The 288,358-nt window shown below is 39.8% G+C and overlaps 2 protein-coding genes and 1 long non-coding RNA gene across 5 annotated transcripts; all 3 read left to right on the top strand.

The window, feature by feature from the left end:
- Positions 1-15,500: 15,500 nt before the first annotated feature.
- On the top strand, positions 15,501-17,442 carry LOC122006277 (bax inhibitor 1-like). The gene is made up of 5 exons (XM_042561727.1): positions 15,501-15,730; positions 15,932-16,075; positions 16,158-16,249; positions 17,130-17,320; positions 17,425-17,442. Exons 1-4 carry the CDS (start codon positions 15,521-15,523, stop codon positions 17,245-17,247), a joined length of 564 nt encoding a protein of 187 aa, XP_042417661.1. The 5' UTR covers positions 15,501-15,520; the 3' UTR covers positions 17,248-17,320; positions 17,425-17,442.
- Positions 17,443-17,538: 96 nt separating this feature from the next.
- LOC122006268 lies at positions 17,539-18,452 on the top strand. 2 transcript variants are annotated; one of them, XR_006118668.1, is made up of 3 exons: positions 17,560-17,659; positions 17,734-17,960; positions 18,404-18,452. It is a non-coding gene; the product is annotated as an uncharacterized LOC122006268 (long non-coding RNA). The 2 variants fall into 2 exon arrangements; XR_006118666.1 differs by lacking the exon at positions 18,404-18,452 and having other exon boundaries at positions 17,539-17,659; positions 17,734-17,899.
- A 258,155-nt stretch (positions 18,453-276,607) lies between these two features.
- LOC122026697 (two-component response regulator ORR1-like) lies at positions 276,608-278,606 on the top strand. 2 transcript variants are annotated; one of them, XM_042585433.1, is made up of 5 exons: positions 276,608-276,828; positions 277,528-277,607; positions 277,733-277,810; positions 277,935-277,999; positions 278,127-278,606. In XM_042585433.1, exons 1-5 carry the CDS (start codon positions 276,693-276,695, stop codon positions 278,320-278,322), a joined length of 555 nt encoding a protein of 184 aa, XP_042441367.1. In that variant the 5' UTR covers positions 276,608-276,692; the 3' UTR covers positions 278,323-278,606. The 2 variants fall into 2 exon arrangements, with proteins under 2 accessions (XP_042441367.1, XP_042441361.1); XM_042585427.1 differs by having other exon boundaries at positions 276,628-276,828; positions 277,929-277,999.
- Positions 278,607-288,358: the final 9,752 nt, after the last annotated feature.

The following is a 288,358-nucleotide window of genomic DNA, read 5'->3' as shown; positions in this document are numbered from 1 at the left end:
ACAGAAGCACAGTGATGACACTGTAGCTATAGTGAAGAAAATCACATACCTCTGTCAAAGTCTAGGGGGCCTTATATAGGGTCCCGAGGAGGCACGTGCACGCTTCTCAAGATATGCACACTTCCCAAAGCATACCTCAGACAACATGGTAAGGAAGACTCGACACTTAACCCCGTCAGTATATTGGTGGAGAGTAGCGGCATTGTCAAACTTACCGAGATGGTCGTCCGGGTCGGTTACACCGCTATACTCCCCAATCGCCAGTGGCGCGTAGTGGCTCGGGAGCGGGTCCTGCAAGATTGCTTCGGAAAATTGGCGATTAATCCGCTCGGGAGATGACTCAGTATGAGGTGCCTTGCCCTTTTTAACATCCCGGGCGGGGGCTTCATCAGATGACCCTTGGTTGGCTTGAGCTAGCTCAGACAGAGTATGGAACAGGGCCTGATGGAACGGAATAGGGGCTGGCGGCGCGTCTCCTGGTGTGCCGGTCTAACCTTTATTCTATGCCCAAGTGGAGTATTGCTCCGGCCGATCTTCTTGAGCCGCTCGACCGCCCCATGCCGAGGTCGCCTTCTGCGCCATCCGCTCGGCTAACACTTTTTGCTATTGCTGCTCCACTAGTTTTGCTGCTCTCGCCTCGATAAGAGCATCGAGCTCCTCTTGAGAGAGCGTCACGACGTGCGTTCGTCCAACTCCTTCCATCTTCTCCGCTCGAATTCAGGTGCGTTCCCATAGACGGCGCCAATTTGATCCTGTCCGAGAGTCGAGTCGACGGATGCTGAGGACGTGGTGCTCGCTGCTGTCTTGGGGTGAGCTCCAAGGTGATGTGGACCTCCGGTGAACTTGCAATAAAGCTGAGCTGGGAAGGGGTTCCCGGCGACAACCCTCCGACGCTCAAGTCAAGCCACGGCGGGATGAAACAGAAGCACAGTGATGAGACTGTAGCTATAGTGAAGAAAATCACATACCTCTGTCAAAGTCTGGGGGGCCTTATAAAGGGTCCCGAGGAGGCACGTGCACGCTTCTCGAGATATGCACACTTCTCAAAGCATACCTCAGAATGACCATGTCATAAAAGCGTGCCTGACGTCTTACCGCAACCGTCTAAGCATATCTTTGACAAGACAGTGGAAACTTTCACCATACGATTCTCTATCCGATCCAGCCGCCGACCATGCCGTCCGTTGACGACACTTGGCTCGAGAAGGATATCACCAGCTATCTACCTCCTTTGTCCTCTTTTGCACCTTTTGTCCAATTAAGACGGTCTCCCTGTGGCTAGGTAAAATTGTGCTCCGACCACAAAGAAAAGTAAGCAACGACTAGTGTCACCGATCGGGTACCACGCCCCAGTTAGAGTGGGAGGGCCGACAACAGTCAGGAAGCAAGGAAAGAGATGAGCCGGCAGGTCCTAAAGACACTGCCAAGAGGAGATAGCCCTGCCGAGCAGAGGTAGCCCAGTCGAGCGGACTTCTGTCGGTTGTACATGACCTCGCTAAAATATCCTTTCATATCCTTTTGGGAGTTTGTGCCATTTATAGCAGGGCATGTCCAACAGACAGTTGTACTTTAGAAGCTTCCAGTCTGTCACATCAGAGGATTGCATGTCGGCTTAATGAATGGTGTCAGAGACACTTTTTGACTTGCCTTTTCTTAAGACACCTAGAAAAATTTACCTACTCTTTGGGATGCGTGTACAAGGACTACAGTGACACTATAAAAGGGGGTTCCTCTCTACAGTGAAAGGTACACACGTAACTTCTTCTTCTACATCCTGTAGTTACAGTTCTCCATTTTTTGAGATCACCAGAGACAAACTTGAGCATTGGAGGGCCGATGCTGGGAACCCCTTCTCGGTTCGGCATTGACGTTTTCATGTTGTAGGGCTACGTGGAGTCTTCGCCACGTCAACTTCAAAGTCACATTCCCAGCAGACCATCTTTATTGTTTCTAGATATGATCATATTTGGCATTATCTGTGGAAAGTTTACCTAAATCCAAAACTAAGAGATGGAGGACGTTGGATGACTCAGTACAGTGATGTTGACGCAAGAGGAGGTGGAAATACTTCTACTATTGGTACCTCAAAATAGTTTTGATGTGATCAAACAAGTTAAGTTAGGTCCTGTTGTGTTTAACCCTATGTTTAAGTGTGTAGGAACTTAGGAGTACAGGATGTTGAGCAAAAGACGCAGTTGGCGAGAAGGATGACACGGGAGAGAGCCGACGGGCTCGGTGCGTCTAAGGGATGAGATGTTGCGGAAGAGTACGCAGGCGGGCGAGAAGGAGGTGTGCGACGTTTTCGAGGGATGAGAAGCCAAAGCGGAAGCTTGTTCGAGAAGGCTAGAAGTTGGGTTCGGGCGAGCCTTATTCCGGATGACCAAAATCACTCAAGCGAGTGAAGTCGGAGCGGAAGACCCGAACCAAAACAAGCAGAGCCGAAGCTAGAAGCCGACACCACAATTCAATATTTTGCTGATTCTGGTGATCTGGGTGCCCGGACCTGGTCGGGGCGCCCGAACTAGTCCGGGGTGCCCGGAGTAGTCCAGGTGCCGAATGATTTCGGACTCCCAGAACCCAATTCTTAGCTAAATTCGACATGTCACATACTGTTACGTCGGGGATAAAATATTATCCTATTCCAGGCACTTGGAACCCTTCCAGGCGACCCGAGTAGGGCTATATAAACAACCCTTCTCCCAAAAGCTAATAAGAATAAGAAATATCGAAGCAACACTTGTACACACTTCCTTTTCTGTTTAGCTTCATCTTTTTGCGCTTTCATTGCTATAAAAGAGGCTTCTCCGTCTGAAGGAGAAAATAGTGTGACTTTATCTGCCTTGAATTATCAACCTCCCCAGTTGTAACCAAGTAAACCTGTTTGCCTCTGTCTTTTAGTCCTGATAGTATTTCTTATATGCAAGTGTTATTTTAATTAAGTTATTTGTTCGAGAAAGGTTTTTCGTTTGCTTAATTTGTGCATGGGCTATTCACCCCTCTCTAGCTGGTCGCCAAGGGTCCTAACAAATGATATCAGAGCCAAGATGCTATAGGAGAACTAACCGCCAAATGAAGCACATGAGACGATGGCCTGACCGAGTATCTACCCACCAAAGTTCAAAGGGGAGTTCGTAAGCTGGAAAAAGACAATGGAGGTATTCTTTAAAACCGATTTTGAATTACTTTTAATAATAAAGTTCGGTTTTGTAGCACTCGAAAGTAAGGAAGAATACCAATGGACAAAGAAGGAGCAGACCGACTTCATAGCAAATAGTAAAGTAGAGTTTCATCTTGTAACACCCCTAGAAAGCCTAGATAAAGTAAGGGCAATGAGAGTATGAATGTAATGAAAAGAATGTGTAGATAGTCTACGTTGAATGTTACGATGGGAAGGATTTAGATGATTAAAAACTTTATGAAAGAAAATAAAGTTGAGAATATAAAGTTCTATACATGATTTATAATGCAAGGAATTAATGTAAACAAAAGAGATATGAGATATTATATATGCATGTATGAAATATTTATGCATAATGCATATACATGAATTATTTTGTACAAAAATATGTTAGGAGAAGGATTTGATCCTTGGTTCTCTTGTGGATGTATGCATGTGTTAACCAAGTGTGATAGGAGTGAATATTATAAAAGGAGAGATGAGAATTATAATTAAAGGAAAGAAAGGAGAGAAATTAAGAGAAAGAAAAGAGAGAAACTCAAGAAGCATTTCTCTAGCATATTCTTTCTCATTAAGAGGAGAAGTAAATGAGGAGGATGAATTAAGTCAAGTTTTCCTCCCCTCACTTTAGTATAAATAGGCATGGAGGGGGGGGGGGGCTTCATCCTCAACTCACTCTCCTCCTCTCCTCCATTTGTGCCGAGCACTCTTCCTCCCTCTTTCCTCTTGTTGCCGAGAGCAACAACTCTCCCCCTTCTTTCTTTCTTTTTGTTGCCGAGCAACACAAGAGGAAGAAGCCTCCTCTTCTTCCTCCTCCTCTCCACCAAAAGACCTAGCCACTTCTTCCTCCATTGGTGCCGAGCAAAGCAAGCAAGGAAGAAAGGTCCACAAGCAAGTTCTCAACTCTAGGAAACTTAAGCAAAGAAGGTAAGCTTCCCCTCACCTGCGGTACAAGGCTTTCATGTGATTTTCGGATTCTTTTCTATGCCTTGAAAGAAAGTTTTCCCCTATGTTTGTATACATATATGATGCATGATCAGAGGTGTATGTAACCCTAGAATTTCAATCAAAAATATTGTAAATAGGTTAGGAAAATTATTGTCTAACCAAACTAGTGCAAGTTTCCCTCTATGAAATGCTAAGGACCTTCCTATGGTTTTCTTGCTTGGAAGTTGATTGGAACCAAAAGAACCCCACTCTCATGTTTCGGCCAAGAAAGAATTTAGGGTTAGGAGGACCTTGAATTTAAAATAACTATGCTTATATGACATGATATAAAGTTCTTAAGAGTTGTATACTTGTATGTTGAAAGAAACTCATGAACCTTACTCTTAATATTTCGGCCATGGTAAGGTGATAGTTTAGAGAAGCTTAAACAAAATTCTAATATGCTCAATGACCTCTGTGATATTATGTTATGAAAGACGATTAATGCTCTCATGTTTAATTGGAATGTAGAAAATTAGTTACATGATTTATGACATGTAAGATCACAAGAGTCCTAGCTTGTTTATGATCCAACCTTGTGTATGATGTTCTTAGTAAATCTTGCTATGAAATTTACTTAGGTTTCCCATGCTTTAGGCCACTTAAAGGAAGTTTATATTCTATGAATTTCGGCCAAGTAAGGTTTAAAGGACCTAGAGGCCTTGGAAATGAAACCTAAGGGGTTAAAAGTACTTCTTATGAAAACTTGATAATGTGTGAATGTGATACATGTTTGTATGACCTAAATGAATCATTATGTGTTCGGCCATGAAGGGATAGATGCCCTAGAAACCCTAGAACAAAATTAAATATGTCTATGCCATGCTGTATGAAAATGATATGATAATAAGTTAGAATGCATGATTGCTTTAGTTATGAAATGATATGCATAATGAAGTTATATTATGAAATATGCCATGATGTGTTATAGCATAGAAAATGCTATACATAATGAAAAGAAATGAAGTTATGTTATGATATGTGATAGCATAGAAGATGCTATACATAATGAAAAGAAATGAAAAGAATAAATGCATGAAAGATTGTTAAGGACATGATATGATAGTTATGCATGATAAGTTATTTTATGGTTTGTACCAAGGGTGGGCTCCGTAAACGCCCCGGGGTCGATGGAGTAAGACTCGGGCCTCGTCAGTAATGGGCCTTTGAGTGCCCTAGGTCGATGGAGTAAGACTCGGGCCTAGTATGTATGCATGGTAGGGCTCAAGACTTGCTACCTTGGACCTACGCATTATGTATGTGGTACAAACCGGGATCCCAAATGATGATGATATTAATTTCAAGTACTATTAAGTATAAGTTTTCAAATTCACGATGCATTGCCTACATTCATATGTGCTTGAATTATATAATGATATGATATAATGTCATGTGATATTATGATATGAATATGATGCCCTTGTATGTCTCATGCTTGTGATTTATTTGTTTTATGATATGATATTCATGCTTCTATGAAATGATATGTGAATAAGAAATATGCATGATATGTTTGAATAGAATGATATGTTATGTTATGATTAGTTGAGACGATGATATGTTGATCCATTCTTGATATACGATGATTCTCGGTTTTAGTGAGTAGGAAAGGAACTTACTGAGCCATGAGTGCTCATAGCTTACTTTCCTTGTACCGCAGATAAAAGAGAAAGCTGGATGTACAACGGAGCAGCAGGAGGAGGAGATAGTGATGTGTGTGGTGGTGGCTCGGCTAGGACGATTCGGACAAATTAATATTTTTAGTTATAAGTTCAATATATGCACATTTGAACAAATCAGAATATGTGATATTATGCTTAATAAATTAAATTCTTTAAAGTTTTTATTCTTCCGCTGTTATAACTAAAGCATGTACGTAAGTAGTATAAGAACGTAGCACCACCTTCGGTTGGGTAAGAAGGGTGGGCGTTACACATCTGCTGAGCGTCCTATCACCACAAGAAGTTAACCAGATTTGCACCTATAACTCAGCAAAAGAGCTTTGGGAGAAGTTCCTTGAGCTACACGAAGGGACATTCAAAGCCAAGCTCCTGAGACGGGATTTGCTAAGGAACTAGTTGAGTAACATAAAATTGGAAGCAGAAGAAACTGTTGCACATCTTCACTCGAGAATGAAGGAACTAATCACTGGACTCACGAATCTCAGAGAAAAGGTAAGCAACCGAGATTTGCTAAGGTACGCGCTTAATGCATTTCCTAGAACTACCGAGTGGGCATCATTAGTAAATGCTTACTATATATTTAAAGATTTAGAATTTTTCATCTTAGAAAAATATTTTCAACATTTGAAGTCCATGAAATGAGATGTGCAAATTTGAAGAAGGAGCTGAAGCACAACATTACCTTTAAGGCAAAGATGGACGAACAAGATTCAGAATCCTCTCTTGACAATGACGAAATGGTAATGATTGTAAGGTGATTTAAAAAATTATTTAAATATAGAAAAACTAACCATCTGTAGGGTAGAAAGAAAAGAACAATCAGATGCTACTACTGCAACAAAGAAGGTCACGTTAAAGATAACTGCCCTAAGTTAAAGATCAAGGACAAAGGAAAGAATGAAAAGCCTATCCAATCAAATAAGTACAAGATGTTAAAATCGACGTGGGACAAAACGTCATCCAAATAAGAAATTGAAGTTGTTGTTGGACTTATGTTAATGGAAAGTCATCAAGACGATGAAAACGAAGCAAGCTTATCCGAAATAAGCATCGAGAGCATCGATGAAGGGGGAGAGACATCGGAAGAAAGCGGCACTTCAGGGGGAGCTACGGATAACAAGATCGACAAGGTAAGTTAGGTATGATCTCTTCCTCCTGATAAGTCATTACAGTTTATAAAATATTTATTAAAGAATTGTTGCAAACTAGAAAAAGAAAATAAAGAGTAGATTAAATGTTTAATTTCCTTAAGAGGCTTTGTCTAGAAAGTGGTTGTTTCTCCAATAACCAAGAAGGCCTAGTGCCTCGCCACAGCTTGAAAGCCAATTAATGAAATCAAATGTTTAATTGATTAACTGATAAAACATTTAATTGAAATTAATGCTTTAAATAGTTACTCAATATTTTTTTTACTTAGAAAATTCTTTGCAAATCTTAAAGTTTCTAAAATTATTTATGTTGCAAATTTTTTCAAGTGATATAAAAATTATTTTCAAATTTTTTCAAAGTTTTCAAAAATTTGATAAGTTTTTAAAAACTGTCAGAAAAATCAGAGTTTTTTTTTAAACTTTCTTATTTTTTAAAAGTTACTCTTAGATTTTTTTTAGTACCCCATTTTTTATGTGATCAAAGGGAGAGAAGGGAAGATTAAGTTTAGGGGGAGATAGTTTAAACTTTTTAAAATTTTTGCACTTTAATTGCAAATTTATTGCTCTTACTTTATGTTGGTTTACCCTAACTTAATTTGGGTTGCTCACATCAAAAAGGGGGGAGATTATTGGTACCCCAAAGTAGTTTTGATGTGATTAAACAAGTTAAGTTAGATCCCATTGTATTTAATCCTGTGTCTAAGTGTGTAGGAACTTAGGAGCACAGGATGTCAAGCAAAAGATGTAGCTAGTGAGAAGGATGACACGAAAGAGAGCCGACGGGCTCGGTGCGTTTGAGGGATGAGGCACTGTGGAAGAGTACGCGGTGGACGAGAAGGAGGCGCACGATATTTTCGAGGGACGAGAAGCCGCGAAGCTTATTCGAGAAGCCAAAAGTTGGGTTCGGGTGAGCCCTATTCCAGATGGCCGAAATCATCTAAGCAAGTGGAGCCAGAGCGGAAGACTCATACCGAAGCAAGCGGAGCCAAAGCTAGAAGCCCGACACCAGAAATCAGCATTTTGTTGATTCTGGTGATCGGGGCACCCGGACCTGTTCGGGGCGCCCAAATTAGTCTGGGGCGCCCGAAACCCAATTCTTAGCCAAATTCTATGTGGCACGTACCGTTACATCGGGGATAAAATATTATCGCATTCCAAGCGCCTAGAACCCTTCCAGGCGCCCCGAGTAGGGTTATATAAATAACCCTACTCCCAGAAGCTAATAAGAACAAGAAATATCCAAGCAACACTTGTACACACTTCCTTTTCTGTTTAGCTTCATGTTTCTGTGCTTTCATTACTGTAAGGAGGCTTCTCCTCCTGATGGAGAAAATAGTGCGACTTCATCTACCTTGGATTAATAACCTCCCCGACTGTAACCAAGTAAACATGTTTGCCTCTGTCTTTTAGTCTTGTTAGTATTTATTATATGAAAGTGTTATTTTAATTAAGTTATTTGTTCGAGAAAGGTTTTTTGTTTGCTTAATTTGTGTAGGGGATATTCATCCCCTCTACCTGGTCGCCAAGGGTCCTAACAGATACAAGCACGGACGACCAAGATCCTGGAGCAACAGTAGGCAATAGTCGATCGCCATACAAATGAACTCGCGACGTCGATGGTCGGCCAGCAAGACGACCATAGAGGCCAAGTGAAAAACCCAGCCGCTCGTAGAGCGAACAATAAGTCAATTGGCACATTTGGAGATGCATCGAATGCGCTAATTCCCTATCACCGAGCGTTGTTCCACACTTCTTCAAAGGAACAAGGCTGAGCGGATAGGGCCCAAGGATTCTCATCGGATGATGCGCCCGCTCGGGACGAGTGAAAGGGTAAAGCACCAAGGTTCGACGATTCTCCCCAAAAAATAAACAAGCAATTCTCTCTGGAGATCCTAGACGATCGACTGCCACGATATTACACACTGCTAACCATCGGAGAATACATAGGGGCAACCAATCCTGAGGATCACCTCATCAAGTTTGACAACATGGCCACACTCCATCAGTACACCGACAGAGTCAAATGCCTAGTTTTTCTCACCATGCTGTTTGGATTAGCGTAGAGGTGGTTCAGCCGACTGTCGATTGGATCGATCTGCAGTTTCAATAATTTCCGCTCGACATTCCTGCAACAATTCACGAGCAGGTGCCATCTCCAGAAGATGAATGTCAACCTATTCGTAGTTAAGCAAGGGCCTAAGGAAACCCTACGAGCCTACATTAAAAGATTTAACTAAGTGACTATGGAGGTCTGATAATGGGTATTTTTGTATATTATTTTGGCTCTTATTACTTAGTATTTTTATCTTCTCACATGCTAATTTTGTGTTTATATTACATTTTGCGAGTTGAATCTATTTTTTGGGGTTAATTATAAATTTTTTACAAATTGTGAAATTTAATTTCATATTTTTATGTGGTTTTGTAGGAAATTCAAAGAGTCATGGATTAGAGTTGAGCTGGATCGAATTGGGCTTAATTTAGAGGTCAAATGGAGGAGATCAAGTTAAATTAATATGGACCATTAATCAAGATCCAGTGAGATTCTGCCCCTTCAATCAGATCAAGTGATCCATCCCTTCATCCTAATTTAAAGAGATCTGGACCGTCCATAGAGATCATCCTCATCCAAGTCCAATTTATCTCTAATTTGGATCAAGAGAAGAGGCCAATTTGAGCCAACAATTTAACTCCAAAAGCCTACTCTTCAAACCCAATCTTCAAACCCATTCTTCAAGCCCAATTCTAAAAGCCCAATTCCACTTCTCTTATTGAATCTGGTTCTTCTCATTAACCCAAACCCGAAAACTGAAATCCATTAAGAAACTTAGCCCTCTTTCTTACCCGTACGACACAGTGCTCAATCCTTCTTCTGATCGCACAATCCCTTCCGTGCGACTCTCTTCCTCTTTGGCTAGGGCTCACGACACAACACCTCCCTCTCCTTCTTTCTTCTCTCCGACCGACGACTTCTCCTTTGCTTTCACTGCCGCCGGCCGACCAACCACAGCCCATCACTCCATCTTCATTTCCAGCGGCGACGGTAGCAGTATAGTGGCGGGAGCAGCAAGTAACGTCAGCAATTTTCAACCAACTCCACCTCACCGGAGGGGTTCTCCGGTGAGACCTTCACACTCTGGCACTTTTCCAAGGCTCTACCTACTGGGGTTCAGGCGGCAGAGCATAGGGAGGTTCGACGACAGTTCATTCCAGCACCTCCATCTTCATTTCCAGCCAACTTCCAGCAGAGGGGTTCTCCATTGGAAGATTGGCTTCACTGTTGTCGAAGCTAGTAGCAACCAGCAGATTGTGCGTTGTCCACCAGTTTTGGGGGTTCTGAGCTGGGCCTTTCGTGTGACGACAAAGGGTAGTCTTTGGTATCGGAAGAAGAAGTGTGGATTGTGTTTGGTTTAGTTAGTTTAATTCTGCTTATTGCTCATGTTTGCTTGTTTGTGTTGAATTTTTATTGAATCCTTGTATTGAACTTGATTTCCATGTTTGAATTGCATGTAGTTCGTTTAATTTGTTTCATGCAATTTGATGTATTTTATTTTGTTTAATTTCTATTTTTGTCTTATTCTTTCAATTTCGTTAAGTTCTAGTTTTGATTGAATGCAATTTGGATAGATTAGTTTAGGCTTTCATTACAGGCTTTAGGCTTCATTACATTCTTAGTTTCGTTAATGTTTTACTTCATGTTATGCCCATTGATAGATAATCTTGTATCGTAGTGTGACAATACGATGTAGGAAAATCTTCAATGGTTAGTTAGGGTAGACATAGTTTTCTTTACTTGGATTGTCTTTCATTTACTAGATTAGGTTTCATTTAATGCTTTGTCATTCTATTTCTTAGTTTAATTGTGTTGATAGTTAATCCATAACATAGAGTGACAATGCGTTGTGGATTAATTGTTAGCACCTAGTTAGATTTCATTGCAGCATTAGATTAGTTTCCTATTTGTTGTCTTTTCATTTATTAAATTTAGAATCAAAATCCAAACCCCCATTTCCATATTGAAAATCCCAAAACATAGAAATAACATACGATCCTAAGTTTACAATCCTATCGTTACTTTCATTGGCGGACGACCCGAGTCATTCCTATGCTACATTAGCGTAGGAGGGGTTTGGTACTTCATTGTTTGATGCCCAATTCACGACAAAATTGGGTCGTAATCAAGGTCCCATCATCCACTCCAGAGATACTTGTAAGTTCGTTCTCACAGGGGCTTTTAGAGTGCGAGTTCTTTCGGTCGCTCATCCGAAAGCCTCCATGAGACTTTGATCACCTACTCGGGCAAGATACCGAGTACATCAACATTGAAGAGTTCCAGGAGGCTCGGAGGAAGGAACCAATCCCTGAGCCAACAACCATCTTGGAACGCCGAACGACCTATTCAAACCCACCACCAAAGGGGCCCCGAGCGGGAGTATCACAATAACACCTAGAGCCCCATACATGTTGTCCAGCATGTGGAAGCCGAGTGGGGAAGATCCACCAAAAGATGACAATTGACGTAGCTCTTATGCTCATTCCATTGAGTGGCGACGCACAACACTAGAGACTGTTATAGTCTCAAGACGAAGCCCTGTCGAGCGACCTCCCCAAGATCACATTGCCAGTCCTCATCCCCTGATCGACACCATCATAGGCTATCAGGAGGGGGACGTGAAGAGAGAAGGTCATCAACTAAAAACCATTGACAACCAACATAGAGCCAAAGAACATTAGCATCAGTCGAGTAGCCGCGACCCTCAGCTCAGGAAGAGGAGAACTGCCACAACATCGCTCGTGGCGATATAGGAATGATTGCAGGGGGGCTGACCGATGGCGACTCTAATCGAGAGCGGAAGTCACACGCTCGACGTTTGGAGATCCATGCCATCGGGTGCAGCGAAGCAACAACAAAAGAACTAAAAATCATTTTCGATCCTTAAGACTCGGAGGGAGTGGAGGTCTCTCATGACAATGCCTTTGTCATCAAAGCGGTAATTGCTAACTATATTATTCACTGTACCTTTGTAAATATAGGTAGTTTAGTGAATATTATTTTTAAAAAGGTATTCGACCAACTGCAAATAGACCGATGCGAGTTGCGGCCCATGACGGCTCCCTTATACTGGTTCACTGGCAATGAAGTATTACCGATCGGGCAGGCTCGACTAGTCATATCCCTTGGAGATGAGCTGCTCAAAAGAATGAGGATGATGAACTTCATCGTTGTAGATGCTCCTTCCACCTACAATGTCATACTGGGCCAACCGACCTTGAATGAGTTTTGGGCAGTCGTTTCCACATTCTGCCAGAAGATCAAGTTCCCTATCAAGAACTCAGTCGGTGAAGTGAAGGGCGACCAACTGGCCACTTAGCAATGTTATGTCAGATGGTCAAGATCGAGTCAAAGCCGCTCGGAAGGCCCAGCGGATAGAGGTAAATGCAATCTTAGAGGAACCACCCATGCTGGTGTATGACAAGAAAGAAGAAGTCTAAGTTCATCCAACTCGACCAGAGGCTACCACTTTCATAACCACTGACTTGGATGTATAAAAGGAGGAGCTAGTTTCCTGTCTAAGGTAAAATCATGATGTGTTCGCATGGTTGACACACGAGCTCCCTGGCATCTCACCAACCATTGCACAACATGAGTTGCATGTCCATTCGGACACCAAGCCAGGTAAGTAGAAGAAAAAAGACTTCAGCTCCGAGTAAAATCAGATCATCCGGGTGGAAGTAGAAAAACTGTTGGAAGTCGGCCACATACGCAAAGTCCAATTCCCCACTTGGCTAGCTAATGTGGTGCTAGTTTCCAACACAGGCAATAAATAATGGTCTACATTGACTTCCGGGATTTGAACAAAGCTTGCCCCAATGACTACTACCTGCTACCACGCATTGATCAAATAGTGGACTCTACGGCAAACTACTAGCTGATATGCATGCTGGATGTATACCAAGGCTACTATTAGGTCCCACTCACCAGAGAAGATCAAGAAAAGGTCAGCTTCATAATGACTGATAGAACCTTCTTCTATAATGTGATGCCGTTTAGACTAAAGAACGCCGAAGCCACATACCAGAGGTTGATGAACAAGGTGTTCTGAAGGTAGATCTACTGGAACTTGGAGGTATACATCGACGACATTCTAATTAAATCCCTCCGAGTCACTGACATCTGTGTAGACATTGAAGAAACCTGCTGAATGTTGAGGAGGTACGAAATCAAGGTTAATCAAACAAGTGTATATTCGGAGCAAGGAGCGGATGCTTTCTCGGTTACATAGTTACCGAGCCGGGGATCGAGGCAAATCCAAGCAAAGGTGCTTTAGGACATGCCACCTCCATGCAATCTGAAGAAAGCTCAACGGCTGACCGGACAAATTACTACTCTATCAAGATTCATAGCTAAATCCTTTGATTGGAGTCACCATTTCTTCAAGATTCTATGCTGATTAATGAAATTCCAATGGGACGCCGAGTACGATAAGGAATTAGAGGAGTTCAAGACTTATTTAACTTCTTTACCTGTATTAGCGAAGCCCATAGCTAGCGAGCCACTCTGGATGTACCTGTCATCAACTGAGCTGGGGATTGGCTCAATGTTTGTGTGGTGGAATTGCATTGAACAACAATTGGTGTATTTTTTAAACTATATATTGAAAGATGCTGAGTGCTGCTACACCTATCTCGAGAAGCTACCGTACAGGTTGGTCCTCACTGCTCGAAGGTTACACCCTTACTTTTTCTCTCATCCAATAATTGTGTTGACTAACAACACTTTAGGGCGAGCCCTCCTTAACTCAGAAGCATCCAACCGGATGATCAAATGGACCACAGAGTTAAAAGAATTTGGTATCCAATTTTAGACTTGGTCCACAATCAAGGTGCAAGCCTTAGCTGATTTTGTGATGGAGGTACAAAACATCGAGCCAAAAGCAACTTGGAAGATTTATGTGGATGGGTCATCCACTTGGCAAGGGAGTGGCGTGGACATAATCTTGATATCACCATGTGAGGGTTGGATGCAACTATCCATTTGGTTAGACTACATAGCTATGAACAACGAGACAGAGGATGAGGCACCAATAGTCGGTCTGTAAGCAGCAAGGCATGATGGAGATTCGCAAGTTCTTATCCACTTAAACTCTCAATTGGTGGCGTAGCAGCTCTCAAGGACTTTGAAATAAACAATGCAAGGCTGAGGATTTACGTAGAGGCATTCAAAAAGTTGAAGGTTGGGTTTTAAGAAGTTATTGTTCAAAAGATCCCTTGAGCGGAGAATCAATACGCAGATAAACTGTAAAGTTAACATGTTCCTTGACTTTGCTGGTGATGAATGGACTAATCGATCAAGTGATATTAGTAGTACACATCGATAGGCCGATTGAAGGAGCTCCCAATGACTAAAGAATGCCTCTTATCGGGTTTCTCTGATCGAGTACAATGCTGGTCGACCGGGAGCAGGCTCGGTTATTGAAAAAGAGGGTCAGCCATTTCACGTTAATTAGGGACCACCTGTACAAGAGTGCCTACTCAAGACCGCTGCTCAAGTGCATCGAATCTGAGGACATTCAAAACATTTTGCAAGAATTTCACCAAGGATTTTGCAGGAGTCACCTGGCCGCACTACAAGAAAAACCTCATTTAACAACACTCAAACGACAACGGTTTTATACCAAATCATTGTCTTTTTGCCTTTTAACAACGGTTTTAACAAAAACCGTTGTCTTTTAGTAATTTTTTTGGCCTATGACAACGGTTTTTAAAAACTGTTGTCTATTTATATTTTTTGGGGGCTACGACAACGGTTTTTAAAGGCTACGACAACGGTTTTTTAAAAACTGTTGTCTATGTGCGCTTCTTTCGCCGCTTTTTCCCATTCGCCATTTTTTGCTGCGGCGTTTTTTCTTTCCCTCTCCCCGAAATTTTTTACCGCCGCCGTATTCCATCCCTTTACCTTCTCGATCCAAGCCCCTTCTCCTGTCCTCTCCAAGCCCTAAACTCGTCGCCCTTCTTTGCCCCGCTCCCTTCTGTCGTCCGCTTCCACCGCTCCGTTTCCACTACCACTCTACACCTCTGACTGCACACTCGTAGGTCCTCCCTCTTCCCCCGCCTCTTCACCTCTTCCCCCTCTGCCCCTGCAGTCACAACCACCATCTCCGTCGGAGACAATCTTCCTGACGCCAACCTCTCCTACTTTGGCTCCGATGGGGAGCTCCAGACCGTCACCATCTCTGGTCTCACCAAGAGCAAGAAAGCCATCTTCTTCACCGTCCCGAGGCCTTTACGCCGACGTGCTCGCAAAAGCACCTCCCTGGATTTGTGGAAAAGGATGGGGAGTTGCATGCCAAAGGCGTGGACACCATTGCCTGCATCTCGGTCAACGACGCTTCCGTGATGCATGCCTGGAAGAAGGATCTCAACATTAGGGACGAGGTTTTACTACTCTTCGACGGAAACAGGGAGGTTTTGCTACTCGCACGAACCCCCAAGACGCTCCCAGAAGAAACCAACGTTTAATCATCATGGCGTATAAAGGGCGAAGGGAGAACACGCCTTCTCTCCTCGCCCGGAGACTTCGATCTGTTTTCATTGTTTGCCGAGAGAGAGATAGAGAAGAGAGAGAGATGGATGCGTTCTTCCAATCCCGATCTCAGTCCCATGGCGGATGGACTCGGAATTCCTTCAAAAATTTCGGTCATATCCCTTCGAATGTTCAAAATCATATGATGCTGGTACGGATCGACGCCTTTTCCCCTCTTTGTCCCCCTTATTTGATAGTTTTCTTAAAGATCGGTTGTGTGTCTTTCGATATCTAATTAATTTGGTGATTTTCCCCTTTTTTTTCCCCCTTTTCTGGTTTCTTAGGGTTTGCTCTAGTTCTTGTGGGAAATTATGATCTGTTTTCTGACTTCTCGATTGGGGTTGTGATCCAGGTTTACTTGACGCTATGTTGTGCGCTCGCGGCATCAGCGGCTGGAGCTTATCTCCACATTTTGATGAACATTGGCAGATTTTTGACGATGATGGGTTGCTTTGGTAGCATCATGTGTCTGCTTTCCATGCCTCCATATGAAGAGGTGAGCTCTTCTTCGTGATCTTCTGAAGAGAAGATAAAAATGTTTTTTTTTCCTTTTGTTCATCTGTTCTCTCTTGCAACAGAAGAAGAGGTTTGGGCTTCTGATGGCCGCATCTGCTTTCGAGGGGGCTTCCATTGGCCCTTTGATTGAGCTTGCCATTGAGTTCGACTCCAGGTACTTTTTTTTTATTTGTTAGTGTATGTAGCCTGATTATTTATTTATTTATTTCCTTTCAAGAAATCCTTTGCTTTGTATGCAGCAAGTTTACTTATATCTGATAAGTTGCTAGACCCGCTCAAGATATCTGATTAGTTGTAAATTATGTGAGTTGTATAAGTTGCTACAGGTTAAATAATGGGTAAAGACATTCAAATGGATTTACCTTCCCTCTTTTTCTTTTTTGGTGCCGTATTACTTGAATGTGGTACATGCAAAGAGTGCCTACTATAATGTTCAAGTTCCCAAAACTGTGTTTGTGCTCATTAGAAGTTTGATAATTTGTAGTAACATTGTTATGGTTTGGCTGAATTTAAGTGGTTCAATGATTAAAATTTGGTATTATTGTCCTTGTACCAGACATCTTCAATTCGTCTTTATAGTAGATCCATACAAAAGTTATGTCCTATAAGATTGTACAGAGTAACATTGAACTCCAGTTACCGTTAGCTTGTACTTGAAAAAATTACCAAAGAAAAAAAGGGAAAAAGATTATTTAAAACAAAGAATTATTTGAAATATATATATGCCCAAGTTGCTGAGGATTCTCGACTTGCACCTTATTAGAATTTTGTAATATATAGTCTATGCTAAGGCTATCTTTTTTGTTTGATACTTGTTCCGAATTGGATAGGGTTGTTGTCTTCTATTACAGAATTTTGGTTTCTTATTCTTAGCATCAACAGTCACACTGTAACTATTTGTCAATGATTGTTATGTTTTATACATATAGAATTCTTCTGAAACCTTTAACAGCAAGTGATTTAGTAGCAACATCTTGAGTTGGGAAAGTCACTGCTAGATTGATACTCATGTTGATATTTCTATTAAACTGTAGGTTGATTATGCTTGCACCCCTGAAGAGGTTCAACAGCATTTTCAGTCGTGTGGTACTGTTAACAGAGTCACCATTCTCACTGACAGAAACGGTCAGCCTAGGGTTTTGCTTATGTTGAATTCTTGGAAGTTGAGGCAGTCCAAGAAGCCTTTTGGTTGCATGAGTCTGAGCTTCATGGTCGTCCAATCAAGGTTTGTCTATTTAATCTCAAGTATTTTTCTTACCAGCACACTTTTAAATTCTTATTAACAGCAACGTTGGTTTTTCTAACAACAAGATGAATGCTTTGTTTCAGGTTGCCGCCAAACGAACCAATGTTCCAGGGCTGAAGCAGTTCCGTCCTCTGCGACATAATCCCTACTCGATATATTCATATAGCAGGCCTCACATGCCATCCTGATGTCGAGTTTGTGGACAAAGAAGTAGTCGCAGTTACCAGTGTGTCTCGGAAGGCAACTTTCTACAATGGACCAAGCTCTACGGACTTCATAAATGTCCATGACATTTTTCTTGAATGTGATCATGATTCAGTAAGCTTCCATAAGATAATATAGTGTTGTTTGATCAAAGATTTTGATGCATTACTTTTACTGCCTTTGTTTAGATCATATACCTTGGGAAGTCTGTTGAACCAACAATATATGATCTTTTGGGTGATCAAGAGGTTTGTAATCTGGACTTTTCTGAAAACTTTGTAATATCTTCTTTCTGCTATGCTTCTTGGTTATTTTGGAATCTTTCTGCCACAATTTTGCAATGCAAGGTTGAAATCTGCTTGTTGAAAAATGGAAAACCATCATGGACGAAGAAGTTTCTTTGCTCCAAAGTCAGGTCTGTCTTCATTGTTGTCACATACAACTCATGCAGAAGTGTGAATTAATTTTTTTTGTATTGTGGTTGATATAATTTTCCTGTTCATGTTGGGTTAGGTTATATTTTTCTTTGCCAACCATTTTTTGGACCTCAGAGATATATTGTATATTTTCTATAACAATCTTGCCAAAAGATAAGGGTCCTGGTATAATGAAGCTTGATGTCAATTGGTATTTAGCCAATAAATTAAAAATGTCATAAGATTCAATTCACTTTAAATTTATGCTTGTGTATGGTTGACTCTGATGAGATTTAGCAAATTGATGACTTTTTAAATATCTTTGATATCCATATAACAGCATTTTAACAATTATACTGCTTGTTTTGGGTGGTACAACAACTTATCGATGTATAGTTACCTTGATGCATCCTTACTATCTTGATTATATTTGGTTTGTCAGGTTGTTGTGTCTTAAGACTGGCTCGAGGTGACAAAATATGCTAGATTGGTCTGTGCTTAGGCCCGTCAAGAATTAATTCAAGATATGTTTAAGGTCTGGCAAGATTCTCAGCAAGGAACTCTTACTGATGGCATGATAAAGTATGAAAATGCAATCCTACATGACATGAACCACCATCACAAGTTTCTAGTCTTTTGGCTATTGTTCATTAGTTGCAAATAGAGTTTATTTGTTTATTTGTATTGGAATAAATTTTATTTGAATATGAGACATGTTTTTTCTTTTGTGATTGTAATTCTTGTATAAGTAACATTTTGAATGATATTGATGTGGGGAATATTCTTTCTTGATTATGATTCTTTATTATATATTTAAATTGAAATATGATATATTGATATTAAAAGATAATAATTCAAAAGACAACAGTTTAAAATTGTTATTGTTGTCTATCACACTCAAAGACAACGGTTAAAAACCGTTGTCGTAGCTCCAAAACCGATTGTAATTGTAGTAAAAATGCTCTAAATAACAACGGTTTTAAACCGTTGTCTTTTCATTCAAAGACAACGGTTTAAAACCGTTGCAAAACTGTTGTCTTTTCACTCAAAGACAACGGTTTAAAACCGTTGTCGTAGCCCCCCACTTTTAACAACACTGCCAATTACAACGGTTTTAAAGGGTCTACGACAACGGTTTTTAACCGTTGTCTTTTAATATTTTTGTTGTAGTGCCGGTCGATCATTGACAAGAAAAATCCTACTGGCAATGTATTTTTGGCCTATTTTGTAAGCAAACACAGTGCAGATAGTGGCAACCTACCTATCTTGTCAGAAGTATCAAAACATACCATATAGGTAGACTGAGGAGCTGAAGACATCTGTGATGTCCTGTCCATTCAACCAATGGGACATGGACATATAGGGTCATTCCCAATAGCGACCGAAAAAATAAAATTCCTCCTTATAGTGGTGGACTATTTCTCCAAGTGGGTAGAAGTTGAACCTCTAGCTAAGATAATCGAACAGATGGTTATAAAGTTTCTGTAGTAGAATATCATTTGCTGGTTCAGCATGCCTCATAGACTCATCTCCAACAATCGGAGGCAGTTTCAAGGACGAAGGCTCATAGAGTGGTGCGACAGTTATGACATTATGCGGGTCTTCACTTCGATGGCTTATCCCCAAAGTAATGGCCAGGCAAAGGTTACCAATAAAGAAATTCTCAAAGGACTCAAGACTTGGCTTGACCATATCGGAGAGAGCTGGGCAGATGAGTTACTAAGCGTGTTGTGGGCATATCACATCACACCCTGACAAGCGACCAGAATAATCCTGTTCCACTTGGTATACAGAGGAGAGGATGTGGTGTCGGTCAAGATGGGAGTTGAGTCTGATTGAGTGCAGCTCTACGACAAGGATAATTCCGAGCGACACCTCATGGAGCTAGATTTAATAGATGAAGCAAAAAATAAGTCAGTCGTTCGGATGATGGCTTACCGACAAAGGATGAAGCAAAGCTACAATATACGAGTGATGCCCAAATCATTCCAGGTCAGCGACTTAGTTTGGAAGAGAGTCAAGTCGGTCAGCGATGTCAAAAAACTAGAGGCTCCATGGTGAGGACCCCACAGAGTGATTTAGAAGCTCAACTTGGGGTCTTATTATCTACAAGACGAGAATGGAACGAAGCTCGACCGGCCATGGAGCGTGAACCATCTGCAGTTCTATTAGATTGGGTAGTAAGTTGGTAGCTAAAATTATGTATCTTGTAAAAAGTTCCCTCCAGGGATGTAAGAAGTTTTGGATGAAAAGTTACTAAGTGTTAAAGACTCTTGACCCGATCGAGCAAGTTATTAGCATACAACCCAATCAGGCAAAGTTGATAGGCTTTGTAAGGTTCCGTAACAAATAGTGTTTATAGCGCCGAATGGGAATGCAGGGATTCATACTTAAAAGATTTTTACAGAGGGACTACAAGATTATGGAAAGGTAAATCGAACAGCCATAAAGCATCGAGCGGAGGCACACTGAATGATACTAAGAAAATTAAACGAGACCCTACGGTGAAAGAACTTTAAAAGTGTTTAACAAGCACACATTCGTTCATACTCAGAAATTTTTTACAAAGAAATAGAAGTGGGAGTACATACAGCTGTCGATGGAATTAAAGAAGAAACTACGCTAAGTAATAAGGACATCATCTAGAAGTGACGAAGTGATCCTGTCCTTGATTATACTTTGGCTCGTTAGGTTAGGAGAGAGGTAGCCATCGTCCTTGAGCTATTGGAGGGTCCCGTTGATGCCATAGTTAAAAAGGTGAATAGTTCGGTCGGTAAATATATCGTTGAAAGAGTCAGAGCGAAGGTAATCCACCAGGAAAGATTCCAGCTGGTCGATCTCCTCCTCTTTATACTTGGCGAAGGCTGACTTAGAAGCCTTCAACTCAGCCTTAAAGGCAACCAACTCAACATCCTTCTCATTAAACTGGGCCTTACTCTCCAACTGCTCCGCCATTCAACTCACCTGCTCGGTCGCCAGAGCATCTTTTGCCTCTTTGATATTTTGGGACAAAACACGAGCCTCCTTGTTTTTGATGTCGAGGTCCTCAATAGCCCATAATTTTCTAGCATTAACGGAATTGATATTTGAATCAAAATTATGGGCCTGCTTGGTTAGACAATCGAGTTGAAGGGTCTGCTCATGGTTCTTATTCTTCTCCATATTGAGCACTCATTCAGAGCCCAATAGCTGCTTGGAGCTCCTCTCTAAGTCTTTCTTCAATTGAGCAACCTCCTTGATAAGCTGCTCAACCCGAGCCAGCATGATGTGTGCTTGACTGGACGGGGCTCGCAACTGCTAGTTCTCATGCTCCAAAAATGCTAGTCGCTGGTAGAGCACCAATCTCTCCACCTAGAACTATGAAATAGAAAAGGAATTAGCGCCGAGCGGGAAATGTAAAAAAAAACTTAGTAGAAATTTGCCCCTGTGGATTTCTGAGTGAAGTAGTTAGCCAGCTCCCCAAGAAGAAGTGTCACCGCTTTAGCCTGAGCATCTGCCCATGTTTGGGAAAGGGGACCCTAGATATTTATTTGATGATGATGTGAGAGAAGCTCGACACCCTCTAGAAGATGCCACTCATCAATGGGCAGGCGAAGAATGGCCTTAATGATTCACCGGCCACTCGGGGCTGATGGTGTTAGACCCCGTGGTTGTTTTGGTGTGATAAATCAAGTTAAGTTAGGTCCTATTTAGGTTTGATCCTTGTGTCTAAGTGTGCAGGAGCTTAGGAGCACAGGAAGTCGAGTGGAAGACACAGTTAAAGAGAAGGATGGCACGGGAAGGGAGCCGACGGGCTCAGTGCATTCGAGGGACGAGGTGTTGCAGAAGAGTACACTGGTGGACAAGAAGAACGTACACGACGTTTGAGGAAATAGAAGCCGGAGCAGAAGCCTGATCGAGGAGAAGGCCAGAAATTGGGTTCGGGTGAGCCCTATTTTGGTTGGTCGTAATCACCCAGGTGATCAGAGCAGCAGAAGAGCAAAAGAAGCTGATGAAGACTACTAGAGGTGCCCTCAACAGGAGTTGAAGGCGCCTCCAAGATGCCTGCACGCCTTTGCCACCTTCAGGCGAAAGGCACCTCCTATGAGTATGGAAGGCACCCTCCATAAGCATGGAAGACTCCTTCCATGAGCATGGAAGGCGCCTTCGACCAGGAAAACTAACTGTTGCCAAGGGATAAAACTCTATCCCTTGGCGCTTCACTGGAGGCACCCTCTAAGTCCTTTGGAGGCGTCCTCAAGCTACGGATAGGATTTCTAGGAGCTATAAAAAGGTCCCTCCAGCTAGGAAATAGTATAATAATTTCTGTAATCACCTTTTTAGTTATTTCTGAGCTTTCAGTGTGTGTAAAAGGTTTCTCCACCTTTAGAGAAGGAGATTCTTAATGAGCTTTTCAACCGCCTTGGATTAACAAGCAACTAGGTTGTAACCAAGTAAATAGTGGCCTTTTACCTTTTTTTTAAAGTTGTTAATTCTTTTTTTTAATTGCGTTTCTAGTCTAAGTCCAAAGATTGGGAAGGGATTTTATTTTTCTATTTCAGGCAATTCACCCCCCTCTTGCCGGCCCCGCTGCGCCAACAAGTGGTATCAGAGCCCAACTCCCTTAGAAGGACTAACCGCCAACTGAAGCATCAAAGATCAAAGACGATGGCCGGATCGACAATATACCCACCAAAATTCGTGGGAGAATTTGTGTTATGGAAGAAACGAATGGAGGTATTCTTCAAAACTGATTTTGAAATATTGCTAATAATTAAATATAGTTTTGTAGCTCCAAAACCCCCCACGGAGAAGAAAAAGAAGAATATCAGTGGACTAAGAAGGAGTAAGCAGACTTCGTAGCAAACAGATGAGTCGAGTTCCACCTACTCAGCGTACTTCCACCGCAGGAAGTAAATCGAATCATAGATTAAGACTCAGCAAAGGAACTTTTGGAGAAGTTCCTGGAATTGCATGAAGGAACTTTCGAAACAAAGCTTGCGAGACGGGACGTGCTCCGAAATCAACCGACGAACCTCCGGATGGAAGAAGGAGAGTCAGTAGCACAACTACATGGAAGACTCAAGGAGCTAATCACCGGATTATCAAACCTGGGAGAAACTGTAACAAATCAGGATGCATAAAGGTATGTATTAAATGTGTTACCAAGAACACCAGAATGGACATCTATAGTAGACTCCTACTATATCTCAAAGGATCTCGAGGTAAGTGTTAGGATGTATACTAAAAGCCTATATTTTGGTATAAACATTTATCTAGAAATAAGAATCACATTGGTCAAATGACTACATTTATGATAAATGTAGTTGTTCAATTAATTTATATTGTAGATAATATGGTGTGTGGTGTCACACACAGAGGATCATGTTATCAGTACCTTATAAATTATAAACAGTAGCTCACGACCATGATGGAAAGGAACAAACCATTGGAAGGTCGTAGTGTAATTAGGTGTTAGTTTATCTTAACTATATAATTACACTAGTACACTAAGAGTGTATTGAGTAGGACCATTAGAGGTCATTTCTTTTATACTGACTTTATAAAGGAACAAAGACCTTAGTTATTATGGAAGTGTGTGCTCTTAATCCTAATATAATAACAAGCACATATATTTGATATTTATTTCTTTAATTTATCAATGGGTGAGATTTAGTTCGATGAATCAATAAGCCCGATAAGTTGGGAAATGATATCACTTATAGTGTGTGTTGTTGATTATAGAAGGAAACTGTGTCCTAGTAATCTAGGTTGAGAATGTCCCCAAGAGGAGCTCATAAGGATTGTCATGTTAAACCCTGCAGGTGGACTTAGTCCGACATGACGATGAAGTTGAGTGGTACTACTCTTGGAGCTAGATATTAATTAAGTGAGTTGTCAGTAACTTACTTAATTAGTGGACATTTGTTATCTTAAACACAGGGAGACTAACACACTCATAATAAGAAGGAGCCCAAAATGTAATTTGGGATTGGTGCGGTAGTTCAATAATAGTTCTCTAGTGGAATGAATTATTATTGATAAAATTAAGTTGTGTGTTCGGGGCGAACACGGGATGCTTAATTTTATCGGGAGACCAAAACCAATTCCTCCTCTCGGTTCCTATCGTAGCCTCTTCATTATAGAGTACTATACCCACCTATACCCACCTTCTTGCCCATCCCATAAGGGGCCGGCCAAGCTAGCTTGGAGACCAAGCTAGGGCCGACCAAAGTTTGGTTCATGGGTGCTTCAAGGTGGCCGGCCCTAGCTTGGGTTCAAGCTTGGTGTGGCCGACCCAAATTAAAATAAAAAGGATTTTTATTTTTTTAAATTTTTTTTTCTTATGTGGATAACATGTTTTAAAAGAGAGTTTAAAATTTTAAATCTTTCCTTTTATAAGATTCTACAAAAGATTAAGAGAAGAGCTAAATCTCTTTCCTTATTTGTAGATTAAAAGGTTGATTTTAATTTTGGTAAAAACTTTCCTTTTTAACCATGTTCATGATTTAAAAGAAAGTTTAAAAAATTAATAATTCTCTTTTATTAGTTTCTACAAAAGATTAAGAGAAGAGCTAAATCTCTTTCCTTATTTGTAGATTAAAAGGTTGATTTTAATTTTGGTAAAAACTTTCCTTTTTAACCATGTTCATGATTTAAAAGAAAGTTTAAAAAATTAATAATTCTCTTTTATTAGTTTCTACAAAAGATTAAGAAAAGATTTGATATCTTTCCTTATTTGTAGATTAAAAGAGATTTTAATTTTTAGAGATAATTTTCTTTTTATCCACATGTTTAAAAGAAAGATTTTAATTTATTAAATTTCCTTTTTATAAACCAATCATGAAGGGATTAAATTATTGGAGAAATTTTTATAAATTTCTGAAAACAAATTAGGAAGGTTTTAATTCTTGATTGAATTAAATTTCCTTTGATTGGAGGTTTGTTGTATGACCGACCATGTTGATTAAGAAGAGGAATTTGATTTTAATTAATTAAAATTTCTTTTTCATGGCAAAGTAATTAAGGAAGTTTTTATTAAAGTTTCCTTATTTGCCAAAACCAAGGATTATAAAAGAGGAGGTAGAGGAGCCTTCATGAGATGAACTTCTATTCTTTTTCTTTCCTCTCCTCTTTGGTTTTGGTGGCCGGCCCTATTTCTCTCCTCTCCTCTTGTTGGCCGAAACTCATCTTTTGGTGGAGCTTTTGTTTGTGGCCGGGTCAAGGAAGGAGAAGAAGGAGAGAAAGCAAGCCTCGTCTCTAGCATCCCTTGGAGCATTGGTGGTGGCCGAAATTCTTCATCCTTGGAGGAGTTTATTGTGGCCGAAATCTAGAAGAAAGAAGGAAGGTGGAAAGGTGGTTCTCATCTCGGAAGATCGTTGCCCACACAACGTCCGAGGTTAGAAGAGGAATACGGTAGAAGATCAAGAGATCTTTCTAAAGGGTATAACTAGTATTTTTCCTTTCCGCATCATACTATTTATTTTTGGAAATAATACCAAATACAAGAGGCATATGATTTTAGTGTTTCGAATATGTTTTCGATGTTGTGTTCTTTTGTTTTATTTTTCCTTGTGATTTGATTGTTCTTTTCGGTTAACCTAAAGTTATTTTAGGAAATTAAATATTAGCTTTCCATAAAAGGTTTTGTCTAGTCGGTGGTGGTTGCTCCCATATCCAAGAAGGCCGTGTGCCTCGCCACGTCAGTACTGGGAACCAATTATGGAAAATAATATTTAATGGAATTAATAACTTAAGGTGATTTGGGTCGAATGTGTTAAGTTCCGCAGGAGACCCAAGTCAAAACCTAAAAGAACAAATAGATTAAGTTTTGGATCAAACATGTTAAGTTCCGCAGGCGATCCAAAATTTAATTTAAAAGAACACATGGTAGCTAGGAAAAGGTTCAGACCTTTGTACAAAATTTTTATACAGTGGAACCTCTAGGCTTTCCGAGTAGCAACCAACAGTAAGTACACTAGATAATCTCTTTTATGTTTTCAAATTACATGAATCTCGGTGTGCAGGACAAAAGAGACTGAGCCAGAACATTGTCCTAATGGTAAGAATGAATGATTCCGACTTTAAAAAATTAATTGATGAAGACGAAGCTACCTTAATGGTAAGAAAGTTCAATAAGTTTATTCGATCTAATAAATTTAAATCGCAAATGAATAAGGATTATCGAAGCAAAAGGAAGGTTCGCTATTACAACTTCGACGAAGAAGGGCACATCAAGGATGAATGCCCTAAACTAAAGAAGGAAAAGGAAAAGTACAAAAGACCAACATCCTCCAAACACAAGAGCCTGAAGGTTACATGGGATGAATCATCATCCTTTGACTCCAAGGTTGAGGCCTTCTCAGGACTAGCCCTAATGGCCAACCATCAAGTAGAAGATGAAACCAGCTCAGAGATGAGCATTGATAAAGGGGGAGGGTCATAAGAAGAAAGCAGTGATGAAGGGGAGCATCAGAAATTAAGGTAAGTAAGGTACGTGCTCTATCTCCCAAGAAATCTTTTAACTTTATCAAAATTCTTTCTAAAGATTTAGTGAAGTTAGAAAAGAAAAACGCTGAGTTAAAATTGAACTTAGCTAAGACATGCCCCTTAGAATTATTTAACAATTCAAAGTTAGAAAATGATAAATTAAAAATGCAAATTGAAAGTTTGAAAAAAGGTGCATGCTTAAAACTAAGTAACTTTCAAAAATCAAAACTTAGAATTTATAGAAGGTTAAATTGTTACATTAGAAAACATCAGGGATAAGTTAGAAGAATTTCCAAAGGATATATACCCCCTAGATTCTTAGCTAATCCAATAGGAAGGAACCTATATTGGGTTTCAAATCATTCTTAGATTAACATTTTTTCTTTAAATCTAAGGCTTTTAGAAAAGTTAAATGTTTAAATTCTTTAAGAGGCTTTGTCTAGAAGTGGTTGATGATCCAATAACCAATAAGATCTAGTACCTCACCACAACCTGGAAGCTAGTTACTGAATTGAATATTTAATTGACAAACTGATAAGATTGTGAAATTAATGAAATGTTTTCAATCTTTGTCAATTATTTGAAAACTTCATAACTTAGAAATTATTTTAAATTCAAGTTATTTTCTTATTGGACCCTATTTTTTCGATATGATCAAAGGGGGAGGAATAGGTGCAAGTTTAGAGGAGTTAGAATTTTTTGAATTTTGCTAACTCTATTCTATTTTTATTGTTGGACCTTGTATTTTTTTGATGTGATCAAGGGGGGAGGAATAAGTACAAGTTTAGGGGGAGTTAGAATTTTTTGAATTCTACTAACTCTATATGTTGCCATTTCTTTTATTTGCAACTTTATGCTTAAAATATTTTTTTTGCAAATTATTTTATTGCATCTTGTTCGTTATTACCCTAACTTGAAATTGGATTGATGCACATAAAAAAGAGAGAGATTGTTGGACCCCGTGGTTGTTTTGGTGTGATCAACCAAGTTAAGTTAGGTCCTATTTTGGTTTTATCCTTGTGTCTAAGTGTGCAGGAGCTTAGGAGCACAGGAAGTCGAGTGGAAGACGTAGCTAGCGAGAAGGGTCGCACGAGAAGGGAGCCGATGGGCTAGGTGCATCCGAGGGATAAGGTGCTGTGGAAGAGTACACTGGTGGACGAGAAGAACGTACGTGATGTTTGAGGGACGAGAATCCGGAGCGAAAGCCTGCTCAAGGAGAAGGTCAGAAATTGAGTTCGGGTGAGCCCTATTTCGGTTGGCCGCAATCACCCAAGCGATCGAAGCAGTAGAAGAGCGAAAGAAGCTGATGAAGACTGCTGGAGGTGCCATTAATATGAGTTGAAGGTGCCTCCAAGGCGCCCACGTGCCTCTGCCACCTTCAGGCGGAAGGCGCCTCCTATGAGCATGGAAGATGCCCTTCGTAAGCATGGAAGGCACCCTCCATGAGCATGGAAGGTGCCTTCCACCAGGAAAACTGCCCGTTGCCAAGGGATAAAACTCTATCCCTTGGCGCCTCGCTGGAGGCACCCTCAAGCTACGAATAGGATTTCTAGGAGCTATAAAAAGACCCCTGGAGCTAGGAAATAGTATAACAATTTTTGTAATCACTTTCCTAGTTATTTTTGAGCTTTCAGTGTATGTAAAAGGTTTCTCTGCCTTCAGAGAAGGAGATTCTTAGTGAACTTTTTAACCCCCTTGGATTAACAAGCAACTAGGTTGTAACCAAGTAAATAGTGGCCTTTAACCTATTTTTTTATGTTATTAATTCTGTTTTCAATTACGTTTCTAGTCTAAGTCCAAGGATCGGGAAGAGATTTTATTTTTCTATTTCAGGCAATTCACCCCTCTCTTCCCGGCCCCGCTGTGCCAATAGATGGCTATGAAGTCGCCACACCCTTGGACTTGGATGCATAGGAGGAGCAAATTGTTGATATCAAGTCGACCAGACTAGTGGGTGGTAGCGGCAAGAAGGTGACTGATGGCGCGCATATCATCCCGACTGGTAGTGCGAACAATGAGGGTGGCTGATAGGAAGATAGAGGGGTAGGCAATGAAGCCTCTCTCTCAAGAATGATAGAGGATGAAGTCTCAGCTTGCTCGGAAGGGAGGTGAGAAGTTGAAGGGACTGAGGGTTGTAATGCTGATGTCAACAAGTGGGAGGAAGTCTCCGCCCGTTGCCTCTTGCGAAGCCGGATTAACAGCTCCCTGAAGTTGCTGACTCTGAAGGTACCATGACCGACACCATAGATGACCGCTCGGGAGAAAGCTCACTCGTGATGGCTGTGGCATCGTTAGCCCCCACCTGGGTTCCTCTTACCTCGCTAAGCGTCGTGTAGCTCCCTCCTACCTCACTAATTGGATCATCGGAGTGTTCAACTGGCATTAAGCCATGACTCTCCATCTCGGCGATGCCTCGGGCATTGATCTCCGCATTAGCAAGTTTGCTCTTGTTGTTCAGACATGACCTTAACATAACTTGTGCTATAAAAAAAGAAATGAAATTAGTTAGAATCAAAGGTGAGTGACAGCAAAAGGACATACCTAGGGGGAGGGGTTGTCGCATTCGGATTGAGCTTTGCCCGAACACGTATAAAACTCCCTCAAACAGTAGTCGGTGTATGTGGTATTTCTGACTGACCAAACTTTAGGTTGCTTGTAGGTAATCTGACTGGCCGCGGTATCGTCCGATCGAAGGAGGCTTCGCCGTCAGGAAGTTGGGCCGAGCGGGAAGACGGACAAAGAAGTAATGCTCTCTCCAATGTTTATTCGAGGAAGACATTCTATCGAAGAAAACTGCGCCCACTCGGGCTTGTCACAAAAAGGTGCCTGGCTCAAAGAACTTAGGGTAGTAAAAAATAATGGAATACACGGGGCACTAAGGGGATCCCGTGCAAACAAAACAGTATGACTACCCCACTCAACAACCTAAAGGAGTTAGGTACCAATTGGTGTAAAGAGATGTGAAAGTATTTACAAACTTCGAAGAAGAATGAATGAATAGGGAAGCATATTCCAACGTAACACTAGTCTTTAAAATAGGGGAGAAAGCCATCATGCCATAGATGAGGACGATCATAAGTGGAAGGGATGGCGATGTGATAATCAATCGGGAAGTGATAGGTGATCTTCATTTAGTCAACTTCGTCGCTATTGAATTTAGAGGTGGTGGAAGTGTACCAAAGCTTGGGGATGGCTGGGGGAGGACGAGGAGATTCAACCATGAGGTAGGAAGAGGGAGGAAAACTAGGAAGATCAAAGATTCAATGAAAGAGAGCAAGAGAAGCTTATTGCAAGGAAAATTGCTGACGAAGAAGAAGAGAGGATAGTAGTGAGTGCGAGGAAGATGATGAGGGGGATAGAAAGAGTATGGTGTTTGAAAACCTAGAGAGCAGCTGCTCTCAGTTGTGCGATCAGGGACTTTGGAAAAGGGGAGTTCATCACGACCGTTGATTTTAAAAAAGAAGTGGTTATGTCAAACCTAAATAGCTATCTGTCACATCACATATGTTGTGGCATGTAGGGGTGCCACATGGCATTCTACTACAGATGACATTAATGATAAAGCAGAAAGCATGATTATGGGGTATGGAGGAGAGTGCCCTACATTAATGAAAGAAGATTTGAGAGGATTTTGAGAATTAGGGTGACATCTGCGGTAATTAAAAACAATTACCATTGGGTGCAGAGCTTAGCGAGGAATTAGAAAATTATCTAAGTGTCACACATGATAGAGCCGAACAACAGCTATAAAATCAAGTGTCTTCATAATTAGCAGGCAAACAACTGCTATAAAATTGAGGGTCTTCACCATCAGCAGTCAAACAACAGTTATAAAACCGAGTGTCTTCACCATCAACAGCCAAATGACGAATATAAAATCATGTCTTCACTATCAGTAGCCGAATGATGACTATAAAACTGAGTGTCTCCATCATCAGTAGCCAAACGATGGCTATAAAATAGAGTGTCTTCACCATCAGTAGCCGAACAACAACTATAAAACCTAGGGTCTTTGCTATTAGTAGTTGAACGACGGCTATAAAATTAAGTGTCTTCGCTATCAACAGCCGAACGATGGCTATAAAATTGAGTGTCTTCACCATCAGCAGCCGAATGATGGTTATAAAATCGACTTTCTTCACCATCAGCAGCTAAATGATGGCTATAAAATCGAGTGTCTTCACCATCAATAGCCGAACGATAGTTATAAAATTGAGTGTCTTCAACATCAACAGCCTAATGATGGCTATAAAATCGAGGGTCTTTGCTATCAATAGTCGAACAATGTCTATAAAATTGAGGGTCTTCGCCATCAATAGCCGAACAATGGCTATAAAATCATGGGAGGACATTATCAAAATCTATGGGCAGCTTTGAGTGGTAGAACACCTAATCGGGGGGAGGGGCTCAGGAACATATTAATGGTCTAATCAGTTGGACTTGTAGCTTCCTTCAACTAGATTTGAAGGGGAGGCTTGTGATCCTATAATAATGAGGGATCCCACCAGGGATAGGTCAAAGTAAGTAAGATCAGTTGACGTGGAAGATAGAGTCAAGCGAGGTATGCAAGTTGGCCGAGCAAACCACACACGTCCTAGTGGACCGACTATGGCGACGTGGACAGAGTATTGCCGAGTGAATGATACCAAGTGTGAGAGACAATTAAATTAACTCCCCTCGACCAGGTAAAATTGTCCTTCGACCATAGAGAAAGGTAAGGAATAACTGGTATCGTTGACTGGGTGATTGGGTACCATGCCTCGGTCAGAGCAGGAGGACCGACGACAATCAGGAAGCAAGGAAAGAGACAAGCCACCAGGTCCTAAGGACACTACCGAGTGGAAGCAACCCAACCGAGTGGACTCTGGTCGGCTATACATGGCCTTGCTAAAATATCCTTTCGTATCCTTTTCGGAGTTTGTGCCACTCACAGCAAGGCATGTCTAGTAGGCAGTCATAGTTTAGAAGCTTCCAGGTTGTCACATTAGAGAATTGCATGTCTGCTTAAGAAATGATGTCAGGGATACTTTTTGACTCATCTTTTCTTAGGACACCTAGGAAAATGTACCTACTCTTTAGGATGTGTGCACAAGCACTATAGTGACACTATAAAAGGGGGTTCCCTTCTACAGGGAAAGGTACACACACAACTTCATCTTCTACATTCTGTAGTTATAGTTTTCCATTTTTTGAGATCACCGGAGACTGACTTGAGCGTCAAAAGGACAATGCTGAGAACCCCTTCTTGGCCCTACATTGACATTTTTGTGTTGCAGGGCTATGTGGATTCTTCACCGCGTCAACATCAAAGTCACATCCCCAATTGACCATCTTCATTATTTTTGGACAGGATCAATATTCATATAAAAATAATAACTTGTTGGATCGAGAAGCGCTAGAGGGGGAGGGGGTGAATAGCGCTCGTGGCTATTTCATTCGATTTAAAACGTGTCGAGTGAAAACGTAGTGGAAATAAATAAACACAAACACAGAAGAACACAGGTCGTTTACTTGGTTCGGAGCCTGTGACGACTCCTACTCCAAGGCCCACGCTCGTTGAGCGTTTACGTTGGGCAACAACTATAATCACAAGAATTATTACAATCTAAGTATAGAAAAAATAGTAATTAAATTAATACCGACAACAAAGAGATGAAAAACTGAAGCTTCGGGTCGTCAGGATGATGTTGCAGCACTTCGAGATTGTCTTGTTAGCAGCTTGTAGCATAAGGATTGCTTGGTAGGTGTTGTTCTGGACTGCTGGTTGAGACTCCCTTATAAAGGGTGTTCAAGGCGCCTCCATCAAGATCCAAGGCGCCTTAAACCCTAAGTTTTATCCTGCTTTGATTGCTGTCGATCAAGCTTTGACCGCTGCTCATTATCCACCTGAAGGCACCTTCAATGCCGCTCCAAGGCACCTTCGAGCAGTGATCCAAGGCGCCTTTAGCCCCCATGAAGGTGCCTCCAGTTCCTCTGGACAGATAGCTTCGGCTTGCACCCGAGGCGCCTCCAAGTCCCATAGAGGCGCCTCAGACACTGTTCATCCGAGTTGAAAGTTGCTCCTTTGTTCCTGCAAAATATGTTAGTCCCAAACACATACCCTGCAAAACAAAGTTAACACACAATAGACATGGTAAATAAAATATTGATAGTCTCCGGACTATCCTGGGTCTGATTTCAGATTTCCTACCGGAAACCCTAGGTCGACCCGACGCCTACTGTTCTCTCTGCGGGGTGTTAGTGCGGAAAGCATCCGACGATCGACCGTTGTTTTGATAATGGCAAAGGAATTCAAAGTTAAGTTGTTTTGTGATCTAATGCACTTGATTGAGTGTTTCAGGAAAGTCCTAGCTGCGGTTAGGCAGGTGGAAAACCCTAGGGGGTGGTAACCCTAGGTCATAGGGGGTGGTAACCCTATGCGGAAAGTCTTGGAGGGTCGAGAGCTTCAGGCAAAAGTCCTAGGGGGGTAACCCTAGGTGGAAAGTCCTGGTGACGCGAACCAGGTGAAAGACTGGACCAGCCGGGAAGCGGAAGTCCAGTAGAAAGTTTGGAAGTTTCGAACGCTGAGCAAAAGTCCAGTCAATCTGGAGGATCGCACTGGCAACAGGTAAATCTCCTGAGTGGAGTAGGTGAGGATGCAATCCCCGTAGAGGGAACAGTAGGCGTCGGGTTGACCTAGGGTTTCCGGTTGGAAATTCGAAGTTAGACCCGGACAATCCGATGACTGTCAAGTTTATCTATAATGTTATTTCTGTGCTAACTTTGTTTTGCAGGGTTTGTGTTTGGGACTAACACAATTTGCAGGAATAAAGGAGCAACTCAAACCTCAGATGAACAGTGTCCGAGGCGCCTCCATGGGGCTTGGAGGCACCTCGGGTGCTAGCCGAAGCCAGCTGTCTAGAGGAGCTGGAGGCGCCTCGGAGGAAGATGGAGGCGCCTTGGACCAGGCGTTGGAGGCGCCTTGGAGCAGCTTGGAGGCGCCTTCAGAAGGATGAGGTGCGACCAGGTTTGCGCTGATCCATCCGTGTGACTCGGTGGCCTGGAGGCACTTCGGACATGCTTGGAGGCGCCTCCAGCACTGTTTATAAGGGGACTTCGAACAACAGCTCTTAAGAACTTCACACAAGAAATCTTTCTACAACCTGCTGCTAACGAGACGTTCCGATAAAGATTCAACTCGACGCCAACAACCCGGAGCTTCAGATTTAGTCTTTTGTTGTCGGTATAATTTTTATTATTACTGCTTTGAATTGTACTTAGTTTGTAATAGTTTTTACGAGATATAGGTGTTGCCCAAAGTAAACGTTCAATGAACGTGAGCCTTGGAGTAGGAGTCGCCACAAGCTCCAAACCAAGTAACTCCTCGTGTCCTGTGTTGGTTTACTTTCTTTTCATTATTCCGCTGCATTTAATTACTTGAATGATTTACGATTTTGAAACGTACGAAATAGCCACGAGCGCTATTCACCCCCCCTCTAGCGCTTTCGATCCAACAATTGGTATCAGAGCGGGGTCGCGTTGATCTGGTCCAACCACTAATCATGCAATTTTTCGTGGTGTTTTCAGTTTTATGGAGTCAATTAGAATTAGCTTAATAGCTACATTCTAATTAATAATTTCGAATCAGTTTTTGCTCGAGACTGGTGCAACACCACTCGAGTTCGCAAATTCTTAACTTTACTTCCCGCACTGCTAATCCAAGACCTAGTCTTGGGATATTTCTATTTTTTTGTGTTGTTGCATATCACTAATGGCCCAACAAGAAGGGTTTAGCACCGTTCGCCCCCCACTTTTCTCCGGAGAAGGCTTCGGATATTGGAAGGGGCGAATGGAAACATTTCTCAATACACAGTTCGACACGTGGATGATTATCGAGACTTGACTAGAACTGCCTTCCGACGAAGACGGCAAGCTGACACCCTGCGAAAAATGGGAACCGACCCTAATCAAGAAGGTGGAAGCTGATGCCAGAGCAACCTGCACCCTCCAGTGCGGACTGACCAAGGAGGAACTCAACAGAGTTGGACCATTCTCCAGCGCAAAAGAACTTTGGGAGAAGCTGATCGAACTCCACGAGGGCACCTCCGACACTAAGGTAAGCAAGAGAGATCTCTTGTTCAATAAATTATATAATTTGAAAATGCAGGAAGACGAGATGGCCAGCCAATTTCACGCTCGTATACAAGACATCCTAAATTCCCTCCACGCAATCGGGCAAAAGGTCGAGAACAGAGACATAATAAGGTATGCACTTAATGCTTTTCCGAGGAGCACATTGTGGGCATCAATGGTAGATGCCTACAAAGTCTCCAAGGATTTATCTTAATTAGATTAGATGAATTATTTTTTGAATTTGAACTTCATGAGCAGACTAATACACAACCACCCGAGAAAGGTGTAGCTTTGCTTACAGGTACTAGTAGAACACACGAACCAAGATCACGAAGAAGAACTGAGCAAGAGTCGGAACCAGAACCAGACTCAGACGATGAAGATGACGAACTAACAGCCGAACTCGTGAACTTGGTAAAGAAGCTCTACAAGAAAAAGAAGGGCTTCAACAAGAAAGACCTAAAGAAGGCAGTCCAATCAAAGGAGGGTCAACCGAGCTCAAAGGTCAAATTTGAGGTGACCTGCTATGGATGCAACCAGAAGGGGCATATCAAGGCCAACTGCCCCAATCAAAAGGATGCAAAGAAGCAAAGAAAGAAGAAGGTACTAAGAGCAACCTTTGAAGAATCTTCAGAAGAGGATACTGACGACGAGCTCGAACAGACGAGCCTTCTTGCCCTGATGGCTCGAGACTAGATCAATGTGTCCGAGAGCGAGAGCGAGTTGGAAGTAGAATCGGAAAGAAGCCACAGATCCGTATCGTTTCCGAAGGGCCCGATCCCTCTGTAAGTATCCCTAGGCTTAACAACCTAGTTAATTATTTGTTACAAAAATTAGCTAAGTCCAATCTTAGAATTAAGTCACTTCTAAAGGAAGTATCTGTCCTTAAAGAAGTGACTAACTCCGAATCTTTGACTGAACCAGTTTAGACTGGAAACTCCACTCAAGTCTAAAAACTTGAGGAAGAGAATTCTAGCCTGAAAACTCAAGTCAAGGATCTGGAGAAAACATTAGAACAATTCTCTTTGGGTTCAAAGAACCTTGACCTAATTCTTGGAACACAAAGGGCAATTTACAATAGAACTGGACTAGGATTCAAATAAAAAAAGAAATATAAATCATATTTATCACTTATACAAAGAACAAATAGAAAAATGGTCCAAGCATGGGTCCCCAACTCCAACCTGATTAATCAAGTTGGACTTGGACAATATTGGGTCCCTAAGGATCAAATACATTACCTCGATAAACCATATCGAGGCTATGATCCAGGGGGAGCTAAAAGAAAAATAATAAAAATAAAACTAGATTCAAATTAAATTAAGAATAAAATTCAAATTAATTAAAATTAAATTAAATTCCAATAAAATCAAACTAAATTCAAACTAAATAAAAATTCAAAGGAAGGCTCCAGAATAGCTGGCACCTCCGAAATTAATCCACCCGATAAGGGTAAACAAGAGTAGATTACACGGCCGGGTAATTAAGGTTAGATTAAAATGAGCTAGGTTTAACTTGACCCACGGTACTGGTGAAGTATTGGATGATAGTACGTTGGGGAAACTTAGTCATCGCATGTCTAGGAAAATATGGCTTCGACCTGGTGTATTTGGCTAAGTGGAACTGACCGAAGCTACCCTTTATGGATCCTAACCAGTTAGACCAAGGTTTTGTACTAAGTTCAATGGGTAGAAATATTTGGAAAACCTCGAAGGCATGGTTACTTTAATGATGCCCTTGTGACTCACCTAGCCCAGAAGTTTATCCAAAGAACGCCTACTTATTGAACCTAAAACTAAACCTGAATCTAACACAAAGTTAAACTAAACCCTAAAATTGAACCATAATTCATCTCACAACAATTATAGGATTCCCTGATTGAAAATTTAGATCAGGTGAGATGACTAAGGAATTAAAATTAATTCAAAATTAAATTCAAAATTAATTCAAATTTAAATTCGTAATTAAAATTAATTCAAAATTAAATTCATAATTAAAATTAATTCAAAATTAAATTCGTAACTAAAATTAATTCATAATTAAACTCGTAATTAAAAATTAAATTCATAATTAATATTAAATTCAATTCATAATTAAAATAAATTCATAATTAAATTCGTAATTAAAATTAATTAACTTAAACTTATTTTTCAAAATTAACTTAAATTATTTTTAAACTTAAATTATTTCTTCAAAATTTAATTAACTAAAAATTATTCCTTCAAATTTATTAACTTAAATTATTTTTCAAATTAATTAACTTAAACTATTTTTTAAATTAATTAACTCAAATTAACTTAAATTATTTTTCAAAATTTAATTAACTTAAATTGTTTTTCCAAAAATTAATTAACTTAAATTGTTTTTCCAAAAATTAATTAACTTAAATTGTTTTTCAAAAATTAATTAACTTCAATTATTTTTTTCAAACTTAATTAACTTAAATTATTTTTCAAAACTTTATTATCTTAAATTATTTTTTAATTTAATTAACATAACTATTTTTTTTAAAATTAATTAACTTAAATTAACTTAAATTATTTTTCAAATTAATTAACTGAAACTATTTTTTAAATTAATTAACTTTAATTAACTTAAATTATTTTTCAAAATTAATTAACTTAAACTATTTTTAAATTAATTTACTTAAATTAACTTAAATTATTTTTCAAATTAATTAACTTAAACTATTTTTCAAATTAATTAACTTAAATAATAATAAATTTGTATCCACTTAAAATATATTCTAAATTAACTAACCTACTAACTATTGAAAACCTAGCACGAATAGAGAGCTTATTTCAATTAAACTATCTTTTAATCCTTTAAATCCAAATCAACTACTTTATGTGTAGTGATTGGATCAATGGATGATAGATAGTTGATGCTCCAGACATATGCCTGGAGATAGGTTGAAGTTCACTAAGCTCAAACTGAAGAACCTAGGGTCAGTTGCGTTTAGCAACGATGGTAAACTTAAGATAATCGAAAGAGGTAATATCGAACTTAACTCCAATTTTGTCATTCAAAATGTTCTATTAGTTGAAAATTTTAATTTCAATCTATTAAGTATTAGCCAGTTATGTGATAGTGGATACTTAGTCACCTTTTATAATTCTGGATGCTTAATTGAAAACATTGACAACCCCAAAATCAGACTTAAAGGACTTAGGAAAAATAACATCTATACAATTGACCTACCCTCAATAAAGTGTCTCTTGACACAACAAGAGGAAACCAACTTGTGGCACAGAAGACTAGGTCACACTCATATAAGACTCATTTCGAAAATGAGTCAAAACGGCTTAGTCAGAGGATTGCCCAAATTAAGAAAGCTAGAAACTAGCAACATTGACTCTGACCCAGATGGAAAACCAGTAGACCCAAAGTACTATAGAAGTATAATAGGTAGTCTACTCTACCTAACTGCAAGTCAGCCCGATATCTTATTTGCAGTAGGTATGTGCGCAAGACCAATCCTGTGCAAAAGAGTCACACCTAACATATGTTAAAAGGATAATTAGGTACATTAACGACACCCTAAATGTAGGACTTTGGTACCCTAGAACTTGTACCCTTGACCTCGTTGGCTACTTTGATTTAGACTATGTCGGGTGCAAGTTAGATAGAAAAAGCACAAGTGGGAGCTGCCAAATTCTAGGTCAGTGCCTAGTAAGTTGGTCAAGCAGAAAGCAACACTGTGTTGCTCTATCCACTACTGAAGCTGAATACATAGCACTAGGAGAATGTGCATCCCAACTTTTGTGTATGATGCATACACTAAAAGATTATCAGCTAGAATACAAAAATTTTAATTGGCAATATAAGCTCAATTAACTTAACCAAAAATCCAATTCACCACTCCAGGACCAAACACATAGAGGTAAAACACCATTTTGTAAGAGATCATGTGGCTAAGGGTGAAATTGTACTCAGCTATGTTGAGTCCAAGTCAAACCTAGCTGTCATCTTCACTAAACCCTTACCTGAACTTGAGTTCAGTGCACTTAGAAGGCAAATAGGTATGTCCTAGGTAGAATATTTTTTGATTTTCAAATCAGCTTCGTACAGTTTTTAAAATCGTCGTATGTTTTAAAAATTATAGGAAAATATTGTTTTTAAAATTCCAATTTTACTAGACTTTCAAAAATATGGAATTAGCTTAGGCTCTACCCTAGAAATCTTGCTCCCCTAGAATTCAGCCAGAGCATCTCACAAACACCTAGGCTTACCTTGCTTGCGTTTGAAAAACATAGAACGGCATGAGATGCATAGGGTATAGTCTGGACTCAAGAATGTTTATATCTGTGCACCAATATGAGTCAGGGCGTTAAACACTTAGTTAACAGTAATCAAGTCAAGTCTTCCAGCACTAGTCAAATCTAATTGGATCTAGTGACTTAACTTGACTAACCAAGTGAAAGCTATTACCCTCTAGGTAATCAGCTAGTAGCTAACTGGTTAGACATGTGGCCACGAACCCAAGTGCTTGATTTTTAAATTTTTTTTGGCATAACATTAGGGCTCTGATACCTTACTTAAAGCGAAATTAACTATTTAACAATCAATCTAACTCAACTCATTCTTGGACATTAAGGATTAAAACTCCTCCCTAGCCCTCAAAAGCTTTACATTAATTATTTGACTAAAAGAAAAATTCTTTAAAAACTTTAAGCTAAGTTTTCAAAACCTTAAACTTTCAAATCATTTTTCTTGTACTTCTTTCAAAATTCGGGCTAAGTATTTTTAGACTAAGATTTCAAAATTCTGACCATTTTAAAAAAAGCTAAAGTATTTTGAAAATTTAACTAAGTACTTTTCAAAGTCAACTTTTTAGCTTTTTGAAAGAAAAATTACGCCTTAAACCTTGGTTTCACTTAGCTAAAGAATATTATACAAAACCAAGAGTTACCTTTGTCTCTTATTAAAAGCCTAATGGTTCAAAATTGCTTAAAATTATTTTTTTTTGGCTATACTACAAAAGAAAACTCTTTCTCCAGCAAAATTTAACTTTTTAAAAATCAAACGTCGAGCTCAAACTGTTTTAACTTAGTGAATTTGATTTACAAGAAAAGTTGCTTTTAGGAAGTTCAGATTTTTTTCTCTCTCCTAAAAATCTAAGATTTTTTTTTTCAATTTTTTCAAACATGCTTAGTTTTTGATGAATGACAAAGGGGGAGAGTAGGGAAATTCAAAAGAAAGGTTAATAATTTTTTTTTAAGAATGCTTTTATTAAGGGGGAGCCTGACAAAGTTTAAGTGTTTAGCTTAACCATGCATGCATTTAAAATCAATTAAGCTTGCTTACTTAAACTTTATGTGTCTATTTTACTTAGCTTTGAATTTCAGTTGCCATAATTAAAAGGGAGAGATTGTTGGTGCGGGAAGCATCCGACGATCGACCGTTGTTTTGATAATGGCAAAGGAATTCAAAGTTAAGTTGTTTTGTGATCTAATGCACTTGATTGAGTGTTTCAGGAAAGTCCTAGCTGCGGTTAGGCAGGTGGAAAACCCAAGGGGGTGGTAACCCTAGGTCATAGGGGGTGGTAACCCTATGCGGATAGTCTTGGCGGGTCGAGAGCTTCAGGCAAAAGTCCTAGGGGGGGTAACCCTAGGTGGAAAGTCCTGGTGTCGCGAACCAGGTGAAAGACTGGACCATCCGGGAAGCGGAAGTCCAACAGAAAGTTCGGAAGCTTTGAACGCTGAGCAAAAGTCCAGTCGATCTGGAGGATCGCACTGGCAACAGGTAAATCTCCTGAGTGGAGTAGGTGAGGATGCGTTCCCCGTAGAGGGAACAGTAGGCATCGGGTCGACCTAGGGTTTCCGGTTGGAAATCCGAAGTCAGACCCGGACAGTCCGACAACTGTCAAGTTGATCTATAATGTTATTTCTGTGCTAACTTTGTTTTGCAGGGTTTGTGTTTGGAATTAACACAATTTGCAGGAATAAAGGAGAAACTCAAACCTCGGATGAACAGTGTCCGAGGCGCCTCCATGGGGCTTGGAGGCGCCTCGGGTGCTAGCCGAAGCTAGCTGTCCAGAGGAGCTGGAGGCACCTCGGAGGAAGCTGGAGGCGCCTTGGACCAGGCGTTGGAGGCTCCTTGGAGCAGCTTGGAGGCGCCTTCAGAGGGATGAGGTGCGACCAGGTTTGCGCTGATCCACCCGTGTGACTCGGTGACCTGGAGGTACCTCGGACAGGCTTGGAGGCGCCTCCAACACTGTTTATAAAGGGACTTCGAACAGCAGCTCTTAAGAACTTCGCACAAGCAATCTTTCTGCAACCTGCTGCTAACGAGACGTTCTGATAAAGCTTCAACTCGACGCCGACAACTCGGAGCCTTAGATTTAGTCTTTTGTTGTCGGTATAATTTTTATTATTACTGCTTTGAATTGTACTTAGTTTGTAATAGTTTTTACGCAATATAGGTGTTGCCCAAAGTTTACGTTCAACGAACATGGGCCTTGGAGTAGGAGTCGCCACAGGCTCCGAACCAGGTAACTCCTCATGTCCTTCTGTGTTGCTTTACTTTCTTTTCATTATTCCGCTGCATTTAATTACTCGAATGATTTACAATTTCTAAATGCACGAAATAGCCATGAGCTCTATTCACCCCCCTCTAGCACTTTCGATCCAACACGGGGAACGCGTCCTCACCTACTCCACTCAAGAGATTTACCTGTTGCTAGTCCGGTCCTCCAGACCGACTGGACTTTCTGCCTAGGGTTACTACCCCTAGGACCTACGGTTATCACCCCCTAGGGTTTTTCTCCACCTAGGGTTATCACCCCTAGGACCTAAGGTTACCCCCCTTAGGATTTTCCTCCACCTAGGGTTACCGCCCCTAGGACCTAAGGTTGCCGCCCCTTAGGGTTTTTCTCCACCTAGGGTTACCACCTCCTAGGACCTAAGGTTACCCCCCCCCTTAGGATTTTTCCATCACCTAGGGTTACCACCCCCTAGGACCTAAGGTTACCACCCGTTAGGATTTTCACCTGCCTAACTGCAGTTAGGACTTTCCTGAAACCTCATTTAAGCACGTTAGATAACAAGGAATCCTAACTTTGAATCTGTAACGACCCGACCCATTTGGCAGCCCATTTGGCGACCCTCGGGTCGTCGACCGTCGACCGTCGGCCGTGCCGTTACTCGCTAGGACTTTCCATCCCTGGCCAGTTGATTTTTGCCTCCCTCGGGATTCGAACTCTATACCTCCAAGCTTAAGTACTAGAGTTTATGAATCCTGGTAACCAAGTGAGTTCATCTAACTTGGTTACCAGGATTCATAAACTCTAGTACTTAAGCTTGGAGGTATAGAGTTCAAATCTTGGGGGAGGCAAAAATCCACTGGCCAGGGGTGGAATGTCCTAGTGAGTAACGACACGACCGACGATCAACGGTCGACGACCCGAGGGTCGCCAAATGGGCCGCCAAATGGGTCGGGTCGTTACAATAAAAAGACGCCTTTTTATTGTAACGACCCGACCCTTTGGCCTCTTGGGCGGCCCTTGCGGCGGCCCACTGGTGTCCCCTTATGTCGTCGGGCCATTTGGCGACCTCTAATGTCGTCGACCGATGACCCTTTGGCCTTGCCGTTACTCACTAGGACTTTCCACCCCTGGCAGTGGATTTTTGCCTCCCCCAGGATTCGAACTCTAAACCTCCAGGCTTAAGTATTAAAGAGGTTTTACTTAGCTTTAAAAATATTCTAGAAGAGTTGTAATTTAAAAGCCAGGTCATAAATAATTTTAATTTTAAAGCTAAGTTAAAAATAACCTGAATTTTCGAAGATAGGTCAAAAATAGTTTTTAATTTTGAAGTCAAGTCAAATTTTTATTTTAAAGAAAAACTAGTTTTAAAACCAACTCAAAATCACTCCCCCTTAATAAATGCCTTAATAAATTCTTTAGGTCCAGGAGTCCAAGCAAGTAAATAAAAAACTAGGAAGTAATTTACCTAATTTTTCATCTCACCCATTCTAGGTTAACACGCATGTTCAGCTTATGAGTGAGCGTGAGATGGAGTTGTCTTTGCATTTGATATTTAAAATAAGTTTTGAATTTCAAGTAATTTTTAAAATGATTTTTAAATAATTTTCTAAATAATTTTAAAAATGATTTTAGAATAATTTTTCAAATAATTTTTAAAACGATTTTATATAATTTTTCAAATAATTTTTAAAATGATTTTTAAATAAATTTTCAAATAATTTTTAAAATGATTTTTAAATAATTTTTCAAATAATTTTTAAAACTATTTTTAAATAAATTTTCAAATAATTTTTAAAATGATTTTAAAATAATTTTTAAAATAATTTTTAAATAATTTTTAAAATGATTTTTAAATAATTTTTCAAATAATTTTTAAAACGATTTTTAAATGATTTTTAAATAATTTTTCAAATATTTTTTATAACGATTTTAAATAATTTTAAAATAATTTTTAAAATGATTTTATTATTAATTTAATTTAATTTGATTTTTAATCATTAATTTGATTTTTAATCCTTAATTTAATTTAATTTGATTTTTAATCCTTAATTTAATTTAATTTTTAATCCTTAGTCATCTCACCCGATCTAAATTTTAAATCAGGGAATCCTATAATTTTGTGAGATGAATTAGGTTCAATTATAGGGTTTGGTTTAACTTTCTGTTAGATTCAGGTTTAGATTTGGGCTTAACAAATAGACATTCTTTGGATAAACTTCTGAGGTATGGTGAGTCACTTGGACATCATTAAAGTAACCATGCCTTCGAGGTTTTTCAAATAGTCCTATCCACTGAACTTAATACAAAACCTTGGTCTAACTGGTTAGGATCCATAAAGGGTAGCTTCGGTTAGTTCCACTTAGCCAAATGCACCAGGTCAAAGCCATATCTTCCTAGACATGCATAGACTAAATTTCCTTAACGTACTATCTTCCAAAATTTCACCAGTACCATAGGTCAAGTTAAACTTGTTCCTTTTCTAATTAGTTCTAATTACCCTGCCGGGTAGCTTGGTCTGGGTTACCCTGTCTGGTAAGTTAGTTTTGGAGGTGCCAGCTATTCTGGAGCCTCCCCTACATTATTGATAATTTTATTTAAAATTATATTAGAGTTATATTTAAATTAAGTTTAGTAAATAAAAGATACTTGATTATAGCTTGGTTTATAGTGTTTAAGTTTTACTTTAGACTTATAACCCAAGTCTAGATTTTGTTGATTAGTTAAATTATTAACAATCTTTTCTAACTTATCTATTTTATCTTTTAAGATATTACTTTGTTTCTCTAATTTTCTCAACGTTAATTTCTTATGTTTATTAAAAAATTTAAAGTTATTTTTATTTGGATTTGAATTAACTCTATTTATTGTATTGTTAGCAAGCATATCCAATTTTGAAGAAAAATTTATACTAGAGCAAGCAAGATTATTTAGAATACCGACATGTGTTGAAAAGATTGGATTTTCATATAATGTAAATTTATTTACCTTGATTTTTCTCCCTGGATTATTGGGTTTTCTTTCTGGGCATTGTCTTTTGCAGTGACCCATTCGTTTGCACTTAGAGTGTAACGACCCAATTTTCCCTATTTCAAGTTCTAAAAGTCCATAAAAATATTTGGAAATACTTTTAAAATATTCTAGAGATTTTTAGGAACTTTTAGAGTATTTTTACGTAATTTTTGGAGGTCGTTTAATAGGGTTACAAAAAGAAAGAAGTTTTAAAAAAAAACGTTGAAGGTGAGATTCGAACCCACGACCTCGGGTCGGACGGACCCAAGCAAAACCGGCCCAACCAGCTGAGCTACACGGTTTTGTTAACCTTATATGGTGAGAATTAAGTTTATAGCATAGATAATGATTAGAGAATAAATTTGGAAAAAATGCGTGGCTGAGGGATTGAAGCCGAGACCTCTTGTTTCGGTTAAAAGCCAGTTAACCAGCTGTGCCAGCAAGTTTTGTTAATTAAGGTAAGAATGGATTATATTTAAGGTATAGTAATTAATAAAAATCTTAGTTATAAGAAGAGAACTTAGGTATTTTCGCGTGACCGAAAATTTCCTCACCCCTCTTCTCTTCTCGCGACGGCGCGCGGCGATTTCTGCTCGGGCGAAAACGCAGCACCTCCTCGGGCTCTCTCTTCGGCGCCGGCGAAGGGTTTTTCCGGCGGGTCCTCAACCGTGTGCGACCACGATCGTCGAGGAGGATCGGTGGGCGCAAGAAGAAGTCGAAGATCAAGCTCCTCCGAACCCTAGAATTCTTTCCGTCGGCTGTGAGTCCAAGGAACCGAGGTGAGTTGCTTCTCATCTGCAGTAGGAGTAGTTCCGATTTGTTTGGTGTTTCCTTGTTTGTTCGAGTTTTACTGTGAAGCATGTTTAGGGATTTTACTTACTGCCGTGTACTTCAAAGAAGGGAAGAAAAATTATAGAATGGGTTAAGTATGTGGTTTAGATCTCTTTAGTTTCAAACAGAGCAAGGATTCTGTGTTTTGAATTAGCTACCATGAATAACATGGGAAGAAAGTAGTAATTCAGTTGTTTTTTCTTGATTAAAATTCCTGTTTGTCACCTTGTTTGGCATGTTCGGTTTATACAGTGCCCTGCAAGTTCGGATTTTGTGCTAAGCAATGAACATAGAATGGGTTAGATAAATTTTTTTAGCATGTAGTTTGGTTCATTGTCATTGCTTGTTTTCAGTTTGGGTTGTTGTTAACAGTGAGCATGAGGTGGTTGGATTTTGAGCATGTGTGCTATTTTCATGGGTTACTGTTGTTATACCAATTGATCAGGCTTAAGAATAGTTTCAAGATTTCCTTCTCCCTTGCAATTCCGGCCGAAACATGCTTAATGATTTATGTCACCCTAAAAAAAAAAAGGTAATAGCTTAGAGCAAATGAAACAACTTTAGTTATGAAAACGTTCAATTGGATTTCTTTTTTTTGCTTGCTAACGTTACTGTTGTTGGGTTTTGAACAGGTTTTGATTGAAGCATGAGTAGATTTATCTTTAGTTTTCATTTGCAATTTTAATAAGCAATGAACATAAGATAGCTTGATTAAATTTTGATCATGTAGTTAGTTTTCTTTATTGCTGTTAAATTTAAGTTTGAACAACCCTTATAGTTAGCATTTCAGATTTAGATTTCCTTGTTATGCTGCCATGAACCTCAATTTTAGATTTCTGTTAAGCATTAGTGCAGATTTATGTTTATTGTAGCATACTTAAAAAGTTCAGATTTGTTTTCCTTTGATTTATTCTGTTGATACATGCTTAAAGAATTCTGTTGCTATGTATTTTAGTAGAATGATTAGGTGTTCTATTAAACCTTTTTGAGGATTATGAGTAGCTATAAGTAAGAAAAGACCAAGGACTTGATAGGATCCCTAAACCTTAAGAATTGGGATCAACAGCACGCCAAGTGCTCAAGGAAATGCCAAGGCATTTTATTATAAGAGAATTGAAGAATGACAAGTATAAGGAAGTAATAGTTAAAAAGAGAATAAGTATTTTACTTTTTAATGACATGTACCGGACACGAGGTCCAGGACACAAGGTCCATTGGGTGGGCTCCTAGATCGCCCCTAGGCACAAGATCGCCTAGAATTACCTTAGTAGTTTCGGGATTAGCTACCTCGACTCTTATTAAGGATGCGCGTAAATTGGTACAATGCCGGGCCCAAAAGAAGTTTATTATTATTTTGAAGTATTAAAGTATAAGTTTTGAAACAAATGGAACAAGATTTGAATATGTTTAGAATTAGAAAGTTTAGTTCTTGTTATTTGAAGCATGCAGTAGTGGTTTTATTTGTTGCTATTAGATTATTTAGCATGTTTAGCTTTATTTGCTTTCAGTATGCAGTTATAGTTTTATTGATTTATGAGCATGATTAGCTTTACATGTTTAGTATTTCAGTTAGTATGATTCCTTTGCTATTTATGAGCACGAGTAGTTTTATATGTTAGCATTCAGTTTTAGCATGTTTTTATTTATATACATGCATATCGAGTTTTTTTTTGTGAGTAGATAGCGCTCACTAAGCTTTATGCTTATAGACTGCACTTCCTCCTACTGCAGATAAAGGAAAGGAAAAGATTTAACAAGGAAGGCGACAAGGTGGTGGTGATGAAGGTGTGTGATGGCTGGACTATGGGGAGATCAAGAGTTTGCTAAGGAATTGTTAAGACTTTTCTGTTTAGAGTTCATTAGTTTTCTTTAAATGCTATTATGAGTTAAGATTGTAATTAAGTTTATTCCGCATTTGTAGTTGGGTTCTATTGATGGCGTGATATTGTTGTTTGTTATTGTTAGGGTAGTTTTCTTCTTTTATTTGTGATATTATACTGCGTGGTTGTGAAAATATATGTTCCAGCCGCCTGTGGCTGAGTATAGTTTGTTTGTATTGATGATTTGGTCACCGGTACAGGGGAGACTCTGCCGAAATTTTTCGGTAGGGATTTCTCGTGGTTTTTAATTATACCGGTTAAGTAGAGTTAGTAGATAAGTAACGGTCACTCTTAGAGAGTAGTAGTAGTAGTAAGAAGGGTGGTCGTTACAGTTGGTATCAGAGCAGGTCCCATTCTCCAGCATCACACATCAGCACCAGCTTTGTTGTCTTCAAGTAAGAAAGTATTTAAGTTTTCTTTCTTACGCTTTATTTATTATTTGCAGTATAGAGTATTTGCTTGTATGCGCTTTAGTAAGATAGAAGTTTGTTTCTTTTTATTCATATACCTAAGTTTGGTTAGAGAGGATAAAGAATATATCAAGACTTTCTTTTCTTTGCATAATTAGATGTCAAGAAGATGACGTCCCCGTACCACTCGTACTGAGGACCAGGCTCAGGAGAACGAAGGGCCAGGAGCAACTGAACCAAATCTCTCTGAAGTTGTTGCTCAACTCCAGAGACAAGTAGCAGAGCAACATCAAGTGATTGTCAATCTGATGGAGAATCAGCAGCCAGTCCCTCCCACTCCTCCAACGATCAATATGGAGACTCCAGTGGTGACTGAGGTTCCACCAGCCGTCCTGGAAGTTCCCACAGCACCTAGAAGATAAGAAGCTTACCTGATACAGTGGCTGAAACTGAAACCAGAAAGTTTCGCCTGGGATGCTCAGGCTTGGTTCAAGACACTGGAGAGCACCATGGAGCTTCTTGACTGGCCAGAAGTCGAGAAGGTCAAGTGTGCTTCATTTTGCCTATCTGGGGATGCTCGTATGTGGTGGGAGAGAGTTAAAAGCAAGAGAGCAGTCAATCAGATGAGCTGGGCTGACTTTGAAGCAGAGTTTTATGAAGAATTCTTCCGTCAGTGGATCACCAATAAGCATTATGAGGAGTTCATATAATTCAGACAAGGTGACCTGTCAGTGGAAGAAGCAGTAAAGAAATTCAATAGGCTAGCTCGTCTCTGCCCAGAGCTAGTAAGCATAGAGAAGGAACGAGTCAGACTGATGCTCAGGATGCTGAGGCCAGTGATAACACTTAATGTGAGTAGTGGAGCTCATCAGCCTCAGACTGGCAAAGAGCTAGTCAGCAGAGCATTAATTGCTGAGCACTATCTGGACAGCATCAGAGTACAACGAGCGCAGCATAAGTCAGTGAAGATCGAAGACAAGACAGCTAGGAGTCAGAAACCTCAGGCAAATAAGCAGAACTGGAAAGGCAAGGGTAACAAGAGAAAGCAGTGGAACTCAGGAGGTAACCAGAAGGGAGGACCAGCAAACAAGCAGACTAAGTTCCCTCCCTGTCCTAAATGTGGGAAAATACATCCAGGAGTCTGTCTTTTGGGTAAGACTGGATGTTATTCGTGTGGGCAGGAAGGACATATGGCTAGGGAGTGTCCTAAAAAGCTCAAAGCACCTCAGCCATAGCCAATACAATATGGAGGCAAACCTCAGCTACATTATATGCCTGCAACTCTGGAAGGACCTCAGATCAGTCAAGGAAGGTTGGAAGCCCCACCAGTTCCAGCCAGTGCCAGAGTATTCTCCCTCACCAAAGAAGAAGCTGCTAGTGCCTCGACGGTCGTAACAGGTCAAGTAGTTATTTTTCATCATTTAGCTACTGCACTATTTGATACTGGAGCGACCCATTCTTTTGTATCAGTACCCTTTGTCAAAGAATTACATGTACCTACGGAAAACATGAACTCCAAGTTCCTGACGACCCTACCTTCTGGGGAAGTCATGGAATCCAACCAGTGGCTTCGGGCTGTACCAGTCAGAATTTCAGACCGTGAGCTATGTATAAATCTAGTGGTCCTCGCCATGCAGGATTTCGATATCATTTTGGGTATGGATTTCCTCAGCAAGTACAGTGCTTTAGTGGACTGCCGCAGAAGGAAAGTGATCTTTAGTCCAGAAGGTGAACCATCCTTTGAGTTCACAGGGGTGCCAAAGAGGAAGACCCAGAAGTTCCTTTCTTCTCTCACAGCTCATCAGATGTTAGCTAAAGGGTGTGCTGGTTTTCTTGCAGTCATTGTGAGTATAGAAGAAGAAGAAAGACCTAAGCAGGAGGAAGTTCGGGTAGTCTGTGAGTATCCAGAGGTATTCCCAGAAGAGCTAACTGGACTACCTCCCAGCAGAGAAGTGGAGTTTGAGATTGAACTGGTTCCTGGTACCGGTCCAATTTCAAAAGCTCCATACCGCATGTCTCCAGCAGAGCTAAAAGAGTTACAAGAGAAACTTCAGGAGCTACTTGACAAAGGCTTCATCCGCCCTAGTCACTCACCTTGGGGAGCTCCTGTGTTGTTTGTCAAGAAGAAGGATGGATCTATGCGGATGTGCATAGATTATAGGGCTCTGAATCAAGTGACCATCAAGAACAAGTATCCACTGCCCAGAATCGACAACTTATTTGATCAGTTGAGAGGGGCAACAGTGTTCTCCAAGATAGAACTGCGCTCTGGGTACCATCAGCTAAAAGTGAAAGAAAGAGACATACCCAGAACAGCTTTCAGGACCAGATACGGACACTACGAATTCGTAGTCATGCCTTTTGGTGTGACTAATGCACCTGCAGTTTTCATGGACCTGATGAATAGAGTGTTCAGAGAATACCTTGATAAATTTGTCATTGTGTTCATCGACGACATTCTAATCTATTCCAGAACCCTAGAGGAGCATGACACGCACTTGAGGATAGTACTGCAGACTCTTCAGCAAAAGCAGCTTTACGCTAAGTTCTCAAAGTGCGAGTTCTGGTTAGATCAGGTGGCATTTCTAGGTCACATAATTTCTAAAGAAGGCATTCAAGTGGATCCAGCCAAAATAGAAGCAGTCAACAACTGGAGCAGACCCAAGAATGCCAGGGAGATCCGAAGCTTCCTTGGTTTAGCTGGGTACTACAGGAAATTCGTGGAGGACTTTTCCAGGATAGCCTCTCCACTAATAGCCCTCACCAGAAAGAACAAGAAGTTTGAATGGTCAGATAAATGTGAGTAGAGTTTCCAAGAGTTGAAGAAGAGACTGACTAGTGCTCCTATCCTGACAGTTCCAGAAAGTGACAGGAGTTTTGACATCTACAGTGATGCTTCCAAGATGGGCTTAGGAGCTGTACTCATGCAGGAAGGAAAAGTGATAGCTTATGCTTCCAGACAACTCAAAGATTATGAAAAGAACTACCCCACTCATGATCTTGAGCTGGCAGCTGTGGTCTTTGCACTAAAACTCTGGCGACATTATTTGTATGGCGTTCAGTGCAGAATTTTCACAGACCATCAGAGTCTTAAGTACTTCTTCACTCAGAAGGACTTAAACATGAGACAGCGTAGGTGGCTAGAGTTGGTCAAAGATTATGACTGTGAAATCCTCTACCATCCAGGCAAAGCTAATAAAGTGGCAGATGCACTAAGTAGAAAATCCAGTGCATCCCTGATGTCTTTGTCATCATTAGCCCTACCACTGCAGAAGGAGTTGTCAGATTTTGGTATGGAAATTATTTATGGGCAACTCTCTGCATTGACCTTAGAGTCAACCCTGCTTGAGGATATACAGAGAAAGCAAAGTGAAGATCCTGATATCCAAAAGATCAAGCAAGGGATACAAGAAGAAGGAAAATCGGAGTTTCGAGTATCAGACAGTGGAATTCTTTATCAGGGGAGTCGCCTTTGTGTTCCCAATGATGAAGAGCTGAGAAAGAAAATTTTAGAGGAAGCTCATAGTACACCCTACTCCATGCATCCTGGTTCTACCAAGATGTATCAAGACGTGAAACAGAGATTCTGGTGGTCTGGACTCAAAAGAGATGTAGCTAAATATGTCAGTACCTGCCTGACATGTCAGAGGGTAAAAGCAGAACACCAGAGACCAGGAGGAGTTCTACAACCTCTTCCTATACCAGAGTGGAAGTGGGAAGACATATCCATGGACTTCATGACAGGTCTCCCAAGAACCACAAATGGATATGATGCGATATGGGTGATAGTGGACAGATTGACCAAGTCTGCTCATTTTCTAGCCATCAAGGTGTCTCACTCTATAGAGCAGTTGGCACAACTGTACGTTAAGGAGGTGATCAGACTTCACGGAGTTCCTAAATCTATTGTTTCTGATAGAGATGGACGCTTCACCTCACACTTTTGGGAGTGTGTTCAGAATGCACTAGGCACCAAACTCAAGTTCAGCACAGCCTTCCATCCTCAGACTGATGGACAGACAGAGCGAGTAAATCAGATTCTAGAAGATATGCTCAAAGCTTGTGCACTAGATTTCAAGGGAAGTTGGTGCAAGTACCTGTGCTTAGCTGAATTTTCCTACAATAACAGCCTTCAGGCCACCATCAAGATGGCTCCTTATGAGGCGTTGTATGGCAGGAAATGCAGATCACCCATTTGCTGGCAAGAAGCAGGTGAAAGAAGAGAGATGGAAGTGGAACTGGGCGTTCAGACAGAGCTGATAGATGAGACTACTCAGGCTATTCAGAAGATCAGACAGAGTAGACAGAAGAGTTATGCTGACACACGCCGTATGCCACTTGAATTCCAAGTAGGGGATTCAGTTTTTCTCAAGGTTGCTCCTATGAAGGGAGTGATGAGATTTGGCAAGAAGGGCAAATTAAGTCCTCGTTATGTAGGACCTTACCTGATCACAGAAAGGATTGGGAAAGTAGCTTACAAGCTGGATTTACCACAGGACATGTCAGCAATACATAATGTATTTCATGTCTCTCTGCTAAAGAAGTGTCTCCACGAACCTAGCCAAGTGATTCAGCCTTAGTCAGTGCAGATCCAAGAGGATCTTAGTTATGAAAGCAGACCTACACAGATAGTGGACAGAGCAGTCAAGAGACTAAGAAATAAAGAAGTGCAACTAGTGAAGGTTATCTGGCAGAACCAGAAGCATGAGGAAGTCACTTGGGAGCGGGAGGACAATATGAGACAGAAGTATCCAGAGCTATTCTAAGTTCGAGGACGAACTTTTTATAAGGTATGGGGAATTGTAACGACCCAATTTTCCCTATTTCAAGTTCTAAAAGTCCATAAAAATATTTGGAAATACTTTTAAAATATTCTAGAGATTTTTAGGAATTTTTAGAGTATTTTTATGTAATTTTTGGAGGTCGTTTAGTAGGGTTACAAAAAGAAAGAAGTTTTAAAAAAAAACATTGAAGGAGAGATTCGAACCCACGACCTCGGGTCGGACGGACCCAAGCAAAACCTGCCCAACCAGCTGAGCTACACGGTTTTGTTAACCTTATATGGTGAGAATTAAGTTTATATCATAGTTAATGATTAGGGAATAAATTTGGAAAAAATACGCGGCTGAGGGATTGAAGCCGAGACCTCTTGCATCGGTTAAAAGCCGGTTAACCAGCTGTGCCAGCGAGATTTGTTAATTAAGGTAAGAATGGATTATATTTAAGGTATAGTAATTAATAAAAATCTTAGTTATAAGAAGAGAACTTAGGTATTTTCCCGTGGCCGAAAATTTCCTCACCCCTCTTCTCTTCTCGCGACGGCGCGCGGCGATTTCTTCTCGGGCGAAAACGCAGCACCTCCTGGGGCTCTCTCTTCGGCGCCGGCGAAGGGTTTTTCCGGCGGGTCCTCAACCGTGTGCGACCACGATCGTCGAGGAGGATCGGTGGGCGCAAGAAGAAGCCGAAGATTAAGCTCCTCCGAACCCTAGAATTCTTTCCGTCGGCTGTGAGTCCAAGGAACCGAGGTGAGTTGCTTCTCACCTGCAGTAGGAGTAGTTCCGATTTGTTTGGTGTTTCCTTGTTTGTTCGAGTTTTACTGTGAAGCATGTTTAGGGATTTTACTTGTTGTCGTGTACTTCAAAGAAGGGAAGAAAAATTATAGAATGGGTTAAGTATGTTGTTTAGATCTCTTTAGTTTCAAACAGAGCAAGGATTCTGTGTTTTGAATTAGCTACCATGAATAACAAGGGAAGAAAGTAGTAATTTAGTTTTTTTCTTGATTAAAATTCCTGTTTGTCACCTTGTTTGGCATGTTCGGTTTATACAGTGCCCTGCAAGTTCGGATTTTGTGCTAAGCAATGAACATAGAATGGGTTAGATAAATTTTTTTAGCATGTAGTTTGGTTCATTGTCATTGCTTGTTTTCAGTTTGGGTTGTTGTTAACAGTGAGCATGAGGTGGCTGGATTTTGAGCATGTGTGCCATTTTCATGGGTTACTGTTGTTATACCAATTGATCAGGCTTAAGAATAGTTTCAAGATTTCCTTCTCCCTTGCAATTCTGGCCGAAACATGCTTAAAGATTTATGTCACCCTAAAAAAAAAAGGTAATAGCTTAGAGCAAATGAAACAGCTTTAGTTATGAAAACGTTCAATTGGATTTCTTTTTTTTGCTTGCTAACGTTACTGTTGTTGGGTTTTGAACAGGTTTTGATTGAAGCATGAGTAGATTTGTCTTTAGTTTTCATTTGCTATTTTAATAAGCAATGAACATAAGATAGCTTGATTAAATTTTGATCATGTAGTTAGTTTTCTTTATTGCTGTTAGATTTAAGTTTGAACAACCCTTATAGTTAGCATTTCAGATTTAGATTTCCTGATTTAGATTTCCTTGTTATGCTGCCATGAACCTCAATTTTAGATTTCTGTTAAGCATTAGTGCAGATTTATGTTTATTGTAGCATACTTAAAAAGTTCAGATTTGTTTTCCTTTGATTTATTCTGTTGATACATGCTTAAAGAATTCTGTTGCCATGTATTTTAGTAGAATGATTAAGTGTTCTATTAAACCTTTTTGAGGATTATGAGTAGCTATAAGTAAGAAAAGACCAAGGACTTGATAGGATCCCTAAACCTTAAGCATTGGGATCAACAGCACGCCAAGTGCTCAACGAAATGCCAAGGCATTTTATTATAAGAGAATTGAAGAATAACAAGTATAAGGAAGTAATAGTTAAAAAGAGAATAAGTATTTTACTTTTTAATGGCATGTACCGGACACGAGGTCCAGGACACAAGGTCCATTGGGTGGGCTCCTAGATCGCCCGTAGGCACAAGATCGCCTAGAATTACCTTAGTAGTTTCGGGATTAGCTACCTCGACTCTTATTAAGGATGCGCGCAAATTGGTACAATGCCGGGCCCAAAAGAAGTTTATTATGATTTTGAAGTATTAAAGTATAAGTTTTGAAACAAATAGAATAAGCTTCGAATATGTTTAGAATTAGAAAGTTTAGTTCTTGTTATTTGAAGCATGCAGTAGTGGTTTTATTTGTTGCTATTAGATTATTCAGCATGTTTAGCTTTATTTGCTTTCAGTATGCAGTTATAGTTTTATTGGTTTATGAGCATGATTAGCTTTACATGTTTAGTATTTCAGTTAGTATGATTCCTTTGCTATTTATGAGCATGAGTAGTTTTATATGTTAGCATTCAGTTTTAGCATGTTTTTATTTATATACATGCATATCGAGTTTTTTTTGTGAGTAGATAGCGCTAACTAAGCTTTATGCTTATAGACTGCACTTCCTCCTACTGCAGATAAAGGAAAGGAAAAGATTTAACAAGGAAGGCTATAAGGTGGTGGTGATGAAGGTGTGTGATGGCTGGACTATGGGGAGATCAAGAGTTTGCTAAGGAATTGTTAAGACTTTTCTGTTTAGAGTTCTTTAGTTTTCTTTAAATGCTATTATGAGTTAAGATTGTAATTAAGTTTATTCCGCATTTGTAGTTGGGTTCTATTGATGGAGTGATATTGTTGTTTGCTATTGTTAGGGTAGTTTTCTTCTTTTATTTGTGATATTATACTGCGTGGTTGTGAAAATATATGTTCCAGCCGCCTGTGGCTGAGTATAGTTTGTTTGTATTGATGATTTGGTCACCGGTACAGGGGAGACTCTGCCGAAATTTTTCGGTAGGGATTTCTCGTGGTTTTTAATTATACCGGTTAAGTAGAGTTAGTAGATAAGTAACGGTCACTCTTAGAGAGTAGTAGTAGTAGTAAGAAGGGTGGTCGTTACATAGAGCATTCAATGTGCTTCTTCCCTTCCCTGATCGTTTTCTCCTTCTCCTTCGATTGTGCCAACCGAATCTTATGAGTAGGGCACTCGTTTCTATAGTGCCCTCTCTCCCTACACTCAAAACAAGTAATGTGAAATTTACAATTTGAATTTATAATTTACCTTTAGGATCCATGATAGGATTCTCCCTCTTTAGTATTTCCATTTCGAATTCTGACTTAGATTCAGATATCTTGTGTTTGGCCATCAGTGCTATGACATCGGTATGCTCTGATTCTTCTGAGTCTGGTTCGGAGGTTGACTATGGGATTCAAATTCAGATTTGGACTTAGGTTCTATTTGATCTTTTGGCTCTAAAGGGATCTCATAAAGCTTGAGCAATTTCTCCCAAAGCTCCTTAGCATTGTTGAACTTTCCAACTCGATCAAGATTTGAATTTGTTAGTCCGCATAGGAGAATATGAGTTGCTTTTGCATTTGCCTCGAATGTCCTTATTGTTTATGCATCCCACTTGTCACACGTGATGGGTACACCTTCTTCAGTGGGGAGAATAAATCCAATATGGACTATGGTCCATATTTCTACTTCAGTCTTCAGTTGGTCCTCCACCTGGTTTTTCCAGTATATGAAATTCTCGTCGGACAGAAGTGGTAGGTATGTGGAGCTGTACCCATCTTCGTAGGCCATTAAGAAGGAATCTCACAAAATAAAAACAATAAAACTTGTTCCAAGACTTGGTCTTGGATTAGTAGTACGGGAAAAAGATAGAAATAGGAATTCACGAATTTTGAAAAAAGATAATAAAATAATATTAAAATTGTAAGATATGCGAATTTATTTTAGGGCTATCATAGAATATCCTTGCGAAAGTTTTCGGAAATTATAGGAATTTTTTTGGATTTTTCTGGAGGTCGTATGGCTAATTTCACGGGGATAGGAGTGGGGGCCTGGTTGTAAATACGCGAGTGAGAGTCTAATTAAGGAGGAGTACTTATGGTTTAATTCCCTTAACCCTAAGTTACTATTAATAGCCTCATTTCCTCACCCGAGCCCTCAAACCCACCCGATCCTTTTCTTCCTCTTTCTCTCTCGCGTGAGCTTCCCGACGCCTACCTCAGCGATTGCCGGTTCTCCCCTTTCCTCTCTCGGTGTCACCGGCGAGGAGCAAATCTTGGAGCGTGGGAGGAAAAGGTTAGCTATATCCCAACTCTTCTTCTTTCCGACCTTTCCCCTTCTCTGATCTCGGCGAACAGCAGGTTTGGACCCCCGAATCCGTCGATCTCGCTTGCGGTTGGGAGAGAATCGAGCGTGCGGGTGTTGGATCAGGCCAGCATCGCTTGTGTGGAGGAAGTAACAACCATTGTCCCTTCCCGATCTCTTCTTTGTTCGTCGGCAAGCACAGATCGAGCCCTAGCTGTGATTCCTGGAGGTAGGCAGTCGGTTTGGGTCTTGAAATCGATTCTCTGATCTTCTTTCTGATGTGATTCGGGTAGGTTTTGGTTGTGCATTAGGGTTTCTGATCTCTTCTCTGTTCGTTAGCAAGAACAAGACTGAGCCCTAATCGGGGTATTGGAGGTAAGGGTTGGTTTCTATCCTGAATTTGGGTTCTGATCCTCCTTCTGGTATTGATTCGAATGGTTTTGATTCTGAAAATAGAGGTGCTGTGGTGATTCCGGCCACCACAGATTGGTTGGATTAGTTCTTCCACCGGAGTTGTGATCATCTCCGACGATAGAAGAAGCAGAGGTAAGGACATCAGCTTGTTGTTGTTGTTAACAGATTGTTTGATGATTTCTGGCTGCTCTTCCTTCTTGTTCTGGTTGGTGGAGATATAATAGGTAGTCCTCTATGTAGGGGATTGATGCATTGTTTAAATCATATTTTCTTGACCAATCCGTGTATCCAATAGATTGTTAACACTGAATCCTTATAGTCCATGATCTAGATCACTAGCAGAAGTAACCAGATTTGGTGTGTTTAGGTGTTAGAAGCTCCTTTTATGTGCTGTCTCAGTGGAACTAACTACTGTGGATTGTGTGGAGCAATATTGGTTAACAGTGGTAAGTGTGATTATGTTGGATAATTAAAGGTTATACATGTAGATTAACCTAAATCTGAAGTCAAGTCCATAATGTTAAGGTTAGCTTCTCGTTAGGTGATAATGGAAAGTAGTAATTACAGCTAGCTATTATTTTAGAATTGGTTATTTATTCATAGGTGATTCATTTATATGTAGTATATGTATATGTATATTACATGAACTATATGTGTGATACAGGACCTTGATCTAGACGAGCAACGAGTCGTGGGGTGGTTCGGTTGATACTGGATATATCGAGGCGGGTATTTCTTTCCTTTTTCCTATTTAGTTCTTTGAACTATAAAGCATGGTTATTGTTGGAAACTTAGGTTGCATTACCTTAATTCTTTATTTTGTTCTTGCTTGTTACCTTCAGTGTTGACCTTTGATATGATCTCGTTTACCTCGATATAGTCTCACCCTTGATATCGGAACTCTGCGATTATGCATAAGTAGAGTTTGCATCATAGATATGTCCGGTTTGTACGGTTAGTATATGTATCATGCATATTGATGTCGAGTATACACGTGACGGGTATATGTTATTGGAGTTGCATGGTTAGTTGACCTTGGGGTAGGTGGGAGTATGTGTATACATTTGTGACGTTTATTAGGTGGGCGTGTTGGGATACGGGTCGGATGATGATCTTTATAGTGTGACTATTCACATCATGTCATTATTCATTGCATACTGACGACTGTTGTCTCCCTTATGGTGAGAGAGTCGTCGGTTGTTTATAGCTGTCCATTCGGCCACTGATGGAGAGTGGTAGCTAGGAGTGGAGCTAGTCCTGTCGTGCTCATTCATCCGCTCAGTGTTCTGTCAGCCTCGACCACTCTGGAGCAGTGGGTCTTGAGGGTACAGTAGTCAGAGGGCTTGAGTTGTGAGTAGTCAGGGATCCTTAGCTATGTTGTTATATAACTACTTAGCTGACCGTCCGCTTCGGCCGCCTATAGCGGTGCATGTACTGGAGGCTTGTACGGTTTATCACAGACCCAAGCCTCTCGTCCATACAGGGGTCGTGGTGTCTAGAGAGGTGGCGGGGGTGACCATGGAGCATGCATGCACTTTTGCATATGATGCGCGGTGCATCTGAGGAGATATTTTTGCATACATGCCTACTAGATATTAGTTGCATGTGATTGTGTATTGTTGCATTTGTCTGAGCTATGGATGCTGCATATGGATGCCATGTCGGATACATGTCATTTACTTTACATATATTTGCAGTCGTATATGTATTGCACAGGTGTCAGGAGTACGTTGTTGCCCCGGTGAGTTTACTGATCATGATATCATGGTATTGATTCTTTTCGGGTATGTACATTTATGTTATGTGCAGTTATTATGTTAGGTTCATTCATATACCGTTGTTGTATTAGATACAGTTAGATATGCTATACTTTGGACATCATGATTCTATTCTTTACATATGGAGACTGTATTCTTTGATTCATATATTATTATGTAATCCATGCTTTATTCTGTCTATACCCGCTGAGTTCCCTGTACTCACCACCTCGTCTATACTATGTTGGTTTCAGGCAGTAGGTAGACGATATGGATATGCTTGGAGTATATTGCTCGCCGGTCCCACTTCCCACGTCATATCCGAAGACCCTTTTCGGTTTTGTTTCTCTTTTCCCACACTTCGACTTTGTTGGATTTAGAGTTGTGAAAACGAACTATATTTGATACGTGTATTGTGGACTTATACCTGTGGTGTGTTTTGTGGTCTTTCGCATTTGTGGGTTCCTTATTCGTTTTTTCGCTGTGTTTTTGATATAGCCATGTGGGCTAGATATTTAACTGCGTGGTTGTGGTTATTTTTATGCACATATATCCTAGCCGCATGTGGCTGACGTATTTTGCATGTATGAGAGGTTCAGATTGTCACCGGTACAAGGGAGGTGCTGCCGAAATTTTTCGGGAGGTACTTCCCCGGGGCGTGACAATTTAGTGGTATCAGAGCTTTGGTTTTTCGAGGTCTGTTGCTTAGGTTTTAGAGTTCTGAGGGTTACGAAGTATATTCTTCGTGTTTTGGATTTCCAAGGTTATGATGCCTAGTACTCGTATTTTAGATTTTCGAGGTTACGATGCTTCTTTCTCGTATTTTGGATTTCCGAGGATTGCGAGAGTACGGATTTTCTGAGGATTTCGAAGTTTATGAGGGGTATACTTCGGATTCGTATTTGCTTCCTCGATATGACTTTCTGGATATGGGGACCAGGCAGCGGCAAGATATCTCCAAGCAATAGGATGTAAGTTACTTTACCGTTATACTATAATTCTATAGCCTTACCTTGTTGTTGGTATCAGGAATGAAGCGTAGAGAGACAGCCCCTAGTCAGCAATGTGGTCCAGGACGACCACGGAAGCAACCTACCGAGTCAGTGGAGGCTGAGCCAGTGGAGTACGAGGCGGATTCTGTCAGGGATCCTACCGAGGATGAGATTGACAGTCGTGCACAGACTCCTCGGGTTGCCCCGAGAGATCCGGGTTTCTAGCCTCAGTTGGTTCCTCCTACACTACCACTTGTAGTCCCCACTCCTACTGCTTCTTCTTGGGCGACAGATAGAGCTCGGATCCCGTTATTGGCCCGATCGGTGAAGGATCGATTCACGTTATTCTATGGAGTTCCCGACCCCAGTGTTGCTCGTTCTTGGTTGGGAAATGTGGAGGACACCTTCGAGTATTTGTCGTGTACCGAGGAGGAAAAAGCTGAACTGGCTGGGTACCACCTTCGAGACCAGGCTGTTACTTGGTGGAAGATGCAGAGGTCACTGTTTGGGGATCAGAGTATTACCTGGACCTTATTCCGAGACGCCTTCGAGAGACAGTATTTTCCAGCCCCTTATCGTATGCCTCGCCGACAGGAATTCTTAAGTCTGAAGCAGGGAGATCGCTCGGTGATGGAGTATGATGCGGAGTTTAACCGATTAGCTGAGTACTGCCCGCAGTTTGTTGCTCAGGACAGCGATCGGTTGGACCAGTTTACCCAGGGTCTTGCGGCGTATATACGTATCAGGATGTCTGGTTTTACCCCTAGTACTTATCGGGAGGCCTTAGACAGAGCATTGATGATTGAGATGACACAGCAGCAAGTTTCTCAGGAGCGGGGTAAGGATAAGCAGAAGGCCCAGGGTACGACTCCAAATCAGAAACAACAGAATAAGGATCAGAAAAAGCGAAAGAAATGGCAGGGATCCCAGGATACTTCGGAGGAGTCTTATCGATCGACGAAGACAGGACGATCCTCAGCTGGTTCATCTAAATCTTCTCAGAAGGATTATTCTAGTGTGCCTAAATGTTACAGATGTGGTACTGAGGGGCATCTTAGACCTAATTGTCCATTGGGTCAAGACGTTTGCTATTACTGTAAACTGCCGGGGCATGTGAGTCATGAATGCACACTGAAGGCACAGATGGAGGCGGCTAAGAGTACTCCACAAGGGAGTCGTACTACTCAGACTCGACAGTCGAAGGGGTCACAGAGGCCACAGAGTGCTTCATATCAGCAGCGTGTGCCACCCTCTCAGGCACAGGCATATCACATCCAGGGCCATGAGCACCCAGCAGTACCAGTTGCTATGCAGTATGCCCCTGCTGTGTCTTCGCATCAGACATATCCGGCACCACAGACCCTTGTGATGCCACCCAGCTCCTATCCGGTGATACAACCGCAGCAGTATGTTACCACCCACCAGCCTCAGCAGTTCACCATGGCTCCACCAGCACCGTTTCAGCCCTCTACGGGAGTATCGCCGTCGGGCCCGGAAGTAGGACGAGTTTATGTTGTTACCCGCGAGGAGGCTCAGCGGGCCGAGGGATCGGTCTTTCGGGGTATGATTACTGTTTATACTTTTCCTGCTGAATTATTGATAGATACTGGTAGTTCCCATTATTTTATTTCTCGGGTATTTCTGAGTAAGATTTGTAGATTACCGGTTCGTCGGACTCATACATTAGCAGTATCTTTACCCTCGGGAGAGATACTTAATATCAGTCAGGAGATTAGAGATTGTCCATTGGATTTCGAGGGTCAGACCCTTGTAGTGGACTTGCAGGTTCTAGATATGCTAGAATTTGACATCATTTTGGGTATGGACTGGTTGGCCAGATATTATGCTACTGTTGATTGCAGCACGAGAGTAGTTACATTTAGACCTCCGGGTCTACCATCCTGGGTATTCATGGGTACCAAGGATGAGGGGATTTCTATCATCTCAGCAATGCAAGCTCAGAGATTATTGTCTCAAGGATGTCGGGGGTATTTGTTATCTATGATTAAGATTGATTAGGATACTACCCCACAGCTATCTGACATTCCTATAGTTCAGGAGTACCCTGACGTATTTCCAGAAGAATTACCCGGCTTGCCCCCAAAAAGGCAAGTGGAGTTCACGATTGAGTTGATCCCGGGGACAACACCGGTGTCCAAGGCTCCGTATCGCATGGCACCTAAGGAGTTGGAGGAGCTAAAAGTACAGTTACAGGAGCTGCTGGATAGAGGGTTTATCCGTCCTAGTGTGTCTCTGTGGGGAGCTCCGGTACTCTTTGTAAAGAAGAAGGACGGATCGATGAGATTATGCATCGACTATCCGCAGCTGAATACAGTGACTATTAAGAATAAATATCCACTGCCACGTATAGAGGATCTGTTTGATCAGCTCAAGAATACTTGTGTGTATTCTAAGATTGATCTGCGCTCTGGCTATCATCAGCTCAGTGTGAGAGATTCAGATATACAGAAGACAACCTTCCGTACTCGATATGGACACTATGAGTTCTTGGTAATGCCATTTGGGCTTACCAATGCTCCAGCAGTATTCATGGATCTTATGAATAGGGTATTTCTTGAGTTCTTGGATCAGTTCGTGATTGTGTTCATTGATGATATTTTGATATATTCTTGATCCGAAGAAGAGCATGGGCGACATCTTCATATAGTGTTGGAGACGCTCCAGCGAGAACGTTTCTATGCAAAATTCAGCAAATGTGCATTCTGGTTATCTTCTGTGGGTTTTCTGGGACATATTGTTTCTAGCAGTGGTATATCCGTGGACCCACAAAAGATAGAGGTTGTTGCCAGTTTGGAGCAGCCAAAGTCTGTACAGGAAATTCATAGCTTTCTTGGTCTGGCCGGGTATTACCGCAGATTTGTTGAGGGCTTCTCTAGCATAGCTTTGCCGTTGACTCAGTTGACAAGGAAAGGGGTGAAGTTTTGCTGGACGGAGTCTTGCGAGACGAGTTTTCAGGAACTTAAGCGAAGACTCATTTCTGCACCTATACTAGTACTTCCTTCTGGAGATGATGGCTTCGCACTTTATACAGATGCATCACTATAGGGGTTAGGCGCAGTACTCATGCAGCATGGACAGGTAGTTTCTTATGCCTCACGGCAGTTGAAAGAGCACGAGAAGAATTATCCAGTGCATGACCTAGAGTTAGCAGCTATTATATATGCGCTAAAAATCTGGAGACATCATCTATACGGGATCACCTTCGAGATATTCACAGATCATAAGAGTCTGAAGTATCTATCTACTCAGAAAGAACTGAACTTAAGACAGAGAAGATGGATGGAATTCTTGAAGGACTATGATTGTACGATCAACTACCACCCAGGGAAAGCTAACGTGGTAGCTGATGCGTTGAGTAGGAAATCTCGAGGAGTTCTTGCCTGTCACCGTGTGATGGTTACAGAACTGGTACAGAAATTTTCTGAGTTGGGATTAGTGGAGCAGGGTCAGACTGAGCGGGGTATTCTGTTATCTATGGTTGCCCAGTCCCCCATGGTAGAGAGGATTAAAGAAGCTCAGGCTACAGATCAGCATCTGCAGTTTTTATGTAGCAGGATTATTCCAGGACAGCAGACAGGGTTTTCTTGCGACGGAAACGGGATTCTGTATTTCCAGGGGAGATTGTGTGTTCCTGAATCATCTTCCCTGAAGGAAGACCTACTTCAGGAGGCATACCGGTCCAGATTTGCGATTCATCCGGGTGGTACACATATGTATAGAGATTTGAGGTGTTTATATTGGTGGACTGGCATGAAGAAAGACATTGCAGATTTTGTTGCACGATGTCTTGTATGTCAGCAAGTAAAGGCTGAACATCAGAGACCCGCTGGTTTTCTCCAGAAAATACAGATACCGGAATGGAAATGGGAGCACATCACGATGGATTTCGTCGTGGGTCTACCCAGAACCCGACGAAAACATGATACGATTTGGGTGATCGTCGATCGATTAACCAAATCTGCTCATTTCCTTCCGATCCGTAGGACGGAGTCATTGGATCGATTAGCAGAGTTGTATTGTAGAGAGATTATCAGGCTACATGGTGTACCTCTCAGTATTATTTCGGATAGAGATCCGTGGTTCACTTCACGCTTCGGCAGAGTCTACAGCAGGTATGGGTACAGAGTTACGTTTCAGTACCACTTTCCACCCCAGACGGACGGTCAGTCGGAACGTACCATACAGACATTAGAGGACCTATTGAGATCATGTGTCATAGACTTCGGAGGTAGTTGGGAGGATCATTTACATTTAGTAGAATTTGCCTACAACAACAGTTATCATTCAGCGATACAGATGGCACCTTATGAGGCGTTGTATGGCAGAGCATGTAGATCTCCCACCTTATGGACAGAAGTTGGGGAAACGCAGATTTTGGGGCCACAGAGTCTTCAGCGTGATGCGGAGATGGTTCGTACTATCAGGCGCAGACTGTCAGAGGCTCAGGATCGACAGAAGAGTTATGCAGACCGGAGACGGAGACCTTTAGAGTTTTCTGTTGGTGATCATGTATTCTTACGAGTATCCCCTATGAAAGGAGTAAAAAGGTTTGGGTTGAAGGGTAAGTTGGCGCCTCGCTATATTGGACCCTTCCAGATTCTCGAGAGGATAGGTGAGGTGGCGTATCGACTGGCATTACCACCATCACTGACTGGGGTGCACGATGTATTCCATGTGTCTATGTTGAGGAGATACGTACCGCACCCTTCGCATATTCTCACAGATGTATCAGTGGTTCTTCAGCCAGATATATCTTATGAGATGATTCTAGTTCGGATTTTGGACCGTAAAGAGCGCCAGTTGCGGAACAAGACAATTCGACTGGTCAAGGTCGGATGGCGGCATCACCCAGATGAAGAAGCCACTTGGGAATTGGAAGATCAGATGCGGACTAGTTACCCCCACCTGTTTACAGGAGGTGAGTTAAGTTTATTTCAGTAATTGGAATAAGTTCATCTACTACTTCTTACTGTTAGTAGGTAGTGGTAAATTTGGGGACCAAATTTTTATTAGTGGGGGAGGATGTAAGATATGCGAATTTATTTTAGGGCTATCATAGAATATCCTTACGAAAGTTTTCGGAAATTATAGGAATTTTTCTGGAGGTCGTATGGCTAATTTCACGGGGATAGGAGTGGGGGCTTGGTTGTAAATACGCGAGTGAGAGTCTAATTAAGGAGGAGTACTTAGGGTTTAATTCCCTTAACCCTAAGTTACTATTAATAGCCTCATTTCCTCACCCGAGCCCTCAAACCCACCCGATCCTTTTCTTCCTCTTTCTCTCTCGCGTGAGCTTCCCGACGCCTACCTCAGCGATCGCCGATTCTCCCCTTTCCTCTCTCGGTGTCGCCGGCGAGGAGCAAATCTTGGAGCGTGGGAGGAAAAGGTTAGCTATATCCCAACTCTTCTTCTTTCTGACCTTTCCCCTTCTCTGATCTCGGCGAATAGCAGGTTTGGACCCCCGAATCCGTCGATCTCGCTTGCGGTTGGGAGAGAATCGAGCGTGCCGGTGTTGGATCAGGCCAGCATCGCTTGTGTGGAGGAAGTAACAACCATTGTCCCTTCCCGATCTCTTCTTTGTTCGTCGGCAAGCACAGATCGAGCCCTAGCTGTGATTCCTAGAGGTAGGCAGTCGGTTTGGGTCTTGAAATCGATTCTCTGATCTTCTTTCTGATGTGATTCGGGTAGGTTTTGGTTGTGCATTAGGGTTTCCGATCTCTTCTCTGTTCGTTAGCAAGAACAAGACCGAGCCCTAATCGGGGTATTGGAGGTAAGGGTTGGTTTCTATCCTGAATTTGGGTTCTGATCCTCCTTCTGGTATTGATTCGAATGGTTTTGATTTTGAAAATAGAGGTGCTGTGGTGATTCCGGCCACCACAGATTGGTTGGATTAGTTCTTCCACCGGAGTTGTGATCATCTCCGACGATAGAAGAAGCAGAGGTAAGGACATCAGCTTGTTGTTGTTGTTAACAGATTGTTTGATGATTTCTGGCTACTCTTCCTTCTTGTTCTGGTTGGTGGAGATATAATAGGTAGTCCTCTATGTAGGGGATTGATGCATTGTTTAAATCATATTTTCTTGACCAATCCGTGTATCCAATAGATTGTTAACACTGAATCCTTATAGTCCATGATCTATATCACTAGCAGAAGTAACCGGATTTGGTGTGTTTAGGTGTTAGAAGCTCCTTTTATGTGCAGTCTCAGTGGAACTAACTACTGTGGATTGTGTGGAGCAATATTGGTTAACAGTGGTAAGTGTGATTATGTTGGATAATTAAAGGTTATACATGTAGATTAACCTAAATCTGAAGTCAAGTCCATAATGTTAAGGTTAGCTTCTCGTTAGGTGATAATGGAAAGTAGTAATTACAGCTAGCTATTATTTTAGAATTGGTTATTTATTCATAGGTGATTCATTTATGTGTAGTATATGTATATGTATATGACATGAACAGTATGTGTGATACAGGACCTTGATCTAGACGAGCAGCGAGACGTGGGGTGGTTCGGTTGATACTGGATATATCGAGGCGGGTATTTCTTTCCTTTTTCCTATTTAGTTCTTTGAACTATAAAGCATGGTTATTGTTGGAAACTTAGGTTGCATTACCTTAATTCTTTATTTTGTTCCTGCTTGTTACCTTCAGTGTTGAGCTTTGATATGATCTCGTTTACCTCGATACAGTCTCACCCTTGATATCGGTACTCTGCGATTATGCATAAGTAGAGTTTGCATCATAGATATGTCCGGTTTGTACGGTTAGTATATGTATCATGCATATTGATGTCGAGTATACACGTGACGGGTATATGTTATTGGAGTTGCATGGTTAGTTGACCTTGGGGTAGGTGGGAGTATATGTATACATTTGTGACGTTTATTAGGGGGGTGTGTTGGGATACGGGTCGGATGATGATCTTTATAGTGTGACTATTCACATCATGTCATCATTCATTGCATACTTACGACTGTTGTCTCCCTTATGGTGAGAGAGTCGTCAGTTGTTTATAGCTGTCCATTCGGCCACTGATGGAGAGTGGTAGCTAGGAGTGGAGCTAGTCCTGTCGTGCTCATTCAGCCGCTCAATGTTCTGTCAGCCTCGACCACTCTGGAGCAGTGGGTCTTCAAGGTACAGTTGTAACGCCCTCCCTTCCAGGTAGCACTAAGGCCACCCCGGAGGGACGGACGTCACTGAAACATAGACATCAATTATACTAATGCATATGGATTCATGGCAGCGGAAGAACTTATTTAAATTTTTTTTTTCTTTTATCATATGCATTTAGTTTACTTATCATGGCATGTGAATCAAAGCATACTGAACATTATCATCATATCATCATTATTCTAACATGAGTAAAATATCATAAGTGTATGAAATACTAGCTGAAATCATCAGCATAAGCATAGGTCCAACATTGTTCACATGCATAACTTAGATAATTCAAAGAAACTTAAATAAATCTATCCACCAGCACTTCCACACACATCTTCCTTACCTTTCCTGCTCTGCTCCCCTTAAACAATCCATTCCTTGCCTTTATCTGCAGTACAAGGAAAACGTGTAGCTATAAGCCAAAGGCTTAGTGAGATCCTTGCCTACCCATAAATCCGAAAAGCACATAACATAACATAACATGTAGAAAACATAGCATAGCATAACATAGCATGGAGAGTCATAACATAGAACATATCTTATCATGTAAAAACCATAACAACTCATAGCATAACATGAGGGAAAGCAGAACATAATATATCATATCACATAAGGAGCATAACATATCAAAGTCTATCATGTGAGTGTATATCATGATTCATATCACATTCTATAAGCACATATCATGAAGCCTATCATATCATGTAAACATGTATCATAACTCATACCTGTTCATAAGGGTGCATAAACATAATTTCATAAATATGTGCATGTAGATGCAATATGTATATTTTTAAAACATGTATCATGGAATGCACATATGCATCATGCTTCTTTCAAAACATATAGTATACATACTTGAATATCATATCATCATCATCATGAGAAGGGCCCTGGCTTGTACCACATGTAAACATAAATGCGCGTAATCCCTAGGACAGGGTAGCTAGCCCCGAACCTACTAGGTATCTAGGTCCGTTCATAGTCCGTCGACCTAGGGGCGTACTGAGGAGCCCATCCCTTAACGAGGTCCGTTCATAGTCCGTCGACCCCGGGGCGCTTATGGAGCCCACCCTTGGTACAAGTCATACAAAGTAAAATATCATGCATATCATATCTCATCATATCATACATGTCATAATTCTTGTCATATCATTAAGAGAGCTCTTGATCCCAACTTAAGGGAAGCATCTCTTTACCATAGCATGAAGAGTGCTCTTGATCCCAACTTAAGGGAAGCAACTCTTTTCCATAACATGAAGAGTACTCTTGGTCCCAGCTTAAGGGAAGCAACTCTTTAGGCTTTTCTTCTTACATAAGCCATTCATACATGCATTATGAAACATAACATGTTCTTATCATAACATAAAGCATAACATGTCATTTTCATATCATCAAACATGGCATATCATCTCATGAACTTATCATACATATCATGAACATGGCATATCATATCATGAGTCTAGCATATCATATCATTAACATGGCATATCATGTCATACGTCTATCATGTCATATCATAAACATGGCACATCTTATCATAAGACATAGAAATGCAACATATCATAAAGCATAAAGCTTACTCCACTTATATATCAAAGACTACATATCATGAAAATGCCTAAGCATGTTTGGTTAGGTTTAAACTCTTTCCTAACCCAATTTATCCATCTTGGCCGAACCATATCAGTAGGTTTCATCCTCATTTCATTCCATATTAAGCATAGAACTTACCCACATAACATGTAAAACTTAATCTAAGCATATACAAGGTAATATACTTCATGAATAAGCATGTTTGAGTTCAAAACTCTAACCTTAACCCATTTATCTCAATTTGGACAAAACATATCAGTAGGGTTCTTATATCATTTGGTTCCATATGAAGCATAAAACTTATCCACATAGCATGTAAACTTGATCTAAGCACATACAAGGCAATATACTTCATGAATAAGCATGTTTGAGTTCAAAACTCTAACCTTAACCCATTTATCTCAATTTGGACAAAACATATCAGTAGGGTTCTTATATCATTTGGTTCCATATGAAGCATAAAACTTATCCACATAGCATGTAAACTTGATCTAAGCACATACAAGACATTGTACTTCATGAATAAGCATGTTTGAGTTCAAAACTCTAACTCTAACCCATTTATTTCAATTTGGCCAAAAAATATCAGTAGGATTTCATATCATTCTACTCCATAAGAAGCATAAGACTTAAACATGTAACATGCACATTTAATCTAAGTTCCTATAGAGCATAGTACAAGTACCTACAAGGAACCATAATTCATGAATAAGCCTATTTGAGTTCAAAACTCTAACCCTAACCCTTTTATTTTCATTTGGCCGAAACATATCAGTAGGGTTTCATGTCTTTTTATCCCTTAGGAAGCATAAAACTTAAACATGTAGCATGCACATTTAATCTAAGTACCTATAGAATATTGTACAAGTACTTACAAGGAACCATACTTCATGAATAAGCCTATTTGAGTTCAAAACTCTAACCCTAACCCTTTTATTTTCATTTGGCCGAATCATATCAGTAGAGTTCCATATCATTTTATTCCATAAGAAGCATAAAACTTAAACTTATAACAAGCCCATTTAATCTAAGTGCCTACAAGGTATTGTACTTCATGTTCTAAGCATATTTGAGTTCAAAAACTTAAACCCTAACCCATTTATTCAATTTGGCCAACCATATCAGTAGGGTTTACTACCATTTCATTCCATATGAAGCATAAAAACCTTAGTTATAAACATGTAAAAATTCATACATCACAAAGAGGTACAACTAGTATGGTTTCTAACTAAAATTCTTGACCTAAAGCCTTATAATCAATTTGGCCGAACCATATAGATAGGTTTCTCTTTTTTTTCTTCACAACATGAAGAATGAAGACTAAACTAACAACATATGAAATTCATATATCATAGAGTAGAAATTTAAGCATGTGATCAAGGAAAAACTTGTTCTAGATCCTTTCTTCCATCCTTGGCCGAATCATGCAACAAGTTCTAAATTTCCTTTTTTTATTTTTTTTTATAACGTGAAGCATCTCTTATCACTTGTTAACCCTAAGTGACTACCTATTCTTTATCTTGACCATCTTCTTTCAAGAAAAGTTTTAGAGTTTCGAAAGAGAAAAACATTCTAAAAACCGAAGCTACTTGTACTGCAGTGAGGGGATACTCACTTCCTTGCGCTTGTTTTCCTTAGAGATTTAACCTTTTGTTGTGGATCCTTCCTAGAGAGGGGAAGCTTCCTTGCTCCTTGGTCTCGGCAAGAAGAAGAAATGGGTGAAGAAGGGGCACGGTGAAGGAGGAAGGAGTAAGAGAGTGAATGAGAAAAATGCCAACTCATTTTAATTTCTTCCTTTTATTCATCATGAGAGGAGGAAGGAAAAATATATTTTTCTTCCTCCTTTCTTTTACTCTCTTCATAATTAAGAAAAGTCTAGATACATCCCTTCTTGGTGAGTAAGAAAGGAATATTCTAGAGCATCTCTTCATTAGAGAGGGAGAAGACAACTCTCACTTCTCCTTCTAAGAGAAGAGCCTTTTCTTCTTACATTTAATTATGGTTTCCCTCTCTTTCCCAACAATAATTTCTCTTGGTCTAGTGGTTATCTTATTCAGGTATCTAATGAGAGATCTAGAGTTCAAGTCCTAGACCTTATGTATTTTTATTTCTATTTTATTTATTTAAGTGTTTGGCTAGGAGCAAAAAAAATTCAACTAAAGCATATATATATTTTTCTTTATTCTTTATTCATGATAGAATATTCTAGAATTTTGCTAAGGACCCTATGGGTGTTACAATAGTAGTCAGAGGGATTGAGTTGTGAGTAGTCAAAGATCCTTAGCTATGTAGTTATATAACTACTTAGCTGACCGTCCGCTTCGGCCGCCTATAGCGGTGCATGTACTGGAGGCTTGTACGATTTGTCACGGACCCAAGCCTCTCGGCCATATAGGGGTCGTGGTGTCTAGAGAGGTGGCGGGGGTGACAATGGAGCATGCATGCACTTTTGCATATGATGCGCGGTGCATCTGAGGAGATATTTTTGCATACATGCCTACTAGATATTAGTTGCATGTGATTGTGTATTGTTGCATTTGTCTGAGCTATGGATGCTGCATATGGATGCCATGTCGCATACATGTCATTTACTTTACATATATTTGCAGTCGTATATGTATTGCATAGGTGTCAGGAGTACGTTGTTGCCCCGGTGAGTTTACTGATCATGATATCATGGTATTGATTCTTTTCGGGTATGTACATTTATGTTATGTGCAGTTATTATGTCAGGTTCATTCATATACCGTTGTTGTATTAGATACAGTTAGATGTGCTATACTTTGGACAGCATGATTCTATTCTTTACATATGGAGACTGTATTCTTTGATTCATATATTATTATGTAATCCATGCTTTATTCTGTCTATACCCTCTGAGTTCCCTGTACTCACCACCTCGTCTATACTATGTTGGTTTCAGGCAGTAGGAAGACGATATGGAGATGCTTGGAGTATGTTGCTCGCCGGTCCCACTTCCCACGTCATATCCGAAGACCCTTTTCGGTTTTGTTTCTCTCTTCCCACACTTCAACTTTGTTGGATTTAGAGTTGTGAAAACGAACTATGTTTGATACGTGTATTGTGGACTTATACCTGTGGTGTGTTTTGTGGTCTTTCGCATTTGTGGGTCCCTTATTCGTTTTTCCGCTGTGTTTTTGATATAGCCGTGTGGGCTAGATATTTAACTGCGTGGTTGTGGTTATTTTTATGCACATATATCCCAGCCGTATGTGGCTGACGTATTTTGCATGTATGAGAGGTTCAGATTGTCACCGGTACAGGGGAGGTGCTGCCGAAATTTTTCGTGAGGTACTTCCCCGGGGCGCGACAAAAATAATATAAAAAATTTTACCACAAATTTTTGAAAACGTGATATTTCACTAATATGGACCAGTGGTGAAATGATGACAGTGAATTTTTCGAAATTAATTTTGGAGAGAAAAAATGAAAGGCGTACCAATTCAGAGCAAAAATATGTGAACATCTTTTTGTTTAATCTATATGTTTGCATGCTTATTGTTTGATGAAATGTGTGTTTATGGTCCAATTGTAACGCCCGAAAATTCTCAAAAGACTTTTATAAATATCCTACTATTTTTCTGGAATTTTAGGATATTTTTATGGAATTTTTAGAGTAGTGGAAGTAACAAAAATAAATAGAAACGTAAAATAGCCTAAGCGGGAATTGAACCCGAGACCTATAGGACTCTAAGTCTTATAGATAACTCTAGTAACCAAGTGAACCCAGCAGGGTCGTGCTAAAAGAAAAGGGAATCAATTATATTTATATTTAAGTTGGGTGAATTAACCACTTAATATAAATAGGAAATTAAGAGGAGAATTATTTTCATCGTAACTTTTCCTCTCCCTCAAACCCTCACGCCGCCCTCTTCTCCTCCTCATCCTCTCGGCACCCAAGTCCAAGGAAGAACCTAGGGTTCCATCCCTTGGGCCATAGGAGTATCTTCCGGCAACATCAAGGGTACGAGGATGCTCCTCTCCGCGAGAAGGAAGCATAGACGCAAGAGGATCGTCGAAACGATCATCTTTTCTGGAAAATCTAGCGATTAGATTGTAAGGAAATTTAGCACAGGATGTAAGAAACCCCTCACCTACAGTATAAGTAGCTATTCGTATGTTTTATGCATTAGTTTAGTCGTATGTAGATTTTTAGTACGTAGGGTGTGTTCTAGTGCACACCAAGTGTTTGATAGAATGTTTAGCTCAGTAAAATGCTACCGTAGGCATTTTAATAGCTCAGTAAATGTAGTAGAAGCATTTAAAATAGCATAATTAGTCTTGCTTCAGCTTATATGGGACTACGGTCCAATGGTTGGGCTCCCATAGTTGCCTCTAGGTTTAGATAACCTAGCTCTAGGTTCAGATAACCTAGTAAAAGAAAGACAAATTAATTAGCTTATGATCAAGTATTTTACTTTTATCAGTGGCACTGTACTGGACTAGATGTCCTTGGGTTGGGCTCCCATAGTCGTCCTTAGGTTTAGATAACCTAGTAAACCCTACTAGATTCGGGATTTGATACCTCGGGTCTAGTTAGGGATGCGCGCATAGTAAGTATAGTTGTCGGGCCCATCAGCAGCATGATTATGTATTTTCATCTATTTATGATAAATAGCTTTCAAAACTTCACAAAATGATTTATGTGAATATAGAGCAGCTTAGCATCAGTTAGCAGTAGTGTAGCTCAGCTTTTATTTCAGTTTAGTTCTTATGGATCTACATGATGGTTTTATGCTTAGCTATGATTGCCATGTATCGTATGTGATTATGCCATGTTTTAGAATCCATGTTTAGCAATGTTCAGCATATATTTTAAATAGCATGTTTTAAAAGCATAAATTGCATCGAATGCATGTTTTGTGAGGTAGATGGTTTCTTACTAAGCTCCCAAGCTTACAATACTTCTTTTCCTTATATTGCAGATAAGGGTAAAGGAAGGATGGATTAGCAGAGGCTGGAGGACAATGCAATGAAGATGTGTGTGGATGGAACCTAGAATAAAGATGTTGGAAGAACTAGAACATTTAAAAACTTAGCGTTTCTTATCATGTTACTGCTTGCTTACTTAGTTATCTAAATGCCTTGAATTGTGAAAGTATGTCTAGAATACTACTTATCATGCTTAGAATACTAGTATCTGATATTAGAATATTGTCCAGCCACTTTAGAATTTATGTATGTGATTTGGGCACGAAACAGTGCTGAAATCAGACTCCTGATACGAAATCAGAAACCCCAATCGATTAGTCGATCGATTGGAGGCTCCTCAATCGATCAAATGATCGATTGGGCAGCTTGTTCCGCGAACAGTAAGCTCCTGGATCTATCAGCTGATTAATCCGATAGCGTTCTGTCGTGAACAGAGAGCTCTGGAATCGATCACTAGATCGATTGGCTAGACTGGATCGATCAGCTGATCGATCCAGACTGGACCTCCGTGCACAGTAGCACGTTGAATCGATCCCTGGATCGATTAGTCAGGCCGGATCGATCAGTCGATCGATCCAGAATTTTGTCCGTGCATAGTAGTACGCTGAATCGATCAGCGGATCGATCCAATAGCTATCAATCGATTGAGTTCAATCTGAATCGATTGGGAAGCTGGGTTTTGACCAGGAAACCTTGTAACTCAGCTCCTTGACCATAGGGGATGTAGGATATGCCATGTATACCTTAAATGCATCCCTTAGCACAGGTAGAACAAAGGAATTGTATTAATTTAGCAAAATTTTAAATTAGTGCAGTTTTCCGCACCATAATATATAGCTTAGCACAACATAATGTAACCCCCGGCCTAACAGCTTAGCCAGTAGAAGGCGGGGCATTACAGAGTGGTATCAAAGCAAGTTCCATACTTCCTACACACACATCAGCATTGAACCTGCAACTTCCAAGTAAGAATACCTCGTCTTATTTATGTTTTCTGTTTTCAAGTTTATAGATAACTAAAGCATGTTAATATTTGATAGCATTTAACATAATAGTGGTAGTTGTGTAAACATGATTAGATTAGTTATGTATGTCCTCTATTCTTTTAGAAATGGCAAGAGGACGCCCAGCTAAGAGGGCACTAGCTACAGAACTCCAGCATGAGGCAGGCAGTTCAGTGCCTCCCCCAGACCTTACAGTAGTAGTGGCTCAGTTACAGAAGCAACTAGCTGAACAACAACAAGAGATAGCCACTCTCAGGGCTAATCAGCAGAACACTCCCACCGCCACCCCCGGAACCAAACATAGCAACTCCAGTAGTTATAGAGGTTCCACCAGTCCAGCCTACAGCTCCAGTAGCCCTAGCAGCAGAGACAAGGAGAGAAGCCTATCTGATCCAGTGGCAGAGAATCAAGCCCGAGAACTTTTCAGGCACCAGCGAACCATGGGATGCTCAAGCCTGGTTCAAAACACTGGAGAGTACGATGGAGCTTCTGGATTGGCCAGAACATGAAAAGATGAAGTGCACCTCCTTCTGCCTGATAGGAGATGCACGTATGTGGTGGGAGAGAATTAAAGCGAAGCGCCCAGTGAACCAGATGATATGGGCTGACTTCGAGAAAGAATTCTTTGAAGAGTTCTTTCACATGCGGGTCACAAACCGCCACTATGATGAGTTCACTGAGTTTCGTCAGGGAAACCTATCAGTTGAGGAAGCCGAGAAGAAATTCAACAGACTGGCTCGTCTATGCCCCGAGTTAGTCAGCACTGAAAAAGAACGGGTTCGACTGATGCTTAGGATGCTGAGGCCGGACATAACACTGAATGTAGCCAGCGGCGTACATAGGCCGCAAACCACTGAAGAATTAGTAAGTAGTGCTCTGATCACCGAGCATTACTAGAATAGCATCAAACAGCAGAAGCAAGCCTTCTCAGAGTCTAAGGGCCAAGGAGGTTCAGGTACTCAAAAATCCCAAAGCCACAGCTCTAACTGGAAAGGGAACTCCAATAACAAGCGTAAACCAGGGAGTTACCCAAAAGGAGGACCAACTAGTAAACAGCCTAGCTATCCCAAATGTGCTACTTGTGGGAAATTTCACCCAGGAGTTTGTCGCAAGGGCACACGAGGATGCTTTGAATGTTGACAAGAAGGGCATATGGCTAAACAATGCCTGAACAAGACCAGCTTTCCTCCACCACAGCCGATTCAATACGAAGGCAAGCCAGCACAATTGCATCAGATGCAGGCCGCTATAGATGGACCACACATCAGTCAGGGCAGACTAGAAGCCCCCTCAGCCATGACGAACGCGAGGATATATTCACTGACCAGAGAGGACGTAGCAAATGCCTCGACAGTTGTCACAGGTCAGGTTAGTATTTTACAGCAAAGTGCAACTGTCTTATTCGATACAGGGGCAACCCATTCTTATATATCCAGGGCATTTGCCGAAAAGTTAGCAATACCTCCAGAGGTACTCAGTGGTCAGTTTCTGACAACACTACCTTCAGGAGAAATTATGGCATCCACGCACTGGCTCAGAGCAGTGCCAGTCATGATAGCAGACAGAGAACTCTTTAGTGATCTAATAGTACTAGATATGACTGACTATGATGTCATCTTTGGAATGGACTTCCTGATCAGATAGGGTGCTTCTATAGAGTGCCATAAACGGAAAGTCGTATTCCAACCTGAAGCAGGAGTACAATTTGAGTACAGCGGAGAACCAAAGAGAAAAGCCAAGAAATTTCTCTCAGCTCTGAAAGCACAGAAATTACTGGATTCAGGATGTACGGGATTTTTAGCGCATGTAGTCAATACCAGTCAGGACAAGGATCAAAAGCTAGAAGAGGTCCGAGTTGTATGTGACTATCCAACAGTCTTCCCTGAAGAGTTATCAGGCCTAGCACTAGACAAGGAGATTGAATTTGAAATAGAACTCATTCTCGGTACAAATCCTATCTCCAAAGCGCCTTATCGCATGGCTCCAGCAGAACTGAAGGAACTTCAGGAGCAACTACAGGAGCTGCTTTACAAGGGCTTCATCCGTCCTTGTCACTCACCATGGGGAGCGCCTGTATTGTTCGTGAAGAAGAAGGACGGGAGCATGCACCTGTGTATAGACTACAGAGCACTGAACCAAGTCACGATCAAGAACAAGTATCCTCTTCCCAGAATAGATGACCTGCTTGATCAGCTAAAGGGTGCAGCAGTGTTCTCCAAAATAGACCTCCGGTCAAGATATCACCAGGTTAGAGTTAAAGAAGGTGATATACCCAAGACAACCTTCAGGACCAGATACGGACATTATGAGTTCATAGTCATGCCCTTTGGCGTGACAAATGCTCCAGCTACCTTCATGGATCTCATGAACAGAGTATTCAGGGAATACTTATATAAGTTTATTATCGTGTTCATCGACGACATTTTTATCTATTCCAGAACTCAGGAAGAACACGCAGAGCACCTGAAGACAGTACTATAGATCCTTCAGCAGAACCAGCTGTACGCCAAGTTCACGAAGTGTGAATTCTGGCTCGATCAGGTGTCCTTTTTGGGTCACATCATCTCCAAGGATGGTGTTATGGTAGACCCCAGCAAGATAGAGGCTGTGAGTAACTGGAAAAGACCTAAGAACGCCAGTGAGAACAGAAGCTTCCTAGGACTAGCGGGCTATTACAGAAAATTCGTAGAGGACTTCTCCAGGATAACCTCCCCACTGACAGCTCTTACCAGAAAGAACAGAAAATTTCAGTGGACAGAGGACTGTGAGAACAGCTTCAGCGAGCTAAAGAGGAGATTGACCAGTGCTCCATTCTGGCTCTACCAGAAAACACAGACAACTTTGACATTTATAGTGATGCCTCTAAGTTAGGACTAGGAGCAGTACTGATGCAAAATGGCAAGGTGATCGCCTATGCCTCCAGTCAACTCAAGGATTATGAGAGGAACTACCCTACTCATGACCTCGAGCTTGCAGCAGTTGTCTTTGCTCTCAAAATTTGGAGACATTACTTATATGGAGCTCAGTGCAGAGTGTATACAGATCATCAGAGTTTGAAGTACTTCTTCACTCAAAAGGATCTGAATATGCGACAGCGCAGATGACTCGAGCTGGTCAAGGACTATGATATAGACATCCTCTACCACCCAGGAAAGGCCAATAAGGTGGCAGACACACTTAGTAGGAAGTCCAGTGCCACCTTACTATCCCTGGCAGCCATGTCACCATCCCGACAGAAGGAGATTACAGATTTTGGTCTCGAACTTATAGTGGGACAGCTCTCTACTATGACTTTATAATCTACCCTGCTTGGTGACATCCATATAGCTCAGGATCAGGACCCTGAAATTCAGAAAATCAAGCAAGGGTTAACAGAATCAGAAAGTGGAGAGTTCAGGGTCTCAGATAGTGGGGTATTATATTTTGGTGACAGACTATGCATTCCGTATCAGGAGGAACTACGGAGGAAGATTCTAGACGAGGCTCACAGGACTCCTTATGCGATGCATCCTGGTTCCACCAAAATGTACCAAGACCTGAAGAAACGTTTTTGGTGGCCTGGGATGAAAAGAGACGTCGCTAGGTATGTTAGTATTTGTCTGACCTGTCAGAGGGTCAAGGCAGAACATCAGAGACCAGGAGGAGTTCTGCAGCCCATTCAGATCCCAAAATGGAAGTGGGAGGATATTTCCATGGATTTCATAGTGGGATTACCCAAAACCACGAATGGTTTTGATGCCATCTGGGTAATAGTCGACAGGTTGACTAAATCAGCCCACTTCTTAGCTATCAGGATATCCTACTCCATGGAGCAGCTAGCTCAGTTGTATCTCAAGGAGATTGTCAGACTGCATGGAGTCCCATGGATCATTATTTCAGACAGAGACAGTAGATTCACATCACACTTCTGGGAGTGTGTACAGTCAGCATTGGGCACCAAGTTAAAATTTAGCATAACCTTCCATCCTCAAACAGATGGTCAGACGGAGCGGGTAAATCAGGTACTTGAAGATATGCTTCGAGCATGTGCCCTAGACTTCAAGGGAAGTTAGTGCAAATATCTGAGTTTAGCGGAATTTACATACAACAATAGCTATCAGGCCACTATCGGCATGACACCCTACGAGACTCTCTATGGGCGGAGGTGTAAATCTCCAATCTGCTGGTATGAAAGTGGTGAACAGAAAGAACTAGAACTTCAGACAGATCTAGTAACAGATACCACAGCAGCTCAGAGCCGCCAGAAAAGCTATGCTGATACACGGCGTCGACCCTTAGAGTTTTCAGTTGGGGATTCAGTGTTCCTCAGAGTAGCTCCCATGAAGGGAGTGATGAGTTTTGGGAAGAAGGGCAAATTAAGCCCCAGATATGTGGGACCATACCTTATCATCAGAAGAGTTGGCAAGGTAGCATATGAGCTAGAGCTACCCCAGGAGATGTCAGCTATCCACAATGTATTTCATGTCTCTATGCTGAAGAAGCATATTCCAGATGCCACCCAGGTGATTGAGCCCCAGTCGGTACAAGTCCGCGAAGACCTCAGCTTTGACAGTCGGCCTATTCAGATAATAGACCGAGCCGTTAAGAAATTGCAGAACAAGGAAGTACCATTAGTAAAAGTCATTTGGCAAAGTCACACAGCAGAAGAGGCAACTTGGGAGACAGAAGCTAGCATGAGACAGAAGTACCCAGAGTTATTCTAAGTTCGAGGACGAACTTTTTATAAGGTATGGGGGATTGTAATGCCCGAAAATTCTCAAAAGACTTTTATAAATATCCTACTATTTTTCTGGAATTTTAGGATATTTTTATGGAATTTTTAGAGTAGTGAAAGTAGCAAAAATAAATAGAAACATAAAATAGCCTAAGCGGGAATTGAACCCGAGACCTATAGGACTCTAAGTCTTATAGATAACTCTAGTAACCAAGTGAACCCAGCAGGGCCGTGCTGAAAGAAAAGGGAATCAATTATATTTATATTTAAGTTGAGTGAATTAACCACTTAATATAAATAGGAAATTAAGAGGAAAATTATTTTCATCGTAACTTTTCCTCTCCCTCAAACCCTCACGCCGCCCTCTTCTCCTCCTCATCCTCTCGGCGCCCAAGTCCAAGGAAGAACCTAGGGTTCCATCCCTAGGGCCACAGGAGTATCTTCCGGCAACATCAAGGGTACGAGGACGCTCCTCTCCGCGAGAAGGAAGCATAGACGCAAGAGGATCATCGAAACGATCATCTTTTCCAAAAAATCTAGCGATCAGATCGTAAGGAAATTTAGCACAGGATGTAAGAAACCCCTCACCTACAGTATAAGTAGCTATTCGTATGTTTTTATGCATTAGTTTAGTCGTATGCAGATTTTTAGTACGTAGGGTGTGTTCTAGTGCACACCAAGTGTTTGATATAATGTTTAGCTCAGTAAAATGCTACCGTAGGCATTTTAATAGCTCAGTAAATGCAGTAGAAGCATTTAAAATAGCATAATTAGTCTTGCTTCAGCTTATATGGGACTACGGTCCAATGGGTGGGCTCCCATAGTCGCCTCTAGGTTCAGATAACCTAGTAAAAGCAAGACAAATTAATTAGCTTATGATCCAGTATTTTACTTTTATCAGTGGCACTGTACTGGACTAGATGTCCTTGGGTTGGGCTCCCATAGTCGTCCTTAGGTTTAGATAACCTAGTAAACCCTACTAGATTCGGGATTTGCTACCTCGGGTCTAGTTAGGGATGCACGCATAGTAAGTATAGTTGCCGGGCCCATCAGCAGCATGATTATGTATTTTCATTTATTTATGATAAATAGCTTTCAAAACTTCACAAAATGATTTATGTGAATACAGAGCAGCTTAGCATCAGTTAGCAGTAGTGTAGCTCAGCTTTTATTTCAGTTTAGTTCTTATGGATCTACATGATGGTTTTATGCTTAGCTATGATTGCCATGTATCGTATGTGATTATTGTTGGTTAATCCTAGGAAAACATACCGGTTCCACTGTACAAAATTTTTGTACAAGTGTCGAACCTTTCCTTAAATAACCTATTGTGTTCTTTAGAAGTTAAATTAGGAATCGCAGACGGAACTTAACATCATTGATTCCAAATTTAACTTATCTGTTCTTAATGGTTTAGATTTGAATCGCAAGCGGAACTTAACACTATTGATTCAAACCTACCTAGATTATTAATTCCATAAATATTAATTTCCAAAATTGGCTTCCAGGACTGCATGGCGAGGCACATGACCTTATTGGATATGGGAGCAACCACCATCGCCTAGGCAAAGCCTTTTAAGGAAAGCTAATATTTATTTCCTTAAATAACTCTAGGTCAACCAAAAGGAACAATCGAAACACAAGTTCGAAAAAGAAGAAAACACAAATTCGAAAAACTATTTCAAAAAACTAGATCTAATTGCCTCTTGTATTTAGAATTCTTACAAAAAGAAAAACTAGCATGATGCGGAAAACAATTGCTAATTATACCTTCTTTTTGTATGATAATGACCTCAAGATCTTCTGCCGTATTTCTCGCCTCGCCTTGGACGTCGTATGGGCGACGATCTTCCAAGATGAACACCACCCTAGAGAGTCCTTCTCCTCCTTGCAATATTCGGCCACCACCACCTCTAATAGAAAAGAGAGCAAAGGGAGAAGAGAAGGGAGAGGGCCGGCCACCAAAAGATCACCCAAGCAAAAGAATAAGAGTTGTTTTTCATGAAGCCCCCTTACCCCTTCTTTTATATTACTTGCCTAAGGCAAATAAGGAAAGATTTTAATAATTTTCCTTTTCCCTTTTTATTTTCCTTTTCCTTCCTATTGATTGAATTAATCATCAATCAATGGTTGAGATCAATCCTATTTGGTTTAGGATTGGGATTGATTTAATCCTATTGGCCGGCCCTTGCTTGGGCACCAAGCAAGGTGGCCGTCCACATTAAAAGGAAAAGAAAAATTTTTTTATATAAAATTTTACAAGATAAACTCTTATAAAATTTTACAAGCTCTCTTTCCTTAAGTAGGAGTTAAAAAAGGAAAGTTTCTAAAAATTAAAACCATGTTTTAAAATTTAAAAACTCTCTTATAAAATTTCCTTTTTTAACATAATGATAGAAAATTTTAATTTTAAAACTTATCTCCCTTTTTTCTTAAACCATGAGGATGGTTAAAAAGGAAAGTTTTAAAACTTTCCTAACTCTCTATTAAAACATGTGGCCAAATTCAAATTAGGAAAATTTTAAAAATTAAAATCTTTCTTTTAAAACTTATAGTTTTCTACAAAGAGAAGATTTTAAAAATTCAAAACAACCCTCCCTTTTTGAATTATTGTGGCCGACCCCTACAAGCTTGGTCACCAAGCTATAGGGTCGGCCCCTTCAAGAGGATATGGTCAGCCATTGCTTGGTCACCAAGCAATGGTCCGGCTCCCTTCTTGGACACCAAGAAGAGCCTTTCATTTGGATGGACTTGAGGCTATAATGAGGCTACGACAGGGATCTAGAGGAGAAATTGGTTTTGGCCTTCCGATGAGCTTGAGTATCCCGTGTTCGCCCCGAACACACAACTCAAGTTCATCGATAACAACTCATTCCACTAAAGAGTTATTACCGCACTACCGCACCAATCCCAAATTACATTATGGGCTCCTTCATATCATGAGTGTGTTAGTCTCCCTGTGTTTAAGATTATGAATGTCCACTAATTAAGTAAATTACTAACAACTCACTTAATTAATATCTAGCTCCAAGAGTAGTACCACTCAACTTTATTGTCATGTTGGACTAAGTCCACCTGCAGGGTTTAACATGACAATCCTTATGAGCTCCTCTTGGGGACATTCTCAACCTAGATAACTAGGACACAGATTCCTTCTATAATCAACAACACACACTATAAGTAATATCATTTCCCAACTTATCGGGCATATTGATTTATCGAGCTAAACCTCACCCTTTGATAAATCAAAGAAATAAATATTAAATATATGTGCTTGTTATTATATTAGGATTAAGAGCACATACTTCCATAATAACTAAGGTTTAGTTCTTTTACTAAGTCAGTACAAAAAGAACTTACCTAAATGATCCTACTCAATACACTTAAAGTATATCAGTGTAATTTATTAGTTAAGATAAACTAATATTTAATTACACTATGACTATACTGATAGTTTGTTCCTTTCTATCTTAGTCGCGAGCAACTGTTTATAATTTATAAAGAACTGACAACATGATCTTCTAAGTGTGACACCACACTTCATGTTGTCTACTATATAAATTAATTGAACAATTACATTTAATAAATAAATGCAGATATTGACCAATATGATTCTTTTATTTTAGCAAATAAATGTTTACAAAAGCTAGGCTTTTAGTATACACTCTAACAATCTCCCAATTATACTAAAAGACTAAGTTGCCATATCTGTTGCCTTACATCTGATTCCCATCCCCTCCACATGCCGATCAAAAGCTTTTGCCGGAAGGGCCTTTGTGAAAGGATCTGCTAGGTTATCTTCTGATGCAATCTTGGCAACGACAACTTCTCCTCGCTTGACGATGTCTTGTATCAGGTGGTACTTGCGCTCTATGTGTTTACTTGCCTTATGAGCTCGTGGTTCCTTCGAGTTTGCAACTGCACTGCTATTATCACAATAAATTGTGATGATCTTGGGCAGACCAGGAATCACATCTAAATCCATTAGAAAGTTCCTGAGCCATACAGGGCTGCCACATACTCAGCTTCCATGGTCGAGTCCGAGACACATTTCTGCTTAACACTCCTCCATGCAATGGCTCCACCTCCTAGAGTAAACACATAGCCTGACGTAGACTTACTATTATCCCTATCTGATTGGAAATCCGAATCCGTGTAACCCACAGGGAGCAAATCATCTGCTTGGTAAACTAGCATATAATCTCTAGTCTTTCTCAGGTACTTTAATATATGCTTTACAGCAGTCCAATGTCCTTGTCCAGGGTTACTCTGATATCTGCTAACCATGCCCACGGTAAAATAGATATCAGGTCTCGTACACAGCATTGCATACATAAGGCTTCCTACGGCCGATGCATATGGAACTGCCTTCATGTCCTCAATCTCCTTTGACGTCTTTGGAGACATCTCTTTAGATAAGGCTACTCCATGCCTGAAAGGTAAGAAACCTTTCTTGGAGTTCTGCATGCTAAAACGAGCAAGGATTGTATCTATATATGAAGCTTGGGATAGACACAACATTCTTTTCTTGCGATCCCTTATTACTTTAATCCCAAGAATGTGTGCACATTCTCCTAAGTCCTTCATATCAAATTGTTTGGACAACCATACCCTTACGTCTGATAATACCTTGACATTGTTGCCAATTAACAAAATATCATCTACGTATAGTACAAGAAATACCACTACGTTTCCGTTACATTTTTTGTATACACAAGACTCATCCGGACACTGTTTAAATCCATATGACTGGATTACTTCGTTAAACCGGATGTTCCAAGATCTTGAAGCTTGCTTCAGTCCGTAAATGGACCGATTAAGCTTGCATACTAGATGCTCTTTGCCTTTTTCAATGAACCCTTCTGGTTGCTTCATATGGATGTTTTCTTCAAGACTTCCGTTATCTTGACATCCATTTGCCAAATCTCATAATCCATTTGAGCAGCAATGGATAAGAGTATCCGGATAGACTTAAGCATGGCTACCGGCGAAAAAGTCTCCTCATAGTCAATTCCCTCTTTCTGAGTATACCCTTTCGCAACAAGCCTTGCTTTGAAGGTTTCTACCTTCCCATCTGTCCCTCTTTTCCTTTTGTAGATCCACTTGCATTCAACGACTTTTACACCATCAGGTGGTTCTACTAGCTCCCAGACCTTATTAGAATACATAGATTCTATTTCGTAATTCATTGCCTTTTGCCAAGATACTGCATCTATATCTTGGAGTGCTTCATCATATGTCCGGGGATCAGGTTCATGTTTACCTGGGATGAAGTCTGAAGACTCACCCAAAAACATGAATCTCTCAGGTTGCCTCACAATCCTCCCACTACGACGAGGCACCGTCTGTGGTTGTGTATCATGTGTGACACGTGTTGCAGTCTCTTGTGGTACTTCATCTTGTACTGTTGGTACTGAAGTAGACGTGTCCTCTCTAATTTATTCTAGAACTATTTCACTCATAGGCTTATGGTTCATTACATAATCTTCTTCTAAAAATCGAGCATTGGTGCTAACAATGATCTTCTGATTTTTAGGATTATAAAACAAACCACCTTTCGTTCCCTTTGGATATCCCACAAACAGACAAACTTCTGTACGTGATTCCAACTTGTCAGTATCTCCCTTTAGCACATGTGCTGGACTACCCCATATCCGGATATGATTCAGACTAGGCTTACGCTCATTCCATAATTTCATGGGAGTAGAAGAAACTGTTTTAGAAGGTACCATATTCAGAATGTACACTGCTGTTTCTAAAGCATATCCCCAAAAAGATTTTGGTAATTCTGAATAACTCATCATCGATCTAACCATTTCCATAAGAGTCCTATTCCTTCTGCCACACCATTCTGCTGGGGTGTACCAGGTGCAGTCAATTGGGATTGAATTTCGACTTCTGATAAGTAATTCCTAAACTCTCCAAAGAGGTATTCGCCACCACGGTCAGACCGTAGTGTCTTGATACTTTTACCAAGACGTTTCTCCACATCAGCCCTATATTCTTTGAACTTGTCAAAGCATTCAGACTTACGGTGCATCAGGTAAATGTATCCGTATCTTGAATAATTGTCTATAAAGGAGACGAAGTATTCATAACCACCTCTTGCCTAGATAGACATAAGACCACATAAATCAGAATGAACAAGTTCTAACGCATCTTTGGCTCTATACCCCTTGGCCTTAAAAGGTCTCTTGGTCATTTTACCTTCCAAGCAAGATTCGCATGTTGGAAAGTTTTCCAACTCTAATGAACCCAAGAGTCCATCGGCTACAAGCCTTTGAATCCTACTTAAATTAATATGTCCAAGCCTTAGATGCCAAAGATATGTTTGGTTCATCTCTGAAGGTTCTTTTCTCTTATTAGAGTTAGAAGATGTGTTATTAATTTCCATATTTTGCTTTATGGGAGAAATTAGATTTAAAGTGTATAAATTGCCAACCAATGTACCAGAACAGATAATCACCTTATTTCTCTTTATAACCACATTTTTACTAAAAGAAACTGAATATCCATCCAAATACAGTTTAGAAACTGAAATTAAATTCTTTCTAAAACTGGGTACATAAAGACAATTTCTTAAAATCAAATTTCTATTCCTATCAAAAGATAAGTAGACGTCTCCCACTGCAACAGCCGCCACCTTAGTAGCATTGCCCATGTAGACAGTTATCTCTCCATCAAATAGTCGCCGGGTTTCCTGGAACCCCTGCAAAGAATTGCAGACATGATCAGTGGCTCCCGTATCTACACACCAGGTGCTGGTAGATAACACCGCTAAACATGTTTCAACTACTAGAGTATGAGATATACCTTTATTGTTCTGGTTCCTACGAGGACAGTCCGCTTTCCAATGTCCAGACTGCTTGCAGATGAAGCACTTGCCCTTCCAGCTTTCTGTCCTGTACTTTGAGGTTTATTCACCTTCTTCACCGAAAAGACCTGTTTTTTCTTCTTCTTGCCTTTTGACTTAGAAGTAGAACCATTTTCAGCATAGTGAATCTGAGAACTATGACGAAATATACCTTCTGCTGCCTGTAGTTCTGTCAGAAGTTTCGCCAACGTATACTCTCTTTTGTTCATGTTATAGTTCAGGCGGAACTGCTCAAAACTTCTAGGTAGCGTTTGGAGAATTGTATCGACCTGGATTTCCCCATCGATTTCTCCTCCAAGGACTTGTATTTCGTTCAGATAAGCCATCATTTTGAGGATATGATCCCTTACGGGTGTCCCCTCATACATGGTGATTGTCATTAACTTTCTCATTGCCTCTTGCCTAGTTGTCCGACTCTGGTGCCCAAAGAGTTCTTTGAGATTGTTCATTATATCATAAGTTGTTGGTAAATCTTGATGCTGATGTTGCAATACATTTAACATTGAAGCCAAAATGTAACACCGCGCCATCTCATCTGTTTTTACCCATTTCCTATGATACTCAATCTCCTCTGGGGTAGAGTCATCGTCAGGTGCATCAGGGCAAACCTCAGTCAGTACAAACTTATATCTCTCGGCAGTAAGAACAATGTCTAGGTTCCTTTTCCAATCTATATAGTTGGGACCAGTAAGTTTGTTCTCTTTCAATATAATGGCCAGTGGGTTGAAAGTCATCCTAAGAATCACAAAATAAATTTTGGTCAAGACTCTAAATTTAGAATAATATTGATTCCTCAAACAATACTATTTTAAATTAACCAACACCTCAAATCACCGTGAATATTGCATGCCACGTTAGTGTGGACGTATACAAATTCAACATTTGTAAGAGGAGGGTGTGACCCATTAATTTTATTATCTTGTCATCCTAACTTTATGACAAATAAAATTAATAGTTGGTTTTACTTTGGTCACACAATACAATAGCAGGATACTATTGAATGTGTCTAAGTGTATACCATTACTTGATACTAAGTCCATTAAATAGGATTGTGCCCCTTCAGTTGGAGAAGATCACACGCTCCTAAATAATTTCCTATAACCATCCATAAAAGGAAGTTTGATCTAGTGATCCGCAACAAACTCATCCGTTGTGGAGGGAGGCACTCAGAGCCAACACGCAAGCTTGTTGCATCATTTACAAACCAGTAATGGAGACCATGGGATTTATTAAAATCCCTCTCCCACTTAGTTATTTAAAATTGAGGATTTTAACCTATGCTATCATACATCACATGCATATTAATAACACAGTAAATAAAAGCAATAAATTTGGAAATTAATTTTACAACTATTATGGCCTTTTCCTTCATTGTCTTCGGTATGCTCCAACCCTAGCTGCTGTCATCTTTAGCCACCGCCATCGGGTCGAGTTGTCGCATCCATCTTGCTTCTTATTCCGCTGCGCCTCTGGTGCTCCAAATGTACCACGCCTCGCAAGAATCTGATTCACGACAAGAAAAGAATTTTACATATATCGATCCTATATTCCTCGAGGGAATGTACATGTAATCTAGATCGAAAAATAAAATTCTAAAATATAATACAGCTCCTGCAGTATTTTATACATACAATCATGCACACAAATAATGCCCTTGACATGTCCAAGGGTCCAATCACACATAATAACAATAAGCCATAATAGTTGGAGTCTGCAACCAAAGAGTTAGCACATCCTACTATTTTCCTGCCTAAATTATGCATGACATGTGCATAACCTATTTGAATTCTAAAAATACACAGAGGTAAACCCTAACTCTGATACCAATTGTTGGTTAATCCTAGGAAAACTTACCGGTTCCACTGTACAAAATTTTTGTACAAGTGTCGAACCTTAAATAACCTATTGTGTTATTTAGAAGTTAAATTAGGAATCGCAGACGGAACTTAACATCATTGATTCCAAATTTAACTTATCTGTTCTTAATGGTTTAGATTTGAATCGCAAGCGGAACTTAACACTATTGATTCAAACCTACCTAGATTATTAATTCCATAAATATTAATTTCCAAAATTGGCTTCCAGGACTGCATGGCGAGGCACAAGGCCTTCTTGGATATGGGAGCAACCACCACCGCCTAGGCAAAGCCTTTTAAGGAAAGCTAATATTTATTTCCTTAAATAACTCTAGGTCAACCAAAAGGAACAATCGAAACACAAGTTCGAAAAAGAAGAAAACACAAATTCGAAAAACTATTTCGAAAAACTAGATCTAATTGCCTCTTGTATTTAGAATTCTTACAAAAAGAAAAACTAGTATGATGCGGAAAACAATTGCTAATTATACCTTCTTTTTGTATGCTAATGACCTTAAGATCTTCTGCCGTATTTCTCGCCTCGCCTTGGACGTCGTGTGGGCGACGATCTTCCAAGATGAACACCACCCTAGAGAGTCCTTCTCCTCCTTGCAATATTCGGCCACCACCACCTCTAATAGAAAAGAGAGCAAAGGGAGAAGAGAAGGGAGAGGGCCGGCCACCAAAAGATCACCCAAGCAAAAGAATAAGAGTTGTTTTTCATGAAGCCCCCTTACCCCTTCTTTTATATTACTTGCCTAAGGCAAATAAGGAAAGATTTTAATAATTTTCCTTTTCCCTTTTTATTTTCCTTTTCCTTCCTATTGATTGAATTAATCATCAATCAATGGTTGAGATCAATCCTATTTGGTTTAGGATTGGGATTGATTTAATCCTATTGGCCGGCCCTTGCTTGGGCACCAAGCAAGGTGGCCGGCCACATTTAAAGGAAAAGAAAAATTTTTTTATATAAAATTTTACAAGATAAACTCTTATAAAATTTTACAAGCTCTCTTTCCTTAAGTAGGAGTTAAAAAAGGAAAGTTTCTAAAAATTAAAACCATGTTTTAAAATTTAAAAACTCTCTTATAAAATTTCCTTTTTTAACATAATGATAGAAAATTTTAATTTTAAAACTTATCTCCCTTTTTTCTTAAACCATGAGGATGGTTAAAAAGGAAAGTTTTAAAACTTTCCTAACTCTCTATTAAAACATGTGGCCAAATTCAAATTAGGAAAATTTTAAAAATTAAAATCTCTCTTTTAAAACTTATAGTTTTCTACAAAGAGAAGATTTTAAAAATTCAAAACAACCCTCCCTTTTTGAATTATTGTGGCCGACCCCTACAAGCTTGGTCACCAAGCTATAGGGCCGGCCCCTTCAAGAGGATATGGCCGGCCATTGCTTGGTCACCAAGCAATGGTCCGGCTCCCTTCTTGGACACCAAGAAGAGCCTTTCATTTGGATGGACTTGAGGCTATAATGAGGCTACGACAGGGATCTAGAGGAGAAATTGGTTTTGGCCTTCCGATGAGCTTGAGTATCCCGTGTTCGCCCCGAACACACAACTCAAGTTCATCGATAACAACTCATTCCACTAAAGAGTTATTACCGCACTACCGCACCAATCCCAAATTACATTATGGGCTCCTTCATATCATGAGTGTGTTAGTCTCCCTGTGTTTAAGATTATGAATGTCCACTAATTAAGTAAATTACTAACAACTCACTTAATTAATATCTAGCTCCAAGAGTAGTACCACTCAACTTTATTGTCATGTCGGACTAAGTCCACCTGCAGGGTTTAACATGGCAATCCTTATGAGCTCCTCTTGGGGACATTCTCAACCTAGATAACTAGGACACAGATTCCTTCTATAATCAACAACACACACTATAAGTAATATCATTTCCCAACTTATCGGGCATATTGATTTATCGAGCTAAACCTCACCCTTTGATAAATCAAAGAAATAAATATTAAATATATGTGCTTGTTATTATATTAGGATTAAGAGCACACACTTCCATAATAACTAAGGTTTAGTTCTTTTACTAAGTCAGTACAAAAATAACTTATCTAAATGATCCTACTCAATACACTTAAAGTGTATCAGTGTAATTTATTAGTTAAGATAAACTAATACTTAATTACACTACGACTATACTGATAGTTTGTTCCTTTCTATCTTAGTCGCGAGCAACTGTTTATAATTTATAAAGAACTGACAACATGATCTTCTAAGTGTGACACCACACTTCATGTTGTCTACTATATAAATTAATTGAACAATTACATTTAATAAATAAATGCAGATATTGACCAATATGATTCTTTTATTTTAGCTAATAAATGTTTACAAAAGCTAGACTTTTAGTATACACTCTAACAATTATGCCATGTTTTAGAATCCATGTTTAGCAATGTTCAGCATATATTTTAAATAACATGTTTTAAAAGCATAAATTACATCGAATGCATGTTTTGTGAGGTAGATGGTTTCTTACTAAGCTCCCAAGCTTACATATACTTCTTTTCCTTATACTGCAGATAAGGGTAAAGGAAGGATGGATTAGCAGAGGCTGGAGGACAATGCAATAAAGGTGTGTGTGGATGGAACCTGGAATAAAGATCTTGGAAGAACTAGAACATTTAAGAACTTAGCGTTTCTTATCATGTTACAACTTGCTTAATTAGTTATCTAAATGCCTTGAATTGTGAAAGTATGTCTAGAATACTAGTTATCATGCTTAGAATACTTGTATCTAATATTAGAATATTGTCTAGCCACTTTAGAATTTATGTATGTGATTTGGGCACGAAACAGTGCTGAAATCAAACTCCTGATACGAAATCAGAAACCCCAATCGATCAATCGATCGATTGGAGGCTCCTCAATCGATCAAATGATCGATTGGGCAACTTGTTCCATGAACAGTAAGCTCCTGGATCGATCAGCTGATTGATCCGGTAGCGTTCTGTCGCGAACAGAGAGCTCTGGAATCGATCACTGGATCGATTGGCCAGACTGGATCGATCAGCTGATTGATCCAGACGGGACCTTCGTTCACAGTAGCACGCTGAATCGATCCCTGGATCGATTAGTCAGGCCGGATCGATCAGCCGATCGATCCAGAATTTTGTCCGTGCACAGTAGCACGCTGAATCGATCAGCGGATTGATCCAATAGCTGTCAATCGATTGAGTTCAATCTGAATCGATTGGGAAGCTGGGTTTCGACCAGGAAACCTTGTAACTCAGCTCCTTGACCATAGGGGATGTAGGATATGCCATGTATACCTTAGAATGCATCCCTTAGCATAGGTAGAACAAAGGAATTGTATTAATTTAGCAAAATTTTAAATTAGTTCAGTTTTCCGCACCTTAATATATAGCTTAGCACAGCATAATGTAACCCCCGGCCTAACAGCTTAGCCAGTTGAAGGCGGGCATTACAAAATCTACCGTATTAACATGACCTTGATGCCAAAAATATGAGATTTATATCTCACATTTTGAGGATAAACCAAAAGAAGAACCTTACTCTCTGACCTGTAGAAAACTGAGACCTAGAGAGTCAGCTACTAAAGTACAACCTGGTATGTCACAAGGAACCCTGGGCTATCATAGAGTTTAATGGATCAAACCTAATTAGTTGTCAAATAGTAGAAAAGTGGTTAATTAGAGGTTGAGGAATCTTGTGATAGGTCCCTCCTAGGTTTCGATCACTAATTACAATCCTTCTGAAAGTAGACGATGATTAAGGTTGGTACACCTTTGTAGTACCAAAAGTTCATATTGAATATCATAGGATGATTTACATACATAAATACTCATTGAGGATAGAAAATCTAATATAGATTAGGTGTTTACAATCATTTGGGAGAAACTGAAGTTCTAGAATTACCTTCACCACTGAACTTTTGTAATCTCTCTGCTCACTTACTTTGATCTCTCTTCCTCTCCCTCTATTCTCTAATTATTAACTCTCCCAACTCTCTCAATTTTCATTCTCTTAAACTTTCTTATGATCATACATACTTGTGATCATCTAGATAATCTATTTTGTCATTTGAACTAGTACTTGATTCACAGTTCCTATGGATTCGATCTTTTATTACTTAATGACACTTCTGTATAATTGTGGATTTGCACACATCCAGCTCCGCCAAAGGTGGGGCCAACTCTGACACTCTCAAATACTTTTCACCTTATAATTTCTTCCGCAATTTTAAATGTAAATTCTTTTTGGTATTCTAAGAATGAGTTTTTGTATTGTTTCTTTACTCGTAGGTTCTCATATCCATCCTTTTCCTTACTCTTTTATTAATCTAGTCTACTCTCTAAAATCTCTAGTCGACTGATATAATTATTGTTTTGTGTTAAACAAAAGTGTTTAATGTCTTAGGATGTTAGATCTCCCCAAAGTCTTCCATGTTCAAATTTCTTGATTCTAAATCATTTTTCAATCATCAATGACTTTATTTTTTAAAAAAATATCCTTGATGGATTTAGACTCAAACTTGAACCAGTGTATTCTTTAAACTCATTTGAATCTTGCGGTGTTCAACTTTCTTGATTCTAGACCATTTTCAATCACCAATTATTTTTTATAAAAATTCCTTAATAGACCTAGGCTAATTTGATTCACTCAAAACTTGCACTAGTGTATTTTTAGCACTTTTTTCCCTCTTTCCATGTTCAACTTTCATAACTCTAGACCCTTTTCAACCATTAATCTCTTTTTCTTTAAAAAAACCAAGTTTGTGACAGACCTAAACTCATTTGATTCACTCCAAACTCGCGCCATTTATACATGGACCTCTAATGAATCTTCCCATGTTAATCTTTCTTGATTCTGGATCCTTTCAACCATCAATGACTTTTTACAAAAAGTTCTAGATAGATTTGCACTAATCTAATTCAATTTAATTTGTAGTAGTATATTTTTGGTACTCTTTATTTATTTTTTATTTTGAATCATTTTCAACCATTCATGACATTTTTTAAAAGTTTTTATTAGACCTGGACACGTCCTTGGGGTTATGGTGCCATGGTAGGACATTCAAGTTATCACCCGACCACCGTATGTGCTTCCCGATTTATCCTGATGACTGATGAAAAATTTTTATGGAATCTAATGATCATCCTAAGAATAATTAATAAAGTTAACTGGGATTATATTTTTGTATTGGACCTGGACACATTTGACTCACTCAAAATTGTTCTCTTCAGCCTTCCCATGTTCAAATTTCTTGATACCAAATACTTTTAGCCATTAGTGGCTTTTTGTAAAATGTTCTTGATCGACCTAAATTAATATGATTCAGTTCAAACATACAACAACATATTCCACTCCCCTAGCTCTCCCTGTGTTCAACTTTCATGATTTTGAATTTGATTTAGCCATTAATAATCTTTTTTCTAAAAATCCTTGAAACACTATCAAAGAACTAAATAGGAGCTTGAGAGAGATTTTTGGGGTTGAATCCACATAGAAGTTAGTGTTATTTATAAATTTTACAAATTCTTGGATAGTAGAAATAGTTGGTTTCCTGTTTTCCCTGAACATTATGCTTTTCCATATTTTTCCCTTACATGGCCTTACTAATTTCATTAGGACAATGAAATGTCCAAATCTAGGAGGGGGACATTGTATAGTGTATAGTCTTATGTGGTTTCTTGCAATTTCTTTTTTTGCAGTTTCAGTTTCAAGTCTTGTCAAAGTTCTAGTTCATTTTCATTGTCTTCAAGTTTCTTGCAATTGCTTTCTTTTGTAATTTCAGTTTTAGGTCTTGTCAGTTCTAGTTCATTTTGATTGTCATCATATTGAGTGTTACATCATTGATCATGTCATTGCTGACTTATTCTTAAGTAAAAATTCTAGCACATTAGTTCTTTATTCATGTTGTTTGACTAGAGTGCTAGTATGTTTGATGATTAATTTTCCTCTATCGTTAGTAGCATGAAATCAGCATAACTTTATTGAAAATATTTGGATTATGGCCTAATCTTTGAATCTCTCTTCACTTTGCCTAGTTAAGATAGTTAATAATTTTGTAAATAGTCATGATTCATGTAACTTATTAGTACTTATGGTTTCATGGTGATTTCTTGAACTACATTTTAGTTACTGGATGAAACTCGTATCACGTCAGCTCACTCAAAAAAATAGTTATCCCTATATATATATGCATTTGTGTTAGTGCTTCCCTAAAAAAAATTAGAATAAGGAATTAAAAAATAGTTTCATGAGTGGAATTTAGTAATTTTCCCCTTTGAGACTGAATTAGGTTACTAGGGAAATAAATGCTAAACTTTTCTTGATACTGAGTTTGCCTTTGAGACCATGGGTAGTTTAAGAAGGATGAACCAAGTGTGCGACAGGTAAGTGTCTATTGCCGGAACCATAGGGAATTTAGTTGGATGATAACTTGACTAGGCATAGAGTTTGAAACTTGAGAAACTTAGGTCACTCATCGCATTGCACACGGAGAACTACTATTTAGGCCAATTTTGGATTTCTTTGATATCACGTTGATCAATGAAACTAATCGATGGAATGAGATTAATTCACCAAAAATTATGATGCACTTTATTGACACATGAGTTTAGATTGTAGGTTTTTACTTGAGGAAAAACAAAAGTTTAAGTCTGAGGGTGTGATGCGTATAGGTTATATGTGTTTCTAGATACTATTTAATTTACAATCACTTGCATTTTCTGTGTATGATTTATGTTATTTCACCCCTTTCCATTATTGATCAGCATAATTACTCTTATTTGTTTGAAGATATGTTTTTTCTTGGTTTTCACTTTTAGGGCATGACTAGGAGATTAAATGGATAGGAAAAAATCCATCGAAGCGACTTTGGACAAGAAGAAAGACAATACACTGGAGCTCATTGCTTCGAGGCATGGATCGTATCCGTGCTCTGTATATGTGACCAAAGAACACCGAAGCTCACTGCTTCGAGGCACGACTCGTGTCCGCCAGACACAGTAGTGTCGTGTATCCTGCATCGAGAAAACACTCTGGAGCCACTGTTTTAAGGCATGACCGTGTCTACTAGACACAACCGTGCTGTGTATCTGTATCCAAGGAACACAAGGTTGTGTCATGCCCTAGTGGCACAACTGTACCTCCTTCCATAGATTCACACGGTCGTGTTGTTCTTGTCTAACATGGCCAGTGTGATGAACCATGCCAGGCCCTATAAAAGGGTGTCTTCCTCCCCAATTTAAGGGGAGGAGGGTCCTTCCTTTGGAAGAGACCTGAGAGGTCTAGATCTACCACTTTTCCAGCTATTTGTCAATGATCCGAAGTCGCACTCCACATCCCCTTCCTCTCTAAAGTAAGGGATCGAATCTTGAAGACTTGGATTTCTCTCAACAGCTATGTTTTATTATCCTTTCATGAATTGGATTAGGACCTTGCCTACTTTTATGTATTTTTGGATCCATTCTAATGTTTGATAAGTAGTTCTCCAAACTCTAGGTCGTAGGGAGTAGTTGTGATATGATTGTGGATGTAAACATTATGCATTTGATAATTTCCTATTCTGTGACATGTGAGTACCTTGTTCATGTTTGATTAAATGCTCGTGTGAACTTTAATTATGTATATTCATTATTTTATGAACGTGTTGTGTTGATTGATTGCCACATAGAGGGAACATTTGAGATTGTATGACCTGGGGGCCCTTCGTGATAAAGGGTCCCTTTAACTGGACATCTCGAGCATTGCTTTGAAATGAAGGTTAATTCTCTACAAGGAATTGTCTATATGCTTAATGGATTTCTCCTTATCTAGTGTTAGAAGGGAATTGTGTAATCTAGAGACGTAAGATCGGGGGGCCCTCATGTGACAGGGTGTATTCCTTTAACCACTCTCTAAATTATTTTCTCTACTTCGGGCATTCGATATCCATGGGGAGGAACACTCCAGAGCATTTTCTCAAAAGGATTGCACTGGTACATAGTAATAAATTCCTACAAGTCATACACGTAGAGGGTAGGAGATTACCAATATCGGATACATCAACTAGCATGGCAATAAAACCGAAGTCCTAGAGTTGTTTCCCCAAATCAACCACAATCACTTACAACTCACCACAAGAAAATAGCTATTTAGTGACTAAATTATTTCTCCGCTAAACCTATACTTTCATTGCTAACCAATATTCGCAGTGAAAAAAATTCATCATAAGAATCGTTGTAATAATCTTATCGTAAACCTATCTTTGTGACAAATCTCGGTTTATTGCCATTAACCTTAGCGATGGATTTAATGATTTTATCGCTAACACTCAAATTCCACGGATCGAACAGAAGGTTTCTTGATCGATCAGGTGATCAATTCAAAGAAATAGTTAGCGGTGAATTTGTAAATTCATCGCTTTGTCCAATTTCCTGAATCACACAGAAGGTTTTTTAATTGATCAGCTGATCGATTGGAATAATTCCAATCGATTAGGTGATCGATTGAAAGAAACATTTAGTTGTCAATTTAACAAATTTGTCGCTAACTCTAATTTCTTGAATCGCACAGAATGTTTTTTGAACGATCAACAAATCGATTCAAATAAATAGTTAGCAGTGAATTTAACATATTCACCGCTAAGTCTATTTTTCTCGAAAGCACCAGCCTCGTATAATCGATCAACGGATCGATTAAAAAATATCAAATATTAACGACAAATTTGGGATTGTCATCGCTAATCGATGGGGTTAATGGTGAATTAAAAACATTTGCTGCTAATAGATAATGTTAATGATGATTAATCTGATAAATCATTGCAAACAAATAGTTTTCATGTTACTACAATATAGTTTCGATAAGGGATGGTAAGTGGCAACATTATCAATTTTTCTGCTAACAATTGGGGTTGGCGATGAATATTATTAATTTCACCGCTAATCCAATTTTTTTTAAAACATACTTTTGCAGTTTGCAGCTAGTATTCTGTTACAAATATACAAAAATATACAAATATATCTCTGAGCACATCAAATTCACAGCATATCACAAATTTACAAATCCACAAAGTTCACAAAATTAACATAATCAAATTCACATCTCTAATAACATGTTCATCAAGTTCATAACATCATCAAGTTTATCAATCTAACAAGTTCATAACATCAAGTTACCACAAGTTCAGAACAAATGCATCTAAGATGGAGGAGAATGAGGTGGAGTTGAAGAGGAATCATCGATCAGGGATTGTAATGCTCTAGGTGCCAATCAGTTCAAAATTTTTTTAAACATATCTTGTCTCGATTTCACTGTTTCCAACTCATCTTGCGTGCTTGCTAACTGAACTCAAATGTTTGTCAACTCTTCTGTTATGCCATGTAGTTGTTGTTGGGTGGATTGGAGTTGTTCCCGCAATGTTATGTTACTTGATCGGGATGAGGTGGCATCTGAAGAAGTTGATTTAATTGGCTTTGGTCCACTTCTAAGTCCTTTAATGTATCTAGAACGAGTACCGAGGACCTATTAATGAACAATTAGAATAGACAATAGTGTATTTGAGTTTATGTTATATAAATCAATGAAACAAGAAGCTACAATAATGAAAATAGTATCTATGATATAACTACTAATGCATCGATATTATTTAACATGATTAAGCATAAAATATATCGCTAACCTGATCACAAATAGTATCGACAATTTGGAGTGCATCAATGACATTTTATGAACTCCTTGGGTTTGAATAAACTCATCATGAAGTCTAACCATATCATCCTAACAATAACAAACATGTTAAAAATATCATCAACATCCAATTATGCATAGTTAAGAACGAATTCACTAAAAAAATTCATAACATACATATGTAGTGTGAGTTGTCTCCCCAATCCACCCTTTTTCTAAGCTATAATGAGTTTCATTAAAGATGAAAATCCGATCTTTTCTCTATGACTGATCGGTCTAAAAAATAATGTGTTAATATTTTAATATCAAACAATATTCGATAACTACAAAATTAGCACTTACACCATCGTAACTATACTAAATGAATGATTTTAAACCTCTATGATGGTTGTATGGGAGTTTCCTTCTATTTTCAACATTTGTGGTAGATCGTTTCTACAATACAAAATATTATATACAAAAACATTAGTTATAGAACAAATAAATAAATTGCTTCTTATATACAATGAGTTACCTTAAATGTCTCTGATTCAAATAGAGCACACATGTAGTCCCAATCTTCCTGCGCCTCACAAAACTCGATCGACATATGTTGTCGATGCTCAACAGGAGGAAGATGCAATTGCTTCTTATAATGTGCATGCATTTTAGTCCAATTGCCTCTATACCTTAAACTCATTAACTGGGCGATCTCCTTTATGAATGACGATTCACCCTCCTAAAAATTGATATCAAACGTAGTCTGAAAAATAAATTTATTTTGCTCGTGGTTAGTAATAAAGGAGTGGTTATAAAAATGAAACTTTAGTTGTACTTATGGATAATCTATCGTATATCAACCTTTTATTATCAGCAGGGACATGCTTCTAACTTTTGGCTTGTAAAGTTGCAAACTTCTTTATTGACAGACCTAACTTGGTCATAAAAGAAGCAGTGTTTGGACCAATCGGATCCCCATCGCTCTGACAAAATGTAATGGGTAATTTACCCCATTCATTGATCTAATGTCACAACCAATTAGAATGTGTGCCACGTGTCTCCCTTTATAGTGGTTGCCCACTGCCAGTAAAAGTGTTAACAATTAACAAATAAAATACTTAAATAAATAGCAAACTAAATAAAATGTTTGTAAATAGCTAAAGTGTTAACAACTAACCACTAGGAGAACTACCATCATTAGATGTCTCCACAACTAGTAGATGCTCAATCCTCTTGGGTGGCATGACTGTCACAAATTCATCAAATATAGATCAACAATTATGCATCATCAAATATACATATCTATAAGTAACAAAACATTTTGTGCATGAAGTAAAAAATGAAGGTAAACATAAATACCATGTAAATAAAAATTATTCAATATCATCATATGAAAGAGATAAATGATTATTTGTGTCACTATCAATTTTAGTATCTTCATCCTCGTCATTTATAAAATTTTGAACATCCCTAGCCATCTCCACTTGATCATTTGACATATTTAAATGTTGATACTCAACATCTAATCTACAAAGTTGGCAAATCTCTAAGTCTTCACCAACTATTGAAGTTGCTTCATTAAAATCTTGGTTGGTCTCAATATTGTCACCATCTTCAGATATTTCATTAACTTCAGTTACTTCATATATTTCTTGGTGTTGAATATTTTGCACTATCTTGCAATGGCCTCCATGCTTTATGTCATTTATATAATAAACTTGGTTTGCTTGGTTGGCTAAAATGAATGGATCATCAATGTAACATGTTTTAGAATCGTCAATACATAAGAGACCAAATCTTCAACCATTGTTTTTTTTTTGGATTACATTGGAACCATTCACACCAGAATAATTATACTTACTTTATACCTAAAAGAGTACAATAGTTGAACAACATCTTTAAGACTCCAAAGAAATCCAAATTGTCACCATCATCAAATGATGGTACGCTAACCCCACTATTCTGAATAGTTCTGCGAGAATCATGGGACCTCGTATAGTATCAAATACCATTTACAATACAAGAATCATACAGTTGGACTTCAACATCAGACCCTATTACTAAATAATAAAACTCTTGTGTTATCTCTGAATTTGATAAATTCTTTAATTTTATCATTCTATCCCTGAACCAATGTGGAAAATCTCTCTCATGATATTGCAAAAGTTAATTTGCATCAACTTTATGTGGCAATTTGTAGATGTCCATTGCATAAATAAATATTTAAACTACTCTTTTATATTGAAACATAAACAATAAAATTAATTAATATAAAAATTTACTTCCGATATTAGTCAACTTCTTTACAATTGTTAAGAATATACCAATGTTTTTTTATTCAAAATAGGAGGAAATTTGAAGTACGTTGGTTGCCAAGCATTCTTACTTGTTGTGAGAAAATACTTAAATTTAATGTGACTAGTTGAACATCTTTATTTCATTGTGATCTACTATTACGAACCATAAGTGCATAGTTTCATCATCAGTAATAAAAGGATATCGAACCCACATGAACTATTGATTAAGCACTAGTTAACTTCGCACAATGAATTATCTAGACAAATGAGATGTTGGTTGAAAAAGAGAATAAGAGAAAGGATAAGGAGAAGTAGAGAGAGAAAGAATAAGAGAGTAGAGAAGAAGGTGGATGGTGAATGATAAATGCTAAGATTTTGGTTTTGTTATGATGCTAGTTAATGTCCCTATATATTATTTATCTACCTAACTCCATGCTTACACTCGTGTAGGGATTCTAATTAAAGTTCTGTACAACCCAATGAAAGTCACACCAGGGAGTCTACCCAAGTTCTACCACCATTAAGTAAAGAAGTAACTCTAGAAAGTCCGTTAACGGGATACTCCTATCACTAGCTAGGGTCCCTCAGTCATACAATCCTAGAGTTAACCGATTTACCTCTTAATGATAGATTAATGCAATTAAGTAAAAGAGCTAACTTAGAAAGTCTGGTTAAAGGGTTGCCCTCTGTCACAGGACCTCCCGGTTATACGTTCCTAGATTACACAAGTCACTTCCTAATATTAATTTGGGAGAACCCTCTAAACTATAATTAGTTTCCCTTGTAGGGAATTGATCTCCGTTTCAAGGAAACACCGTAGAGAGTTAGGGATACCTTTTGTCACAAGGTCCCATGGTCTTACAATCTAAGGCTCTTCCCCTATATGGTGAACAAATCCCTACATCTATATGAATTGACCTTACCCACATTTTGTCAAATACATACAAGGCACAACACACATAGAACATGATATAACTATTTTATTGTATAGGAAAATGTCTAAATACATAGTTCACACATCACAATCACATCACAACTACTTCCTACATCCTAGATATTGAGATATACTCTATTACAAGGGATTTGCAACCAAAGATGATAAGTAAAGCAATCTATAACTCAATACATGGAGACAGAGAGAAAAGAAAGCTTATCTTTGAAGTGTAGCATCCTTGGAGGTGTTCCCTTGCTCCAAAGGTGGACGGATCAGCGAAGATGGAAGATCTAGGGTTCCCCTAAGGGGGAGAACCCTTATCCAAGGAATGGGGGTCAGCCCCAAGCTAGAGATTCCCAAAAAAGGGAGAAAGGCCCTAAAATAGGGCTGGGCACAGGCTTCACACCACCCATGCCACGGCTATGTGGAATCCACACGGCCAAGGTCTGCCTCGGTGACACGGTTTTGTGGAACCACACGGCCAGGTTCTTCTTAGCCTCTGATCAGGTGACACAGCCGTGTAGTTTCACACAACTATGTTCCTCTTTGTCTTGGATGAGTGGCATGGCCGTGTGGGATCACACGGTCATGAGCTAGTCCTCCTCTAGTCCTGCCACATGGCTATGTGGATTCACAAGGCCATGTGCTACTTCTCTTCTGGAGTTTTGGCACAACCATGCCATTTGGAACGACCTAGTGCTGCTTGGCTATGGGAATGTAGCATGACCATCTGTGTTCACATGGCTGGAGCCTTCTCCTCTTCGGGATGGCCACAAGGTCATGTGAGTCACATGATCTAGCTGCTGGTCTTCTCTATGTTTGCTCCAATGTGCGGTTTTGCTCCATTTTCACTCCAAATGGTGTCTTGCCAGTCAAAACAAGAAAAAAGCATATCTCCAAACAGAATATAATAGAAATATAATATTATAATGAAATAAAATGCAATAAACATAGATTATGCTAATGAAATACAAATAGATGTGAAACATGTATAAAAGTATATATATAAACTACGCACATCATCTACTGAATTATATCTCAATTTGACTCATATATAAAGAACTGAATGTTAATACCTCATTTACAATATACCTCTTTGTAATATATCCTTTAGGTCATTCTTTATTATGAACATATTTTTTTAGTCTACCCAAAATCATTCAAAGGTATACATCCATCATGATGAAACAAGTTCAGCTAACATGGCTTCACAGGGTAAATGAATTACCAAATGAATCATAATGTCAAAAAATGCTGGAGGAAATATGGATTCCATCTTACACAATATGAAGACTATTTCCTCCTCCATTTTACATAAGTCTACTATGTTTAAAGATCTTGTAGATATCTTTTAGAAAAAAATCACATAACTCAATTAGTGTGACACATATGTCTTTTGGGAAAAATTTGTGTACAACCACTTGAAGTAATCTTTGCAATAAGATATGACAATCATGTGATTTTAGTCCATGTAACTTTCCATCCTTTACATTCACATTTCTAGGTATATTAGAAGCATATCCATTAGGAAGCTTCACAGACTTTAATAAATGACAAAATTCACGCCTTCCTTTCAATGTCAAAGTGTAACTTGCTATGGTTTAGTAAATTTGTCTCCAACTTTCTTTAAATACAATTCACTTCTAATCCCCATATCCTGCAAGTCTAACCTTTTTTTAAATGTATCTTTTGACTTTCCATCTATATTAAATAATGCGCCAACCAAAGCGTCATAGATATTTTTTTTTCAATGTGCATCACATCTAAATTGTGTCTCAATTTTAAATTTGGTCAATACTTTAAATCTAAAAATATAGACTTTTTACCCAATTTGTATCATTCAAAGATTGTTGTCACCTTTTTACTTAATCTAGGATGCTTATTGAATGCCAGTTGCGGTAATGCATCTAACTGTGCTAAAATCTCATAACCACTAAATCTTTGTGGAGTCCCTCTTGTTTAACCTTTCTACTAAAATTCTTATTTCTATGCCATGGGTGCTTGATGTGTTATCGCAAGTGCACGATCGTTATCAAGTAATAAAATTTATATAAGTTAATCCCACAAGGATTGAGGATTAAATGTCAATTGGCTTTACATGGCGAATTCAATTAGACAAAATCAATAATCGTTTGTTTTGGGTTTCCAACTAAGACATGAAAAATAAAAGAAAAGAAAGATAACTAACGAAGTCCTTAATTCAGAAGATGTTCTAGGCCATTGGTTTTATTGTAATGGTGAATATTGTGCTATGAATTTGCCCATTCCTAGTTCTCCACTTGTATGTCTGCAGGACAATCTAAATTACTATCGAATACCACCCCATGATGGTGTATCGGAGTGCTTCCCCTGCTAATAACCAAGTACGCCATCAAGTGAAGAAGTAACTTAGATAGTTCGGGTTTTCAGTAGAGTACGTCCTGTCACAAGGCCTCTCTCGGGTGTACATCTCTAAATTACGTAGGTCACTTGCAGAGCATATAATAAAGGAAATCCCATTAGGTCAAGTGATAGATTTATCCATATATAGAATTATTCCCCCTTAAGAGGTTACATTCCATATAGAAGGATAGTTACCTTAGATACTCAATGTTAAACAAGTATCCTAAGGTCATGCCTGTTAGAGTGTATACTAAAAGCTTAGCTTTTGTAAATATTTATTTTTGAAATAAAAGAATCACATTGGTCAATATCTACATTTATTTGTTAAATCTAATTGTTCAATTAATTTATATAGTAGACAACATGGTGTGTGGTGTCACACACAGAAGATCATGTTGTCAGTTCTTTATAAATTATAAATAGTTGCTTACGACTAAGATAAAAGGAACAATCCATCGAAATAGTCATAGTGTAATTAAGTATTATTTTATCTTGATTAATAAATTACATTGGTACACTCTAAGTGTATTGAGTAGGACCATTTTAGGTAAGTTCTTTTTGAACTGACTTAATAAAAGAACTAGACCTTAGTTATTATGAAAGTGTGTGCTCTTAATCCTAATATAATAACAAGCACATATATTTAATATTTATTTCTTTGACTTATCAAAGGGTGAGGTTTAGCTCGATAAATCAATATGCCCGATAAGTTGAGAAATAATATTACTTATAGTGTGTATTGTTGATTATAGAAGGAAACTGTGTCCTAGTTATCTAGGTTGAGAATGTCTCCAAGAGGAGCTTATAAGGATTGCCATGTTTAACCCTACAGGTGGACTTAGTCTGACATGACAATGAAGTTGAGTGGTACTACTCTTGGAGCAAGATATTAATTAAGTGAGTTGTCAGTAACTTACTTAATTAGTGGGCATTCGTTATCTTAAACACAGGGAGACTAACACACTCATGATAAGAAGGAGCCCATAATGTAATTTGGGATTGGTGCGGTAGTGCGATAATAACTCTCTAGTGGAATGAGTTATTATCGATGAACTTGAGTTGTGTGTTCGGGGTGAACATGGGATACTCAAGCTCATCGGAAGGGCAAAATCAATTTCTCCTCTAGGTCCCTGTCGTAGCCTCATTAAGCCTCAAGTCCATCCAAATATAAGCCTATCTTGGTGTCCAAGAAGGGGGTCGGTCCAATGCTTGTTGACCAAGCAGGGGCCGACCACATCCTCTTCTATGGGGCCTACCCTATTGTTTGGTGACCTAACAAGTAGGGGCCGGCCACATTAATTCACACAAGGAGGGGTGTTTTAAATTTTTAAAATCTTCTCTTTGTAGAAAACTACAAGTTTTAAAAGAGAGATTTTAAATTTAAAAACTTTCCTTATTTGAATTAGGCCACATGTTTTAAAAGAAAGTTTAAAAGTTTTAAAACTTTCCTTTTTTTAACCATCCTCATGGTTTAGAAAAAAAAAAGAAGAGAAGTTTTAAAATTTAAATTTTCTATCACCATGTTAAAAAAGGAAATTTTATAAGAGATGTTTTAAATTTTAAAATATGGTTTTAATTTTTAAAACTTTCCTTTTTTAACTCCTACTTTAGGAAATTGAAAGAGAGTTTGTAAAATTTTATAAGAGAATTTCTTCTAGTAAAATTTTATAAAAAAATATATTTCTTTCCTCTTATGGAGGCCGACCACCCTTGCTTGGTGCCCAAGCAAGGTGGCTGGCCAAATAGAATTAAAATAAAAATCATTATCCAATGATTTGGTGATTGATTCAATCAAGAGGAAAGAAAAGGAAAATAAAAAAGGAAAAGGAAAAACAAGAGGAAGATTTTAATTTTTGTAAAAATTCTTCCCTTATTTTCCTTGGGCAAGTAATATAAAAGAAGGGGTGAGGAGGCCTCATGAGACACAACTCTTATTCTCTTTCTTGGTGGTTCTCTTGGTGTGGCCGGCCGTCTCTCTTCTTCCTTTCCCTTGATCTCTTTCCTTGGTGGTGGTGGTGGCTGAATATTAGAGGAGGAAGAAGAAAGCTCTTGGGTGGTGTTCATCTTGGAGGATCGTCGCCCACTTGACGTCCAAGGCGAGGCAAGGAATACGGCTGAAGATCTCGAGGTCATTGACATACAAAGAGAAGGTATAATTAGCAATTATTTTCCGCATCATGCTAGTTATTTTTCTTTGTATGAATTCCAAACACAAGAGGCATTAGATCTAGTATTTCAAATTAGTTTTTCAAGTTTGTGTTTTCTTTTTTTTCGAATTTGTGATTCGATTGTTCCTTTTGGTTAACCTAGAGTTATTTAAGGAAATTAAATATTAGCTTTCCTTAAAAGGCTTTGTCTAGGCGGTGGTGGTTGCTGTCATATCCAAGAAGGCCATGTGCCTCTCCATGCAGTCCTGGAAGCCAATTTTGGAAATTAATATTTAATGGAATTAATAACATAGGTGGATTTGAATCAATAGTGTTAAGTTCCACTTGCAATTCAAATCTACACTATTAAGAACAGATGAGTTAAATTTGGAATCATTGATGTTAAGTTCCGTTTGTGATTCCTAAATTAATTTCTAATGAACACAATAGGTTATTTAAGGAAAGGTTCGACACTTGTACAAAATTTTTGTACAGTGGAACATGTACGTTTTCCTAGGACTAACCAACAATTGGTATAAGAGCTAGGGTTTGCCTCTATGTGTTTTGATTTTCAAATTAATTATGCACATGTCATACATAATTTAGGAAGGATAATAGTAGGATGTGCTAACTTTGTGGTTGCAGGCTCTAACTATTATGACATTTAGATATTGTGTGTGATTGGACCCTTGGACATGTCAAGGGCATTATTTTGTGTGCATGATTGTATGTATCAAATGCAGCAGGAGCTGTATTATTTTAAGATTTTTTTTTGTTCGATCTAGAATACATGTACAATCCTTTATGGAATATAGGATCGATATATGTAAAATTATATATTTGTCGCGGATCGTATCTTTGCGAGGCATGGTGCTTTTGGAGGACCAGAGACGCAGCGGAATTAGAAGCAAGATAGATGTGACAACTCTACCCGATGGCGGTGGCTAAAGATGGCAGTAGCTAGGGTTAGAGTATATTGAAGACAGTGATGGAAAAGGCCATAATAGTTGGAAAATTAATTTCCAAAATTATTGCTTTTATTTACTGTGTTGTTTATGTGCATGTGATGTATGCTAGCATAGGTTAAAATCCTCAATTTTAAATAACTAAGTGGGAGAGGAATTTTAATAAATTCCACGGTCTCCATTACTAGTTTGTAAGTGATGCACACAAATTTGCACGTTGGCTCTGAGTGCCTTCATCCATATCGGATGAGTTTGTTTGTGGATCACTAGATCAAACTTCCATTTTGGATAACTATAGGAAATTAATTAAGAGCGTGTGATCTTCCCCATCGGAAGGGGCACAATCTTATTAATGGACTAAGTGTTAAGTAATGGTATACACTTAGACACGTCTAATAGTATCCTCCCCATCGAAGTCACTGCTATTATTTGTGTGACCTAAGTAAAACAAACTATTAATTTTATTTTTCATAAAGTTAGGTTGACAAGAATAAAATTAATGGGTAAAAACCCCCTCTTACAAAAGTTTGATTTTGTATACGTCCACACTATCGTGGCATGCAAAATTCACGGTGATTTGAGATGTTGGTTAATTTAAAATAGTATTGTTTGAGGAATCAATATTATTCTAAATTTAGAGTCTTGACCAAAGTTTATTTTTGTGATTCTTAGGATGACTTTCAACCCACTGGCCATTATACTGAAAGAAATCAAACTTACTAGTCCCAATTATATAGATTGGAAAAGGAACCTGGACATTGTTCTTACTCTTGAGAGCTATAAGTTTGTACTGACTGAGGCTTGCCCTGATGCACCTAACGGTGACTCTACCCTAGAGGAGATTGAGTATCATAAGAAATGGGTAAAAGTAGATGAGATGGCGCGGTGTTATATTTTGGCTTCAATGTCAAATGTATTGCAACATCAACATCAAGATTTACCAACGACTTATGATATTATGAACAATATCAAAGAATTCTTTGGGCACCAGAGTCGGACTGCTAGGCAAGAGGCAATGAGAAAGTTAATGACAACCACCATGTCTGAGGCGACACCCGTAAAGGATCATATCCTCAAAATGATGGCTTATCTGAATGAAATACAAGTCCTTGGAGGAGAAATCGATGGGGAAACCCAGGTCGCTATAATTTTCCAAACGCTACCCAGAAGTTTTGACCAGTTCTGCCTGAACTATTACATGAACAAAAGAGAGTATATGTTGGCGGAACTTCTGACAGAACTACAGGCAGCAGAAGGTATATTTCGTCACAGTTCTCAGATTCACTATGCTGAAAATGGTTCTACTTCTAAGTCGAAAGGCAAGAAGAAGAAGAAACAGGTCTTTTCAGCAAAGAGAGTGAATAAACCTCAGAGTACAGGACAAAAGGCTAGAATGAAGAAGCCAAAGGGCAAGTGCTTCATCTGCAAGCAGTCTGGACATTGGAAGGCAGACTGTGCTCGTAGGAATCAGAACAATAAAGGTATATCTCATGCTCTAGTAGTTGAAACATATTTAGCAGTGTTATCTACCAGCACCTGGTGTGTAGATACTGGAGCCACTGATCATGTCTGCAATTCTTTGCAGGGGTTCCAGGATACCCGACGACTATTTGAAAGAGATAATCGTCTACACGGGTAATGCTACTAAGGTGGCGGCTGTTGTAGTGGGAGACGTTTACTTATCTTTTGATAGGAATATAAATTTGATTTTAAGAAATTGCCTTTATGTACCAAGTTTTAGAAAGAATTTAATTTCAGTTTCTAAACTATTTTTGGATGGATATTCTATTTCCTTTAGTAACAATGAGGTTATAAAGAGAAGTAAGGTGATTATCTGTTCAGGTGCATGTTAGCTAGAGCCCAAGAGCCAATCATTTGATGATTGAATTTTTTGGACTTGTTGTATCATATTCTATATAAATAAAGGCATTTGATTTTTGGTTATTATACTTACTTGTATTGGTGCCAAATAAACTAAGTATAATAACGTCCTTGAGTAGAAGGTTCTTACCTATATCAATCGATTGGTTGAATCGATAGTGAGATGATATAGGGAACACTATTCTTAATCATTCCTAGTCGAGTATTAACATTCAGGGACAATGGTAATGCAATAAGACTAGCATGTAGGTCAACTCGATGACTTGATCTCACAAGTCATGGATATAGAGATATCAAGTTGACACATGAGTATACATTAGAGAATGTATACTGAATGACCCGCCATGAGAAAGTATCATGGATCGTTATATGAGTGTCATATACTTTCTCATGTGGCTATTAGTATGACTACTAGTCCTTAGACCTGAAGTCACCATGGTTCCCTACATAAGGAGTTATGTACTTTGGTTTCGTCAAACGTCACCCGTAACTGGGTGGACTATAAAGGCGATTACTGGGTTTGTAACAAATTATGCGGAGGGATGTGAGTGATGTAGATGGGATCTATCCCTCCTATATGACGGGAGAGACATCGGTATTCTTGATAGAGTGAGACCACGAAGTGCATGGCCATGTCCAAATGAGTCAATATGAGATATTGAGCTCATTTGATTTAGTGAGTCTACTTGGAGTTCAAGATTTAGATTGGTCAGAGGATGACACGGTCTATACCTCACATTGATCAATCTAGATGTCTAGGATAGAAGAACACTTGTCATATATTGTGAGGAGTCACAATTAGTAGTCAAAAGGTGATGTTGGATCTCAACATTTTTATAACATTGGGTAGTAATGATGTGTTGCTAGATACCGCTCATTACTTATGCTACTAAATGGGTTTAGGGGCATTGCCAACGTTACAAGAACCTATAGAGTCACACACTAAGGACAATTAGATGGAGATTAGGTTCATATGATGAACCAAGAGGATTAGATTCATTTGATGAATCAAATTGGATTAAGAGTAATCTTAATTGGGCTTATTGAGTTAGACTCAAGTTGATTCATGTGTTTAATAAGTCTAATTTAGATTATGACTCATTGAATCAATTTAATTAAATAGATTAGATCCATTATATTAAGTTGGCTTGAATCAAATGGTTGGATTAGATCAACCATGGGAGAGATTTGGTCAAATTTGACTTGACTTGAGGAGAAGAGGAAGAGTCAAGTTTGACTTGACTATTTGCCACATCATTAGTGATTTGGCATTAGAAGGACTAATGATGATGTGCCACATCATCAAAGTGTGCTACCTCATGGGAGTTACAATGCCATTCTCTTTAATGGCTACATTTAATGAGAATGGGGGTTACATCTTGGAAATGTGGCCGGCCACTAAGGGGATTGAATGGGATTCATTGTCATTCAAGCCATTTGGTAACTCCATCTTCTTCCTCTCAAGCTCTCCCTCTCCCTCTTCTCCTCTCTTGCCGTGACCTATCAAGGTGCTAGCACACCTTCGTTTAGGTTTTTCTCCACCTAATTAGTTCATGTGGATACTTCTAGAGGAGTATCTATTTTGATACTCTTGAGATCCGGCACCGTTTGGACGAGCGGGATCGCGAAGGGCTTCGCTTCAAAGGTATAACCCTTTTTCCATGTAGATCTAGGAGTAGATCTCGGTAGAAACTCATATTCGTAGTTTTCGAAATTTTTCTTTGCGCGGATCCGTTGGCTTTGGGGCTTTCGGGGTTTCTGCGACGTGAAAACGCGGTTTTCGCGGCTCGAAAAACCCAACAGTGGTATCTGAGCCACGTGCGAAGATGAATACGAGTTTATTTTGTGTTTTATGAAAACTTTTCAGTTCTGTAATATTCTGTAAATTTAGGTTTTTTATAGTTTTTATGGGTAATTTTCTCGTAGAAGCGAAGCACAAGTGTTTCGGCGCTTGTAGGCTTCCGCTACCGGGAAGATTTTTCCAAAACGGCCAAGTTTCACCCCAAAACTTTTTGGGACAGCGGGCTAAGGCGCTGTTAGATCGCAATGGAACCCTTGCGATGGTTAGATGGCGGGTAGGGGCGCTGCCCCTGGCCCCGCAAGGGGATTCGTTCCGCGATTGCGCCCGAAAACCGCTAAACGGAACCTCCGGGAAATTGTACTAGTAAAAATTATAAAAATTATAGAAAAATTATAGAAAATTATAGAAATATATAATTTTGAATTATATATTATTTTTTTGATAGTCATGGCCCAAAGACCCAATTCGATTGGATAATTCGTGTTGTAATTCATAATACGGCCTGCGTGCCGTGATGTGATGTGCGTGTTGTATTTTATTTTTTTTCGCGACCTGCGCGTCGTGCCTTTCTCTTTTATTCTTGTTGTAAATTAGATTTAGACTCGAATGTAACTCGAGTTTCAAAAATGTAATTTAAGCTTCAAAGCGGTGGAAGGTCCACTCGAGACGGAGTTACGAGGAGGGCGCGAGCAACACGAGGTGGTCAAAGGAAGGAGCTTGAGAAGCTGTTGACCTTAGGTTGACCATCCGATCTTCTCATTGGCTTGAGAAGATCATTGTAGGGCCATGACATAATCACAAAATTATTTAATTAATTACTTTTGTGTGTATGTGATGCATGATAGTTAATTAAGTAATTAATTAGTGCCTAACGATTAGATTAGATCTAAGTCGTGCACATGATGCACCCTTCGATTAGATTAGATCTATCGAGTATATGATACACATCATCGTTTAGATTAGATCTAAATCACGTCAACTCGTAATGCCTACCATGCCGTGATACCTACCACTACCTCGATCGCATGTTGTTGTTAAATCTGCTAAAGCAGAGCAACACATACTATCTTGGTAGGGTATGGAGTGACAATTTTGGTCCCGCCTATCAACGCATGGGTGAGTACAACTCAATTAGATTGAGTAACTAGTGAACTCAATTGGATCGAGTTTAACTATAGGCATTATCCAATGGTTGGTAGATAGGTCAAAATCACGTTTATATTAACTCTTGGGCGTATTAGCCAAAGCTAACTCGAGTTTTAATATAAATGCGGATTTTGATCCTATAAATAAGAGTTGCATAGAAATGTAATTGGTAATCGTTACCTACCGATCATACTAAGTCTTGGGCATATTAGCCAAAGCTAACTCAAGGGTTAGTATGATGTGGATCTTGTCCCACATGAATTATAGAATTCAGTGGGAGCATCATTTAGTTAAAGGCCTAATTAAATGATTAAGAATATGATACTTATTTCTGCATTTATTTCTGTTGTAGATTACCATGACGTCGAATACGAACACCTTCTCCCTACGATCTGTCCTCGAGAAGGACAAGCTCAACGGAGCAAACTTCTTGGACTGGTACAGGAACCTTAGAATAGTTCTCACCCAAGAACGTAAACTGTACGTTCTGGAGCAGCCCATTCCGGAGGCTCCTCCTGCCACTGCCCCGCGAGCTAACCGAGATGCTTTCAAGAAGCATCAAGATGACGCATTAGATGTGTCTTGTCTAATGCTCGCGACCATGAACTCTGAGCTTCAGAAGCAACATTAGTTAATGGGCACTTATGATATGTTGAACATCTTCGTCAACTATATCAAGGTCAAGCGAGGCATGAGAGATTTGAGATCTCAAGGGCACTGTTTCAGTGCAAGATGTCAGACGGGGCTCCTGTAGGCCCATATGTACTCAAAATGATTGGGTACATAGAGAACCTACAAAGGTTGGGGTTCCCACTTGGCCAAGAGCTGGCCACTGACCTGATCTTGCAATCCTTGCCGGATAGCTACAGTCAATTCGTTCTAAACTACAATATGAACGAGATTGACAAGCCACTGCCTGAGCTTCTTAGTATGTTGTGAACTGCTGAGCTGAACCTTAAGAAGGCTAAGCCCAACGCTGTTCTGATGGTTCAGAAACATAAGGGCAAGGGCAAGCCCAAAGGCAAGGGAAAGTCCCAAGCCAAGGGCAAAGGCAAGGCATTGAAGCCTAAAGGAGGGGTCGCCATGGATGCTACCTGCTTCCACTGCGGTCAGACCGGGCACTGGAAGAGGAACTGCAAGGTATACTTGGAGGATCTTAAGAAAAAGCGAAGTGAGACTTCCACTTCAGGTATATATGTTATAGAAGTCAATCTATCTATTTCCACATCATGGGTATTAGATACTGGATGTGCTTCTCACATTTGTACTGATGTGCAAGCGCTGAGAAATAGCAGGGCATTGACAAAGGGCGAGGTGGACCTACGAGTAGGCAATGGAGCACGGGTTGCTGCTGTTGCTGTAGGGACTTACTTTCTATCTCTACCCTCTGGGCTTGTACTAGAGTTAGTCGATTATTGTTATGTGCCTGCATTAACTAAGAACATTATATCAGTTTCTTGTTTGGACAAGAAAGGTTTCTCGTTTACAAAAAAGAACAAATGTTGTTCCGTCTATTTAAACGATATGTTCTATTGTAGTACACCTATGATAAATGGACTCTATATTCTAGACCTTGAGAGCCCTATCTATAACATAAATACCAAGAGGTTCAAGTCAAATGACATGAACCTAAGGATGGTTTGCTGGACTCATTTGATTTTGAATCATATGAGATATGAGAGTCATGCCTACGAGGCAAGATGACCAAGACTCCCTTTAGTGGGCACAGCGAAAGAGCGACTAATTTGTTAGGACTCATACATAGTGATGTATGTGGCCCTTTCAATGTCGCTGCTAGAGGCGGTTATAGATACTTCATCACATTTACTGATGACTTCAGTAGATATGGTTATGTGTACTTGATGACACATAAGTCTGAATCTTTTGAAAAGTTCAAAGAATTCAAGAATGAAGTACAGAACCAGCTTGGCAAGAGTATTAAGATACTTCGATCAGATCGAGGTGGAGAATACCTTAGCCATGAGTTTCGTGACTACCTAGCTGAGTGTGAGATTCTATCCCAACTCACTCCTCCTGGAACACCACAGTGGAATGGTGTATCCAAAAGGAGGAATCATACCCTATTAGATATGGTACGATCTATGATGAGTCACACAGATCTTCTGACATACCTTTGGGGCTATGCTCTAGACATGACAGCTTTTATACTCAACCGAGTTCCATCCAAGGCTGTGATAAAGACACCATATAGGATATGGACTGGGAGAGATGCCCAGGTGTCTTTCATGAGGATTTGGGGTTGTGAGGCTTACGTTCAATGTCAAGTCTCAGACAAGTTAGGACCCAAATCTGACAAGTGCTACTTTATTGGATATCCCAAGGAAACTAAGGGATATTACTTCTACATTCCCAGTCAGCACAAGTTAGTTGTGGCAAAGACTAGGGTTTTTCTAGAAAGGGACTTTGTTTCTAGAAAGACTAGTGGGAGCGCGTTCAATCTTGAAGAAGTTTAAGATGCGAACAATAGCTCTGAAGCCTCGATGGAAGTTTAACTGGAACCACAAAATGTTGTGGATGATGTTGTTCCACAAAGAGTTGAGGAACAACAACCAGTTTAAGTAGACATACCTCTTCGCAGGTCTGATAGGGTACGTCGTCATCTTGAGAGATACTCTTTTTTCTTGTCTGACCATGATGACGTTGTGCTCATAGAGGATGAGCCTACCACCTATCAGGAAGCTGTGATGAGACCAGATTCCGAGAAATGGCTAGAAGCCATGAGATCCGAGATGGAATCCATGTACACCAACCAAGTATGGACTTTGGTTGATCCACCTGAAGGGTTAAAACCCATTGGGTGTAAGTGGGTCTTTAAGAGAAAGACTGACATGGATGGACTTATCTATAAGGGTCGCTTGATAGCTAAAGGTTTCAAGCAGATTCATGGTATTGACTATGATGAAACCTTTTCTCCAGTAGCAGTGTTTAAGTCCATTCGGATCATGCTTGCTATTGTAGCCTACCATGACTATGAGATATGGCAGATGGATGTCAAAACCGCGTTTCTGAATGGAAACCTACTCGAGGATGTGTACATGACACAACCTGAGGGTTTTGTAGATCCACAGCATACTAGCATGCAAGCTGCATAGGTCCATTTATGGACTAAAGCAAGCTTCTCAGAGCTGGAATCTTCGATTCGATGATGCAATCAAACAGTTTGGTTTCATCAAGAACGAAGATGAGCCTTGTGTCTACAAGAAGGTTGTAGGGGATATAGTTGTCTTCCTCATATTGTATGTGGATGACATACTACTCATTGGGAAGGACATCCCTATGCTTCAATCTGTCAAGACCTGGCTAGGGAGTTGCTTCTCAATGAAGGACTTAGGTGAGGCATCCCACATTCTAGGGATACAGATCTATAGAGATAGATCTAAGAGATTGCTTGGCCTAAGTTAGAGTACATATATTGACAAGGTACTCCTACGGTTTGCCATGTAGAACTCCAAGAAGGGATTTCTGCCGATGTCACATGGCGTGAGTCTTTCGAAGACTCAAGGTCCCTCTTCTAGAGAGGAGAGAGACCGCATAGATCAGATCTATTATGCCTCAGCCATAGGATCGATCATGTACGCCATGCTATGTACTCAACCTGATGTCTCGTATGCTTTGAACTTGACGAGCAGATACCAGTTAGATCCAGGTGAAAGTCACTGGATAGCGGTCAATAATATTCTTAAGTACTTAAGAAGGGCTAAAGAATATTTCTTGATATATAGAGGTGATGATGAGCTAGCTGTAAAGGGTTACAGTGATGCTAGCTTCCAAACTGACCAGGATGACTATAGATCGCAGTCGGGGTTCGTATTTTGCATTAATGGTCGTGCTGTCAGCTGGACGAGTTCGAAGCAGGACACAGTAGCTGATTCTACAACAGAAGCCGAGTACATTGCTGCTGTTAGTTAGAGCCCTAGAGCCAATCATTTGATGATTGTATGGACTCATGTATATCATATTCATGTATATATATTAAGGCATTTGGTTTTTAGCTATTATGCTTATTTGTATTAGTGCCAGATAAAATAAGTATAGTAACGTCCTAGAGTAGAAGGTTCTTACCTATATCAATCGATTGGTTGAATTGATAGTGAGATGATATAGGGAACACTACTCTAAATCATTCCTAGTCGAGTATTAACATTCAGGGACAATGTTAATATAATAAGACTAGCATGTAGGTCAGCTCGATGACTTGATCTCACAAGTCATGGATATAGAGATATCAAGCTGACACATGGGTATGCATTAGAGAATGTATACTGAATGACCCGCCATGAGAAAGTATCATGGATCGTTATATGAGTGTCATATACTTTCTCATGTGGCTATTAGTATGACTATTAGTCCTTTGACCTGAAGTCACCATGGATCCCTACATAAGGAGTTATGTACTTTGGTTTCGTCAAACGTCACCCGTAACTGGGTGGACTATAAAGGCGATTACTGGGTATATAACGAATTATGTAGAGGGATGTGAGTGATGTAGATGGGATCTATCCCTCCCATATGACGGGTGCGACATCGGTATTCTTGATAGAGTGAGACCACTAAGTTCATGGCCATGCCCAAATGAGTCAACATGAGTTGTTGAGCTCATTTGATCGAGTGAGTCTACTTGGAGTTCAAGATTTAGATTGATTTGAGGATGACACGGTCTATGCCTCATATTGATCAATCTAGATGTCTAGGATAGAAGGACAATGTCACATATTTTGTGAGGAGTCACATTTGGTAGTCACAAGGTGATGTCGGATCTCGACATTCTTGTAACTTGGGTAGTAATGATGTGTTGCTAGATACCGCTCATTACTTATGCTCCTAAATGGGTTTAGGGCATTGCCAACGTTACAAGAACCTATAGGGTCACACACTAAGGACAATTAGATGGAGATTTGGTTCATATGATGAACCAAGAGGATTAGATTCATTTGATGAATCATATTGGATTAAGAGTAATCCAAATTGGGCTAATTGAGTTGGACTCAAGTTGATTCATGTATTCAATGAGTCTAATTTAGATTATAACTCATTAAATCAACTTAATTTAGTGAATTAGATTCATTATATTAAGTTGCCTTGAATCATATGGTTGAATTAGATCAACCATGAGAGAGATTTGATCAAGTTTGACTTGATTTGAGAGGAAGAGAAAAAGTCATGTTTGACTTGACTTTTTGCCACATCACTAGTGAGTTGGCAAGATGTGGACCAATAGGATTGCTCCACATCATCAATGTGTGCCACCTCATGGAGGTTACAAGCCTCCATAGCATTTATTGTGGCCGGCCCACATTAAATGAGGAGGTTACACTTGTTGCCATGTCATTTAGTGAGGTGGCAAGAAGTGGACCAATAGTGTTGATCCACATCATCCTAGAGTGCCACCTCATGGGGGTTACAACTCTTAATGGTCTCCACATTAATTGGAATTAATGTGGGGGTTACACCTCCTAGAGTGGCCGGCCACTTGATGGCTAAAGGGTTTTTTGAATTTCCTCTCATTGATTTCATTCACTCTTCTTCTCCCTTGGGTGCTCTCTCTTCTCCTTCTCCCATTCCTTGGCCGAACACTCCATTGGTGCTAGCACACCTTGTGTTTTGGTCATCTCCTTCTACTTGTGTCCGTGTGGATACATATAGAGGTTGTCTACTTTGACAACTAGAGATCCGGCGACATCTTGGACAAGCGGGAACGCGAAGGGCTTCGCTACAAGGGTAATGATCTTAACTTTAGTGTAGATCTAAAGTTTTTACAAACTCGTACAAAAAAAGGTTTTTCGAAAAATTTTGTTTACGAATCTTTGCACGAGATCCATGGCTTTGGGTGACTCAGGGTTTCCGCGACGCGAAAAAGCGGTTTTCGCGGCCCGACGAACCAAACAGTGGTATCAGAGCCGCGTGCGAAGACTGTTGGATCGAGACGCGCTAGAGGGGGGGGGAGGTGAATAGCGCTCGTGGCTAAAATCGTTCAATTATCGGAATCGTAAAATCTATCGGAGAAGTAACGCAGCGGAAAGTAAACAACCACACGGAAAGACAAGAGAATTACTTCGTTCGGAGCCTGTGACGACTCCTACTCGAAGGCCCGCGATCCTTGATCGCTTTCCGTGGGCAACAACTATAAGTTTGACAAGAGTACAAGTATTACAGTTAAGTATAATGAAAAAGTACAGTTATACCGACGACAATATCGTAATCTGAAGATTTTGGAGCTCCGGGTCGTCGGTGTCTCGTAGCAGCACTTCGGGATCGTCTCGTGAGCAGCTTGTAGCAGAAAGATTGCTTGGAAGTTGTTCTCCGGAGCTGCTGGTCGAAACCCCTTATAAAGGGTGTTCAAGGCGCCTTCTACTGTTCACCAAGGCGCCTTGAGTCACCGGGAGATGAGGAGCGAATCGGTCGAATCTTATCACGACTCAAGGCGCCCACTGCTCACCAGCGCTTCATCGCTCAAGGCGCCTTCCACCGCTCATCAAGGCGCCTTGAATAGCCTCTCAAGGCGCCTTGAACCCGAGGTGCCTCAAGCTCCATGGAGGCGCCTTGGACACTATTCATCCGAGGCTTTAAGTTGCTCCTTTGCACCTGCAAGATACGTTAGTCCCAAACACTACCCTGCAGCACAAAGTTAGCACATAACAATGATATTATAAATGAAGTATTAATAGTCTCCGGACTGTCCGGATTTCCAACCGAAACCCTAGGTCGACCCGACGCCTCTGTTCCCTCTACCGGGAGCGCGTCCTCACCTACTCCACTCGGGAGATACCTGTTGCAGTACGATCCTCCAGATCGATTGGACTTTGCTCGCACCGACGCTTGGGACTTCTCACGGACATCCGCCTTCCGGCTAGTCCAGGACTTTCACCGGTTCGCGACACAGACTTTTCACCTAGGTTACCACCCCTAGGACTTTTGCCTAAAGCCATCGACCGCCAAGACTTCCGCATAGGGTTACCACCCCTATGACCTAGGGTTACCACCCCTAGGGTTTTTACCTGCCTAACCGCAGCTAGGACTTTTGCCTAAGTATCACTTAGTACTTTCCTGCAAGCTCCATGAACTTTGTTAGATAACACCACCACTTAACTTTGAGCCCTTTGCCATAATCAAAACTCAAGTTCGATCATCTGGTGCTCACTGCACCAACAATCTCCCCCTTTTTGATTATGGCAATCTTGGTTCAAAGTTAAGTAAAACATAACTTTTAAATAAAGGAATAAATAATGAAAGTTAACCAGAAGCATCAATGCATAAATAAAATTTAAAGTTTATGCTCGTCCTTTCATTCTTGATTTCTTAACTTTGACTTTTCTCTCCCCCTTTGACATAAATCAAAAAGAATTAAGAAGTGAGAAATAGTCTAGTTAATTTAAGCTCCCCCTAAAGGGTAGTATAGTTAAGTACTCAGAAAAAAAATTTAGGTGAAGTACTTAGCTCAATTCATAAGGTGTTTGAAAAGAATTGTTGCATAGATAATTTAAATTTTAAGTTAATGCCTTAATAACTTCTTTGAGTTTAGGCGTCCAAGCATGAATCAAATTAAAGTATTTAACTTGATTGGGTATCAGAGCCCTAAAGGAATTTGTTTAGCCTTAAGGTACTAGCATGACTCTGTTCATTCCCCCTTAATTAATGCCAAATTAAATTCTTAGGGTCTTACAGTACAAGCATAAGAAGAACTTTATATTATCCTAATTTCAGCTCATCCATTCTAGATTATCAAACATGTGCAGCTTATGAATGAGTTTGAGATGAGATTATTTGAAAATATTGAAAATTTAAGTTCCAAATGAGAAAATGCTAAACTTTTGAGAATTTATTGAAAATTAATTAGAGTTAACTTTACCAATCAGAATTTGATAATTAAATATTTTTTAATCCTTTTAAATTAATATTTTGACAGTAATTGAATTAATTTTAAAAGATTTTTGAAATGATTTTTAAATAATTTTGAAATTGATTTTCAAAAGATTTTTGAAATGATTTTGAAATTAAGTTTTAAAAGATTTTTGAAATGATTTTTAAAAGATTTTTGAAATGATTTTTAAATAATTTTGAAATTGATTTTCAAAAGATTTTTGAAATTGATTTTCAAAAGATTTTTGAAATGTTTTTTAAATAATTTTGAAATTGATTTTCAAAATAATTTTGAAATTTTTTTTTTAAAAATAATTTTGAAATTAATTTTCAAAAGATTTTTGAAATGATTTTTTAAATAATTTTGAAATTGATTTTCAAAAGATTTTTGAAATGATTTTTTAAATAATTTTGAAATTGATTTTCAAATGATTTTTAAATAATTTTGAAATTGATTTTCAAACGATTTTTGAAATGATTTTTAAATAATTTTGAAATTGATTTTCAAAAGATTTTTTAAATGATTTTTTAAATAATTTTGAAATTGATTTTCAAAAGATTTTTGAAATGATTTTTAAATAATTTTTGAAATGATTTTTAAATAATTTTGAAATTGATTTTCAAAAGATTTTTGAAATGATTTTTAAATAATTTTGAAATTGATTTTCAAACGATTTTTGAAATGATTTTTAAATAATTTTGAAATTGATTTTTAAAAAGATTTTTGAAATGATTTTGAAATTAAGTTTTAAAAGATCTTGAAATTAATTTTGAATTAACTTGATTTAAGTTAATTTTTGTTTTAATTTCTTAGTCATCTCACCCGATCTAAATTTTCAATCAGGTAATCCTATAATTGTGATGAGATGAATTGTGGTTCAGTTTAAGGGGTTGGCTTAACTTTGTGTTAGATTCAGGTTTAGCTTTGGGTTCAACAAGTAAGCATTCTTTGGATAAACTTCTGGGCTATGGTGAGTCACAAGGAACTCATTAAAGTAACCATGCCTTCGAGGTTTTCCAAATAGTCTTACCCATTGAACTTAATACTAAAACTTGGTCTAACTAGTTAGGATCCATTTAAGGGTAGCTTCGGTCAGTTCCACTTGGCCAAATGCACCAGGTCGAAGCCATATCTTCCTAGACATGCGATGCCCAAGCTTCCCTAACGTACTATCATCCAAAAACTTCACCAATACTGTTAGTAAAGTTAAACCTAGCCTATTTTATCTAACTTTAATTACCCTGCCGGGTTGTCTACTCTTGTTTACCCATTTCGGGTAGATTAAGTTCGGTTACCCAGTCGGGTAGTTTAGTTGGGAGTGCCAGCTATTCTGGATCCTCCTTCTATTGAATTTTAAATTTCAAAATTTGAATTTAATTTTGAATTCGAATTTTGAATTTGTAATTTGAATTTTGAATTTTTTAATTTTAATTTCGAATTTTGAATTTTAATTAAATTTCGAATTTTAATTTTTGAATTTTAATTTCGAATTTTGAATTTTAATTAAATTTTGAATTTTAATTTTTGAATTTTAATTTAATTGTGGATTTTAGATTTATGAATTTTGAATTTAATTTATTAAAATTGTTTTCCTTCTTGCTCCCCCTGGATCATAGCCTCGATATGGTCTATCGAGGTAGTGGACCTGATCCTTGGGGACCCAATATTGTCCAAGTCCAATTTGATTAACTAGGTTGGACTTGGGGACCCATGCTTGAATTATGTTCCTTTTATTTCTATTTACCAACGACAGATATGATCTATATTTAGTTTTGGGCTTGAATCCAAGTCCGGATTTGTTGTAAACGGCACTCTGTTTTTCAAGAATCAGATCCAAATTCTTGGAACCCAACGTAAAGTGTTCTAACGTATCCTTGAGTTCTTTAATTTGAGTTTTCAAATTGGAATTTTCTTCCTCAAGTTATTGGACTTGAGTTGAACTTCCAACTTGAACTGACTCAGTTAAAGAACTCGAGTCAGTCGCTTCCTTAAGAGCTATTACTTCCTTTTGGAGCGACTTAACCCGGATGTTGGATTTAGCCAATTTTTTAAGCAAATAAGGAACTAAATTTCTTAAGTCATCTATTTGAGTTTCGGCGAGAAAAGAACTTACAGTGGGGATCGGGCCTTCGGAAACGGATGCGGATCCGTGGCTTCGCTCGGACTCTGTTTCTGACTCGGTCTCGGCTTCGGACTCGAGTTCGGACTCGATTTCGTCAATTATGTTAGCCTGCGCCGGTAATGCGAGAAAGCTCGTTGGTTCTTCTTCCTTGTCAGTCTCGGATTCGTCTGACGACTCGGACCAGGTTGCTTTCAATGCCTTTCTTCTTTTCTTCTTGTTTGGGCAATCTGGCTTGTAGTGACCTTTTTGGTTACAACCGTAGCAGGTGACATCTGATCTGTCCTTTGTGTTCATTTGAGTTGCCTTCTTCGACTTGCACATCTTCCGTACGAGTTTTATCAACTTGGAAATAACTTCATCTTCGTCTTCTGCGTCTGATTCATCGTCTTCGTCCTCTGATATTTTAGATTTGCGCCTTGACGTCGGTTCACGCGTTCTGCTAGTACCTGCAACCAAAGCAACACCTTTCTCGACCGGGCGTGCATTAGTCTGCTCATGCAATTCTAATTCAGAAAACAATTCATCTAGTTTTATTGAGGATAAATCCTTGGAAACTTTGTAAGCATCAACTATGGATGCCCACAAAGTGTTCCTCGGAAAAGCACTTAGCGCGTACCTTATTACGTCGCGGTTTTCCACTTTTTGGCCGATCGCATGAAGCCCGTTGAGTAGGTCCCGGATGCGTGCGTGAAGCTGGTTCGCCGTCTCACCTTCCTGCATTTTAATATTATATAATTTATTTAAAATTAAATCACGCTTACTTACTTTAGCGTCTGACGTGCCCTCGTGCAGCTCGATTAGTTTGTTCCACAGCTCCTTCGCACTTGAAAATGGTCCGACTCTATTCAGTTCTTCTTTTGTCAACCCGCATTGCAGCATACAGGTTGCTTTGGCATCAGCTTCGACCTTCTTTCTTATGCTGGTATCCCAGTTAGTGCATGAAACGAGTTCTCCAGCGCCGTCAAGTGGTAGCTCGAGACTGGTCTGGATGATGATCCACATCTCGACTTGCGTCTTGAGATGGTAGATCATCCGGTTCTTCCAATAGGTAAAGTCTTCGCCGGAGAAGAGCGGGGGGCGAAAAGTGCTAAAGCCTTCTTGGAGGGCCATTTAAAAGAACCTTGCCCACAAAAAAATAGCAAAACAATGTACCAGGACTTGATCCTGGATTAGCAGTGCGGTATGGAAGGATAGAAATAGAAGTTCACCAGTTTCGAAAAATAATAAAATATTATTAAAAAAATATTTTAAAAGATATTATTTCAAATTTTGCCAAATTCAATATTTTATCAATACTAATAAGCCGTGAAAGGATGAAAATGAATTTTTCGAAAATAATTTTGGAGGGAAAAAACGAAAGGCGTAAGGTTTTATTTTTACCCTATACACACGACAAAGCCACGAAAAATGCTTGAATGGTGGTTGCACCAGTTCAAAGCGACCCCGCTCTGATACCAATTGTTGGATCGAGACACGCTAGAGGGGGGGGGGGGTGAATAGCACTCGTGGCTAAAATCGTTCAATTATCGGAATCGTAAAATCTATCGGAGAAGTAACGCAGCGGAAAGTAAACAACCACACAGAAAGACAAGAGAATTTACTTCGTTCGGAGCCTGTGACGACTCCTACTCGAAGGCCCGCGATCCTTGATCGCTTTCCGTGGGCAACAACTATAAGTTCGACAAGAGTACAAGTATTACAGTTAAGTATAATGAAAAAGTACAGTTATACCGACGACAATATCATAATCTGAAGATTTCGGAGCTCCGGGTCGTCGGTGTCTCGTAGCAGCACTTCGGGATCGTCTCGTGAGCAGCTTGTAGCAGAAAGATTGCTTGGAAGTTGTTGTTAGGAGCTGCTGGTCGAAACCCCTTATAAAGGGTGTTCAAGGCGCCTTCTACTGTTCACCAAGGCGCCTTGAACAGCCGAGTCAGCCGGGGAGATGAGGAGCGAACTGGTCGAATCTTATCACAGACTCAAGGCGCCTTCCACTGTTCACAGGGCGCCTTCATCTGTTCAAGGCGCCTTCCACTGTTCATCAAGGCGCCTTGACAGCTTCTCGCAGACAGCTCCAGCCTTGCATCCGAGGTGCCTGAGGCGCCTTGGACACTGTTCATCCGAGGCTTTAAGTTGCTCCTTTGCACCTGCAAGATACGTTAGTCCCAAACACTACCCTGCAGCACAAAGTTAGCACATAATACAACAGATATTATAAATGAAGTATTAACAGTCTCCGGACTGTCCGAGTCTGACTTCAGGTTTCCAACCGGAAACCCTAGGTCGACCCGACGCCTACTGTTCCCTCTACGGGGAACGCGTCCTCACCTACTCCACTCAGGAGATTTACCTGTTGCCAGTACGATCCTCCAGATCGACTGGACTTTTGCTCGGCACTCGACGCTTCCGGACTTTCTGCTGGACATCCGCTTCCCGACTAGTCCAGACTTTCACCTGGTTCGCGACACCAGGACTTTTCACCTAGGGTTACCACCCCCTAGGACATTTGCCTGAAGCCATCGACCTGCCAAGACTTCCCGCATAGGGTTACCACCCCCTATGGCCTAGGGTTACCACCCCCTAGGGTTTTTACCTGCCTAACCGCAGCTAGGACTTTTGCCTAAGTATCACTTAGGACTTTCCTGCAAGCTCCATGAACTTTGTTAGATAACACCACAACTTAACTTTGAGCCCTTTGCCATAATCAAAATTCAGGTTCGATCATCTGGTGCTCACTGCACCAACAAAGACTTGTACGAGTTCGTTTGTATTTTTATGAAAAATATACCTTCTGTGATTTTCTATAAAAATTGAGTTTTTAGAGTTTTTATGAGTAATTTTTCCGTAGAAGCGAAGCACAAGTGTCTCGGCACTTGTAGGCTTCGGCTACTGGAAAGTTTTCTTTTAAACGACTTCGTTTTGCCCCAAATCCGTTTGGGACAGCGGGGTCGGGTGCCATTAGATCGCAAAGGAGAAACTCACGATGGTTAGATCGTGGGTAGGGGCATTGCCCCTAACCCCGCAAGGGAATTTGCTTCGCGATTGCACCCGAAATCGCTAAAAACGAACCCGCCGGGAAGATTTTTCCGAAACGGCAATGTCTCGACCCAAATCGTTTTGGGACAGCGGGTTTAGGCGCTGTTGGATCGCAAAGGAACCCTCGCGATGGTTAGATCGCGGGTAGGGGCGCTGCCCCTGGGCCCCGCAAGGGGATCCGTTCCGCGATTGCGCCCGAAACCGCTAAACGGGACCGCCTGGAAATTTTACTCATAAAAATTGTAAAAATTATTTTAAAATTACATAAAAATTATGAAAAATATATAATTTTGAATTATATATTAATTTGTGATAGTCATGACCCAAAATACCCAATAAGATTGGATTTGTGTTGTAATTCATAATACGGCCTGCGTGCCGTCATATGATTGTGTGTGCTGTATTTTTATTTTTTTTTCCACGGCCTGCGCATCGTGCCTTTCTCTTATTCTGGTTGTAAATTAGATTTAGACTCGAATGTAACTCGAGTTACAAATTGTAATGTACAAATTGGAGCGGTGGAGGGTCCACACGAGACGGAGTTCCGAGGCGGGCATGAGCAACACAAGGTGGTCAAAGGGAGGAGCTTGGAGAAGCTGTTGACCCTAGGTTGACCATTCGATCTTCTCATTGGCTTGAGAAGATCGTAGTAGGGCCATGACTAAATCACAAATAGATTAATTAATTAATTGTTATGTATCTGATGCATGTTTAATAATTAATTAATTAATTAGTGCTTTAACGATTAGATTAGATCTAAGTCGTGCACATGATGCATCCTTGCGATTATATTAGATCTAAGTCGTGCACAAGATGCATCCTTCTCGATTAGATTAGATCTAGATCGACCCAACTCTAAATGCCTAACCGTGCCGTGATACCTATCACTACCTCGATCACATGTATTGTTGAATCTGTCAAAGCAGAGCAATACATATTATCTTGGTAGGGTTCGGAGGGACAATCTTGGTCCCGCCTATCAACGCATGGGTGAATACAAACTCAATTAGATTGAGTATTCCTAGTTACTCGGTTGGATATAGTCAACTATAGGCATTCTTCCAATAGTTGGAAAGGTAGGACAAAATCACGTTTATATTAACTCTCGGGCGTATTAGCCAAAGCTAACTCGAGTTTTAATATAAATGCGGATATTGATTCTATAAACAAGAGTTGCATAGAGATGTAATTGGTAATCGTTACCTACCGATCATACTAAGCCTTGGACGTATTAGCCAAAGCTAACTCAAGGGTTAGTATGATGTGGATCTTGTTCCACAAGAATTATAGTATTCAGTGGGAGCATCATTTAGTTAAAGGCCTAATTAAATGATTTTAAAAGAATATGATATTTATTTCTGCAAATTTTCTGTTGTAGATAACCATGACGTCGAACACGAACTTTTCTCCTGCTCTGTCCTAAGAAGGACAAGCTCAACGAGCAAATTTCTGGGCATGAAACCGAGAATAGTTCTCACTCGTGAAGGTAAAGACGCTCGAGCCCATTCCGAGGCTCCTCCGCCAACGCCACGTGAGCTGACCGGATGCTTACAAGAAGCATCAAGATGACATTAGATGTGTCCTATCTTATGCTCGCGACCATGAACTCGGAGCTTGAAGCAACATGAGTTGATGGGTGCTTACGACATGGTTGCACATCTTCGTCAACTATATCAAGGACAAGCAGGGCACTGGAAGAGGAACTACACAGGATACTTGGAAGATCTTAAGAAGAAGAGAAATAAGATTTCTACTTTAGGTATAAATGTTATAGAAGTCAACCTCTCTATTTCTTCGTCGTGGGTATTAGATACCGGATGTGCTTCGCACATTTGTACTAATGTACAAGCACTGAGAAATAGCAGAGCATTGACAAAGGGCGAGATAGACCTACGAGTAGGCAATGGAGCACGGGTTGCTGCTGTTGCTGTAGGGACTTATTTTCTATCTCTGCCCTCTGGGCTTATACTAGAGTTAGACGATTGTTGTTATGTGCCTGCATTGACTAAGAACATTATATCAGTTTCTTGTTTGGACAAGAAAGGATTCTCGTTTATAATAAAGAACAAATGTTGTTCTGTCTATTTAAACGATATGTTCTATTGTAGTGCACCTCTGATGAACGGACTCTATATTCTAGACCTTGAGAGCCCTATCTATAACATTAGTACCAAGAGGTTCAAATCGAACGATATGAACCACACCTATCTCTGGCACTGTCGCTTAGGTCATATAAATGACAAGCGCTTATCCCAGCTCCATAAGGATGGTTTGCTGGACTCATTTAATTTTGAATCATATGAGATATGCGAGTCATGCCTACGAGGCAAGATGACCAAGACTCCCTTTAGTGGGCACAGCGAGAGAGCAACTGATTTGTTAGGACTCATACATAGTGATGTATGTGGCCCTTTCAATGTTGCTGCTAGAGGCGGTTATAGATACTTCATCACATTTACTGATGACTTCAGTAGATATGGTTATGTGTACTTGATGACACATAAGTCCGAATCCTTTGAAAAGTTCAAAGAATTCAAGAATGAAGTACAGAACCAACTTGGCAAGAGTATTAAAATACTTCGATCAGATCGAGGTGGTGAATACTTAAGCCATGAGTTTCGTGACTATTTAGCTGAGTGTGGGATTCTATCCCAACTCACTCCTCCTGGAACACCACAGTGGAATGGTGTGTCCGAAAGGAGGAATCGTACCTTATTAGATATGGTACGGTCTATGATGAGTCACACAGATCTTCCGACATATCTATGGGGATATGCTCTAGACACGGCAGCTTTCATTCTCAACCGAGTTCCATCCAAGGTCGTGATAAAGACACCATATAGGATATGGACTGGGAGAGATGCCCAGGTGTCTTTCATGAGGATTTGGGGTTGTGAGGCTTACGTACGACGTCAAGTCTCAGACAAATTAGGACCCAAATCCGACAAGTGCTATTTCATCGGATATCCCAAGGAAACTAAGAGATATTACTTCTACATTCCCAGTCAGCACAAGGTAGTTGTGGCAAAGACTGGGGTCTTTCTAGAAAGGGACTTTGTTTCTAGAAAGACTAGTGGGAGCGCGTTCGATCTTGAAGAAGTTCAAGATGCGAACAATAGCACTGATACCTCGATGGAAGTTGAACTGGAACCACAAAGTGTTGTGGATGATGTTGTTCCACAAAGAGTTGAGGAACAACAACCAGTTCAAGTAGACATACCTCTTCGCAGGTCTGATAGGGTATGTCGTCAGCCTGAGAGATACTCATTTCTCTTGTTTGACCATGATGACATTGTGCTCATAGAGGATGAGCCTACCACCTATCAGGAAGCTGTGATGAGACCAGATTCCGAGAAATGGCTAGAAGCCATGAGATCCGAGATGGAATCCATGTACACCAACCAAGTATGGACTTTGGTTGATCCACCTGAAGGGGTAAAACCCATTGGGTGCAAGTGGGTCTTTAAGAGAAAGACTGACATGGATGGACTTATCTATAAGGGTCGCTTGGTAGCTAAAAGTTTCAAGCAGATTCATGGTATTGACTATGATGAAACCTTTTCTCCAGTAGCGATGTTTAAGTCCATTCGGATCATGCTTGCTATTGCAGCTTACCACGATTACGAGATCTGGCAGATGGACGTCAAAACCACGTTTCTGAATGGAAACCTACTCGAGGATGTGTACATGACACAACCTGAGGGTTTTGTAGATCCAAAGCATACTAGCAGAGTATGTAAGCTACATAGGTCCATTTATGGACTAAAGCAAGCTTCTCGGAGCTGGAATCTTCGATTCGATGATGCAATCAAACAGTTTGGTTTCATTAAGAACGAAGATGAGTCTTGTGTCTACAAGAAGGTTGTAGGGGATATAGTTGTCTTCCTCATATTGTATGTGGATGACATACTACTCATTGGAAAGGACATCCCTTTGCTTCAGTCTGTCAAGACCTGGCTAGGGAGTTGCTTCTCAATGAAGGACTTAGGTGAGGCATCCCGCATTCTAGGGATATAGATCTATAGAGTTAGATCTAAGAGATTGCTTGGCCTAAGTCAGAGTACATACATTGACAAGGTACTCCGACAGTTTGCCATGCAGAACTCCAAGAAGGGATTTCTGCCGATGTCACATGGTGTGAGTCTTTCGAAAACTCAAGGTCCCTCTTCTAGAGAGGAGAGAGACCGCATGGATCAGATCCCTTATGCCTCAGCCATAGGATCGATCATGTACGCCATGCTATGTACTCGACCTGATGTCTCGTATGCTTTGAGCATGACGAGCAGATACCAGTCAGATCCAGGTGAAAGTCACTGGATAGCGGTCAAGACTATTCTTAAGTACTTAAGAAGGACTAAAGAATATTTCTTGATATATGGAGGCAATGATGAGCTAACTGTAAAGGGTTACAGTGATGCCACCTTCCAGAATGATCAGGATGATTACCGATCATAGTCAGGGTTCGTGTTTTGCTTAAATGGTGGTGCTGTGAGCTGGAAGAGTTCGAAGCAGGACACAGTAGCTGATTCTACAACAGAGGCCGAGTATATTGCTACATCAGAGGCAGCAAAGGAGGCAGTTTGGATCCGCAAGTTCATCACTGAACTTGGGGTGGTTCCTAGTATCGCTGACCCAGTTGAGCTCTATTGTGACAACAATAGAGCTATAGCATAGGCGAAGGAACCTCGCTCACACCAGCGGACCAAGCACATACTACGGCGCTTCCATCTCATTCGAGAGATTATCGATAGAGGAGATGTGAAGATTTGCAGAGTACCTACAGAGGCTAACATCGCAGATCCCTTGACCAAGGCTTTGGCACAGAGGAAGCATGATGGTCACACTAGGTCATTAGGCCTTAGAGCCTATACTGATTGGCACTAGTGCTAGTGAGAGATTGTTAGTTAGAGCCCTAGAGCCAATCATTTGATGATTGTATGGACTCATGTATATCATATTCATGTATATATATTAAGGCATTTGGTTTTTGGATATTATGCTTATTTGTATTAGTGCCAGATAAAATAAGTATAGTAACGTCCTAGAGTAGAAGGTTCTTACCTATATCAATCGAATGGTTGAATCGATAGTGAGATGATATAGGTAACACTACTCTAAATCATTCCTAGTCGAGTATTAACATTCAGGCACAATGTTAAAACAATAAGACTAGCATGTAGGTCAGCTCGATGACTTGATCTCACAAGTCATGGATATAGAGATATCAAGCTGACACATGGGTATGCATTAGAGAATGTATACTGAATGACCCGCCATGAGAAAGTATCATGGATCGTTATATGAGTGTCATATACTTTTTCATGTGGCTATTAGTATGACTATTAGTTCTTTGACCTGAAGTCACCATGGATCCCTACATAAGGAGTTATGTACTTTGGTTTCGTCAAACGTCACCCGTAACTGGGTAGGCGATTACTGGGTATATAACGAATTATGTAGAGGGATGTGAGTGATGTAGATGGGATCTATCCCTCCCATATGAAGGGAGCGACATCGGTATTCTTGATAGAGTGAGACCACTAAGTGCATGGTCATGCCCAAATGAGTCAACATGAGTTGTTGAGCTCATTTGATCGAGTGAGTCTACTTGGAGTTCAAGATTTAGATTGATTAGAGGATGACATGGTCTATGCCTCATATTGATCAATCTAGATGTCTAGGATAGAAGGACAATGTCACATATTTTGTGAGGAGTCACAATTGGTAGTCACAAGGTGATGTCGGATCTCGACATTCTTGTAACTTGGGTAGTAATGATGTGTTGCTAGATACCGCTCATTACTTATGCTCCTAAATGGGTTTAGGGCATTGCCAACGTTACAAGAACCTATAGGGTCACACACTAAGGACAATTAGATGGAGATTTGGTTCATATGATGAACCAAGAGGATTAGATTCATTTGATGAATCATATTAGATTAAGAGTAATCCAAATTGGACTAATTGAGTTGGACTCAAGTTGATTCATGTATTCAATGAGTCTAATTTAGATTATGACTCATTAAATCAACTTAATTTAATGAATTAGATTCATTATATTAAGTTGCCTTGAATCATATGGTTGAATTAGATCAACCATGAGAGAGATTTGATCAAGTTTGACTTGATTTGAGAGGAAGAGAAAAAGTCATGTTTGACTTGACTTTTTGCCACATCACTAGTGAGTTGGCAAGATGTGGACCAATAGGATTACTCCACATCATCAATGTGTGCCACCTCATGGAGGTTACAAGCCTCCATAGCATTTAATGTGGCCGACCCACATTAAATGAGGAGGTTACACTTGTTGCCATGTCATTTAGTGAGGTGGCAAGATGTGGACCAATAGTGTTGAACCACATCATCCTAGAGTTCCACCTCATGGGGGTTACAACTCTTAATGGTCTCCACATTAATTGGAATTAATGTGTGGGTTACACCTCCTAAAGTGGCCAGCCACTTGATGGCTAAAGGGTTTTTTGAATTTCCTCTCATTGATTTCATTCACTCTTCTTCTCCCTTGGGTGCTCTCTCTTCTCCTTCTCCCATTCCTTGGCCGAACACTCCATTGGTGCTAGCACACCTTGTGTTTTGGTCATCTCCTTCTACTTGTGTCCGTGTGGATACATATAGAGGTTGTCTACTTTGACAACTAGAGATCCGGCGACATCTTGGACAAGCGGGAACGCGAAGGGCTTCGCTACAAGGGTAATGATCTTAACTTTAGTGTAGATCTAAAGTTTTTACAAACTCGTACAAGAAAAAGGTTTTTCGAAAAATTTTGTTTACGAATCTTTGCACGAGATCCATGGCTTTGGGTGACTCGAGGTTTCCGCGACGTGAAAAAGCGGTTTTCGCGGCCCGACGAACCCAACAGCTGCATCAAAGGCAGCAAAGGAGGAAGTTTGGATTCGCAAGTTCATCACTGAACTTGGGGTGGTTCCTAGCATTGCTGACCCCATTGAGCTCTACTGTGACAACAATGGAGTTATAGCATAGGTGAAGGAACCTCGCTCACACCAGCGGACCAAACACATACTACGGCGCTTCCATCTCATTTGAGAGATCATTGAGAGAGGAGATGTGAAGATTTACAGAGTACCTACAGAGGCTAACATCGCAGATCCCTTGACCAAGGCTTTGGCACAAAGGAAGCATGAAGGTCACACTAGGTCATTGGGGCTTAGAGCCTACACTGATTGGCACTAGTGCTAGTGGGAGATTGTTAGCTAGAGCCCTAGAGCCAATCATTTGATGATTGCATTTTTTGGACTTGTTGTATCATATTCTATATAAATAAAGGCATTTCGTTTTTGGTTATTACACTTACTTGTATTGGTGCCAAATAAACTAAGTATAATAACATCCTTGAGTAGAAGGTTCTTACCTATATCAATCGATTGATTGAATCGATAGTGAGATGATATAGGGAACACTACTCTTAATCATTCCTAGTCGAGTATTAACATTCAGGGACAATGTTAATGCAATAAGACTAGCATGGAGGTCAACTCGATGACTTGATCTCACAAGTCATGGATATAGAGATATCAAGTTGACACATGGGTATACATTAAAGAATGTATACTGAATGACCCGCCATGAGAAAGTATCATGGATCATTATATGAGTGTCATATACTTTCTCATGTGGCTATTAGTATGACTACTAGTCCTTAGACCTGAAGTCACCATGGTTCCCTACATAAGGAGTTATGTACTTTGATTTCGTCAAACGTCACTATAAAGGCGATTACTGGGTATGTAACAAATTATGCGGAGGGATGTGAGTGATGTAGATGGGATCTATCCCTCCTATATGACGGGAGAGACATCGGTATTCTTGATAGAGTGAGACCAAGAAGTGCATGGCCATGACCAAATGAGTCAATATGAGATATTGAACTCATTTGATTTAGTGAGTCTACTTGGAGTTCAAGATTTAGATTGGTCAGAGGATGACTTGGTCTATGCCTCACATTGATCAATATAGATGTCTAGGATAGAAGAACACTTGTCATATATTGTGAGGAGTCACAATTAGTAGTCACAAGGTGATGTTGGATCTCAACATTCTTGTAACATTGGGTAGTAATGATGTGTTGCTAGATACCGCTCATTACTTATGCTCCTAAATGGGTTTAGGGGCATTGCCAACATTACAAGAACCTATAGGGTCACACACTAAGGACAATTAGATGGAGATTAGGTTCATATGATGAACCAAGAGAATTAGATTCATTTGATGAATCAAATTGGATTAAGAGAAATCCGAATTGGGCTTATTGAGTTAGACTCAAGTTGATTCATGTGTTTAATGAGTCTAATTTAGATTATGACTCATTGAATCAATTTAATTAAATGGATTAGATCCATTATATTAAGTTGGATTGAATCAAATGGTTGGATTAGATCAACCATGGGAGAGATTTGGTCAAGTTTGACTTGACTTGAGGAGAAGAGGAAGAGTCAAGTTTGACTTGACTATTTGCCACATCATTAGTGATTTGGCATTAGAAGGACTAATGATGATGTGCCACATCATCAAAGTGTTCCACCTCATGGGAGTTACAATGCCATTCTCTTTAATAGCTACATTTAATGAGAATGGGGGTTACATCTTGGAAATGTGGTCGGCCACTTAGGGGATTGAATGGGATTCATTTTCATTCAAGCTATTTGGTAACTCCATCTTCTTCCTCTCAAGCTCTCCCTCTTCTCCTCTCTTGCCGTGACCTATCAAGGTGCTAGCACACCTTCGTTTAGGTTTTTCTCCACCTAATTAGTTCATGTGGATACTTCTAGAGGAGTATCTATTTTGATACTCTTGAGATCCGGCACCGTTTGGACGAGCGGGAACGCGAAGGGCTTCGCTTCAAAGGTATAACCCTTTTTCCATGTAGATCTAGGAGTAGATCTCGGTAGAAACTCGTATTTGTAGTTTTCAAAATTTTTCTTTGCACGGATCTGTTGGCTTTGGGGCTTTCGCGGTTTCCGCGACGCGAAAACGCGGTTTTCGCGGCCCGAAAAACCCAACAGTGCATTAGTTGGCAATTTATATACTTTAAATCCAATTTCTCCCACAAAGCAAAATATGGAAATTAATAACACATCTTCTAACTCTAATAAGAGAAAAGAACATTCGGAGATGAACCAAACGTATCTTTCGCATCTAAGGCTTGGTCATATTAACTTAAGTAGGATTCAAAGACTCATAGCTGATGGACTGTTGGGTCCATTGGAGTTGGAAAATTTCCCAACCTGTGAATCTTGCTTAGAAGGTAAGATGACCAAGAGACCTTCTAAGCCCAAGGGGTACAGAGCCAAAGAAGCATTAGAACTGGTTCATTCTGATCTGTGTGATCCTATGTCTATCCACGCAAGAGGTGGTTTTGAATATTTTGTCTCTTTTATAGATGATTATTCAAGATACGGATACATTTACCTGATGCACCACAAGTCTGAGTGCTTTGATAAATTCAAACAGTACAAGGCTGATGTGAACAAACGTCTTGGTAAAAGTATCAAGACACTACGGTTTGATCGTGGTGGCGAATACCTCTTAGGAGAGTATAGGAATTACTTATCAGAGGTCGGGATTCAATCATAGTTGTCCGCGCCTTGTACACCCCAACAGAATGGTGTGGCAGAACGAAGGAATAGGACTCTTATGGAGATGGTTAGATCGATGATGAGTTATTCAGAATTACCAAATTCATTTTGGGGATACGCTCTGGAAACGACAGTGCACATTCTAAACTTAGTACCTTCTAAATCAGTATCCTCTACTCCCACAAAATTGTGGAATGGGAGAAAGCCCAGTCTAAGACATATTCGGATTTGGGGTAGTCCATCACATATGCTAAATCTAGATGCTGATAAGTTATAATCTTGTACAGAAGTGCACGTGTTTATGGGTTATCCCAGAGGAACGAAAGGTGGTTTATTTTATAGTCCTAAAGACTAGAAGGTCATTGTTAGCACCAATGCCCAGTTTTTAGAAGAAGACTATATAATGGACCACAAGTCCAGTAGCAAAATTGTTCTAGAAGAACTTAGAGAGGACACGTCTACTTTAGTACCAACAGTACAAGATGAAGTACCACAAGAGACTGTAACACATGTCACACATGATACACAACCATCGATAGTGCCTTGTGTTGGTTGCTACTCGAAAAACCTAAAGGTTACACTGTAAAAGAATTTTGTACAAAGGTTTGAACCTTTTTCCTAGCTATCATGTGTTCTTTTAAATTAAATTTTGGATCGCCTGCGGAACTTAACACGTTTGATCCAAAACTTAATCTATTTGTTCTTTTAGGTTTAGACTTGGATCTCCTGCGGAACTTAACACGTTCGATCCAAATCACCTTAAGTTATTAATTCCATTAAATATTAATTTCCATAATTGGTTCCCAGTACTGACGTGGCGAGGCACATGGCCTTCTTGGATATGAGAGCAACCACCACCGACTAGACAAAACCTTTTATGGAAAGCTAATATTTAATTTCCTAAAATAACTTTAGGTTAACCGAAAGGAACAATCAAATCACAAGGAAAAATAAATCAAAAGAACACAACATCGAAAAACATATTCGAAATACTAGAATCGTAAGCCTATTGTATTTGATATTATTTCCAAAAATAACTAGTATGATGCGGAAAGAAAAATTACTAGTTATACCTTTTAGAAAGACCTCTTGATCTTCTACCGTATTCCTCTTCTAACCTCGGACGTTGTGTGGACAACGATCTTCCAAGATGAGAAACCACCAAACACCTTCTTCTCCTCCTAGCTAGGTTCGGCCAAAACAAGAAAGCTTCACCAAGGAAGAAGAAAAAAAAACACCAACCAAGCTCCAAGGGATGCAAGCTTTCTCTCCTTCTTCTTCTTCTTCTCCTAGTAGTATCCGGCCACCACAAGAGCTCCAAGGGAGATGAAGAATTCGGCCACCACAAAGAGGAAGAAAGAAAGAGAGGATGGCCGGCCACAACACCAAGGAAAAGAGGGAGAGAACAATAGAAGTTGTCACCCATGAAAGCACCTCTGCCCCTTCTTTTATATTCCTTGGCTTTGGCAAATAAGGTAATTTATTTATAATAAAATTTCCTTAACTTTCCTTGACAACAATTAATTAAGAAAAATTTAACAAAATTTCTTAATCAATTAATCATGGCCGACCACCTCAAATAGAAAAATTAGGAGAGTTTCAATCAACAATTAAAACTTCCTTATTTATCTTTGGAAATTTTAAAAAAATAAAATTTCCCTTTATAATCCCTTCATGGTTGATAAAAAGAAATTTCTATAATTTTAATTTTTCAACATGTGAATAATTTTCAAAGAGAAAAAATAAAATATCTTTCCAATCTACAAATAAGGAAAGAGATCTAATCTCTTTCTTTAATCTTTTTTAGATCCTTTTAAGAGAGATATTTTAATTTTAATTATCTTTAATAAATTATATCTTCCACATAATAAAAATTAAAATTAAAATTCTTTTTAATTTTATTATGGCCGGCCCCCTCTAGCTTGGGTTCAAGCTAGGGTCGGCCACCCATAAACCAAGCTTAGGCCGGCCCTAGATTGATTCCCAAGCTAGCTTGGCCGGCCCCCTTTAGGTGGGTATAGAAGGTGGGTATAGGTGGGTATAGTACTCTATAAATAAGAGGCTACGATAGGGACCGAGAGGAGGAATTAGTTTTGGTCTCCCGATAAAATTAAGCATCCCGTGTTCGCCCCGAACACACAACTTAATTTTATCAATAATAATTCATTCCACTAGAGAACTATTATTGAACTACCGCACCAATCCCAAATTACATTTTTGGGCTCCTTCTTATTATGAGTGTGTTAGTCTCCCTGTGTTTAAGATATCGAATGCCCACTAATTAAGTGAGTTACTGACAACTCATTTAATTAATATGTTAGTCCAAGAGTAGTACCACTCAACCTTATCATCATGTCGGACTAAGTCCACCTGCAGGGTTTAACATGACAATCCTTATGAGCTCCTCTTGGGGACATTATCAACCTAGTATCTCTAGGACACAGTTTCCTTCTATAATCAACAACACACACTATAAGTGATATCATTTCCCAACTTATCGGCCTTATTGATTCATCGAACTAAATCTCACCCATTGATAAATTAAAGAAATAAATATCAAATATATGTGCTTGCTATTTTATTAGGATTAAGAGCACATACTTCCATAATAACTGAGGTCTTTGTCCCTTTATAAAGTCAGTATAAAAGAAACGACCTCAAATGGTCCTACTCAATACACTCTGAGTGTACTAGTGTAATTATATAGTTAAGATAAACTAATACCTAATTACACTACGACCTTCTAATGGTTTGTTCCTTTCCATTTTGGTCGTGAGCTACTGTTTATAATTTATAAGGTACTGATAACATCATCTTCTGCATGTGACACCATATACTATGTTATCTTCAATATAAATTAATTGAACAGCTACAAATAAATTGACCAAATGTGATTCTTTATTCATAAATGTTTACAAAAGCTTAGGCTTTCAGTATACACCCCAACACCTTGTCGTAGTGGGAGGGTTGTGAGGTAACCTGAGAGATTCATGCTTTTGAGAGAGTCTTCAGACTTGATCCCGGGCAAACATAAACCTGATCCCCCAGACATATGACGAAGCACTCCAAGATATAGATGCAGTATCTTGGCAAAAGGCAATGAATTCAGAAATAGAACCTATATATTCTAATAAGGTCTGGGAGCTTATAGAACCACATGATGGTGTAAAAGTCGTTGGATGCAAGTGAATCTACAAAAGGAAAAGAGGGATAAACGGGAAAGTAGAAACCTTCAAAGAAAGGCTTGTTGCGAAAGGGTACACTCAGAAAGAGTGAATTTATTATGAGGAGACCTTTTCACCGGTAGCCATGCTTAAGTCTATCCGGATACTCTTATCCATTGTCGCTCATATGGATTATGAGATTTGGCAAATGGATGTCAAGATAGCTTTCCTTAATGGAAGTATTGAAGAAAACATCCATATGAAGCAACCAGAAGGGTTCATTGAAAAAGGCAAAGAGCATCTAGTATGCAAGCTCAATCGGTCCATTTATGGACAGAAGCAAGTTTCAAGATCTTGGAACATCCGGTTTAACGAAGTAATCCAGTCATATGGATTTATTCAGTGTCCGGATGAGTCTTGTGTATACAAGAAGTGTAACGAAAACGTGGTGGTATTTCTTGTACTATATGTAGATGATATTTTGTTAATTGACAACAATGTCAAGGTATTATCGGACGTAAGGGTATGATTGTCCAAACAATTTGATATGAAGGACTAAGGAGAATGTGCACACATTCTTGGGATCAAAGTCATAAGGGATCGCAAGAAAAGAATGTTGTGCCTATCTCAAGCTTTATATATAGATACGATCCTTTCTCGTTTTAGCATGCAGAACTCCAAGAAAGGTTTCTTACCTTTTAGGCATGGAGTAGCCTTATCTAAAGAGATGTCTCCGAAGACATCAAAGGAGATAGAGGAGATGAAGGTAGTTTCTTATGCTTCGGTTGTATGAAGCCTTATATATGCAATGCTGTGTACGAGACCTGATATCTGTTTTACCGTGGGCATGGTTAGCAGATATCAGAGTAACCCTGGATAAGGATATTGGACTGTTGTATAGCATATATTAAAGTACCTGAGAAGGACTAGAGATTTTATGCTAGTCTACCAAGCAGACGATTTTCTCCCTGTGGGTTACACGGATTCAGACTTCCAATCTTCCAATCAGATAGGGACAATAGTAAGTCTACGTCAGGCTATGTGTTTACTCTAGGAGGTGGAGTCATTCCATGGAGGAGTGTTAAGTAGAAATGCGTCTCAGACTCAACCATGGAAGCTGAGTATGTGGTAGCCTCTGAGGCAGCCAAAGAAGCTATATGGCTCAGGAACTTTCTAATGGACTTAGATGTGATTCCTGGTTTGCCCAAAATCATCAAAATTTATTGTGATAATAGCGGTGTAGTGTCAAACTTGAAGGAACCATGAGCCCATAAGGCAAGTAAACATATAGAGCGCAAGTACCACCTGATACGAGACATCGTCAAGCGAGGAGAAGTTGTCATTGCCAAGATTGCATAAGCAGATAACCTGGCAGATCCTTTCACTAAGGCCCTTCCGGCGAAAGCTTTTGATCGACATGTGGAGGGGATGAGAATCAGATGTATGGCAGCAGATATAACAACCTAGTCTTTTAGTATAAGTGGGAGATTGTTAGAGTGTATACTAAAAGCCTAGCTTTTGTAAACATTTATTTTTGAAATAAAAGAATTACATTGGTCAATATCCACATTTATTTGTTAAATGTAATTGCTCAATTAATTTATATAGTAGACAACATGGTGTGTGGTGTCACACACAGAAGATCATGTTGTCGGTTCTTTATAAATTATAAATAGTTGCTCACGACTAAGATGGAAAGGAACAAACCATCTGAATAGTCGTAGTGTAATTAAGTATTAGTTTATCTTGATTAATAAATTACATTGGTACACTCTAAGTGTATTGAGTAGGACCATTTTAGGTAAGTTCTTTTTGTACTAACTTAATAAAAGAACTAGACCTTAGTTATTATGGAAGTGTGTGCTCTTAATCCTAATATAATAACAAGCACATATATTTAATATTTATTTCTTTGACTTATCAAAGGGTGAGGTTTAGCTTGATAAATCAATATGCCCGATAAGTTGAGAAATGATATTACTTATAGTGTGTGTTGTTGATTATAGAAGGAAACTGTGTCCTAGTTATCAAGGTTGAGAATGTCCCCAAGAGGAGCTCATAATGATTGCCATGTTAAACCCTGCAGGTGGACTTAGTCCGATATGATAATGAAGTTGAGTGGTACTACTCTTGGAGTAAGATATTAATTAAGTGAATTGTTAATAACTTACTTAATTAGTGGTCATTCGTTATCTTAAACACAGGGAGACTAACACACTCATGATAAGAAGGAGCCCATAATGTAATTTGGGATTAGTACGGTAGTGTGATAATAACTCTCTAGTGGAATGAGTTATTATCGATGAACTTGAGTTGTGTGTTCGGGGCGAACACGGGATACTCAAGCTCATCGGAAGGCCAAAACCAATTTCTCCTCTAGGTCTCTATCGTAGACTCATTAAAGCCTCAAGTCCATCCAAATATTAGCCTATCTTGGTGTCCAAGAAGGGGGCCGATCCAATGCTTGGTGACCAAGCAAGGGCCGACCACATCCTCTTCTATGGGGTCGACCTTATTGTTTGGTGACCAAACAAGTAGTGGCCGGCCACATTAATTCAAACAAGTAGGGGTGTTTTAAATTTTTAAAATCTTCTCTTTGTAGAAAACTACAAGTTTTAAAAGAGAGATTTTAAATTTAAAAACTTTCCTTATTTGAATTAGGCCACATGTTTTAAAAGAAAGTTTAAAAGTTTTTAAACTTTCCTTTTTTTAACCATCCTCATGGTTTAGAAAAAAAAGGAAGAGAAGTTTTAAAATTTAAATTTTCTATCACCATGTTAAAAAAGGTAATTTTATAAGAGAAGTTTTAAATTTTAAAACATGGTTTTAAATTTTAAAACTTTCCTTTTTTAACTCTTACTTTAGGAAATTGAAAGAAAGCTTGTAAAATTTTATAAGAGGACATCTTCTTGTAAAATTTTATAAAAAAAATATATTTCTTTCCTTTTAAGGGAACCGGCCACCCTTGCTTGGTGCCCAAGCAAGGTGTCCGACCAAATAGAATTAAAATAAAAATCATTATCCAATGATTTGGTGATTGATTCAATCAAGAGGAAAGAAAAGGAAAATAAAAAGGGAAAAGGAAAAACAAGAGGAAGATTTTAATTTTTGTAAAAATTCTTCCCTTATTTTCCTTGGGCAAGTAATATAAAAGAAGGGGTGAGGAGGCCTCATGAGATACAATTCTTATTCTCTTGCTTGGTGGTTCTCTTGGTGTGGCCGACCCTCTCTCTTCTTCCTTTCCCTTGCTCTCTTTTCCTTGGTGGTGGTGGTGGCCGAATATTAGAGGAGGAAGAAGAAATCTCTTGGGTGGTGTTCATCTTGGAGGATCGTCACCCACATGACGTTCAAGGCGAGATGAGAAATACGGCAGAAGATCTCGAGGTCATTAGCATATAAAGAGAAGGTATAATTAGTAATTGTTTTCCGCATCATGCTAATTATTTTACTTTGTATGAATTCCAAACACAAGAGGCATTAGATCTAGTATTTCAAATTAGTTTTTCGAGTTTGTGTTTTCTTTGTTTTCGAATTTGTGATTCAATTGTTCCTTTTGGTTAACCTAGAGTTATTTAAGGAAATTAAATATTAGCTTTCCTTAAAAGTCTTTGTCTAGGAGGTGGTGGTTGCTGCCATATCCAAGAAGGCTATGTGCCTCGCCATGCAGTCTTGGAAGACAATTTTGGAAATTAATATTTAATGGAATTAATAACATAGGTGGATTTGAATCAATAGTGTTAAGTTCCGCTTGTGATTCAAATCTAAATCATTAAGAGCAGATAAGTTAAATTTGTAATCAATGATGTTAAGTTCCGTCAGCGATTTCTAATTTAACTTCTAAAGAACACAATAGGTTATTTAAGGAAAGGTTCGACACTTGTACAAAATTTTTGTATAGTGGAACCGGTACATTTTCTTAGGACTAACAAACAATTGGTATCAGAGCTAGGGTTTGCCTCTGTGTGTTTTAGTTTTCAAATTAATTATGCACATGTCATGCATAATTTAGGCAGGATAATAGTAGGATGTACTAACTTTGTGGTTGCAAGCTCCAACTATTATGACATTTAGATATTATGTGTGATTGGACCGTTGGATATGTCAAGGGCATTATTTTGTATGCATGATTGTATGTATCAAATACAGCTGGAGCTGTATTATTTTTAGAATTATATTTTTTGTTCGATCTAGAATACATGTACATTCCTTTATAGAATATTGGATCGATATATGTAAAATTCTATATTTGTCGCGGATCGTATCTTTGCGAGGCATGATGCTTTTGGAGGACCAGAGACGCAGTGGAATAAGAAGCAAGATAGATGTGACAACTCGACCCGATGGCGGTGGCTAAAGATGGCAGTAGCTAGGGTTAGAGTATATTGAAGACAGTGATGGAAAAGGCCATAATAGTTGCTAAATTAATTTCCAAAATTATTGCATTTATTTACTGTGTTGTTTATGTGCATGTGATGTATGCTAGCATAGCTTAAAATCCTCAATTTTAAATAACTAAGTGGGAGAGGAATTTTAATAAATTCCACGGTCTCCATTACTAGTTTGTAAGTGATGCACACAAACTTGCGCGTTGGCTCTGAGTGCCTTCATCCATATCGGATGAGTTTGTTTGTGGATCACTAGATCAAACTTCCATTTTGGATAACTATAGGAAATTAATTAAGAGCGTGTGATCTTCCCCATCGGAAGGGGCACAATCTTATTAATGGACTAAGTGTTAAGTAATGGTATACACTTAGACACGTCTAATAGTATCCTCCCCATCGGAGTCACTGCTATTATTTGTGTGACCTAAGTAAAACAAACTATTAATTTTATTTGTCATAAAGTTAGGTTGACAAGAATAAAATTAATGGGTAAAAACCTCCTCTTACAAAAGTTTGATTTTGTATACGTCCACACTATCGTGGCATGCAAAATTCACGGTGATTTGAGATGTTGGTTAATTTAAAATAGTATTGTTTGAGGAATCAATATTATTCTAAATTTAGAGTCTTGACCAAAGTTTATTTTTGTGATTCTTAGGATGACTTTCAACCCACTGGCCATTATACTGAAAGAAATCAAACTTACTGGTCCCAATTATATAGATTGGAAAAGGAACCTAGACATTGTTCTTACTCTTGAGAGCTATAAGTTTGTACTGACTGAGGCTCGCCCTGATGCACCTAACGGTGACTCTACCCTAGAGGAGATTGAGTATCATAAGAAATGGGTAAAAGTAGATGAGATGGCACGGTGTTATATTTTGGCTTCAATGTCAAATGTATTGCAACATCAACATCAAGATTTACCAACGACTTATGATATTATGAACAATATCAAAGAATTCTTTGGGCACCAGAGTCGGACTGCTAGGCAAGAGGCAATGAGAAAGTTAATGACAACCACCATGTCTGAGGCGACACTCATAAAGGATCATATCCTCAAAATGATGGCTTATCTGAATGAAATACAAGTCCTTGGAGGAGAAATCGATGGTGAAACCCAGGTCGATATAATTCTCCAAACGCTACCGAGAAGTTTTGAGCAGTTCCGCCTGAACTATAACATGAACAAAAGAGAGTATACGTTGGCGGAACTTCTGACAGAACTACAGGAAGTAGAAGGTATATTTCATCACAGTTCTCAGATTCACTATGCTGAAAATGGTTCTACTTCTAAGTCGAAAGGCAAGAAGAAGAAGAAATAGGTCTTTTCAGCAAAGAGAGTGAATAAACCTCAGAGTACAGGACAAAAGGCTAGAATGAAGAAGCCGAAGGGCCAGTGCTTCATCTGCAAGCAGTCTGGACTTTGGAAGGCGGACTGCCCTCGTAGGAATCAGAACAATAAAGGTATATCTCATGCTCTAGTAGTTGAAATATGTTTAGCGGTGTTATCTACCAGCACCTGGTGTGTAGATACGGGAGCCACTGATCATGTCTACAATTCTTTGCAGGGGTTCCAGGAAACCCGACGACTATTTGAAGGAGAGATAATCGTCTACATGGGCAATGCTACTAAGGTGGCGGCTGGGAGACGTCTACTTATCTTTTGATAGGAATAAAAATTTGATTTTAAGAAATTGTCTTTATGTACCCAGTTTTAGAAAGAATTTAATTTCAGTTTCTAAACTGTATTTGGATGGGTATTCTGTTTCCTTTAGTAACAATGTGGTTATAAAGTGAAATAAGGTGATTATCTGTTCTGGTGCATTACTTGACTATTTATATACTTTAAATCCAATTTCTCCCACAAAGAAAAATATGAAAATTAATAACACATCTTCTAACTTTAATAAGAGAAAAGAACCTTCGGAGATGAACTAAACGTATCTTTGGCATCTACGGCTTGGTCATATTAACTTAAGTAGGATTCAAAGACTCATAGCTAATGGACTCTTGGGTCCATTAGAGTTGGAAAATTTTCCAACCTGTGAATCTTGCTTAGAAGGTAAGATGACCAAGAGACCTTCTAAGGCTATGGGGTATAGAGCCAAAGAAGCGTTAGAACTGGGTCATTCTGATCTGTGTGGTCTTATGTCTATCCAGTAAAGAGGTGGTTTTGAATATTTTGTCTCTTTTATAGATGATTATTCAAAATACGGATACATTTACCTGATGCACCGTAAGTCTGAGTGCTTTGATAAATTCAAAGAGTACAAGACCGATGTGGAGAAACGTCCTGGTAAAAGTATCAAGACACTATGGTCTGATCGTGGTGGCGAATACCTCTTAGGAGAGTTTAGGAATTACTTATCAGAGGCCGGGATTCAATCCCAGTTGTCCGCACCTGGTACACCCCAACAGAATGGTGTGGTAGAACGAAGGAATAGGATTCTTATGGAGATGGTTAGATCGATGATGAGTTATTCAAAATTACCAAATTCGTTTTGGGGATACGCTCTGGAAACGACAGCGCACATTCTGAACTTAGTACCTTCTAAATCAGTATCCTCTACTCTCACAGAATTGTGGAATGGGTGAAAGCCCAGTCTAAGACATATTCGGATTCGTGTTAGTCCAGCACATGTGCTAAATCCAGATGCTGATAAGTTAGAATCTCGTATAGAAGTACGCGTGTTTGTGGGTTATCCCAGAGGAACGAAAGGTGGTTTATTTTATAGTCCTAAAGACCAGAAGGTCATTGTTAGCACCAATGCCCTATTTTTAGAAGAAGTCTATATAATGGACCACAAGCCCAGTAGCAAAATTGTTCTAGAAGAACTTAGAGAGGACACGTCTACTTTAGTACCAACAGTACAAGATGAAGTACCACAAGAGACTGTAACACGTGTCACACATGATACACAACCACCGATAGTGCCTCATCATTGTGGGAGGGTTGTGAGGCAACCTGAGAGATTCATGTTTTTGGGAGAGTCTTCAGACTTGATCCCTGGCAAACATGAACCTGATCCCCGGACATATGACGAAGCACTCCAAGATATAGATGCAGTATCTTGACAAAAGGAAATGAATTCAGAAATAGAATCTATATATTCTAATAAGGTCTGGGAGCTTGTAGAACCACTTGATGGTGTAAATGTCGTTGGATGTAAGTGGATCTACAAAAGGAAAAGAGGGACAGATGGGAAAGTAGAAACCTTCAAAGCAAGGCTTGTTGCGAAAGGGTACAATCAAAAAGAGGGAATCGATTATGAGGAGACCTTTTCACTGGTAGCCATACTTAAGTCTATCCGGATACTCTTATCCATTTCCACTCATATGGATTATGAGATTTGGCAAATGGATGTCAAGACAGCTTTCCTTAATGGAAGTCTTGAAGAAAACATCCATATGAAGCAACCAGAAGGGTTCATTGAAAAGGGCAAAGAGCATCTAGTGTGCAAGCTCAATCGGTCCATTTATGGACTGAAGCAAGCTTCAAGATCTTGGAACATCCGATTTAACGAAGTAATCCAGTCATATGGATTTATTCTGTGTCCGGATGAGTCTTGTGCATACAAGATGTGTAACGGAAACGTGGTGGTATTTCTTGTACTATACGTAGATGATATTTTGTTAATTGGCAACAATGTCAAGGTATTATCGAGCGTAAGGGTATGGTTGTCAAAACAATTTCATATGAAAGACTTACGAGAATGTGCACACATTCTTGGGATCAAAGTCATACGGGATCGCAAGAAAAGAATGTTGTGCCTATCTCAAACTCTATATATAGATAGGATCCTTGCTCGTTTTAGCAAACAGAACTCCAAGAAAGGTTTCTTACCTTTTAGGCATGAAGTAGCCTTATCTAAAGAGATGTCTCCGAAGACATCAAAGGAGATAGAAGAGATGAAGGCAGTTCCTTATGCTTCGGCTGTAGGAAGCCTTATGTATGCAATGCTGTGTACGAGGTCTGATATCTGTTTTGCCGTGGGCATGGTTAGCAGATATCAGAGTAACCCTGGACAAGGACATTGGACTGTTGTAAAGCATATATTAAAGTACCTGAGAAGGACTAGAGATTATATGCTATTCTACCAAGCAGACGATTTACTCCCTGTGGGTTACACGGATTCGGACTTCCAATCAGATAGGGACAATAGTAAGTCTATGTCAGGCTATGTGTTTACTCTAGGAGGTGGAGCCATTGCATGGAGGAGTGTTAAGAAGAAATGCGTCTCGGACTCAACCATGAAAGCTGAGTATATGGTAGCCTCTGAGGCAGCTAAAGAAGTTGTTTAGCTTAGGAACTTTCTAATGAACTTAGATGTGATTCCTGATTTACCCAAAATCATCACAATTTATTGTGATAATAGCGGTGCAGTTGCAAACTCGAAGGAACCACGAGCCCATAAGGCAAGTAAATATATAGAGCGCAAGTACCACCTGATACGAGACATTGTCAAGCGAGGAGAAGTTGTCGTCACCAAGATTGCATCATCAGATAACTTGGCAGATCCTTTCACTAAGGCCCTTCCGGCAAAAGCTTTTGATCGACATATGGAGGGGATGAGAATCAGATGTATGGTAGCAGATATGGCAGCTTCGTCTTTTAGTATAAGTGGGAGATTGTTAGAGTGTATACTAAAAGCCTAGCTTTTGTAAACATTTATTTTTGAAATAAAATAATCACATTGGTCAATATCTACATTTATTTGTTAAATGTAATTGTTCAATTAATTTATATAGTAGACAACATGGTGTGTGGTGTCACACACAGAAGATCATGTTGTCGGTTCTTTATAAATTATAAACAGTTGCTCATGACTAAGATGGAAAGGAACAAACCATCGAAATAGTCGTAGTGCAATTAAGTATTAGTTTATCTTGATTAATAAATTACATTGGTACACTCTAAGTGTATTGAGTAGGACCATTTTAGGTAAGTTATTTTTGTACTGACTTAATAAAAGAACTAGACCATAGTTATTAAGGAAGTGTGTGCTCTTAATCCCAATATAATAACAAGCACATTTATTTAATATTTATTTCTTTGACTTATCAAAGGTGAGGTTTAGCTCGATAAATCAATATGCCCGATAAGTTGAGAAATGATATTACTTAGAGTGTGTGTTGTTGATTATAGAAGGAAAACGTGTCCTAGTTATCTAGGTTGAGAATGCCCCCAAGAGGAGCTCATAAGGATTGCCATGTTAAACCCTGTAGGTGCACTTAGTCCGACATGACAATGAAGTTGAGTGGTACTACTCTTGGAGCAAGATATTAATTAAGTGAGTTGTCAATAATTTACTTAATTAGTGGGCATTCGTTATCTTAAACACAGGGAGACTAACACACTCATGATAAGAAGGAGCCCATAATGTAATTTGGGATTGGTGCGGTAGTGCGATAATAACTCTATAGTGGAATGAGTTATTATCGATGAACTTGAGTTGTGTGTTCGGGGCGAACACGAGTTACTCAAGCTCATCGGAAGGCCTAAACCAATTTCTCCTCTAGGTCCCTGTCGTATCCTCATTAAAGCCTCAAGTCCATCCAAATATAAGTATATCTTGGTGTCCAAGAAGGGCGGCCGTCCAATGCTTGGTGACCAAGCAAGGGCAGTCCACATCCTGTTCTATGGGGCCGACCCTATTGTTTGGTGACCAAACAAGTAGGGGCCGGCCATATTAATTCAAACAAGGAGGGGTGTTTTGAATTTTTAAAATCTTCTTTTTGTAAAAAACTATAAGTTTTAAAAGAGAGATTTTAAATTTAAAAACTTTCCTTATTTGAATTAGGCCACATGTTTTAAAAGAAAGTTTAAAACTTTCCTTTTTTTAACCATCCTCATGGTTTAGAAAAAAAGGAAGAGAAGTTTTAAAATTTAAATTTTCTATCACCATGTTAAAAAAGGAAATTTTATAAGAGAAGTTTTAAATTTTAAAACATGGTTTTAAATTTTAAAACTTTCCTTTTTTTAACTCCTACTTTAGGAAATTGAAAGAGAGCTTGTAAAATTTTATAAGAGGATTTCTTCTTGTAAAATTTTATAAAAAAATATATTTCTTTCCTCGTCTGGGGTTCGGCCACCCTTGCTTGGTGCCCAAGCAAGGTGGCCGACCAAATAGAATTAAAATAAAAATCAATATCCAATGATTTGGTGATTGATTCAATCAAGAGGAAAGAAAAGGAAAATAAAAAGGGAAAAGGAAAAACAAGAGGAAGATTTTAATTTTTGTAAAAATTCTTCCCTTATTTTCCTTAGGCAAGTAATATAAAAGAAGGGGTGAGGAGGCCTCATGAGACACAATTCTTATTCTCTTGCTTGGTGGTTCTCTTGGTGTGGCCGACCCTCTCTCTTCTTCCTTTCCCTTGCTCTTTTTTCCTTGGTGGTGGTGGTGGCCGAATATTAGAGGAGGAAGAAGAAAGCTCTTGGGTGGTGTTCATCTTGGAGGATCGTCGCCCACACGATGCCCAAGGCGAGGCGAGGAATACGGCAGAAGATCTCGAGGTCATTAGCATAGAAAGAGAAGGCATAATTAGTAATTATTTTCCGCATCATGCTAGTTTTTTTTCTTTGTATGAATTCCAAACACAAGAGGCATTAGATCTAGTATTTCAAATTAGTTTCTCGAGTTTGTTTTTTCTTTGTTTTCGAATTTGTGATTCGATTATTCCTTTTGGTTAACCTAGAGTTATTTAAGGGAATTAAATATTAGCTTTCCTTAAAAGGCTTTGTCTAGGCGGTGGTGGTTGCTCCCATATCCAAGAGAGTCATGTGCCTCGCCATGCAGTCCTGGAAGATAATTTTGGAAATTAATATTTAATAGAATTAATAACATAGGTAGATTTGCATCAATAGTGTTAAGTTCCGTTTGCGATTCAAATCTAAACCATTAAGAACAGATAAGTTAAATTTGGAATCAATGATGTTAAGTTCTGTCTGTGATTCCGAATTTAACTTCTAAAGAACACAATAGGTTATTTAAGGAAAGGTTTGACACTTGTACAAAATTTTTGTACAGTGGAACAGGTACGTTTTCCTAGGACTAACCAACAATGCCGAGCTATATCAGAACATACACTCAAAATAGGCAACAATTTATACATCTATTCAATGAAAATTCAGGTTCTTGCTCAGATATAGACACACAACAATGTATCTAGCTCAAAAGTTAGATCTACACATATCGAAATGTAATCTAGACAAATAAATTCATGTTCATAAGGAAAGCCTACTTGCAAGCATTTCAACAAACAGAATAAGTACCATACATGCTTCATCTAATAAGGAAATTGGTAATTCAATAGAGTTTACAATATCTACACATTACAATTACTTCCTACATCCTAAAACAATAGAAAGCTACTCCATAATTGGAAGAACTACAATCCAAGAACTCAAATCTATAAGAATTTCAAGAACCCTAAGGAAGGGGAGAAGAAACTTGTCCTTAAAGTCAAGTGAAGCCCTTGAATGCACATCTTGGAGTGCCAATGAGGATGGAGCAGTAGGACGACCTCGGATCGCCCATATAAGGCCTCCTGATGCAAAGATTTGACCTAGATGGTCCCTTCACACCTTGGATCTTCCTACCAGATACAAAGGGATGAAGCGCCCCTTATATAAAGGTGAGGGAACAGGGTGGTCATGCATTAGGACACAGCTCGTGCCATTTAGCACGGGGCAGGCCACCCTCTGGCTATTTGGTTGTGTCATTTTGCATAGCCAGAGCCAAGTTAGTTCTAGCTTTGGTGACCTGGCCATGCCATTTGGAACGACCAAATCATTCTCTAGCTTTTGTCCGTGCCAAATGGCATGACCAAAATAGAGTCTTCTATGTTTAGCCCTTTTGGGTCGTGACATTTGGCATGGCCTGATTTTCAAACATGCTTTTGGAGACATGGTCGTGCCTCCAGACACTCAAAATGGGCAATAATTTATACACCTATTCTATGAAAATTTAGGTTCATGCCCTGATATAGACATACAACAATGTATCTAGCTCAGAAGTTAGATCTACTCATACAAAAATGTAATATAGATAGATAAATTCATGTTCATAAGGAAAGCCTACTTGCAAGCATTTCAACAAACAAAATAAGTACCATACAAGCTTCATTAAATAAGGAAATTAGTAATTCAATAGAGTTTACAATATCCATACATTACAATTACTTCTTACATCCCAAAACAATAGAAAGCTACTCTATAATTGGAAGAACTACAATCCAAGAACTCAAATCCATAAGAATTTCAAAAATCCTAAGGAAGGGGAGAAGAAACTTGTCCTTAAAGTCAAGTGAAGCCCTTGGATGCACATCTTGGAGTGTCGATGAGGATGGAGCAGTAGGACGACCTCGGATCACCCATATGAGGCCTCCCGGTGCAAAGATTTGACCTAGATGGTCCCTTCACGCCTTCGATCTTCTTACCGGATACAAGGGTATGAAGCACCCCTTATATAAAGGTGAGGGAACGAGGTGGCTGTGCCTTAGGACACAGCTCGTGCCATTTGGAATGGGGCTGGCCACCCTCTGGCTATTTGGTTGTGCCATTTGGCATAACCATATCCTAGTTGGTTCTAGATCTGGTGATCTGGACGTGCCATTTGGCACAACCAAATCTTTCTTTGGCTTTTGGCCGTGCCAAATGGCACGGACAAAACAGAGTCTTCTTTGTTTAGCTCTTCTGGGCCGTGCCATTTGGCATTACTTGATTTTCAAACATGCTTTTGGAGACATGGTTGTGCCTCCAAGCACGACCCCAACCAATTTTGTTCTGGAAAAAGGCATGGGCAGATTCCTAGCCGTGCCATTTGGCACGACCATGGCTATTTGTGCTCTGGTTCTTCTTCTTGTCCGTGTCATTTGGCACAGCCCATGTCTTCACTACTTCCTTGGCCATGGCTCAAGGCATGGCCAGACCCAATTTTCATCTGGAATGACTTGGGCACTCCAATCCTTGCTTTTCTCTCCATGGGGTAGACAATGCTAGGTCATGGTCCTCTCCGAATGATCTTCTTTTGCATCTTTAGAATCCATTTTCTTTCCAAACTGCTCCTGAAAGTGAAAATAAACATAGAGGATATTTTTGGACATAAAATAATAATTATGTTGAAATTATCATGATAAAATGTGCAAAATTATAAATCATAGGCAATTAATACAAAAAGATATGTGTTAAATAATATAAAATAACATATATAATTTACACACATCACACCTCAAACTAAAACTTTTGCTTGTCCTCAAGCAAACTCTGCAATCTAGGTTCATGAGCTAAAAATATATATCCCTAGTGATTTTATTCAATTCTATCAAGATAGTAAAACTAATTAGCATCATAAAAAATGATCTACAATAAAGCGCTTCATTGTTATCAAGTAAAATTCTATAGTCTAGAAGCATGTTTATGAGTAGGTGCATCATAATCCTTGGTGAATCAATTTAAATCTATTCAATCATTTCAATAATGAGCATGACCATAAATGTATTTAACTAGCCTAAGAATGAGTTCTCCATGCTCAGTGCAAAACATGGCCTAAATTTCTCAAGTATCAATTCCTAGTCTTAGTGAAGTCATCATTGAATCCTCTTTTCCTTTTATTCTTAGCAATAAATATAGCTTGGTTCATCTATCTTAAATCTACCTAAGGTTTAAAGAATGAGCTCGATAATAAGAGAAATCTAGTGTTCATTTCCCAAGTAACCAAGCTCAGTCTCAAAGGGGCAAACAACTAGTTTCCACTCATGACAATAAATTTTTCAATCCCTTATTTTATCAATCATTTTTTTTGGTGTTTTAGACAATTTCACATTTGTAACTATGCAACTGGTGGGATTTTTATTTTTCTAAATGAGCTTTAATGTTAAAAGCATTAATCTAGTGACCAAGATGTAGTTAAGAAAACACCATGAGAATTCAAGTACTCATCAAGTCTAATGAATCATGACTATTTTTAGAACCTTCAACTATCAAAATTATTAGTATTAGCCCTAGTATCAATTATGAGATGATTGTAAAGAGCTCCTTGTGTTTCATGTTTCATTATTAATGAAAGGCAAAGTTGGTTATTATATTTATTTCAATTCAGTACCGAATGAATAAGTATAATAATATCCTAGAGTAGGAGATTCTAATATATAATATATCAATTGGTTGAATTGATAGTGAGATATTGTAGATATACATAGAACACTACTCTTAACTATTTCTAGTCAAGCATTAATATGCAAGGATAATATTAATGCGTTGAGACTAACATGTAGGTCAACGGATGACTTAATCTCACAAGTCATGGATATAAGATATCAGGTTGACACATGGGTATATATTAGAGAATATATAATGAATGACCTACCATGAGAATGTTTCATGGATTGTTATATGAGTGTCATAAAAATTCTCATGTGACTATTGCCATGAATAGTCCTTAAACATGACGTCACTATGGTTTCCTACATAAGGCGTTGTATACTTTGGTATCGGCAAACATCACCTGTAACAGGGTGGACTATAAAGTTGATCACTGGGTATGCTATAACTTATGTGGAGGGATGTGAGTGATGTAGATGGGATCTATCCCTTCCATATAATGGAAGTGATATCTGTGGGCCCCTTGATTAGTAGGACACAAGAATGCATGCCCATGCTCAAATGAGTCAATATGAGATATTGAGCTTATTTGATTGAGTATATGTACTTAGAGATCAAGAAACATAAAGATTGATAAGAGGATGATATGTTCTATGCCTCATTGATCAATCTAGATATCAAGGCTAGAAGGATTGAGTCATATAAGATAATAGTCACGGAAAGGATAGGTCGGATCTCGACATTCTCATCACTTGAGTAGCAATGATGCATTGCTAGATGCCACTCATTACTTATGTATCTAAAATGATTTTAGATATATTTCCAATGTTACGAGAGCCTATTGGGTCACACACAAAGAGCATGTTGATTTGGAGATGGATTATGGGGTTAAGTTTAATCCAAATTATACACATTGAGTTAGACTCGAATGAATTCAGATTAGACTTATTGAGTAATGGGTTAGACTCATTGGTTTATTGGGTTAATAGTTTATTGGGTTAATGGTTAATCCAATATTCTAAATCCAACCCATTAAGATTAATGAATATTAATAGAGATTAATTAATATATTATCATTAATCAAAAGGAAGATCAAGAGACAAAAATGTTTTGTATTTATTGGATGAATACAAAAGCCATTTATAAAAGTATCCTTTAGGTGAAGTAACCTCTTTTTTGTAAAGTAACCTTTTGGTGAAGTAACCTATTTGGTAAAGTAACCCTTTTGTGAAGTCACCTTATATAGATGAAGTGACCTTTTGGGTGATGTGATCTTCTTGGTTTTTGCTCTTCTTCCTTCTTTCACTCTTGGCCGAAACTTCCACAAGAGGTTGCTAGCACAACCTTTGGTTGTTTCTTTCTTCATTTCATGAGTTCATGAGACAGACGGAGAACATGTTTGTGTGGGTACCATAGAGGCACGGACGTGTTGATCGCGCTGAGATCTACATCCTAAAGAAGCGTTGTTGTCGGGATTGTGAAGGGAATGCAACAAAGGTATATATCTTTTAACAAAACTTAGTATATGGTTTCCTTTGCACGGATCTTCTTGATAGGAACTTATTTTTTCGCTGCGCTTTTTGGCGTGTTTAGCACTATAGTTCCTTACAGTGGTATCAGAGCTACTTGCAAAGGCATATACTTAGTTGTAGTAGATTTTTATATGTGATATAGAAATGCATGAGATTTATTATGATTTATGTGATTATGAGTAAGATTTAGGCCAATGGTCTTGGCTAAAGTTTTATGGGTAGCGAGGTCTCGGGCATGGAAATAACTCATACAATGAGTATGCAACTTCTGGGGTGCTGCCCCCTCATCCCGCAAGGGGCACTGCCTCCTTGACCCCCGCCCGATAACCGGCTAGTGGGGCCACCGTGGCATTGCGACTCATAAGTCTTTGTTTAAATCATAGTAGATTTTATGTCATAAAATATTGTGAATGTTGTGTGACATGGTGAATGGTTATGGCCCTTAATCTTGATGTGATTGGATGTGTGTTGTAATTCATAATACAACCTGTGTGTCATGCCTCTCCCTTTTCTTTCTTGTTGTAAATTTAGACTACCGTCGAATGTAACTCAAGGTTTCATTAGGTTTTGTAATGTACAAATTAGAGAAGAACAAGTCTACTAGACAATAGTGAAAAGGGATAAGGACTACAACACACGACGACCGTGGAAGCACTTGGAGAAGATGCTCTGACTTAGGTTGACCTTATGATCTTCTCATTGGTTTGAGAGAATCATAGAAAATGGGGCCATAACCATGTCATGTTTTATTTGATGCATATATGTGATGTATGCCATGATATGTTATGTGATGTGTGTATAGTTTAATCATGATTAGGTCTCTTTTATATATGGCTACCAAAGTTTGGTGCTCACTTCTAGCTCGATCAATTATAGTCAGGTTTTTCCAAAGGAAAGTGATTCGATTTATCTTGCTAGAGTGCGATAGGACAATTGTGATGTCCGACTATTAAACTTTGGGTGTGACTTAACTAAGTTGAGAACTTAGAGGCATATCCTATATGATGAAATTCAAATTATACTAGTATTGGGCGATTAGACAAAGCTAACTCAAGATAAGTTATAATGTGGATTTCATAAGATGGGCAAATGAACAAATAGTCTTGTTCACCCAATGATACAAGAGTTACATATGATGTAATTGGTAAACATTGCCTACCTATGTTATACTAAGTCTTGGGTGATTAGCCAAAGCTAACTCAAGATGAGGTATAATATGGATCTTGTCCCACATGAATGTCAACGCGATCGGACTTGGAGCTAGTAGTGTGGATAACACCACATCCATGACTTGCTCCTACCAAAATTTTACAATTCAATGGAAGAATCATTTAATTAAAGGCCTAATTAAATGACCTAAATATGATACTTATTTATGTATTTTATTGTTGTAGATCACCATGTCGTCAAATACGTTGAATACTCTCTCTCTACGATCTGTCCTTGATAAGGACAAACTCAATGGAGCTAACTTCCTAGACTAGTACAGAAATCTGAGAATAGTTCTCAAGCAAAAAAGAAAACTGTACGTCCTAGAGCAGCCCATTCCTGAAGAATGCCCATGACTGTCACTAGAGCTGATAATGATGCTTATAAGAAGCATCACGATGATGCATTAGATGTATCATGCCTTATGCTCGCCACCATGAACTCTGAGCTTTAGAAGCAGCATGAAAACATGGATGCTTATGATATGGTTGAACATCTTAGACAATTATATCAAGGACAAGCAAGACATGAGAGATTTGAGATCTCCAAGGCTCTATTTCAATACAGAATGCAAGAAGGAAGTCCCGTAGGGCCATATGTGCTCAAAATGATTGGGTATATGGAGAACCTACAACGATTGGGATTTTCACTAGGCCAAGAATTGGCCACTGACCATATTTTGCAATCATTGCCTAAAAGCTACAGTCAATTTGTCATGAATTATAACATGAATGAATTTGACAAGTCATTGCCTGAGATGTTGAGTATGTTGAGAACTACTGAACTCAACCTTAAGAAGGTAAAACCTAGTACCATTTTGATGGTGCCAAAGGGCAAAGGCAAGTGTAAGCCTAAATGTAAGGGTAAGACCCAAGCCAAAGGTGGGGTTGCTAAGGAAGGAACTTGCTTCCACTGTGGTGAAAATGGACACTGGAAGCAGAACTGCAAGTTATACCTAGAGGAAGTGAAACGAAAGAGAAGTAAGACTTCGACCATAGGTATAAATGTTATAGAAGTTAATCTATATATTTTTTCTTCATGGGTATTAGATACTGAGTGTGTATCTCACATTTGTACTAATGTGTAGGGGCTGAGAAATAGTAGATCTTTGACAAAGAGCGAAGTGGATCTATCAGTAGGCAATGGTGCAAGAGTTGCTGCTATAGCTGTAGGAATATATTCCTTATCTTTGCCCACTGTGCTTGTTTTAGAACTTGAAAAGTGTTGTTATGTGCCTGCCTTAACTAAGAACATCATATCCGTTTCTTGTTTGTATAAGAAAGGATTATCATTTGTAATAAAGGATAAATGTTATTCTGTTTATTTCAATAAAATGTTCTATTGTAGTGCACATCTTGTAAATGGACTCTATGTTCTAGACTTTGACAACCCAATCTATAACATAAATACCAAACAGTTCAAGTCTAATGATTTGAACTAAACATATCTCTGGCATTGTTGCTTAGGCCACATAAATGAGAGTCACATATCCCAATTCCATAAGGATGGACTTTTGGACTCATTTGATTTTGAATCATATGAGGTATGCGAATCTTGTCTTCAAGGCAAGATGACAAAAATACCGTTTAGTGGACATAACGAAAGTGTTGGGACCTAAAAGTAGCTAGAGGGGGGGTGAATAGCTCGTCGCGTACTCGTGGTCGGCATTGCTTGTTTCTTCAAAGATGTGCAGCGGAAATATACAAGAAACAAACTCACACAACGCTAACAAGGATGGTTTACTTGGTATCCACCTCACAAGAGGTGACTTGTCCAAGGATCCTCACCTACTCACGCACCCTCCACTATGAATAACACTCCTTTATGGTAACTACCAAAGGTGGAGAAGCCCTACAACACTCTCAATACAAGAAGAAGAAAGGGAAATACAAGATGAGCAAAAGCTTACAAGATGTACAATAAAAACCCTAACCCTAACTTCTTTTTCTTGCTTTTGATCCGCCTATTGACTTGGAAGAGCCTCCAAGAATCTTCAAGAACTAGCGATCTGGAGCTTGGAGAGAGCTGTGGAGGTGCTGGAGAGTATCGGGAGTGAAAAGTTCAAGCGCTACTGAAGGAAACGCTCGCCTGCAACTAAATACGATGTCAACGGTCGGATCCCGATCAATTGGATTGCTCCCAATCGATCGGGGAGGCTTTGGATCGATCAACCGATCAATTCAGAGTGCCTCTGTGCTTTCTGGAATAGACTGGATCGATCGGCTAATCGATCCAGGGCTTATCGCGCACAAACAGCAGCTCCCAATCGATCCACTGATCGATTGGGACATCTGGATCGATCCACGGATCGATCCAAAGAGGTTCTGTTCGTGGGGACTCACCGGCTCGATCAGCTGATCGATTGGGCATGATCCAATCGATCGGCTGATCGATCCAGATCTGCTGGATCGATCGGCTGATCAATCCAGATCTGCTGGATCGATCGGCTGATCGATCCAGATCTGCTGGATCGATCGGCTGATTGATCCAGATCTGCTGGATCGATCGGCTGATCGATCCTGATCTGCTGGATCAATCCGCTGATCGATCCAGATCTGCTGGATCAATCCAGATCTTAGTTTTTACCCAAAAATAAGTCCAAAGCCCCCTAAACCAACATCCAGTCAACCATGACTTGTTGGTACATAAAACCTAGCATCCGGTTACCCTTGACCAGCTAGGACTCTCTCACCAAGTGTTTGGTCAAACCCTTTGACCCACTTGGACTTTTCTCCATCGTGCCAAGTATCCGGCCACTCCCTTGACCTAGTTGGACTTCTTCTTTCTTGCCAAGTATCCGGTCAATCCCTTTGACCTACTTGGACTTTCACCAGATGTCTGGTCAACCTTGACCCATCTGGATTTCCCCGTGCCTGGCTTCACTCACTAGGACTTCCCTTCTGCCTAGCTTCACTCACTAGGACTTCTCTTCTGCCTGGCTTCACTCACCAGGTCTTTCACTTAGCTTCACTCACTAAGATTTTCACTTCTGCCTGGCTTCACTCACCAGGACTTTCACCTAGCTTCACTCACTAGGATTTTCTATCTGCCTAGCTTCACTCACTAGGTCTTTCACCTGGCTTCACTCATCAGGATTTTCCTTCTGCCTAACATCCCAGTTAGGACTTCTCAGTCAAGTATCTGGTCAACCTTAACCTACTTGACTCTTCTTCAATCAACCTGATCAGACCCTGATCAGAGGGAAATTGCATGAAACAATCTCCCCAAATGGACAACTGCACCTGCACTTGTCCATATCATCGAAGTCTTGTATTGTCAAACATTGAAACCCAAACCAAGACTCAAGCTTGGTCAACCAGGTCAACCTTGACCTGAGGGATATTGCACCAACAATCTACCCCTTTTTGATGTTTGACAATACCTCATTTAAGTTAGGCTAATCCCATAACCTCAACTTCCTTCATTCCACTAGGTAATGAAAGTGTAAGTTAAACCGTACATTTTCCTACTAAGAAGGCAAACTCCCTCCTAGATAATGCAGACCTAACTTAAACCCTACATTCTCCCCCTATTGGCACACATCAACAAATTCACTTGTTGAAAATTCTCCCCTTTGAGACTCTCCCCCTGAAGAGTTGCTCATCGTTGTTCACAACTTCACTCGTTGTGATCAACACGATAATGAAGGTCCCATACCCTTCATTATCAACCCTACATTTTCCCCCAATGTAGACAAATGCCCAACCTTGAGCATTTATAACTTAAACAATGAAGATATCCACTCTCCATTTTAATCCAATGCTCAACCTTGAGCATTTTACTTGAAAGAAGGTTAACCACCTTCCAAGGTTCATGAAAAATAATTTTCATGTCTTTAAAGAGTACCTCCCCCTAAAGACATGGTCGTACCTTCTGTCATTGCACGAACAATGACTTGGAATCCCTAAACCTTTAGGAAACCCAAATTTAGAAGTTTTGAGGTTCAAAAGCTCAAAATTTGAATCAAACCTCAACCTAAACTTCAATTTAATCTTCCCCAACCAATCCATCTTTGTTTTCAACATGAAAACACCCTTTTTATGTATACAAATGTATTTTGATGGGTTTGGAATGGTTACCTCAACTAAACCTGGTTTGGAATGCTGAAATCAGGCTTTCCCAGCCAAAATCAGCTTCCTCAATCGATTGGAGTTGGGTCCCAATCGATTGAACTACTTTGAATCGATCCACTGATCGATTCATCCAGTCTGGATCGATCGGTGGATCGATCCAGCGAGCTTCTGCTCACGGGATTTGCCTTCCCAATCGATCGCCCGATCGATTGAGGCACTCCAATCGATTGGGTGATCGATTGGAGTTCTGATAGTTGCTGAAATTTCATTTCAGTCAACTTCAGAAACCCCTAGAAAAATCTACAAAAATACAAAAATTATGAAAATTTGTGTAGACATTATTTAGGGCATATATTATCATGGAAAAATAATTTTATAAGAAAATACTTCATATTTTCCAAGATTGACACAAACTAGAGAACTTGCAAAAACTTTAGTGTTTTCTTCTAGTTCGTGCTCAACTATGCAATGATGATTACTATCAAAGATAATCTTCATCAAGGTTTGCCAAAAGCATTTTAAAATGATTTTCAAAACCAATATCCCACCATGTTCCTTGGGCTTAATGCACATGACTTGTACATTAGCTTTCCCAATTATGGGAAAACACATAACTATGTGTTTTGATGAACTTAAAACTCAAATAAATGCACTAAATCAACATGTTGAGTTTTGTTCATCATCCTAACATCTCACTTGTATCTATTGTGCACAAAACACATACAAGTCATCTTATAGGTCTTTGTGAGATGTAAAATTTGGTTTTGCCCTAATCTAGGGATCATGCATATCTATCTAGGCATTTTGTGGATATTGAACATCCACCTAGGATGTCACTTGTTGACTTGTTGATAAATGCCATTTGTCCTTTATTTTAAGGAAATAAGCATAATGCATGATAATTTTATGACATACATCAAAAAGAAATAATTTTCAAAAGAAAATTTTCTTATAACTACATGATGTATGTATGGCATGACATGGTATTTTTGTATTTTCATGATAAGGCATGAGTGCAAAAATAAAACATGATTTCATGGCATATAATGGGCAAACAATCATGGCAAAGTCTAGCATAAATAAAATACCTAGATTACCTATCTAAGTCTCCTTAATCTTAGCTAATTCTAAAACTTAAACCCTAGATTGCCCAAAGTGCTTCAAGAGAGTGCCAAAACCTAAATGGGCATTTCTAATTCTCTTGATTAATTTATGTCAATTGAAATTAAGCTTATTTCTCAAATGTTGGCATATTTCATTTTTCCACAAGAGTAGCACTTTAAATTAAGGCTTAGATTTGCCTTAAAATACTAAGAAAATATCAAAATCCCAACTTGGTCTTTCTTATATTTTCCCAAATTGTGCCAAATAAAATTAAAATCAATATCTTCAATTTTGGCACACTTTACTCTTCCAAAGAGTAAATCATAAATCTATTTCATTTTCAAAGGTTAATAATAACCTTGAAAATGCTCCTTGAGTGTCAATTTCTTCAAAGTTGGGTTAACTACCCTTCTTCTTAGAGTTGACACTCTCTAACCCATCTATGGGGTAGAGAAAATGCTCCTAGGAACCCAATACCTATTGGTGCTCCTTGGATGCTCTAGGTATTCACTAGGGATAACTTCCCTAGATACCTTCCTAGTGACCTTGTTTGGCTTCTTAGAATCCTTGGTCACCTTTTCTAGGTCAATCCTAGGGATTGCTTCCCTTGTGACCTTGTTTGTGACTTTCTTAGACTTCTTAGAAGTCTTAGTCACGTTTGTCATTGAAAAAATACTTCTAGGGATAACTTCCCTTGTATCCTTGACTCGACCTCTAGACTTAGGGTTGGTTCCATAGCTATATGGAACCCTATGGTAAGTAGGTACATCCTTTTTGATTTTAGGTTTGTATCCCAACCCTCTATGACCCTTGGATGACCCTTGTTGTCCTAAACCTAGATTTTGCTCATTTTACCCTTTAAGGATATTTTCCATCCTTTTTAGGGTCTTTTCTAGTTTGTCAAGTCTTGACCTCAAGACTTGATTTTCCATCACTAAGTCCTTAGTTTTTGGTTTTTCATTAAATCCATGAGTATTTTTGTTTCTAGACTTGTAGCTAAAATCCTTAGAGTTCTTGCCTAGACGTTTATCTACATTCCTGGCCCTAAGTGTAGTGGTTTTAGCATGAAAAGCTACATGATTTTCTTTAACTTTATCATGCATCCTATTTTCATGGTAAATAGCATTAAAATGATATAGGTTAGTACTAGCATGCTCTTTACCATAACTTAAAGTGGTAGGCTCAATAAAAGTTACCTTTCTTTTTACCTTGGAGGCTCCCCCTTGAATTTAGCTTCCTCCAAGAGACTTGACCACCTTCTTCTTCCCCTTGGGGCATTGACTTCGGTAATGCCCCTTTTGGTTGCACAAGAAGCACACAATGTGCTCCTTGCTCTTCTTTGTTCCGGGGATGGTCTCCTTGTGCTTCTCCTTGCTTTTGTGTGCCACTTGGCCCTTCTTCTTGGCCAATTTAGGGCATTTACTTTTGTAATGCCCCTTTTCCATACATTCAAAGCATATAATATGATTTTTATTATTAATTGAAATTGTTATACCTTTGCTTGTAGGGGTGGCATCTTCTGTTAGAGTGTATACTAAAAGCCTAGCTTTTGGTATAAACATTTATCTAGAAATAAGAATCACATTGGTCAAATGTCTACATTTGTGATAAATGTAGTTGTTCAATTAATTTATATTGTAGATAACATGGTGTGTGGTGTCACACACAGAGGATCATGTTATCAGTACCTTATAAATTATAAACAGTAGCTCACGACCAAAATGGAAAGGAACAAACCATTAGAAGGTCGTAGTGTAATTAGGTATCAGTTTATCTTGACTGTATAATTACACTAGTACACTTAGAGTGTATTGAGTAGGACCATTTGAGGTCGTTTCTTTTATACTGATTTTATAAAGAAACAAAGACCTCGGTTATTATGGAAGTGTGTGCTCTTAATCCTGATATAATAACAAGCACATATATTTGATATTTATTTCTTTAATTTATCAATGGGTGAGATTTAGTTCGATGAATCAATAAGCCCGATAAGTTGGGAAATGGTATCACTTATAGTGTGTGTTGTTGATTATAGAAGGAAACTGTGTCCTAGAGATACTAGGTTGAGAATGTCCCCAAGAGGAGCTCATAAGGATTGTCATGTTAAACCCTGCAGGTGGACTTAGTCCGACATGACGATGAAGTTGAGTGGTACTACTCTTGGAGCTAGATATTAATTAAGTGAGTTGTCAGTAACTTACTTAATTAGTGGACATTTGTTATCTTAAACACAGGGAGACTAACACACTCATAATAAGAAGGAGCCCAAAATGTAATTTGGGATTGGTGCGGTAGTTCAATAATAATTCTCTAGTGGAATGAATTATTATTGATAAAATTAAGTTGTGTGTTCGGGGCGAACACGGGATGCTTAATTTTATCGGGAGACCAAAACCAATTCCTCCTCTCGGTCCCTATCGTAGTCTCTTATTTATAGAGTTCTATACCCACCTATACCCACCTTCTATACCCACCAATAAGCCAAGCTAGCTTGGGAACAAAGCTAGGGCCGGCCTAGGTATAAAATTGGGTGGCCGGCCCTAGCTTGAACCCAAGCTAGTGGGGGCCGGCCAAATTAAATTAAAAAGGGATTTTAATTTTAATTTTTATTATGTGGAAGAAATAATTTATTAAAGAGAATTAAAATTAAAATATCTCTCTTGTAAAAGATCAACAAAAGATTAAAGAAAGAGATTAAATCTCTTTCCTTATTTGTAGATTGGTGAGATATTTTATTTTCTCTTTAAAATTATCCACATGTTGATAAAATTAAAATTATAGAAATTTCCTTTTATCAACCATGAAGAGATTTTTAAAGAGAAATTTTTTTTTTAAATTTCCGGAAACAAATTAGGAAGTTTTAATTTGTTGATTAAAACTTGTCTAATTTATTTCCTCTTGATGTGGCCGGCCATTAGAGATTAATTGGGGAAATATTATTTTATTTTTCTCAATTAAATCATGTCAAGGGAATTATGAAAATTTTATTGTAATTAAATTTCCTAATTTGCCTAGGCCAAGGAATATAAAAGAAGGGGTGAGGGTGCCTTCACAAGAGATAACCTCTATTATTTTCTCTCCCTCTTTTGGTTCCTTGGTGTGGCCGGCCATCCTTTCCCTCTTTTCTTCTTGTGGTGGCCGAACCCTTCTCTTTCCTTGGAGCTCTTGTGGTGGCCGGATACTACTTGGAGAAGAAGAAGAAGAAGGAGAGGAAGCGAGCATCTCTTGGAGCTTGGTTAGTGTTTTGATTTTCTTCCTTGGTGAAGCTTTTTCTTTTGTGGCCGAACCTAGCTAGGAGGAGAAGAAGGTGGTTGGTGGTTTCTCATCTCGGAAGATCGTTGCCCACACAACGTCCGAGGTTAGAAGAGGAATACGGTAGAAGATCAAGAGGTTTTTCTTAAAGGTATAACTAGTAATTTTTCTTTCCGCATCATACTAGTTATTTTTGGAAATAATACTAAATACAAGAGGCATATGATTCTAGAGTTTCGAATTTGTTTTCGATATAGTGTTCTTTTGTTTTTCTTTTCCTTGTGATTTGATTGTTCTTTTCGGTTAACCTAAAGTTATTTTAGGAAATTAAATATTAGCTTTCTATAAAAGGTTTTGTCTAGTCGGTGGTGGTTGCTCCCATATCCAAGAAGGCCATGTGCCTCGCCACGTCAGTACTGGGAACCGATTATGGAAATTAATATTTAATGGAATTAATAACTTAAGGTGACTTGGGTCGAACGTGTTAAGTTCCGCAGGAGATCCAAGTCAAAACCTAAAAGAACAAATAGATTAAGTTTTGGATCAAACGTGTTAAGTTCCGCAGGCGATCCAAAATTTAATTTAAAAGAACACATGGTAGATAGGAAAAGGTTCAGACCTTTGTACAAAATTTTTGTACAGTGGAACCTCTAGGCTTTCCGAGTAGCATCTAACATCTTCTCCTTTTGATCCAGAGGTAGAAGCTTCCTCTTGATCCAAAGATGATACTCCTCCATTTGACTTTGCTTTACTTGTGGAGGTGGAAGCTTCATCATCCTCTTCTTCTTTTGACCCGGATGTAGGAGCTTCTCCTTCTTCTTGATCCGGTGTCACCAAAGATTGCTCCCCCTCAATCCTAGAGGTGGAGGCTTCATCATCTTGTACATGGAACAAGGAGTATGCTCCCTCCTTGTTCCCTTCATTGCATTCCCTTGAAGATGAAGCTTCTTCTTGAACTTCTTCTTTGGAAGTTGAGCATCTCTCAACTTCAAAGTCCTCCTCTTGATCTTGCTCCAATGAGTCGCCCTCTTTGGATTCATCTTGATTCGGTACAGTGGAGGGGATCTCATGAATTGATGCCAACTTGCTCCAAAGCTCCTTGGCATCCTTGAATTCTCCAACTTGAGCCAAAATATTGCTTGGCAATAAGTTGACCAAAAGCTTGGTCACTTTATCGTTTACCTTGCTCCTTTGAACTTGCTCTTGACTCCATTTGCTTTTCTTGAGAGGCTTGCCCTTGGAGTTTGTTGGAGCTTCAAATCCTTCCATGAGAGCAAACCATTGCTCTATCTCCATCATCAAGAAATTTTTGATTCTTGATCTCCAAGAATCGAACCTTGTGGATGTGTACGGTGGAGCCACCCTTGTGTCAAATCCAAGTCCATCTTGGAATTGCATCTTGAAGTTGAGCCTTTTGATGAAGTCTTCGACTTGTAGAATTTCTTCAACTTCTTAACCCTCTAGCTTTGCTTGTTTTGCTTGCCCCTTCCGGCGATGATTCCGGTGAAGAGCGGCCTCGCTCTGATACCACTTGTTGGGACCTAAAAGTAGCTAGAGGGGGGTGAATAGCTCGTCGCGTGCTCATGGTCAGCGTTGCTTGTTTCTTCAAAGATGTGCAGCGGAAATATACAAGAAACAAACTCACACAACGCTAACAAGGATGGTTTACTTGGTATCCACCTCACAAGAGGTGACTAGTCCAAGGATCCTCACCTACTCACGCACCCTCCACTATGAATAACACTCCTTTATGGTAACTACCAAAGGCGGAGAAGTCCTACAACACTCTCAATACAAGAAGAAGAAAGGGGAAATACAAGATGAGCAAAAGCTTACAAGATGTACAATAAAAATCCTAACCCTAAATTCTTTTTCTTGCTTTTGATCCATCTCTTGACTTGGAAGAGCCTCCAAGAATCATCAAGAACTGGCGATCTGGAGCTTGGAGAGAGCTGTGGAGGTGCTGGAGAGTATCGGGAGTGAAAAGTGCAAGCGCTACTGAAGGAAACGCTCGCCTGCAGCTAAATACGATGCCAACGGTCGGATCCCGATCGATTGGATTGCTTCCAATCGATCGGGGAGGCTTTGGATCGATCAACCGATCAATTCAGAGTGCCTCTGTGCTTTCTGGAATAGCCTGGATCGATCAGCTGATCGATCCAGGGCTTATCGCGCACAAACAACAGCTCCCAATCGATCCACTGATCGATTGGGACCTCTGGATCGATCCACGGATCGATCCAAAGGGGTTCTGTTCGTGGAGACTCACCGGATCGATCAACTGATCGATTGGGCATGATCCAATCGATTGGCTGATCGATCCAGATCTGCTAGATCAATCCACTAATCAATCCAGATCTGCTAGATCAATCCGCTGATCAATCCAGATCTTGGTTTTTGCACAAAAATAAGTCCAAAGCCCCCTAAACCAACATCCAGTCAACCATGACTTATTGGTACATAAAACCTAGCATCCGGTTACCCTTGACCAGCTAGGACTCTCTCACCAAGTGTCTGGTCAAACCCTTTGACCCACTTGGACTTTTCTCCATCATGCCAAGTATTCGGTCACTCCCTTGACCTACTTGGACTTTTCCTCATCGTGCCAAGTATCCGGTCACTCCCTTGATCTACTTGGACTTTTTCTTTCTTGTCAAGTATCCGATCAATCCCTTTGACCTACTTGGACTTTCACCAGATGTCTGGTCAACCTTGACCCATCTGGATTTCGCCGTGCCTGGCTTCACTCACTAGGACTTCCCTTCTGCCTAGCTTCACTCACTAGGACTTCTCTTCTGCCTGGCTTCACTCACCAGGTCTTTCACCTAGCATCACTCACTAGGATTTTCTATCTGCCTTGCTTCACTCACTAGGTCTTTCACCTAGCTTCACTCATCAGGATTTTCCTTCTGCCTAACATCCCATTTAGGACTTCTCAGTCAAGTATCTGGTCAACCTTGACCTACTTGACTCTTCTTCAATCAACCTGATCAGACCCTGATCAGAGGGAAATTGTACCAAAAAATCTCCCCAAATGAACAACTGCACCTGCACTTGTCCATATCATCGAAGTCTTGTATTGTCAAACATTGAAACCCAAACCAAGACTCAAGCTTGGTCAACCAGGTCAATCTTGACCTGAGGGATATTGCACCAATAGAAAGAGCTAATGAGTTGTTAGTGTTGGAACCCCAAGGTTGTTTTGGTGTGATCAATAAGTTAAGTTAGGTCCTGTGTGTTTCTAACCTAGTGTCTAAGTGTGCAGGAGCTTTGGAGCACAGGTAGTCGAGCGAAAGACGCAGCCAGTGAGAAGGACGACTGACGGTGTGTCCGAGGGACAAGGAGCTGCGGAAGAGTACATCGGCGGACAAGAAAGAAGCGCGCGGTGGTTCCGAGGGACGAAAGCCGGAGCGAAAGATTGCTTGGGGAGTAAGAGACACAACTAGCGAGAAGGACGGGACGCGGTGCGTCCGAGGGACGAAGACTGCGGATGAGTACGCCGGCGGACGAGAAGGGAACACGCGGCGATTCTGAGGGACGAGAAGCCGGAGGGAAGCCCGCTCGAGAAGACAGAAAGTTGGGTTCGGGTGAGCCCTTTTCCGGATGGCAGAGATCACCCAAGCGAGCGGATCTGGAGGAGAAGAACCGGACCGAGGCCGGACTGAACCAGTTAACAGGTCCGGATGAAAAAGTCAACGCTTGTTAACTTTGGGCTCCGGGGTGCCCGGAGCAGTCTGGGGTGCCCGAACCTTGATTTTGACCAGGATCACGATTTACGCGATCTGAATGTTGGGGTATAAAGTTTTATCCCCCCAGGGCACCCGGAACCCCTCCAGGCGCCCTGACCAAGGCTATAAATATAGCCTTGGTCCAGAAGCTTTTCATCAATTCAGAACTCAGAAATTTACATTCCAAACATTTGTGCGCTTCTTTTCTAGTTTAGCTTCTGTCTTTTGTGCTTTTACTGCTGTAAGAGGCTTCTCCGCCTGAAGGAGATATTTTTATGCACGTTCATTCCTTGGATTAACAACCTCCTTGGTTGTAACCAAGTCAAGTTGTGAGCCTCTTCTTTTTGATTTTTATTTACTGCTAATTTACTTTATACAAGTGTTCTGTTGAAAGTTCGAGAAGAGTCTTTGTTGTTTTGCAGGCTATTCAACCCCCCCTTCTAGCCGGCCCAACGGTCCTACAAGTGGTATCAGAGCCGAGACGCTTCAGGAGGACTAACCACCGAACGAAGCAACGCGATGGCTGGACCAAGTATCCACCCGCCGAAATATAAAGGGGACTTCGCTACCTGGAAAAAACTGATGCAGGTATTTCTTACAACAGATATTGAATTATTTTTAACAATAAAACTTGGCTTTGAAGCTCTAGAGGGCAAGGAAATAGATAAATGGACAAAAAAGGAGCAGGCCGACTTCGTGGCGAACGACAAAGCAGAGTACCATCTGCTAAGCATTCTTCCGCCTCAACAAGTCAATAGGATCGGTAAATACAACTCCGCAAAGGAACTTTGGGAGAATTTCCTCGAGCTGCATGAAGGGACGTCCGAAGCCAAGCTCGCCAAAAGAGATCTGCTTCGCAATCAGCACACTAGCCTGCGACTTGGGGAAGACGAGTCAGTCGCACATCTGCACTCGAGAATAAAAAAAATTATCACCAGACTTTCGAATCTCGGAGAAAAGGTAAGTAACCGAGATTCGCTCAGGTACGCTTTAAATTCCTTTCCTAGAAATACCAAATGGGCATCATTAGTAGATGCATATTACATTTCTAAAGATTTAGAAAAGATTTCATTAGAAGAATTCTTTTCAACATTTGAAGTGCATGAGTCAAGATGTGCAGGAATGAAGGAGCCTAAAAACAACGTCGCCCTCAAAGCTTCGAGAGACGAACCTGAGTCGGAATCTTCTCTCGACGATGAGGAAATGGTAATGATGGTAAGAAGATTCAAGAAAATTTGTAAATCTAGATATACTAACCATCCGTAGGGGAAGAAGAAAAGGACGATCCACTGCTACCACTGCGACGAAGAAGGGCACGTCAAGGACAACTGCCCCAAGCTGAAGAACAAAGACAAGGAGAAGGGTAAGAAGCCTATCCAGAAACGAAAGGCCCTGAAGGCGACGTGGGGTGATACGCCATCCGAATCGGAAGTCGAAACATTCTTCGGACTCGCACTGATGGCGAGTCATCAAGACGACGATTGCGATTCAAGCTCTTCTGAAATGAGCATCGATGAAGGGGGAGACACATCGGAAGAAAGCAACAGCTTAGGGGGAGAAACGGACAACAAGATCGACAAGGTAAGTCAGGTACGATCTCTTCTTCCCGATAAAATGTTTAAGTTCATTAAACTTTTAACAAAAGATTGCTGCAAATTAGAAAATGACAATAAAAATTTAAAAGTAAATCTAGCTAAGTCTTGTCCCTTAGAAGAATTAGATAAATTAAAACTAGCCAATGAAAAATTGAAACTTGAAAATGATGATTTGAAAATTCAAGTAGATAACTTGAAAAACTATGCATGTTCATCTAAAACCAATTTTAGAAGATTTAATAATTTAAATTGATACTTTAAATATAACCCGGGAAAAATTAAGAACATTTCAAGAAAATATGTTCCTAAAAATTTTTTGGTTAATCCAGTAGGTTGGAACCTATATTGGGTTTTGAAGTCATGCTTAAATTAATTTTAAAATTAAAATTAGCATTTTAAGTGAGAAAATTAAACAAAGAATTTCTTTATGAGGCTTTGTCAAGGAAGTGGTTGTTGCTCCAATAACCAAGAAGGCCTAGTGCCTCGCCACGAACTGGAAGCCAAAATATTGAAATAAATGTTTAATTAACTTACTAATAAAGCATTAAGGCAAGAATTAATTAATGCTTTAAAAAGGTTATTCAAAACATTTTTTTCAATTTAGAAATTTACTTACTTAAATTTTTTTTAAATTGACTAAGTCATTTTTTTAACATAGAAAAATTTTTCTTAAAAAATTCTCAAATGATTAAGTTAGAAAAATTTCTTTCAAAAATAATTACTAAATTTTTAACCCTTAGATTGTTTCTCTTGGAACTCCATTTTTTTGTGATCAAAGGGGGAGAAGGGAAAGTATAAGTCTAGGGGGAGGTAGATAGATTTAATTTTTTCTATCTTTTTGTATTTAAATTGCAAATTAAGTTAATTTACTTAATTTTATTTAATGTCTATTTTAACCCTAGCTTAACTTGGGTTGATCACACCAAAAAGGGGGAGATTGCTGGAACCCCAAGGTTGTTTTGGTGTGATCAACAAGTTAAGTTAGGTCCTGTGTGTTTCTAACCTAGTGTCTAAGTGTGCAGGAGCTAAGGAGCACAGGTAGTCGAGCGAAAGATGCAGCCAGCGAGAAGGACGGCACGCGGTGCGTCCGAGAGACGAGGCGCTGCGGAAGAGTACACCGGCGGAGGAGAAGGAAGCGCACGGTGGTTTTGAGGGACGAAAGCCGAAGCGGAAGATTGCTCGGGGAGCAACAGACGCAACTAGTGAGAAGCATGACACACGGTGCGTCCGAGGGACGAAGTGTAAAATACCGAAAAAAATGACGAATAATAATAAGGGAATTTTCTGAAATTTTTATAAATTTTTCGGAGCTCGTACGAACGAGTTAACGGGGATAAAAACGGGGCTGAGAAAAAGCCTGTTTAGGTGACCCATTTAAGTGAGGAAATGTTTATTCTTTTTATTTCTTTCCTCATTTTCGTCGTTTCCTCTTCATTTTCCCCCGACCCAAGCCCCTGCGCCCTCGGTGCCGTTTCTCCTTTTCTTCCCCGAACCCACGCCGCTGCCGCCGCATCGATTTTTCTCCTCCCCTCGTGTACATAACGGCCGGCCAAAGGAGGCTTTGAGTCCTTCCACATTCTCCTCTTCTCTCCGTCTCTGCCCAAAGTCACCGGCCATGGGAACCCTAGTGTCGGTCACCCTCTTCCGTTGCATAGCCTCGCCAACGTTGCACGAAACGGCGCCGACCATCGCGAGAGTGCTCGAGCCTTTCCTCTCTCTGTGCCCTAGTTCCTCTTGCGTCGCCTGTCCTAGATGCCACCGCCGCGGTCATCCCAGCAGTCACGAGGCCTTCTTGCCGATTTCCGGATGCAGATCCAACCCAGACTTGACCCTGTCGTCGAGTGTCCTGTTCTTCTTCTCCGATCTGATCTGAGCAACCGTGGCAATTGTTGTGATTGCCTTGCTTCTGTTGGGCACCGCTCGATCACGTCAGTGACCTCCTGCTTGGTTTGATTGTTAACAGTGAGGTAAGATTGGGTTGTAAGATGGGAAGTTGCTTGATTTGTGATTCCATTTATTTAACTCAACTTGATCTGTTCAATATGAAGGATTTCTGCAGGGAGATTCAGTTCTGTGGGGTTGTCTTGGTTCCGGCAACATGCCTTCCAGCAGCACCTCTTTGGTTGCGGATCAAGAGCAGAGATTTGAGATTTAGGTAAGAAGTAGGGTAATTGGTTTGTATTGTTGATGAATTAGGTACGTGTTGAATTGGAGATGATATGGATTACTAGATGGTTAGTATATCACTAGTTGATACATGATAGATTATATTGAGATAAAAATCTGATTTCATTAGTAGTGATGGATTGTACCAGTGGATTAATTTATATTAGCTAGATAAATGAGCATGTTGGATCCTATTTGGATAAGTTAATTGATGATCCAATTAGCGTTTTTGGCCTAAATTAGGGTAGTGATTTTATTTATCTATTAATGAGAATGTAGCTAAATATATATATATATATATATATATATGTTGGTTATTACAGGACTTTGACGCGGACGAGCACTTCGACACAGAGGTCATTTAGCTCGATCTATATTGGAGGCGGATACTTTTGACTTTATGTCTTTGATATGCATAGTAGTGAATTTAACAAGTAGCAATAATTATGTTCTCTTATTTGTTTCGGTTAATCACTACCCGATACCTGTTACATGATTGGTTGATTGCTTGTTTTGCATCTCATGTATTCCTTACCTGTTGATACATGCTTATAGGGGTAGTGATATACCATGCTTCACCATGTTCAGGACCTAGGTTTTATACCTTCAGTGTACCTTTGATTTGATTCGTTGACCTATGGTGCACTTTTATATATATATGGATTAGCTCAGGATATTTTGTGGTTAGTTCCATGCACCATTTGCATGATTGCATGTTGTGTGATAGTCCGCTCCATTATTGTTGAGCACATCGCCAGTTACATGGATCTGCACACACCACCACTCATGGGTTAGTGGTCGATTTAGGCAGTGTGTGTTGCAGCAGGGACCTTGTTTGGCTCCGTTGGTCCGCTCATGGGTAGCGTGATGCGACGTGTTAGCCGGCAGGGATTCCTCCCCGTCATCGTGTACCGGGAGATGAGAGCATTGCGCTCCCCCATTTATGATTTGGGGTATGAGGATAGGTGTACTTCGACAGCATCCCGTCCACTTGGTCACTCATCAGGAGTAGTTACAACAGAGTGCACGGTTGTCACAGCCCTACCAACTCGGCCTCACTATTGTGTGTGAGATAATCAACTGGCGTCAGGGGTGACCAGGACGCATCATTGGCATCATATGCATCATGCATTTATTGCTTGTGTTTGTGCTTGCTGCATTTATATGTTGTATATTGTTTGGACGCCTATGTTTGACATGCATACAGGATTTCTATGCCACTCGGACTGTTTGTCCTTATACCCAGGTCCTGGTTAGTACAGTTTTTCTCCTGTTTACTTCAGTTGCATTTCATCCTTTTATATCAGGAGACTGTACGCATGATTAGTGCTAGATGTTATTTCCCTACTTTGCATATCAGTTGTACCTGCTGAGTGTTGGACTCACCCCGCCTCCATTGTTGTTATTTTTCAGGTTGATGCTGTCAGGAGAGAGTTTCAGTTGCTGGTCCCCTGCAGACCACGAGGATTTATTGACCTTTTAGTTTTTCTTCTTATTTGACTATGTTTAGAATTGGTTTATTTTGATACTTGGATAATGTATGGATTGTATTTGTCGATGGATTTTTATTCGATATGTTTTACTATATACCTGCCTGGACGACAGAAGAGGTGAGTTTGTCAGATTTGTGTTTTATGAGTGTAGTGGAGTAGGAAAAATCGGATTTGAGCTTTATGGGTGTAGTGGAGTAGGGTTGTTTTCGAGTCATCTTATTACTGCTCTGTTTGTCTACTATTAAACTGCGTGGGTGATTGTTTATTTACTGTTATTATTTCAGCCGCATGTGGCTGAGGTATATGGATACGTAGAAAGTTTCATATTGTCCGCCTTACAGGGGTGATGCTGCCGAAATTTCTTCGGACAGGGACTCCTCCGGGGCGTGACATGAAGATTGCGGATGAGTACGCCGGTGGACGAGAAGGGAACACGTGGCGATTCCGAGGGACGAGAAGCCGGAGGGAAGCCCGCTCGAGAAGACCGGAAGTTGGGTTCGGGTGAGCCCTTTTCCGGATGGCAGAGATCACCCAAGCGAGCGAATCCGGAGGAGAAGAACCGGACCGAGGCGGGACTGAACCAGAGAAGAGGTCCCGGACGAAAAAGTCAACGCCTATTGACTTTGGGCTCCGGGGCGCCCGGAGCCCTTCCAGGCGCCTAGACCTTGATTTTGACCAAGATAGTGATTTACACGATCTGAACGTTGGTGGATAAAGTTTTATCCCCTAGGGCGCCCGGAACCCCTCCAGGTGCCCCAACCAAGGCTATAAATATAGCCTTGGTCCAGAAGTTTTTCATCAATTCAGAACTCAGAAATTTACATTCCAAACACTTGTGCGTTTCTTTTCTAGTTTAGCTTCTGTCTTTTGTGCTTTCACTGCTGTAAGAGGCTTCTCCGCCTGAAGGAGATATTTTAGTACACGTTCATTCCTTGGATTAACAACCTCCTTGGTTGTAACCAAGTCAAGTTGTGAGCATCTTCTTTTTGCTTTTTATTTACTGCTAATTTACTTTATGCAAGTGTTCTGTTGAAAGTTCGAGAAGGTTCTTTGTTGTTTTTCAGGCTATTCAACCCCCCCTTCTAGCTGGCCCAACGGTCCTACAATTAGGACTCATACATACTGATGTATGTGGCCCTTTCAGAATAGTAACTAGAGAAAGCTATCATTACTTCATTGATGATATTAGTAGATATGACTACGTGTATCTAATGTGACACAAGTTAGAATCCTTTGAAAAGTTCAAAGAATTCAAGAATGAAGTACAAAACTAACTTGGTAAGCGTATTAAGATGCTTCGATCAGATCAAGATGGGAAATACCTTAGCCAAGAATTTCATGACCATCTTGTTGAGTGTGGGATCATATCTCAACTTACTCCACCTGGCACACCACAATGGAATGGTGTATCAAAAAGAAGAAATCATACTTTATTGGATATGGTATGATCGATGATGAGTCAAATAGAACTTCCTACTTCCTTCTGGGGACATGCCCTAGAGACGACCGCTTTTACACTTAACCGCGTTCCATCTAAGCCTGTCATAAAGACACCATATATAATATGGACTTGGAAGAGTCCCAAGATGTCTTTCATGAAGATTTGGGGATATGATGTGTACATTCGACGACAAGTCTCAGATAAACTAGGACCCATATCAGATAAGTACTACTTTATAGGATATCCCAAGGAAATAAAAGGATATTACTTCTATAATCCCACACAAGGTAAAGTATTTATTGCCAGAACTGGTGTCTTTCTGGAAAAGGAATTTATTTCTTTAAAAACTAGTGGGAGTCAAGTCAATCTTAAAGAAATTCAAGATACACAAACTAGCACCGAAGCCTTAATGGAAACTGAATAGGTACCACAAGATATTGTGGATCATGATTACAAGAAATTATGGAGCAACAACCTGTTCAAGAAGCATAAGCTCTATGCATACCTGATATGACTCGTCATCAACCTGAGAGATATTTTTTTCTCATATCTGACCATGGTGATGTAGTGCTTGTTGGTCTCAATGAGCCTACATCTTATCAAGAAGCTATACAGGGCCCAAATTATGAGAAATGGCTAGAAGCTATGATATCTAAAATGGAATCCATGTACACTAATCAAGTATGAATTTTGGTTGATATACCTGAAGGGATCAAACCCATTGGGTGTAAGTGGTCTTTAAAAGGAAGACTGACATGGATGGTCATCTGCATAACTATAAAGGGTGATTGGTAGCTAAAGGATTCAAGTAGATTCATGGTATAGACTATGATGAAACCTTTTTACCAATTGCGATGCTCAAGTCTATTCGGATCATGCTTTCTATTGCAGCTTACTATGATTATGAGATCTGGCAGATGGATGTCAAAACTATATTTCATAACTGAAATATACTCGAGGATGTGTACATGATACAACCTGAGGGTTTTGTAGATCCTAAGCATGCTGGAATAGTGTGTAAGTTGCAACTATCCATTTATGGATTGAAGCAACCTTCTAGAAGCTAGAATCTTCGATTCTATGATGCAATCAAAGCGTTTGGTTTCATCAAGAATGAAGATGAATTTTGTGTCTACAAGAGGATTAGTGGGAGCACAGTCATCTTTCTCATATTATATGTAGATGACATACTTCTCATTGGAAATGATATCCCTACTCTTCAATCAGTGAAGACTTAGCTTGAGAATTATTCTCAATGAAGGACTTAGGTGAAGTAGCCTACATTTTAGGCATCAATATCTATAGAGATAGATCTAAGAAATTACTTGGTCTAAGTCAGAGTACATATATTGACAAAGTGCTTAAATATTTTTCCATATAGAATTCCAAAAAAGGATTTTTGCCGATGTCACATGGTGTGAGTCTTTCGAAGACTCAATGCCCTTCTTTTAAAGAAGAAAGGGACCGCATGGATCAGATTCCTTATGCATCTGCTATAGGGTCTATCATGTATGCCATACTTTGCACTCACCCAGATGTCTCATATGGATTAAGCATCACAAGCATATACCAGTCAGATCCAGGTGAAGGTCACTTGACAGCAGTCAAGAATATTCTTAAGTACTTGAGAAGAACTCAAGATTATTTCTTGATCTTTGGAGGTGATGAAGAGCTTGCTGTAAAGGGATACACCGATGTTAGCTTCCAAATAGATAAGGAAGATTACAGATCGCAGTCAGGGTATGCATTTTGTTTAAATGGTGGTACTATGAGCTGGAAATGTTCAAAGTAGGACACAGTCATTGATTCTACAACATAGGCCCAGTATATTACTACTTCAACTACAGCAAAGGAGGTAGTTTGGATTAGGAAGTTTATTGCTGAGCTTGGCATTGTTCCTAGTATAACGAACCCAATGGACCTCTATTATGATAACAATGGGGCTATTGCACAGACTAAGGAACCTCGCTCTCATCAGAGATCCAAACATATAATATGGCGATTCTATCTCATTAAAGAGATTATCGATAGAGGAGATGTGAGGATATGTAGAGTACTGACTAATGCTAACATTGTGGATCCCTTGACCAAGGCTTTAGCATAGAGGATGCACGATGGTCATACTAGGTCATTAGGTATTATATATTTAAGTGATTGACACTAGTGCTAGTGGGAGGTTGTTAGTATTGGCCCTAGTACCAATTATGAGATGATTGTAAAGGGATCTTTTTGTATCATATTTCATTATTAATAAAAGATAAAGTTGGTTACTATATTTATTTCAATTCAGTACCGAATGAATAAGGATAATAATGTCCTAGAGTAGGAGGTTCTAATATACAACATACCAATTGGTTGAATTGATAGTGAGATATTATAGATATACATAGAACACCACTCTTAACTATTCCTAGTCAAGTATTAATATGCAAGGACAATATTAATGCGTTGAGACTAGCATGTAGGTCAACGGATGACTTAATCTCACAAGTCATGGATATGAAATATCAGGTTGACACATGGATATATATTAGAGAATATATACTGAATGACCCGCCATGAGAATGTTTCATGGATTGTTATATGAGTATCATAAATATTCTCATGTACTATTGGTATGAATAGTCATTAGACCTGAAGTCAATACTGTTCCCTACATAAGACATTGTATACTTTGGTATCGGCAAACGTCACTTGTAACAGGGTAGACTATAAAGTTCATCATTAGGTATGCCATAACTTATGTGGAGGAATGTGAGCGATGTAGATGGGATCTATACATTCCATATAATTGAAGTGATATCTGTGAGCCCCTTGATTAGTAGGACACAAAATGCATGGCCATGCTCAAATGAGTCAATATGAGATATTGAGCATATTTGATTGAGTGTGTGTACTTAGAGAACAATAAACACAAAGATTAATAAGAGGATAATGTAACACCCACGAAATATTTAAGCTATACATATGGATATTCTCTTTTAGAATAAAAGGGAAATAGAAATAGAACCAAAAAGAAATAAAAAGAAAGAGAAGTTAAGGCTTGAACCATGAACCCCTCACAATAGATAAAGCTAAATGGGTATGATAACCACTAGAGTCATGAATGATATATGATTAGAAAAGAATGGAAATTGTAGTTAAAAGTAAGAGTATGATTAAGTAAGGGAGCAAGAGAATGTCAAGTAGCTTTCCTCCTCTTCCTCTTGGAAGAAGCAAGCAAAAGACAAAAGGCAAGTTTCCTTTTTCTTCTTATTCTTTCTATTTTCGTGGGAATGAAGAGGGTGAGAGAATAGAGGAGTCAAGAGGATGAATTGGGATATTCTTCCTTTTTCCTCATTAAGGATAAATAGGAATGAGAGAAGAGAAGGGAAAGAAAGATTGGCTACTCCTTCCTCCTTCTTCTTCTTCCTCCTTCTTTCTCCTTCTTCCTCCTCCACCGAGACCTAGAACTCTTTCCTCTCCCATTTCCGAATCCAAGCTAAGGTTTTCTCCCTAAGAAAACCAATTCACAAGAAGAAGTCCTCAAGATCTACTCCTTACAAACAAGGGAAGCAAAAGGCAGAACTAGAAGGAGAAGCTTTCTTCTTCCTCTTCACAAGGGTACCTTCTTTTAAGAAACACCAAGCAAGAGGAAGTAAGTATCCCTTCACCTGTGGTACAAGTAGTTCATGTGTTTTTCCATGAGTTTAGATTTCTTAAAATCTAGGGTTGCTTCTTGAAACTTAGACCACCAAAGTATTAAAACTTAAGGAAGCTTAAGACCTAAACTAAACATGCTCACTATGTTTTTATGATATGTACCCTATGATAGAAGATTAGTTTAGTGTTCTTATGCTTGTACATTGCTTAGAACTTAGATTCATGTTTCCTTAACCATTCGGCCATGATAAGATTAAAAGACCTAGGAAACCTTAAGACCTAACTAAACATGCTCATGATGTTCCTTATGATATGTAACTTAGGATATGAGTTTTGTTTAAAATTCTCATGTTTTTATTTATGTTACTTGTAGTCTAGACCTATACCTAGAAGGTTTTGGTCATGAGAGAAATGAAGGCCTAGGAGAGTTTAAAATTTAATCTATCATGCTCATGACTTTCCTTATGATATGGTGTGATGAGTTCTTAGTGTTTTCATGCTTGCATGTTGCTTAGAACCTAGATGTATTCCACTTAGGGTTTCGGCCATGGTGAGATTAAAGGTCTAAGAAAGCTTAAAATCAAATATAATATGCTCATGGTTTTGCTTATGATATGATACGAAGTTAGCTTGATATTCTTATGCTTATATGTTGCTTAGACTTAGTTTCATGCTCCTTAAACATTCAGCCATAACAAGATTAAAATACCTAGGAGGCTTAGAACCTAAACTAAACATGCTCACGATATTCCTTATGGTATATAATATGAAATTGGTTTAGGGTTCACATGCTTTTATGTTACTTGTAACCTAGGGTTAGGCTTGGCAAGTTTCGGCCATAACAAAATCAAAGACCTAGGAAGCTTAGAACCTAAACTAAACATGTTAATGATGTTCTTTATGATAAGTGTTATGAAATTGGTTTAGGGTTTATATGCTTTTATGTACTTGTAACCTAGATTTATGTTTGGCAAGTTTCAGCCATGATAGGATTAAAAGACCTAGGAAGCTTAGAACCTAAACTAAACATGCTAATGATGTTATTTATGATAAGTGTTATGAAATTGATTTAGGGTTCATATGCTTTTATGTTGCTTGTAACCTAGATTCATGCTTGGCAAGTTTCGGCCATAATAGGATTAAAAGACCTAGGAAGCTTAGAACCTAAACTAAACATGCTCATGATGTTCTTTATGATAATTGTTATGAAGTGGTTTAGGGTTCATATGCTTTTATGTTACTTGTAACCTAGATTCAATACCTTGTATGTTTCGGCCCCTTCATGGAATTAGATTTAGAGACCCTAATTATGATTTACTATGTGTCTCACATGCTATGATATGAATTAGGAGATGCTAGTTTATGTTTTTCCATGCATGATTATGTTTCCCTATGATATGTTATATGCTCACTTATGTATGCTTATGAATTATGCATGATAATGACTTTTATGATGGGCTATATGCACAATTATGCATGCTTTATGATATGACAAGAAAAGGCCTAAGAGATGCTTCCCTATTAGATGGGATTAAGAGCACTCTTTATGATATGACAAGAAAAGGCCTAAGAGTTTCTTCCTTATTAGTTGGGACTAAGAGCACTCTTCATGATATGATAAGTAAATATGACATGCTATTTTACTTTGTATGGCTTGTACCAAGGGTGGGCTCCATAAGCGCCCCTAGGTCGACGGTCTATGAAACGGGCCTAGTAAAAGGGATGGGCTCCTAAGTGCCCCTAGGTCGATGGTCTATGAAACGGGCCTAGTTCCTAGTAGGTTCAAGATTTGCTACCTTGGATCTACTTAGGATGCGCGCATTTATGTATATATGTGGTACAAACCGGGCCCTCATGTTGAGATTATATTTAAGTATTATATGATATTCTTTTTAAAAGACATCTTGCACATGACATGACGCATGTTTTGAAAGTCATCTTGCATATACTTTTATAATATGATAGGTTATGATATGATATGATATGACATGATGCTCTTTTATGATATGATATGATATGACATGATGCTCTTTTATGTTATGACATGATGCTCTTCCATGATATGATAGGTATGACATGATGCTTTTATATAGAATGATATGATATGATATGTTATGATGCTCTTTTACATGATACGATGTTTTAGATGATTATGTCTCCATGCTATATGCTTATGTGATTATGCTATGATACATGGTTTTTGTGAGTAGGAAAGGATCTTACTAAGCCTGTGTGCTTATAGTTTATTTTCCTTGTATCGCAGATAAAGGTAAAGGATGGATAAACTAAGGGAGCAGCAGGAGAGGCAAGAGATGTGTGTGGTGGTGGCTCAACTAAGGAAAAAGACCCGCTTATGTTAATTTAAGTTTGATATGAACTATGCCTACCTTATGTGAATGTTTTGCATGATTTCTTATTACTTATTCATGCTTATGTTAGAAATCGATATCATGACTTCTTAAATTTAAAGTTATGCTAAACATGCTCATATGATTATAAATGTTTAGATAATTAGATATTTGGGTTTAAAAGAAAAGTAAAATAAAATTATAAAAGAATATGTAAATAAATACTTCCGCTGCTTTAGAAATTAATTAATATGCATGTATATTTTCCGTTCCCGTAACCCTGCCCTACCAGAGGGGCGGGCGTTACAGATAATATGTTCTATGACTCATTGATCAATGTATATATCAAGGATAGAAGGATTGAGTCATACAAGATAATAAATATGAAAAGGTTAGGTCGGATCTCGATATGATCGTCACTTGGGTAGCAATGATGTATTGCTAGATGTCACTCATTGCTTATGTATCTAAAATGGTTTTATATATATTGCCAATGTTACGAGAGCCTAATGGGTCACACACAAAGAACATGTTGATTTGAAGATGGATTATGAGGTTAAGTTTAATCCAAATTGTACACATTGAGTTAGACTCGAATGAATTCGGATTAGACTTATTGAGTAATGGGTTAGACTCATTGGTTTATTGGGTTAATGGTTAATCCAATATTCTAAATCCAACCCATTAAGATTAATGAATATTAATAGAGATTAATATATTATCATTAATCAAAAGGAAGATCAAGAGACAAAAATGTTTTTGTATTCATTGGATAAATACAAAAGTCATTTGTAAAAGTAAATTTAGGTGAAGGAACATTTTTTTGGAAAAGTAACCTTTGGTGAAGTAACCTATTTGGTAAAGTAACCCTAAGTCACCTTATATAGATGAAGTGAGCTTTTGGGTGATGTGATCTTCTTGGCTTTTGCTCTTCTTCCTTCTTCCACTCTTGGTCGAATCTTCCACAAGAGGTTGCTAGCACAACCTTTTGTTGTTTCTTTCTCCATTTCATGAGTTCGTGAGACGAATGGAGAACGTGTTCGTGTGGATACCGTAGAGGCGCGGACGTATTGATCGCGCTGAGATATACATCCTAAAGCAATATTGCTGTCGGGATTGCGAAGGGCACGCAACAAAGGTATATATATTTTAACAAAACTTAGTATATGGTTTCCTTTGCATGGATCTTTTGGATAGGAACTTATTTTTCCGCTGCTCTTTTCGGCGTGTTTAGCGTTATAGTTCCTTACATAAATATGGCAAACTAAATAGAGAACCTCAAGCTAGACTAAAATCAAATCCTTTCAATGAAATGCAATGCTCATGACCTACTATTGATGATAGAGAAATGTAGATCACCAAATATACTAGCACTAATAACCTATCAACATGAATCTAAAATGTAAACGCGCTAAAAAATTTGCTATCAAACAAATGAGATGTTTATTTTGTTTCACTAGAGATAGAAAAAATAAATCACTAAATATACTAGCAATAAAAGGTGTAATTCATGACCTCTAGATAATGATCATGCTAGAAGTTTACTCTTGAATAAGTCAGTAGTAATAGTGTGGATAGTGTAACTCAAAATGCCTCCTCACAACTAAAGAGAAAACTAATCTAAGAAAATAAAGTGCAACAAGACTAATTAAAGAAAATGTAATTGTACATAAAGATCCCCTCCAGAATTGGACAATTCATTATCGTCAATAAAACTAAACTTATGGGGGCAGGCGATAGAAAGGGGTGGAAAACTGGTAGGTCTACCACTCGTTGAAGATTGACACCCAGAGGAGGTCTGCTCCCTGGTGGAGATCGTGGCCCAAGGAGAAATGTAAGGACTTTGGAAGGTGGCCAATATATTCATAGTACTGGTATAAAGTGGTCACCTGCTGACTAGTGATATCCATGGAGTCCATAAACTCATCCATCCTCCCTTGGTGAGTGTAGTAGTCTCCCATAAAATTAGATACTTTACTGTAAAAACCATCCATCTTTTGAAATTGATCTTGTACATATTGAAACTGATCATGAGTGAAGTCACAATGGTCCTCCAACATCTTATGAGAAATATCTTGCTTCACATGAAGAGAATCCAATGATGTACGGAAAGTAGAGAAATCAAAGCTAGAAGGCCCCGCACTACCGTAAGCAAATGAATGTCTAGCTGGGGTCAAAAAATTTGACTAGCGACGGACCTCTAGGAGAGGGATACTCATGATGCTCTCTGGGGGATGCGGAGGAACCGAGAATTGGATATTTAATAATCCATTTGTTGGGGTTACAAATTGTTGTGCAATCAGGATTTGGTAAAGGGATAGGGAACCCATCCCTTCTAGGAAAACTGAATTCGCTTTCATCTCGACATATCATTTTCATTGCTAAACATGTATCTATATCTATTTTGACATTACCATGAATAGCTTCTAGACTCGAGATGTCTAGTTCAAGTTTCCTAGCAATGGTCATAATGAACCACCCGAGTTTGCCTTCCCCGCCCTCTGCATAGTTTGTAAAAAATGGAACCCTCCATCAAATTCAACTTTGTGAATCATGGACCACATAGAGTAAAGCTTCACTTTTCTGACCACTTTGTCACTTTCACCCCTACCATAGATAGTCTTACTCATAACACGGTGAAGGTATCGAACGATGGGGTTCTACATATGGGAGGCTTTAGATCTAGATGGGTCATAGGGCTCACTTAAATCGGTGATTAAACTCCAAAAGGAATTAGCATTGATACGGGTTATGTTGGGTAGGTTTCGAAGATGATGTAGATATCAAAGTCAGGATGAGGTGGTGATCAAGGTGGGAATAGGGTGATATTCATTACTCAACTCTGTTGGGTGCCTCACAGTAGAAGTATCGAGGTTGGGCCTGGACGTTCCTTGAATAGAATGCTTGGATAAGACCGACTGATTATAAACTCGATCAAACGTGAGGCTATTCATGTGTGCTTGACCGCGCAAAGCTTGGACGAGCCTAAAGACACTCAGCGTTATGCACAGTCATTAATATATGATTGGACGGACGAAGGTTGAACGGACAGAAGGCTCTTTGTGGACGCTTGACCGGGTAAATCCTGGACGAGCCTAAAGACACTCAGCCTTACGCACAGTCATTAACATATGATTGAATGAATGAAAGCTGAACGAACAGAAGGCTCTTTATACACACTAGATTAGGAAAAGCCCGGATGAGCCTAAAGACACTCAGCCTTACGAACAGTCATTAACATATGATTGAATGGAGGAAGGTCGAATGAACAGAAGGCTCTTAATATACACTCGCTTGGGAAAAGCCTGGATGAGCCTAAATATACTCAGCCTTATGCACAGTCATTAACATATGATTAGTAGAATGAAGGCAGAACGAACAAAAGGCTCTTTGTACACGCTCGACCGGGCAAAGCCTGGATGAGATAAAAACACTTAACTTCACCCAAAGTTCTTAATGTTGGATCGAAAAGCATTAGAGGGGGGGGGGGGTGAATAGCGCTTGTGGCTTTCACTTTTTGTTTCCAAAAATCAATGAGTAAATGCAGCGGGAAATATAAAACACAGAGACAGAAGCAAACACAGGGATTTACTTGGTTCAGAGCCTGTGGCAACTCCTACTCCAAAGCCCACGCTCGTTGAGTGTTTACTTTGGGCAACAACTATAATCTCGCAAACATTACAAGAGATTATTACAATAATACTATACTGAAAAACTATACCGACAATAAGAAATTGAAACTTCATAGATTCGGGTCGTCGGGGTCTTGTTATAGCTCAACCGGATCGTCTCGTTAGTAGTGCGTTGAAGAAAGATTATTTTTCCAATGTTGTTTGAAGCTGCTGGTCGAGACTGGCTAATATAAGTCGTTGAGGGCGCCTGCAAGGCCCTTGAGAGTGCCTCCATCACCGACGGATTCGTAGCGTGGATAAGATCCACAACTCTCGCAGCTTATCCTCTTGAGGGCACCTCCAATGCCCTTGAGGGTGCCTCCAAGGCCGTCCGAGGTGCCTCTAGCTCCTTTGCAGGGCGCTTATAGATTTGCTGCGTAGACTCCTCAGCCCTTGCATCCAAGGCGCCTCCAAGTCCATGGAGGATGCCTCAGGTACTATTCATCTGAGGTAAAACTTGCTCTTTTGTCTCTGCAAGATATGTTAGTCCAAAAATACCAGGCATACCCTACAACACAAAGTTAGCACATAATAAAAGCATAAACATAAATGTCTGATAGCCACCGGACTGCCCAGTTCTGACTTCATATTTCTGTTCGAAAATCCTAGGTCGAACCGATGCCTACTGTTCCCTCAGCGGGAAACGCGTCCTCAGCTAATCCACTCAGGAGAGTATACTTGTTGCCAGTTGATCCTCCAGACCAACTAGACTTTTTCTCGATGATCAAGTCTTCCAGTCTTTATGCTGGACGTCCGCTCCATGACCTGTCTAGTCTTTCACCTGGTTCACGACATCAGGACTTACCTTTCTAGTCTTTCACCTGGTTCACGACACCAGGACTTTCAACCTAGGCTTACCACCCCCTAGGATTTTGCCTGAAACTCTCGACCCACCAAGACTTTCCGCCTAGGGTTACCACCCTTAGGACCTAGGGTTACCACCCTTAGGACCTAGGGTTACTACCCCCTAGGATTTTCCCTTTGCCTAATAATAACCATGATTTTACTACACTATTTTCATTCATACATTCCTGGTTTGATGTAGTTTTCATAGATGGAACCCATATTTACATTACATTTTATGCATTGTATTGATTTTGAGCTCAATTGCAAATTATTGTATTACGACTTTATTTGATGCTAATTTTGGATAGTTATTTTGTAGGCATCATAGGTTCTTGGACTGGGATGAATTTGAACCAAATTTTGTCTCGGATCGGAGTTTTAACGAGATAATCAAGCTCCAAAACAATAGCATCCATTTATTCAAGATTGGAGCATATCTACACCATCTATTGAAGATCTGGACCATTCAACCTAATAAGGAGTGGATCTGGACCGGAGATGAAGATAAGTACCGTTGGATCTGATTTTATGCGATCTTCCACCACTGATTGAGCTCCGAGCATTCTCAACCGTTGGATCAGATTGGGAGAGGTTTAAAAGCCATGAGAAGCTACAGTGCTTCCTGGGCTCAAGCGTTCGTGACATCGCACTGTTTCTTCATCTTCTTCGCAGCGATGGTTGAAGCTCCCATTCTCCATTCCAGATCTGTGAGCTAGATTTCTTTATCGTCGGCGATCACTGAGTTTCCGGCGTCAATCATCTGAATTCAAAAGAGCGACAGAGGCATTCCCAGTCCGTGATGTTTGATTTCTGATTCTAGTTTCGCGATCCAGATTCGAGAGGTGTTCCCCTTATCTACAATCTTCATTAGCCATCGGAGCTCGAGAGGTGTTCCCAGTAGCTTTGAATTTCATTCCATCTTCATTTCATCTGCTGCACTTCAGTGGATCTGATCAATCGATCAAGTGACGCAAATTCCAGAACTCGGCATCAGATCTTTGTGAAATGGAAGTGCCAGCTGATCGGGAGCTCGAGAGGCATTCCTAGAAGCTGTGATCGTAGGCTTGCACTAGCTGGAGTGCTTGATTCTTTGCTAGTGATTGCTTGATGGGCGTTCCCTAATTCAACTCTTTTACATAGCAGAGAGGAGAGATTTTGATTCGGTTTTGGGGCGTGGAATGATTTTAGGTTTTGTTTTCTTTTCATATATGATACATTTGCTCAGATCTGAAGATCTGATAGATAGATTGCACGTAATTCTTTGTTTAGCATTTCATACTTCAATTTGTGTTTGAGTTTACTTCTGTAATTTCATTTTTGAATTTCCTTCGCAATTTCATTTTTGATTGATTTCTACAATCCGAATCTTGTTTTAATTGCTTGCAATTTATGTTCAATTGAACTTGCAATTCTTTTTATGTTAGATTGTAGTTTTGGTTATTAGTTGGAAATTCTTTAATCTTTACATTCAATCTCTGTACTTTGAACATGCTTGTATGATGAATGCTCAATTTGTGTATGTAATGGAAGATTTCAATGGCTACTGCAAATATGAGTGTTTAATCCTTAAATGTTCTACTACTGTGAATGTAATGGAAGATGTATCAATTGATGTATTTGATAAAATGATACATGAGAATCCGATTTAATTGTTATTTGCTTGATGAGATGGAATAGAATCATGATCAAATGAGGTTGACCTTTCTTGACTCTGTTCTTGATTTTATTAGATAAGATTAATTTGGATTGTGAATTAAATGGAAAAGCTTAGTTGATCTTGCATCAATTCTAGAGTTCATACACACTCACTAGTTATCGTTGGAAAAATATGACTTGGGACTCCTTACTACACGTATTATCTTTAGTTACAATGAGTTTCAATCTTAATTAATTTGATGTACCACGTGACATGCAAAATGGCCGATACCACTTGACCGCAGCTAGGACTTTTTTTTCACCTAGGGTTACCACCTCCTAGGACCTAGGGTTACCACCCCCTAGGGTTTTCCACCTGCCTAACTGCAGTTAGAGCTTTTGCCTAAGTACACTTAGGACTTTCTTGCAATCTCATTGAAACACATTAGATAATAGACAACCTAACTTTGAACCCTTTGACATAATCAAAACACAAGTTCGATAGTCGGATGCTTTCCGTACCAACAATCTCCCCCTTTTTGATTATGGCAACATGGTTCAAAGTTAAGGAAAAATATAACAAACAATAAATAAAGAAATTTAAACATGAGCAACAATGTAATGAAGCTTATGCTCCTTTTATTTTGTTTAAATTCTTAATTTCTTAACTTTGACTATTCTCTCCCCCTTTGACATAAATCAAAAAGAATACTAAGAAGAGAGAACAAAAAAAATTATTCTATTTAACTTTATGCTCCCCCTGGAGAGTAGCTCTTAGCTAATGATCCTGTCCGAACCAGGGGTCAACGAACGCTGGGGATGTGGAGCTCCCTGCTGGATCCTCGAGTACTCCGGTGAACCTGCAGTAAAATCGAGCCGGGGGGGGGGTGTCCCGGCGACGGCCCTCCGACGCTCAAGTCAGGCGAGAAATAGATGAAGAAGGTGGCTGCAAGATGAAGACTCGCGTACCTCCGGTTGAAGAAGTGGAGGCCTTATATAGACTTCTGAGGAGGCTGATGCACATACATCGAGGCACACACACGTGTCCTAAGCCCATACCCAGTATGGGCTTGTCAGAGGAGCTTGCCTGACTCCTTACTGCTACAGTACGAGCACGTCTTTGATGGGACAGTGAGCCCATGTCCTAAGATCCTGCATATCATCTGCTGTCAGAAGATGTTTCTATCCTTGCCTTTTCTTACTCCCCGTCGAGCGTCCGACCGGTCGGCGGTTTCCTCGCGTCTGGCCGGTCGGATGTGCTGATCCGCGCGGGAGCTTCCTGGTCATGTGCTCTGGACTGTTCGCAGTGTTGATGTTTTATTCCTTCGGCCGAGCAGGCCATCCGCTCGGCCTTACCTACTGTTCATCATGAGCGTCAGAACCCCGACTCTGGCGGGGTGTATTGCTTCTGCTCGGAAGCTTCAGCCGGTCGTCGCCCTCATTATCCGCTCGGCCAAGCTTATGGTTGGCCTTTTGCCTTTGGACCTCCTCGCGGCGTTGACTCTGCTAAATGGGGTCCCCCATTCTTACTGCCGGATCACTTGCCTCCCCTTCAAGTCTAGTCGAAGGAGGCAGTGAGTCCGACTGACTGGACAATGTGTCCGAGCGGGCGCTCGTCGCCTTACCATCGCCTATGATATACCTAGAGCAGTTCGGCCCTTATGCCAAGTTCAGCCGCTCGGCTCTTCGCTTTGGATGTCTTGGCGTTCAGCGTGGATGTTTGGTTGTCTAAATCTTCTCGAAAATCGTGCAAATCCTTTCCATTAAGTCGAAGCATGCGCGGTATGGGTGCATTAATTGCGCCTAGTGACAGAGCGCCACGTGGCTCTTCTCGCGTGGCGGTGATGATCCGTACGATGGGACGCGATTACTTTGAAATGGACGGTTAGATGATGACCTCGTCTCTCGTGACCTGCATCCGACGGACGAGGTCGACCAGCCTCGTTCGCATAAAGCCTTCGTCTCCGCCCTTACGCTGCATTCTCTGTTTCATCGTGCATCCTCCGTCGAAGGTGCCCGCGGCTGCCTCCTTCCGGTTGTCCTTGTTCTGCCTCTTGGTGGTTTTCGGCTTTCTGGTGATCTTCTCCGTTCATCTTCCCTCAGTAAACTTCTCCCTTTCTTTCGTTCGGCCTTTCCCTTTCGCGTGGAACTCCTTTCGTTCCCTTGCTTGCGAACTCTTATCTGTTCTCCGTTTCCAAGTTTCTTTCGGCTTCCTTCTTTCTTTTTCTTGGTACTTCAGTCATGGCGAGCACTTCCGTACCCGCTGTTTATGTTCATGGTCCCTGGTATATGACCATGGAGAGTCAGTTTGATGAAGAGGGCGCTCGGCGTCTTGTTCGGACGTACGGGATCCCGGACAACCATGAAATAGTTGTAGCCGACCCGACCGACCGGCCCCATAACCCGCCGATCGGTACCATTTGCTTTTTTTCTGGACCAATTCCAGGGCGGCCTTAGATTTCCTACCCATCCCTTTATTTTGGAGGTTTGTAATTATTTCCGCATCCCGCTCGGCCAACTTGTGCCGAACTCCTTTAGGCTGCTGAGCGGGGTGGTTATCCTCTTTAAGCTGCACAGTATCCCACTTGACCCAAAAATATTCCACTTCTTCTTCTACCCCAAACAATCCGAGTTGGGCACTTTTATTTTCCAAAGTAGAATAGGCTTTAAATTTTTTGATAATATGCCGACCTCCAACAAGCACTGGAAGGAATTTTTCTTCTATATCCGACTTCCCGAGCGGCCAGCATTTCGAACCAAATGGCAGACCGCCGTGCCGACCCAGCCGGAGCTCGGCAAATTCAGAAGCAATCCGGCCTACCTTCATGCGGTGAACTGGTTGTCCGGTCAGCGGTACAAAATCGACCAGTTGCTTCTCAAGGGGGTGTTGTACATTTCCGGATTATCTCCCGTTCGGGCCAACCTCCCCTACCGCATGGGTAAAGACTCTTTACTCCCTTCGCCTTTTTTATCTAACTGATTTTAATTTCTTCCATTGCAGCTGAAGTCATGTGGCGTTCCAAAGCTACCGCTCATCTGAAGTTGAAGGCCGTGGAAATTGAAGCGGCTACCAAAAAAGAGCTCGCCGAGAGGGGTCTCATCCCCAGCCGCCCGGCAGATGCGGGAGAGGGGGGGGGCGCAGTCCGCCCCTGAAACAGAAGTTGCCCCATCCGCTTCAACAGAGGTTGAGGCGGATCCTGTTTCCTCTGCCCCTGCCGAGCTGGGAGTCCCCCAGGTCGGGGATCCACCACTGGAAGTTCGGCGAAAACGTCGAAGAGACTCCAGTCTTCCGCCGACCCAAGAGGGGGAACCACAGGCGCCGATCGGGGTAGCTTCGCCAGACCGCACGCCGCCGCAGATCGGGACCCCAGTGGCTTCGCCTACCGCACAGCCCTCTGGCTCTCCTCCATGAACTCGTCGTCGCTTACGACGATTGGGCGAAACCTCTACCATAGGGGAGTCCTCAGGCCAGGCGACTGCGGCTGAGGAAGCGCCGGCCGGCCACCCGACCATCAAGACTACCCTTCGATTCCCATCAGAGGAATATTTACTGTCCGCCGATCGGCCATCAAGCCCCGTTCATGAAATAACCCTGACGGGTCCGCTTGCCAAGCTTTTCGAGGACGCGCAGATTCAGGTGGCTCTCATGACGCCCAAGCAGCTCGGCGATAACAACATGCAGTAGGCCACTCAGGTAAATTCATTTTTCTTCCTGTGCCATGCTACTGTGGGGTTGCTGATTTTATTATTTCCCTCACAGCGTTGGGCTGAGCAAATCGCCACTAGCCATCGGCTAGCCGAGCTGGAGGATCTGCTGGAAAAACTCCAAGTGTCGGGGGGTCCATCGGCCGAGCGGGAGAAACAAACCGTCGAGGCCGAACAGAAGAAGGCCGCCGACCTGGCTACAGAGGTGGCTCGGCTAGAGGGCCAAGTCAAGAAGCGCGAAGCGGATGCCAAACGCGCTACTACCCGGAAGAAGTGAGCGATAGCTGATCTGGACAAGATGAAAGTAGATGTCCGTGCGCTAGATCAGCGATCCAAGGATCTGGAGGCCCAGCTGAACGCCGAGCGGGAGGACCGTTCGGCAGAACGCACAAAGGCTGAAATGGACTTGAAGGTAGTCCAAGATTCCTTAACCGCTTCCCGGGCGGTACTCAAAAAATATAAGGAGGGAGAGCCGAGCCGCCTAGCAACAGCGCGCCAAGAATACCTCCGCTCGGAACGGTTCAGCGCAAAATTCGGCGGCAACGTCTCATCAACTTTCGCTGAGGCGGTCAAGGTCACCATGGCGTACTTGAAGAAGGGTGGCCACCTTCCTGCGGCAATGCACATTCCCGCCTCCGACCTGGCAGCCATGATTGACGATATCCCGGACGCCTTTTTTAATTTTGAGGACCCGGAGTGAGGCGAGTTCTTCCAAGTACTTCCTGTATTTCATCCGCTCGGCGGATGTAAAATTTTTGTACGTGCCGTTCGGCATTATTGTATTCCTTTGCTTCTATTTTTGTTTGTCCTTCATTGCCCTCTTCTGTCTGTTTGGTGCTCATTTGTAGAGTCAGTTAAGCTATACGTGTTTCCCACTAGACAACCGATCAGGTTAATCAATTGACTCGTTTTCCTCGAAATCGTTTAGCGCTTGGCTATACTGTTTGCATTCAGTGAATGCGAAGTATTGGCAAACCGACGGCCGATCGGACTTAAAAAATTTAGTATTTGCGAACGTTCGTCGCGCGAATGTTTATAGCCGGTCGGCGCGGCTCTCGATTTTTAACGACGGAGCTCGTCGGCACGGTTATTTATAGCCGGTCGGCGCGGCTCTCGATTTTTAACGACGGAGCTCGTCGGTCTTCCTCTCGGTTTTTATAGTCGGTCGGCGCGGCTCTCGATTTTTAACGACGGAGCTCGTCGGTCTTCCGCTCGGTTTTTATAGCCGGTCGGCGCAGCTCTCGATTTTTAACGACGGAGCTCGTCGGTCTTTCGCTCGATTTTTATAGCCGGTCGGCGCGGCTCTCGATTTTTAACGACGGAGCTCGTCGGTCTTCCGCTCGGTTTTTATAGCCGGTCGGCGCGGCTCTCGATTTTTAACGACGGAGCTCGTCGGCACGGATATTTATAGCCGGTCGGCGCGGCTCTCAATTTTTAACGACGGAGCTCGTCGGCACGGATATTTATAGCTGGTCGGCGCGGCTCTCGATTTTTAACGACGGAGCTCGTCGGTTTTCCGCTCGGTTTTTATAGCCGGTCGGCGCGGCTCTCGATTTTTAACGACGGGGCTCGTCGGTTTTCTGCTCGGTTTTTATAGCCGGTCGGCGCGGCTCTCGATTTTTAACGACGGGGCTCGTCGGTTTTCTGCTCGGTTTTTATAGCCGGTCGGCGCGGCTCTCGATTTTTAACGACGGAGCTCGTCGGTCTTCCGCTCGGTTTTTATAGCCGGTCGGCGCGGCTCTCGATTTTTAACGACGGAGCTCGTCGGTCTTCCGCTCGGTTTTTATAGCCGGTCGGCGCGGCTCTCGATTTTTAACGACGGAGCTCGTCGGCCTTCCGCTCGGTTTTTATAGCCGGTCGGCGCGGCTCTACGGTTTAACGTCTGGGATAGACGGGCGTTAAGGCTAATTTTAACGCTTCCGTTCGACGCAGCTTAAAATATACAGAATTAGCGCCATATTACACCACTTTGCTTCCCGCACGTGGCCTTCGGTTTTTGTGTCGATGCTTGGGTATCGTATGCCCGGCCGAACGGCACGGGGTCTTCAGCATTGAGCATTTTGGCTCGGATAATTTACCTCCGTCCGAACGGTACGGGGCCTTCGATTCTCAAGCTCCTGACTCAACCAATTTACCTCCGGCCGAACGGTGCGAGGCCTTCGTTCCTTCTTGACGATGCCTTATATTTGTTCTCTAGATTTTTCGTTTCTGCATTTCAAGCATTCAGTCGAAAAAAGTATACAGGATGATTTACATTGGCACACCTTTCACCCTGCCCGGTAAGGCTGGAGGTGGTTTGCGCTCCACGGCCTATCTAGCTGCCGACCGTCCTCGTCCTCCAAATAATACGCGCCTGAGCGGAGCTTTTCGATAATTTTGAAGGGACCTGCCCACGGAGCTTCAAGCTTGCCAACGTCGCCGACCGGCTTGATTTTCTTCCAGACGAGGTCGCCGACCTGGAAGGATCGGGGAATGACGCGCCGGTTGTAGTTTTGCTTCATCCGTTGACGGTACGCCATCAGCCGAACGGCTGCCTTGGCTCGCTCTTCGTCAATCAAATCCAGCTCCATGTTCCTCCGCTCGGCGTTGCCTTCATCGTAACATTGGACCCGGACGGACTCGACGCCGACTTCAACCGGAATGACCGCTTCGCCGCCGTACACCAGATGAAAAGGTGTGACGCCCGTTCCTTCCTTAGGAGTCGTTCGGATGGCCCATAAAACGCCCGGTACTTCCCCCCAAGTGGTCGAGCCGAGCGCGCAGAATACGGAGAATTTCCCGATTGGCTACTTCAGCTTGACCGTTGCTTTGGGGGTAAGCCACGGATGTGAAGTGTTGCTCGATGCCGTAGCTTTTGCACCAATCTTCTAGCACTTTCCCTGTGAATTGTCGCCCATTGTCAGAAACCAATCGGCGAGGGATACCGAACTTACAGATGATGTGTTGCCATATGAATTTTTTGACCATCTGTTCGGTGATCCTGGCTAGTGGCTCTGCCTCCACCCACTTGGAAAAATAATCGATCGCCACCAGCAAAAATTTCCTCTGCCCGGTCGCCATCGGAAATGGACCCACAATATCCATCCCCCATTGATCGAACGGACACGAAACGGTTGATGCCTTCATCTCCTCTGCCGGTCGGTGGGAGAAGTTGTGATACTTCTGGCATGAAAGGCACGTAGATACTGTCCGAGCGGCGTCTATTTGCAAGGTCGGCCAAAAGTATCCAGCTAGCAGGATCTTCTTAGCTAGTGATCGTCCGCCCGGATGTCCCCCGCACGATCCTTGATGTACCTCTTGGAGGATGTAAGCCGAGTCTTCCGAGCTCACGCATTTTAACAACGGGTGAGAGAAAGCCTTCTTGTAGAGCTGATCGCCGATGAGTGTGAACCGACCGGCCCTCCTCCTGAGCAGCTGGGCTTCATCACGATCGGCCGGTGAGGCTCCCGAGCGGAGGAATTCTATGATGGGTGTCCTCCAGTCGCTTGGAAATGTGAGGCCTTCCATCCGGTCCACGTGCGCCACCAGCAGTACTTTTTCAATTGGTTGCTGAATGGCGACTGGCGTTATAGAACTTGCTAGTTTGGCCAACTCATCGGCTACCTAGTTCTTCGTTCGGGGAATCTTCTGAATAAGAACCTCTCGGAAAGTAGCTTTAAGTTTTTCAAAGGCCTCAACGTAGAGTTTAAGCCGAACGCTGTTGATTTCAAAGGTGCCAGAAAGTTGCTGAGCGGCCTGTTGGTTGCTACTCGGAAAGCCTAGAGGTTCCACTGTACAAAAATTTTGTACAAAGGTCTGAACCTTTTCCTAGCTACCATGTGTTCTTTTAAATTAAATTTTGGATCGCCTGCGGAACTTAACACGTTTGATCCAAAACTTAATCTATTTGTTCTTTTAGGTTTTGACTTGGATCTCCTGTGGAACTTAACACGTTCGACCCAAATCACCTTAAGTTATTAATTCCATTAAATATTAATTTCCATAATTGATTCCCAGTACTGACGTGGCGAGGCACATGGCCTTCTTGGATATGGGAGCAACCACCACCGACTAGACAAAACCTTTTATAGAAATCTAATATTTAATTTCCTAAAATAACTTTAGGTTAACTGAAAAGAACAATCAAATCACAAGGAAAAATAAAACAAAAGAACACAACTTCGAAAAACATATTCGAAATACTAGAATCGTAAGCCTCTTGTATTTGGTATTATTTCCATAAATAACTAGCATGATGCGGAAAGAAAAATTACTAGTTATACCTTTTAGAAAGACCTCTTGATCTTCTACCGTATTCCTCTTCTAACCTCGGACATTGTGTGGGCAACGATCTTCCGAGATGAGAAACCACCAAGCACGTTCTTCTCCTCCTAGCTAGGTTCGGCCAACACAAAGAAGCTTCACCAAGGACGAAGAACAAAACACCAACCAAGCTCCAAGGGATACAAGCTTTCTCTCCTTCTTCTTCTTCTTCTCCAAGTAGTATCCGGCCACCACAAGAGCTCCAAGCCAATAGAGAAGGTTCGGCCACCACCAAGAGGAAGAGAGGAAGAGAGGTTGGCCGGCCACAACACCAAGGAAAAGAGGGAGAGAAATAATAGAGGTTGTTCACCATGAAGCCTTCTCTACCCCCTCTTTTATAACCTTGGTCTTGGCAAATAAGGAAATTTAATTAAAAACTTCCTTAATTCTTTTGCCATGAAAAGGAAAAATTTATTTAATTAAAACAATTTTCCTTTTCTCAATTTACATGGCCGGCCACACCAATGCTACAAACAAGGAGAGTTTTAATTAATTAAAACTTCCTAATTTGATTTCAGAAATTTATAAAATTTCTTCAATAATTTAATCCCTTCATGATTGGTTTATAAAAAGGAAATTTAATAAATTAAAATCTTTCTTTTAAACATGTGGATAAAAAGAAAGTTATCTCTAAAAATTAAAATCTCTTTTAATCTACAAATAAGGAAAAATATCAAATCTTTTCTCAATCTTTTGTAGAAACTAATAAAAGAGAATTATTAATTTTTAAACTTTCTTTTAAATCATGAACATGGTTAAAAAGGAAAGTTTTCTTAAAATTTAAAATCCTCCTTTAATCAACAAATAAGGAAAGATTTCAAATTTTAAACTCTCTTTTAAACATGTAGATGATTTACAAATAAGGAAAGTTTTTACCAAAAATTAAAATCATTCTTTTAATCTACAAATAAGGAAAGAGATTAATCTCTTCTCTTAATATTTTGTAGAAAGTTATAAAAGGAAATTTTTAATTTTTAAACTCTCTTTTAAAATCATGATATCCACATAAGAAATAATTTGAATAAAAATCCTTTTAATATTCTAGTGGCCGGCCACCTAAGCTTGGGACCCAAGCTTTGGCGGCCACTACTGACTCATCCACTTGGTCTTGGCCGCCTAGCTTGGGTTCCAAGCTAGCTTGGCCCCCCTTGGATGGGTAAGAAGGTGGGTATGCGGTGGGTATAAATCTCTATATACTAGAGGCTACGATAGGGACCGAGAGGAGGAATTGGTTTTGGTCTCCCGATGAAATTAAGCATCCCGTGTTCGCCCCGAACACACAACTTAATTTCATCAATAATAATTCATTCCACTTAAGAACTATTATTGAACTACAGCATCAATCCCAAATTACATTTTGGGCTCCTTCTTATTATGAGTGTGTTAGTCTCCCTGTGTTTAAGATAACAAATGTCCACTAATTAAGTAAGTTACTGACAACTCACTTAATTAATATCTAGCTCCAAGAGTAGTACCACTCAACTTCATCGTCATGTCGGACTATGTCCACTTGCAGGGTTTAACATGACAATCCTTATGAGCTCCTCTTGGGGACATTCTCAACCTAGATCACTAGGACACAGTTTCCTTCTATAAACAACAACACACACTATAAGTGATATCATTTCCCAACTTATCGGGCTTATTGATTCATCGAACTAAATCTCACCCATTGATAAATTAAAGAAATAAATATTAAATATATGTGCTTGTTATTATATTAGGATTAAGAGCACACACTTCCATAATAACTGAGGTCTTTGTTTCTTTATAAAGTCAGTATAAAAGAAACGACCTCTAATGGTCCTACTCAATACACTCTAAGTGTACTAGTGTAATTATATAGTTAAGATAAACTAATACCTAATTACACTACGACCTTCCAATGGTTTGTTCCTTTCCATTATGGTCGTGAGCTACTGTTTATAATTTATAAGGTACTGATAACATGATCCTCTGTGTGTGACACCACACACCATGTTATCTACAATATAAATTAATTGAACAACTTCATTTATCATAAATGTAGACATTTGACCAATGTGATTCTTATTTCTAGATAAATGTTTATACCAAAAGCTAGGCTTTTAGTATACACTCTAACACGGCCAACTGTGAATCCGAATAGAGAGTCACCCGACCGGCTCCCACATGCCGTGCTGCCTGCAATCCGGCTATGAGGGCCTCATACTCTGCTTCATTGTTGGTGGCTTTGTAGTCCAGCCGGACGGATAGGTGCATCTTTTCTTCTTGAGGTGAGAGCAGCAATATTCCAATCCCACTTCCGAGTCGAGTGGAGGACCCATCCACATATATTCTCCACATAGCTTCCGGCTCTGGCCTTTGCACTTCGGTCACAAAATCAGCCAAGGACTGCGCTTTGATCGCCGAGCGGGGATGGTATTGGATGTCGAATTCACTTAGTTCTGTCGTCCACTTGATGAGCCGTCCGGACACTTCTGGATTCAACAGTACTCTTCCTAGTGGACTATTCGTGCGGACAATGATGGTGTGAGCCAAGAAATATGGTCGAAGGCGCCGAGCGGCTAGAACCAAAGCAAAGGCTAACTTCTCGAGCCCAGTGTAACGAGATTCGGCATCTTTTAAAATGTGGCTCAGAAAATACACCGGCTGTTCCTCGCCGCTGGACCTTACAAGTGCCGAGCCTACAACATGCTCGGTTGAAGACAGGTAAATATAAAGTGACTCACCCCCGATCGGCTTGGCTAGTATAGGCAGAGAATTAAGATATGTCTTCAATTCTTCAAATGCTCGGTCGCATTCCTCGTCCCAGTGAAATTTAGTGGCCTTGCGTAAAATTTTGAAGAATGGTAGGCTCCGGTCGGCGGTTTTGGAGATGAATCTGGACAAAGCAGTTATCTGACCGGTCAACCGCTGCACTTCCCTTGTATTTCTTGGAGGCGGCATGTCTTGCAGAGCATTCACCTTGCTGGGATTGGCTTCGATTCCCCGCTCGGTCACTATGTACCCCAAGAAACGCCCTCCTTTTGCTCCGAACAGGCATTTTTGGGGATTTAGCTTGACTCCATATTTGCGCAGCGTCCGGAAGGTTTCTTCCATGTCCTTGAAGAGGTCGGCCGCTCGGGCGGACTTGATAAGGATGTCGTCCATATAAACTTCCAGATTCTGCCCGATCTGCTCCCTGAACACTTTGTTCATCAAGCGTTGATAAGTGGCCCCGGCATTCTTCAATCCGAACGGCATCACATTATAGCAATATGTGCCGTCGGCCGTTACGAAGCTTACTTTTTCTTGATCTTCCCGGGCGAGCGGCACTTGATGATAGCCTTGGTAGGCGTCGAGCATACAAATTAATTCACAGCCGGCCGTAGAGTTCACTGATCCAGGGCAGGGGATAAAAATCTTTGGGCATGCTTTGTTTAAGTCCCGAAGTCGATGCAGACTCTCCACTTGCCGCCGGCTTGAGACTAATACTACATTAACCACCACTGAACCGTGGCAGATATGGCCGGCCTCCGAAGTTTCTCTACTTCCGCCTGGGATGATAGAGTTCGCCAATCAAGTCTCTTTTCTCTTTATCGTAGTCCGTCGGACATGTAACTCATCTTCGTTATGCTTGGCGAAATTCGGCAACTCATGTGTCGACCGGCGAATACATCATGATTTTGTCGGAGGCATTGGATCAGCTCCTCCTTCTGCTTCTCCTCCAGATCAGAGGCAATAAAACTTGTAGCCTCCGCTCGGGTCGGGTGAATCTGCACTTCCTCCTTTTCTTCATAAATTAGAGAGGGTGGCTTTTCAGTGATGGCATTTACCTCGATTCGAGGCGCCTTCCGAGCGGAGTTGGATTCTGCTCGGATCATCTCGATGTAGCATCGCCGAGCTGCTAACTGGTCTCCCCGTACTTCTCCCACCTTGTCTTCGACGGGGAACTTCATCTTCTGGTGGAAGGTTGAGACGACCGCTCGGAATTCACTGAGCGCCGGTCGTCCCAAAATGACGTTGTAGGATGAGGGAGAGTCGACCACCACAAAGTTTATTGTCCTGGTCCTCCTGAGCGGCTCCTCTCCCAGCGAGGTAGCCAGCCGGATCTGTCCGACCGGCTGAACTTCGTTGCCCGTAAACCCATAGAGCGGGGTCGTCATGGGCAGCAGATCGGCTCGATCAATTTGCAGCTGATCGAACGCCTTCTTGAATATGATGTTGACCGAGCTCCCTGTGTCAACAAATACGCGGTGAATAGTATAATTTGCTATTACCGCTTTAATGAGCAGAGCATCGTCGTGGGGCACTTCAACTTCTTCTAAGTCCCCGGGCCCGAAAGTGATTTCCGGTCCACTTGCCCGCTCTTGGCTGCAACCGACTGCGTAGATCTGGAGCTGCCGGACGCTCGCCTTTCTGGCTCGGTTGGAGTCTCCTCCGGTCGGCCCGCCAGCAATAACATTGATCTCGCCGGGGGAAGTATTGCTCCTATTTTCCTCTTCCCGAGTGGACGGTCGGGACCGTTCTCTGGATGCTCGGCGATTCTCCTGTCTTGGAGATCGACGCCGATCGGACGTCTGTTGATGTCGCCTCTCGGTGCGGGTCCGGTCGGCTTCATGGGTCCTTTGTCTCCTGTCGATGGAAGGAGACCGTCGTTCAGCATTTCTGGGAACGGGATTAGCCACGAAGGGAAGACTTCGACAATCCCTAGTGTTGTGCGTATCCGTCCGGTGGAAGGAGCAGAACATAGGGGTCCATTTCTTCTTTGGCTTGAGCCGAGTGGCAGCTACCTCTTGTACTTGGGACCTCACACGAGGGGAGCGGATTGCTTCGGCCCTTGGTCCTCTCGGGGGTTGATGAGCGGCCAAGGGTCTCCGCTCGGCATGAGGAGCCCGTTCGGTTGGTGTTTCTTTTTTCCTGGCTGCCTACGCTTCCTCCACGTTGATATATTCATTGGCCCGGTGCAGCATATGATCATAATCTTGGGGCGGCTTTTGGATGAGCGACTGGAAGAAGTCCCCATCCACAAGGCCTTGCGTGAAGGCATTCATCATTGTCTCCGATTTGGCCGTTGGAATATCCATCGCCACTTGGTTGAATCGTTGGATGTAAGCTCGAAGCGATTCTCTCGGCTCTTGCTTGATGGCGAACAAGCTGACACTTGTCTTCTGATAACGCCGACTGCTGGCGAAGTGGTGGAGGAAGGCCGTTTGGAAGTCCTTGAAGCTAGTGATGGATCCGTCCGGCAGCCTCCGAAACCACCGTTGAGCCGATCCCGAGAGAGTGGTAAGAAAGACTCGGCACTTTACTCCATCTGTATATTGATGGAGCGTAGCTGTGTTATCGAACTTACCCAGATGATCATCTGGGTCTGTTGTTCCATTGTACTCGCCGATCGTCGGAGGCACGTAGTGCTTGGGCAGAGGGTCTCGTAGAATAGCCTCCGAAAATTGGCGATTGATCCGCTCGGGAGATGAGTCCGCTCGGGGAGCTTTCCCCTTTCTGTCGTCTCGCCTAGGCATTTCGTCGGAAGAAGATCCTCTATCTCTCCGAGCTGGTACGGCTTCAGGGGTGCGGAATAAGGCCCGATGGAATGCGACGGTGGCTTGAGGTGCTTCCGCTCGGCCACCCGACGCAGATGTTGCTTGTTGCTCCGGCCGCTCGGCTGATGCTTTTTGTTTTTGCTCCACAAGTTTGGCGGCCCTCATCTCGACCAGAGCGTCGAGTTCTTCTGTTGAAAGCGCCACCGTGTGTTGTCGTCCAGCCTCGTCCATTGTTCCCGTTCGGATGCAGGAGCGTTCCCACAGACGGCGCCAATTTGATCCTGTCCGAACCAGGGGTCAACGAACGCTGGGGATGTGGCGCTCCCTGCTGGATCCTCGAGTACTCGGTGAACCTGCAGCAAAACCGAGCCGGGGGGGGTGTCCCGGCGACGTCCCTCCGACGCTCAAGTCAGGCGAGAAATAGATGAAGAAGGTGGCTGCAAGATAAAGACTCGCGTACCTCCGGTTGAAGAAGTGGAGGCCTTATATAGACTTCTGAGGAGGCTGATGCACATACATCGAGGCACACACACGTGTCCTAAGCCCATACCCAGTATGGGCTTGTCAGAGGAGCTTGCCTGACTCCTTACTGCTACAGTACGAGCACGTCTTTGATGGGACAGTGAGCCCATGTCCTAAGATCCTGCATATCATTTGCTGTCAGAAGATGTTTCTATCCTTGCCTTTTCTTACTCCCCGTCGAGCGTCCGACCGGTCGGCGGTTTCCTCGCGTCTGGCCGGTCGGATGTGCTGATCCGCGCGGGAGCTTCCTGGTCATGTGCTCTGGACTGTTCGCAATGTTGATGTTTTATTCCTTCGGTCGAGCAGGCCATCCGCTCGGCCTTACCTACTGTTCATCATGAGCGTCAGAACCCCGACTCTGGCGGGGTGTATTGCTTCTGCTCGGAAGCTTCAGCCGGTCGTCGCCCTCATTATCCGCTCGGCCAAGCTTATGGTTGGCCTTTTGCCTTTGGACCTCCTCGCGGCGTTGACTCTGCTAAATGGGGTCCCCCATTCTTACTGCCGGATCAGCTAAATTTAGCTTTAAAAATCCGTAACTTTTTCAATAAAATTTAGATGAACTTAAGTTTTGAAATTTTCATAGCTTTAAAAACACCTAGATTTCACCAAAGACTTAGCTAATTGTTTTGAAAATAATTATTTTGTCAAGTATTTAGCCTTTTAAATTTTTTAAAAAAACTTAGCTTTAAAAAGACTTTGAGAACCTTAACACTTAGTTTGAAGAAAATTTTAAAAAAACTTAAAATATTTTATTAAATACTTAGTTTAAAAAAACTTTATATATTACAAACAACTTTAACCCATAAAAAAATTTACTTGACTCCTTTCACTCTCCGTTGATTAATGCCTTAAACATTTTGAGGATCCTAGAGTCCAAGCATGTAAATAAAAATAAAAATAATAAAAGTTATTACTTTCCTGATTTTCCATCTCACCTATTCTAGGTTATCAAGCATGTTCAGCTTATGAGTGCGTGTGAGACAGAGTTAACTTTATTTAATTTTATCAATATTTAAGAAAAATATTGAGATTTAAAATATAAGTTTAAATTTTCAATGAGTTTGAGTTTCAAATGAGTAAACACTTAAAATTTTGAAGAATTTAAAAATTAAAAATTAAGTTTAAAATGATAATCTTAAGTATGAGTTGAAAATTAATTATCATGAAAATTAATTAAGATTTTTTGAAAGTCTAAGAATTAATGATTTGAAAATTTAATTATAACAATTAAGATTTTTGAACCTTTACTATGATTAAGATTTTAAAATTAATTATAATTTTAAAATTAAGTATAATATCGAAATTAATATTAAAATTATTTTTTTTAAATTAATTAAGTTCACTTAATTGAATTGATTAACTATTTTAATCCTAGGTCCATCTCACCCTTTTTCTAAATTATTAATCAGGGAGCCTTAATAATTTTGTGAGATGGTTAACTTTAATCTTAAATTTAAATTCCATCTAAGGATTAATTTACTTTTGAGTTAGACTCATGTTTTATAATAAGTTAATTAAATATACATTTCAAAGATTGGCTTCCAAGCTGTGGCGAGGTACTTGGCCTTCTTGGGTATGAGATCATCCACCACTTCTAGACAAAGCCTCTCAAAGAAATTGAATATTTAATTTCCTTACAGTAACTCCTAGGTCTAACTGGTCAAGTGTAAATCACGCCTAGGTCCTTATCTAACCATTATAGATTATACAATTAATAATCATGATTGACATTTATCAATTAATTACTTATATGCATAAATCAAACAAGTCAAGCGTTTATTAGTTAACAAGTTACAATTTTAAGTTAACTTTTATGTTGAGTTTTAGGTTTACCGATTAATTTATTGAATGGTTTCATAATTAAAAGACACTTGATTATAGCTTGGTTTGTGAAGTTTAAGTTTTACCTTCGACTTGTAATCCAAGTCTAGATTTTGTGATTTGGTTAAACTATTAACAACCTTTTCTAATTTATCAATTTTATCTTTTAAAATATTATTTTGTATTTCTAATTTTTAAAAAGTCAATTTCTTATGTTTATTAAATATTTTTGAGTTATTCTTATTTAGATTTGAATTAAATTTATTCATTACATTATTAGCATACATATCTAATTTTGAAGAGAAATCTATACTAGAGCAAGTAGGATTAGTTAGGGCACATGCATATGTTGCAAAAATTGGATTTTCATGTAATGTAAATTTACTAACCTTGATTTCTCCCCTTGGATTCTTGGGTCTTCTGTCTAAGCATTGTCTTTTACAGTGACCCATTCATTTGCACTTAGAGCATTCAATGTACTTCTTCCCTTCCCTGATCATTTTCTCCTTCTCCTCCGATTGTGTCCACCGAATCTTACAAGTAGGGCACTCGTTTCTATAGTGCCCTCTCTCCCTACACTTAAAACAGGTTATGTGAAATTTACAATTTGAATTTACAATTTTACCTTTTAGATCCATGACAGGATCCTCCCCCTTGACTTTTGCCATCTCGAATTCAAACTAAGATTCAGCTATCTCTTCTCTGGCCATCAGTGATAGGAAATCGGTCTGATCTGATTCTTCTGAGTCTGGTTCGGAGGCTGTCTCTGGAGATTCATACTCAGATTTGAACTCTGGTTCGGCTTAATTTTCTGACTCTGAAGGAATCTCATGAAACTTGAGCAATTTCTCCCAAAGCTCCTTAGCATTGTTGTACTTTCCAACTTGATCAAGCTCTAAATTTATTATTACGCATAGGAGAGTCCATGTTGCTTTTGCATTTGCCTCGAATTTTCTTATTTTTTGTGCATCCCACATATCACAGGCGATGGGTACCCTTCTTTTATGGGGAGAATGAATCCAATCTTGACTATGGTCCATATCTCTGCTTGGGTCTTCAGTTGGTGCTCCATCTGGTCTTTCCAGTACCCGAAATTCTCACCGGTGAAGAGTGGAGGGCGGGTTGTGCTGTACCCTTCTTGATGGACCATTTGAGAAATGAATCTCACACACAGAAAAATAAACAACAAAGATTCTAAGACTAGGTCTTGGATTTAGTAGTGCAGGAAAAAAAATACAAACACAAACCCAAGTGGTATTGCACCAACTTCGAGGAAAAATTTGATTACGAAAAAAAAACTAGATCAGAAGGCGGCAATAATATCGATTTCGATTGATTCCAGAAAAACTAAAAATTATTGGATCAAGATCGCGCTAGAGGGGGGGTGAATAGCGCTCGTGGCTTTCACGCGTTTCGTAATCGAGAAACTCGACGAGAGTTAAGCAGCGGAATAAATTAAAAACAAACACAAAACGACCTAAGTATTTTTACTTGGTTCGGAGCCTTAGGCGACTCCTAATCCAAGGCCCATGCTCGTTGAGCGTTACTTTGGGAAATTCATTATTATAGCGCAAAGTTACAAAGAATGTTGTATAAAACAATAAAGAAAAAATGTTATACCGACAACAGAAATACTGAGGTTGAAGCTCCGGGTTGTCAGGATGTTGCCACAGGCGAAGGAATGCTTGGGAACTGATGAAATGGACTGTTGCTCGAACACCCCTTAAATAGACTGCTTGAGGCGCCTCAACCCCCTCATGGAGGCGCCTCAAACATGAAAGCTTATCCCGTTTTCTGTTTTGCGTGAGCTTCGTGTCGCTACCTCTTATCCACCTTGAGGCGCCTCAATCACCACTATGAGGTGCCTCAAAGGCAGCATCCAAGGCGCCTCCAGCTCCTTTGCGCAGCCAGCTCCTGCCTTGCACCCAAGGCGCCTCCAAGCTCTATGGAGGCGCTTCAGATACTGTTCATCCGAGGCAAACTTTGTGTTTTAGTACCTGCAAGATACGTTAGTCCCAAAATACCCTGCAACACAAAGTTAGCACATAATAAACATAATAATAAGAGTATTTGATAGTCTCTGGACTGTCCGGTTCTGACTTTAGATTTTTGACCGGAAATCCTAGGTAGAAACGATGCCTACTGTTCCCTCTTCCGAGGAACACGCCCTTACCTACTCCACTCAAGAGAGTTTACCTTTTGCCAGTTCGGTCCTTCAGACCGACAGGACTTTTGCTCGGCGCTCGAGTCTTCCGGTCTTCATGCTGGACGTCTGGTCCACGACCCATCCAGTCTTCCACCCGGTCTGCGATACCAAGATTTCAACCTAAGGTTACCACCCCCTTGGATTTTTGCCCGAAGACCTCGACTCGCTAAGGCTTTCCGCATAGGGTTTCCATCCCCTATGACCAAGGGTTACCGCCCTCTAAGGCTTTCCACTTGCCTAACGCAGCTAGGACTTTTGCCTAAGTACACTTAGGACTTTTCCTGCAACGCTCATTCAACATATTAGTAAACAAAACACTTTAACTTTGAACCCTTTGACATAATCAAAACATAGGTTCGATCGTCGGATGCTTCCCACACCAACAATCTCCCCCTTTTTGATTATGACAACACAGTTCAAAATTAAGTAAAACATAACAGTAATTATGAAAATTTCTAACAAGAAATAGGAGCATAAGTAAGCAAAAAAATTTTAAATTACAAACACTTACTCCAAAGCTCCCCCTAGATCAAAGGTTATATATTTAAATATGTTTAAATTAACTTTGACTTTTCTCTCCCCCTTTGACATAAATCAAAAAGAACCCAAGTAGAGAGAGGCTTATTAAAAAAATATTAACTTTGTTTAGTTTTAAGCTCCGCCAGAAGGGTAGCTAAAATTTGAACAAAAAATGTTTAAAATTATAACAACAAATGTTTTGAAAATAACACTTAGCTAATTTTGAAAGTGCTCTGAAAAGACTTAGTTCTTTTAACAAAAACTTAGCTTCTTTAAATAATTGCTTTGAAAAATATTTAGCTAAATTTGAAAGCTTTTTGGCAAATCTTGAAAATGAATTAGCAAAATTTTAAAAATTCTTTTTAGCAATATATATATATATATTAAAAAAATAATTTTTCAAAATTTTCAACCATTTTTCAAAAGGTTTTTAAATTATTTTTTAAATATTTTAAAAAGATTTTTCAAATATTTCAAAAGGATTTTTAAATAATTTTTCAAATAATTTTTAAATAATTTTTCAAATAATTTTTCAAGGATTTTTAAATAATTTTTAAAGAATTGGTAAATAATTTTTCAAATAATTTTAAAGGATTTTTAAATAATTTTTCAAAAAAATTTTAAATTATTTTTCAAATAATTTTTAAAGGATTTTTGAATAAATATTCAAATAATTTTTAAAGGATTTTTAAATAATTTTTCAAGAATTTTTAAATAATTTTTACTTAATTTTTAAAGGATTTTTAAATAATTTTTAAACAATTTTTAAATAATTTTTAAAGGATTTTTAAATAATTTTTAAAGGATTTTTAAATAATTTTTAAAGCATTTTTAAATAATTTTCAAATAATTTTCAAATGATTTTAAAATAATTTTTAAAGGATTTTTAAATAATTTTAAAATAATTTTTAAAGGATTTTTAAATAATTTTTCAAATAATTTTTAACGGATTTTTAAATAACTTTTTCAATAATTTTTAAAAGATTTTTAAATAATTTTTTAAATAGTTTTTATTTAATTTTTAAAATAATTTTTAAGGGATTTTTAAAATAATTTTTAAAATAACTTTTAAATGATTTTTATATTATTTTTCGAATAATTTTAAATTAATTTTTAAATATTTTTAAAGGATTTTTAAATAAAATTTAAATGATTTTTGAAATGATTTTTAAATAATTTTTGAAATAATTTTAAAATAATTTTTAAAAGATTTTTAAATATTTTTTAAAATAATTTTTAAATAATTTTTTAATAAATTTTAACGAATTTTAAAATAATTTTTGAAGGATTTTTAAATAATTTATAAAATAATTTTTTAAAGAGTTTTAAATAATTTTTCAAATAATTTTTCAAGAATTTTTAAATAACTTATAAATTATTTTTAAATAATTTTTCAATTAATTTTTAAGAATTTTTTGAAATAATTTTTAAAATTATTTTTAAAGGATTTTTAAATAATTTTTAAAATAATTTTTAAAGGGTTTTAAAATTATTTTTAGAGGATTTTTAAATAATTTTTATAGGATTTTAAAATAATTTTCAAATAATTTTTAAATGATTTTCAATTAATTTCTAAATAATTTTTCAAGGATATTTATATAAATTTTCAAATAATTTTTTAATGATTTTTAAATAATTTTTCATGGATTTTCAATAATTTTTCAAATAATTTTTAAAGGTTTTTTAAATAATTTTTCAAATAGTTTTTAAATAATTTTTAAAATATTTTTAAATAATTTTTAAAAGATTAATTTGTTTTAAGTTGAATTTACTTGATTGATTTTGTTGATCCATCTCACCTGATTTTAAGTTATCAGTTAGATAATCTTAAATAATTTTGTGAGATGATTATCTTTAATTTAAGTTATTTTTAAGGATTAATTTACATTTAAGTTAAACTTAGGTTTATCAATTAGTCAATTAAATATGTATTTCAAAGATTGGTTCCCAGGTCATGGCGAGGCACTTGGCCTTCTTGGGTATGCGATCATCCACCACTTCTTAGACAGAATCGCTCAAGGAAATTATATATTTATTTTTCTTTTTGAAACCCCTATGTTTAACTGAACAAGTGTAAATTACGCCTAAGTCCTTAAACTATCATAAAACTAAACATGTATAATAAAAAAAATCAGACAATTCTATCTATTTATAAAGATGGTCTTTCGATTGGTTCCCCTTGGTTGTGAGATGATTATCTTTAATTTAGGTTATTTCTAAGGATTAATTTACATTTAAGTTAAACTTAGATTTATCAATTAGTCAATTAAATATATATTTCAAAGATTTGTTCCCAGGTCATGGCGAGGCACTTGGCCTTCTTGGGTATGAGATCATCCACCACTTCTTAGATAGAATCGCTCAAGGAAATTATATATTTAATTTTCTTTTTGAAACCCCTATGTTTAACTGAACAAGTATAAATTACGCCTAAGTCCTTAAACTATCATAAAACTAAACATGTATAATAAAAAAAATCTGACAATTCTATCTATTTATAAAGATGGTTTTTCGATTGGTTCCCCTTGGTTCATAGCCTCGATATGGTCTATCAAGGTAGTAGATCTGATCCTTGGGGACCCAATATAGTCCAAGTCCAACTTGATTAACCAAGTTCGACTTGGGGACCCATGCTTGGACTATGTTTCTATTTTTTCTGTTAACTAAGGATAGATATGCTTTGTATTTCCTTTTGGTTTTAAATCCAAGTCTAAATTTGTTGAAAACAGCTCGCTGTTTTCCAAGAATCAGATCAAGATTCTTGGAACCTAGGGTGAACCGTTCCAACGTTTCCTTGAGTTATTTAATTTGAGTTTTCAAATTCGAATTTTCTTCCTCAAGTTGTTGGGCTTGAGTTGAACTTCCAATTTGAACTGGCTCAGTTAAAGAACTCGAGTCAGTCACTTCCTTAAGGTCTATTTCCTCCTTTTGGAGTGACTTGACCCAGACGTTGGATTTAGCCAACCTTTTTAATAAATAAGGAACTAAATTCTTTAAATCATCTAATTGAGTTTCGGCGAGTAGAGAACTTACAGTGGGGTTCGGTCCTTCAGAAATGAATGTGGATCCGTGGCTTCGCTCAAACTCGGTTTCTGACTCGCTCTCGCTTTCAGACTCAAACTCAGAATCAGTTTCGACAATGTTTGCTTGCACTGGTAACGCGAGGAAGCTTACCGGTTCTTCTTCATCTAGCTCGGATTCATCTGACGACTCGGACCAAGTTGCCTTTAATGCTTTCTTTCTTTGTTGCTTCTTATTTGGGCAGTTCTGCTTGTAGTGCCCCTTCTGGGTACAGCCGTAGTAGGTGACTCCAGTCTTGTCCTTCGTGTTTGATTGAGTCATCTTTTTCAATTTTCATATCTTCCGTACGAGCTCTACCAGCTCGAAAATAGCCTCGTCGTCGTCTGATTCGTCTTTGGACTCAAGTTTGGTTTTATGCTTTGGTTTAGTTTCCCGGGTTCTGCTTGTACCTGCAATTAAGGCAATACCCTTCTCGGCTGGGCATGCATTAGTTTGCTTATGTAATTTGAATTCAGAGAATAGTTCATCTAATTTAATTGAAGATAAGTCCTTGGATACTTTGTAAGCATCAACCATGAATACCCACAAAGTGTTCCTCGGAAAAGCATTAAGCGCCATACCTTATGACGTCGCGAATTTCTATTCTCTGGCCAATTGTGTGGAGGCTGTTAAGAAGATCCTGGATGCGTGCATGGAGCTGGCTCGCCGTCTCACTTTCCTACATTTTAATGTTATATAATTTATTTAAAATTAAGTCATGTTTGCTTACCTTAACATCGGGAGTGCTCTCGTGTAGCTCAATCAACTTTTCCCATAGCTCTTTGAAGCTTGAGAAGGGTCCTATTTTGTTGAGTTCCTCCTTTGTCAGCCCACATTGTAGCATGCAGGTTGCTTTGGCATTGACTTCAACCTTCTTCCTTATGCTGGCATCCCAGTTGATGCATGAAACTAGTTCTCCAGCGTCGTCACGTGAAAGTTCGAGATCGGTCTGGATAATGATCCACATCTCGACTTGCATCTTGAGGTAGTATTCCATCCGATTCTTCCAATAGCCAAAATTGTCTCCGGTGAAGAGCGGGATCGGGCTGTACTGTAGCCTTCTTGGAGAGCCATGACAGCAGCAATCTTGTACAAAAAAAGAAAAAAAAATGGAAAGAATGTCCCAGGACTTAATCCTGGATTAGTAGTGCGGGATATATAAAACAAAAAAATAAACTCGGGTGGTGTTGCACTAACCTTGAGCAGAAAATCCGATTCCAAAAATAACTAGATCGGAAGACGGCAAGAGTACCAATTCTAATCGATGTCAAAAATCTTTAAAATACCACGAAAAAGTGCTTGATTGGTGGTTGCACCAAATTGAAGCTACCCTTCTCTGATACCAATTGTTGGATCGAGATCGCGCTAGAGGGGGGGTGAATAGCACTCGTGGCTTTTACGTGTTTCGTAATCGAAAAACTTGATGAGAGTTAAGCAGCGGAATAAATTAAAAACAAACACACAAAACGACCCAAGTATTTTTACTTGGTTCGGAGCCTTGGCCGACTCCTACTCCAAGGCCCATGCTCGTTAGCATTTACTTTGGGAAATTCACTCTTAGAGCACAAAGTTACAATGAATGTTGTACAAAATAATATAGAAAAAATGTTATACGTACAATAGAAATACTGAGGTTGAAGCTCCGGGTTGTTGGGATGTTGCTACAACACTTCGGTAATGATTCTTGAGCTGGACACAGGCGAAGGAATGCTTGGGAACTGATGAAATGAACTGCTGCTTGAACACCCCTTAAATAGCCTGCTTGTGGCGCCTCAAACATGAAAGCTTATCCCGTTTTCTGTGCTGCGATGAGCTTCGCGTCGCTACCTCTTATCCACCTTGAGGGGCCTCAATCACCACTCTGAGGTGCCTCAAAGGCAGCATCTAAGGCACCTCGGCTGTCCTCTAAGGTGCCTCCAGCTCCTTTGCGCAGCCAGCTCCTGCCTTGCACCCGAGGCACCTCAAACTTCCATGGAGGCACCTCGGATACTGTTCATCCGAGGCAAACTTTATGTTTTACTACCTGCAAGATACGTTAGTCCCAAAATACCCTACAACACAAAGTTAGTGCATAATAAACATAATAATAAGAGTATTTGACAGTCTTTGGACTGCCCAGTTCTGACGTCGGATTTCCGACCGGAAATCCTAGGTCGAACCGACGCCTACTGTTCTCTCTTCCGAGGAACGCGCCCTTACCTACTCCACTCAAGAGATTTTACCTTTTGCTAGTTCGGTCCTCCAGACCGACTGGACTTTTGCTCGGCGCTTGAGTCTTCCGGTCTTCATGCTGGACGTCCGGTCCACGACCCGTCCAGTCTTCCACCCGGTCCGCGACACCAGGATTTCAACCTAGGGTTACTGCCCCCTAGGATTTTCGCCCAAAGACCTTGACCCGCCAAGGCTTTCAGCATAGGGTTGCCACCCCCTATGACCTAGGGTTACCGCCCCCTATGATTTTTGACTTGCCTAACCGCAGCTAGGACTTTTGCCTAAGTACACTTAGGACTTTTTCTGCAACGCTCATTCAACATATTAGTAAACAAAACACCTTAACTTTGAACCCTTTGACATAATTAAAACATAGGTTCGATCATCGGATTCTTCCCGCACCAACAAAAATCACTACAAAAAAATACTTGATTGGTGGTTGTACCAAATTGAAGCGACCCCGCTCTGATACTAATTATTGGATCGAAAAGCGCTAGAGGGGGGGGGGGTGAATAGCGCTCGTGACTTTCACTTTTCGTTTCCAAAATTCAATCAGTAAATTCAACAGAAATATAAAACACAGAGACACAAGCAAACACAGGGATTTACTTAGTTTGGAGCCTGTGGTGACTCCTACTCCAAGGCTTACACTCGTTGAGCATTTACTATGGGTAACAACTATAATCTCGTAAATATTACAATAGATTATTACAATAATACTGTATTAAAAAACTATACCGACAACAAGAAATTGAAACTTCACAGCTTCGGGTCGTCGGGGTCTTGTTATAGCTCAACCGGATCATCTTGTTAGTAGTGCGCTAAAGAAAGATTACTTTTTCGACGTTGTTTAAAGTTGCTGGTCGAGACTGGCTGATATAAGTCATTGAGGGTGCCTTCAAGGCCCTTTAGGGTGCCTCCATCATCAGCGAATTCACAACGCAGATAAGATCCGCAACTCCCGCAGCGTATTCTCTTAAGGGCGCCTCCAAGGCCCTTAAGGGTGCCTCCAAGGCCGTCCGAGGCACCTCCAACTCCTTTGAGGGTGCCTCCAGCTCCGCTATATAGAAATCTCAGCCCTTGCACCCGAGGCGCCTCCAACTCCATGGAGGGTGCCTCGGGTACTGTTCATCTAAGGCAAAATTTACAATTTTGTCCCTGCAAGATATGTTAGTCTCAAAATACCAAGCATACCCTGCACACAAAGTTAGTACATAATAAAAACATAAACATAAATGTCTGACAGTCACTAGAATGTCTGGTTTTGACTTCGGATTTCTGTCCAAAAACCCTAGGTCGAACCGACGTCTACTGTTCCCTCAGCGGAGAATGCGTTCTCATGAGAGTATACCTATTGCCAGTTGATCCTCCAGACCAACTGGACTTTTTCTCAATGCTCGAGTCTTTCGGTCTTCATGTTGGACGTCCGCTCCATGACCCGTCCAGTCTTCCACCTGGTTCGCGACACTAGGACTTTCAACCTAGTGTTACCGCCCCTAAGATTTTGCCCGAAGCTCTCGACCCGCCAAGACTTTCCGCCTAGGGTTACCACACACTAGGACCTAGGGTTACCAACCCCTAGGGGTTTCCCTTTGCCTAACCGCTGCTACGACTTTTCTTCACCTAGGGTTACTGTTACGATTCCGCAAGTGCACAGATTCGTCGTCAGTAATATAAAAGATTGTCAAACCCACAAAGGCTGGTTATAAGCACTAGTGATGGCACACTTAGGATTAGCTACACTATCGATGGTTGTATGTAATCTAAGAAAAGATATTAGAAAGCGGGAGTGAGAACTAGCAACGAGAAGAAATCAACCTGGTTAATGAAGAGTTATAGGAGTTTGATTTCATTGTGGTGGTATTAATGTGTCTCATACTATCATATACTCATTGTCTATCAGCATGCATTTGCCGGAAGCTAAAACAACTATCCTTGAGCACCAAACAAAGATGATCCCTATAAAATCCTGTTACGGTTAACCCCTGTCACTAGGGCACCTCGGTAGATCACAAGGACATGAGTCTTATTGATGTTATTAAGGGTAGAATTAAGAAGCTTAGTTTGGTCTCTTACTTCCTTGTGGAGGAGTCACCTCTCCTTTCAAGGAAGAACCCTAGATGTCCATGAACGGGTTACCCCTATCACTAGGGCCCCTCGGGTGTACGATCTAAGGCATTCCCTCTATGAGGTTGGCAATTTTCTACACAATCAATCAGCACAACAAAGAGATCGAGTAGTCGAAACAAAGTAAGTGAAATCATCCAATGAATATAAGCATAACATGAGTCTTACATCAAATCCAAACCACAATTACTCCCTCATCCTAGAACAAGAACTCTACTCCATAGACGTCGGAGAAAAACTTGAAGACATAGTGAATCTAAACATACAATCCTCAAAAACAAAGAGAGAAAGAAGAAGTATGCTTATCCAACGACGATGAGTGATCTTCGGATCCAATCCTTTGCTTTTGGAGTTGATGTGGTGATGAAAGGTTACTGGATCGATGTCTTGGACAGTGTGGAATGACACTAGAGTGATTCTCCTCTTGACGGCTCGCCTCCCAGCTCTCCCCCCTCAGAAAAAGGGTTAAACCCCCTTTTATAGGCTAACGTGCGGCGCGGCGGCACGGCCGTGCAAGGATGGCACGGCCGTGCCATTTCTTGGCTCTGGATGCACTGCACGGCCGTACCAATTGGCACGGTCGTATGATGCTGGGACCCGGCTTCTGGGGACACGGTCGTGCAGGGTTGTACGACCGTGTGTTGCTTGGTTTCGGTCATGGGGAGCACGGTCGTGCAGGGTCGCACGCATGTGTTCTGATCTGCCTCTGGGTTGGCCGCACGACCGTTCAAGGGTTGCACGACCATGCACTTCTCCTCTTTTATTTGGCCACATGGCCGTGCAAGGTTTGCACGACTGTGTTCTCTGGCTCGCTCCAGTGCGTCGACAAACGCTGTTTCACTCCGAAAGTTGTCCCTGTCAACACAAAACCAAACAACGAGCAGATATCCATACAAAAGTGTATATATGATGAGTACATGATAAAAGAGGCGATCATACAAAGAATATGTATGTATAAAGCAAGTGAATGTGCATAAAAACATACATAAACCATCATAATATTTACGCACATCACACCCCCAGACTTGAACCTTTCCTTGTCCTTAAGAAAAATGCTACAAACTATGTTCATGAGCGCATGACAAAGTTTCATAATCCTTAGTGCATTCGCCTAACTCTATCAACTAATTTCATTGACAAGCATGATTGTGGAGTTACCTAAGTATGGCCTAAGCATAAGTTCTTTGTGCTCGGTGCAATTAGTAGCTCAAATTCTTCAAGTTTCAATTCTTTGTCCTAGTTAAGTCATCATACAATTGAGTTCCTAATGTTCCCGGTGATAGGCATTTACCTGCCACACACTTGGTTCATTTTTCTTAAGTTACACATGGTCCAAAGGATACTTCTCGGAATCAAGAGAAACATAACATTCATTTCCCCAGTAACCTAACTCGGTCTCAAAGGGGTGAATTGTTAGTTTCCACTCACGACAACTATTTTTATCTCTTATTTATTATTATTAATTTTTTTATGTTGCTATGTAGCACTAATCACACATGCGGGATGCATATGTTGGGATTTAGATTTTTCCAAATGAGCTTCCATAATCCGAGGTCATCCAGTAACCAAAATGTAAATAAGAAATCTCCATGGGAACACAAGTACTAAACAATTTGGATGAATCATAACTATTCCAAAAATATTTAGACTATTCTAGCTTAAGTACTTAGGTGTAGTGTGAATAAGATCCTTAAGGTTAGGCCAAAACTTATACCAAACTATGTACAATACTTAGCTTATTTCATGCTACTAAAGATAGAGAAAGGAGATACACCAAACATACTAACACTATCTTGACAACTCATAAACTAAGAAAATGCTAGTCATTTTGCTATCGAATAAGTAGCAGAAAAAGTATAAGGTTTGATGTTCTCAAATATGACTCAAAACTAGTAGTGCAAATGAGATGCAAATAAAAACATGAAACTAGAAAAATGTAGATAAACAAAACAGACTAAAAATAAAAATATGCAAAGCAAAAAGGAAATGCAAAAAGAAAAGAAAACTCGAAAACTCGACTCAGGTTGTGCAGACAGACACAACATCCCCCCAGACTTAGACTTTTCATCGTCCCGATGACATCAATACGGTGGCGGGGGTGGGGGATAAGGGGGTCCTCGATGTGTGTCAGGGGAAATCTAGGCATACCAGGAAGATGGCCAAGGTGTTGATGATATTAATATAGGGCATCTACTTGTTGTTTAGTGATATCCATATCATCCATAAAATTTCTTATTCTTTCCTGGTCAACGTCATAGTCCTGAACAAATCCTGTCACCTGACTATAGAAGTCCTTAGTGGGCTGAAAATGATCCTGTACCTCCCTAAATTGGTCGTCAGATAACTTGAAGCGACCCTCCTATAATATATAAATTATATATTTTTAAAGTATTATGCTTCTCATGAAGGGATTCTAAAGAGGCACGGAAGTCAGAAAAATCAAACCTACAGGATCCCGTGCCATATGCAAAAGAGTGCCTAGGAAGTTCCGGATGTCCGGAAGGCCGCGGGAATCTTGATGATGAGGGCTCTTGGTGGTACTCGGTTTCTTCTACAATGGAGGGTACAGTCTCAGGGTGTAAATTAGTAATCACCCAATTCGTGGGGTCGCGAACTGAAGTGCGCTCGGGGTAAGGAAGGGATAATAGAAAATCGTTGGTCCTAGGGAAAGCAAACTCATTCTCATCCCAACAAATCATCTACATAGCAAGAAAAGAATCGATATCGATCTTGTCATTACCATGAATCACCTCTAATCCATCAAGCACACAACCTAGATTGAATGCTACTTGGGTGATCAATCCACCAAACACTATCATCCCCGAAGATGCCTTAGCTGCCCTCAACAAAGTTTGCAAAAAATGAAATCCAGAATCAAAATCAACTTTATTCAACATCGCCCAAAGAGAATAGAGTTCTATCTTTCTAACCACCTCATCACTCTCTCCTCGACGAAAGATCGTTTTGCTCATCACTCGGTGAAGGTATCTAAAGGTCAGGTTTTGCATGCAAGATGCCTTGGCTCTAGAGGCTTCATAATGGTCTTTTGATCCGGTTATCGACGTCCAAAATTTCATTCCATCTTATTTCATCATCAAATCCTCGGGCACCACCAATGGGTAAACCAAAATAATTATTGAAATCACTAAAAGTCCACCGAACTACTTTATTCATCATCCTAAAAGTTATGACCCCTACGTAGTCATCCTCAGAAGAAAATTTAACATCAATCGAGCTCAAAAATTCAAGGACTAGGTGGGGGTAAGTCGGTGCATGAGCATACATAATATCATTCCAATCTAAAGAGCTTATCATCCAATCTACATCATCCCTAATTCCTAGCATGTCCACAGTGATTGGATCCATATATTTAGTGCATGTAATTTTCCTAGCGATAAGGATATCATATCTAGCTTTTTGTTCATGATTTCTAAAAATAATATTGAACTCATTTTTGTTACCTTCATCACGTGCCACCCTTTTTCCCTTTGCCTTTTGAAGTAGAAGCCTTCCCTTTGCCTTTGTCGCCTCCCGGTGCATCTTCTTCGTAAGATCCACCGCTTCCTCGATGAAGTCTCTTCAAGATCTGTGACATAGTGCAAGGTTTTGAGGAGTTTCTTGTGGAAATGTGTCTTGAGGGTGGAAGAGGAGGAGAAGGAAGGAAAAATAAGGAAGTTTCTTCTCTCTTTTCGGATTTGTGGCATGAAGAAGTATCAGATCTAGAGGTAGATCTAAGCAAAAATGAGCTCTAGAGGTGGGAAATTAGGGTTTAATGAGGTGTAGTAGGGAGGAGAAGGCTTTTTGGAGAGAAGGAGATGGAAATAGGGTTTTTTAGATAGATGGGTGGCGCACATGGGCAGGGGCACGACTGTGTCTTATAGACACAGCCGGGTTAGGTGGGGCTTTGCACGACCGTGTAGATTGGCACGACCTCCTCTATTCTCCCTTCAGCTAAGGTTGCACGACCGTGCCAATTGGCACGACCCAGCCCTTCCTCTTCTCTGGACAAGTCTCACGGTCGTGCCAATTGGCACGGCCCGAGTCATCTCCTTCTCTAGCAGTCTCGCACGGCTGTGCCGTGTGGCACGACCTGTGTCCTTCTTCTCTCTGCATAGGCCACACGGTCATGTAAGGTCGCACAGCCTGTGGCCTTCATCCTCTTGTTGGCTTCGCACGGTCGTGTGGGATCACACGACCGACTCATTTAGTCTCATGGTAACTCGCCTTTCGCTCTTTCGGTTCCTCTGACACCTCCACGCCCATGAAATGTTCACGACCAGCTCGTGGAGGCTTTGTACATCCTGAAAACGAATATCCAAAAATAAAGAAATAATAAAAACAAATGCTCCACTAAACTCACCAAAACTAGAACAACGAACTACAATGAAAGAAAAAAAAACCCTTGGGTTGCCTCCCAAGAAGCGCTTGTTTTAGGTCTTTAGCTCGACCCCGTTTCAGTTAATGCGAACTAAACCCGTGGAAGCACAGCTCTCCTCCTAGGGTTAATGCTCTAGTCTACGCCTTCAGTTTTGCTCATGCAGGACAAATGTATTTCTTATTGCTCGCTGGAGGGGAACTCTCATGGAAACTGCACTCCTCGACTTTGTGTATGTTAATCTTACTAGAATTGCCCTGAGAAGAGGGGTTGCAGATGGAGGAATCAGATAAATCAAACTCGATCTATTCTTTGCCAATCTCCAAGGATAACCTGTGACTTTTACCATCAATGATGGCTCCAGCTGTGGTAAGGAATGGTCTTCCAAGGATGATCGGTATCTTGGGGTCTTCCTCCATGTCCAAGATAATAAAATTTGTGGGAATGATACATCCACCCACTTCTACTGGCACGCCTTCCATTATTCCCATTGGGTATCTGCATGAATGGTCAGCTAATTGCAGTACCATAGTAGTCAGTTTAATGTTCTGGAGGCCCAGCTTCTTACATAAAGAGTACGGAAGCAGGCTAACGCTTGCCCCTAAGTCACAGAAAGCTCTTGGTATGAGTTCAGAACTAATTTTGCACGGTATGGAGAAACTTCCTGGATCCTGAAGCTTTGGTACAGAATTTGCCATAAGGAGAGCACTGTAATTCTCTGTTAATGCTACGATCTCGAAGTCACCGTTCTGCCTCCTGTTAGATAAAATACCCTTTAAGAACTTTGCGAACTTCGACATTTGGTGTAGTGCATCTATCAGTGGTACTTCTATGCAAATCTCCTTGATCTTTTTCAGAAATCAGTTGAACTTTTCATCCTTCTGGGAGGTTATCAGTTTCTGAGGGGGAGAAATCGTTTGACTCTGTGGGGGAACTTGAAGAGTTTCTCCAACCTTTTTAGTAGACTCCTCTCCATCCCTGTTTTGAGTCTGATTGGGCATTAGGGGAGAGGGCTCCTTCTCTGAGTTAGGTTCCTTTTGAATAATGATTTGGGAGTCTCCCACAGTACATCCACTCCTTAGCTCAATGCGGTTGCAATGTTCCATTGGATTTATATCTGGCTTCCCTGGAAATGTTCCCTGTGCTCTTGAGATGGATTGGGCTATCTGGGCTATCTGGCTGTCTTGCATCTTTTGATGCTTCTAAGAATTTTCCATTCTTTGAGTTAACAACTTGATCTCACTCTTCATCTCCTTTTGCTCTAAGAGAGCTTCTTCAAGCATCTTTTCAATTCTGGACAATTGTGAAGGTTGCTGTTGAAAAGTTTGTTGTTCAGATGAGTAGTTCTGCTGCCCAGTTGAGTAGCTCTGTTATCCAGGTTGATAGCTTTGTTTTGCTGGCCCTTGATCCTGATTGTTCCGGTATGAGAAGTTTGGGTGATTCCTCCAACTTGGATTGTATGTATTGGAGTACAAATTATTTTGCCTTTGGTTATAGCTGACTATTGCATCACACTGCTCAAGTTGGTTTATTTGTGCTTGTATTGGCCCTAAGGGGCAAGTATCTTGAGCATGATTCGTACTTCCGCAAGTTTCACAAACATAAACTATCACATTGGTCGTGTTGTTGTTTTTCCCCATGACCTCAAACTTCTTGGTCAGAGCGTCCAGCTTTACAGACATGAGAGTGACTGCATCTACGTCGAATTTCCCTGACGCTTTTATTGGGTTCCCTGAGAAAGAACCACCAGATCTTTCTGATGCCCACTGATAGTGATTCTGTGCCACATTCTCTAAGATCTCTTCAGCTTCATCAAGGCTCTTGTTCATCAGTGCTCCTCCTGCTGCAGAATCGAGGGATACCTTCGTGTGATAATTGATTCCATTGTAGAAGGTGTATAGAACCAGTCATTTCTCAAGGCCATGATAGGGGCACTATCTCAGCATACTTTTGAATCTATCCCAGGCTTCAAATAATGATTCCGAGTCCACTTGCTTGAAGCTTGCAATCATATTCCTCATATGAGCAGTTTTGCTTGATGGATAGAATTTGTCCAGGAATTTCTGTTTACACTGCTCCCAGGATGTAATGTTGTTCGCTGGAAGTGAATTTAGCCACTACTTGGCTCTGTCTTTCAGGGAGAATCTGAAGAGGAATGACCTTACTAATTCTGGAGGAACTCCGTTCACTTTCATGGTGCCGCAGATCTTGTAGAAAAGCTCCAAGTGGTGGTTTAGATCATCATGCGGCCCTCCTCCAAATTGATTCTGCTGAACCATGTGAATTACTACAGGCTTGATTTCAAAGTTGTTAGCTTCGATTGGCGGTTGTGTAACGACCCAACCCTTTTGGCCTCTTGGGCGGCCCTTGTGGCGGCCCAACTGGCAGCCCTTATGTCGTCGGCCCATTTGGCGACCTCTTATGTCGTCGACCGATGACCCTTTGGCCGTTAAGTATTAGAGTTTATGAATCCTGGTAACCAAGTGAGATGATCTCACTTGGTTACCAGGATTCATAAACTCTAGTACTTAAGCCTGGAGGTCTAGAGTTCGAATCTTGGGGGAGGCAAAAATCCACTGGCCAGGGGTGGAAAGACCTAGTGAGTAACGGCACGGCCAAAGGGTCATCGGTCGACGACATAAGAGGTCGCCAAATGGGCCGACGACATAAGGGCCACAAGTTGGGCCGCCAAATGGGTCGCCAGTTGGGCCGCCAAATGGGTCGCCAAATGGGCCGACGACATAAGGGCCGCCAGTTGGGCCGCCACAAGGGCCACCTAAGAGGCAAAAAGGGCCGGGTCGTTACAATAAAAAGGCGCCTTTTTAATGTAACGACCTGACCCATTTGGCGACCCTCGGGTCATCGACCGTTGGCCGTGCCGTTACTCACTAGGACTTTCCACCCATGGCAGTGGATTTTTTGGCTCCCCCAGGATTCGAACTCTAAACCTCCAGGCTTAATTATTAGAGTTTATGAATCCTGGTAACCAAGTGAGATCAGGATTCATAAACTCTAGTACTTAAGCCTGGAGGTTTAGAGTTCGAATCCTGGGGGAGGCAAAAATCCACTGCCGGGGGTGGAAAGTCCTAGTGAGTAGCGGCACGGCCAAATGGTCGTCGGTCGACGACATGAGAGGTCGCCAAATGGGCCGACGACATAAGGGCCAACGGTCGACGACATGAGAGGTCGCCAAATAGGCCGCCAAATGGGCCAAGAGGGTCTGGTCGTTACAATAAAAGGCGCCTTTTTATTATAACGACCCGACCCTTTGCCTTGTGGTGGCCCAACTGGCGCCCTTATGTCGCCGGCCCATTTGGTGACCTTCATGCCGTCGATCGATTTTTTGCAGCCGTTTCACTAGTCTTTCCACTTTCAGCTGATTTTGCCTCAGATTCAGACTCCAGCTTATTTGTTTACAGAGCTGAACCAAGTGAGATCTCATTTGTTACGTGATTCATAAACTCTAGTACTTAAGCCCGGAGGTCTAGAGTTCAAATCGGGAGGCAAAAGCCACCGGTCAGGGGTGGAAAGACCTAGTGAGTAACGGCACGCCAAAGGGTCGTCGTCGACGGCATAAGAGGTCGCCAAATGGGTCGACGACATAAGGGTCGCTAGTTGGGCCACCAAGAGGTCGAGGGCCGGGTCGTTACAACAAAAGGCGCCTTTATTGTAACGACCCGCCCTCTGGCCCATTTGGCGGCCCATTGGCGACCTCTCATGTCGCCGACCGTCGGCCCTTATGTCGCCAGCCCATTTGGCGACCTCTCATGTCGCCGACCGACGACCATTGGCCGTGCCTTTCCCTCAGGATTCGAATTCTAGACCTCCAAGCTTAAGTACTAGAGTTTATGAATCCTGGCAACCAAGTGAGATCATCTCACTTGGTTACCAGGATTCATAAACTCTAGTACTTAAGCTTGGAGGTCTAGAGTTCAATCCTGGGGGAGGCAAAATCCACCAACTAGGGTGGAAAGTCCTAGTGAGTAACCAAGACGGCTCGACAACGACGGCCGACGACCGAGGGTGGAATGGGTCGCCAATGGGTAGGGTCGCACAAAAAAAGGCGCCTTTTATTGTAACGACCGCCCTCTTGGCCCATTCGCACCTCTCATGTCGCCGACCGCCGCCCTTATGTCGCTGGCCCATTTGGCGACCTCTCATGTCGCCGATCGACGACCATTGTTGCAGCCGTTACTCACTAGACTATCCACTCGGCTGGATTTGCCCTCAGATTCGAACTCTAGACCTCCAGGCTTAAGTACTAGAGTTTATGAATCCTGGTAACCAAGTGAGATCATCTCACTTGGTTACCAGGATTCATAAACTCTAGTACTTAAGCCTGGAGATCTAGAGTTCAAATCCTGGGGGAGGCAAAAATCCACTGGTCAGGGGTGGAAAGTCCTAGTGAGTAACGGCACGACCAAATGTGTTGGAGTGTATACTAAAAGCCTAAGCTTTGTAAACATTCATTATGAATAAAGAATCACATTTGGTCAAATTGTCTACATTTAGTTGTAGTTGTTCAATTAATTTATACTGTAGATAACATAGTATGTGGTGCCACATGCAGAAGATAATGTTATCAGTACCTTATAAATTATAAACAGTAGCTCACGACCAAAATGGAAATGAACAAACCATTAGAAGGTTGTAGTGTAATTAGGTATCAGTTTATCTTGACTGTATAATTACACTAGTACACTTAGAGTGTAGTGAGTAGGACCATTTGAGGTCGTTTCTTTTATACTGACTTTATAAAGAAACAAAGACCTCGATTATTATGGAAGTGTGTGCTCTTAATCCTAATATAATAAGAAGCACATATATTTGATATTTATTTCTTTAATTTATCAATGGGTGAGATTTAGTTCGATGAATCAATAAGCCCGATAAGTTGGGAAATGGTATCACTTATAGTGTGTGTTGTTGATTATAGAAGGAAACTGTGTCCTAGAGATACTAGGTTGATAATGTCCTCAAGAGGAGCTCATAAGGATTGTCATGTTAAACCCTGCAGGTGGACTTAGTCCGACATGATGATAAGGTTGAGTGGTACTACTCTAAGATATTAATTAAATGAGTTGTCAGTAACTCACTTAATTAGTGGACATTCGATATCTTAAACACAGGGAGACTAACACACTCATAATAAGAAGGAGCCCAAAAATGTAATTTGGGATTGGTGCGGTAGTTCAATAATAGTTCTCTAGTGGAATGAATTATTATTGATAAAATTAAGTTGTGTGTTCGGGGCGAACACGGGATGCTTAATTTTATCGGGAGACCAAAACCAATTCCTCCTCTCGGTCCCTATTGTAGCCTCTTATTTATAGATTTCTATACTCACCTATACCCACTTTCTATACACACCTAATAGGGGCCGGCCAAGCTAGCTTGGGAACCAAGCTAGGGCCGGCCTAAGCATAAATTGGTGTGGCCGGCCCTAGTTTGAACCCAAGCTAGAGGGGCCGGCCATATTAAATTAAAAAGGATTTTAATTTTAATTTTTATTATGTGGAAGATATAATTTATTAAAGAGAATTAAAATTAGAATATCTCTCTTGTAAAAGTTCTTCAAAAGATTAAAAAAAGAGATTAGATCTCTTTCCTTATTTGTAGATTGGTGAGATATTTTATTTTCTCTTTAAAAATTATTCACATGTTGTTAAATTAAAATTATAGAAATTTCTTTTTATCAACCATGAAGAGATTTTTGAAGAGAAATTTTATTTTTAAAATTTCTGGAAATAAATTAGGAAGTTTTAATTTGTTGATTAAAACTTGTCTAATTTATTTCTTTTGATGTGGCCGGCCAATATTGTTTTAATTGGAAATTTTATTTTATTTTTTTTCAATTAAATCATGTCAAGGGAATTAAGGAAATTTTATTGTTATTAAATTTCCTAATTTTCCTAGGCCAAGGAATATAAAAGAAGGGGTGGGGGTGCCTTCATGAGATACAACCTCTATTATTTCTCTCCCTCTTTTGTTCCTTGGTGTGGCCGGCCATCATCATCCTCTCCCTCTCTTCCTCTTGTGGTGGCTGAAACATCCCTATTGCTTGGAGTTTTTATGGAGGCCGGATACTACTTGGAGAAGAAGAAGAAGAAGAAGAAGGAGAGAAAGCTAGCATCTCTTGGAGCTTGGTTGGTGTTTTGATCTTCTTCCTTGGTGAAGCTTCCTAATTGTTGGCCAAACCTAGCTAGGAGGAGAAGAAGGTGGTTGGTGGTTTCTCATCTCGGAAGATCGTTGCCCACACAACGTCCGAGGTTAGAAGAGGAATACGGTAGAAGATCAAGAGGTCTTTCTAGAAGGTATAACTAGTAGTTTTTCCTTTTCCGCATCATACTAGTTATTTATGGAAATAATACCAAATACAAGAGGCTTACGTTCTAGTATTTCGAATATGTTTTTCGGAGTTGTGTTCTTTTGTTTTATTTTTTTTGTGATTTGATTGTTCTTTTCGGTTAACCTAAAATTATTTTAGGAAATTAAATATTAGATTTCTATAAAAGGTTTTGTCTAGTCGGTGGTGGTTGCTCCCATATCCAAGAAGGCCATGTGCCTCGCCACGTCAGTACTGGGAACCAATTATGGAAATTAATATTTAATGGAATTAATAACTTAAGGTGATTTGGGTCGAACGTGTTAAGTTCAGCAGGAGATCCAAGTCAAAACCTAAAAGAACAAATAGATTAAGTTTTGGATCAAACGTGTTAAGTTCCGCAGGCGATCCAAAATTTAATTTAAAAGAACACATGGTAGCTAGGAAAAGGTTCAGGCCTTTGTACAAAATTTTTGTACAGTGGAACCTCTAGGCTTTTCGAGTAGCAACCAACAATTAGTATTAGAGCTAGGGTTTTGCCTCTGTGTATTTGTTATTAGTTTAATTATGCACATGTCATACATAATTTAAGCAGGTTAATAGTAGGATGTGCTAACTTTGTGGATGCAGGATCCAACTATTATGGCTTTTAGTTATTATGTGTGATTGGACCCTTGGACATGTCAAGGGCATTTATATGTGTGTGCATGATTGTATTAAAAATACAGCAGGAGCTGTATTTAGTTTTATTAGGATTTTATTTTTGATCTAGATACATGTACATTCCTTTTATGGAATATAGGATCAAAAATGTAAAATTCTATTTATGTCGCGGATCAAATCTTGCAAAGTGTGGAACCTTCTAAGGACCAGAGGCGCAGCGGAACTAGGAGCAAGATGGATGCGACAGCTAGACCCGGTGGCGGTGGCCAAATATGGCAGCAGCTTGGGATGACAACACACGGAGGACAACTATAGATAAAAGCCATAATAGTTGAAAATTAGATTTTCTATTTATTGCTTTTATATTGTGCTGTGTGTGCATGTTAGTATACATGACTAGTAGGCTAGCATAGTTAAAATTCCTCGTTTATAAATAACTAAGTGGGAGAGAGATTTTTAAATAAATCACATGGTCTCCATTACTGGTTTGTAAGTGATGCAAACAAGCTTACGCGTTGGCTCTGAGTGTCTTCCTCCATAACGGATGAGCTTGTTTGTGGATCACTAGAACAGACTTCCATTTTTGGATGACTATAGGAAGTTAATTAAGAGCGTGTGATCTTCCCCAACGGAAGGGGCATAATCTTATTAATGGACTTAGTGTCAAGTAATGGTATACACTTAGACACATCTAATAGTATCCTCCCCATCGGAGTCACTGCTATTATTTGTATGACCAAAAGACACCAACTATTAATTTTATTTGTCAAAAAGTTAGGTTGACAAGATAATAAAATTAATGGGTTAAAACCCTCCTTTTACAAATGTTGAATTTGTATACGTCCACACTGACGTGGCATGCAAAATTCACGGTGTTTGAGGTGTTGGTGAATTTAAATAACATTGTTTGAGGAATCAATGTTATTTTAAATTCAAAAAGTTTTGACCAAATATTTGATCAAAGACAGATCAACTATTAATTTTATTCGTCATAAAGTAAAGTTGACAAGATAATAAAATTAATGGATAAAATCTCCTCTTTGATTTTGTATACGTCGACACTATCGTGGCATACAAAATTCATAGGGATTTTTAAAGAATTGATCTTGACCAAATATTTTTGTGATTTAAAATGTTTGTTAATCCCCTAGTTGTTAAACTATAGAAAAGACTTAGTAGTCCCAATTGTAATGATTGGTAATAGGACTTGGACATTAAGGTAGACTGTCTTCTTAGAACTAAGAACAATATAGGTGTATTTAATTTATTAGTTGAAACATGTCTAGTGGTGTTATCTACCAGAACCTGGAGTATAGATACAGATGTCATTAATCATGTCTGCAATTCATTGCAGGGTTCCAGGAAACCCGACAACTAAATGAAAATTAAAACACCGTCCACATGGGCACTACTGCAAAAGTAGCAGCTGTTGCAATGGGAGAGGTTTATTCTCTAATAGGAATAAAATATGGATTATTAGAGATTGTCTTTACATACTAAGTTTAGAAAGAACCTTATTTCAGTTTCTAAACTATTATAGAATAGATATTGTGTCTATTTTGATAACAAAGTTGTTATCAAGAAAAATAGGGAAGTTATCTATTCTGGTATGTTGGTTGACAAATTATAATTCAATAACTCCCACGATGCAACAAATGGAAATTAGTAACACATCTTCTAACTTTAAGAGAAAGCAACCTTCGGAAAAGAACCAATTATATCTTTGGCATCTAAGGCTAGGTTATATTAACTTGAGTTGGATTCATTGGTAGCTGATGAACTTTTGGGTTCATTAGTAGTGGAAATCTTTCCAACCTGCGAGTCTTACTTGGAAGGAAAAATAACCAAGAAGATTTTAAGTCTAAGGGGTATGGAGCCAAAGATATATTGAATTAGTTCATTCTAATTTGTGTGGTCCTATGTCTGTCCAGGCAAGAGGTGGTTTTGAATATTTTGTCTCTTTTATAGATGATTATTCAAGATACAGATACATTTACCTAATGCGCCGTAAGTCTGAGTGCTTTGATAAGTTCAAAGAATACAAGGCTGATGTGGAGAAACGATTAGGTAAAAGTATCAAGACAATACGATCTGATCGTGGTGGCGAATACCTCTTAGGAGAGTTTAGGAATTACTTATCGGAAGCCGGGATTCAATCCCAATTGTCTGCACCTGGAACACCCCAACAGAATGGTGTAGCAGAACGAAGGAATAGGACTCTTATGGAGATGGTTAGATCGATGATGAGTTATTTAGAATTACCAATTCATTTTGGGGATATGCTCTGGAAACAGCAGTGTATGTTCTGAACTTAGTACCTTCTAAATCAGTTTCTTCTACTCCCATAGAATTGTGGAATGGGCGAAAACCCAGTCTAAGACATATTCAGATTTAGGAGTCCAGCACATGTGCTGAAACCAGATGTTGATAAGTTAGAATCCCGTCAGAAGTTCGTGTATTTATAGGATATCCCAAAGGAACGAAGGTGGTTTATTTTATAGTCCTAAGACCATAAGGTCATTGTTAGCACCAATGCCCGTAAGAAGACTATATAATGGATCACAAGCCCAGAGTAAAGTTGTTTTAGAAGAACTAAGAGAGGACACGCCTACTTTAGTACCAACAAGACAAGATGAAGTACCACAAGAGACTGCAACACTTGTCACACATGATACACAACCACGCACAGTGCCGTAGTGGGAGGGTTGTGAGGCACCTGAGAGATTCATGTTTTGGGAGAGTCTTCGGACTTGATCTCGGGTAAATATGAACCTAATCCCATATGACGAAGCACTCCAAGATATAGATGCAGATCTTGGCAAAAGGCGATGAATTCAAATAGAGTCTATGTACTCTAATAAGGTCCGGGAGCTTGTAACCACCGATGGTGTAAAAGCCATTGGATGTAAGTGGATCTACAAAAGGAAAAGAGGGACGGTGAAGGTAGAAACCTTCAAAGCTAGGCTTGTTGCGAAAGGGTACACTCAGGAAGAGATGAGGAAACCTTTTCACCGATAGCCATGCTTAAGTCTATCCGGATACTCTTATCCATTGCTGCTCATATGGATTATGAGATTTGGCAAATGGATGTCAAGACAGCTTTCCTTAATGGAAGTCTTGAGGAAAACATCCATATGAGGCAACCAGAAGGGTTCATTGAAAAAGGCAAAGAGCATCTAGTGTGCAAGCTCAATCGGTCCATTTATGGACTGAAGCAAGCTTTAAGATCTTGGAATATCCAGTTTAATGAAGTAATCCAGTCATATGGATTTATTCAAAGTCTGGATGAGTCTTTTGTATATAAGAAGTGTAACGGAAACGTGGTGGTATTTCTTGTACTATACGTAGATGATATTTTGTTAATTGGCAACAATGTCAAGGTATTATCAGACGTAAGGGTATGGTTGTCCAAACAATTTGATATGAAGGATTTAGGAGAGTGTGCACACATTCTTGGGATCAAAGTAATAAGGGATCGCAAGAAAAGAATGTTGTGTCTGTCCCAAGCTTCATACATAGATACAATCCTTGCTCGTTTTAGTATGCAGGATTCCAAGAAAGGTTTCTTACCTTTTAGGCATGGAATAGCTCTATCTAAAGAGATGTCTCCAAAGACATCAAAGGAGATAGAAGACATGAAAGTGGTTCCTTATGCTTCGGCTGTAGGAAGCCTTATGTATGCAATGCTATGTACGAGACCTGATATCTGCTTTGCCGTGGGCATGGTCAGTAGATATCAGAGTAACCCTGGACAAGGACATTGGACTGCGGTAAAGCATATATTAAAGTACCTGAGAAGGACTAGAGATTATATGCTAGTTTACCAAGCAGACGATTTGCTCCCTGTGGGTTACACGGATTCAGATTTCCAATCAGATAGGGACAGTAGTAAGTCTACATCAGGCTATGTGTTTACTTTAGGAGGTGGAGCCATTTCATGGAGGAGTGTTAAGCAGAAATGCGTTTCAGACTCAACCATGGAAGCTGAGCATGTAGCAGCCTCTGAGGCAGCTAAAGAAGCAGTATGACTCGGGAACTTTCTAATAGACTTAGATGTGATTCCTGGTTTGCCCAAAATCATTACAATTTATTGTGATAATAGTGGTGCATTCGCAAACTCGAAGAAACCACAAGCTCATAAGGCAAGTAAACATATAGAGCGCAAGTACCACCTGATACGAGATATTGTGATTCGAGGAGAAGTTGTCATCGCCAATATTGCATCAGCGGATAACTTGGCAGATCCTTTCACTAAGGCCCTTCCGGCGAAAGCTTTTGATCGGCATGTGGAGGGAATGAGAATCAGATGTATGGTAGAAGATATGGCAGCTTAGTCATTAGTATAAATGGGAGATTGTTGGAGTGTATACTGAAAGTCTAAGCTTTGTAAACATTCATTATGAATAAAGAATCACATTTGGTCAAATTGTCTACATTTAGTTGTAGTTGTTCAATTAATTTATACTGTAGATAACATAGTATGTGGTGCCACATGCAGAAGATAATGTTATCAATACCTTATAAATTATAAACAGTAGCTCACGACCAAAATGGAAAGGAACAAACCATTAGAAGGTTGTAGTGTAATTAGGTATCAGTTTATCTTGACTGTATAATTACACTAGTACACTTAGAGTGTAGTGAGTAGGACCATTTGAGGTCGTTTCTTTTATACTGACTTTATAAAGAAACAAAGACCTCGGTTATTATGGAAGTGTGTGCTCTTAATCCTAATATAATAACAAGCATATATATTTGATATTTATTTCTTTAATTTATCAATGGGTGAGATTTAGTTCGATGAATCAATAAGCCCGATAAGTTGGGAAATGGTATCACTTATAGTGTGTGTTGTTGATTATAGAAGGAAACTGTGTCCTAGAGATACTAGGTTGATAATGTCCTCAAGAGGAGCTCATAAGGATTGTCATGTTAAATCCTGCAGGTGGACTTAGTCCGACATGATGATAAGGTTGAGTGGTACTACTCTTGGACTAAGATATTAATTAAATGAGTTTTCAGTAACTCACTTAATTAGTGGACATTCGATATCTTAAACACAGGGAGACTTACACACTCATAATAAGAAGGAGCCAAAAAATGTAATTTGGGATTGGTGCGGTAGTTCAATAATAGTTCTCTAGTGGAATGAATTATTATTGATAGAATTAAGTTGTGTGTTCGGGGCGAACACGGGATGCTTAATTTTATCGGGAGACCAAAACCAATTCCTCCTCTCGGTCCCTATTGTAGCCTCTTATTTATAGAGTTCTATACCCATCTATACCCACTTTCTATACCCACCTAATAGGGACCGGCCAAGCTAGCTTGGGAACCAAGCTAGGGCCGGCCTAAGCATAAATTGGTGTGGTCGGCCCTAGCTTGAACCCAAGCTAGAGGGGTCGGCCATATTAAATTAAAAAGGATTTTAATTTTAATTTTTATTATGTGGAAGATATAATTTATTAAAGAGAATTAAAATTGAAATATCTCTCTTGTAAAAGATCTACAAAAAATTAAAGAAAGAGATTAGATCTCTTTCCTTATTTGTAGATTTGTGAGATATTTTATTTTCTCTTTAAAAATTATTCACATGTTGTTAAATTAAAATTATAGAAATTTCTTTTTATCAACCATGAAGAGATTTTTGAAGAGAAATTTTATTTTTAAAATTTCCGGAAACAAATTAGGAAGTTTTAATTTGTTGATTAAAACTTGTCTAATTTATTTCTTTTGATGTGGCCGGCCAATATTGTTTTAATTGGAAATTTTATTTTATTTTTCTCAATTAAATCATGTCAAGGAAATTAAGGAAATTTTATTGTAATTAAATTTCCTAATTTGCCTAGGCCAAGGAATATAAAAGAAGGGGTGGGGGTGCCTTCATCAGATACAACCTCTATTATTTCTCTCCCTCTTTTGTTCCTTGGTGTGGCCGGCCATCATCATCCTCTTCCTCTTTTCCTCTTGTGGTGGCTGAAACATCCCTATTGCTTGGAGTTTTTGTGGAGGCCGGATACTACTTGGAGAAGAAGAAGAAGAAGGAGAGAATGCTAGCATCTCTTGGAGCTTGGTTGGTGTTTTGATCTTCTTCCTTGGTGAAGCTTCCTTATTATTGGTCGAACCTAGCTAGGAGGAAAAGAAGGTGGTTGGTGGTTTCTCATCTCGGAAGATCGTTGCCCACACAACCTCCGAGGTTAGAAGAGGAATATGGTAGAAGATCAAGATGTCTTTCTAGAAGGTATAACTAGTAGTTTTTCCTTTTCCGCATCATACTAGTGATTTATGGAAATAATACCAAATACAAGAGGCTTACGTTCTAGTATTTCGAATATGTTTTTTGGAGTTGTGTTCTTTTTTTTTATTTTTTCTTGTGATTTGATTGTTCTTTTCGGTTAACCTAAAGTTATTTTAGGAAATTAAATATTAGATTTCTATAAAATGTTTTGTCTAGTCGGTGGTGGTTGCTCCCATATCCAGGAAGGCCATGTGCCTCGCCACGTCAGTTCTGGGAACCAATTATGGAAATTAATATTTACTGGAATTAATAACTTAAGGTGATTTGGGTCGAACGTGTTAAGTTCCGCAGGAGATCCAAGTCAAAACCTAAAAGAACAAATAGATTAAGTTTTGGATCAAACGTGTTAAGTTCCGCAGGCGATCCAAAATTTAATTTAAAAGAACACATGGTAGCTAGGAAAAGGTTCAGACCTTTGTACAAAATTTTTGTACAGTGGAACCTCTAGGCTTTCCGAGTAGCAACTAACAAAATGGTTGTCGGTCGACGACATGAGAGGTCGCCAAATGGGCCGACGACATAAGGGCCGACGGTCGACGACATGAGAGGTCGCCAAATGGGCCGCCAAATGGGCCAAGAGGGTCGGGTCGTTACAGGTTGAGTGATGCTAGACCGAAACCCTCGTGCATAAGGTGTTGCATAATCCTTCAACAATTTATCAGCCATCTCTGAAGATTCTTGTGCTACTTGAAATGCCTTCTGCAGGTTTCTTCTCCTCAGGAAAGTCCTATCAATCTCTGGATCAAACGGTAGGAGCTGTCCTGAAAGATTAGCTCTTCGCATGCAAAAATAAAATATGAACTATAGTAAAGAAGAAAAAATGAAATAATATTATTTTTGGTGTTTTAAATAAAGAATGTAGAAAGTAAAGAAAAACAAGAGTAAAATTATTTATCTCTAAATGCAAACTAAAGGAAAGATAAAGAAAAAGAAAACAAAGTCTACTTTAATCTAGTATGACTATCTCCAATTTTATAGACGCAGTCGCCGGCAACGACACCAAAAACTTGTTACAATTCAGTAAGTGCACGGATTCGTCGTCAGTAATATAAAAGATTGTCGAACCCACAAGCACTGGTTATAAGCACTAGTGATGGCACACTTAGGATTGGCTACACTATCGATGGTTGTAAGTAATCTAAGAAAAGATATTAGAAAGCGAGAATGAGAACTAGCAATGAGAAGAAATCAACCTAATTAATGAAGAGTTCTAGGAATTCGGTTTCATTGTGGTGGTATTGATGTGTCTCATACTATCATATACTCATTGTCTATCAGCATGCATTTATCGGAAGCTAAAGCAACTATCCTTGAGCCCCAAACAAAGATGATCCCTATGAAATCCTGTTATGGTTAACCCCTGTCACTAGGGTGCCTCGGTAGATCACAAGGTCATGACTCTTATTAATGTTATTAAAGATAGAATTAAGAAGCTTAGTTTAGTCTCTTACTTCCTTGTGGAGATGCCACCTCTCCTTTCAAGGAAGAACCCTAGATGTCCGTGAATGGGTTACCCCTATCACTCGGGCCCCTCGGGTATATGATCTAAGGCATTCCCTCTACAAGGTTGGCAATTTCCTACACAATCAATCAACACAACAAAGAGATCGAGTAGTCGAAACAAAGCAAGCGAAATCATCCAATGAATATAAGCGTAACATGAGTCTTACATCAAATCCAAACCACAATTACTCCCTCATCCTAGAACAAGGACCCTACTCCATAGATGCAGGAGAAAAATCCGAAGACATAGTGAATCTAAACATACAATCCTCAAAAACAAAGAGAGAAAGAAGAAGTATGCTTATCCAACGACGATGAGTGATCTTTGGATCCAATCCTTTGCTTCTGGACTTGATGTGGTGATGAAAGGTCGCTGGATCGATGTCCTGGATGGTGTGGAATGACACCAGAGTGATTCTCCTCTTGACGGCTCGCCTCCCGGCTCTCGCCCTTCGAAAAAAGGGTTAAAACCCCTTTTATAGGCTAAGGTGTGGCGCGGTGGCACAGCCGTGCAAGGATGGCACGACCGTGTCATTTCATGGCTCTGGATGTGCAGCACGGCCGTGCCAATTGGCATGGCCGTGTGATGCTGGGACTCGGCTTCTGGGGACACGGCCGTGCAGGGTTGCACGACCGTACGCTGCTTGGTCTCAGTCATGGGGAGCACGGTCATGCAGGTTCGCACAGCCGTGTTCTGATTCGCCTCTGGGTTGGCCGCATGGCCGTGCAAGGGTTACACGGCCGTGCACTTCTCCTCTTCTGTTTGGCCACACGGTCGTGCAAGGTTTACACGGTCGTGTTCTCTGGCTCGCTCCGGTGTGTTTACAAATGTTGTTTTCGCTCCGAAAGTTGTCCCTGTCAACACAAAACCAAACAATGAGCAGATATCCATACAAAAGAGTATATATGATAAGTACATGATAAAAGAGGCGATCATACAAAAAAAATGTACGTATAAAGCAAGTGAATGTGCGTAAAAACATACATAAACCATCATAATATTTACGCACATCAGTTACCACCCCCTACGACCTAGGGTTACCACCCCCTAGGGGGTTCCACCTGCCTAACCGCAGTTAAGGCTTTTACCTAAGTACACTTAGGACTTTCCTGTAATCTTATTCAAACATATAAGATAATAGACAACCTAAATTTAAACCCTTTGACATAATTAAAACATAAGTTCGATCGTCGGATGCTTCCCGCACCAACACTTAACATATAATTGGCCAGGCAAAGGCTAGTCGAATAAAAGGCCCCATGTATACTCAAATGGGTGAAGCTCAAGCAAGCTCAAAGGTACTCAACTTGATGAGAATGTTAGTGCGCAACCGGCTTGATCACCGACCAAAATATGTTCAACATAGGGTATTATCAATCCATGAACGGCTTAATGATCGGTCAAAATATGTTCAATAAAAGGTATTCTCAATGCATGATCGACTCAATGACCAACCAAAATATATTCAACAGAAGGTATTCTCAATGCACAACTGGCTCAGTGACTGACCAAAATATGCTCAACAGAAGGTATTCTCAATGCATGACTGGCTTAATGATCAATCAAAATATGCTCAACAGAAGGTATTCTCAATGAACGATTGACTTAATGACTAACCGAAGTATGTTCAACAGAACATATTCTCAATGCACGACCAGCTTAATGACCGATCGAAATAGGTTCAACAGAAGGTATTCTCAATACACAACCAGCTCAAGAACCGACCGAAGTATGTTCAATCAACGATATTTTCAATGTACGATCAGCTCAGTAATAGGGCGAAGTATGTTCAACAGGAGGCATTGTGAGCATCTGGTCAGTATTCACGAGTTCGGTCGACTCAGTGATAGTCTAAGGCATATCTGAGGGATAAACAATAGACAATATTTTAATAGCTTGACAGGTTTATCGGGGGACCGCCTCACAATCTATTGATCGGTTGTAACAACACATTTCCTTCATAAACGACAAGGAAGGTACATCTGGGGTAGAAAAAAGATTTCTTGGTGAATTATTGCATGAGGCCCAGGCTGTACTTCTTCCATCTACTAACAAACTCACAAGTACCAGGGGACCACCTCATGATCGCGGAGGTTAAATGAGGTGGCATAAAATGGAGGATCCTCTTCACTGGTGAGGTACGCAAACATTTGTATATGAACTTTACTATTGTTCAAGCACTTTCTCTACCGCGGCTCTTCTTCTTCTCTATCGGATTCGTACTAACTTGAGCATCGGAGGGCCTTGCTAGGGATCCCCACCCCGGTCTTGGTCACTAATGTTCTATTGGATCGTTGGAGTGTGCTCAAGATTGGAAGTAGATTCCTTCTCAGCAATCGCAAGTATAACTCCTATAAACAACCAAGCCACCATCTTCACCAGCGCGCCATCTCTCAGCTTTTAGACAGGATCAAATTTGGCACCGTCTGTAGGAATCTTCGCCTGAATCTGAAGCTTCAGGATGGAAGAGGCTGGAAAACTTACCACAATTTCTTTAACATCAGAAGAATTAGAAATGATAGTGGAGGCTCGAGTGTAAAAGTCTTTGTAGCAACAAGCAAACACTAGAGGTACTTTGCCTCCTCCAAGTTGGGTGACATCAACAATAGCCCATCAACGGGAAAAAGGGAGACAGGAAGAGGGTCCTACTCGTTTGCTTCATGCACATCTTTCTCCGATTCATCCTTGTGTACTCTTTCTCACTCCGGTGGAGTAGTTAGGCCAAGGAGGGGCATTCCAAGAGTCTTCAGGGGAGGCACCTGTACAATATAGGTGCAGAGGAAAAGCAGTAGCAAGTGATAGCTCCCTTAAGTGAATCGCTACCTCATTCTCTCAAAGAGTGCTAGATGATCCCTTGCGAAAGCACTATCAGAACTTGAATATTAGAGAGTACTTAGGAACGACTAATCCAGAAGATTATCTCCTTAAATTTGGACACGTCACCCTTCTTCAGCAATTAACAGACGATTTAAAATACTGGATGTTTCTCACCACCTTCAGTAGAGTAGCTCAACGATGGTTCAAATGATTACTAGACAATTCTATTCGTTGATTCAAGGATTTCTGTAAGGTATTTCTCCATCACTTTTTTAGTAATTGCTGATATCATAAAACTCCTTGGAGCCTCTTCTCACTCAAACAAGGGCCTAAGGAGTCCATTCGACCCTATGTCAAAAGGTTCAATCAGGTGGCCATGGATGTTCCTACGGCCACCACAGGGATGCTAGTAAATGATTTTTCCTAAGGGCTTAATGATAATGACTTTTTCAAAGATTTAGTTAAAAAGCCTCCATCCAACTTTGATCTATTAATTGAAAGAGCAACTGAATTCATTAATGTGGAAGAAGCACAAGATGCTCATAGGAAGGAGGCCCCCATGCATGCTCCTGTTCCTACCACCGAAAGGCCAATGTTGCCTGCTCCTCCTCCTAAGGGGCCCTGCATGGGTCTTCAATATCGGCATCCAGAACCATGACCGCAAGCTCTTCAACATGTGGAGATTCCTAGAGAAGCTCCACGAAGATGGTGCACCTATCATCGGGCTTCCACACATAACATAGAAGATTGCTACACTCTATGGAATTAACAGAATAATCCTTGATATCTTCGAAATTCTCTAGCACCTAATCGATGATCGTATCAACTCGACAACCCACTCAAAATTGAGTACCGGACGGATGAGCAACAACCAAGAACACCCCAACAATAGGCCAAGTAAACTCAGGCTCTTATTCAAACTCGACAAGAGCATCAAGGACAACCCTCGACGCGGCAAGAAGAGAATCATAACAACACTGCCAGAGGAAACATTAATATGATAGCTAGAGGGCCCACTGATAGTGACTCTAACCGAGCGAGGAAGTCTGACGCTCGATGCTTGGAAATCCATGCGGTCGGTTATAGCACTGAGCGGGCGACCAGACCTGAGAATAGTTTCGGGCCCCAAGTGTTGGTTGGTCCTAGGAAGATCGTACCTATTCCACTGTACAAAAATTTTGTACAAGTGTCGAACCTTTCCTAACAACCTATTGTGTTCTTTAGAAATTAAATTCGGAATCACAAACGGAACTTAACATTATTGATTTCAAATTTAACTTATCTGTTCTTAATGGTTTAGACTTAGATCGCAAGCGGAACTTAATACTATTGATCCAAGTCCGACCTATGTTACAAAGTTGATTAAATATTTATTTCTAAAATCGGCTCTCAGGTCAAACATGCGAGGCACTTGGCCTTCTTGGGTATGTGATCATCCACCACTGCCTCGACAAAGCCTTTTATAGAAATCTAATATTTAATTTCCTAAAATAATATTAGGTTTAACCAAAAGGAACAATCGAGTCACAAATTTGAAAAAACAAAAAAAAAATATGAACTTGAATCACAAATTTGAAACCTAGAATTATGCACCTCTTGTGTTTGGAATTCATACAAAGAAAAACTAGCATGATGCGGAAAATAATTATTAGTTATTCCTTTCTTTGTATGCAACGACCTCTTGATCTTCTACCGTATTCCTCTTCTTATCTCGGACGTCGTGTGGGCAACGATCTACCGAGACGAGAACCACCCAAGCTCCTTCTTCTCCAAGCTAGTTTCGGCCACCACAAAAACTCCAAGTGATGTGAGGTTAGGCCACCACCACCAAGCTCCAAGGGATGATAGAAACAAAGCCTCCTTTCTCTCCTTCTTCTCCTAGCTAGAACCGGCCACCAAGGACAACTCTTGTGTTGATGCCGCCGGCCACAAAGGAGGAAGAGAAAAGGAGAAGAGTAAGAAGCAAGGGCCGACCACCACCAAGGAAGAGAGGGAGGAAAATAGAATATAGTTGTATCTCATAAAGCACCCCTACCCCCTCTTTTATATTCCTTGGTCTTGGCAAATAAAGAAAATTTAAATAAAACCTTCCTTAATTTCTTTGCCATAAAAAGAAAATTTTAATTGATTAAAAATTATTTCCTTTTCATGAATCAAGTGGCCGGCCACCTTCAAGCTCCAAACATGAAAAGTTTTAATAACACAAGAATTAAAACTTCCTAATTTGTTTCTGGAAATTTTAATAAAAATTTCTCTAATAATTTTTCCCTTCATGGTTGGTTATAAAAGGAATTTTATAAATTAAAATCTCTCTATTAAAACATGTGGATGATTTCCAAAAAGGAAAGTTTTCTCTAAAATTAAAATCTTCCTTTCAATCTATAAATAAGGAAAGATATCAAATCTTTTCTTAATCTATTGTAGAAACTTATAAAAGGAAATATTTAATTTTAAAACTCTCTTTTTAAATCATGAACATGGTTACAAAAAAAGAAAGTTTTATCAAAATTAAAATCTTCCATTCATTCTACAAATAAGGAAAGATATCAAATCTTTTCTTAATCTTTTGTAGAAAGCGATAAAAGGAAAGATTTAAATTTTAAACACTCTTTTAAAACCATGATATCCACATTAAGAAAATATTCTAAATAAAAATAAAACCCTTTTTAATGTTGTGTGGCTGACCACACCAAGTTTGGATTCAAGCTAGGGCCGACCACACAATCTTGGTTCATCCTATTTACTTGGCCAACCCAAGCTTGGGTTCCAAGCTTGCTTGGTCGGCCCCATTAGGATGGGTAAGAAGGTGGGTAAGGGTGGGTATAATACTTTATAAATAAGAGGCTACGATAGGGACCGAGAGGAGGAATTGGTTTTGGTCTCCCGATGAAATTATGCTTCCTTTGTTTGCCCTGAACACCCAACTTAATTTCATCAATAATAATTCATACAACTAAAGAATTATTATTAAACTACTGCACCAATCCCAAATTACATTTTGGGCTCCTTCTTATTATGAGTGTGTTAATCTCCCTGTGTTTAAGATGTTGGATGCCCACTAATTAATTGAGTTACTGACAACTCATTTTAATTAATATTTTAGTCCAAGAGTAGTACCACTCAACCTTATCATCATGTCGGACTAAGTCCACCTGCAGGGTTTAACATGACAATCCTTATGAGCTCCTCTTGGGGACATTATCAACTTAGATTACTAGAACACAGTTTCCTTCTATAATCAACAACACACACTATAAGTAATATAATTTTCCAACTTATCGGGCCTATTGATTTATCGAGCTAAATCTCACCCTTTGATAAGTCAAAGAAATAAATACTAAATATATGTGCTTGTTATTATATTAGGAATAAGAGCACACACTTCCATAATAACTAAGGTCTTGTTGTTTTATTAAGTCAGTATACAAAGAACTTATCTTAAATGGTCCTGCTCAAAACACTCAGAGTGTACTAGTGTAATTTTATATTTAAGATAAACTAATACCAAATTACACTATGACTATTCCAATGGTTTGTTCCTAACCATCTTAGTCGTGAACAACTGTTTATAATTTATAAGGAACTGATAACATGATGTTCTGTGTGTGACACCACACACCATGTTATCTACAATATAGATTAATTGAACAACTACACTTTGCATATAAATGTAGACTTTTGACCTATGTGATTCTTATACATTTATACAAAAGCTAGACTTTTAGTATACACTCTATCAATCTCTCACTTATACTAAAAGACTATGCTGCCATTTATCCTGCCATACATCTGATTCCCAACCCTTCAACATGTCCATCAAAAGCTCTTACCTTAAGGGTCTTAGTGAAAGGATCTCTCAGGTTATCATCTGATGCAATCTAGGCGGCAGCAACTTCTCCTCGTTATACGATGTCTTGTATTGGGTGGTACTTGCGCTCTATTGTGTTTACTTGCCTTATGGGCTTGTGGTTGCTTCGAGTTTGCTACTGCACCACTTATTATCACAATATATTGTAATAATTATTAGGCAAACAGGAATCACATCTAAGTCCATCATGAAGTATCTGAGCCATATAACTTTTATGGCTGCCACATACTCAACTTCTATGGTGGAGTCCAGAAAAGCACCTATGCTTAACACTCCTCCATTGTTATGGCTTCACTTCCTAAAGTAAACACAAAACCCCGAGGTCGACTTACTATTGTCCCTATCTGATTGGAAGTCAAAATCCGTGTAACCCACAGGGATCAAATCATCTGCCTTGTAAACTAGCATATAATCTCTAGTCCCTCTAAGGTACTTCAATGTATGCTTTACAGCAGTCCAAAATCTCTGTCCAGGGTTACTTTGATATCTGCTAACCATGCCCACAGTAAAATAGATAATCGGTCTCATTCACAACATAGCATACATTAGTCTTCTGACAGCCGAAGCATAAGGAACTGCCTTCATGTCCTCTATCTCCTTTGATGTGTTTGGAGACATCTCTTTTGATAAAACTACTCCATGCCTGAAAGGTAGAAAGCCTTTCTTGGAGTCTTGCATGCCAAAATGAACTAAGATAGTATCGATGTATGAAGCTCGAGATAAGCACAACATTCTTTTCTTGTGATCCCTTTGATCTCGAGAATATGTACGCATTCTCCCAAGTCCTTCATATCGAATTGCTTGGACAACCATACCCTTACTTCCAACAACACTTTGATATTGTTTCCAACTACCAAAAATGTCATCTACGTATAGTACAAGAAATACCACCATGTTTCCATCACACAAGACTCATCCAGTTATTAAATAAATCCATAGGTCTGGATTACTTCATTAAACCAGATGTTCCAAGACCTTGAAGCTTTGCTTCAGTCCATAAATAGACCGATTGAGCTTACATACTAGATGCTCTTTGCCCTTTGCAATGAACCCCTCTGGTTGCTTTATATGGATGCTTTCTTCAAGACTTCCATTAAGGAAAGCGATCTTGACATCTAATTGCCAATTCTCATAATCCATATGAGCAGCAATAGATAAAAGAATCCGGATAGACTTAAGCATGGCTACCGGTAAAAAAATTTCCCTTTTTCAACAAGCCTTGCTTTGAAAGTTTTCACCTTCCCGTCTATCATTCTTTTTCTATTGTAGACCTATTTTCACCCAATGACTTTTACACCATTTGAAGATTCTATAAGCTCCCAAAATTTATTAGAATACATATATTCTAATTATGTAGTCATTGATCTTTGCCAAGATGTTGCATCTTTATCTTGGAGTGCTTCGTCATATGTCCGGGGATCAGGTTCATGTTCACTAGGGATCAAGTCCAAAGACTCTCCCAAAACATGAATCTTTTAGGTTGCCTAATAACCCTCCCACTATGATGAGGCACTTTGTGCAATTGTGTATCATTTGTGATACGTGTTGCAGTTTTTTGTGATATTTCATCTTGTACAATTGGTACTAGATTAGACATGTCCTTTATTATTTAAGAACAAATTTACTTATAGGCTTGTGGTTTATTTCATAGTCCTCTTCTAAAAATCTGGCATTGGTGCTTATAATGACCTTCTGATTTTTAGGACTATAAACCTTCTTTCATATCTCTAGGATAACCCACAAACAAGTGAACTCCTATCTAACTTTATCAGTGTCTCCCTTCAGTACATGTGCTGGACTACCCCGAATCTGAATATGCTTCAAAATAGGCTTACACCTATTCTGTAATTCTATGTGAGTAGGGAGTTCTGACTTAAAAGGTACTATGTTCACTTTCGTTTCCAGAGTATATCCTCAAAACGAATTTAGTAATTCCGAATAACTCATCATCGATCTAACCATTTCCATAAGAGTCATATTCCTTCGTTCTGCTACACCATTCTGTTGGGGTGTACCAGGTGCAGATAATTGAGATTGAATCCTGGCCTCTGATAAGTAATTCCTAAACTCTCCTAAGAGGTATTCACCACCACGATCAGACCGTAGTGTCTTGATACTTTTACCATGACGTTTCTCCACATCAGCCTTGTACTCTTTAAATTTATCAAAGCACTCAGACTTGCGGCGCATCTAGTAAATGTATCCATATCTTGAATAGTTGTCTATAAAATAGATGAAATATTCAAATCCACCTCTTACTAGGATAGTCATAGATCCACACAAATCAAAATGAACCAATTTCAACACATCTTTGGCTCTATACCCCTTAGACTTAAAAAGCTTCTTGGTTATTTTTCTTTCCAAGTAAGATTCGCAGGTTGGAAAGATTTCCACTACCAATGAATCCAAAAGTTCATCGGCTATTATCCTTGGAATCCTACTCAAGTTAATATAACCAAGCCTTAGATGCCAAAGATATAATTGGTTCATTTTCGAAGGTTGCTTTCTCTTATTAGAGTTAGAAGATAAGATATGTTATTAATTTCCATTTGTTGCATTGTGGGAGTTTATAAATTGTCAACCAACGTACCAGAACAGATAACTTCCCTCTTTTTCTTGATAACAACTTTGTTATTAAAAGAGGCAGAATATCAAGTTCTTTGAATAGTTTAGAAACTGAAAACTAGTTCTTTCTAAACTAGGTACGTAAAGATAATTTATCCATGTTTTATTCCTATCGGAGGATAAACATCTCCCACTGCAATAGCTGCTACTTTTGCAGCAGTGCCCATGTAGATGGTATTTTCCCTTTTATATAGTTGTTAGGTTTCCTGGAACCCCTGTAATAAATTGCAGACATGATCAGTGGCTCCTGTATCTACACACCAGGTACCGGTAGATAATATCACTAAATATGTTTCAACAACTAATGAATAAAATACCCCTATATTGTTCTTATTTCTGAGAGGACAACCCATCTTAGAGTCCAAGTTTTGTTTCCAATCTTAATTGGGACTACTAAGTCTATTCTATAGTATAACAGTTAGAGGATTGACAAACATATGAAATCCTAAGAATCACAAAAATATTTGGTCAAGACCAACACCTTAAAATCCCTGTAAATTTTGTATGTCACGATAGTGTGGACGTATACAAAATCAAAGAGGAGATTTTATCCATTAATTTTATTCCTATTGTCAACCTAACTTTATGACAAATAAAATTAATAGTTGATCTTTCTTTAATCAAATATTTGGTCAAAAACTTTGAATTTAAAAATAATAATGATTCCTCAAAACAATATCATTTAAATTCACCAACACCTCAAACACAATGAATTTTGCATGCCACGATAGTGTTGACGTATACAAAATCAAACATTTGTAAGAGGAGAGTTTTACCCATTAATAACCTTGTCAACTTATCTTTATGACAAATAAAATTACCTCAAACACCGTGAATTTGTATGCCACGATAGTGTGGACGTATACAAATCCAAACATTTGTAAGAGGGGTTTTACCCATTAATTTTATTATCTTGTCAACTTGACAAATAAAATTACCTCAAACACCGTGAATTTTGTATGCTACGATAGTGTGGACGTATACAAAATCTCAACATTTGTAAGAGGGGGTTTTTAATTTTATTATCTTGTCAACCTATCTTTATGACAAATTAATAGTTGGTTTTCCTTTGGTCACACAAATAATAGCAGTGACTCCGATGGGGAGGATACTATTAAATGTGTCTAAGTGTATACCATCACTTGACACTTAGTCCATTAAATAAGATTGTGTCCCTTCTGATGGGGAAGATCACACGCTCCTAATTAATTTCCTATAGCCATACAAAATGGAAGTTGATCTAGTGATCCACAAACAAACTCATCCGATATGGAGGAAGGCACTCAGAGCCAACACATAAGTTTGTTTGCATCACTTACAAACCAGTAATGGAGACCGTGGAATTTATTTAAAAATCCCTCTCCCACTTAGTTATTTAAGGTGAGGAATATTTTAACCTAGCAAGCACACATCACATGCACACACACATCACAGTAAAAAAAAGTAATAAATATAGAAATTAATTTTCCAACTATTATCGGCTTTTCCATCACTGTCCTTCGCATGTTGCTAGCCCTAGGGTTCATGCCATCGGGTCCATCGAGCTTCCTTTTCTGCTGCGCTTCTGGTCCTCCAATAGTACCACGCCTCGCAAGGATACGATCAGTGAAAAAAATAGAATTTTACATATATCGATCCTATATTCCATAAAGGAATGTACATGTAATCTAGATCGAAACAAAAATGTAAAATCCTAATAACTAATACAACTCCTACTGTAATTAATATTACAATCATAAACACACAATAAAATGCCCTTGACATGTCCAAGGGTCCAATCACACACAATATCTATAAGTCATAATAGTTGGAGCCTGCAACCACAAAGTTACCACATCTTACTATTATCCTGCCTAAATTATGTATGACATGTGCATAATTAAACTAAAAATCAAAGACACAGAGGCAAACCCTAGCTCTGATACCAATTGTTGGTTGGTCCTAGGAAGATCGTACCGGTTCCACTGTACAAAAATTTTGTATAAGTGTTGAACCTTTCCTAACAACCTATTGTGTTCTTTAGAAATTAAATTCGGAATCGCAAACGGAACTTAACATTATTGATTCCAAATTTAACTTATCTGTTCTTAATGGTTAGACCTAGATTGCAAGCAGAACTTAACACAATTGATCCAAGTCTGACCCATGTTATAAAGTTGATTAAATATTTATTTCTAAAATTGGCTCCCTAGTCAAACATGGCGAGGCACTTGGCCTTCTTGGGTATGGGATCATCCACCACTACCTCGATAAAGCCTTTTATAGAAATTCAATATTTAATTTTCTAAAATAACATTAGCTTTAACCAAAAGGAACAATCGAATCACAAATTCGAAAAAACAAAGAAAAACTAGCATGATGCGAAAAATAATTACTAGTTATACCTTTCTTTGTATGCAACGACCTCTTGATCTTCTACCATATTCCTCTTCTTATCTCGGACGTCGTGTGGGCAACGATCTACCGAGACGAGAACCACCCAAGCTCCTTCTTCTCCAAGCTAGTTTCGACCACCACAAAAACTCCAAGAGATGTGAGGTTCGGCCACCACCACCAAGCTCCAAGGGATGCTAGAAACAAAGCCTCCTTTCTCTTCTTCTTCTCCTAGCTAGAACCGATCACCAAGGACTCCTCTTGTGTTGATGCCGCCGCCACAAAGGAGGAAGAGAAAAGGAGAAGAGCAAGAAGCAAGGGCCAACCACCACCAAGGAAGAGAGGGAGGAAAATAGAATAGAGTTGTGTCTCATGAAGGCACCCCTACCCCCTCTTTTATATTCCTTAGTCTTGGCAAATAAGGAAAATTTAAATAAAACCTTCCTTAATTTCTTTGCCATAAAAAGGAAAATTTAATTGATTAAAAACAATTTCCTTTTCATGAATCAAGTGGCCGACCACCTTCAAGCTCCAAACATGGAAAGTTTTAATAACACAAGAATTAAAAATTCCTAATTTGTTTCTGGAAATTTTAATAAAAATGTCTCTAATAATTTTTCTCTTCATGGTTGGTTATAAATGGAATTTTATAAATTAAAATCTCTCTATTAAAATATGTGGATGATTTCCATAAGAAAAGTTTTTTCTAAAATTAAAATCTTCCTTTCAATCTACAAATAAGGAAAGATATTAAATCTTTTCTTAATCTTTTGTAGAAACTTATAAAATAAAATATTTAATTTTAAAACTCTCTTTTTAAATCATGAACATGGTTACAAAAAAGGAAAGTTTTATCAAAATTAAAATCTTCCTTTCAATCTACAAATAAGGACAGATATCAAATCTTTTCTTAATCTTTTGTAGAAAGTTATAAAAGGAAAGATTTAAATTTTAAAATCTCTTTTAAAACCATGATATCCACATTAAAAAAAGATTTTAAATAAAAATAAAACCCTTTTTAAGGTGGTGTGGCTAGCCACACCAAGCTTGGATTCAAGCTAGGGTCGACCACACAATCTTGGTTCATCCTATTTACTTGGCCGACCCAAGCTTGGGTTCCAAGCTTGCTTGGCCGGCCCCATTAGGATGGGTAAGAAGGTCGGTAAGGGTGGATATAATATTTTATAAATAAGAGGCTACGATAGGGACCGAGAGGAGGAATTGGTTTTGGTCTCCCGATGAAATTAAGCTTCCTGTGTTCGCCCTGAACACCCAACTTAATTTCATTAATAATAATTCATACCGCTAAAGAATTATTATTGAACTACCGCACCAATCTCAAATTACATTTTGGGTTCCTTCTTATTATGAGTGTGTTAATCTCCCTGTGTTTAAGATGTTGGATGTCCACTAATTAATTGAGTTACTAACAGCTCATTTTAATTAATATCTTAGTCCAAGAGTAGTACCACTCAACCTTATCATCATGTCAGACTAAATCCACCTACAGGGTTTAACATGACAATCCTTATGAGCTCCTCTTGGGGATATTATCAACCTAGATTACTAGGACACAGTTTCCTTCTATAATCAACAACACATACTATAAGTAATATCATTTCCCAACTTATCGGGCATATTGATTTATTGATCTAAATCTCACCCTTTGATAAGTCAAAGAAATAAATACTAAATATATGTGCTTGTTATTATATTAGGATTAAGAGCACACACTTCCATAATAACTAAGGTGTTGTTCTTTTATTAAGTTAGTGTAAAAAAAACTTACCTTAAATTATCTTGCTCAATACACTCAGAGTGTACTAGTGTAATTTTATAGTTAAGATAAACTAATACCAAATTACACTACGACTATTCCAATGGTTTGTTCCTAACCATGTTAGTCATGAACAATTGTTTATAATTAATAAAGAACTGATAACATGATGTTCTGTGTATGACACCACACACCATGTTATCTACAATATAGATTAATTGAACAACTACACTTAGCATATATATGTAGACTTTTGACCTATGTGATTCTTATACGTTTATACAAAAAACTAGAATTTTAGTATACACTCTAACACCAAGATCTAGAGGGGGTAGAGGTACTCCTTGATGATGCACTAATAATTAAGGCTGTTATGGTCAATTACAATATTTCTCGCATTTTCATTGATACTAGTAACTTTGTTGATATTATCTTCAAACTAGCTTTTGAGTAGTTGCAGATAGACCTGAGCGAGCTATAACTTATGGTGACCCCTCTGTACGGGTTCACAGGTAATGAGGTTCAGCCACTCGACCAAATAAAGCTAGCTATATCTTTTAGGGAGGAGCCCCTAATAAGGATGCGTCGATTAGTTTTCATCGTCATGGATGCTCCCTCCACTTATAATGTCATCTTGGGCCAGCCGACCATAAATGAATTTTGGGTGGTCGTCTCAACTTTCTTCCAAAAGATAAAATTCCTTGTTGATGATCAAGTTGGGGAGGTTAAAGGTGATCAACTTGTAGCACATAGGTGCTCTGTGGAAATAAAGAGGACGGAGGACAATGCCACCCAGAAAGTTCAAAGGATGGATGCCAACATCATCCAAGAAAAGCCACCTGTTCTGGCATATGAAGAGAAGGAAGAATTGCAAATACAGACTGGTCAGCCAGAAGCCACTACCCATATAGCAGTTGACTTAGACCTAGAGCTCAAGGTTGATCTGGTGAAATGTCTAACACGTACAGTGACGTGTTTGCTTGGATGCCCAGGGAGATGACGGGCATATTTCTGACAGTTATAGAGCACAAACTCCATGTATACCCTGATCCCCAGCCTATCAAACAAAGGAAACAAGATTTTGGAGTTGATCAGAATAAGATCAACCAATCTTGATTGCTCCTCTCTTTTTCTTGCCCTTGGAGGGTAGACATATTTGTCATTTTTGTTGGGAGGTCTCCTCACAACATCTTCCGCCACAAAATTTTCTTCATTTGGTGGCCTCCCATGAGGATGGAAAATCCATTCCTCCAATTTATAAATATTTGCCCTGCTATAAGCATTTAAGAGAGAAGAGACATGGTTAGAGGCTTTAGATAAATCATATTCCAACCGTTCCTTATCGATTACCAAAGAAAGTTTATGATTCTTAACATCTATGATAGCTCCTGTTGTAGCAAGGAATGGTCTTCCCAATATGATAGGGATTTTTGGGTCCTCCTCCATGTCTAACACAACAAAATCGGTGGGAATTATACTCCCACCTACTTCTACCGGCACATCTTCAACGATACCCATAGGGTACCTACAGGAGTGATCAGCAAGTTGTAGTGCCATAGTAGTAAGTTTAAAGTTTTTGAGACCTAATTTATTACAAATAGAATAAGGAATGAGGCTAACACTTGCCCCCAAATCACAAAAAGCTTTCTCAATAAATTCAGTTTCTATATTGCAAGGAATATAAAAGCTTCCGGGGTCTTTCAACTTTGGAGAAGTGTTCTTTTCAAAAAGAGCGCTGCATTCCTCTGTAAGTGCAATGGTCTCTATGTCTCCCTTCCTTCTCTTGTTTGACATGATGTCTTTTAGGAATTTGGAAAACTTGGGCATTTGAAGGATTGCATCAATGAGTGGTACTTCAACACATATTTCTTTTACCTTCTCCAAGAATTTATCAAACTCTTCATCCTTCTTTAACATAATAAGTCTTTTAGGAAAAGGGACTGCTATACTTTGATGGTTAAGTGGAAGGGTCTCTTCAACCTTAGTGGTAATCTCCTCATTATCTTGAATCTGATTTGGTGTTGGAGGAGAGAGCTCTTCTTCAGTGTGCATCCCTTTAGGAGTAGTCCCTTGGGGATCTCCCAAGGTCCATCCGCTCCTAAGCTCAATTCTGTTGCGGTGCTCCATGGAATTGACATCAGGTTTGCCAGGTAATTGTCCTGGTGCTCTAGAAGATGAGGAAGGTAGTTGGGTAATCTGACTTTCCAAGATCTTTTGATGCTATCAGAATTATCCATTCTCTGAGTGAGCTTTAAATGTCTTGTTTCATTTTATTCTGAGTGGACATAATATCTTCAAACATCTTTTCAATTTTAGACATAGGAAAGCCTTGAGAAGATTGCTGCTGAAAATTTTACTGCCCGATTTAAAAATTAGGCCTTGCCCCCCAAGGATGGTCCTTGATCTTGATTATTTCTATAGAAAAAATTTGGATGACTTATCCATCCAGGGTTGTAGGTATTTGAGTATGGGTTGTTCTGCCTTTGATTGAAACCCATGATTGCATCACATTGCTCTAATTGATTGATTTGTGTAGTGATAGCTCCTAATGGATATGAGTCATTTGAATGTTCAGAACTTCCACATACTTCACAAGAAGACACAATGACATTGACCGTACTTGAGCTAGCTCCCATATTCTCAAACCTTTTTGTAAGAGCATCTAATTTTGCAGCCAATAAGGTCAGTGCATCAACATCAAATTTTTCTGATGCTTTTGTTGTTGGGTTCATACAAGAATAGCCACCATTTCTTTCATTAGCCCATTGATGGTGGTTTTGTGCTACACTTTCTATTATCTCTTCGGCTTCATCCAAACTCTTATTCATAAGTGCCCCTCCAGCAGCTGAATCAAGGGACACTTTTATATGATAATTAATGCTGTTATAAAATGTATGTAGCACTAACCACCTTTCTAAACCATGGTGTGGGCATTGTCTGAGCATACTATTGTATCTATCCCAAGCTTTAAATAAAGATTCAGAGTCCACTTGCTTGAAGCGCAGTCCCTTGATAATCCCAGGTGGTTGTATGTAGCATTAACCACCTTTCCAAACCATGGTGTGGGCATTGTTCTTGTTCTTCTTGTTGTCTTTGCAGAATTTTTCTTCTATGAAATGTTCTGTCTATCTCAGGGTCTAGAGGAAGAAGTTCTCCTGCAAAGTTAGACCTTCGCATATACAAGAACAAGATAGCAAGATATGTTCAAAAGAAAAGAAAGAAGAATGAAATTGAATTAAAGACAAGAAAAACAGAGAAAAGTTAGGTTAGAATGTTAAGAATTAAAAAGTGTAGAATTAGAATTACAAAAGAAACAAGATGTAGCAAAGAATACTAGAAAAAGTTATGAAAACATAATTCTAAAAGTTAGTTACAACTATGCAAATGAAAAGAAAAGTTATAGCGCAGTCTCCAGCAACGGCGCCAAAAACTTGTTGACCTCCGCAAGTGTACAGAAATATCGCAAGTAATATAAATGATTATCGTATCCACAGGGACTGGAATAAGCACTAAGAATATATCAAAGCCAGTTAGCTAAACAACAATTCAATGAGTTAACAAGTACAAAGTAAATCTACCAAAGGTAAAGATGCAAAGGAAATGTTAGGAAACAAGAATAAGGGCAATGATAAGGGATGTTCTAGGAGTTTTGGTTTCTTTATAAGGTTACTCAATGTAAATGATCTACCTAAATCTCATTCCTCAATTGTCCATCATTTGTAGAAGGTTGTCGGTTCTCTCTTGCAATAGACAACCGACCTAGGACTGAAATCTACACCTAAATGTGATCAAATAGGGATGAACCTATGTTGTCCTTACACGGGCTTGCCTGTCACGTGCGCCCCTCGGATAATCAACATAACAATTCATCTCTAATCAAACCCATCTAGGTATAAAGATTAATGTATAAATCTATCCTACCCCTTGAATGACCCTATTTCACCTTCAAGATCCTCCCTCAAACGTCCTTACACGGGCATGTTCCTGTCACGAAGATCCCTCAAAAAATCGAATGAGGAATTACCTCTACAAGATCCACAAGATATCCAAACCCTCAATCAAGCATGGTAATTAGGCACAATTACAGCATTCCACACAAGATCAAATAGATACAAAACAGGACAAAATCATAAAAATGGGAAATTGGCATATCCATAAGAGTTTTACATCAAGATTTCCTTACAAATACTCCCTCCATCCTATAACAAGAGATCTACTCCATAAATCGAAGAAAGAATCCGAAAGAAACAAAGATTACAAGCATTCTTAATCTCTCAAATCTAAGAAAGGAGAGAAAGAAAACTTATCTACAGAGAAGAATGGTTTTCGGATCCAATCCCTCGATCTTGGAGTCGAATCGGTGAAGATCCTCCCTAGAATCGCCGGAAAATCCCTCCAAGATGGAGGGAAATCGGCCAAATCTTTCTTTCTCCCAAAGGGGAGAAGGTCCCCTTTCAATTTATGAAGGAAGCCTTATATAGAAAAGGGGTTTGGGTGCCACACGGCCTAGAAGCACGACCGTGTGAGGTTCACACGGCCTGCTCCATTCTCTTCTCTGCCAACTTCACATGGTCGTGTGAGGTACACGACCGTAACTTGCCTCTACCAATGATCCCCTTGCATGGTCGTGTAGATCTACATGGCCTGTACTACCTTCGCCTCTGGAAACCCGACACGACCGTGTGGTGCACACGGCCAGCACTCTCTTGCTCACTGGAAACCTCACACGACCGTGTAAGGTACACGACCGAGGCTTCTCTGGTCTCTGGAGAACTTACATGGTCGTGTGGTGTACATGACCTAGACTTCATTGGGCTTCAAAACTTGGCATGACCGTGTGAGGTTCATACGGCCAGGCCATTTCCCTTCTCTGCTACAGCTACATGGCCTCTCATCTCCACACGGCCTGGGCAAACCCCCATGTCAAGTCCGTGTGGAGTTCAGGTACAATGCCTTCCTCCATTGCTTTTCTTGCAGATTTGGCCTCGAACACGTATCCTTCACCAAATTCGACTCCTGTGTACAAAAAATGAACAAAAGAATATCTCCGAACAAAGAGAGTAAATATGCTCAAAAGGAAAGCTGGAAGTACGAAAGTGCATAGATAAAGCATGTATAAAGTATGTGAATGTGTGTCAAAACATGTTTAACAAGTGTATACAATGTACGCACATCAGTAGCTACTTGGCTTATATCATATTGTCAAAGGATGAAGCCAAATTACAACAAAAGTGTTATTCCTAGATTCTTTCAGGTGGGTGAATTCGTTTGGAAACATATTAAGCCAGTCGGATATGTTATCAAACTGGAGCCGCAGTGAGGAGTGTCATACAAAGTGGTGTAAAAATTCACCTCAGGCTCTTATTACCTCCAAGATGTAGATGGGAGGAATCTCGAACTACCTTGGAGTGCAAACCATCTCCAACCTTATAGGACTTAACAAGTATGTCTGGCACTTATTCTTGTATTTTGTTTTATACTCTATACATTCAATGAAAAGTGTAGGCCATCTTATCCAAGCAATCGAGTTTATTCTCAATAGTCAAACTCAACTTTAAACCATATGCCATCGAATTCGACATTAAACACTCAATAGTCAAACTCGACTTTAAATCATATATCATTGAACACGATGTTAAACTCTCAATAGTCGAACTTGACTTTAAATCATATTCCATTGAACTCAACGTTAAACTCTCAATAGTCAAACTTGACTTTAAACCATATTTTGTCAAACTCGACGTTAAACCTTCAATAGTTGAAACTCTTAATAGTCAAACTCGACATTAAACCATATTTTGTCGAACTTGACGTCATACTCTCAACAGTCAAAATTGACTTTAAACCATATTCCGTCGAACTCGACATTAAACCTTCAATAGTCAAACTCGACTTCAGATTATATTCCATTGAACTCGACGTTAAACCTTCAATAGTCGAACTCGACTTTAAACTCTATGTAGGTCAAGTGGATTATAATACCTGGAAGTTATAAATGGTCAATCTTATTCCACTCGACACCACAGGTCCAACCGATTCATTTACTCAGTCAGGAAATTCATTAATTGCTTGTGCATATATTTGGTCTACCTATTTCTCTTGGCTTCGTTCGAGTGTTTCATTATTCAGCTTGAGGGATTATCACGAATTGCTCATAAATATCTAGTTTGTTTATTCTGATCGACACCACAGGTCCGACCGATTCATTTACTTAGTCCGGGAATTCATTAATTACTTATGTGTACATATTCGGTCTACCAATTTTGATCGGTAGGGATCAGCCGATCAACTCATTATTTAGGATGAAAACCCATTAGGAAGAAAATCCATTATGAAGAAGTTGTCCTTGCTTGACTTGAATTACCTAAGTTGTCCCTTTTGTCCGAAGATTCTTTATATGATATACTTCATAATTAAGGTATTTTGTCCGAGATTATTTATTCAGGTAGTACATGAGGCAAATTGGAGTATATTGATGGTTCTGAAGATCACAAGGATATATAAATGAAACATGTGCTATCTGACACTATTTAATATATAGTTCAAAAATTAAGTTTTGAATTTCCTTGAATGAATGCCTGTAGTCACCTAAATGCCTATAGTTACATAATAGGAGGCACAAAGGCCCTAGTCAAACTTGCCCATGATATCTTTTGGGAGCCCCTCGAGGAGTTGTTCTTGATCTATGAATGGGAGCTTTGATAAATAGTCTCCCTTACGCTGTTGCTGGACGGGACCATTTGCCACAAAATTTAATGTCTTAACAAATCTAGTGGCTAGTTCATCTTGGAAATCAATAGAATTAAGGTAGGCTTTTCTCCCTACATTAACTCTTTCTTCTTCCCTGGCATGGTAGGATGATAATACAGTGTGAGCCAGGTTAGCTTCAGCCTTCGCAGCATCTAATTCATTTCACAAGAACTCATCCCTTAAAGCCCTTTCCACTTGAAGTGCAGGTCACGACCTTGCAATAATATCTCTAACTTCTGATTATCAAAGCGTAGTGATTCCAACAAGTGTCTATTGGCTCACAAGGCCTCCTCCATATTCAAAATGATCAGAGATTGCTTTGCTACCTTTTTCTGCAAGTCACTGGTGGTGACGGAAGTAGATTCCAACTCTTTCACATGGTCTTTTAAAGTCTTGTTAGAATTCTCTAAATCCACCACTAGCTGGCTCAGATGCATGCTTGAAGAATAAAACTAGAAGGAGAAAAAGGAAGGTTATGATTTGTTTTGGTAATTTACTAAAGGAATTAATAGGGAGCTTACCACAAGGGCATAGCGAGCATGTTCATCGACATATGCTAATGTTGAAACTCCTCGCATTTGCTGATAAAAATGTAACCATGATTCGGTTAAAGAACCTTTTCACTTGTAGTATGCCAAAAGTAGAAAAGTTCTCTTGTCCTTGCTTGGATGGCAATGTATAGGACTGCCTGAAGCGACAATGAGGAATAGGAGCACTAGGGGACTCGGAAACTACCTAAGACAAATTAGGGATCCTTGGGGAAGTAGTAAGAGCTGAGGGCTAAGTAGCCGCAGACATTTTAGTTGGCTTTATACTAGAACGCGGTCACTTGGCAACCCGGGGGTTAAGTTCTTGAAAAAAAGGTACTAGAACCCCACCCATTAAAGCTGGTGGGGATGGAGGAAGCGTCTGTAAATTCAGGAGTTCGGGAATTGCCAGTCCTGAAGTCCCCACAACTGGCCCTAGGAAATCCTCGGGCACCCTCGTACTCAGTTCGATTGGTTCAAAGGCTTGCGTCAGCTGCAAGATGTAGATATTAATCTCCCTAGTCACATCATAGCAAGCTTGAGATTATATCGATGATGTACCGGGAGTGCGGTTTCTTACCCTTTAGCAAAAAGATCCTCTGGCACATTAGAGGAAGCCTGATTAGTGGAGGGGAGCTCTGGTAGTTGCACTATGGAAGAATGAGATTACCGACTGTTGACTACAAGAGAGCCTCTGAGTCAGAAGAGCTAGAGGCAGGTTTTGGAGTAGGAGGGAGTGAAACAAAAGAGGAGGAAGCATGCTCTTGTTGACGTTCCCTTAATAAACTCTCGCCTATCTAGTCCAGGGTCTCTTTTACTATTTTAGGTTTTTTAAAGAGAAGGGATGCGGTGATAGCCGCAGCTGCAACAACACAACGAATTGTTAGAATTAACAAATTGAAAATGGGAGGAAGATTACTTCTTAGCAAATGAAGTACTCATCTCAAGGTCGACCGCAGAAAGTCTAAAAATATACAATAGACCTTCCACAGTTAGCTTGGGCAAGTTGAATTTCAGGCCTTTAAGGTAATCTATAGCTCTAACCAAAGTGGAGTTTGTTTGAAGGTTCCCTAAATTGGGGATAGGAGGAAGATCTTGTTGCCAAGTCATGGGATAAGGAGGTGGAGATGGGAGGCAAATAAAGAAATAGCCACTTGTCCATTTATCTTAAGCTGGTATTCAGTTAAACAAGATTACTTTTGAGTGAGATTGAAATTTAAATAAACCGTTTTCCATGGAATAGGAAAGATAGTAATAGTGGAATAGAAGGGGCGATAAGGGAATACGGAATAAAAGATAGACAATAATAAAACCACTTAGGATCTTGAAGGATTGGAGAATAAATTGGTTTAAAGGGATGCTGATAGCGGCTGACTATGACAAAGAAAGGAGAAAGGGGGAAGCGAAGACTAGACTCGACTTGTGTTGAAAAAATAGTGACACTTCTTGGACGTGGATGATGAGGACGATCTTCAGGAGTAGGAACCACAATGTCAGTAGGAATGCCAAAATTGACTTGCAAATGGTAAGATTTGTCGAGATGGAAGCGGGAAACACATTGCGTGTACCATTCATTCTCTTCCTCCATCTTTAGAGAAGTGAGTTGTTTGCGCTAGAGAGGAGAAGTAATAGAAAGATGTGGCAAAAATGAAGAAGATAAGGATGGGAGGGAAAAAGTTCTTAGGGTTTTTCCGTGAAAATGTTTATAAGAGCTTGCTGAAAAGGTTTTCCGAAAGGGACTGTCAGATCATAACAGTGATAAAAATGGGATCAAATGTACGCCATACGATGAGAAAGTTAAAGTGGTGGAAAGAGAAAAGAGTGGTGTGTTGCCAATGACATACACACACATGTTGTTAGCGTAAGGCTTGAAGAGGTAGATGAATCGATAGGCAGTCGTCTCGAGGTGTTAACACTTTTACCCAAGTAAACTTGGTTTTCTGGGCAATTCTTTCATCATATGTAAGGAAGAACATTATGCTAATAGGGTTAAGTTAAATTCTTAAAGAACTATAGTTCACTGATGTGCGTATATTATATACACTTTTATGCATGTCTTGACGCACATCTACTTGTATTTCATTAGCATAATCTATGTTTATTGTACCCTATTTCATTGTAATGTCATACCCATTTTATTTTGTTCGAAGATATGTTCTTTGCTTGTTTTGATTGATAAGATGCTATTTGGAGCGAAAATGAAGCTAAAACGCACACGGGAACAACTCCGGAAGAAATCCAGCTTGGGTCGTGTATGCCACACGACCGTGTGGCCATTACAAGCTTTGGTCGTGCCAAATGGCACGACCGTGCCAGCACCAAATGTGAAGAAAGGCCACGACCGTGTGACCCACACGGCCGTGCCATTATCCCCATGGTCAAGTAGCACACGGTCGTGCCAAATGGCACTGCCGTGCCAACTTTCCAGAGGCAAGGAAGGCCACGACCGTGTGAATCCACACGGCCGTGTGGCCTCAGCAGAGAAGAAGAACGCCACGGCCGTGTGAGCCACACACCCATGTGACTCAACCAGAGAGGGAGTCGTGTGAGTCCGTGTGAATTCCACACGGCCGTGTGATGAAGAACACGGGTCGTGCACGCCAAAACAGAGCTGTGCTGAATTCTGGACAGATTGTAGACTGATCATAAAATGGACATAACTTTACGCTCGGTTGGAGTTTTTGGATGATCTTTATACCAAACCATAGCAGACTTCAAGATCTACAACTTTTCTTCAGGTCCAATAGAGAGAGAGACTTGTCTTCCCATGCTAAATGGCACGGCCGTACCTCCCAACCGCGGGTTCAACTAGACCTCCGCCCAGACTACAGACCAAACTTTGAACTGCCATAACGTTCGGCTCGGTTGGAGTCAGGGATCGATCCAAATATCCGATTGAAGATAATTTCAAGAGCTACAACTTTGGTTCAGGGTGAATCATGAGAAAACCTGGTTTAATGGGTAAAAAACCTGGTTTACCGGACCCCTATTTTCCTAGTTTTCCTGGGCAGTTTGGAGGAGGTATATAATGGTCAAGATCTCCATTCTTTGACTCATCTTGGGTTTGGGACTTCGTCCCTCTCCTTGAGGAAGGGTTCTCCCCTTAGGGGGAAACCCTAGAGGTTCATTCTCCTCCATCCCTTGGCCATCCATACATCTCCAGAGCAAGGAGGCATCCCCAAGACATTGGAATCATCGGCAAGCATCTCTTCTTCCCATTCTTCTCAAATCTAAGGTTGTAAGTATACTTTTCTTTATGTTTTGGGGATGTTCTTTCTTAGTAATGGAATATATCTCTAGATTTAGGATATAGAAAGTATTTGTGATGTGATGGTGATGTAAAACTATGTAGATTTGCCATGTTTTCTATTCAATGACTTGTTGATGCCTTGTTCATGTTTGATATAATGTGTGTATGAATCTTGTTTATATCTTTTTCATATTTTATCAAATAGTTATGTAGAATTTTTAATCCTGTAGGGGGGATACCCTAGATCGATTATCCGAGGGACGCACGTGACAGACATGCCCATGTAAGGACGATTTAGGATATCACCATGAAAGGAGAAGTAAATCTCCACAAGGAAGTAGGGGATCAGGCATAATCACTATTTCTATTTCTATGTTATTGTGTGTTAGTGTGTTTCTATGTTGATTATCCGAGGGGCACACATGACAAGTAAGCCCGTGTAAGGACAACATATGAATCATTCCCATTCAGTAGCATAGGACATGGAGTAGGAGATCATGCCGGCTTATCCACTGCAGGGGAGAGTCGGTAATGAATCTAACTTCCTACAAGAGCATGAACATAGAGGATAGGAACTAAGAAATCTATATAACATCACCTAGCATTACAAGGAAACAGAAATCCTAGAATCCATCATCCACCATCCTCTAAGCTCAATCCCTCTTAAGATCCATTCTCTCTCTTTTCTCTTCTCTTTCTCTTACTCTCTTTTCTCACCAATCTTAGATTTGTTTAGATAATTCATTGTGTGAAGTTGACTAGTGCTTAATCAACAGTCCCTGTGGATATGATATCTTTTATTATTACTGACGACGTAACTGTACATTTGCGGTTCGTAACATTCACCCTCAAAGTAAACACTTCAACTTACACATTATAGTTCGTTCAACCATAGAGGTTGAGTGTACTTCACTTTATGTATTGTAGGTTGCTCATCTCGGAGAGTTGAGTGCACCATGGTTCACTCATCTGTAGGGGTTGATTGTATTTTACTTTGTGCATTATAGGATGATCGCCCTTAGGGGTTGAGTACACCTCGACTCACATGTTGTATTTCACTTAGTCTAAAGTAAGCCTAGTTTGGTCTATGACTTGGACGAGTATGACATTAGGAGTGCATGGTTAAGTATAAAGAAATTAAGTCATAATAGGAACCTTTGCTAGAGTTAAAGAAAAATTACAAACTTGTCATATTAAGAAGTTAGCATTTAGAATATGTAGAACAAAACAAATCAGGTAAATTCTGGAAAAAGATCTGGCGGAGCATTTTGAGTTATACGCTCGAAGTTTAGAAAGATAGCAGGAGGATCAAAAGTTAAGTATCCACCCTCCTTTAGTTGTTCCATAGCACCTTGTGCTCCTAAAGTGAGAGCTTGGACAATGACATCAGCAATCGGGGCATTGAATTCTTGAGTTGTAAAGAGCTCCTTCTTCTTTACCTTGAACCAACCCTCCTCCCCTTCTCGATAGTTTGCCAACTCAACTTGAATTATCTCTACTTCCACTTGAGCAGTTGTTAAACTAATTTGGGTGATTTTCAACTCTGATGCTAAAGATTCCTTCTCAGACTTTTGACTCTAGTTCTGATACCTAGGTAGCTAGCTTGACGGTATGGGCGGTATTTGAGCGTGTAGTTGATCAGATAATTGTGTGTTCTTCTAAGTCTACTCGGTCAATTGTGCTTGTGTTGTTTCCAAAAAATTTACCTCTATTTAAAATTGGAGTTTAAGGGAATCTAGAGCAGTTTTCCATTTGTTTGCTTTCTGAAGCTCAATCTTAGCAAGTTTTTGAGCTTCTTAAAGTTGAGTAGATAATACCTTTATTTGTTCAGAATCCCAGGTAATTGACGTCTCAGATCTTTGTTGCTTTAATAGCTTCTTTTCTTGCGCCAAGTCATAGAAATGTTGAGCAATATGCATATTAAAGGCCCAGTTTTGAATAATAGACACAATCACAAATCACTTAGATAGAAGAAAAATAAAAGAAAAACAAGTGATATAAGTTATAGTACCTTAATTTGCAAGTATGCAAGCTCATCTGATAGCTCTTTATGAGAGAGTCCACTAACTAATTTTTGAGCACCAGACCAGGCATCACCAAACGAGCTCCTGACAAAAAAGGAAAGGTAACAGGAGGAACATAGTTTGGAGAAATTGGACTGGGGGTAGAGGGTAAACAATAAAGCATAGGGGGTGGACCAAGCTCTTCGGGCATGGTACCACGGAATCTTCCCTGAGGGGAGGGAAAAAGGCTAGAAACTGGAGGATCACTTGGCAAAGAGGAACCTTCCCCAGTCTGCACATGATTAGGTAATGTAAGGCTCGGATAAAGAGTGGATAGGATGGGCTCTGGAGACGGCTCTCTCTCTTCTTTAGGAGCACCATCCTCTGGGATAATAGTGGCTTGTCTTTTAGGGGAAGGGGCAAGAGTGAGTTTCCATCCCTTGCACTTCCTCTTTAGGGGCACTTTGGGCTCTGAAGGGGTATCCTCTAATGGAGGTGATGAAACAAGAGTAGGCTCTCCTGAAATTGTCGTAGCACTAGTTTTAGTTGCGTGATCAGAAGTGATGGTTGAAGGCAGGCCCCACTCGGCCAATAGTTCTTGTTCTTTGGTATGTAGTTCCTCATTAGAGATGACAATCCTTTTTTTTTTAACCAAAGCTCTTAAGAGAAAGTCCACTTCATAGAAGAAAAAGCATCTCAATTAGTGATAACATAAAGGTTAAGTTCAAAACTTACCAAAAGAACATTGTAGTTTCTTTTGAACAGGGCTCAATCTAAAAAGATACAAGAATTCGCCCTGTACGCAACGGTGAATCTTGAACCTTTGTTCACTTAGTTTAGGAAGGTAAGAAATGAAATGGGATCCTGTTTAAGTCTTGTTGAATCTGGGAGAGGAGGAAAAGAGGATTGCCACATGGAGGACCAAGTAGGTGGATCAGGCATTCTCAACAAGAAGAAATGCAACTTCCAACTCTTGATTGAGGATGGCATATCCTCGAAGAAAATTGCTTTTGGACGGGATTGAAAAAGAAAAGTTCCATATTCTAATTTTTGGGATAGGTAAATAGGTACAAATTATGAGGAGTGGGAGGAATGTTGAATAGACTGAATAACATGTACATCTCACACATATATCGGAAAACATTTGGGACAAATTGTTGTAAGGGGATATGAAAATATTAACTTAATTCCAATAGGAAGGGGTGAACAGGGAAGCGCAAGCCAGCTACCACTTGATTAGAGAAAAAGGTGAGGTTGTCATCAAGAGGAAGATGAGGGCATTCATCCGAAGAAGGAAGATGAATTTAATAGTTATGGGGTATTCCATATTTGGAATAAAGAAGAGCTCGATTGAAAGCATCGAAGCTCGAGGAGGTGGAAGTATACCATGGGGTAAAGGATTCTTTGGCTATGATAGAATAGAATAAATGTTAACCAAGGGGCGAGAGACTTACTGGGTTCGTTAGAAGATCGAAAAGGAAGAAGTAGAAGAGAAGGTGGATGAGGAGAGATCGTCGGAAGAGGATTGAAGCAAATTGTAAGGGACAAATGATGAAGGGTCGAGTGTTGTTTAGGGTTTTATAAAAAGAAGTTTCGTCATCACCGTTAGATTAAAATGGCTTATGTAAGGGTGATCATTAATTTGTGAAAATTAAAAGTGTTTTGCGATTTACAAGGAAAAGAACGTCAACAGACGTAGCAGAGCATGAGTAAAGTGAACATGTTGTGCTCGCCCATAGAGGAACATTAATGAGAGATGTGACCTGCGAACCATTTTATACTAAAAAAAATGGCTTTTTCGATCTGCCTTGTTAAGGGACCCAATAGAATGGAAACTGTTCTTGAGAAATTCTGCTAAGTGTCAGAGGTGCACATAATAAATGGGCGGGATTAAAACTAAACTTCTATCAAATTCAAATTTCATCGACTTAATGCAGTACATGTGAACACCCTGTAAAATCCCATCCCCCTCCTAATTGGAAAAAACATAAAAGCTACTGGAATAATCGAGTTCTTTTCCTGGTTCTTTCCATAAGCACGACCTTCTAAACATAAGTGTTCAGCCTGTCTTACTTTATTTAGCTCATTCTCAAGGTGGATTCGAGTATGTGCTAGTTTAGCTCTAATTAACTGAGGATTCCATCGTTGTTGCGTTATTATCTCATCCTTCATCTTTGATTCTTCCATAATGGAAGATAAGGTAGATTGATCAAGGATAGTCCTTTTCTCGGGGGAGATAAACTATCCTCTTCTCAGGGAGTGACATATTAAGAAATGAATACATCAGTTGGATCTTTTAAGGATCTCAAAGGACTTGCTAGTTACCTAGCATCAAAATCCCCGAGTCCTGTCTGAGTGGTTCGAAAAAGGGATGTCTAGAAGAGGTTGATTGTTTATCACTCGATCGAGCACAAGGAACTTGAGATCTTACTTCTAAGTTGGTGAGACAATAGGCTCGACCAGACAATGGACGGTCGGATTCAGGGAAATTCAACCGGTTAAGAAGTTGTCCAAACCGAAGATACTTAAACTTTAAATGACTTGTAATGGATGTTTGGCTGGACGAAGGTTGTTCAAATGCACTCGACTGAAGAAAGCCTAGACAAGCTTGGGGGTATTTAACCTCATGCATAGTTCTTGGCTAGCCAAGTGAAAGCCGATCGAATGAGAGACATTCTGTGTACGCTCAACCGAGCAAGACCTAGACTAAATTAGGAATATTTAACCTTATGAATAACACAACTAGGTATAAAGGCTTGATATGAATCTTTGTATTACCATTGATAATTATACAAGTAGCAAGGACACTTTTTGGACTTTTAATCATAGAAGATACATCCAACAGATAATTTTCTACTTGTCTTGCTTCCTGGAGACACCAGATTGTTCTGCTCATCCCAAGGATGGGCGCGTGGCTGAGGAATATCCTGGACAAAGAAAGGATGTTTGTTTCATCCTCTTATGATTGTGTGAATCTTCCTCGTGGGTATGTAATAAAAAGGCCAATTTTGATTTAGCCTGATCTAGCTCAGCTTGTAAGAAATTCACCTTAGCTTTTTGTTGATCCAAATCTTGTTGCTGCTTCGATATTAGTAAGCCATCTATGTGAACCTTCCTTGTCAAGAGGGTTATTGTGGAAGCATGTTTTGATTACAAGACATCCAGTTTAGCAGTCTTTTGTTCCAGATCCGAGGAAGCTTTATTCTTCAAGGCTATCTTAGACTGAATTTGAGATTGAGCAACCAATAGATGTACTTCAAGTTCCCTCTGGTGTGAGTGGTAAAGATCTAAGGCTTGCATAGCTTTGGCTAGAGATTTTCCTTCTCAGATAACAGTTGAGACCAAGGAGGAGAACCTGAATCCATAGCTCATGGTAATATGTCCAGAAAGAGATAAAGCAAGAAAGAGTGAAGTTAATGTAATAGAGGCTAGGATCATACCCATCTTTAACCTGGGCATGATACACAGGTTGGGGGCATCACAGGATCACTGTGGATGATATGAGACGCCAGGAAAATTAATATTCACCAAAAGAGCCTACACAAATTAAGGTATAGTCAATCATTTACACCTCATTCAGCTAGATTTGAGGGGAGGTTAGTGATATGGGTTATGATGAGTAGGTTAGAAAGATGATTTAGATATCGAAGTCAGGATGAGGTGGCAGTCAAGGTGGGAATAGGATGATATTCATTACTCAACTTTGTTGGGCGCCTCACAACAGATGTATCGAGGTTAGGCCTGGATGTTTCCTAAATAGAATGCTTGGATAAGGCCGACCAATTATAAACCCAATCAAACGGGAGGTTGTTCATGTGTGCTCGACCAGGCAAAGCCTAGACGAGCCTAAAGACTCTCAGACATACCACAGTCATTAACATATGATTGAACGGATAAAGGTCGAACGAACAGAAGGCTCTTTATACACACTCGATCGAGCAAAGCCCGGATGAGCTTAAAGACAAAGCCTTATGCACAGTCATTAACATATGATTAGATGGACGAAGGCTGAATGAACAGAAGGCTTTTTATGCACGCTCGATCGGGAAAAGCTCGGACGAGCCTAAAGACACTCAGCCTTACATGCAGTCATTAACATATGATTGAATGGAAGAAGGTCGAACAAATAAAAGGCTCTTTATACATGCTCGACCGGGAAAAGCTCGGACGAGCCTAAAGACACTTATCCTTACACATAGTCATTAACATATGATTGAACGGACGAAGGCCGAATGAACAAACGGCTCTTTATACATGCTCAATTGGGAAAAGCCTGGACGAGCCTAAAGATATTCAGCCTTATGCACAGTCATTAACATATGATTGGTAGGATGAAGGCTGAATGAACAGAAGGCTCTTTATACATACTCGATCAGAAAAATCCCGAGCGAGCCTAAAGATACTGAGCCTTATGCACAATCATTAACATATAATTGGTAGGATGAAGACCGAATGAACAGAAGGCTCTTTGTACACACTCGATCGGGCAAAGCTCGGACGAACTAAAAACATTTAACTTCACCCAATGTTCTTAACATATGATTGGCCAGGCAAAGACTGATCGAATAAAAGGCCCCATGTATACTAAACTGGGTGAAGCTCAGGCAAGCTCAAAAGACTCAACTTGATGAGAATTTCAGTGCACGACCGGCTTGATCATCGACCAAATTATGTTCAATAGAAGGTATTCTTAATGCACGACTGTTATGAAATCGCAAGTGCACGGTTACGTCGTCAGTAATATAAAAGATATCGAATCCACAAGGACTGTTGATTAAGCACTAGTTAACTTCACACAGTAAATTATCTAGACAAATGTGAGATTGGTTGGAAAAGAGAGAGTGAAGAAAAGAGATAATGTAAAGATTAGAGAAAGAGGGAGAGTTGGATTTGGGGATGGATAGATACTAGGATTTTGATTTCACTATGATGCTTGTTAATGCCCCTATGCATTATTCATCCACCTAACTCTATGCTTACACTTGTGTAGGAGTTCTAACTAAAGTTCAGTACTATCCCATGAAGATCACATTGAAGAGTTTATCCAAGTTTTACCGCTATTAAGTAGAAGAAGTAATTTAGTAAGTCTGATTATAGGGAACATCCTTCTGTCACAAGGGTCCACGGTCCTACATTCCTAAATTACACAGATCACTTCCTAACGATAGATTAATATAATTAAGTAGAAGAGGTAATTTAGAAAGTTTGATTATAAGGATCATCCTTCTGTCACAAGGGCCCATGGTCCACGTTCCTAGATTACACAAGTCACTTCCTAACATTAATTTGGGAGAACCCTCTACACTCTCATTAATCTACCTAACAAGAATTGATCCCCATTTCAAGGAACTGGCATAGAAAGTAAGGGATACCTTCTGTCACAAGGTCCCATGATCTTAAATTTCAAGGCACTTCCTCTACATGGTGATCTAACCCTACGTCTACATGGATTTACCTAACACACATTTTGTCAAACACATACAAGGCACAACACACATAGATGATGATATAAACACTTCATTGCATAGGAAAATATTCAAATACATAGCTCATACATTCACAATCACATCACAACTACTTCCTACATCCTAGATCTAGAGATCTACTCCATAGCAAAGGAAATACAATCAAAGATGAAGAAAGAAGCAAACTACAACCCAATTCAAAGAAGCAGAGAGAGGAGAGTGCTTATCCTGTTGGATCGAGAAGCGCTAGAGGGGGGGGATAGCGCTCGTGGCTTTTACTTTTTGTATTTAGAAAAATTGATGAGTTAAGCAGTGGAAATTAAAAACACAACGCAGAAAGAAGACCCAAGTATTTTTTACTTGGTTGGGAGCCTTGGGTGACTCCTATTCTAAGGCCCGCGATCGTTGATCACTTTCGGTGGGCAATCACTATCAATCCGTAAATCTTTTTACAACTTTAGAGTACAAGAGCTTGAATAAGGAATTTATACCGAAAATACAAAAAGATGAAGAAGCTAGTCGTCAATCGTTGGAGTGTCGAAGTGATTCCGAGCAGTGCATAGCTTTAAAGGATCGCTTGAATTCTGTCTGTCATTGTAATTTGAAGCTGCAGCCCGAGGCTCCTTTTATAGCCTTTACAGATTTGATCCAAATCATCAAAACTCGGATCAGGTTTGACCCGAAGCGGATCGGTCGACCGATCCCCACGTTCAGTCGATCGATCAGATGATCTCCTCCTCATTTAATCTGCCTGATCCGCTCGCTTCGCTTCAATCTGGTCAATTCCTATCTCCAGTTCAGTCGACCAATAACCAGTTTCGATCGACCGATCCCCTGGTCGAGCCCGATCCACTCACTGGAAATGTGATCTGCGGGTTGGGGGTTCGGTCGACCGATCCAAACGTTCGGTCGATCGATCCCGGTTAGTTCTACCCCTTCACAAAGATGTTAGTTTCCTACAAAATAGAGTTAGAACATAACATAATATAAGAAAAATAGGTTTTGATAGTCTTCAGATTGTCTAATTCTGACTTCGGATTTTCGACCGAAAACCCTAGGTCGAATTGACGTCTACTGTTCCCACGCGGGGAACACGTCCTCTCCTACTGCACTCAAGAGAACATACCTGATACCAGTCTGGTCCTCCAGACCGACTAGACTTTCTGCCTAGAGTTACCCCCCCCTTAGGACCTAGGGTTACCACCCCCTAGGGTTTTTCTCCACCTAGGTTTACCTACCCCTAGGACCTAAGGTTACCCCCCATTAGGATTTTTGTCCACCTAGGTTACCACCCCCTAGGACCTAAGGTTACTACCCTTAGGATTTTCCACCTACCTAACCGTAGTTAGAACTTTTCTGCAAACTCATTCAACATATCAGATAACACATAATCTTAACTTTGAATCCTTTGCCATTATCAAAACTTGGGTTCGATCGTCGGATGCTTCCCACACCAACAATCTCCCCCTTTTTGATTATGACAACTGAAATTCAAAGTTAAGTAGAGAGACACAATAAAGAAATGTTGTAAAGATAACAGCGCAAGCATAACTAGAAAAAATATAGCGTAGGCATAAATTTAATACAGAGCTCCCCCTTAGCAGCTTACAAAACTCCCCCTTAGTAAGAGCTCCTAATTTAATTTGAATTTTCTTATACTCTCCCCCTTTGCCATATATCAAAAATAAGCAAGAAAGTAAAGAAAGATAAAGAAAGTGATCAATGGCCTTAGCTAAGAGTAACTTCTTTTTGAGAGATAATATATCTTTTTAGACCATTTAAATAGAGAATTAGAAATACTTTGAAAAATACTTAGCTTTTTAGAAAAATTTCTTTGTAACACTTTTAGCTAAGTGAAATCAAAAGTTTTATCAAAAAATAAAAACTTTTTAAATTAAATTTTGAAAATTTTAAAATTTTAAAAGCTTTTTATTTAAAGTTGAAAATCTTTTTAGAGGAAAACTTAGCCAAATTTAAAAACTTTTGAAAAGTAATTAATTAAATTGGCAAGAACACTTAGCTTTTTAGAGGAAATTTTCTTGTAAGATTTTTTAGATAAGTGAATTCAAAATCTTAAAACTTAATTTTAGACATAGATTTAGCTAAAGGAAAGTTTTGATTTGAAAAGCTAAAAAGTTTGTAAAAATAGATGATACAACTTTAAAGTATAAAATGAAAAAAGAATTTTCTAGAGAAGAACTCTTTTAGGGTTAAAAAGTTGATTTAAATTTGGCTTAAATTTTAGCACCACTACTTGGTTAAAAAAAATTTAGCTAAGACCACTCTCACAAAAAACATTCAAAAAGTCCTACAGTCCGAGCATGAGTTACTTCTCTTCCTTAACCACATGTCTAACCATTAGCTACTAGCAGTTTACCTAGAGGGCAACAGTTTTCACTTGGTTAGTCAAGTTAAGATAGTAATCCAGTTACCTTTGACTAATTCAGGATAACTTAACTTGATTAATGTTATTTTGTATTTAACACCTAGACTTATGTCGATGCACAAACATAAGTATTCTTAAGTTTAGGCAGTACCCTATGCATCTCATACCATTCTAAGTGTTTTCAAACACAAGCAAGTTAACCCTAGGGTGCTTGTGAGATGCTCTAGCTGAAGCTAGGGGTACATGATTTCTAGGGGTAAAATCCTAGGCTAAACCAGATTTTTGAAAAAACTAACAAAAGTTGGAATTTTGAAAAATATTTTCCCTAGGATTTTAAAGCCAATTTCGAAAACAAGTTGAGAAAATCTAGTAAATGGAAAATAAATTCTATTCTACTAAGCACATCCCTATTTATCTTCTAAGTGAACTGAACTCAAGTTCAGGTAAGGGCTTTATGAATATGTCAGCTAGGTTTGATTTTGACTCAATATAGTTAAGTACAATATCACCCTTAACTACGTGATCCCTTACAAAGTGATGCATTACTTCTATATGTTTAGTTCTTGAGTGGTGAATTAGATTTTTGGTTAGATTAATTGAACTTATATTATCAATTGAAATTATTATTTTCTGATATTCTAGTTGATAGTCTTTTAGGGTATGCATCATCTATAATAATTGAGATGCACATTCACCAAGGGCCATATATTCAGCTTCAGTGGTAGATAAAGCAACACAATGTTGCTTTCTGCTTGACCAACTTTCTAGCACTGACCTAGAAATTGACAGCTACCACTCATGCTTTTTCTATCTAGCTTGCACCCAACATAGTCTGAGTCAGAATAACTGGTTAGATCAAGGGTGCAAGATCTAGGGTACCATAATCCTATATTTAGGGTTCCTTTAATATACCTAAGTATTCTTTTAACGTATGTTAAGTGTGACTCTTTTGCACAAGATTGATATCTTACACACATACCTACGGTAAAAAGAATGTCCGATTGATGTGCGTAAATTGTATACTCTTGTTTAGCATGTTTTGATTCACATTCAGATACTTTGAGCATGCTTTACCTATGCATTTTCGTACTTCCAGCTTTCCTTTCAGCATATTTACTCTTTTTGTTAGGAGATCTGCATTTGTGCATTTTCTGTATACAGGGGTCGAATTTGGTGAAGGATTCATGTTCGAGGCCAAATCTGCAAGCAAAGCTAGAGAGGAAGGCGCTGTACCTGAACCTCACACAACCCTACCATGGGAGGTTGCCCAGGCCGTGTGGAGATCCTTAGCCGTATGGTTGCAGCAGAAAAGGAAGTGGCTTCGGCCGTGTGAACCTCACATGGACGTGCCAAGATTTGAAGCCAAAAGAAGCCTCGACCGTGTATCACACACGGCCGTGCAAGGTTTCCAGAGACCAAGAAGGCCCCGGTCGTGTGCACCACACGACCGTGCAAGGTTTCTAGAGGCAGAGGCAGTGCAGGCCATGTAGATCTACACGGCCATGCAAAGGGAGTTGTGGAAGAAGCATGTCACGACCGTGTATCACACACGACCGTGTAAGGTAGGCAGAGAAGGGAGTGGCTTTGGCCGTGTGAACCTTACAGGACCGTGCCTCGGGGCCGTGTGGCGTCCAAACCTCCCCTCTATATAAGGCCTCCTTCAGGAATTGAAAGGGGATCTTCTCCCTTTTAGGGGGGATCTTGGAGGGATTTTCTGGCGATTCAAGGGTGGATCTTCATCGTTTCGACTCCAAGGAATGAGGATTGGATCCGAAGATGGGTCTTCATCATAGATAAGCTTTTCTTCCCTTTCTCTCTTGGATTTGGGATCAATAGATTAGATCTCTTGTTCTAGGATGAAGGGAGTAATTGTAAGGATGATTTGATGTAAAACTCTTATGAATTTGCCAATTTCCTATTTCTATGATTTTACCCTGTTTGTATCAATTTGATCTTATATGGATTATTGTGATTGCGCCTAATTACCATGCTTGATTGAATGTTTGAATATCTTATGGATCTTGTATGGATTGTTTCTCATTCGATTTTTCGAGAGACATTCGTGACATGAACATGCCCATGTAAGGACGTTTGAGGGGTAATCTTGAGGGTGAAATAGGGTTATTCAAGGGGGTAGGATAGATTGTATGTGTTTATATATTATATCTTGATGTGGTTTAGGAGTGATGAATTCTTTGTTAATTATCAGAGGGACGCACGTGACAGGCAAGCCCGTGTAAGGACAACATAGATTCATTCCTAATTGATCACGTTTAGGTATAGATTTCAGTCCTAGGCCGGTTGTCTATTGCAAGAGAGAACCGACAACCTTCTACAAATGATGGTCAATTGAGGAATAATATTTGGTAAATCATTTACATTGAAGAACCTTACAAAGAAACCAAAACTTCTAGAACATCCCTTTTATTAAAGCCCTTATTCTTGTTTGTCATTCTTTCATTTCTATGTTTTACTTTACATAGTTGCATTTAGCATTTGAAAACCAATTGATTAGTTGTTTAGCTAATTCGCGTTGATACATCTTTAGTGCTTATTCCAGTCCCTGTGGATACGATATCTTTTATTATTAGTTATAACATTTCCGTACACTTGCGGAGAGTCAACACCGGTCGACTCGTAGTTAGGTACAGTAAACTTCCTATCGCACTTCGATATCATTTCAAGTCTACTGGTTTTCTTTCTAAGTCTGAGTCAATTTTAATATTGGTAGTCATTGGTGTATTAATAATTTTTGAATGATCCATTCCAAATTTTCGAATTAATTCCTTAGCGTATTTTGTTTAAAAAATATAACTTCCATCTTTGGTTTGTTTAATTTGTAGACCTAGGAAAAAGTTAAGTTCACCTACTAGACTCATTTCAAATTCACTTTCCATTAATTTGGTAAATTCTTTTAAAAATTTGGAATTAGTTGAGCCAAATATTATATCATCTACATATATTTGAGCTATAAAAATATCATTTTCTAGGGTTTTTACAAATAGGGTTGGATCTATTTGACCTTGGTTAAACCCTTTAGATATTAGATAATTGGATAGACGTTCATACCAAGCCCTAGGTGCTTGTTTTAGTCCATATAGGGCCTTTTTTAGCCTAAAGACATGATTTGGATATTCTAAGTCCTCTAATCCTGGGGGTTGACTTACATATACTTCTTCTTTGATAAATCCATTTAAAAAGGCAGATTTTACATCCATTTGATAAAGCTTTAATCCTTTATGTGCTGCATAGGCTAGCAACATCCTAATCGATTCAAGTCTGGCTACAGGGGCATAGGTCTCATCATAGTCTAACCCTTCTACTTGGTTAAACCCTTTGACTACTAATCTTGCTTTGTTTCTAACTATTTCTCCTTGATCATCTAATTTGTTCCTAAAAACTCATTTAGTATCAATTATGGTCTTGTTAATGAGTTTAGGTACTAATTCCCAGACCTGGTTTCTTTCAAATTGAGCTAATTCTTCTTGCATTGCTAATGTCTAGTCTGGATCTGGTAGGGCTTCATCTATAGTTTTGGGTTCAATTTTAAAAATGAGAGCTATTTGACTTAGATTTCTATAGGATGACCTAGTTCTGACTCCTTGAGTTGGATCACCCAGGATTTGGTCAGAGGGGTGATTGGTACTTGTTCTAGTTATCCTTATAATTGGGTCAGTGATTGGTTCTGGTGATTCACTAGATTCAAGTTGATTTTCTTCATTATCTTCTAAATTTCTTGAGTTAGCATTTTCTATATTATTATTTTCATTAATAATATTGGGTAATTTGTTTTCTTCATCAAAAATTATATTTATAGTTTCTTCAACTTTTAGGGTATTTTTGTTATAAACTCTATATGTCCTACTGGTTGTTGAGTACCCTAGAAATATTCCTGGAGTTGTTTTTGACGTAAATTTTCTTAAGTAGTCTTTGGTGTTTAGAATGAAGACCTTACATCCAAATACCTTTAGATAATTTAAATTGGGAATTTTATTATAGTATATTTCATATGGTGTTTTATTCTGAAATTTATTAATTAAGATTCTATTTTGTATATAACAGGCTGTATTTATTGCTTCAACCCAGAAGTGGTTAGGTAATTTGTATTCATTCAACATGCCTCTATTGGGGGGGGGGGGGGGTCCTAGGGCATGAATATTCGTGTTTAATTATAACCATTGATTTCACAAAATTCAATAAATTAATGATTTTCAAATTCTCCCCCATGGTCACTTCTAATTCTTTTTTATATGAGTGTCTTTTTCATTTTCTATTAATTTACAAAATATTTTAAAAATTTTGAAAGTTTCATCTTTGGTTTTTAAGAATTTTACCCAAGTAAATCTTGAGTAGTCATCAATTATTCATTAGGGACACAAAGGCGGCTTCCCAGATAGAGGGTTCCACTGTCTGATACTCGAAACTCTGAATTTTCTTCTTTTTGTATCCCTTGCTTGATCTTTTGGATATCTGGATCTTCACTCTGCTTTCTTTGTATATCCTCAAGTAGAGTTGACTCTAAGGTCAATGCAGAGAGTTGCCCATAAATAACTTCAACTCTAAAGTCTGAAAATTCCTTCTGTAGTGGCAGTGTTAATGATGACAAGGACATCAGGAGTGCACTGGATTTTCGGCTTAGTGCATCCCCCACTTTGTTCGCTTTACCTGGGCGGTAGATGATTTCACAGTCATAATCTTTAACTAACTCTAGCCACCTACGCTATCTCATGTTTAAGTCTTTCTGGGTAAAGAAATACTTCAAACTCTGATGGTCTGTGAAGATTCTGCACTGAACTCCATACAAATAATGTCACCAGAGTTTTAGTGCAAAGACCACAGCTGCCAGCTCAAAATCATGAGTGGGGTAGTTCTTCTCATAGTCTTTGAGTTGTCTGGAAGCATAAGCTATAACCTTCCCCTCTTGCATGAGTACAGCCCCCAGGCCCATCTTGGAAGCATCACTGTATATATCAAAACTCTTATCACTCTCTGGAACAGTCAGAATGGGGGCACTGGTCAGTGTTTTCTTCAGCTCTAGAAAACTGTGCTCGCACTTATCTGACCACTCAAACTTCTTGTTCTTTCTGGTTAGGGTTGTAAGTGGAGAGGCTATCCGGGAAAAGTCCTCCACGAACTTTCTATAATACCCTGCCAGACCTAAGAAACTTTTGATTTCTCTGGCGTTTTTGGGTCTACACCAGTTGTTGATTGCCTCTATCTTGGCAGGATCTACCTTGATGCCCTCTTTTGAGATGGCGTGGCCTAAGAATGCTACTTGGTCTAACCAGAACTCACACTTTGAGAATTTTGCATAGAGATGTTTCTGCTGAAGGATCTGCAGCACTATTCTCAAGTGTGTAGTATGGTCCTCTAGAGTTTGTGAATATATCAAAATATCATCGATGAATACAATCACGAATTTATCTAGATATTCCCTGAAGACATGATTCATTAGTTCCATAAAGACTGCTGGAGCATTGGTCACTCCAAACGGCATCACTACAAATTCATAGTGACCATATCTCGTTCTGAACGCTGTTCTGGGTATGTCACTTTCTTTAACCTTCAGCTGGTGATATCCCGAGCGTAAATCTATCTTTGAGAAAACTGTGGGCCCTCTTAGCTTATCAAAGAGATCATCTATTCTGGGAAGAGGGTACTTGTTCTTAACTGTTACTTTGTTCAGCGCTCTATAATCTATGCACATCCGCATAGATCCGTCTTTCTTCTTAACGAACAACACTAGAGCTCCCCATGGTGAATGACTGGGGCGGATGAAACCTTTGTCAAGCAGCTCCTGAAGTTGTTCTTGTAACTCTTTCAGCTCTGCTGGAGACATCCGGTACGGAGCTTTTGAAACTGGACCGGTACCAGAAATCAACTCAATTTCAAACTCCACTTCTCTGTTGGGAGGTAGTCCAAGTAGCTCTTCTGGATATACCTCTGGATACTCACAGACCACCCGAACATCCTCCTACTTGAGTCCTTTCTTTTCTTCTGCATTCACAATGTATGCAAGAAAATCAGCACACCCTTTAGCTAACATCTGATGAGCTGTTAGAGAAGAGAGGAATTTTTGGGTCTTCCTCTTTGGGACTCCCGTGAACTCAAAGGATGGTTCACCTTCTGGACTAAAAATCACTTTCCTTCTGCGGCAGTCCTCCGAAGCACTACACTTGCTGAGGAAATCCATACCCCGAATGATATCGAAATCTTGCATCGCAAGGACTACCAGATCGACATATAGCTCTCAGTCTGCAATTCTGATTGGTACAGCCCGGAGCCACTAGCTAGACCCCATGACTTCTCTAGAAGGTAGGGTCGTCAAGAACTTGGAGTTCATGCTCTCTGTAGGCAATTGAAATTCTTTGGCAAAGGGTACTGATATAAAAGAATGGGTCACCCCAGTATCAAATAGTGCAGTAGCTAAATGCTGAAAAATAACTACTTGACCTATTACGGTCATGGAGGCACTAGCATCTTCCTCTTTAGTGAGGGAGAATACTCTGGCACTGGCTGAAATTGGTGGGGCCTCCAACCTTTCCTGACTGAGATAGGGTCCCTCTAGTGTTGTTGCCATGTGGTGTAACTGCACAGGCCTGCCTCTGTATTACGTTGGCTGTTACTGAGGTGCCTTAAACTTGTTAGGACATGCTTTAGCCAGATGTCCTTCTTGACCACACGAATAACATCTAGTCATACCCAAAAGACAGGCACCTAGATGTACTTTCCCACATTTAGGACAGGGAGGGAACTTGGCCTGCTTGTTCGCTAGACCTCCCTTTTGGTTACCTCCTGAATTCCATTGTTTCCTTTTGTTACCCTTGCCCTTCCAGTTCTGATTACTGGACTAGGGTTTTTGACCCCCTACAGTCTTGTCCTCTATCTTAACTGGCTTGAGCAGCGTTTGTTGTGCCTTGATGCTGTTCAGATAGTGCTTAGCAATTAATGCACTACTGACCAGCTCTTCACCAGTCTGCGACCGGTGAGTTCCACTACTCACATTAAGTGCTATTTCTGGTCTCAACATTCAGAGCATCAGTCTGATTCGCTCCCTCTCTGTACTTACTAGCTCTTGGTAGAGACGAGCTAGCCTATTGAACCTTTTGACTGCTTCTTCCACTGGCAAGTCACCTTGTCTGTGTTGGAACCCCAAGGTGTTTTGATGTAATCAAACAAGCTAAGTTAGGTCCTGCGTTGTCTAACCCTTGTGTCTAAGTGTGCAAGAACTTAGGAAAACAGGAAGTCGAGCGGAAGACGCGGCTAGCAAGAAGGATGGCACGGGAGAGAGACGACGGGTTCGGTGCATCCGAGGGACGAGGTGACCGCGGAAGAGTGCACCGGTGGACGAGAAGAACGTGCACGGTGTTCGAGGGACGAGAAATCGGGAAGGAAGGCTGCTCGAGGAAAAGGCCGGAACTTGGGTTCGGGTGAGCCTTATTCCGGAGGGCCGAGATCACCCAAGCTAGCGGAGGTGGAGCGAAAGACCCAGACCGAGGCAGGATTGAACCAGAGAAGAGGTCCCGGACAAAAAGTCAACAACTATTGACTTTTTGCTCCGGGACGCCCGAAATGCTTCCGGGCGCCCGGACCCAGATTCTGACCAAGATCGCGTCAAACGTGATCTGATCGTTGGGGGATAAAATTATATTCCCCCCAGGGCTCCCGGAACCCCTTCGGGGCGCCCTGACCAGTGCTATAAATATAGCACTGATCTGCACAGTTAAATCAACTTACTTGTAATCAGTTTTCTATGTGCTTTCATTTCTGTTCTTTTTATTTGTGTTGTCAACGCTGTAAAGAGGCTACTCCGCCTGAAGGAGATCATTAGATAGTGCGCTTACTTTCCTTGGATTAACAATCCCCTGATTGCAAACCAAGTAAATCTCTTGTGTCTGATCTTTTCATTTAGTCTCTTCTTTTTATTATTACAAGTGTCTGTTAATTAGTTGAATATCCGAGAAAGGTTTTTGGTTTAATTTTGTAGGGCAATTCACCCCTCCCCTCTTACCGACCTCTAAAGGGACCAACAGTCTGAACTTGATAAATTCTTCATAGTGTTTATTTGTGACTCGAAGATGGAAGAATTCTTCATAGAACTCTGTCTCAAAGTCAGCCCAGCTCATCTGGTTGGCTGCTCTCTTGCTCTTAATTCTCTCCCACCACATGCGAGCATCTCCAAACAGGCAGAAAAAGGCACACTTGACCTTCTCGACTTCTGGCCAGTCAAGAAGCTCCATTGTGCTTTCTAGCGTTTTGAACCAAGTCTGGGCATCCTAGGGCTTAGTTGTGCCCGAGAAACTTTCCAATTTCAGCTTCAGCCATTGGATAAGGTATGCTTCTTATCTTTTAACCCCTGTGGCAACCTCCGAGGCAGCTGGTGAAACCTCAGTCACCACTGGAGTCTCCATGTTTACAGTTGGGGGAGTGGTTGGGACTGGCTGCTGATTAGCCATCAGATTGACAATCACTTGTTACTGCTCTGCTACTTGTCTCTGGAGTTGAGCAACAACTTCAAAAAGATTGGTCTCAGTTGTTCTGGGCTCCTTGTTCTCCTGAGCTCGGTTCTCAGTACGAGTGGTACGGGGGCGTCCTCTTCTTGCCATCTAATCATACAGAGGGAAAACTTGAAATCATCACTATGCTTTTTAGATATATCTTACTTAAGCATGATTCTTGACTTTAAACACATATGAGCAGGTACTTCTAAACATTTCTCTATACTACAAGCACTAAAGGAAAAGCATAAAAGAAAGTATAAATACATTCTTACTTGAAGACAGCAAGGCTGATGCTGATGTGTGTGATGTTGGAGAATGGGAACAACTCTGATACCAACCTGTAATGCCCACCCTCCTAGTGCTCTCTAGGGTGAACGGTATTTATCTATAAACTTTACTTAACCAGTGTTGCTTATGCTAATGATAGTAGTACATAAAATTTTCTAAACTTAGATGTAGAACTTTTCCACTAATTTGGTTCTTACGATGAGTGACATCATAACATGCAGTTAAGTAGCATAAGTACCACTAGCTTCTTAATACATTCTTACTAAACATGCAACACATAAAGGACGTAAATGATTCATTTCAACACTCAACTCATAATTCTAATGCGGTTAAAGCATTTCTAACTATAATTGCATGCAAAGGGCCATAATGAATTCTGCACTCTTTAAAACTAGTCTACATACAATGTATTAAACAGTATACCTCATGTGCCAAAAAACATCAATCTCAGAAAAATATGGAATCATAATATCTAGCAACCATCCATCAAAACTAGTCTATTCAATCATTAATAATAGTAATACTAGATGACACTCAACCCATGCAAAACTAACAATTTATGACATCCTCTTAAAAATAATTAAAAAGTAAAATCTCTAAAATTTTTACTAGCAATTTTAAAAGAAATCTTAATACGCTCCCAACGAATTCCCAAGGCTTTCCATAGTCCAGGCATCACACACACACACCATCACGCATCCCCTTATCGCCTTCCTTCACTATTGTTTTCCTTTTCCTTTATCTGCAGTAAGAGGAAATACAACTAGTAAGCAACAAGCCTTAGTAAGTACTATCTAGCTCACAAAAAAAAAAAATCTCGAAATGTGCAAACATGCTTTTAAAATACTTTTCATGCTAGAATCTTTACTATTACTTTCACTGATAGTACAGATAAACATGTGTAATTACTTTTGTACCAATAGAGGAACTAAAACATGTTTAACTTAAGGAAACAAGCATATACAAGCATTTAATTTCCTTAAACTCGCTTTTTCTTAACTTAACTTGAAACTTGGAAATTCTTTAAACTTGAAAACTTTGCTAAAGCATATACTTGAAAATAAATATCTTCACTTGGGATCCCTAAGGCGTAAGTACCATCTTATGCGCGTTCCCTAATAGGTTGGGGGTAGCGAGCCACCAATCCTAAAAGAGCAGACCTTGGTCTACCAGGGCCAAGACCTCGAAATTGGACACCTGGATTTATTTACGACAACCTTGGAAGTCGGGTACTGGCCTTTCAAAGTAAAATATCTTAATTACTTCTTCTTTAAATGTCTTGGCATTTTAACAAGCACCTTGTGTATCAAAATCCCTAAAATCTTGACTTTGGGATCTACTTAAGGCCTTGGCCTTTTTCTTTCTTTTCTTTATTTTTGTTATACTTTTCTTAAACTCAAAATACTGATAGAGTATTTTTCCATATGCATCTTTAAGTGAAACTAACTAGGTAACACACAATCATGCATAAAACACAAAAGAAATCTGCACATACAATATTTCTACGATGAGAAATCAACGGAAAACACCTCTTACTGCAGGTGAGCAGTACTTACAGTATTATCTTGAACTTACTAACATGAAACCTCTCTAGGATTTCGGTGAAACTTGAGATCCTCGCGCTTTGCTTACGTCTACGCGTTCCTCTCGTCGAGACTAGGCGGAAAATATCCAAAAGCTCCCTCGAAATTGTCCTAGCCGATCACCACAAGAAGCCTTAGGCTTCTTTTGTTTTTTTTTCTCCGCCCAAGCCAAGGAGGAATTCGGCGCACAAAAGAAAGAGGCAAAATTAGGTCGAGAATCCCCTTATTTCACTTAAGTTTTTCTATTTATACCTAAGGGTATCTATTAACTTTTCTCTGCATAAAATTATTCTGCTCTCTTTTCTTTTAGCACACCCCTGCTGGGGCACCTGGTCATCTTTGTAGGATCGAAAAGAATTTAGATATCACCACAATAGCATGATATTGTCCACTTTGGGCCTAGACCCTCATGGCTTTGCTCTTGGGCTCTCCCCAAAAGGCCTCATACCAATGGAGATATCTTTTTTCTCTTATAAACCCATGATCTTTCCCATGTGTTTCCAATATGGGACTATGTTTGCAACCTTGCAACCCCAACAATCCCCCCCTCAAACAAAGTACCATAGGCTTCCCACGTTCGATCCTCGACCCACCAGGTCTTCCTGCCCCTCGGTCCACCTGACCTACTAGGACTTCCTTGCCTAGCCGCAACTAGGACTTCCTGCCCCTCGGTCCACCCGACCTACTAGGACTTCCTTGCCTAGCCGCAACTAGGACTTCCTGCCCCTCGGTCCACCCGACCTACTAGGACTTCCTGCCTGGTGTCTGATCCTCTTGATCCGAACATAGGAGCCCCTACTTTCTTTGTTCGAGGTCAATATTGTACTCACATGGTTCAATCAGATCATAGCTCTTGTGCATAGTCGGTGGTTAAACCTTCTGGCAGTCCGGACTCTGATACCAATTGTAGGATCGAAAAAAATTTAGATATCACCACAATAGCATGATATTGTCCACTTTGGGCCTAGACCCTCATGGCTTTGCTCTTGGGCTCTCCCCAAAAGGCCTCATACCAATGGAGATATCTTTTTTCTCTTATAAACCCATGATCTTTCCCATGTGTTTCAAATATGGAACTATGTTTGCAACCTTGCAACCCCAACAATCTTGACATTTTTAAGACTTTGCTTACTAAGGGGTTCCGGGGTTGAACTTTGGCCTGACAATTTTTTGCCGCAACTTTATTTCTTTTGGTAAAAATATCAAACGACCTCCGAAAATTCTATAAAAATACTCTAAAAATTTCTAAAAGTCTCTAGAATATTTCTAAAGCATTTCTAAATATTTATAAGAACTTTTAGAACTCAAAATAAGGAAATTTGGTGCGTTACACAAAGTTTCTAAAGATCTTTCAATTATTTGATTAGAGGAATTATTTTTCAAATTTGGGTTATATAAACAGACTAATGCATGCCCAGCCAAGAAAGATATTGCCTTACTTGCAGTAAAATTCAAGACTAAGGAGTCAAAGCCCAAGCCAAGAATCAAATCGAAATTTGAAGATGAATTAGATTCAGATGACGACAAAGAAATCACCTACGATATAGTCATCCTAGTTTGGAAAATACTAAAGAAAAAGAGGACTCAGCCTACTTAACACTCAGCACTTGGCATTTGGCACTCGACACTCGGTAGCTCAGTACGATCATACAAGATAGCTCCTATCAAATAGCTCATCCTTATCTGCTTGAGATTACCAGTTTAAATCATCTCGATAAATAAATTTAGTTTTAATTCAGACTGTTCCTCTAACTCCAACAAATATCTCTAATAAAATTTTAAAATAGTTTTCGAACATCAAGTTGCTGTCATATTGGTCAACAAATAGACCTTAGCAGACCTGCTCTGAAATGGCACAATGATTAGCAAGTTGGAGCTGAAAATAAGTTACCCATCTTAATTTTCATTCCAAATATTGTATTAAATAGTTATGGAGGATCTCTTGAGAAAAACTGTAATGATTTGTTTTTTCCTGATAAAGTCCACAACATTGACTATATTAGTTAATGCAATCTCACTCTCATTGACATTTCATAAACAACTGCTGGAGATTTTTTTTAATTTTTTTTCTTCAGTTTTTCGCAAAAATCTTTTGGATGGACTGGAGTATGATCACAAAACAAAGATTTACTTCATTAACTCCTATAACTTTTTCAGATCTAAACAAAATTACCGGTTCTGTTGCTCTGATTTGTGAGCATTACTATTTCTCTGGTTCCATCACCCTACAGTTGATGGATCAAGCGTATAAACACTGAGTCTAATGGTTGACAAATCCACATCTCACATGATCTAAATTGCCATTTGCAATATCTTCTTCTATCAGTGGGCACTGACTACTGTAGCAAAATCTCATCTGCTTGGTGCGAGTTTCATGCGCGGGTGTTGAGGTCAATGTCCCGAATCCCACAACAAGATAGATTCCCCGACAACAAAATCTAGGGGAAAGTATTCCGTTCCTTCTCACCTGGTCCCACTGCTCATGTCACGCGTGGGGAGCCCACACCCTCCCCCTCTCTTCTCCCCTTCATTATAGTAAGGCCCCCAAAGCTCCTCTTTGAGATTCTCCCTCACACAGCCACAGCCACAGCCACAGCCACATCCATGGAAGAGTCACTGATGAAGGGGGAGGAGGAGAGGCTTGGAGGGGTGGAGCTGAGGGTTCTGCTGGTTGATGACTCCCCTGTGGAGAGAAGGATTGTGGAGGGCCTCTTCAAGAGCACTGGAGACATGTTTCAAGGTAATTAAGCTTAAATCTTCGACAACTAGATGGTTTTTTTTATGCTTTCTGATCTTTCTTCTCCCCCCTCATCTTCTTCTTGACAATAGCTACTTCTTATCTCCAAACTACTAACAATGATAGTTGTTTTGCATGCTGTAAAAACCATTTGTTTCTTCCTCTTCTTTTTTTTCTCCATGTGTGCAGTGTATTCTGCTCAATGGCTCTTAAATATTTCAATTGTGTTCTCACTTCTGTAGACATTAATCCTTAAAGAAATATATTTCACTGATGCTGTGTGCCTGACATTTGTACTTGGACAACTATGTTCTTGAACAAAGTCTAGGAAGGTATTCTGGACGTTGGACCACTGCCTTTCATGGCGTACAAACTTTTAAGGACCACACCAACATCCAACTGTTCCACCCTTTTCTTAAGTTGTTCAAAATTGTTTTGCAGTCTGATTTATTCCCATTTCTTTTCTATTATATTGATTGTTAAACAACTCTGTAGTTGATGGAATTGTAGTAGGCAGCATCCTCATAGCATTTTATTAATTTCATGATTCGAAACAAAAGAGTAGGTACAAGTATGTTGTTAAACAATGAACTCTTCACACCCCTGCAACTGACAAATTCTCAACTCTGTAAAGTCAGTCAGTTAATAGACATGGTCAAGTGGGTTTTCTTCATCTCCATCTAACAAGCTATGTTCATTCAGTTATAACGGTGGACAGCGGACGGCGAGCAATGGAAATTCTTGGACTAAATGAACACAAAACTGAATCTCCTGATGTTGTTGTAAGTCTTTGCTTCTCGTTCTAGTACCGTAGTCCAAGTCTGAAAAATTGTGTTTGGAGATGTTTTTAGTTACTGACTGCTGTTAGAACAGTAATCTAACTCAAGAAGATTGACAAATCATGTAGGAGCACAAGGTAGACATTATCCTCACTGATTACTGCATGCCAGAGATGACTGGCTATGACCTCCTAAAAGCTGTCAAGGTATAATTCTTTAACAGCATCTTTATCTGAATCATACTTGAAATGACTGTATGATGCTTGGAACTTTTTAACCATCTCATTATGTTTCTATTTGTCTTAACCCCATCTGAAATTCTAGGAGCAGAACTTCGACAGGACCATTCCTGTTATCATAATGTCATCAGAAAATGAACCGCAGCGCATCAACAGGTATTGTTTCGAAAGCTGCTTTGCCTGTAGAATCATTCTTCTCCTGATCGCTTAGCTTATCTGAAAATGAAACAGTTGGTTTAGTAATGTTAACAAACTAATTTGATCATGAGTTCCTTCCGTGTAGGTGCCTAGCTATTGGGGCTGAGGATTTTATCATCAAGCCTCTTCAAACGAATGATGTTCTACGGTTGAAGAACTATGCTCGACGAAGTGCAATATCACCTAGGAATGGCACCAAGAGGAAAATGACTGCAGAGTTGATGGCAGAGAATGGTGCGACTGACAGAAGACCTCGCCTTACTGGGCTAGCTGTGGCATGACAATAGTCATCCGTTCCTTGATGTCTTTGCTTCCATAATGCTACTAAAAGATCATCAAAAAAAGTGTCTAATGCCAAGTAATGTCTAGCATTGCGTATCTTCTATGGGACTTGTCCTTGTTTTCTCCTTAGAGCAAGTTTGGTGTGATTAATGGATTATCCATATGATAAACTGTTATCTAGCCTACATTAGTTTCCTTATTAAGTTCCATAAAAATGGGTGAATTTGCTTTTCATTCCAATGGTAATGAATGAAGGGTTAATGGAGTGTTTAAGCTGCGGAAAGAGACCATGCCCTTCAATCCTTTATCTCTTTATAACTGTATTTTTTTTTCTATGCTCTTGACTTCCAACTCAAATGCAACTTGGCTTGTTATGCCCAGGTGAGTTCCTTCATTTGGGTGGGAATGGTCACATTGATGATAAGAAAATTCCTTAGCACCTCTCGTGTCAATTTGAATGGAGCCGCTATCCAACCTTTACTAATGGCTAGATTTTTTGAATATTCTCAGTCTCTCAAGTTGTTTTCTGATTTGAATGGTGTTGCTACTCAACCTTTACTAGTGGTACATTCTTATTCTTTAAGTGATGTTCCTTGTTGTCTAGATTGTGCACTTGAGATTCCTCATAACTCACATAGGATGAAGTGGAACTGCTAAGCTCTTTAAGTATGTGTCGACATGTAACTAAAGAATGATGCTAACATAATGCACGTGAAATGGTTTAGATACCCTGCTCATACTTCGTGGCCTACGGTGCACCTGATGTATCATCCTCAAAGGATTCTATTAATCCTCCCCTTCACAGGAGCTAGGGGCAAAACTTTAAAAGCAATAATTACTTATTGACCTAGCCAATGGGATTTCACAAGTTTAGCAAGTCTGATCTTATACAAATATTTTTTTTCTCAACAATAAGAATCTCACCTCTTCCTACAGATGAGAGTGAAATCTAGGAGAGTGAATCGATTACCAAGAGTGAAGAATATTTTCGTGCACACATTGTTCCCAAAACCTCTATAAGAGATTATAAATAAACCCTCCAACGGATACATTCCAGTTCCTCCAGTCAACTAAAAATAGCCTCTTGTCAACTAAATACACAAATGTGACAGATAAATGACAATGATTATATCATCACTTAATGGACTAATTGTTAGATCAAGCCTTCGATCGATTGATTTTTTTAATTGACCATTGTTTGAATAAAAATATTAGGTTCACCTAGAGCTAACATTCATTTAATTGAAATTGTCTGACCATGGGTGCAATCGTGCCACATGTCACTAGTCTTAACCAAGTGATAATTGGAGAGATTGTTGGTATAATCACACATAAGTGGTTGAAATTGATCAAGGTGTTTTTTTTGTTGGATTGTTGGAGAAGCTAAAGAGGGTGTATAGTCTCATTCTTTCTCATTCATTCTTTTCACATTTATGAAGAATTAGTACACAACTAAATAGAAATACTACTACAGTGTTTGTATGGAGCGTCCTGTGAGTGTCAATGACTCTTTATCAGCCGACAACTACAATACACCAGTCGACTACTATAGTGCACCAGTCGACTGCTACAGTGCACCAGTCGACTGCTACAGTGCCATTGACTGCTACAGTACCCCCGTTGACTGCTAAAGGAATCTCCTGGGATTTTACCCTGAATGCAATCTCTCATGTACTCGTACCCTCACGACTCACTTGACCCTTCCTTGTATCCTTGACCTCTTGTCTTCAAGCGTTCTTCCTTTGGCTCTCGTCCCTCGGATGCATTCAAGCTCTCGGCTTGTCCCAATGTCATCCTTCGCGTATGCCTCAAAGTGTGTTTCCCTCGGTTCTTGTCCTTGCTGCCTTGTCCACGGTCCCTCGGATGCTCCATCCTTCACAGGACCCGAATTCATTAAGTTGAGTCATATGTGTATTCTGCAAACCTGCACACTCACATACACATATCAAATAACAAGGGTAAACCTAACTTAAACCTTTTGCCCAAACATCAAAACACATGGTCACACCGGATCATCGGGATTGCTCCAACAATCTCCCCTTTTTTGATGTTTGACAAAAAGTTTAGTTAGGGAAAACACAATAGCAAAATAATATGCTAATAACAAATGGAGTTATGTTACCAAGGATACACACTTGGACTTACACCATCGAATAAACTTACGTTGGTAAGGCTATACACTTGAGCTTATACTGCCAAGTCAATATGCAACATGCATTGGAATCTATTACAATGTTCCCCCTACACCTAAGCTCCCCATTGAGCTAGAAATTTCATGCAAAGACATTTAAGGTTTTAAGGTTTTCCCAACTAAACCTTACTTCTACCCCTTTGCCTAACATTAAAAAGCTTCCAACAATATCCTAATTTTCAAAACTTGATCATCAAAACTGAACCTAAACTCGTGTATTTATCCCCTAAAGATCTCATACACCTATATTCTGTGTTCAAAACTGACCCTAAACCCTAAAGTTGACCTGGTCAAAATCAACGCTGAAAAATAGTTTCAGACTGGTATCAGTCGACTGCCCTCATCAAAACGAGCTTACAGAGATATTCTGTGCTAAAAAACATTGTTACTAGTCTACTGGTATCTACACCAGTCGACTAGTACACTATTTTTGCAAAAATTAACCTTTCTGACTCAACTTCAAAAATACACTAGAAATTCTACAATCCTCAAAAAATTTCAAAATTTTGTAAAGAGGTCTATTTTACCCTTGTCTACTTTGGAAAAATATATTTAAAAATATATTTATCACAGATCCCAAGATTGATAGAAAATCCAAAACTAGCTAAATAGTTCAATTGAACATTGACATAAAGTTCTAGTTTTGACTTCCTCTTGATGTATTTGCTCATACTAACCCACAATGCATCCCTATATTGGTTTATACGATATCTATACATCCAAAATCAATTATCATGAAATATGATCTCCAATGTCATATTTGCATGCATGAAGCATAATCCAATTGTGCCAAATCCCTAGGTTTGAGACTCAAATCCGTCTTCAAACCACTTGGTGCATTCCATGATCCATCTAAAATCCCAAGTAATGCCCACTTGAGATCCATTGGCCATGAGTCCCAAATTGACTCTTTGAGCTCCCCTAGAGCTTTTAACCTTAGCCACCTTCTTAAATGCTTTCTCCACTATGACTAAACCATAATGGTGTACCTTGGACACCTCATCCTTGCCATAATCATATGCAACCCTAGCATATTTATTCTTATTGGCCTTGGATGACTCTCCCTTGCCATGATCATTTGTCACCCTAGCATATGATCTCTCCTTAGCCTTAGAGGAACTAAATCGGTATCCCAAACTCGATCTATCATTGTTGGATCTTTGGCTACCCAACACCATACTTAATCCCTTATATCCAACATTGAATATCTTAAGGAATTTTTCTAACTTATCAAGCGTTGCCTTCAAATCTTGATTTTCCCTTTCTAGGTTCCTAAACCTAGAGTCAACATGTCCATTATGGACATTCCTAGACCTACCCATTCTAGGCATGTGTCTCCCCTTATTGGGATTAATGCCTTGGTTCTCCTTAGGTCTACCATTACTAGATTTAGCATGAATGGATTTCTTAGGGTTATGATCTATATTGACCCTATTTCTATCATGATATCTAAATCTAAAATTTTGCATGGGTAAATAATGAAAATTATTTCTAACATGCATGGAAGAATTTAAATTTGAATTACACTTCAAATTAGGGTATACCTCCCTTACCCTTGAAGCTCCCCCTTGACTTGAGCTCCTCTTCTTCTCCCATTTCTTTAGATGCTCCAACTTCTTGAGCTCTCCCTTCCTTGGGCATCTTGTGTGGTCGTGTCCCATTTCACCAAACGTGAAACATCTAATGCGTTTCTTCTTCTTCTTCTTCCTACAACTCAAATTAGATTTTAAAGGAATTGAATTGAATTTAGGAGTTACCTTTTTCTTACCCAAAGTATGACTACTAGTCCTTGGACCTGAAGTCACCATGGTTCCCTACATAAGGAGTTACATACTTTGGCTTCATCAAACATCACCCGTAACTGGGTGGACTATAAAGGCGATTACTGGGTATGTAACAAATTATGCGGAGGGATGTGAGTGATGTAGATGAGATCTATCCCTCCTATATGACGGGAGTGACATCGATATTCTTGATAGAGTGAGACCACGAAGTGCATGACCATGCCCAAATGAGTCAAGTCCTTTCTCATTGCATCCAAAGCAAATGATGTTGTCCTTTGACTTCACTTTAGTGGAAATGCTTGCAAGGTTGACTTCTAAGACTTCCTCTTCACTTATCTTGGATTCTTCTTCAACCCTTGAGGATGTTTCCTCATCCACACTTGTGGATGACATTTCTTCAGCCTTCTCCTCTTCGGAAGTTGAGTATGGCTCAACTTTCATTTTCTCCTCCTCAACTTGAGCAATTAAACTCATCTCCGTTGGTTCTTTTTCTTGTTGATGTGCGTAGATATTATGATCGTTTATGCATGCTTTAATGCACATTCACTTGCTTTATTTGTATACATTCTTTGTAAGATCATCTCTCTTATCGTTTATTCAATATTTATTACTCTTTTGTAAGAGATCTGCTCTTTGTTTGGTTTTGTATTGACAGAGATAACTTTTGGAGCGAAAACGATGATTGTTGATGCACCCGAGCAAAGCAGAGCACGGGTGTGCACCCCTACATGGCTGTGTGGCGATTCCAGATAGAGAGCAGAGCATGACCGTGCAACCCTGCACGGGCGTGAGGCCATTCATCGAGAGAGAGCTGAGCACGGTCGTGCAACCTTACACGGTTGTGCCTCACTACCAGCAGCCAAGAACCACACAGTCGTGTGAACCTCACACGGTCGTGCAGTGCAGGCTGAGCCAAAGCAAGACACGCCCGTGCAAAAGTGGCACGGTCGTGCCACTTTACCCGAAGACAAGAAGAGCTTGGTCGTGCGGATTTCGCATGGCCATGGCATGGGTCGTGCGGCGCCCGTGCCCTAGCCTATATAAAAGCTTTTAGCTCTTCTTCTCGGGGGAGGAGGCGAGCCGTGAAAAAGGATTCACCTTGGTGCCGTTCCACGCTATCCCGGACTTCTGAGATCACCGTCATCATCGCATCAACTCCAGAAGCAAAGGATTGGACCCGAAGATCACTCGACGTTATTGGATAAGCATCTTTTCTCTTTCTCTCTTCTTGTTTGAGGATTGTATGCTTACTTTTATTATGTATTTGGATTTTTCTCCGACGTCTATGGAGTAGATCCCTTGTTCTAGGATCAGGGAGTAGTTGTGGACCGGGTTTGATGTAAGACTCATGTTTATGCCTTTACTTATTGGATGATTTCTCTTGCTTTTTTCTATTTGATATGCATGAGACTCGTTGAGATTATCTCGTTATATTAGTCGATTGTGTAGAAATTGCTAATTTCGTAAAGAGAGGATCTTAGATCGTATACCCGAGGGCCCTAGTGTCAGGGGTAACCCATTCACGGATATCTAGGATACTCCCTTGAAAGGAGAGACAACTTCTCCATAAGGAAGTAAGAGACCGAACCAAATCCCTATCTCTATCCTTAAGGATACCGATTAGATTTGTATTCTTGTGATCTACCGAGGCGCCCTAGTGACAGGGGTTAATCGTAATAAGACTTCACAGGGATCTTCTCTATTTAGTGCTTAAGGATAGCAACTTTAACTTCCGACGAATGCATGTTGATTGACAATAAGGAAAAGATAGAACATGATACATTAGGTTATACCACAACGAAATCGAACTCCTAGAACTCTTCCCAAACCAAGTTAACCCTTTTTTTCTTTTGCTAGTTCTCACGTCTATTTCCTCATTCCCTTTCCACTTAGGAAATAGTTAACTTACAACCATTAGTAGTTTAGCTAATTCTACGTGAACGATTCTAGTGCTTATAACCAGTCCTTGTGGGATCGATAATCTTTTATTACTGACGACGTATCCGTGCACTTGCGGAAGCATAACAAGTTTTTGGCGTCGTTGCCAGGGACTGCGTCTATAACATTAGTGAAAATCATATTGGATTAGACTAGACTTTGTTTTTCTTTATTTCACTTTACTTTCTGCATTTTTATTAACATAAAAAAATATTTAAAATATATTTTAACTCTTTATTTTGCACTTGGATTATTCAATATCTTATTCTTGCATGTGAAGAGCTAATCTTTCAGGAGAACTTATGTCGTTCGATCTAGAAATTGATAGAACTTACCTGAGGCGGAGAAACTTGCAGAGACTCCAAGCAGAACAAGAAACTTCTGAAATGGTTAACAATCTTTTGAAGGATTACGCAGCACCTTATGCACAAGGGCTTCTGTCTAACATTACTCGACCACCGATTGAAGCCAACAATTTTGAAATCAAGCCTGCAATAATCTACATGGTCCAGCAAAATCAATTTGGAGGAGGACCGCACGATGATCCAAATCATCACTTGGAGCTTTTCTATGAGATCTGCAGTACTATGAAAGTAAATGGGGTCCCTCCAGAAACAGTAAGGTTACTCCTTTTTGGATTTTCCCTGAAAGATAGAGCCAAGAAGTGACTTAATTCTCTACCGACAAACTGCATAACATCTTGGAATCAGTGTGAGCAGAAATTTTTGGACAAATTTTACTCGCCGAGTAAAACTGCGCATGTGAGGAATTTAATTGAAAGCTTCAAACAGATAGACTCAGAATCGCTATTCAAAGCATAAAACAGATTCAAGAGTATGCTGAGACAATGCCCCCATCATGGCCTCGAGAAATGGTTGGTGCTACACACATTCTACAATGGAATCAACTATCACACGAAGGTATCCCTCGATTATGCAGCAGGAGGGGTGTTAATGAACAAGAGCCTTGATGAAGCTGAAGAAATCATAGAAAATGTGGCACAGAACCACCATTAGTGGGCAGCTGAATGATCTGGAGGTTCTTTCTCTGGGAATCCAATAAAGGTATCAGGAAAATTTGACGTAGAAGCAGTCACACTCATGTCTGCAAAGCTGGATGCTCTGACCAAGAAGCTTGAGACCATGGGGAACAACACAGCCAATGCAATAGTGTGTGTTTTTGAAATTTACGGATGTTCGGATCATGCTCAAGATACTTGCCCCCTAGGACCAATACAAGCACAAATAAACCAACTTGAGGAATGCGATGCGATAGTCAGTTATAACCAAAAGTAAAATAATCCCTACTCCAACACATACAACCCTGGGTGGAGGAACCACCCAAAATTTTCTTACCGGAGCAATTAGGATCAAGGACCAGCAAAACAAAGTTACCAACTGGGCAACAAAGCTACCCACCTGGACAACAGATTTATCAACAACAGCAACCTTCACAACTGTCCAGAATCGAAAAGATTCTTAAAGAAGCTCTCTTGGAGCAAAAAGAGATGAAGAATGAAATTAAGCAGTTGAATCAAAGATTGGAGAATTCTGAAAAGCATCAAAAGATGCAGGACAACCAAATCTCCTAGATAGCCCAGTCCTTTTCAAGAGCAATGGGGACATTCCCAGGAAAGCCCGACATAAACCCGGTGGAACATTGAAACCACATTGAGCTGAGGAGCGGACGGACTTTGGGAGACTCCCAAATGACTGCTCAGAAAGGAATTGACTCAGAAGAAGAGCTCTCTCCTCTTATGCCTAATTTAGTCCAGAACAAGGATAGGAAGGAGATCACCAAGAAGGTCGAAGGGACTCTTCCACTTCCCCCACAAAGTCAGACAATTTCTTTCCCCCAGAAACTAATTACATCCCAAAAGGATGAAGAGTTCCACCGATTCCTTAAGAAAATTAAAGAAATCTGCATTGAAGTACCTCTGATAGACGCACTGCACCAAATGCCGAAGTTCACCAAATTTTTAAAAGGTATTCTATCTAATCAAAGACAGAAGGGCGACTTCGAGACTATGGCATTGACAGAGAAGTGCAATGCCCTACTTATGACAGATATTCCCCCAAAGCTCTAGGATCGAGGAAGTTTTTCTATACCGTGTAAAATTGGTCCTGAGCTCATACAAAAGGCTTTCTGCGACTTGGGAGAGATTGTTAGCCTACTTCCATACTCATTATGTAAGAAGCTAGGACTCCAAAACATCAAACTTACTACTATGACACTACAATTGGCTGACCATTCATGTAGATACCCAATGTGTATAGTGGAAGACGTGCCAGTAGAGGTAGACAGATGCATCATTCCCACAGATTTTATTATCTTGGACATGGAGGAGGATCCCAAGATCCCAATCATCCTTGGAAGACCATTCCTCGCCACCACTAGAGCCCTCATCGATGTGAAAAATCACAAGTTATCCTTGGAGATCGGCAAAGAAAGGTTGGAATTTGATTTATCTGATTCTCCTAACTGCGTCTCCTCTTCTCAGGGTAATTCTAGCAAGACGAATATACATAAAGTTGAGGAATGCAGTTTCCAAGAGAGGTCGTCTCCAACAAGAAAAGAGAAGTACATCTGTTCTGCACCCGCAAAACTGAACTAGTAGACTGGAGCATTAACCCTAGGAGGAGAACCATGCTTCCATGGGTTTAGTCCACAATAACTGATATGGGGTCGAGCTAAAGACCTAAAACAAGCGCTTCTTGAGAGGCAACCCAAGGATTTTCATTTTAATTTGTTATCAATTTATCGTTCTATTTAGTTCAATGAAGCTTTTTTTTTATTGTCGGATCTTTGTTTTAAGGATGTGCATAACCTCCACAAGCTGGCCGTGATCGTTTCATGGGCCTAGGGGTGTCAGAGGAGTCAAAAAGGTGAGGCGCTACACACGTAAGAGAGTCAGTCGTGTGACCCCACATAGCCGTGTGGAGCTAACAGAGGAAGAAATGTCACTGGTCGTGTGACCCTGCACGACCATGTGGCTTGTGCAGAGAAATGACAATAGACAGTCGTTCCGAATGGCACGACCGTGCGAAGTCACCAGAGGGGAAGAGGGCACAGACCGTACAAATTTGACACGGTCGTGCGATCACGGCCGAGAGGAGGAAAGAACTGGTCGCGTCAATTGACATGGTCGTGCCAAGCTGTCAAGAGGAGGGCATGCGGATTCTTACATGGCCCGGCCTAATTCCACTCCTATTAGGGCACGGGTGAATAGAGGTTTATATGGTCGTGCCGCCTCCATCATCTCCTTCCTCATACCTCCCCCCCCCCTTCTTTTTCCTTCCTCCCACAAGTTCCCAAAAGTGCTACCACCCATCTCCCACATTCATCTCATTCAAATCTACCTTTCCCGTCATCCATGATGTCGAATATCATCGAAGGGAGCTCTCGTCAAAGGAAAGGAAAAGAGTTGTTGGTTGTCTCAAACAAGGGGAATGCATGTTTCAAAGGTATATCAAATAACTCCGGTATTACTTTCTCTAGTGATGAACAATTGCATCATTATCAATCTTTATCTAAATGTTCTATTTTGAGCACTAGGTTTATGGACCAAGAAACCTTGGAAGTGCTGGGGTTTAGGAATAATATTGATTGGTTGCTTGATAGAATAGGTTGGACTAACATAATGACCATGAAGTACCCAATTTATCCTCGTATCATTTTGGAAATTTTAAGCTCCATCACTATTGATAATGTTCAAGCAGGAGGAAAATTAAAATTTCATTTATTTAATGATGACTATGAATGGGTCTTGAGGATTTTAATGTATGCTATGATTTGCCTAGGGAGGGAGCTTACATAATCCTACCTACTTTTGAAAATTCAAATTTATGGGAGCAAATTGGTGGACGGGCTCGCTTTAATCCACATATTTCTAATGGTTCTAGTATCATTAACCGAATTTTTTGATATGTCCATATGATGATGAGAAACACGATATTTGGAAGGGGCAGTAAAGAAGGAATTGTAAGACTTTCAGACTTGTATTGTTTATGGACAATGATAGAAAATGTGTCTATTAATTCTGGATATTTCTTTTTAAGACACTTGATAACATTAGGGAAGGCTTCTTCGGCTGCCCCCATTGTTTTAGGAGAATTACTTACT

The sequence above is a fragment of the Zingiber officinale genome, chromosome 1A, assembly GCF_018446385.1.
Source record: "Zingiber officinale cultivar Zhangliang chromosome 1A, Zo_v1.1, whole genome shotgun sequence".
Lineage (NCBI taxonomy): Eukaryota > Viridiplantae > Streptophyta > Magnoliopsida > Zingiberales > Zingiberaceae > Zingiber > Zingiber officinale.
Note: the sequence above shows the minus strand (reverse complement) of the source record. Positions and strands in the feature narration are given on the sequence as shown.

What these genes read in the sequence shown, in the direction of transcription:
- LOC122006277 (XM_042561727.1), top strand. Translation starts at nt 15,521, where the DNA reads ATGGCGTATAAAGGGCGAAGGGAGAACACGCCTTCTCTCCTCGCCCGG. An exon ending in TTCAAAATCATATGATGCTG is followed by an intron (nt 15,731 to 15,931) that starts GTACGGATCGAC and finishes GTTGTGATCCAG; the next exon opens with GTTTACTTGACGCTATGTTG. An exon ending in CCATGCCTCCATATGAAGAG is followed by an intron (nt 16,076 to 16,157) that starts GTGAGCTCTTCT and finishes CTCTTGCAACAG; the next exon opens with AAGAAGAGGTTTGGGCTTCT.
- LOC122026697 (XM_042585427.1), top strand. Translation starts at nt 276,693, where the DNA reads ATGGAAGAGTCACTGATGAAGGGGGAGGAGGAGAGGCTTGGAGGGGTG. An exon ending in CACTGGAGACATGTTTCAAG is followed by an intron (nt 276,829 to 277,527) that starts GTAATTAAGCTT and finishes ATGTTCATTCAG; the next exon opens with TTATAACGGTGGACAGCGGA. An exon ending in ACCTCCTAAAAGCTGTCAAG is followed by an intron (nt 277,811 to 277,928) that starts GTATAATTCTTT and finishes CTGAAATTCTAG; the next exon opens with GAGCAGAACTTCGACAGGAC.